This window comes from Fundulus heteroclitus, chromosome 1 (assembly GCF_011125445.2).
Source record: "Fundulus heteroclitus isolate FHET01 chromosome 1, MU-UCD_Fhet_4.1, whole genome shotgun sequence".
In the NCBI taxonomy this organism is placed as follows: domain Eukaryota; kingdom Metazoa; phylum Chordata; class Actinopteri; order Cyprinodontiformes; family Fundulidae; genus Fundulus; species Fundulus heteroclitus.
The window spans coordinates 32,980,600-33,268,957 of NC_046361.1; the positions used below are offsets into that span (position 1 = coordinate 32,980,600).

The 288,358-nt window shown below is 39.8% G+C and overlaps 4 protein-coding genes across 6 annotated transcripts; 2 read left to right on the top strand and 2 right to left on the bottom strand.

Moving 5' to 3' along the window:
• Nucleotides 1-48,907: 48,907 nt before the first annotated feature.
• Nucleotides 48,908-98,749, top strand: itga5 (integrin, alpha 5 (fibronectin receptor, alpha polypeptide)). The gene is made up of 30 exons (XM_012875532.3): nt 48,908-49,346; nt 62,817-62,947; nt 70,623-70,723; nt 71,572-71,695; nt 71,838-71,899; nt 71,978-72,023; nt 72,121-72,246; nt 72,328-72,372; nt 72,552-72,595; nt 72,801-72,857; nt 74,850-74,902; nt 75,011-75,219; nt 76,722-76,913; nt 76,996-77,041; nt 77,657-77,770; nt 80,241-80,296; nt 80,660-80,817; nt 80,961-81,098; nt 84,056-84,123; nt 86,437-86,587; nt 86,682-86,774; nt 89,162-89,241; nt 89,346-89,426; nt 89,530-89,635; nt 91,091-91,249; nt 91,802-91,909; nt 96,038-96,151; nt 96,701-96,802; nt 96,880-97,002; nt 98,043-98,749. Exons 1-30 carry the CDS (start codon nt 49,138-49,140, stop codon nt 98,124-98,126), a joined length of 3,180 nt encoding a protein of 1,059 aa, XP_012730986.2. The 5' UTR covers nt 48,908-49,137; the 3' UTR covers nt 98,127-98,749.
• A 2,205-nt stretch (nt 98,750-100,954) lies between these two features.
• Nucleotides 100,955-138,421, bottom strand: rapgef3 (Rap guanine nucleotide exchange factor (GEF) 3). 3 transcript variants are annotated; one of them, XM_012875534.3, is made up of 28 exons: nt 138,335-138,421; nt 131,704-131,789; nt 122,967-123,011; nt 114,119-114,225; nt 113,914-114,035; nt 112,373-112,550; nt 112,149-112,233; nt 111,913-111,973; nt 109,829-109,905; nt 109,598-109,744; nt 109,395-109,501; nt 108,616-108,704; nt 108,425-108,503; nt 108,172-108,322; nt 107,957-108,039; nt 107,836-107,866; nt 107,585-107,660; nt 106,419-106,556; nt 106,213-106,310; nt 105,973-106,098; nt 105,556-105,737; nt 103,948-104,038; nt 103,811-103,861; nt 103,586-103,673; nt 103,429-103,493; nt 103,265-103,319; nt 103,062-103,133; nt 100,955-101,572 (listed from the first exon to the last, which is right to left on the bottom strand). In XM_012875534.3, exons 2-28 carry the CDS (start codon nt 131,764-131,766, stop codon nt 101,454-101,456), a joined length of 2,586 nt encoding a protein of 861 aa, XP_012730988.2. In that variant the 5' UTR covers nt 131,767-131,789; nt 138,335-138,421; the 3' UTR covers nt 100,955-101,453. The 3 variants fall into 3 exon arrangements, with proteins under 3 accessions (XP_012730988.2, XP_035997318.1, XP_012730987.2); XM_036141425.1 differs by lacking the exons at nt 131,704-131,789; nt 138,335-138,421 and adding exons at nt 112,678-112,827; nt 127,860-128,235; XM_012875533.3 differs by lacking the exons at nt 131,704-131,789; nt 138,335-138,421 and adding an exon at nt 127,860-128,236.
• A 3,904-nt stretch (nt 138,422-142,325) lies between these two features.
• Nucleotides 142,326-148,342, top strand: slc48a1a (solute carrier family 48 member 1a). The gene is made up of 3 exons (XM_012875609.3): nt 142,326-142,903; nt 145,380-145,547; nt 145,653-148,342. The coding sequence occupies exons 1-3, from the start codon at nt 142,774-142,776 to the stop codon at nt 145,787-145,789; spliced, it is 435 nt and encodes a 144-aa protein (XP_012731063.1). The 5' UTR covers nt 142,326-142,773; the 3' UTR covers nt 145,790-148,342.
• A 23,983-nt stretch (nt 148,343-172,325) lies between these two features.
• LOC105935173 (transmembrane and death domain protein 1) lies at nt 172,326-179,428 on the bottom strand. The gene is made up of 5 exons (XM_012875457.3): nt 179,278-179,428; nt 178,772-178,963; nt 177,771-177,893; nt 173,021-173,173; nt 172,326-172,591 (listed from the first exon to the last, which is right to left on the bottom strand). Exons 1-5 carry the CDS (start codon nt 179,345-179,347, stop codon nt 172,416-172,418), a joined length of 714 nt encoding a protein of 237 aa, XP_012730911.2. The 5' UTR covers nt 179,348-179,428; the 3' UTR covers nt 172,326-172,415.
• Between the last annotated feature and the right edge of the window lie 108,930 nt (nt 179,429-288,358).

Here is a 288,358-nt window from a genome sequence, read left to right on the forward strand (position 1 = left end):
CGCCTAACACAGTATGCGCTGCTGTGTAGACGTTGTCTGATGTGTTTCTTCAGCCTTTTTTTGTATTGTCTCGATATAATCCTGTTTAAGAGCTGCAACCAAGCGGTGGTTTTCAGACCTAAATTAAGCGACGCTGCCATCCATCAGGCTTTCACAAAAGCAGTCTCCTGTAGTTGTCGTCAGGCTGCAGATTTATCGTGGCTCCTGTGTTTCGCGTGACTTAATAATACAATGTTTAAAGTAATGATGATTGCAGGCTGAGTATTGTCGAGCTTTTGTCCTTTGGTTTCTGCTAATAGATTTAGGTTTGGGACCACTGTACCAAATTAACTCTACTGTCTGTGTTTAACTGTGTGAAAGGGGTGTGTGTGTGTGTGTGTGTGTGTGTGTGATTGTTGAGAAGACTGATGATACAAGTTGTGAGAATAACTCTCATGCTTCTTGTTGCCTAAAGTGGGGAAATAACAGTTTTTATACAAAAATAAAAAAAGGTAAAACACTTGATGCAGAAAGTGTGGTTTATTCTGTCTTTTGCTCTTTTTATAGTTTACAAATGTGACTCAAATTAGACAATTATTACTCGTATTATTAGATTTTATAAGCTTGCTCGCTCACAAACATTTTAATCCTGGGAGCGACAAATGGGTCACCAAAAACGATGCATAACATTTCACATACATGAAAGTAAAAGTTAAGTCGCCGTGTGAAATATGTGATTCCCCCGGCTAACCTTACTTGGAACTGACTGCATAAAGAAATGTCTTGTAGGTTGGGCTTCAGTTTTTGCACACGTGGGATTTTGACCCGCTCCGCTTTACGGAAACTAAATCCACCAGGTTTGTGGGCTCCTGCTTGCCGGCTCAAAGCTTCAAATCCATTTTACAGATTTTCTTGGATTAAGATCTACCGGGCGACCGGCGAGCCCACACCCAGTCCCATCCACGACTTTAATCTGCATCTTTTGTAGCCACTACTTCCTTGGTTTCCTACCATTTTTAAGGTCTCATCCATTGACCTTCCTACGTTTTATAATGGTCTAGTTAAGAATAAAAGTTTCTGTCCATTTTGCTCCTCGCTGTGGTGAAGTTTTCCTTATTCCTTATAAATGGCCCCAAAGCCTAATGTTTCCACTGCCATGCTTCACTGTAGAATAGGGATCACCAGCTTCATATAAGAGTCAGCGCTCACCTTAACTTTATGTAATATATACATTTTTTAATGCATTCATCACTTTGAATCTATGTAAATACAAGTATGATTAAAAAGGAAGAGCAACTAAATAAAATAACATTTTAGATGCAGCTCACTGGAGGGTTTTGCTATTTTTTGAACAGGCTTCAGGGCACCACATGTGGTCCTTAGAGGCTACCTGGTGCCTGCGGGTGCCTTGTTGGTGACCCCTGCTGTAGAGACTGTGTTTTCTTTGGGTCACATCCAGTATTTCACTAGATAACCAGAATTTCTTGTAATCTTTCACATTTACAGAACCTCTTCAAGTCTTTCAGATTTTTTTTTCCAGTGGACCTCAGACTGACCGGATAACCCAAGGTGGTGTTAAGGACACATTTCTAAACGGTGTCTTGGCAGTGAAACTATTCCTCTCTTCCCCAGTGTTTTTATTCCTTAGCATTAAAAAAATAAATCTAAAACCCAACAGATAGAGACATGCTGGTATTTTAGCTTTTAGAAAGAGAGCTTTCAGTGTTTTCTGCCACAATGCTTTGCATCATAATCCCATTGAAATGTTGATTTAAAAAAAAAAACAATTTGATCATGTTTACTTATGCCTTTCAATGCCTAATGTCTTTGTCCACCATTTGTTTTCCACTCATGCAGCTCTAAAGCATCACCCTCAATCTGTTGCTTCCTTCTTCTGCAAACCCTCACAGCCCACATGTTCAAACCAAGCACCCATGTGTGCATTGAGTCATTTACTTTTCTCTCTTTTTATGTTTTTTGGTTTGTTTGCATTTGCCTTGCAGCTGTTTGATCAAACCAGCCATTTCCACAGATATCATTTATAATAGCACTGCATAATAGCTTTGCAGTCCCCGGTGGGTCACAAAACTGATTTTCTTTACCAAATTAGATTTTCCTTATATTATATAGATGGTTATATATATTTTTTAGCATATTTAAACACTGAGATAATGTTTATTCTCTACATGTAGTCACTGTAAATGTATTGAAATAGAGTAAATTTTGACAAGATGTGCAATGAAACCACACCCAGTGGAAAACGAGAACCTTAAATGCTCTACTACAGTCACTAAACACTAGATGGCAGCATAAATTCACCACATTGGGTCACATGGTTTCTTTTAAGAGCCAAGAGGACACATGAGACAAAACATATTGACCATCCTGCTTAGTGCCATTATTAATGAAGGCAGCTTCTTCCTGTGCAGAGTGTTCATTTAAACTATTTCAGCGATGATTTGAGTTAATATCCCGACAGGGTTCGTTCTCAGGACCAAGGATTCGGTCCCTGTGGAAAGGGATTTCTCTGTGGCAACTACCTGCAAAAACTGCCGGGCTATTTATTTGAGTCTAATGGTGGGTTTTTGCTGTTTGTTTTGGGAAGTTTTTACCAAACCAGCCAAAACTGTAATGCAAGAGATTAGAAGGAGCCTCATTAGTCTTCAAAAAAGGCTATTTAGACATAAAACAACCAGACTAAAATGTTCTGATCTTTCAGTCAGTCTTCAGGCCTTTTTTTCCTGTCTGGCAAATATTTACAGCACATTTCCAAAGCTTGACCTGCGGTCATTACGGTTATCTATATTCTCAAAAACAGAACATGCAGACTGTTTAGAGATAAAATACAGGTAACAGCCCACCTCTTAAAGCAAACCAATTATTTTTTTAACATTGTCCAATAATTATTTTCTTTATTTAAGGGGATGGAGTCTTCTCTAATAAAATAGGTTTGCTTTCTAGGAAAAAGTTAAGATTTTGATCAAATGTTTGGTTTGGCAATCCAGACCGACAGCTAAGTCCAAAACGTACATATCCCTGACTGATTTAAATTTAAAAAACTTTCATCCTACCTAGAAGTTTGTGTCTGACTTGAAATAATATGAGCATCTGTCAAATGGGTTTTATTTACATATAAATAAAATAGCTTGTTGAAAATTGTAAAATTTTGAAGTTAAAGACCCTTCTTAAAGTTGTTGAGCAGCTTTTTCAATTTGCTTTTAAGCTGATATCCACAGTAGTGTTGCTGGGACTTATAAGACATCTTATGTTTTTATCCTAATCAGTTTAATTTAAAAGACTCAATGTTAGACAATGGGTCACTTTAACCTATTTTTTTTTTGATACCCTAACCAGGTATGCTGTGTCAATCAAAAACACAATCATATTGTGTTAAACCCAGCCAGGACTGGATTGGTCTATATTTAACCCGGGCCTAACCCAAATTGAATTGTTTTCAACCTGGTAGGTTTTAGAGCATATTTTTGATTAAAAACAATGACACCATGGCACTTTTTGTTCTTTTTTTGTCTCCAATTTCTTGGCTTAACTGTTCAGTCTTCGTCTTGCTTTGCTAGGTTTTTGCATTTTGTCCTATTCCTGATCATATGCTGGACTGGTTGTTTTATTTAACCAGAGACAAACGTATTTTCTTTTGTTGTTTGTTTTTTTGTTCTTTTTTTTTTTTTTTTTTTTTTTTTTTTTTTTTTTTTTTTTTTTTACAATCTTTAGTTGCTGTTTTGAGATTGGACTGCCTGAACTGTAACTCCTGGCAGACTGACTGTAGAAAACAATCCCCAGCCTCGGTATGTGTGTTCATGGGTAAAAACACAGATGCCATTTCAGAGAAAACATGAACAACTGTGTCATAGGTAGGTGTAGAAAATCAGTGTTTGGACTATTAGAAGGGTTTCGGGTTTGAGCCCCTTTTGTAAACGAGAACTACACTACTGAGTGAATCTTGCTCTGAATAGTGCTTAGCTAGACTCCACAATAACAATGTTTCACTGCTTCTTCAAACTCAGGTTGATCTGACTGCAGGCTACAGCAGGGAAGGTACTGCCGATGGTTTAAATAAAAAACACTATGCTTTTAACAGACAATGATTGGACATAAAATTCAGCTAAATGGAGTTATATTTCAAATGGATTCTTTATTTATTTTCTTTAAAAAAAGCAGCCAACAAAACCAATAAAGGGGTAGGGGAAGAGAACTTTGATTTAACTGGAGGTTTTATTGTTTCTTGTTTTGGGTTTGTGAACTTTAAAGAAGCACTCAGCTGATTTACTGCAGTGTCCTTCAAGTGCAGCTTCCAAAACCACGTGGCTATGAAGTATTTTCTCACCAGGTATTTGCACCAAGTACACAACTTTAAAAAAGCAGGGAGGGGGAAAAAGAAACACACCGAAACAAATTAGCCATTAAGCCGTCGGAACAATTGTGGCACGGTGCCAGAAATTTGTTTCACATTTCCAGTCTTCGCCTTTCTACTGTTTAACCCCTCAAATGGCCGGAAGAGGAAGAGGCCAGTGCGGTCTGATTTCTGCACTGCTGGCGATGGAGCAAATCCCAGGCTTATGGAAAGATTTTACATTATCTGTCGTCTCACAGTGTAGACAGCTGTGCATAACAATCAGCCTAATCTTAGCTTTGATCTTTACTGTTATGACTGGACTGAGCCATAAGGAGCTCGGAGAGACGTATGTGAAATGGAAAGTTGCCTCAGCGCTCCAGTCCACTGGGCCGGTCTGAAAGTGCTGCTCCAGCGCCAGGAAATAATGCTTTCTCTCTCTCTCTCTCTTTGTGACGCTGCCTCCATGGCATCGTTACACTTTCACTGAAACTCTTTCTTAAATGGCGCTATTCATAAAAGCGGCTCGCGGTATTTTCACTAGTCTGCACTGCCACTCACATGCTGGCTGAACCACTGAGGGAAATCCAGACCTCTGGCGTAAAGTTCACTTTGTGAGCGAATCCAAATCACCTCCTAAAAACTGGATGAAGGGAAGAATGGAAGCGGTACAGAAGGAACAACTGCAGCTCATCAAGGGTTTTCCTTCAACCCATAACCCAAAGAGCAAATCTTTGTTCAGGAATCTTTACACAAAGAATAAATTACCTACTTGGCATACAGGTAGACGGTTTAGTACAGGTGTTTGCACACCCATCCTAGTCATTAGATGTAGGTGTTTTAATCCTTTCCATGGCACCCAACGCAGAAAATCCCTCACTTATGCACTAACCTTCTCAAACGCAATAGCTACAGTCCTCCAAACTTCATGTGGCCTTCAGATTAAAGGACAGCAAAGAGAGAGTTTTATGGAATGGGTTTCCATAGCTAAGCAGCTGCACTCCTTACCTGACTCCGCCAGATAGATTTGCTCCGCATATCCATCTGGAAACCTTCCGTTGAAGTAATTTTGGGAAGGGGCGAAAATACTGGTTAGCTGATTGGCCTATGTTGGTGATAGACGGGCCAAATAAACCAATCAGATTTGTCGTCGCTCTGTTACGAGCGACGACGAAAACACAACCACAAGCCAAGCTACTCTTGCTGCTGTAGGTAAAGGCTCGTTAGCTCAGCAAAGAAATACTCTGTAATTCCGATAAAACTTGCTCGATAGCCACGCTAACGCTAGTTTCATCGGCTGAAGCCGCCATGTTCTTTAGACTGAACTGTCGCTTCTCGTTGCGTCACACCTCAACCCGCCTCAAATCCAACGCTGATTGGACGTTCGTTTGGTGAACGGCTCCAAATTTTCTTTAACGGAGAGTAGCCAGACTGATCTGCGAGTGAAATCTTGAAAGCTCGCGAGATCAGGATGGTCTCACGAGGCTACTGCACTCCTGCCTTACCAATTGCAGTGCGAAGAGACGAACGCAGGGGTGTAAAGCCCAGCACTGCTGAACTCTAGAACATTGGCGACGTGTTCTCTGGAGTAACGAATCACGTCTGTCCGCCTGGGAATCAAAAAGACCCGTCTGGGTCTGGCAAATGCCCGACTGCAATGTGTCAAGTGTAACTTTTCTTGCCGTGGGGGTCATCCTGTTCTTACTCGATCGCGCCTGTGCACAAAACAAGATCCATATGATAGTCTGGTGTGGAAGAACTTGGCTGGTCCAAGACGAATGGATGTGGGGATTGTGAGCCAGGCCTTCTCGTCCAACATTAGTGTCTGACCCACACCAACATAATGGCGAGAAAGGAAAGCGTGGGAAGAGCTTTATAACATCCTTAGTTACTGGTTTCAGTGAGTCCTGGAGTTCTTCTCACAGTCCGTAACTACAGATAAAGGAGTTAAGTGTATGCAACAGTTTCTATAAAGATATTAAAATTATTTTTTAACAATGAATGGTGAATCCAGGTAATATGAGCTGGTAGTGTGTAAATGCTATTTAAACGGACAACGTAACAAAAGCCTTTCTGTGTGTATGAGTGTGTTTGTCCTTTCAGCTGCAGCAAGTCATTACGACTTGCACACAGACAGAGGATTCAAACCCGGGTCTCTGATATCAAAGATGTGGACTTACCCTGCTCCACCATGAGGGGACTAAAACTAACAAAATCTTTTCTAGCATATAATAAATCCTTCAGAGTGCATACAAAAGGAAATTTCGTTGCATACAGCTCACAACAATGTAATTCGATTGCAATTGAAATAAAATACCGTGACAATATAAAGTGCAGCAGTGATAAGAATGTAACAGTGCAGCAGAAAAACTGTTTCTAAAAAAGTGTGCAGAAGAATGTTCAGCCACGTTTGTAGTGCAAAGATAAAGGTGCAAAAAAAGGCATTCATTTGAAAAGTTCAATGTTGGCAGCGCAGAATAATAATGGTGCAAAAATGCAGTAAGTGTTCAGTTGTGTACTTTTAAATTTAAATTGATTATAAAAGTTCAGCAACGTTGGCAGTGCAAAATAATGATGCAAAATGGCTATAAAGTTCAGTTCTGTGCATGTGTGATGCAGAGTCCAAAGGGACTCCAAAGGGACTCCAAATCTTTTCTAGCATATAATAAACCCCTCTATGATAACTAACTAACCAAACATAACTACATAAACAATAGCTCACCTAAAACTACTGGTGCAGAACAATGAAAAAAAAACAAAAAACAACCCAAACAATTAAAGGAGAAAATGAACTTGTGCCTGTCCCTGCCTCCAAGTCCACTTTCCAAGAAGAGCAACTGCAAAACAGGGTGTTGTTACAACAGAGACTAAACAAGGCTCTCATCAAGTGCAGTCACAAAACCATTACTTTGAGTACAGATTAGAATATGTCGAGGCCCCAGGTCCTCACATTAAATCCCTGCCACCCAACGTGACAGTCTGTAGAGAGGTGGAGACGTCTGGTTCACAGGGCCAGTCCAAACAGTGGGTAGGGTGACACAGCAGGGAAAGTGAGCGCAAATTGCAACCGATCTCAGGTCGGCACTGGCGACCTAAGAAAGAACAAGCTGGGTCTGTCCTGGCCAGGCCAGCAGTCCATCACAGACCCACCGACACAGAAGCAAACTCCCCGCAGTGGATCTGCAGAGCTGTGATTCAAACCAGAATTGTGTTGCTGGGAGGCAACGGCGCTAACACAGGGAGCGCCACAGATGTTTCCTCTTTTATGTAATTCATGAGATAAGGGTTGCAGAAATTGCAAGTATTTGTGCTTTTACATTAAGTCATTGTGAAACTGAACAGCAGGGGTCATATGTGTAATACGCGAACAGCACTGTGAATCGTCTTGTTACCGAAAAGTGATTTAGAAATAAACTTGCCTTGCCTTGCCTTGCCTAAATCACAGAAGGCAACGTTAACCCTTCCTCTAACGGGCAGGTCTGTCGAATGGTGAGCCGCTACAATCAGTAATTCAATTACTAGAACATACTCAGAAACACCAGGAATCATGAAATATCAGTGAGGTTGTTGTTTGGTGAAGCATGGTCAGGTTTCTAGTAGCTCCCTGCAGCTGCAGTTTATGAGCAGTTTCTGAAAAAAAAAAGAAGCTTTAATCTGACGTCTACTTGAGATCCAACACTACAAGTTTAACTGCACTTTGCTATAAGTCAACATGATATTTTTATTATGTCATCTACATCTAGGCTCGTAAGTTGTTACAGCGAGAGCAAGGAAAAAAAGAAACCAAAGTATGGCATGGCAGCGTGGCTCAATGACTCCCAGCAGAACCAGAAACACAGCTGCAGACACACAGCTGTGTGAAATATAGTGTATCCTGTACTGCTAGCAGGTCCCCCAGGATAAGTACGTCATTACTGCTACGTCCAAGTTTCCTAATAACAACAACCTGCAGAAAAAAATACAGCAGCAAACAATTACAGTCTTCTGCATGCTTAACTTGTGTTTTTTCCTCAAATGTTGCATGTTCTTACATCTTGAATAAAACCCATAAAATTAGCATAGCAACCGCCGTTATACCTAATTTCCCTGGAAGAGGAAGTTAGCAGATGTATAGATTAGCTTTTATCTTAATGTTAGCAAAAAAGGATTGTTACAATTTGCCTGTTGGTATATTCCCTTCGTACGGGATAATAACAGTGAGTCTGATTGGATCTGCCAGGTTTATCACACATTTTTCCAATGTATTATCCCACAATTGTCCAAAATAAAATCTCCAGAGTATTTTTAAGAAAAATAATACAAACCTTCACTACGAATTTATGAGGGAGATTTTGAGAGTGGTCAGACTTTCAATGTGGAACCTACAAAAAAAAGGCCTCAAAGGAAAGAGATAGATGGATGGATAGAGGGATGGATGGATGGATGGATGGATGAATGAATGGAGAGACGGATGGATGGATGGATGGATTAATTAATTAATGAATGAATGGAGGGGTGGATGGATGGATGAATAGATGGATGGATGGATGGATGGATGGATTAATTAATGAATGAATGAATGGAGGGATGGATGGATGAATAGATGGATAGATGGATGGATGGATGGATGGATTGATGGATGGTTGGAGGGATAGATGAATGGATGGATGGATGAATTAGTGGATGGGTAGATGGACGGATCAAAAGATAAATAGATGGATGGATGGATGGATGGATAGAGGAATTGATGGATGGATGGATGAACAGAAGGGTGGATGGATGGACAGGGGGGCTGACAAACAGGAAAATGAATAGATAGGTACGAATTGTAGACAGTGAGCTATAATTTGTATCCATACTTGTGTTTATTATGGTAAACATGGACATAAACTCGTAAATTAAACATAATCTAGAATCCAAATTCCTAAAGTGGTTTCGTATTTTTTGTCTTATAATATATATCTGTTGGACGAAGCTATAAATGTAACACGTCAAAGAAATCCAGCACCCGAGTATACAGATGGAAAATCTAGCTGCTTCCTGGATGTTTTTTATTTATTTTTTTAATTTATTTTGCACATACACAGACTGGGGTCAAACAAGGGGAACTGCAGCATGTTTGCGTCTATCAGCCATTGTTGTGTGGTGGTGCTGGGAAGAGGAGTGAAATGTTCGTTCAAAAATCTGGGAAAGGATGTAGAGTCACTTCCTGTCTATGTGCCCTATTCCCTTTTGGACAATTTAAGTGAATCATACAAAACTCCCTCCTTGTGGCAAGTATCTAACTCTTATCATGGCAGCCGAGCCGCTTAACTGTAATTGAAGCCATATTTCTATAATTCATCCTCCCCTTCTTGTACAAAACTGGCAACGTGAGTCAGTCCCTGTGCTGACATGTAGCTGAGCTCGGTTTGGAGTCATGGTACAGTATATTGATAGCGCAATCAAATGACCTAATTTCCCACAACAAAAGGGGTCTGGTGGTCTACCTGTAAAAACAATGGCCCTGCCTGCTGCTGCTGCTGCTGCTCTGGATAAGACTTTCCACGCTGTGTGTTCTGAGGAGAATGCTGACACAGGGATGTCAGTGTCTGCGTGTCTGCTGTGAAAATGTGTTGGAGGATGTGTTGTACTTTCCATCGCTGGAATATTCAGAAATACCCTCAGGAGGACCGTCTCACAATAAACGTTGCAGGTCCACCTTAGATTAAAGCCGATTAAGTACTCGTTGCATTCTTTGCACAGGCAAAACTCAAAAATAGAAGTTCAGTGTTCTATTTATTTTGACCTTTGAATTTTTATTTCATTTCAAACGGTTTGCAAAAAGATAAAAGAAAACAAGATATTTATGGTTTGATCTACATAGCTTGATTAGATATTTTTGGTTAAAACATAATTTAGATAAAAGTTGGGAAACCTTTACATGGGTGTATGTCTTCCAAACGTGTCCCCATGTTGAACTGAATCAGAATTAGAATCAGAAATACTTTAATAATCCCAGAGGGAAATTACTGAACACAAATAAATCTGCCGAAGTTGTTTAGAAATTCCTCACAGATTCTCTGTGACTAAAAGGTCAGGACTCTAGGCTGCGTCTTTATGTCTGTCTTCCACATTATTTTTCAAATTTTTTTATGAGATAAAAATTCTCTTTTGTATTGTATTGTTTAAAAACATGTGCCTGACCTCAAATTCATGTTGTGTTGCGCTAAAATCTCAATATCATAAAGCATTGAGATCATAAAGCATCCTTTACCGTGTGGCCATAATGAAATTCTTAAAATAAATGTAACTTTTATTGCAGTAGTATATTGTCACGCAAAAATATCAGATGAAGCCAACCTTGTAAGACCATAAATTATAGGGAAAAGGAAATGATATAGATTCAGTTAAAGGCTTTGTTCAAAACATCTCTATTGCCACACTGGCAACCAAAATAATTACTATATAATAGATGTAACTAAAACATTTTTTATAATGTATACTTTAAATTCATCACATTTTAATTGGTAATGACTTTCTGTTTCCCTGTAGTGTAAAAAGGACGTGATACAGAGGACCTTTTCTGTTTGCCACTCTCCAAAATTGGAAAGACAAGAGAACACATTGAGAAATGACAGGTAAGCACTGATCTTCATAAGTCGGGTAATGGCTGCAAGAAACTAGCTCCCCTAAAGAATCAGAATCATCTTTGTTTGGCCACAATTGTGTGCACAATCAAGGAATCTGTCTTTGGTTACAGCGACCACAACATACAGACATTTGCTATACATCTAAAAACAGCATCTAAAAACAGCATGTGTTTTTTTTTTTGTTTGTTTTTATATACAGATAAAAGGGAGGTTGTGAGTTGTGCAATATACCTATTTTGTTTCACAGCAGCGTAGCTGACTTATCAGCAAATGCTCTACAGCACCGACCCAAAGGTAAATGTCTAAATAGTTTGTGCGCAGGATGTGTGGGGTCTGCAGAGATGATGGCAGCCTTTACCTGACACTGGACCTGTGCAGGTCCTGGATGGAGGGAAGGTCAGCCTTGAGGATCCTCTCTGCAGATCTAATTGTTAGCTGGCGTCTGGATGGATGACTTGACCTGTTTTGTGGACGAAGCAAACCACTTAGTGCTGGATGAACACAGGACAGACTGAATGATGGCACTGTAATCCAAAAAAAGGTTAAAAAATAAAACAACAGGACTTCTGTTCTGGAGTTGAAGACGTTTCACTTCCCATCCAGGAAGCTTTCAAAATGTCTGGAGTAGTGTGGAGTTCCAGCTTTATAGACCTGCTGGCCTCACACTCCACACTACTCCAGACATTTTGAACTGAGAAAGCTTCCTGGATTGATCATGACCTGGTTGACTGTGAATCTTCTCCAACAGATCCTGTGGTAGATTGCACTTCTTGAGGCTTCAGTCTCACACTGCAAAAAGGGAACTAAAAGTAGGTAAAATCCTCTTGAAATTAATGTATTTTTCATTGATTTGAGTTGGTAAATCAGACTTTTGCACCTAAAATAAGAACAAATCATCTTCATCATCTTATGTCAAGTGCAGGATGTCTAATTATCTTATTTTAGGGGTAGAAATTCTCATTCCATTGGCAAATAGTCTTATTTAGTTGTTCAAATCAAGGATTAATATACAAATTTTTTTAAACAGGAAGTTCTCCACAGTGGACACAGTGTTGTTAGGATGGTGAGGCGAGGCAGTGTGGACTTAACCTGACAACAGCCAGCTGCATGTATTGCTCCGCCTAGCTCCACTCACATATGTGAGTGGAGCTAGGCGGAGCGATACATGCAGCTGGCTGTTGTCAGGTTAGTGTGGACTAAGTTCTCCAGAAATCCACCATTATCTCCACAGTCTTGAGTGGGTTAGGCTCCAGGTGGTTCTGACTCCACCAGTGGACCAGCCAATCCACTTCCCTTTACAAAACTCTACTGGGGCTTTGACCATCTGCGTCCATTTAGACTAAGATCCAGTTTTTCTAGAGGAAAACGCTCCAGCTGAGTCTGAAGCGAAACAAAGGATGAATCTGTGTTAAAACACGCAGAGGGATCCGTGATGCTGTCGGTCTGTTTCTTTCCCAGGGCACTGGAAACCTCGTTAGGGTTCATAGCATCATGGAGTCTTTGAAATACAAGGACATTTTAAAAAGGAAGCTCAGACATGGTCGATGAGACAAAATATTACATTTTCCTCCATACCAGCCTGAGCCCCTTCTGGAGAAAAGCTGCTGGATGACCTGCAGGACTGAAGACAGAAAAGATCCCTCTGTCTGCATGCTCCGACCTTGAGAAACACTTTAGGAGACTAAACGCTGCCCCACTGGTAAAAGGCACCTATCATGGTCTTTTGCCTGGTTAAATAAAGGTTTATTAACAGGGGAGCAAGAAGGTTGTTTTTTCACTTTAATAAATGTCCTCAAGTTAACAGGTGTTTTTATCTAAACCTTTCAGTGTGAGAGCATGTCACTGCTATGGAAGATACATTTCTCTAAGGCTTTTTGCACGTGTTTATTAGGAAGACCAGTCAACATGAAGCTCAGTGTGTGTCCCTTGTTTTTTTATTTTTTAACCCACCCACCCATTTGTCAGTGTGACAGAGTTCCTGATTCCAGGCCATTAAAGCAGACACCCAAAGCATTCAAAATTTACAAATGATCTATTTTCTATCTGGTGCCTCATTTGTGCCCCTGCGTGCCGGGAAATGGGGCTCGCTCTCAGGTTACCGCCGCCAAAGCAGTCATGGTGGGAGTCCAACAGGTGATGGGCCTGATAGAGAGGCTTGTCATAACACAGAAGCACCTCATAGCTGCTGGACTCCTCTGGTAAATTAATTATACATCGGGGATGACTTTAGAGGATTATTTATAGTAATATTTGAAGCCTAGTGGAAAGGGGATTCCCCCCCCCTCCCCACAGCAGAGAATGGGAGTTTCAGGGAACTGCTTGTCCTGACACCGGACGGCATAACTTCGACATGTGGACTAAACAAAGAAATATGAGGCCAGTCAGAGTTTGTCCATTTTAAGAGCTGCTCCACATCTGTGCGCTGATGTCAACGTCAACATGTTAGCAGTCGGTGGAAGATAATGATGAAGCTGGTTAGGGAAACAGATCTGTAGGTGAGCTTCAGCTCAGGAATGCTGACGTGGTTTCTGTCCTCTATCCTTCATTCCCTCAACAGGAAACGAGACGTGTTTAGGACACAGCCACAGGAGCAAAGCCTTTTCTATCTTTTCATTCCAGTTGATCCCTGACTGCTTGTCGGCTGATTTAAGTTTTGACACGCAGAGGCACCTGTGCTGTGGAAACCGGGAGAAGGAGAAGATTACGCAGACCGAGAAGGTCGGAAAAAATGTTAATTGGATCTCATCCTTTTCTCCTCAGTGACCAGACACTCCCAGCTGTTCCCGAGGAAAACGTTCAGGTTCAGCACTTTCCTAGGATGAACGGGGCTCTCTCGCTGTGCCCTTGAAGGAAATCGGACCCAAATCTAATTACCAGGGATCTTCGTCCGTCTGGGTCTTCAGGAGTTAACTTAGACTGATGAGGCGTTGCTGAAAAACATCAGAGGGCACCTCTGTGATCTCGCTGAGGATTTACTTTGCTCTCATACCCCACAGCATCCTGGGAGATGGTAAAATATTTCAATCGAAACCCAAAACGCCCTTCCTTGAGATTAAACTCCTGGGAAGAGAGGGCAGGACGTCTGAACGGAGATGAAGAGTCCAAACGGTTGTAAATTCTTGGCGGAGCGACGTGAAGTGGAGTGCAGCAGCACGGTTAATGAATACGTGCTGATCCGCCTCGCTTCACCCTCTGGTGGAGTTTCCCACAGGCCCCGGTTCTTTTTATGTTGTTGTTGTTTCTCAGGTTATATTCTGAGCTCTGACAGCAACTGGTGTGAGCTCACAGGCAGAAAATAGGAGCAATTAGTGAACTTCTTCCTGATCAACTGAAATGTGTGCGTGGTGGGTGAAGACATCTTGGGGATGTTTTGGCTGTTGTTTGTGTGAACGGACTTGCTTTCTGAGCAGACGGCGCGCCTTCATTTCAAACCCATGACCAAAACCACTTTTGGTCATTTTTTTTTTGGGATTTACTACAAAAGAAACGTGTCAAAATTTCTATGTCAAATTTCACTCTCAAAATCCTCTTATACAGCTACTGGAAAACTAAATGAGCCATTTAAAAAAAGACACATAACTGTGTTTTCTCACTGACTGTAAATCAGTTTTCTTGTTTTAGATCAGCTGGAATTACCAAAATATTTTGTATTTCACTAAAGATTTTGTTGGGATTTTTTTCTCTCACTTTCCTCTGTGCCTTTAAAGGGGTCATATCATGCAAAATCCATTTTTTTTAGCCCTTAAACACATTTTGTTGTGCACTTGGAGTCTCTAGGCATGCAGAAAAGTTTCATTCAGTTTCTCCAGGTGCTGCATAGATATGTTTATATTCTGTTCGGGTCATAAGTTTAAATCCGTTCAGTATTCTCTATTCTCTATTACGTTTTTTTAACAATTATTTCATAGTATTTGTTGTGCAGCTGCTGCTCGATTAAATCACAGACTCCTGGCTTACCAATTTTGCAAATCCTCCATTTTTGTTTCTGGCCCTGCTGTTGTAGTCCAAGCTGAGGAGGCCAAAGCTAGAAGTGGATAAGACAAAATGATTGCTTGTCGGGTAAATGTTTGCTTGTCGGGTGTCGGATGCACCTCAGAATAGGGCCGAAAGACCAAATAACTGTAATATTCTGGTTTCTGTTCGGGTTTTATTTTTGAGTCATTTTACTCTCCTGCTTTAGGTTCTCTGCTTGCTTTGAGTTTTTGTCCTGTCTGGGTTTTTATCTACTGTTAGGTTATCTCGTTTTGTCATCTGTTTTAGTCTAAGCTTTATTTTCTGTTTTAGGTTTTTTCTTTAGAGTGATTTTGTTTCTTTGTAAGTTGTGTGTGTAGTTTGTTTCTGTCCTCTTGTCCTGTCAGCTTTTTAGATTTGTCTGTTCTTGTTTTGAGCCTCAGCACTGATGTCTGGTCTAATTACCCACTCTACACACCTGCCTTACTCCACCCCTGTTGCAATCATCTCTGACCGGTTTCACCTGCTTCCACCTCCATATAAACAGTTGAGACCAGACATCAGTGCCAGGTCGTCTGTTTGAGTATGGGTGAGTCTCCTGCTGCAAGTTTCTGTTCATTGGTTTAATTTTGGATTTTTGACCCCTTGTCCCCAGAGATCTGAGCCACCCTGTTTCTGTCTGTTCCTGCCTTGTCTGCCCAACTGGACTGTTTGTTTCTCTGCCCTTTTTGGTTTTTTGGATTTTGTTAATAAATATTATTTTACTGAACCTCTGCTGGTCTGGCTGAATTCTGGGTCCTTTTCCTCAATCATGACAGAACGACCTGGCCTACACAGGACCCATCGCCAGACCAGCACGTTCACTTTTTTTTGTTGTTTTTTCCCTGACTTTTTTTTTCTTCTATGATGAGCCTGCTGCGGCCCTGGAGCTCTGTCCCCTACAGAGCTAATTTGCAGTGGGCCTCATTTGAGGGTTCCAGGCTGGCGTTTTGTCCCCCTGGTGTTGGTCCCAGACGCCACACCCAAGGGAGGAGCACTCTGCCGCAGCCGTCCCTCCGCCGCAAACGCCGGCGAGCGGTTACTCTGGCTGACGCATCGGCTCCTGTCCCTGAGGGGTCACCGCCAGCGGGCGACGTGAAGACCCAGGAGGGTCCGCCTCTCCCCAAGTCTCCAGAGGGGGCCCTGGAGGGTCCGCCTCTCCCCAAGTCTCCAGGGGAGACCCAGGGGGGTCCGCCGCCGGCGGGCGACGAGGAGACCCAGGAGGGTCCGCCTCTCCCCAAGTCTCCAGAGGGGGCCCTGGAGGGTCCGCCTCTCCCCAAGTCTCCAGAGGGGGCCCTGGAGGGTCCGCCTCTCCCCAAGTCTCCAGAGGGGGCCCTGGAGGGTCCGCCTCTCCCCAAGTCTCCAGAGGGGGCCCTGGAGGGTCCGCCTCTCCCCAAGTCTCCAGAGGGGGCCCTGGAGGGTCCGCCTCTCCCCAAGTCTCCTAAAGAGACCCAGGAGGGTCCGCCGCCAGCGGGCGCCGAGGAGACCCAGGGGGGTCCGCCGCCAGCGGGCGCCAAGGAGACCCAGGGGGGTCCGCCGCCAGCGGGCGCCAAGGAGACCCAGGGGGGTCCGCCGCCAGCTGGCGCCGAGGAGACCCAGGGGGGTCCGCCACAAGCGGGTGACGAAGGGTTCCAGGAGGAACCGCTTCTGCCCAAGCCCCAAGAAGGGGTCTTGGAGGACCCACCCTCTATTTCAGCTCCAGTGCCGGTTCCCCGCAGCTTTAAAGCCCAGCCCCCAGTGCTGGCTCCCCGCAGCTTTAAAGCAACACATCCAGTACCTGTTCCCCGCAGCTTTAAAGCAACGCTTCCAGTGCCGGCTCCCCGCAGCTTTAAAGCAACGCTTCCAGTGCCGGCTCCCTGCAGCTTTAAAGCAACGCCTCCAGTGCCGGCTCCCAGCAACTCAAAGACTCAGCCTCCAGTGCCAGCTCCACGTAGCTTTAAGGCACCGTCTCCAGTGCCAGCTCCACGTAGCTTTAGCGCACTGTCTCCAGTGCCAGCTCCCCGTAGCTTCAAAGCACTGCAGCCCGAAGCCTGTAGTCAGGCCCAGCCCGAAGCCTGTAGTCAGGCCCAGCCCGAAGCCTGTAGTCAGGCCCAGCCCGAAGCCTGTAGTCAGGCGCCGCCGCCCGTAGCCATTAGCCAGGCGCCGCCGCCCGTAGCCATTAGCCAGGCGCCGCCGCCCGTAGCCATTAGCCAGGCGCCGCCGCCCGTAGCCATTAGCCAGGCGCCGCCGCCCGTAGCCATTAGCCAGGCGCCGCCGCCCGTAGCCATTAGCCAGGCGCCGCCGCCCGTAGCCATTAGCCAGGCGCCGCCGCCCGTAGCCATTAGCCAGGCGCCGCCGCCCGTAGCCATTAGCCAGGCGCCGCCGCCCGTAGCCATTAGCCAGGCGCCGCCGCCCGTAGCCATTAGCCAGGCGCCGCCGCCCGTAGCCATTAGCCAGGCGCCCCCTTTAGTCGCCTGTAGCCAGGCTCTCTCCTTAGTCGCCTGTAGCCAGGCGCCCCCCTCAGCCTGTAATTTGGCGCCTCCTGTAGCCTTTAGTCCGGCGCCAGGGTCTGTTTTCTCCCTCTCCAGGCGAAGGCCTCCGAGGGCTCTGCTCCGCCGCCGTCGTCCGGGACGCCCGCCGGAGAACCTGACCCGCCGGGGCCGTCGTCCGGGACGCCCGCCGGACATCCTGACCCGCCGGGGCCGTCGTCCGGGACGCCCGCCGGACATCCTGACCCGCCGGGGCCGTCGTCCGGGACGCCCGCCGGACATCCTGACCCGCCGGGGCCGTCGTCCGGGGCGACCGCCGGACATCCTGACCCGCCGGGGCCGTCGTCCGGGGCGACCGCCGGACATCCTGACCCGCCGGGGCCGTCGTCCGGGGCGACCGCCGGACATCCTGACCCGCCGGGGCCGTCGTCCGGGATGTCTGCCAGACATCCGGCCACTTTAGGACTCAGTTTCAGTTTCGATTCGCCCTTAGAGGGTTGTTTTGTGTTTTTGCACTTGTGTTAGATATTATTTTCTTCTTCAGACTCTAGCCCTCCAGCCTTTAGCCCCCTCCACCCACCCGATTTGACTTAGGTTCTTGTTTTCTTTGGACTCCCGTAGACGTTGGAGGGCGTCTAGAATCCGCCCTTGAGGGGGGGGCTCTGTAATATTCTGGTTTCTGTTCGGGTTTTATTTTTGAGTCATTTTACTCTCCTGCTTTAGGTTCTCTGCTTGCTTTGAGTTTTTGTCCTGTCTGGGTTTTTATCTACTGTTAGGTTATCTCGTTTTGTCATCTGTTTTAGTCTAAGCTTTATTTTCTGTTTTAGGTTTTTTCTTTAGAGTGATTTTGTTTCTTTGTAAGTTGTGTGTGTAGTTTGTTTCTGTCCTCTTGTCCTGTCAGCTTTTTAGATTTGTCTGTTCTTGTTTTGAGCCTCAGCACTGATGTCTGGTCTAATTACCCACTCTACACACCTGCCTTACTCCACCCCTGTTGCAATCATCTCTGACCGGTTTCACCTGCTTCCACCTCCATATAAACAGTTGAGACCAGACATCAGTGCCAGGTCGTCTGTTTGAGTATGGGTGAGTCTCCTGCTGCAAGTTTCTGTTCATTGGTTTAATTTTGGATTTTTGACCCCTTGTCCCCAGAGATCTGAGCCACCCTGTTTCTGTCTGTTCCTGCCTTGTCTGCCCAACTGGACTGTTTGTTTCTCTGCCCTTTTTGGTTTTTGGATTTTGTTAATAAATATTATTTTACTGAACCTCTGCTGGTCTGGCTGAATTCTGGGTCCTTTTCCTCAATCATGACAATAACCAGACCAATAACAGGGAATTCAGACGAAAGCATTGCATTACACTTTATACAGACCACAGCTGAATGATTAAAATGTGAAAAGGAAGGATTTAAAAGCATATTATGTTCCCTTTAAACAATTTGGTAAAGTCGAGATGATAATGTTTCAGCTCTGTAAGCTTCTGATAGGTTAATTCACAAGTTTGAGTTAATTAGAGGCAAACCTGTGGATGCACTTTAACACAAAACCTGAAATGCGTTGTTTCCCTGCCTTGCAAAATTTAAAAAACTTCAAAGAACGTATCTACATTGTCATGGAGGGGACTTGTGGACCAGCACAATCTGGTAGGGCAGATGTCTGAAGGTGCTGCATTCATGTCTAATAAATATATAAACAGCATGGGCTTGTCCAGCGATCATAAAGTAAATGAAGGAAATACATGTGTCTAATCCACAGGACATATTCTTATTAATCTTTCTGTAAATGTGATGGAAAATAAGTAATGAATGGTCACGATCCTCAGAAACCAAGACAGACCTACGCTAAAAACAGACTTGACATGATTTCTTTTGGAAGACGTTTCTGTTTGTTCTTCTCAAAAACTTTGCCTTTGATTTGATTGAGTATTTAAAAATTGAAGAACATAGAAGTTAGAGACAGCAGTCACTACAGTTTCACATTTTAAATTTAAAAGCCTGCACCAACGGTAGGACTGGTGAGCATGAATGACCCGGAGGGATTTGCACCCTTTTGTTTCAACGCTGAAAACCTAAACCTAATTTTGGATATAGTACAGTATCATGGCATAAGCTGTTGAGTTGGTGAAATTCTATATGAAGCTAATTCATAAACTTCTAATTTTTCCATGTCACTCAGCAACAAAGAACAATTCCCTCTCAATGTAGGAGAACCATGTTCTCACACTGGGCAAGAGATGATTGATCTGTTTGAATCGGAGAAAATCCAGCTTGGTTTTATGACATATTGCGCCTTTAAGTGGTGTTTCTGTTAAACCCTACAGTATGGGCACACAGAACCAGGCACACACGTGTCTGGGCCTCTGCCCTCCGTGTTTGGTGTCACCTGATTAGAGGCTTCTGTGGTTTCTCTCTGACATCAGCCTCTGACCCTCCAGGGCTTTCTTCGCATTCGGGGCCCTTCATTAGACTCCTGCAGAGTGTGACCACTCACCCAGGGAGAGGAGGTCATCGCCCAGCTTTTTACTAATCACAGCCTGAGCGACTGGACCCCCCACCTCCCCCCGTTCCCCCACCAGCCACCAGCAGCTGACAGGTGGATCAACGCTCGCTTTGTAGATCCACCTGAAGCCCTTCGTTTTTTTTTCCTCCTCCATCTGTGTTTTTTCTTTCCCCCCTCTTTTTTTTTTTTTTTGCTGAAGTTGATTACAGGGTGAAAGCCAATGCGTCAGAGAAGAGCCTTTGTTTGGTTTAACACAGCTGCTCTTCATTTATCACCTTCTTTCGGTCGTTCTTTCTGTCTTGCGCATGAAATCAACGTGTCAAATGATTAAAAAATTGACCAGTGAAGAAAAAAGGTTTTGTCACGAGGGCAGAAGAAATGTAACAGAGGTGATAAACGCAATTTGGCCAGCCTTGTGATTAGTGTGGGGCTAAATCTATACTATTAGAGTAGGGTGTGTCCAAGTGAGGAAGGTATGGCCCCATGCTGTGCTAATGATGCTCCTGAGGCCCTTCCTCAGGATGCCTGCTTTTATTAATCAGGAAGATTGCGAAATAGTGCGGCCACATAGAGAGAAAGTCTTCAGGATCTGTCAGAAAAGCTTAAATCCTTCCTACTTCCTTTTTCTAGTTGCCTCTGTAACACTTTCAGTGTCTTTTTATATATGAAACTAAATACAGTGTTGGGTCAGCGGAGTCACTGCGAGTAACAAAATACCTCAACATGCTCTTCCAAAGCTTAATAATTAACACAGGTTATCTTGTTAATCAGTACAACAAACACTGCCTGCGAGCTGTTGTTGTTTCCCACATGTTTTTTTCCCCCAGTTAAATAAAGCTTTTAATATTTTCTCCAAGTGGTTTGATGAGTCCCTTTACTAAATTATTCTGGTTAGATATATGATGCATAATTTTATCCTTCAAATAAATCTCATGATTTATTTTAAACTTGTAAACCTGTAAAAAGTGAAAACATTAATCTCCAGTATATGGAAAGTTTTGATCTGCACATAACAAGTTTGCCCGATCCAAAAGCAATGATATAACAACTTTACTAAAAACTATTTTATTTTTTCATGCCTTCCTACCTGGAGCGGGTCATTAATGCTTTATATTAGGTGCGAGGCAACAACACACTGTGGGAGATCAGTGGGTGAGAAACAACAATTTGTTAATATTTAAACCGTTTTACGCTGTCTTCAGCATCGTTTATTTGTGGTTAGTGTGGCTTGCATTGCCAAATATTCCTCAAAGAATGTAGATCTCACCTGAACAAAAGAGTCTCTCTGTCACACACAGCCAGAATGATCACAAACAGGTCCAGATATATTGCTGAAAATACATTTTTCTTTTGAATACCTTCTTATAGCTCCTCCTGCCTAATTTTTAAACACATTTTTGATACATTTTTGATTTAGAATTGGTAATTATGAGTCTTTCTCACACATGAACATCATCCACATAGATGAGTGTTGTCAGGGACACCTGGTAACACTGGTGGTCTATTATTTTTATGCTTCTTTTCCATTAGAACCAACTCAGAACGGTTCGCTTTTTTGGCTTTTCCATTTAGTACCTGCTTCAATATGGTTCCAAGTGCAGCAAGTCGGCCTGAAGTCACAACATCAGAAGACTGACGGTCGCTGATTCACTAGGGGCTGAAGTTGATGTTTGCTTAACTAAAGTGACTTTAAAACAGGAATTGCGCTTTATTCAGCAATTACAAACTCCATTTAAATAATCTTGGTTTAATCTTTGACAATCATTGGATACCAAACTTGCTATGTTTAACAAAAGGGAACATGCATTAATGAACCTAGGAAAAAAAAAGGTTTGATTCCTCAACTGGGGTCTGCTGGGCTTAAGAGGTTAAAAAGCTTGTTCATTTGTAGCTTCTCTAAAAGCTATTGTTAGTGACAATGCAAGTGGTGGAAGTCTCAGAATGACTTTGCTTGTTCCTTTTTTTTATACACAAACACATTTTGTACGGTTTTAAAATGATCCTACTAGGGTTGCACATCTGTAAAACCGAGAATGCTATCTTTAGTAACTGCAGTATCTTTTTCCCCTTATGCTTTAAATGTGCCCTTGTTGTACAGTTTATATTTTTTTCTTATTTTTTTGTTTTTACATTTCAAAGTCAAAGTATCTTTATTAGTCTCTCTTGGGAGAATTTTAACTTGGATACAAGGATCAGCTGCATCATGCCACATCTCAGTCAGCACCACTGTGCAGGAGCACCAGGTAACTTGTTGTCTTTTTATAAATAGGCCATAAGAGGAATTTAATTTTTGCAAAATTGTTTTAAGTATCGATTTTAAGATCAACTCCCATTTCAAAATAAGCATAAGATGGCAGCTTCTCTTCAACGGACTGTATAAAACTAATTTCTTACCAATATATTTTGCCAGATCATCACATCAAGCACACAGATTAGCATAACATTCTAATTGTTGCTAAAATAATGTAAATATTTAAATCAACATGCATTAAAATTTGTTTTAAACGTGATATTTAGCAGAAAGCACTCTTTGCTGCTTTTTTCACATGACCCTTGTAAATACAAAAGCTCAGAAATTAATAACTATAATTTCCAATCTTTTGCCACTTGTAGTTTATAACTTATATCTCAAACAAATAAAGCTCAAGTTTTTTTAGCAGATGGAGGAACAAAGTGTTCCAAAATGTTCTGGTTAATGCTACGCTGACTTCACACTTGAATAAACACTGTGAACCAACACAAGCAGCAAAAAATAACTTACCATGATATATTTAACAGAAAAAAAGAAGTTTATCAATGAGATACTTTAAGAGTTAAATTATACTTTATGTGTCAGTGCATTGGCTGTTTAATTATTTTAAAATAAACAGTGCATTTCCTTCTGATTGGGGAAAGTATTAAAAATACATGGCCGTAGTTGCCTAACGTGTCACAATGAAGCAAACATTTTAAGTTCAAGTTGTATTTAAAGATTTGTGCCATCAAAAGCATCCAATAACCAGACTTTTTTTTATTTAAAGTTGAGTTTCAGTTGATTATTTCCTGTATTGGCTTTAAAAAGTTACATTTTCAATGATGTTTTAATTTATTAAGATGTACCTGTAGAATAGAGGATAGAGTATGAAAATATGTTTTTGCTCAGATTGAGCCAAGGTAGACCCAACATGGCCAAAGGTTATGGAAGTGGGATGATGAATGCAGTAGAGATGGTTCCTCCTCAGTTAAAGACGAATAGTTGTTAATCCAAAGAATTCAAACTCTTCTATGGTGTTTGTGATGGACTGACGACCTGTCCAGGGCTTACCCCACTTTTTGCTGGCACCACATGGATGGATGGGTTCTACAGTGTTATCTGAACCCTTTCTTTGTAACGACACGAGTTGCAGTTATTCAGTGTTTCAGAGAAAAGCAAAGTAGTGGTCAATCTGAAACCTAAACCTAAAAAGTAGTGGGAAGTAGCTGTAAAATGCGAGACATTGTAAAACCAAACGTTGCTATGTTGCATCACCAAGTTCCTTCCAAAAAAAGTAAAAAACAAAGCAACTGGACTTGTTTTATGTAGTTGAAGACGTTTCGCTTCCTCTCCAGGAAGCTTTCTCAATTCAAAAAGTCTAGAGTAATGTGGAGTAACAACCTTTACACTGCTGCCTAACAAAGGCCTTGACCATGACCTGGATGGCTCAGAATCTTCACCAGCATATCACCAAGTTCCGCAATTCAGCACAGTCTTGCACTTCTCTGTCAGATTGTAGGGATGAATGACTCCACTCGTGCTCATCCCCACAGTCTGAGTCTGAGTCTGAGGATACCGACACAGCTATACATTAAATAACGTAACATGGTAACATCACATTACGCCTTGTTTAACAAAGTATACAACTATTTATTTTAACATAATATGGTACAATCTTTTGTATCTTAAACAAAGGTGCCCTCTCACACATTTGATCTGTCACAGATGTTTTTTTTCTGATTGCACCTTCAATCCTTTCTTATCAATCAGGGGCTTCAGAGAGGCGGGAACACCTGGTTCACTGAGGTCAGAGGAAGCAAAAAGGCACCTGTGGCATTCAGCTCCTGCCTGTAGCCAAGCTGTAGATCATCTGCGCACCTGCATACGGTCTGGACACTGAGATCATTCAGTTTGACTTCAAATATCTGCCCCAGACTGTCTGTTTGGGGGCCATCTGACTGGTGGATGCTAAAAAAAAACCACACCTAAGAGTCTGAAGATATCCAGACCATTGGATCAAAAAGGTTTAACGTTTGGGACATTTTGCATTAACATTATGGGTTTTAAATGCGCAGAATGTACTTCTCCAATTTTTGTAAGCATGCGATGATTTTCTTAGCTCTCTGGGGTTATGGTTCAAGATGTGATGATGCCTTACATCACTTATGTGGAAATAACACATTACAAGTTTTAGGAAAGCCTTACTCACACACCGAGCACCGAGAGGTCTGCATAGCTGTGTCATTAACGCGGGCCGAAGAACTCGAGTCAGAGAGTAAATGACCCCACCCAGATGGTACTGGCTGTCCTCAAAGCTCTCCACCTCCCACTAACTTCATCAGCTCAGCCTGTGCCACAGCTGAGAGATATGGAAGCAATTATAGCAGCAAGCAGGGGAGCATACAGCATGGGCACGATGAAGTCATGTCTATTTTAACCTGAGCTGATTCAGGAGGCAGGCAGGGCTCAACGATCTCAGCAGAAAACGCCAGCTACAAAGTTTGGGCATTTACTGTAGAAGTAATAAAGGTCCAAGGAAGGATGCTGTCAACATGGATTATAGGATATGTATGAAACGCAGACTTGGAGCTTCATCTTACGTTTGTCAAGAACCAGAATGCGTAACAGTGATGGATGAGAACCAAATGCTTCAGTGAAAGATACACCCATCTGTTTTATCCCATGTTTTCTGAGGCATTTTGAGTTTCCAGCTCCAGCTTAAATAGCTAACTGGTAAGCGCCCATGGTCCCAGTCCATATGGGCAGCTCCTTTGTTCATTTTCCTCCTCTCTTCTAGTGGCTTAATCCTCTCTGTGCGGCTCTTCAGGTCATTACCCCTCATACACTCATTTCGGATTCATCTGTTCCTTTTTATTTCTTCCCTTCGTTATTTTGTACCCTTAAAAAAACAGTATAAATACTACATGGCTACATAAACCATTCCAAATTGTTTTTTATCAAATATTTTGTAGAATTATGGATATAAACAGGTATAGAAATGCTCTACTGGCATCAACTACATATTTTTTCTTTACATGTACATTATTATCTGAGCTTTTATTCCCAGATTAGGACCCCTGATTAATCTAAAATAACCCTTCCTCCTTATAATATACACTTTTCTTATGAGTCACATGCAGATTTCCTTACAAGCAATTAGGAGCAGAATACGATGACTTTAAACTGTCAATTGCAGAAGCAGGAATGAAAAGTCCTCCAGGGGTAGAGGACGTGACATGCGTTTGGAGGCCTGAGTCCTTGGCAGCCATCCTGGATTTGAGTCCCACACTACAAAAAGGGAACTAAAAGTGAGTAAAATGTTCTTGAAGTTGGTGTATTTTTCTTTGATTTGAGTGGGTAAATAAGATTACTTGCCAATGAAATTACCTTTTTGCACTTAAAACAGGAACAATTAATCTCCATCATCTTATTTCGAGAGCAGTATGTCTAATTATCTTATTTTTGGGGTAAAAATACTAATTCCTTGGCAAATAATGTTATTTAGCTGCTCAAATCAAGGATAAATACCCTCATTTCAAGAAAATTTTACTTACTTTTAGTTCCCTTTTTGCACTGCAATGGCCCACGGACCTTTGCCGCATGTCTTCCAACTCTCTCGCAATTAAATTTCCAGTCATCTTACGGTCAAATTAAAAATTGAACAATACTCTTTCACATAAACTTATAATAGATTAGTAGGCCATCTAATCCAAGGCTAATGTTCTTATTTTAATTTCATTCCAATTTCAAAGATTATTTGTTAGGGACAGACACATATCGACATAGACAAACTGAACAAAACAACAGTCCCATGTTTGCGTCATAGTGCAATAGCAACAGCTAATTCGCAGCACTTGTCCCTAGATGAGCTTTTAAAAAGTATTTCTAAAAATTAAATGAGGAATTTGCGGGTCAATGACTGCTGTTTTGTAACGTCCCAAATTTCTATGATTTTCCCAAAGATGGGTAAACTCTGCTGATATAAATGTCAACCATACCAATTTGTGCAAAAAGGATGGCAAAGCTTTCTTTTTGATGACGAGCACTCACATTCATGCACAATCTTGACGCCTAGCAGCATTGATTACATAACTGCATACCTAAATTCTACAACTGAGGCACAGTTTGTAAACTGTGGACGGATATTTGAAGCTTTAGGCACGCTCAACACCAGATAAACATCATTGTTTTCACAGACGCAGAAGTTGTATCCATAAGTTATCGTTTCATTCACATCTTCTACCATTTCATAGCTGTAAGGAAAACCAGTTGAATGCCTCCATGCTTATTCTTTTGTCTCGATCGGTGTCATACACCTGGTTTTTCATAGCTCATCTCTTTTCTCTGGCTTTGGTATTTTGGTAATTTAGGAAGAGAAATATTTGTGTTTCCAGCTACTTTTGTTCCTGTGTTACTAGAAGTAGATCAGTGTCAATGTGGCTTTATCAGTTCATACCTCCATGTGTACCAACTCACTGCCGTTTTAATACTCGTAAACAGTGGCGGTTCTAGACCAAATTTACCTGGGGGGGGCCAAGTTAGGGCCAGTGTTTTTTCATAGGGGCAGAGAGCATAAGGATGAAACAATACAATATTTAATGGTTTAATAATATTAAGTGAGCCACTTGTGGCTCTGGAACTGCATGTTTCAGACCTCTGGCAGATGAAAACTGTGATCCCAGCTCAATATGGCCTTAATTTTTAAATCCTTGTTAGAGGAAAACTGTATAGACTTAGACAACTTTATTTGTCATTTTGTATGTACAAAGTGCGTACAGAAAGGAATTTTGTTTGCATACAGCTTGAAAAATCACAGTAAATTGCACTAAATTTCAGGATAATAATGCAGCAGCAATTTATGTAAACAACTGAAATGTAAACAATGTAAACGATGCAGGGGAAACAGACAGTGTGCGATTCCTGGTGTCCAGGAGAGTATAGGTAAAAAATAAAATTGGTCAAAGTGACCAATCAGTTATAGTTTTTCGCCAGTGCATCTAATTGTAAGATATGTATTTAATGTTATGTCTTTAGTACAGGGGCCATAGCAGGGACCAGGACCATTTCAACAAATACCACCCCTACTTAGAAACACGGACTCACTTCAAAATTTTAAATCACAACTCAAAACTCATCTGTTTAAGACCGCCTATTCTCTTTAATTATCAATTTCCCTGTCCCAGCCTCGGTATTTATTTATTTTTTATTTATTTTTTAAATGTTTTTTGTTTTGATTCTGTTCCTGACATTCTGTTTTTTACCCTTCTGTACGGCGACCTTGAGTGTCTAGAAAGGCGCCTTTTAAATAAAATGTATTATTATTATTATTTATTAACGGGGGCACTGGCCCCTGTTGGCCCCTGTCTAGAACCACCCCTGCTCGTAAATAAACCATTTGATACCTATAGCTTCAATATATGCATTTTAATTCAGTTGCACATGCTATTAGTTTCTAAAGACTTTGTTGTGGACCCTATTTCTTTTGATGGTTGTTTGTATCTGTTTAGCAAAGATGATGAGCTCCTGTGAAATCAGACCTGTTACCTCTGATCAAACCCAAAATCAGAGCGGCCCTAATTCTGGTAAAAGACGATGAGATGTGTATAAATGGATGCTTAGTTGCCATAAAACTTCCCATACAAACAACTCTTTTCCCAAAATAACCAAAAAGCAAAGGTATAAAACAACTTGATTTTCCTTGTTATTGTTTGAATAAACCACAGTTAACACCACTTGATTTACAGCTTTTCAAGACTCAGCAATAGTATTTTGACATTGCCGTTCTTTGCATGTAGCAGGTTTTTTTTTACTGCAGGTCATATGCAATTAATTCTTCATGAGCAGAGAAAGCAAGAGCTGCCATACACATTTTTAAACTCGGATCATTTATAAAGTCCGTGTATTTATTTCCAAATCCAGATGACTTCACATTTGTTATCCAAAACTTTGTCCTATCCTTCCTCACAGGAAGACGTCATTATTGTTCACATGGGGTGTTACAAAGAGCACAAAGTATTTCGTCCAAGAGCAATCAAACTCCTTGGTGGCTGTGGTTCAGCCAGATCCTGATGAGCTGAGGTCAATCTGTTGAAAAAGCCGGTCTCGCCCATTACGGCAGCTCCTCGGGGAGTTCAAGCCCACTTCTTGCTCATGGAAACCCGTGTGTTGACACGCACAAGCGTACAGGGAGACTCAAATGTTCCGGGCCGTCCGTGTCCCCTGGGTGCAGGGGTGGTCCGGTGGGGGGTAACTGTGGGTTGCTACTCTCTTAGATTATGTGCATGAGTCAAAATGGAGAGGGGGGAACTGAGGGATGGGGGGGCTTGTCTTGTAAAAAGGGAAATTTCTGACTTAAGAGCTCCTGTACCTAGACAGAATGCACACAGAGTTCTGTGCCAATTCACTAATAGAAACCAGACACGACTCTCACATGAGGAGGGAGGCTTTTATAGAGGTTCCCTCCGGAGGAGTGACGAAAGAGTGGAGGAGGTGAGACATGGGGAGAAAACGAAAGACATAAAGAACTTGGTAGATAAAGTTTTTAGCGATATTCGCCCTTAGTGGTAAACTGTGATAGGAGCTCTAAGTCCTCATTTATATCTGACATTTCACCATCTTCTCACAGGATCACTGCTGCTGACTGATAAAAATACAGACCCCATTACTCTAATCCTATGTATATAAATATGTATATCTATATCTATCTATCTATCTATCTATCTATCTATCTATCTATCTATCTATCTATCTATATATATATATATATATATATATATATATATATATATATATATATATATATATATATATATAGAGAGAGAGAGAGAGAGAGAGAGAGAGAGAGAGAGATAGATAGATAGATAGATAGATAGATAGATAGATATTAATAAAACATGGCCTGCTCTAGATTTCAGAAAACTTCCAATTCCGTGTCATCTTGTTGATTAGGCATTATACATAAAGTTTCAAATTGCAACAAGATGGAAATACAAATGATCGTCCTGCTTTAACTCTGAACTCCACTCAAACAACTGGAAGTTTAAAGAGAGCCTTAGCCAAAAAATGAAAAAATAAAAAGTAAAGTTGAAGTCAAGAGAAGAGGTGGAGTACTTGCATGTATCGGACAACTGGGACAGTTGATCAGATGATTCACAGCCAGGATTTTTTTTTTATCTGATGTTTCACAAGACAAACAGACATTTTCACACACTCTTAAAAACTTCTAGATTAAAACGCCCCAATTTGAGCTAATTTGGAAACCCAGTCCTGGGTTGATTTGATGCAACAAGGACTTGTTAGGTTAATAACTAACCTCTACATAAGAGCTTAGGTATTAATAGCATGATTCAAAGTGTCCAGTACCTAATACTAAAGCTACTAAAGAGAATTCAATGAAACCCATAACCTGGATTTTTATATTAATAATATTGAAGTTAAAATTAATAATAAAAAACAATCAAAATAATTATTATTTTATCTACATTGCATCCTGGGAGTGTTAAAGGTTGGGCTGGTGGTGCCTATCTCCAGTGGTTAATAGGTTAGTTTTGAGGGGCCAGTTTATCTAACACCAGTGGTAGTTTTTGATGTACTCAATATAACACAAGCAACACAACTTCAGGTGTGACTTCAGCACTTAACACTCATATTTTTGGAAATGCTAGCTGTCACTTTTTGTTCCCTATTTGTAATTTCCCTTCAATGAGTAGATTTCTGGGGTGGTGCACAGTGCAAGCACTGTAAGACAGTCGGACGCCACACTACAACTTGTGTGGAGACTGCGTTTCGTTATCTCTGTTCAGAATCCAAAATTATTACAGTGGTCAAACTTGAACTGAATGATTCTACACTTAACAGTGAAAAATTGGACCCTCTTTTGCTTTCATCCATCAACCGTCTATATCCGCTTGTCTGTGCAGGGTTGCGGGGGAGCTTGTGTCTTTCAGAACTGCCTTTTTTAATCTGATGTTTCTCAAGATAAACAGTAATCTTCTTTGTGACATAGTAATCACTCCTCAGAGATTTTAGTCTATACTGACATGATAGCATCACGCAGTTACAGATTTACTGGCTGCCCATCCATGATGTGAATCTTCCATTCCTCCCCATACTTAAGTTCAATTAAATTTTATGTATATAACTCCAATTCACAACACATGTCATCTTAAGGCACTTTACAAAGTTACATTTAATGAAATCATACAGACAGATTGGTCAAAAAATTTCCTATCTTAGGAAACCCAGCAGATCAAGTCTCTCCAAGCAGCATTCATTCCTCCTGAAAGAGCGTAGAGCCACAGGGACAGTCGATGTCGATGGCTTTGCAGCAATCCCTCATACTGAGCATGCATGAAGCGACAGTGGAGAGGAAAACTCCCCTTTAACAGGGAGGAAAAACCTCCAGCAGAGCCAGAACCAGGCTCAGTGTGAATTTATTGTCCACAATGGGGTATTCCGGGTGGCTAAAAAAAGTATACACCAGAGTTTCACACTAGATTAAGTAATATGAATAAATAAGTAGCTAATTTATAGTTAAGTTCTAAAGCAGAAGATAATTAACTTTTCAGAAAGTGCAAAGAAATGTGCTATTATTAATTTTTAATATGGCACATTCAGGTAAAGATGCATACATTGTACAAAAAATGCAATAGTCAAGTTAAACAGTGGAAATACAGCAGCCGATTTACAGAACAATGTGAGAAAAATATGCCATATGCATGACTGTAGAAGCAAACACCCCAGAAATGACAAGTGCAAATGGACATTAGCATCTGAGAGACAGAGTAATTGATTCTCGATCAGATCAAGAACCAGTGCAACTAGTGGCATGTTCGTAAGCGCTTATTGAGTTTGTTGCGAGCAGCAGAGATTATAAAGTCTAGCAGAAGCTAGGATGAAGGACCTGCGCAAGCGCTCCTTTGAGCATCTAGGATGCAGCAGTTTGTTGTTGAAACATCTTGTGACCCTGGAGGCCCTTGACAAACCAATTGTCACGTTGAAGAAAGCAGTTTGAGATGATGTGAACTTTGATACATTCTGCAGCATCCTTCTGTAAATATCCGACAGAAGATGGATGCAGTGTGGCCATTAAAAATCAACATAGTTAGTAAAAATTATCAAGTAGGGTGTCTCAGTCAAACTATGCAGGCTTGGTGCTAATTCAATTCAATTCAATTCAATTTTATTTATATAGCGCCAAATCATGAAACATGTCATCTCAAGGCACTTTACAAAATCAAGTTCAATCATATTATACAGATTGGTCAAAAATGTCCTATATAAGGAAACCAGTTGATTGCATCAAAGTCCCGACAAGCAGCTAAGCGGCCAGAAGTGTGATAAGAAATTTCCCCTACACCATTACACCATCACCACAAGCCGGAACTTTCGATATTAGACAGAATGGACCCACCCAACTGCAGCCGCAGTTGTCGCTCGTCAGCTTCAAGGTTTGACGTGTTGTTCATTCAGAGCTGGTATTTAATCTACCTCGGATGGAGGTCATTAAGCTACTGTTGGCTTTCTGTCATCACAAACAGCCCTGCCCATTCTCCTCAGACATCAGTAAGGCATTTTCGTCCCCATAACTGTAGCTCACTGGGTGTTTTCTCTCATTCGGACCTCTCCCTGTAAAACCCGAGAGATGGTTGTGAGGGAAAATCCCAGTGGATCAGCAGTTTCTGAAATGCTCCGACCCAAACGCCTAGCGCTAACAGCCACGTGAACACTCATCAGGTTGAGGTATAGCTCAACATGACACTCTGTAAAGAATAATGAGGCTTCTTCTCGTCTCTTCCGAGGTCGATTTTTGACTTAACGTTTAGCTTACATTTCCTCACAGAACGAACACAGCCTCTAGGCAAAAGAAAAAACCTGGCAGATTTTCTCTGTTTTTTGTATGTTTTTTATTTTGCTTCTCTGTTTCTCTCGTCTCCTGCACAGCACCTTAAAAACAGAGGTTTCACTTCACAAATTTACTGCTTGCCTCCAATCTGCGTCAGGTCTTAAATAAAGACAGTGAGTACCAGTGAGCGCCGGACACAATGATAAATATCACAGAGGAGCTCAGGGCCTTATTTAGAATAGCATGTGAAAGACGGACTGAGTCACAAGACACCGGCATCTCAGTCTCTCACACCGGACGATATTAGGAGGAGTGAATCAGAAGTTTAAGACAAACATTGCTGTATTTTTATTTTTATTTTGCAGTATTAGTACGAGACACTCATTTCCCTTAATGGTCATTTCCTCCTTGGTGTGAGATATTTAGTCTCTTGCTTTCTGGAAATGAATCAACATTTAGAACAGGCCTGTTACTTTTAAGAGGGGTCCTGGAAACAGAAGAGTCATCCTTTGGTTTGTCTTCACTTTGACCTGCCAGAAACATTGTAAAACTGATTACATTTTAGCTTGTGGAACAAGAACATTACCTTGTCTTTCTGCTTTAAGGCCTATTTACGCTTCCCTGGTCTGTGTCTATTCATAGGACGTGACAGATTTGAGTTGGTCGGTGAAGTGACAGCTTTCACATGCACCCTTCAGAAAGGAAAAAAAAAAAGCTGTTGCAGCTCATGTGCTGATGGTACCGTAAAGTTTTTTTTTTTTTTTTTAGAAAACACATTTTACTCCTGTTGCCTTTCTTCAAGAAAGATTAAATGCATATATGGATGAGGAATCAGGCTGAGAAAACCAGTTTAACATGCAGTGCATCAAGTCAGGAGACACAAATTAAAAGAGCGCCACAGACTCTTGTGGACCTGGTCAGGTGACAAAATTAATTTTATATGGCCCCATGAGGACCACTTTAAATGCTTGGATTACAGCTCTGTGTAAATTACAGGTAAAACTGCATATTTGGTGAGCATCAGTGTCTTGTTTATGAGTAAGAGGACGGTACAAGGGTGTTGATAGTAATGCTCCACTGAGTTATGTCTAAACAGGCAACAGAGGCCACGGACTCTATGTGTGTAAATATGATATAAATGTGGAATGCCACTTATTTTAACAACTAATTTTATTATTTTTATTACTGTTAACCCCCTAAGCCCATGAGCCACCTATCAAGGGGGCTTGAGCTCTTGAGCGACAACATCGCACTTGTAGCTGACTGAGACGACACACTCTTACCACTATGTCCAGATCTTCATCTGAGACTCTACAAAAGTAAAAATATAGATCCCACATTTTCAATTTCAAGAATAAATTCTAAATTTCAAAAATTGTGCCAAAACTGTGCCAAAATGGCACAAAACAATAGGGTTCTGCCTGGATTTCCTTCAATCTAAACATGTCTAACTTCTCAATTGCTTGTTGTGTGGACACCAAACTTGCTACAGATGTAACCAAGATGTTGTAGTTACAATTTATTGTCTTTATTTGCTTATTTACAGCAAAAGAAAGGGGTTATCCTTATCCTTTTACTGTGGCTCTGAAATAAAAGCTTACAACTACAGATGATTTTTAAAAATCTTTTTAATTTTTAAATGGACAACAAAAAAGGAAAAAAAAAAGATTCTTATGATGGACGGGCTTAAGTTAAAATTTCAATGTTTACTTTTTAGTAGCTGTTGGCTGAGTTTGAAACTAAACAAAGCATAACCAACCTGTGTCATGATCCTAGAATGGTGGTAGTTTTCTGTTGTTTTAATTTCGATTTGACACGTTTTACTCATGTCACACATGTAGAACGATCATAAATTGATTTATGTAACTGATAACTGTGAGCAAAATGGCTTTAGATATTATACAGATAAAAATTCTAAAAGATTGTATTTGTTTTCTGAGTCTTTCCTGACTGGTGCAGAGAGGGTTGGATATTCAAGACATCATTCTTTTCAAATTCCACAAGAAGACTTCTCTTATAATGTGCCTTTTGGCATCTGGTGCACGCTTGCATTTGGGTCACAACAACAAACCTTCAAACATGACAACAAGCAGTCACTGCTGGAAACAAAGCACCCTTTTTATGCATTGGCCCTCTGCTGAGTTCTTCTTAAAGTCAGTAAGAATTTATTTTCTAAGACCATCCAAGTGTTTACATGTTTCCTCGAATAAATAGTTTGGTTTTGTGTTACTGAGCTTCCATCTCCTGTAAAAGTTTTATAGGAAGGGACTTGGAGAGATAATTTTTTCCTGTTGTTTTCTAGCAGGGTGTTGCGCTATATTTCGGTGAAATAAGAAGCTCTGCTATTAAAAATGTATGTTTGACTTTTTTCCCCACAGGGAAGACATGGCTGCTGATGTAGCTGGAGTGTTGGTGGTCTTCATAAAGCCCTACCATCTCTTATATTAAATGACCAGTTGTGAGTTGTATGTGTTGTCAAGAAACTGCAGCTTTCAATGGTATGGCTATAATGTAATTATTAGAGATAAGGCATAAATACAGATATTGCAAACTCCAGAAGGCGTAGTAGGCAATTGTATTGTTTTCTGACATGTAAGGGATTGACACATGGGAATGTGATTTTATTCATAAAGGAAGTAAAATAAGGCTGAGATTGAGCACATCTTCTCTTTGAAACAGCTGGGAATTTAGCAGAAGCAAATAATCCATTTTGTTCCACAACACAGCAATAGGAAGACAGGGATTGTCCTGCCATAAAGCCTGGATATGTGTAGCTGAGCCAAGCGTTCCCAGTAAGTGTTATTTCCATGAGTTTGAAGAATGTGAGTCTTTTTTGTTTGCCGAGAGAATGGCTGTTTAAGAGAGCAGTCGTACAAGCTCTGGGTGAGTCGGTATCAAGTATCAATGTTCTTAAGAGCAGAAAGCCTGGGACAAAGATTTTCCATGGAGATATCCCAGAGCTGGATTTAGCAACAGTAAAAATACCTGGCTCTGCTGCTTTTGTTTGAACCTCCAGCGTTGTCTAAACTAGCTGTTCATGTCACATGGATGCCTTTTGCTTGGAACATCTATTAAGGAGTTTTAAAAGGTTATCTGGTCCACTTGGATTAGGTGGAGAGCAACATCTCGGCAGCTCTGCAACTCTGCTATACTCTTTTTAGTTTTCGCTTGACAGATTCAACAGTGGTCTTCTAAGCTTTGTATGTGATTTTTTTTAAACTCACCCTGATTTAAACTTTTTCCACTATGTTATCCCTGCCCTGATTGTTCACTAGCGTTCTCTAACAAACCTTTAAAGCCTTTAAAGAACACATATATATCTATATCTATATCTATATCTATATCTATATCTATATCTATCTCTATCTTTATCTATATCTATCTATATCTATCTATATCTATCTCTCTCTCTCTCGCTCTCTCTCTCTCTCCTCTCTGCTCTCCTCTCTCTCTCTCTATATATATATATAATATATATATATATAATATATATATATATATATATATATATATATATATATATATATATATATATATATATATATATATATATTATATATCTGCCACTGGTGTTGTCAGATTTTAGTTTAGGGTAACAGAGTTAGAGTCTCAGTACATGAAAGTCATTTGTAGTTTTCCTTCCTTCTATGAAATGCATTAGAGTTAGTGATTCTAACATGACAAAGTTTGGAAAGGACAAGTGGGATGAATACTTTTGCAAGTCGCTGCATGTGCAGTGAGTCTTCATCACACAGCGGAAACATGCTATAACTGTTGCCCTCCATACAGGATCCATCATCCTATGCATGTAGTTATGTCCCTCTCACTTCACTGAGCTATTACCGCACAGCTTCACCAGAACAGGAGATAACCTTTCTGGGACTTATACATTAGCTGAATGACAGACAACCCTCTACATGGTGGGTAACACCAGCTGATACTGCTAATGCATGGATCATAAACCTCTGGTGGCTTCTATATAAGGCCGCCCCAGTGTAGATGACACCTCGGTGGTCTGGACAGCATTAACTTCAGCATGGACTTATAAGGAGGAGGCGCACAGATTAAAGGGAGTCAAGGGATAGGTGTAACAATTTGACAGGCATAATGTGAGCCACTTCTTAAAACATTGTGTTGTAGTGTTTATACAGGGTGTCACGCGTGACATATGGTGCATTCTTGTCAGACCTCCGCATCGTTAACGGTCCACTCTGTTGTTCAGCAGCACCAAAAGCCAAGTCTGGACAGGAAATAACACACAATACATCAGGAAGTGGACAGAAACGAGAGATAGAGCAGGAATGTTCTTCCCCAGGCCGCTGGGCACAACTGACAACTAATTTATTCATTGGTTCTAATGATAAGTTAAGTTACACTTTCTAGTTTATTAGATGCTGCTTCTGTTTGTTATTTCTGTAGTCAAATGTAATTGTGCTCAAACTCAAGATATACATGTGATCATTGTGATCACGTGACTTCTAGATACCGGCTTCAGCGTAGCTCCATTTGTACTGTAGAATGAGATGTGCAGCCACAGCAGAGTATATCCTTAATATACATTTTTTTTTAATCAGTTTCCATCTAATTTTTTACATCAGAGATGAGAACGAAAAAGCACATGTGAATAAACACATCAGAAACATTGTGCTTAGTTTTGGGTAACAGCTTGTAAGTTTTGTGCCCTCCTTCCATTTTAAACCTTTAAACAAAGCCATTCATGCTCACGTACTTAACGGTAGCACATAGTTTTTTTCCGCTTAGTATTTTTGATTAATTATAAGGATAAATGATCATATATATTGCACATAATTTCCTTTGATTTTACAATATGTTCTCTAGATTTTATATCAACCCATTTCAGGGCCAATCTTTTATTAAAATAGGACTGATAATGTACCAGACAGAGCCAAAATACTTCTGAGCTACGTCCTACTTGTAAGTATGATTTAATGGAGTCATGTGACCACATCCTTTTACAGGAAGCTATAAGCAAGTTACAGGAAATTACTCTAAGCTAATTGTTGTCAATAGGTACAAAAGGTCACCAAGGAAGGCAAAAAACAAAAAAACAAAAACGACATTACAAAGATGTGAAAAGTTTAGGGTTACATTACTGAGAGAATAAACCTCTGCTCTACTTAGATAAATATCTAAGTGAAATCAAACTGCTGTCAATAAAGTATAAAACCACCCATAGAGTTCCCAGTCTCACTCTTAAATTTGTTGTACTTTGTACTGAGAGCAGAATATACGAACTAATTTACAAAAGTGAAAAATAAACAAACACCTCAGAATAGTAAACTAAAGAAAGCCCAATTTAAGAAGCCTAAACCAGTCCAAATGCATGCATGAAAGATGGATCAAAACACAAATACCTGGAAATTGGGGCCTGGAGGTTTCTCCTAACCCTGAGAGAGGATCAGATAAAATCCCAAGACAAAAATTTAGATTTCTGATAGTAACTTCATAAAATGTGAAAAACAAGGTAAGTTATGTGGACCATAGTTGCGCAAAAATTAAGAAGTTGGGCAACATCATTCTGTGGGGTTCCAAAAGTATGAAAAACTGTTTGCTTTGTGAAACCATTTCATGATTTCCACACTGTGAATATTTCTGTGAGACAATAGAGTCACAGTGTTAGTCAAGAAGAAGCAAAACAACAAATTGCCAATAGTCGTTTGGAAAACCTACAGAGGCCTCACTTTCCCAGCCCTCGTCCCACACCCACTCCTGATTTATTGGAAACACCGAACAAAGCCTTAGTGGGCACGTATGCTTTTTCATCTTGATCCAAGTATACAGAAGTTTCTGTGAGTGGTGTAAAATATATATCTCCATTCATCTGATGTGAACGTCTCTGTTGTGGTTCCAAGTAACATCAGCTTCTCATTGTCAGAGGATTTCCAAAGTTACCACATTACATGTAAAGGCCTTTCTTAGAGTGATGCGTCCTCTTCAATCACCCTAATATAAAAAAAGTACGAGCTAAAAGAAGCATTGGCAGTAATAAAAAAAGAAATGTTTATGTTTTGTCTGGTTTTGTTTGACTATAAAAATGGCATCTATGTATAGCTGTTTTAACTCTGGTACAAGCTGTTGATGTCCCAGGGGATAGCTGCCACTGTTTCCATTGTGTCAAGCATGTTGGCTGAGATAGTGGGGTGTGGGAAAGCATGAGCAGAAAATTCGAGGAGATATATATATATATATATATATATATATATATATTAGGGCTGGGCAACGATTAAAATATTTAATCGCGATTAATCGCACTGATTAATCGCGATTAATTGCATTGTATTTACAAACTCCAAGAATGAATTCAAAAGTAGTGTAAAGAGCACTTTTATTTTAATGTTCTGCTGCCATATGAACAAAAGTGTTGTAACATTTGTAGCACTTATCAGTAACACATATTTAGTGTAAAGCTCAACTTAAACATGTAAAACAAAAAATAGCAATAATAATAAATTAAAGCTTATTGCCACTGACAGGGAATTCTCTTTATGGGGAAAAAATCTACCAAAAACAGGCAATTTCTGAGGTAACAGCAGGGAGCAGCATTACCATTTTATGTTCAATACCAAAGTTTAACTTGGCAGTGGTTCCAACTAACTTGTTTCTGTCATATTCCATGCTGGAAGAACTTTAAACTGAAATGCTTGCTAACTCGATATGCTTGCGTTTATTTGACGTTGACACGCGGTTTTTTGTTGTTGCTTTCTCGCGCGCATATAGTGAATGGCAGGGGAAAACAGGCAAAAACACATGGATACTTTGAAACGAGAAGCGACTTCACCGACGGCGTCGATGCAGACCCCCCCCCCCGCTCCGCTCCGCACAAAACTTGTTCCGGCCGCCAACTCACCGCCTCGCCTAAGCTCGCTCGCGGTACCTGCGGGAAACACCGCCTTCCGCATGTCAGCTGTGTTTTTTTCCGGCCAGCACCTTTCTTCCTCTTTGAATCTGAGGCTGGGCTGACAGCGAGGTTATTGGCGCATTATCGCCACCTACTGTTCTGATTCAAACCCCTACACCGCAGCAACAGACCTTCACAAAATAAAAGCATGTGACCAACATGCGTTAACGCGCGTTAAAGAAAATATCGCCGTTAATAGTCTAATGAGTTAACGCGAAATTAACGCGTTAACTTGCCCAGCCCTAATATATATATATATATATATATATATATATATATATATATATATATATATGTATGTGTGTGTGTGTGTGTAAACTGCTCAACAACTTAAAGCAACACTTTGACAGCGCTTCAGATATTAATTGGAAAAAGATCCTGTTGGGTCCCCATACTGATGTAGAATGGATAATACATTAGGAGCAAAAGCATGTTACATCATTTGACGGCAATTAAAATTAGCAATCCAAAGAGGGCTTGATCCGAAGTCACAGAGAAAATGAGACAGAAAAACTGATGCGGCAGGCTAGTTCAGTTTGCTTAAATGTCATTAGGCAATTCAAATTGGTACTGAGTAGTTTGAATGGCTCCCACAGGATAGTATGCATGCCTGACGACATCATTGCGTGCACCTTATGAGATGGTGGGTGGCGTCCAGGGGTATCTCCTCCTTTTACATCCTGATCAGGGCATCACAGAGCTGAGGAGCAACCTGGTGGTGTCGTATGGGCCTAAACAGATTGTCCCAGAGATGGTCTGTTGGATTTGGGTCAGGGGAGCATGGAGGCCGGTGAATGGTCTCACCTTCCTCATCCTTCAGGAACTGCTTGCATATTGTTGCTACATGAAGAAGACTTTTTATCATAGACCAATAGGAACCGAACACCCGCTGCACCAGCAAAGGGCCAAACAATGGCAGAGAGGGTACCGTCGTTTCTCATGTACATGTCTGTACATGGAGATGCCTCCCCTGACCAATGCTGCCCCACCACCAAACCGATCATCCTGAACAATGTTCCAAGGCAAGTTTATTTATAAAGTAGGCAGCATAACGTTCACCGCAGCTTCTCCAGACCCTTTCATGTCTGTCACATGAGCTCAGAGGGAACCTGCTCTCATCTGGGAAGAAAGCAGGACACCAGTGTCAAACCTGCCTTTTCCAGTGTTCTCTGGCAAATACCAGTCAGGCTCCATGGTGTCAGGCAGTGAGCATGGCACCTACTAGAGGACCTTGGACCGCTCTCATGAAGTCTTTTTCTAATGGTTTCAGCAGAGACATTCACGACAGTGACCTGCTAAAGGTCACTTTGTAGGACTTTGGCTGTACTCATCCTGTTTATTCTTGCACAAAAGAGCAGATACCGGACCTGCTGATGGGTTATGAACCTTCAACAACCCGGCCCAGCTCTGCTGGAGAAGCCATCAGTCTCCTGAAATCTCCTCCATGCTGTTGAGACCGTGCTGGGATACATAGCAAATATTCAGGCAATGTCAGGTATAAATTTGCCATCCTGGTGGAGTTGGACTGCCTGTGCCACCTCTGTAGGGTCCAGGTATCACCTCGGGCTACAAGTAGTCACTGGCTAAATGCAAAAACTACAGAAAAGCATAAACCAAAGCACAAGAAGGGAAAAATGTCTATGTTGGGTCTTCTCATTGTTAATTTAGTGCACCTGTTGTTAATTTCATTGACATCAAAACAGCTGACAACCCCCTCTACCGCTGAACCAACCAGATCAGTAATCCACAAGCTTAACTGACTTGATTTTATAGTCTGATTAAAAGGTGTTCCCTTAATTTGAGCTGTAGGCATAGTGATCACATTGATCCACTGCCCTCTACGGCTGAACCCCAGGATACAGCACATTTTATCAGCCACATTCCTTTATTCTTAGGCCAGCCAGGCACTAGCCTTGCAGCACGCCTGCACTGATAGGAAAACAATGAATGAGGTTGGGGGGGGGGGGGGGGGCAAACCGTCACTTAGAGCCCAACTTATGGGTGTCAGTAGCACAGGAGTTAGAGAGTTCATCGTGCAATTGGCAAGTTGCCAGTTCGATTCCCTGCTCCGGCCGTCTCAACCATTGTGTCCTTGGGCAAGACCCCCCGAATTGCCTGCTGGCGGTGGCGCCGATGTATGGCAGCCGCGCCTCTGTCAGTCTGCCCAGGGCAGCTGTGGCTGCTAACATAGCTCACCACCGTCAGGGTGTGAATGTTTGACTGATTGTGGTGTAAAGCGCTTTGGCTACGTTGGACTAGTTAAACGTGCTATACAAGTACAAACCATTCAACGTTGTATTTCCCACTTACAGAGTCATATTCATTGCAGTTGTCCTCCTTTTAAGCTACTGAAGGTTTTTATATCATTATTTATCAGTTTTATGGTTCATTATGGTAATATAATAGTGATAACCTGAGACCACGTCTTGCTTCATCAACCAAGCACCCTCTGCCCAGGTGACCTCTCCCTTAAAGAAGTCAAATGTTTTAAAGAAGTCACACGTTTTTGGACATGGAGATCATTAATTACAGAAGCAGCCGGGAGGCCCATTATAATCCCGACAGAGATGCAGAAATCCACAGATCAGTTCAGAGCATCTGTTGACATTACCACTATTGGGCTTCCACTCTAAAAAAAAAACAACAAAAAAAATTGTAAATTTCGACAAACAATTTCACTGAGGCTGGACAGAGATTGAGGCTTAGCAAAAAAATATTTTATTGCTCTAAATGCAGATTAGACTTGCAGACTACTGGCTGTAGATTGAAGGTGGCAGAATGGGGTTTTGTTTCAGCTCTCCAGCAAATTGAATTTCATTACTTTACTGCCCTGCTACTCCGGAATGATTTGTAGATTCACATAAAACACCCCGCTGGAGGTGGAGGTGTTTTCTCGCTGTTTTAACAAGGGAACTTAGCAAAGAACACTTTTGGGATGATCTTTGACAGCTTGACGGTTAAAGATCCGAAGAGGAAATAATAATGCACAAGGGTGGCTGATCTTTGCCTTGTAAGGAGCCTTTTAGATTATTTCTCCTTCTAAAACAATCGCATGATTCATTTGGCGATTATGTTGCTAAGAGCCTGTGTTGAAAAACAATGAAGTGTCCACTCAGCAACACCGGCCAGCTCAGGACTTCCACCCCTCATGACAAATCTGTCCTCCAGCATGAAATGTCTCAGAGTGCTGGAACATTCTGCTACACCTCGTCCGACTTCCTCTTTGTACATGTTTCAGAGCAAAACAGTTAGGGGTCGAAAAAGCCTGTGTGTGTGTGTGTGTGTGTGTGTGTGTGTGTGTGTGTGTGTGTGTGTGTGTGTGTGTGTGTGTGTGTGTGTGTGTGTGAATGGCTCAGAGCACAAACCTGGTAAAACAGGAAGCACGACTGGGCTTTTACACTGGTGGAATTTCCTCCCACTAAGATGTGTATCGTTGCCCTTCTACTGTTGGAACAGAGGAAAGAGGAGAAAGGAAAGTTTTTATTCTTTGTTCCAAAAGGAATCGAACACAAAGCTTTCGGCTGGCTGACTATGTTAAGCTTCGGCCTCTCATTCCTCTCAAGGACTTTCTGTGCCTTGCGAAATATTGTTACCCGCTGAACTGCCACACATTTTGTCACCGTGCCCCAAAAAAAAGTTGTTGTTTTTCATGGGAATTGTATGTACTAAACCCACAAACACTTGCGCAAGATTATAATGAAACGTCAATAAACTATTCGCTCTCCTTTGCTCTCATACCCTTAAAGGAAATCCAGCGTAGCTTACTGCCTTGAGCAGCTAGTGAACATTGGTGAAGTTAAAACCAGTTTTAGGTTATAAAACAACATCATAAGCTTTGAACATCTCATAGAGCTATGTGAAATGTGGCATCTAACAAGAGTATGGCCAAAAGCAAACCTACTAAAATGAGGACATTTACCATTAACAACAGAGGCAGCCAGGAGGCCCATTATGATCCTGAGGGAGAAGCAGAAATTCACAGATCAGTTCGGAGCATCTGTTGACATCACCACTATTTGTTTTGCACTCTAAAAATCTGGCCTTTATGGAAAAGTGCAAAGATAAGCATGCAAAGCGTTACGTGCGGAAGAAAACTGTGCATCCCTCTTAACTCACCATCTCCACTGTGAAACAGCAGCACACCTGTGATGCATGTGACAGTATCACACTGCGGATGCTTTCTCATCAGCAGGAACACGGACGCCGATGAGGCAGACGCGTGAAGCTAAAGACAGAGCAATCCTGGGGAAAAAAAAAAAACCTGTTGGAGGCTTCAAACAACGAGAGTTTTGAGCCAGGGTTTGCCTTTCAGCAAGACAATGATCGTAAACATACAGCCCGAGCTACACACAGTGTTCTAGATAAAAAAGCAGATTCACAGGAATCTACAGTGGTGTGAAAAAGTGTTTGCACCTTTCCTTATTTCTTATTTTGGTGCATGTTTGTCACCCTTGTGTTTCCGATCAAACTAATTTAAATATAAGTTAAAGACAACACAAGTAAAGACCAAATTCTGTTTTTAAATGAAGGTTTTTATTATTAAGGGGAAAAAAACTCCAAACCTCCATGCCCCGTGTGAAAAAGTGATTGCTCGCCTCATGTTAAAACATACCTGTGGTTTATAACATGTGAGTTCAGCTTCTCTAGCAACACTCAGGCCTGATTGCTGCCACACCTGTTCTCAGTCAGGAATTCACTAATATAGGACCAGCCTGGCAAAGTGAAGAACAGCAAAAGAAAGCTAGACATCATGCTGTCACCCAGAGAAACTCAGAAACAAACGAGAAAGAAAGTAGTGGATCTATTTCAGCCTGGAAATGGTTACAAAGCCATTTGTAAAGCTTTGGGACTCCAAGGAACCACAGTGAGAGTGCTTATGCAAAAAACGGCTCACACTGGGAAAAAAAAGAAGTGGTCGGCTCGACCAAAATTACCGCAAGAGCGCAGCGTCAACTCATCCAAGAGGTCACAAAGGACCCCACGACAACATCAAAAGAACTGCAGGCTTCACTCGCCTCACTTATGGTCAGAGTTCATATGTCCACCATAAGAAAGAGACTGGGCAAAGATGGCCTGCATGGTAGAGCTCCAAGATGGAACTTTCATTCTGCAGCACAACAAGGATCCAAAACACTCCAGCAGGTCCACCTCTGAATGGCTGAAGAAAAACAAAATGAAGGCTTTGGAGTGGCCTAGTCAAAGTCGTGACCTGAATCTTATTGAGACGCTGAGGCATGACCCTAAAAAGGCTGTCCATGCTCAAAAACCCTCCAATGCGGTTGAATTACAACACTTCTGAAAAGATCAGTGGGCCAAAATTCCTCCACAGCACAAGAAAAGACCCAATTCATCACAAACGGTTGATTGTTGTTGCTGCTAAGGGCGACCCAACCAGTTGTTAAGTTTAGGGAGCAGTCACTTTTTCACACATGGCCATGTAGGTTTGGATTTTTTTCTCTCTTAATAATAAACACATTTATTTAAAAACTGCATTTTATGTTTGCTTGTGTTGTCTTTGGCAATTTTTATTTTTTTGATGTTCTGAAACACCGAGGTGTGATAAACGTGCAAAAATATGGAATTAGGAAAGAGGCAAACACTTTTCAAACCACTGTATCTCTTGACCCATGGCCAAGGAGCTTGCTTTGTATTTGTATATGTGTTAGTTAGTGCAATTAGGTGAATGTGGCCATAGTGCGAAGTGCCTCAAGTGGTCAGTATGACTAGTAAAAGGCCACACACACACGTATGTATATATATATATATATATATATATATATATATATATATATATATATATATATATATATATATATATATATATGTATGTAAGAGCCCTTATATGTGTGTGTAGTGTAGGCCCTTACACTGGCTCTGTTTCCTTTCTATATTTAAAATAGCTGGCCAGCTGGGTCTTGCAAAATGTTCTACAAGTGTTTTGCTGCACTTCAGATCTGTTGCCATGGCGGCTGATGATGTCAAAGCCGAGGCATTGGAATAAAAAGCACGCCCTCTTTTTTAACGGAAAAGACTGGGTGGAAAATAGTGTTCAGTTAGCCAGAGCGAATCAACAACAGCGGAGCGGGCTCCGGCCTTGGGCATAAAATCCGCTTAATAAATGAACCCCCTTGTTTTCTCTGGTGTGTAGGTTAGGCTGCTACTGGATGACACACACACACAGACACACACACACACATACACACACACACCCTGCTGTTTGCTGTGAGAAGGGGGAGAATACTTAAAAGGAATAGTTTTCCTATCTAAAACTCTGATCCTTTAACAGTTCAGCTAAATCCTTGTAGGTGAATAGATAACAGGAGGGCTGTTCAATCAGCTGGAGAGCGGAGAAGACAATGGAGGACAGAAGAAATCTGTGGCAGCTGTTTCCAAACTATTTACTTGCCCTCTTTTAGAACGGGGTCATGAGGCTTTGGAACTGACAGGAAATCCAGTGGCTTCATACTTCCATAGCTTGTAGAAATATACTGTAAATTAATATATATAGCTTGTAAAAGTTTTCACACCTTCTGAACCTTAACCTTCACTTTCTGCTTTGATCCAACAACTTTATACATACAAAATATGCTATATCGTATGATTGATGTATAGATTGACATGCATTTGTATTCAGCGCAGATTTAGATCTGGACTTTGACTGGGCCATTCTAACGCAGGATTGTGCAATAGGATCGAAACGATCCTGTTGTAGCTCTGGCTGTACATTTTGGGTTGTTGTCCTGCTGGAACATAACCCTCTTCCTCAGTCTCAAGTCTTGTGCAGCCTCTAATTATTCCATTATTGCCCTGTATTTGGCTCCATTAATCTTCTAATTAACTCCAGTCATCTTCCCTTTCCGTTCTGAAGAAAAGCACAGATTCAGCATGATGCTTCCACCACCATATTCCACTGTGTGCAAAGGGTTTGGAAGTTGGTCTCATCTGGCCAGATGATCTTCCTCCACATGACTGCTGTACCATGTTCTTTGGCAAACTGCAAAGAAGACCTCTTATGGCTATCCTAATACTTTTCATAAAAGCAAGATTTATGGACTAAATGTTCTGCCTTCAACAGATTCTCCTTTCTGAGCTAGGAATCTCTGCAGCTCCTCCAGTGATACCATGGACCCCTCATCTTCTTCTCTGATTACTGCTCTCCTTGCTTACCATTATCTTCTTCAGGAGGAGTGAATGCTGCTTGTCAAGGCTTGATGCAATCTACAGGGTTTCCTAAAAAAGGAAATCTTTTTGACCAATCTGTATAATCTGATTGAATTTGACTTTGAAAAGTGCCTTGAGATGACATGTTTTATGAACTGGCGGTGTCCTTGGCAGCATGGCCTCAGTAAATCGTCTCCCCCTGAAATGTTTGTGATGTATGTTATGTTATGGCGGTTGTACTGAAACAGTAATTTCCCTCTGGGATTATTAAAGTATATCTGAATCTGATTCTGATTCTGAATTGACCCTATATAAAAAAAAATTAATTGAATTGAACCATGTCAGTTCAGATAGATGGCTGTGCCTTGATGGGTTTGCAGTTGTGTCATTTTTTTTCCATTTTCAGATGGACTGAACACTGCTCTGTGAGATGTTCAAATGTTGTTGTTTTTTTTATAGCCTAACACTACTTTAAATACTTCATTTTCCTCTCTGACTTCTCTGCTGTGTTGCTTGATCTTCATGATTCTGTGTGTTTGCTAATGTTCTCTAACAAATCTCTTTGCTCTTCACACAACAGATGGATTATTATTGAGATGAAGTAGTCCGCAGGTGTTCTGACGCTGAAAACAAATGTATGGCACACTTTTTATTTAATAATAACAATAAAAAAAATTTAAAACCCTGTGTCAGTTTTTCTTCTACTTTACAATTACTTGTTATACTTTTTATCCCGTAAATTCCCCAAAATAAAGATTGAAGTTTGTCATTACAAAGCGACTAAACGTGGAGATGTTCCAGTGGTGTGAATACTTTTACGAGGCACAGGAAATATAACAATCAGCGATGTGGCCGTTGTAACATCATGTTCATTTTTCAGGCTTTGCAGGGCGCGGACTTCTAAAAACCATCCAGTCATGACACTGGATGGAAACTTTCCACCACAAATCAGTTTAATGGTTAAACATGATGAATCGTTCAGTCGACCACAGCCTGAACTCATCCTCGATCCATCTACAGTCCTCATCTTGAGAACCTAAAAACAGAGTAAGTGAATGATACCCCCCACTCCGATTGGGGCTTTGAACCATCAAGTGCCCCCGACAGCTGTGAATCCGCCCCTCCAGACACCCTGGATTTCTCCCATCGGCCTCCGGTCGTGCTTTTCTCTGCTCCTCCAGGCACTTGGTGAGGTTATAAATATGAGCAACGAGCGACGAAGAGTTCACGTCGCTGCTGCCACACAGCCAAATTTGGCCCCTGCAGCGTTCAATGGCAGACGCTTTATGTGAATCAGCTAAACCAACAGTCACTAATTCCAGCAGGCCATGGCTGGTTTATTAAAGGTCTCGTCGGAGGGCGCGCTTGTTTTCTGCAGTCTCACTACTTTCCCCCGGTCTCGTGTGACTCAGAGAGCAGCAGTTAGAAATCTTCCCACACCCCCTCTATGTTTGCTACTCGGACACGTCCTATAGGCCCCCGTCACATCCACACTGTAATTACACAGGAATACACATGGGTCACACGCTGGCTGATAAAGGACTAATTAGTATGGAGTTGTACAGATTTAAGTCATTGCTGTAGTTTTTAATTTTGGATGTGAAGTAGTAGGTGGTTTATTGGTTTTCAAATTTTTTTTCTAAGCGAATGTTTTCCTCTTAAACCCTGGGTCTACATGTGCATCTTTTGGGGGAGTTATGTCCTAGTGGTTAGAGAGTAGGAGGCTGGTGTCCAGGATTGGCTGCAAGGTTCCTGGTTCAACTCCCACAAACTGTCCCAGAATCCTCTCTGGACGCTGCACAGTGGCAGCCCTCTGCTCCTTAAGGGATGGGTGAAGTGCACATGACAAATTTTATTGGAATGTTTCCTGCCATGGCAATAAAGATGATTCATATCTTTTAGTGGCTTTTTATTTGTTGGCCAGTCCTTGTTCTTATTTGGCCCATGAAGAAATGTACAATAAAAACCTGACTGTTTTACCCCCATTGGTCAAAGATGTTGAATTTCAGGCATGATTAACTCATTTTATTAACCTTCCATCCACGGACAAAATGCTTAATTTTCCTCAGGGAGGCCAACCACAGGGAGGTGACCACACAAATAGGATACCTTTCCCACCAAGCCCATACTGACATGATGGCATCACACAGTTGCTGTATACCTCCTCATCCCAGAGGTGCTCTATTGGATTGACACGGGATGCTGGTGAAGGTCACCAGACTGCAGTGGAGTCGTTAAATTGATCCACAGTTTCTGGAACACTCAGAACAGCTCATCCAGCGCCAACAACTATGCTGGATTCAGAATCACTTAAATCCACTTTCTGGCCAGTTTGAATTTCAGCAAGTTACCTCCCCGCTCCCCTAGATATGGCCTGTTGAGATGTGGTTGGTTTATAAAGTGGCCAGTGAATGGATTACCTGCCACAGAAATATAAAACCCTTGTAATCTTGCATTGGCTTTTGGTTTTGGTGTACCACCCCGACATAGTCACCTGGTGGCCACCCTTTAAAAACCTCTGCTGACGCCTCTGTAAGACATGTGACCGTGTTTCTCTTTTATGAGACGTTCCTGGGGGTGGATGAGAGGTTTCATTGACTTTCCCGTCACTTATCGGGATTCCTGCTCAGGCAACAGCTTTGATCTGGGAGGAAAAAAACAGCTCAGGATAGAGGAAAGATAAAATAAAATTCAGAGATTGGGGTTCCATTGTTCGTTCGGGTAAAACTCTTACGGCCCTTTGACCCCACTTGTAAAGTAGGTGGGTTAGTAGATCAGAAGTTTGCTTCTTTTCTTCCCTCTTTCTAGGGAATCGCAAACTCCTCCTTCTCCAAACTTTGCTGTGGGAACTCCCTGCGCGTCGCGGTGATTAGGTGAGCGGAGTGGGCGTGCGTCTGGAGAGGATCGGAGTGGGAGAAGGCGAGAGGACGCAGCGGAGGAACTGACGGAGCACTAATGAGATCCTGCCCAGCCAGAGTCACAGGGATGCAATTTTAACTTACAGTGGTTGAGCATTCATATTCGGCTTAGTTATCGAAATCCTGGACTGCGCTTCAACCAGACTTTAGTGGATTATTGCTCTTGTAACGATGGGCTTGAAGCGACTACGCGTAAAGACGCCGGGGACAGCAGCCTTTCTCGTCCGCTCGTCTGTCTGTATCCTCGGGCTTTTGGCCACTTTCTCCCGGCCTGTGTGCGAGGCGTTCAACCTGGACGTGGAGAACCCAGCTGTTTACAGCGGACCCGAGGGGAGCAACTTCGGATATGCCGTTGACTTTTATTTGTCTAAATCTGCCAGGTGAGTTTCTTACAGATAGGAAACCCTATTATTCAACAGCGCCATGCTGTTAAAATATACTTTTCTCCCAACTTAGCTGGGTTTATAATTTCAGAAAATGTGTTGCAGCACAGCCAGTAAACTTTCCATTGAGCTCTGCTGGAGCATTCGGTCTAGGTTTGCCTGTTAAAGTAGCGGATCAGGTTTAAGACGCGAAACATTATTTCAGACTTAGTTCAGGGCGCTCCAACTTTACAGCTGTGCTCATATGGGCACATGCTTTACGCGTACCCACACCCGGGCTGTGCATCCAACTGACTGTAATCTAATATCTCCAGGGAAGCAGACTAGTGATCTGATTGAATGACTTGGATTGAATCTCAAATAGTTACAGCATGAAGGAGGGGTCAGGAGGAAAAAGGATGAGTCTGAAACAATTTCTTTATGAGTCTGTCAGAAAAGATAATCTTATTATCCAACAGAGTGTCATTTGTTTTTGCCCATTTTTTCCCCCACTTAATTACATCCAGTAATCCCATTTTCTTTGTAAGAACGTCTCCTCTTCCTTGTGATGCTTCTTGCCTCAGCGGAGATGTGATCCATGTGGCACTCAGCATGCAGTGACTGTCTCAGCATTCTTCCTGAGAGGGTTTTGGCATCAGTCATTTTTGGAATTTCAACTCTTGCATACATGCCTGCGGTCATATCTAATACCCGAGTGGTCTGTGGAGAGGATAAAATGGATGGGTTGGGAGTGGGGGTACAAGTTGCAATTTCAGTGGATGTCTATGCGCTTGTATCGCTATTGTATACTGGGGAGCCTTGGATGCTGTTTGAATTATTATTAACAAAACTTTCGCTCAGACATGCAGACTTCCTGAGTGCTGTTTAACCAGCCGGCATGCTGGGATTTGAGGAAGGGCTTTGTGGGCCGACAGCATCAGCTTCAGTTTCCCTGTTTCTCCTCCCAGGACAGTAAAACCTCAGACATGTGGGGAGACTCCACCTCTGCATCTCCTCTACTTATCTCAGGCCTTCACTGACTCCTCGAAAGCCTCTTCCTATTGGTCCTAATTTTTCTTCCCGGGAAACAAGGGCTTCGGGAGACCGGTTTGATTTAGGAGGTGACAGTTGTTTGCATAGACCCGTCTCCCTCTCCCACCTCCCCCTCCTTACTCCCTCTTATGCTGATGTCATTCTGCTGTTTTTTTTAATTCATCCATTGCCCAGACCTTCCCCCCACTGTCTAGCCCCTCTCCCCATCACCTCCCCTCATCACATCAAGCCCCAGACAAAGCAGACGTCATCTTACCGATGACTTAATCTGAACTTTCTTACAGTTAAGACACCTTGCTCAAATGGCATTCAATGTCCGTTTTGTGTTCATTTGTCTCTTCAGTGGCGTTCAGTCCTGTAGCTCACGATGGTTTTATTTATTTTGAAGAAGATGCGAAAACTGTGAATTATGGAAAAGTGAAGTGAAAGTTGCCACAGAGGGATGACGTTACATTTGGAATGAGAAATTCAGGCACCATGCGTAACACGGTGTCCACCCAAGACAGAGGTAGTGACAAAAGTGTCCAGTATGAATTTTGAGTTTATAAAGAAAATATTTGAATGGCCATTTATCCAGAGCAGAAGTATGAAGACCTGACAAACCGGCATACTCATAGAGGCGTTTAAAAGCACTCCGTCTCTGTCTGCCTGTGAATTCACCTTAGCGGCGAATGAATGCGTATGACAGAAATTCACTTCAGAACACCAAAAAGTCTGGTTGCCTGTTCGGTTCCAGTTCTGACCGGGCGGGATCGTAACTCTTGATGTTCACAGGCCAAACAACTCCCTCGAATAAACCACCTTTATGTTAGTGAGCTGCACTGTGGTGGAGCTAATCTGACCTTTATACAGGGAAATATCTGTCTTAGCTGTGGCATGAACTCTGCACTCCCCTCAGGTTTGTGTTTTCCTTTCGCTTAATTCTAAGATTTCAGTTGTTTCACAATCGTGGCGCAGAGAGCGTTTCCAACCGAGAGATTTATTTTATGGGTGAGGAGAAATCTGTCCTCTTAACCTCTTATTTTTGTGTCCTGCCAAAAATAAATAAAAAATCACACATTTGTTTGAAATATTTGTTTTTTAAAAGGTCTTTCTTTGGTCAAGAAAATATTCTCCCGTGATTATTGTGAAAGATTTCCAAATGGTGCTTACACTAACACACCATCCTTATCTAGTAATGGCCTCCCGGTCTTATTGGGGGATTTCTCAATCAGCACATTTTGTTTTCAAAAAGGGAATTTCAAAATTACTTGTTGCTTTGAAAAATGGTGGTAAGGCAGATTGTGATCTATTTATGCTTCATACCTTTAGGAGTTTTGTGTTTTTGGCTCTAAAACGTGTTGATAAATGCACTCTAAGGAGGCTTAGACAGTGGTTGGTACGAGCAATGTTCTAATGCACAGAAATGTCGTACAGCTCATTGCCCTGTAATTTTCCTTTCTGTGATATGTATTCACAAGTCAAGCGTCAAACAAAAAAAAAGTCTTAGAAGGCATATTTAAGTCGGTGACTCATTCCTTTATCTGCAAACCACACATATCAGCCACTTTTCATCCACGGTTTTCTGTGGTTTACACATCAAAACACGTCAGACATGAAACGAGTGTCTTTTAGCTCGTCTCTCACTGACACATCATCCGCACCCATGCTTTGGAGACGTGGGGGAGTAGCCGTGAACCCACCGGGGTCAGTTCAGGGTTGTACAGAAAGATTGTTCCTGTCAGGGCACGCCGCTGTAAACCCACTGCCAGCCGTGCTGATGAAATTGTTGTACCTTTTTTAAAACAAAGGGACTGGCAAAGTGGTTCTCAAACTTTTTATAACAGCTGCTACCACACTTTGCTTTCCAAGTACCCTCATTCTCTAAGAGATTTTAAAATTGAATACAGTAGGTCTTGGACTTGTTCAGATTGTTGTATTTTTTTTTTCGGGAAAAGAAAATTTAAATATATTGTATATCAGTTTTTTAAAGGATGTGGCTTAATTGTGTTTTCAGATTTTCTCTCATGCCAAAATTTCCAAGGTGGGGAAAAAAACTGACAGAAAGTGAAAAATCAAGTTTGGAAAGTTAGATGTTTTTCACCAATCCTGACCGCTAAACCCATTTTGGCAGCTAACAAATTAAAAGGTTTGGCCCTAAAAAAAACCCTGCCATAATAAGGGATTGATTTGCATTTCTGATAGGTTGCATCCAATTAAATCTTTCACACACATGTCACTGTCTTCTGTTAGTGAACATGATCTTTTAGTGAGCTTGTATTTAGAGCTTGTATTGCTAATGTAGTCAGCTTGTTGCTGAACAAAGCACCTAGCATTCCCTGCTGGTTTTACAACTTGCAAAAGGAAAATGATTAAGTTGTTTTTGATGTCATTTCCAGGCATATAATCTGACTTCAGGGGTACATAAATAGCCGGCAGCACATGTGTTTGGAGCTAAGATAATTCTGCTCTTAATCTTTGACAACTATTCTTTTCGGCTGCTTTGCATTCATTTTATAAAAGAAGAGACCAATATATATATGTATATATATATATATATATATATATATATATATATATATATATATATATATATATATATATATATATATATATATATATATATATATATATATATACATTAGTACCACAATCCAAGCAACATCAATCGTACTTGTGCCACAGTTTAACAACCTTGGGACGGACGAGGATAGATAGTGGATGTAGGTATGAAGACGAGCAAAGAAAACACTTCTCCTGTCCATAAATAATGACAACGAGTTGCTTTCTCCAACTTTGATGCTAATCCTTGACAACAACTTTGTATATGTGGGTCTGTCATGCCCTTCAGCCTTAGTCATAAAATTCAATTTGCACACTGGTAGTCGGCCCACCATGCTAGAACGCCCGGGGATGGCCTCTGTGAACTGTGTGTGACTGGCCCTGGCAAATACACACAGGGGAAAAGAGCAGGAAGATATCCTCTGTTGTCTCCATACATTTTTATCTCGGAAGAGTCAAACGTTTTCCCACAAGTGTTTTTTCTCTACAGTTTTCATTAAACAACTGATAGTCAGAGAGCGGTACCTGGTTCCTCTGTTACTCTTCAGCCAGGCGATGATAAAGAAGTGGATTTTTAGTGCGATAGCAAAGGCCAAAGGTTAGAGGCTTTAATTCATAACAGACCAAGTCCATATGAACAGATAAGGCAAGGTCATGTGTTTTCCTAATGTCTATTAGATTTTAAGACATTGTGATAAGTATAACTGGGCTCAGCTGGACCACATTGGTCCAGCTGAGCTTAGAAGGCTTTTGTGCCACTTTGCTTCTTTATTTAATCCTTACCCCTGTTAGTCATTTTCAGCATGAAAGGTTTCACATTATACTGGATTTATTTTTGTTCTGATCTGCATTTGGACCTGTTGACTCTTAGTAAATATGCCAGATTAAGTCCAAGCAAACTCATGCTAGTGGTCTAGATATCCTTCACAGGAGTCATTCAATAAAATTTCTTTACAGACAACTATGTGTAGAATACAGATTATTACTGTGAATTATTGTTTGTTAAAGTGGGTATAAAACGTCCCGCTCACAGGTATGAGCTAGATCCAGTTTGTGATTTAAAATGTTGGGTGCAGAACAACAGCAAAGATAAATGTGTGAAACAGCAAATGGACAACAATTAAAAAGGATTGAAAGGAATTGTAACTCTAATGAATGACGTCTACCTGCAGAAACTCACTTAGAATTGCCATGGATCGAGCAAATGGTTCTTGTCTGACATGTTATTAAGTGTCAACAGACCAAAAACAGGATTCAGTTCAACTCAACTCAATTTATTGAAATAGTGCTGTTTTACAACTAATATTGTATCATAACATGCAGACAAATTCAAAGTTAATTCATTCATTCCAAGGCAGAAAGGTCAAGAACCAAAAATAAATGGAAATGGAATCTAATCCCAACATTTCAGGAAATAACATATACCTAAGTTATACATGACATTTGAACATGTTTATCAATAGTTATCCCTACCATTCCTGAAAATACAAATACGTTTGTTTACAAGTATGAAAATGAAAGTGGGAAAGGATAAAACGGCAAAACTTGGGCATGAAATAGTACGAATTGGCCAAGGGGCAAATTGACCTGAAGCAGATACCGTGACTAGGATAAACAGAGCTCAGCCTGACCACATTTGGGACTTCTAGAGGTTACCCTCTCAAATAGGATTAGAATTGAGCTAATATTGACTTTGGACCAGGGACTCTTTCAGCTGCTAAATCTGCTGCCATTTTCCTTTTTTCTTGTCCTCTTTAAAGCCCCTCTTCATGTAAGATCAACTCCAACTTTGTTATTGTGTTCTCTGGTGTCCCTTTCTTCGGGCCTTTTTCTAAATCAAACCAGTGAACGTTTGAGCTGCAGGAGCAGAGCTTGTATATTTGAGTTGCCAAGCTTTCCCTCATGCAGGTCCTTGTTGCGTGCAGACAAAGAGGGCCTTTGTCTGATAGCTGAAAATGTTTACTGTATTCTTTTGGAGGAGATCTTGTAATGTTTCTTTTGTCCTCAATATATACCGGCCTTCTAATGAGCGTCTTAAATTTTCCTTATTGAGCATTGTGCACATCCATAGGTAATAGGCTGGTGGCTGGGTTCGGGTATTGCAATATGTGGTCTGTTTCTCCCTGGAAAAAGTTGCCGGAGCAGATGGCGATGATGTGTTTAAAGGGCCTACGGCTCTGCTGTATTGCTTGGGGAATGCCCCGAGGACGTCATGTCTGCCGTGAAATGGAGCTGGTCAATGCTTAGGGTCTTCCTGACTCACACTTTGCTAGATTTGATCTGCGTCTGGCTGTAGGTCTGGTTTGTTTTAACTCCAGTCTCACAATAATGACTCACGTCCCTGGTAATTTGATATAGGGGGCTATCCTTTACATTGCAACCACTGACGTCAGGATTTGCGAAGTCAGCAGAGCTAAAAAGAGAAGGCTTTCGGATCTTTCGGACTGAAATGGCTCGTGGAGCTTGGCAGCGCATTTTTATGAATTTGTGTTTCTCTGCACAGTGCTTTGCAAAAGTTTCTTGACACATTGCACCACAGACTTCAATGAAATGTATTAGAAGTTTATGCAACACATTTTGCTCATTGTTCTTTGCAAGATAGTTCGATCCAAGTTAGTTTGCACGGAGTGCATTTGTTAATGGGTGTATTCAAGTATTTCTGTGGATTTACAATTGGATCTAGCTCACTGCATGTTTAAGGTGTCTGTAAGGCTGGAAGATGAACCTCCACCCCGCTGTCAAAACTGTATTGAGCTTTATCCCTCTTCCCATCAACTCTGGTGCTTACTCTACAGGTTTCTACACAGCTTGTGGCAAAATGCAAGAAGGACTTCCCTTGGCTCTGCTTTAACAATTTTTGGAGCGCCACAAATATCCTGCCCCCTGAGCTGTGGATCTATGCAGCTCTTCCTGAATTACCATTGGCCCCTTGGCTGCTTCTCTGATTACCACTTTCATTGCAACAGCCTGTCAGTTTGGGTGGATGGCAAACCTTTGGTAGATTTGCAGTCGGGCTAGACTCTTTCCATTTTTGGAAGATGGATTTAACAGAGATTAGATGTTCAAAGCTTGAGATATTGCTGTTAGCTCCACTTTCAACAATGTTCCAATATTTTCCCGGACCTGTCTGTTGTGTTTCTTGGGCTTCGTGACGCTGTTTGGTCGCCAGCAGAGCAGCTGGATTTACTCTTGGATTGAACGACAAGTGAACTCTAGAAGGTGACTGCTAGATTTACTTTAGGGATGCAGACACAGCATTTTTCCAACTTTTACTTGTAAACTGTTTTGAAACCTATGTAATTTTCCTCTTCCACTTCTCAAGTATGCAGCACTTTGTGTTTTGACCAATCACCTAAAATTCCAGCGCAGTTGATTGAAGTTTGCACACATGATGTGGCAAAAAAAAATTACAGTCCAAGAGGTATAAATGCTTTTTTGCAATGAGCTGTATGTGTGTTTGGGAACATGAAGGGCAGGGTTGGGTTTTAGCTATGTTCTCAGACAGTTGCAACCCCCCTTCACTATTGCTCCCTTTAAAACAGCCTCTTTCCTGAGGTGAGAGCATTGGACCCCCTGATGTGGCCATTGTGGAGAGGTGTGAACCACCAAGCTGTTAAACCCCCTGCTGGAGGACCGTGGGGAGGGGAGGAATTGCTGAGGGGGGTGGGAAACTTTAGGTTTGAGTAAAAACACGTAAGCTTACATTTCTTACGTGCCACCTCTGAAATATGTTGGCAGCTGGGACTTTTCTCACTCCTCATGTACCCGTTTTGGTGGCAGGAAGTCAACTGATTGCTCCTTGGTGAAAGTTTCAGAGTAAAGACAAAAATAAACCTGGCCAAATGTTGTTGGTGTAAACTTGATAATTCATTTAACAGACTAGAGCCTCCCCAAACCTGCTGAGCTGTATTTATAATTTTGTCTGGAAGTCCTCAGATTTTTCCTGTGCGACAATAAACAGCAGGGTGTGCATGCCTTAGATAGCAGTGCTAGTAATTTCCAGGCCACCTGTTGCTTAACTGCATTATCCTTCAGAGAATACTGAGGAAACTAGATTTCTTTCTTTCTTTCTTTTTTCTAAACTCCGATCTGGGTTCAGATCCTGTGCTGAGTGGACTGTTTATCTTATCAGTGTTGGATCAGCTTCTTTTAAAGTCCGTCCTTGGGTATAGGACAGGCTATACATTTCTGCTAAGGACACATCTTCCTCCAGGCTTGCAAGGCAACTTACAGCTCTCTTTCATGTTGTTGCTGTGGCTTAAAATTCCAGCTCCATGTGACGGTAAATGAAAAATATGGCTGGAGTTCAGCACAGTAGACTGTCTGTAGTCAGCACACGCCACCCCAGCAGACACTGCTTCTCTCATCATCCCCTTGCTCCTGTACTTTAGTGTCAGAGTGTGTGTATGTGAGCGGATGACCGTCCATATGGCAGCGGTAAGGACTCAAACAGCTTCTGTCTGGCCTTGGCTCTGAGAGGACACTAGACTGCTCATATGGCTCCGTGCTGTCTAGAATAAGTCGTCCAACACTTCTTGTGTTTCTTATATCAGTCACTCAGCTGATCTCACTCTGAGTTACACATGTTCTGATAAATCAATAGTAGAGATGGGAGTGCTCCAATGCCCTATTAGAAGCAGGGGTGACGTCACACGGTGTGTGTGAGACAAAGGGTTTCTGCAAATTTCAGTTAGTTAAAGACACAAATTATGAAGTACGACCTCGTAGCTAAATGTAGAACTGTAAAAACTAATTGGTGAGAACAAATTGATGTGAATTACCAAAACAACATTGCTGAGGCCAATTTCAGGAGCAGCACTTTCATAGGAAATGTTAAGGCCATGTTGTTTTTTTGAACGACTAAATGACTAAAAGTAAACATTTAAGACATACCTAATGTCTTATCTAAATGTAATTTAGGAACTTTAATAGAAAGTATTACATAGTTGAGACTTTTGAAGTCTTGGAATTGGAAGAATTTTTACAACTTTTTAAAAACTTGGAGAGACCCCGGAGAACGCAATCACTATAAAAAAGGTTATAATAAATCAATACTAAATGTCAATACTAAATTAAAAAACAAAAAATAATTAGTTTTTTTAACTGACTTTAGGCATCCTACTTGACCAATTAGCAGCATCACCAGCTGTAAAGAGTTGTCTTCATATATGTTGCCTGAAGAATCAACACCCTTACCCAAACCATATGTCTTCGAAAACGTGTCAATGTTTCAAAAATGAAGCACATTTAAGGACAGATATAGAATGAAATAAAGGATAAAACGCACTGCTTTGCTTCCATGTCTAGCCATGTTATCTGCAGGAGTTGAATCTGGTAGGGCGCCTTTTTTGTAAATCCACCAAATCTACATTGAAGCTGAAAAGTTGATCACTTGATTTAAATAAGATTTAAATGCACTTCAACAGTGAGCATTCCCTGATCGTAAAAGATTTTCTAGTTTTCTGACTAGCCAGTTCATAGTTTATGACATTTATTTTTTTTTTACTTCTGTTAAATAAAGGCAAATTTCTGCTCAAATATTTAAAGGTGTTGATTGGAGAAATATATAAAGTTTTAAAAATCTTTTGAAAATGAAAGGAAAAGAATACTTTAGATTACAGGTGAAAAGCAGATCAAACTTTTTCCATGGGAAAATATGTGTACAGTAGGATCTAATGATTAATTTCTCTATCTATGCAAAGTAAAAAAAAAAAAAAAAAACAAATTTTCACCTAAAAATAACTGCTGATCATGCCTAAAAGACAGAAGTAGGTATTTGGTTAATGTTAGTTTCTCCACTTGACGACTCAAGAGCAGGCCCCTGGCTTACATCAGGTCACTGCACCTCCCTTCTTTTTACTGATTTGGAACCACTCCATTGTTTAAGTGAGTGTTGATAGCTTAGTGTAAATTCAACGAGTCGCAGTGCAGGTTCTGCTGAGGCGACGGTGAGTTCTGAAGGCCACAACTTCTTTCACCAGCTGCCCTCTTCCTTCGCACATGTGCTGCAGCATTTGTTAAGCCTTGTTTATGGCCGCAGATGGTGACTGCAGTCGACGCTGGAAGGCCTACCAAATGTGATTTAGATTTTTTTTTCGCCCCCCCCCCCCTCTTTCTCCCTTAAAGCTGTTATAATAGCGTTCAAGTGACATCAGCGCTTGCAGCTGGATGGAAGACAATTAAACGTGGAACGGAGAGGGGGTGCTGGGCTTAAATAGGAGGGTGTAACTTTGGAATTTGCCTGTTGACAACCTCAGCCTGTAACCTCATCATAAACCGTATTAGCCACGGCTGCACGCGATAATGTCACATCAGCGGGTTCCAGCACTCTGCATCACCCTTAATTTTGCAGCTCCACATAAAATAGGGGTTGCAGTCTGGCAATTACAGTGCGGGGAGACATTTATTTATTTATTTTTTAAATGTAGAATGTCCCCAAATTGCTTGACCCTTAAATGAGACAGTTACAGTTAAGTTGTTTACACATTCCTGGCTTAAATTATTACAGTAGCTTAATGAATGCTTGATTGTTAGTTGGGTGGTGGAGATCATTAGTGGCCGCTGGGCGACAGCTGATAAAATAGATAAAGCTGCAAATTCTTTTCATCTTTACTCGCTTTGCTACCAGAATGTTGCTCAGATATCGGTCTTCTTTAACCGGGTAATTAGCTGGAGACCAAATTCAAATTCAGATCATAGCAGATAGGAAAAACAAAGTATTTTAACGGCGTAGTTTGCAATGCATTTCTCTGAACAGATTGCCTTTTGGAATGCATGCTGAGCTAAATCTGCCTGTATGGGATTCTCTTGCCGCTCCTTTGTCCAGCGTCGCTGTGGGCACCGCGGGATGAACTCGACCTGGGAAAGCTTGCCCCCTCATTCAGCTAATTAAATAATTTTACATGTCAAACTCAAGAGCCTTTCTCTCACAAAGGAATTTGTAATGCAGAACTCCCGTCAACTAGAGCCAGGGATTCATTAAATGCGAGTAACACAAAAGCTAACGTTTAAGCTCACAACAATCAGAAAAGGTGGGTGGGGGAACGTTTGAAAAAGTTAGATCCTCTCCAGATAAGGGCTCATTAAATGCTAATCCAGCCTCATTTGCAGAAACTTTCAGATTGCCATCAGTCTGTGTTTGTTTGTGTGTGAGAACGAGATGGCATTTGTGTTTCTCACATCTGCATCTGTGAGTACAAGGCGACAGAATTAGCATGCACTTTGTTGTGTTTTCTGTGTACTTTTCCATGTTTGAAAAGCTGCCGCCGTGGGGCTGGGCTCATATCTGATCCAACACAAAATGCTTTGGCTTGTTATATCCATGACCCTGTTATTCAGTGGTGTCATGTGTTGCATAGTTGTGCTGTTTGCTCTAGTATCCCCTCTAATGGTCGTCTGATAGGGAGTTGGTACTATGACCCGAATAACCAAGAATTCACACAGGCCTTAAAATGTGGGAGTGATACCCTTATGTTGGTGCGGGTGTATGAGAGTATGTTCAGAGAGCTTGGAGATTTCAGAAACCACCTTCGATTCAGCAAAACCTTTTCAGCACAAAAGGTTCTACACCAAGCTGTAGTCTCTAACGACCCAGGAGAGACGGGTGGGTCATTGATTTGCATCTGACTTGGAATGCGCCTCGGAGGATTGGCCTCCATGTGCTTAAAAACAGCAGCGCACCACCTGCAGGTTGCTCGGAAGTGCGATAAAGGCTCCTGGATAGGTGATGAAACGTCTTGAAAAAAACTGAGCGAATGTCCGGTTGCCTCCGATTTAAGCCTGTTTGCTGTTGCCATGACCCAGATTACTGGTTATGTTGTTTTTGCATGTTTTGAAATGTTTTCCCTAAATAGACCTGGGTGTCTTGCAGATGGCAGGTGTGCATATTTAGTCTGAAATTTCGGTGAGCTAACTTAAAGATCTTAAAACCAGATAATTTCCCTACAGGGCTTTATGCTTTTCAATCTTTTTTGGAAATAAACTGAATTGTGAGGTGCAGTTGTGTCGCCATAGATATTCAATAGGAATTAGATCTGGGCTTGGACTGGGCCATTCTGACACATGCATATGCTTTAATTAAAATTAAAACATTTGATTGTATCTGTGGTTATAACTTAGGGCCCACTGAACGTGAAACATTAAGCAGCAATAGGCGGTTGTTCTTTATTGCTTGTTTAACGTGCTGTTGTTAAAACGATAACAATGACAATAACACCATTCTACGCTGTATTTTGTGCATATAAACAGCACTGAAACATCCCATTATATGAGCAATGAAAAGTAGTACATGTATGACTGACTAAATGTTACATAAATAATAGAGAACTGCTTAAAACAGTCAAAGTAGGAAGTTTTAATCAATGTTGCTGTGAGTAGCAGCCATCATGAATGCAGAAGTCTGGTATGGTCCAGTTGCACCAACTTTCCGACTCATCGTTCCGACTTCAGGGGCCGTTCCAGTTGGACTTTCCGACTCAGAGGTCAAATGTTCTGATTACAGAGGATAAATGGACCGAAGCATTAGCTCTATTCATCTTCTGACACTGATTTGTGGTCTTTATTATTAAAGTTATTAAGACTACAATAAGGAACATTCTAACAAATTTGTGGTTTCTGCTCCTTTTGTTCCACAAAGGTTGCAACATTAAAATCACTAAGGCAGAAATGCACTCTGATCTGCGGGTTGGATTTTTCCTAAAACCTAACCCATTACTTCTGTTTTGTCATCAGTGGTAATGGCAGGTTTTAAGCAAGATTAATACTGGTGAATAACAAGGGTTGTTGTGCCTTTTACAGGGCCATGCATAGTTGGTCCCCTTGTGGGGGGAGCTTAGCCAAAAAGTAAACATTTGTGTGCTATTGGAGGACCCAGAGCAGGAACGGCCAAGCTCTTCCTGCTTTTAAGCCCACTGGACATCGTCTGGTCCCAGTGGTCCTTGCCCACATGGAAATAACCGCACTCTCACCAACACCCACAGGTGTTTGGATCCAGGTGCTTACAGATTCACTTCTATACAGATAAACCATTGAATTTGAAATGATCCCAAAATAATGTCCTACAAAGTTTTTAGTAAGCGGAGCAGTATAGCGAAAGCAGTAATGCTCCACTTGTGAAAGTAAATCTGTTGGGCTTTCCTTGGCATTAGGACAGCAATTCTTAGTGATACACAGCCAGACAAGACATGTTAAAAAAAGGAAACAGCTGTGCCTGGTACTAGTTGGGTGAGGTCATGGCTGAAGCATCCATTTAGGACACTGCTGTAGTTCTTTTTTTCATTCTTATCCTTATCCAAGTCACTAACTTTTCTTAATCATCTTTATCTCTGAAATCCGTCCAAGATTGTTATGTCTCCTGGGCTCACCCGCGGTCCCACTGTTCTTCCAGTTTGCCGAAGTGGTTTGCCGCCCTTCCTCTACTCGTACAGTAGAGCTAAAAGGATACAGTCGTTTAGCGTCCCAGCTGTAGAAACAAGAATGTGACTCCACTTAGCCCGTCTGCTCTCTTGTTTTCCTATTGAATCATGCCCCCCAGGAGAATGTATGTGTGACCATGCAAGTGTTTCCCCTTGTGCGCCTCACAGAGAGACAAGTGAATTTAATGTGTGAGCGTCACATGTGCACATGTGATAGCAACAGTTTCCAGCGAGCGGGTGGGACATGTTAAAACAGAGCTGCGACCTGTTAAAATGTTCTGCACGTGGGGAAGAGCACCAACTCTGAGTTGTAAAATGTGCGCTCTGTCTTCAGTGGATATGCCTGGACGGTGGCTGGGTATGGACACCAGGCTGAAAGCAGCTAGACCGTAATAATGGTTTAATGTCACATTTCTAACGGTCGGGATTTGTTTTTTTTTTGGTTTTAGCGTTTGAACGTTTGTGTTTCTCTCCCTTACAGCGCAAGTGTGGTTATCGGAGCCCCCAAGGCAAACACGAGCCAGAGCAACGTCATAGAGGGAGGGTCGGTGTTCTACTGTCCGTGGAGCGTTAGCCGGTCGGACTGTCACACTATTGAATTTGATCCAGAAGGTAAGATTTATGGCTGCTACACATGCAAGAACCACTTATAATGTACTGTCGTTCAGAATAGGGGTCTTATAATAGAGGACGTAATGAAAATCATCTGGTCCTTCTCAGGTTCCACAGTGATTCAAATCTAACCTCAAGTTTGCTAAAAAAAAAAAAAATACACAATAGATTCCACCCTTTCATTGTTTATCAAACAAAGATGAGGTCATAATGGGAAAGCCATGTATGAAAAACTAAGCACACCACTCAGTTTAACAGCTTTTAAAACTACAAGACGTTTTCTGTGTGACTCGAACAGCCTTGCGCACAATGTAGGGAATTTGTGACCCACCTTTAAAGAACAAGAAGTTTACAGATAGTAATTTCTGCTGGAACTCCCTATAAGTTCCAGCAAAGCATTTCAATCTGGTTGTGGTCTGGACTTTGACTGGGCCACTGCAACACCTTCGGTTGTATCTTTTTCAACTGGTGTTTTTTTCTGCTGAGGTTTTGCCTCAAAGGGTCGACTCTTGAGTTGTTGGTCTCTCAGGGGTAAGTTGAGACATAGCCAATCATCTCTACTTTTGATCCAAAGGGACACTTTTCCAGAAGTCTTGTGGTGCATTCGTTTTTAAGATTGCAAACCTTGAAGAGAACAGCTTTGTCCTTTAACTGTTCCAAACAAGCCATACATGTTATTTTTTTCTTGAATTTCCTGGCACATACATTAAAATATTCTATAGTGAGTAGAGATATATCAATCAGAGATTTTGTGGCCAGTTTCCAGTTACCAATTTTTAAAGCTCAGACCCGATAATACCAATTTTTATCACATTGAGACTTTTGTTTTGTTTAATTTTGGAATTTAAATGTCCTTATTGGAAGAACGTTAACATTAATTACTGTAAAAATCTGTCTTTTTATGTATTTCGGCCCGTACCTTAAGAGCAAGATTTCCAGAATTTCCGAATTTAACATGATCCTGCTCAGACATCATTGGACTTCTCAAAAGGATAAAGCAAAGCTACTTTGCTATAATACATAAAAATTCATGCTATAGCTGTAGAAGGACTTTCATCATTTGAAAATTACCCTTAAGACCGTTCACAGATTTAAGATGAGCATCAGTTGCTTTGCTAAGGTCATTGCTGATGTATTTCATTGTTGGCATTGTAATAACATACACCTACATGTAGGCCTGTCACGATAATCAATAAATCAATTAATCGCACGATAAATAAAAACTATCTGCGTCATTTAATTTATCGTCTATATCGTCTCTGCCTGTGTTTTTCTGTTTCTATTGATGACGCTGGATGAAAAGGCTTAACGCCGGTGCTATCCACTGACCCCTCCCCTTCCTAATTTTTTTTAGGAAGGGAAAAATGAGGAGGGAGGAGGAGTGGACTATCGCATCAGGTAGTCAGTCAAAGAATCCTTTGATGGCAAACTTGGCCAAAAAAATACATGTGTATTTGTGCAACAAGCACCAGTTCAGAGAGAATGTTTGGTACAGCTGGACACATTGCTACTCTTGCTCGGAATCTGTCTGACTAAAGTAGTTACAGATCTGCTTAAAGATTGTTGAGGCATCTAGTCTTATTTAAGAATCTGCTTTTGTTACTTTGCATTTTTTTTTTTATAAAGTGGCAGTTTTGCCTATCTTTTTTAAAATCTAATGATATACAGACTTCATTATCTGTACTCTTTTGGTTGAATGTAGTTTTTATTTCCACCATGGTTTTATCTTGTGTTTAGTTTTTATTCAAGTGTATTTTTAGTTAACAGAGACTAAGAGTCCATTTGATTTTTATTTCTCGTTTTATTTTGTTAACCAGTTCCAGTGTAAAGTGTGTTTATCTTTGGCAGGAAATCGCAAACATTATTAAGTAATTTCCATTAAATCAGTGCAAAAAGGTCTTCAAACAATATTACCGTTTATCGCAATAAGTTTTGAGACAATTAATCATTCAGAAAAATGTGTTATCGTGACAGGCCTACCTACATGTTCCAAAACCAGCTAAATAAACCATCTGTTCCTGTTCTAGAGATAGTCACTCTTGGATAACACATTGATTAAAATACAATTTTTTGTCCTAATTTTAGTTTGATATGATGGCATAATTTGGAATCTGTGGTGTGCTTTTTTTTGTACTTGAGTTTAGACTTAAATAACCGCAGAACCTGGTAGAGACCAGATCATTGTTCTTATTTCCTGGTATACAAAACCCACTGTTGTAGTGTTTACAAAGCCTTTAATTTTGAGGCTTCATTGTTGCCAAATATTACATTTTTATGGCAATTCTATCAATTTCTTTGGGGACTGAGCACTGAGAATAATACTCTGAGCTTTGTTGACATTTCTTTTTTACTCTTGAGGTCATCAGATCATTTCCTCTTTGAATCAGGCGTCACTCTTTCACTGCACTAAACTGTGTTGCCTGTGTTTGTTCCTATGATGTTGGAAGCATCTATTTGGGTCTAAGAAGTATAATAGGGTGTTGAAGAGTGCTTTTGTGGACTACTTCCTCCTTCCTCCAGGTCATGCTCAAGGAGTTAAATGGAGATAAGCACCCAGTAAACAAACAGAGGTGAAGCCAGCAGAGATCAGGAAAAAGGTTCCTGTTCAGTCAAAATTAAGTTAAGTGTTTTGGCACAACTTGAGGAAGTCGGGGAGGTTGTTGAGTGAGTGGATTCGTGTTTCGTTTTGTTGACGGAGTTCCCATCAGCCCCTTTCTTGCACAACATAGACTTGACGAAACAAAGAAAGCACACACATAAACACAGAGTATAAATCAAATCCCTAAAATTGCTTGATCAAGCTTGGGTTGTTTTGCGAGAAATGACTTCCACTAAATTATATAAGGGGGAAAAAAAATTCCCCCTGTTTCACAAGCTGGAACAGTCCTCTTTTTACTGAATGCTCCAGGACTATTCCAGTTTTCCTTGCATGTGCATCCATGGGTGCCGGCCAAAGACCACATGGAGTGATGTCATGCTCAAGCGGTGGGGCCTCAGAGTCAAGGTTGGTCCCCTGGGCTGTTGGAGTGTCCTTCATATTTTCAAAAGACTTTAAAGGAGCAGATTACACTCCCAGAGCCAGCGCTAACATCTGGATCATTGCATGAACTGTCGTACAGTACACGGATAGCTGCATGGAAATGTGTCTATGACACACAGCTGTAACACTTATGACATTCTCTGTTGGTGTTTATTCACTGCAGCTTTCGCCGTACTTTCTTTGCCAGCACTTTCTGTGAATACGTGAGCAAAATGTGATTATTTTGTGATTTTCTTTTCTTTCTTTTTTTTTTACCTTTTTTTTTTTTTGCAACCGACTGAGTCAAAGATCAGAATTTTGGGGCCAATTCTTTGTCTTTATCTTTTGTAAAGTTTTAACTTGCAATAGCAATTCAGAAAACTATCAAATAAGAAGAAACAAAGTCTTATTCAGAACACATTTTAGCCTTGTGCTGATGAACCGTCATGATTTTAAAGCAGTCAAAAATCCAAAATGATCAGGAATTGCATCACACCAGCCGCGTTTAGTCCACTTTAATCTGATTAGTTTGTTTAGAAAGTTTGGTTCGTTTGGGGAGGTGTGGATGCGCAAGCGAACTATAATGCGGACCAAAAAAAGCAAATTCGGGTCCGCCTCAAAACCTAGGTCTCGGCTCTGGAGCAGTTCAAATATGGGAATGCAAAGCAGACTGGAGGCCACTCCAAAAGCAGGAAGTAGACTACACCGCAGGACAATCTGGGCAAAAACAATTGTTTATAGCTATAATACTAATGAAGTAAATCATATATTGTAAATACCTTGCTCGACATCCAAGTAAGCGTGACATCAGGTCATTGAATCTGTAAGCGCCCCTGCTCCTGCACCGCTGCCTCACACGCCTCAAGCCCTCGCTACCACAGGCGAGGGGTTGAACAGGTTAGGCAAAATGTTTGCTTTCTTTGACAAAGTGCAATGTAAAAGCAAACCACCTTAGCTGAAAGTTAGTAATTTGGTCCCCTATCAAACCAGCTGTGAAAATGACCTTACACTGGCGGTTAGCCTAGTTAGCGAGGTTAGCATTACTGAAGCCTGGGTTAAACTCGCGTGTTCGGTTGTAGTGCAAGGACATAGCCGCGCTGTTTATACTTTACACGAATGTAGATGCCGTATTCTTCAAAAACACTGGGGCGCAGTACGCTATATAACCAGAAGAAATGCAGTAATCAAGAGAAGAAACAGTTGACTTCACGCACCAAAATGGCTGCGCGCAGTACCTTAAATAACCATGAAGAATAGCTGGTGTGCTTGTAGCAGCTAAACAGAAACAAAGGGTTAGAGATGTAGAAGAAGAGTCAATGTTCACCTGTCGCATACTGAAAAATGTGAAGATAGGAAATACAGCCTGTCTGTAAAGCCCACAGGGATCTTTTTTTGGTGAAAGGTTTAAAAAAAAAACACTTTGCTTTACATCCTGTGTTGTTGTTTTAGACTTGATTTACACTGTAAGTGATTGTACCCACAAACTTGGCCAATGTGTATATGTATGCTATTTTTAGTCACCGAATAAGCAGTGACAACATAGCATTTAACAATGTTTAGTTTTCTTGAAACAACTGGGTCATTTGACGTCAGTACAGGTGAACTTGCTCGGCGAGGGCATCTTTGAATTTTCCCATTTTTAATGAAACTTGCATTCGCGGTGCATCATTACACCCTGTTCAATGCGTCACGTTTAAACCCAGCTTGAAACAGAAGTTTCTGTCTGTATTTCTCATAGTGTTTGGAGCCTTACCTTCACTCTAAGATTTCCAAAAGGTGGCCAATATTTCAGAATCCAGCTGTTCAAAAACAGACGGGGATTGAAAGCTCAAAGCATAAAATGAAGAAGCTTTCTCATAATCCTTCCAGCCTTCCTGTTATTTGGTAAAAGTCTTGCTCTCACTTTCTCTCAGCCTGAATAAACCACAGGCATTTTTTGACATAACCTGACATATTTGTAGCATTTTACACTTTCTGTGTTTTCTCTGACCTAATTTTCAAAACACCTCTCTGACAAAAAAAAATATCAGTCTTTGAATTTCAATATGAACTTCCATGACAGAGTGCGCTTGTTTGAGCCTCTGGCTGTGGATTTCAATATTGGAAAAAAGATTGGACTTTTGAGTTTTAGACCAGTTAGTCACCAGTCAGGATCAATTAAGCCAATAAGTGGCCCAGTTTAATCAAAAGCTAATTGCTCAGTGCTTCTCTTCAAGCTATTTTAAGTTGTCTCTCTTCTGCGTGTTCAGTATATTTCAAAGAAAATGTTGCCCGAGGCGCTTCCCCACCATAGTGTGTTTGAGCCCTGACCTACTGGCCACAGACCCTCTTAATTAACCTAACTAATTGGGTCAAAGTGGTCCAAAGCCCCCACCCATCCACTTCCTCTTCCATGGAGATAAGAGCCTGTCCGTGAATCTGAGAGAAGGAGAGGCATCAGGGAGGTTGGAGGGCACATGCAGGAACTGAGGATCGGAGGGAGGGGATTGAGGAAATGGGGAGAAACCAGAGCCCCCTTTGCTCTGCTCCATCCACCTCCCCTTCTCTTGGTGCTCCCACAGGGCCAGCTGATGTGATGAGTGAATTTGACCATTTGTCTTCCACTTCACTGACAAGCACAGAAATACACACTCTCACAATGAGAGGCTCTGACTTCACTAATGGCTACATCCACTCGCGCACAGCTCACAGAAGAATGAATCTATAAACACGGGCCAGACCCCTCTGAGTCCTGCGCTGGTCCTGGGAGAGACTGGGCTGGCACCATGTCACATCAGCACACTGCACTAACCAGCCTCACATGAACAATGGGGGGGGGTGTTCAGAGATGATGACAATGGTTTATGTCCAGGCGTAGGTCGGGATGAGAATGTTGTGGTAAAATTGGTTTGAAATCAAAACTATAGAGGATGATCTAAGGTTTTATTTGAAACAAAAAATAATAATACTATTACTGCGACTAAATAATATGATAATTTATCAGTGCTCCTGCCTTTAATTTCCACACCATGCCGGTCAAGAATTCAAGTCAAAGGGAATGTTTCCAAGCAGCCAGATTTGACTTACTTTTTTACTTAATTACTTATACTTGCTTACTTACTTACTTGCTTACTTACTTAGTTACTTACTTACTTACTTATTTGCTTACTTACTTGCTTGCTTGCTTACTTACTTACTTAGTTACTTACTTACTTGCTTACTTACTTAGTTACTTACTTACTTATTTGCTTGCTTACTTACTTACTTACTTATTTGCTTACTTACTTACTTAGTTACTTACTTACTTGCTTACTTACTTAGTTACTTACTTACTTACTTAGTTACTTACTTACTTAGTTACTTACTTCCTTACTTGCTTCCTTCCTTCCTTACTCTCTCAAACCGTTTCAGCAGATTCCAGCGGGTTGCCTTCAGTTGGACCAGAGAACAAGCATGTCGATTTATTAGTCGTTAAAATGACACTGTACTAAGGCAACCATGTAAAAACTTGACCGACCCTCTTAAGGCGATCGCAATTATCTACCTTTTTTGTCGTGCAGTTGAGAAACAGGTAACAGTGCCGTTATGGTGCTGCTCAAAGTGTGTGTCATGCTCTTCCCATTGTGGCTAAAGTAGCTCTGAACACTGAGGCTTGGGCTGACTGCCATCTTCCCACGAAGTAGGAGGAAAGCCCGGATTACACGGCTGTGTAGCCTGGCCATTAAAAAAAAAAAAAAAAGCATTTTTAATATTTTGATGAGGTGACAGAGCTCTCCCTGTAAGCAGCAGGGAGAATTTTGCCATGTAGACATGGGGACTTGGGCGAGACGGTGTAAGAAAAACGAAAAGAAAAGCAGAGACGGCGCTGAAAATGCAAACAGGAGAGTGAAGTGTGGCTGAACAGAGATGAATGGGAGGTTGCTGCGAGGAAGCCGGGCCAGAGTGTGTATGTTTTCCTTGGACCCCATACTCAAGGCTGTTTCCACCACGACATGGAGGAGACCCTCATCTTCAGCTTCAGGCTGCCTCTCTGGCTGAAAGGAAAAATTAAAGGCAGACATGGGTAGACCCTTCTCTCCTCACATCCACATAAATCTTGATCTCATTCTGTGTCTATCAGTCCCAGCAGACTCTGCTGTGCTCCTATGCAGATGTCTGATCGGGACGGGAGTCCTCCTTCCCTAATCAATTTGGTTGCATTTCCGACGTTATTGCCGCACGAACGTAACGTCTGTGTTCAGCTGAAGCCACGTCTAAACCTGACCCCTCAGACCATCTGTCATATCACCTGCTGCTGTCAAAGTGGGAGATCGGATCAGTCCTTGTTGGCCAGGTGGCCAAACAGAGCGGAGGGTCGGCAGGGTCAGGAAAGGCCAGCCCTGTCTGGACCTGGCCAAGCGGAGATCCATTCTGTCTCCTGAGCTGTTGCATGTTGGCAGACACCACCTTTTCAAACTCTCCTACAATTAATCTTTGTGTGGAAAAAAAAAAAAAAAAAAAAAAAAAACGTAACTTGAGTCAAAATTCCAGCTGTCTGCCAATTTGCACAGATGTTTTCAGGAGTCTCTGAGAGGAAGGGGAAGGGATAATTGGGATAGCTGAGGTTCAGCTGAATGAAAACATGTTTTATCATCCGGCTATAACTCGGTGTCTTTTTCTGTATATCTGTTTTCCCAGGAGACCGCACTACCCTGCTTAATAACACACAACACCAGGTTGATTTCAAGTCCCACCAGTGGTTTGGCGCCACAGTGCGATCTCACGGTGACACAATTCTGGTAAGGAGATCCCCCTTTTGTGAAGTATTCATGGGTTGGGCAAAGTTTTAATTTTGTTCTACACTGCCTATTATTAAAATTAGGATCGGCTTCCCTGTTTTCCCTCGTTTGTTCTTCCCCACCCAGTTTTTCAGCCTGAATACATGTAAAGTTTGGTCACTCAGAAATAAACTTTAAAACCAACAAAGATCTGTGCACAGAGCATACATTTTAACGCAAACCAAATACAAGTACAGCATTTTTTTAAATGGGATTTGTGATGGTAATTGTATGGAGACGGGTTTTATAATTTACTTATTATGGCCCTGACAAACCTCTTAGTTACCTCAGTAAAACTGCTTTGGGATGTGTTACACTGAAAGACTCAAACCTTTCGCACAGCGTATCCTGTCACAACAAAGTTTAGCTTCCTGTCTTTAGTAAGTTTCTATCTCGCACTGCTTTGTAACCTGGATTGAGTTTTCACACTTTGTCACATTACAAACCCTTTAGTGGATTTTGTTGAGGTATCTTTTGTGATAGACAAAAAAAACCCACATTACATTTCTGTGATATAGACTGAAAATGTTACATTGTATATTTTTAAAGGTTTTACAAAAATAAAAAAAGAGATCTCAAAAGTGGGATTTACATCTATATTCATCCCCTTTAACTCTGATACGTTTCAAGAAAATCCAGACAAAAGTAACATGAATACACACCAAGTGTCTGATATTATACAGTGTAATAATGTATAATATCAATATAAATCAATCTGGAAAAAAATAATCTTCCTTTTAGAGTTCACACCTGTCATCACTGCATGTGAAACCTGGCATGTCTCTCCTTTGCCCAACTCTGTAATCCAGGCTTGCGCCCCTCTTTACTACTGGCGGACTGAAAAGGACGTGCCCCATTCTGATGCTACGGGAACCTGCTACCTCTCAGTCCAGAACTTCACCAAATTTGTGGAGTATGCTCCCTGTCGGACAGGTAACCGTCACTTTACCTGAAGTCCATCGTTGGAGTTGCCTTTTTCTGATTGGCTTAATGTATTTATCCTATTAAAAGAATATCCACTAAAACCAGAAATAAATGATCCTGACACCAACGTTTCTTCCCGTGTGTGTTCCAGAACTCAGTGGTCCGGAGGGACAGGGTTACTGTCAGGGAGGATTCAGCGCTGACTTTACAACGGTAATAACCAGTGTAGTTTTTTGCCATCTTCTCCGTCTTCTTCTGTGCTCACTAATGTAACACATACTCTCTTCTCAGGATGGCAGAGTGGTTCTGGGTGGACCTGGCAGCTACTTCTGGCAGGGTATGCAGAACAGACATAAATCATATTTTACAGTCATCAAAAACCAAACTGGAAAAGGTCAGTTTATGTGGAGTTGTCCTCGTTTCTCTACCTCTAGGTCAGGTGATCTCTGCAGCTAAGGAAGACATTATCAGCGCCTACTATCCAGGCTATTTTATGCAGGCAGTGGAGCGTCAAGTTCAGACCAAACAGGTCCAGGCTGCACAAGATGACAGCTACCAAGGTAAGCGGAGTTCACTAAATCTAATTTCAATGTGTCCTGCTGTGAGAGTTTAGCCCGACGTCTGTCCTGAATGTTTTCCAGGCTACTCTGTTGCTGTTGGGGAGTTCAGTGGTGATCAGACTGAAGGTAGGTCAAGCTAACATTGTAGTTTTCTAGTGGCTTGATGTGTTAATTTCACAATGCAAATAAGGAATAATAAAATTTTATGTGATCACTGGGTTGCCAGTCTAGATTTAATGTATCTGTTTTTTTTTTATTTTTTTTCCGTGTGCTTTTTTTTCCTATTAAATCTCTGTTCCTTCTAGATTTTGTTGCTGGTGTTCCAAAGGGACTCCTGCTTTATGGCTTGGTAAGAAAGCTGAATTGTTTTTAAAAATTTCTCACTTGTTGAAGTGATAAAATGTCAGGGGTGAAGATTAGTGAAAAAAATAAAAGGCTTAAACATAAACAGCCTGTGAATCATCGTTAAAGTGGGGCATTACTTCCTCAGAAAATTCCCATGCATACATCTGACCTGACAAAAATGGTCATTATATGAACTTTCTGTCTTACAGGTGACCATTTTGAACGGTTCAGATCTGACCACCATGATGAATTTCACTGGTGAGCAGGTAAGTTTAAAACATTTATTAATTTATTGATAAAGATAAATTCTTAAACAAAAGCTAACTTACAATACCTTGCAGATGTAGCTATACGACATTGAACCTTTACACATTTAGTCTCATTATGTCAGCTGTTATACATTATATATGTATTTCAGATAATAGACCAACACAAACTGCAAAATAGTTCGGGATTGATTGGTATTTATCATTGGTAATTGAAAACCCTTAAATTAAATTCAGTGCTACTGTTTGTCTTCAGAAGTCCCCTAATTTGTAAATAGAGTCAAGGTGTGTGTCATTTAATTTCAGTACGTATGCAGCTGTTCTTTAAAGACGCCTGAAGTTTGGTATGAAGCGTTAGAGAATCAGCAACCTCATGAATACCAAGGCACAGACCAGACAGGTCAGATGTAGTATGGAGGTTCAAAGCAAGGTTATATTTAAAAACAATATACCAAGCTCTGAACTTGCTTGCTCAAATCAAGGCCACTGTTACTTTCGTTATCCGATAGTAAGTTTATGGCACAACTGCAAAACTCTCATGGCTGACCAACAAAACTGACAGGCCAGGATTTCAGTGGATTCTAAAGTTCAAGACCTAAAAGACCAGGGAGCATCAAAGAGGCCCATAGTAACTCTGGGGGAGCTGCATAGATCCACAGCTCATGTGGGAGAACCTTCTGACAGGATGACTGTGAGTCATGTGCTCCACCAAGAAGTGAATGAGTAAAGGCATAAACAAAGCCGTGGGAAGTCTCGTCTAAGTACTGCAAAAATGAAACTAAATGTACTTAAAATCTTCTTGAGATTTGTGTGTTTGTTCTTGATTTGAGCAGGTGAATAAGATTATCTGGCAATTGAATGAGTATTTTTACCCCTAACATAAGATAATTAGTTATACTGCACTTGAAATAAGATGATGGAGATGAGTTGTTTCTATTTTAACTGCAAAAATCTTATTCCATTGGCGGATCATTTGAACTTGCCGGCTCAACTCAAGGACAAATGCACTCTTTTCGATAAAATTCTCCTTACTTTTAGTTCCATGTTTGTAGTGAGGTTTGCCACAACTCATGTAAAGGAAAGAGCAAGAAGGCGTGGAAGAAGCTGCTCTGGTCAGAGGAGACCAACATTGACCTTTTTTGTCACCCTGAACAAAGCATCACCACTTTGAAACACGGCGGTGGCAGCATCATGCCATAAGATGATCAGCTTCCTTCCTCTTCAGCAGGAGGAAGGAAGCTGATCAAACCGTGTTTTTTCAAACTATGTAATGTTTTCCTTCCACTTCTCCATTGTTTATCTAGAGTATCAAATCCCAAGAAGCTGCATTAAACTTGGTGGTTGTAACGCAACAAAAATGTTGACAAATCTTTGGGGAAAGATTATTTTTCTAAATTCAATTAAATTCAATTCAATTCAATTTTATTTATATAGCGCCAAATCATGAAACATGTCATCTCAAGGCACTTTACAAAATCAAGTTCAATCATATTATACAGATTGGGTCAGATTATACAGATTGGTCAAAAATGTCCTATATAAGGAAACCAGTTGATTGCATCAAAGTCCCGACAAGCAGCATTCACTCCTGGGGAACCGTAGAGCCACAGGGAGAGTCGTCTGCATTGTACATGGCTTTGCTGCAATCCCTCATACTGAGCAAGCATGAAGCGACAGTGGGAAGAAAAACTCCCCATTAACCACTGTCTTAAAGGGAAACCCTTAGTGCCACCTGGGCCAGTTAGGTTTGGGTAAAAAATGGCATTGAGCTTGTTAAAACAGACATGATTTAGCTGGATAAACTAAATCAGATGAGAGCTTTTTTTTACTGTCATGGCTCAGGCTGGTTTTACGACTTGTCGGGCTAAGAATTAAGGCATATAAAAGTAAAACAGAACTGGAAAACACGACTTTTATCCAAGTCAAACTTGCAAAACCCATTAAGCCGTAACATTTTCTTCAGGTCTGGTTCATCCTATTTTGTCTCCATAGATGGGGTCGTATTTTGGCTATGCACTGGCAACGACTGACATCAACAGTGATGGGTGAGTAGAGTCGGTCTAGACTGCATACTTCCCAACTGCTTCGGCGATTCTCTTAAGCATCTAAATCTGTGATTTAAAATGAATGTGTTCTTGTTTTTACATCTACAGGATGATCGATCTGTTGGTGGGAGCTCCCATGTTCATGGTCCGAGGCTCTGATGGTCGTCTGGAAGAGATGGGACGGGTCTATGTCTACCTACAGCGCAGCCCCTTAAACCTGGAGATCCAAAAACCTAACCTGACAGGCACCGAGGTGTTTGGGAGATTTGGCAGCACCATCGCGCCCCTGGGAGACTTGGACCAGGATGGTTTCAATGGTAAGGGTGGAACTGAAACTAGTAGGAGTGTAATTGTACACCCAGCTCACGAGATGATACCCTACAGTGCTGTGACAAAATATACACCCAGATACAAATTTCTCCAGTTTGTCTCTTTTTTTTTTGGACACACTAACATATTTCAGATTATCTAGCAAATTTTCTAAACCATCCATCCATTAACGCTCATTGCAGTGGCCTAGTGGGATGATGTGTTCATTTCACAATGCAAATAAAGAATAATATTTTATTTATGTAGCACCAATTCACAGCACATGTCATTTTAAGGCACTTAACAAAGTCAAATTCAATCACATCATACCGACAAGAAGTTTCCTCTCTAAGGAAACCCAGCAGGTTGCATCAACTCTTGACAAGCAGTATTCACTCCCCCTGAAAGAGTGTAGAGTCACAGGGGCAGTCGTCTGCATTGTTGATGACTTTACAGCAATCCCTCATACTGATAAAGCATTAAGCGACAGTGGAGAGGAAAACTTCCCTTTAACAGGGAGGAAAAGCTCTAGCAGAACCAGAACCAGGCCCAGTGTGAACGGTCATCTGCCTCGACCCACTGGGGGTTAGAGAAGACAGAGCAGAGACACAAAAAAGCACAGAAGCACACATTGATCCAGGAATCCTTTCTATATTATATGGCAATAGCAGATGATCTGTCTCGCCTGGATGATGTCACAGCTAACAGAACATCAGACCAGGTGTACCTTCTATGAAGAGAAAAAATTACTGAGAGAAACTGAAAAGTTAAAAGTTGAAATAACAACAACCCCTGCAAATTGTAGAACAGTAGGAAAACTCAGCAGAGTGAGAAAAATAGACCCTGATGTCCTCCAGCAGCCTAAGCCTGTAGCAACATAACTATAGAGATAGCTCAGGGTAACATAAGCCACTCTAACTATAAGCTTTTATCAGTTTTAAGCAGAAATCTGTGTAGCAGTCTGTTTTTTGCGGTACAGTTTGCCAGATGACATCAGTTCATAATGTTTATGGAGATGGTGTGCAGAGACCCCATTGAGCCTCCCATCTCACTTCGCTATCTTCTGCAGGACCATCTGTCTGGCCTGCTGCAGTTGGAGTACTTGCTGATGTGCAGTGTGTCAACACACTCAACATAAAAAAAAACAAAAAAACAGCGAGTGTCTTCATCATGTGGACATGCACGCTGAGTTCTCTAACAATGATCTTTTATTTTCTCATGTGAGCTCATTCGGATATTACACCCACGGCGTATTATGGGAAACGTTCGCACAAAATGTCAAGTCTGACTCATTCATGCCCTTTGACTTGTTCATGTGCGACTCTTCATAAGTTAAAATTATCGGTAAAGTTTGTGTTTTCAATCACTGGATCACTAAAAAGGACTAATTATTCAGTCTAACCAGGTGATACTGTCATACCAGGTGATTCAGAGAAGGAGGTTTTTTGGGGGGGGGTGGTTGCAGACAGGAAGAGCTCATGTTTTTCATGAACTTTCACCCTTTTGGCAGATGTTGCTATAAGCTGTCCATTTGGAGGTGATGATAAGCAGGGTCTGGTCTACATCTACAATGGACACTCAGAAGGCCTCAGGGAAAAGCCATCTCAGGTCATCGTAGGCCAGTGGGCTGCTGTTGCTTTTCCTGCCAGCTTTGGGTTTGCCCTCAGAGGAGCTCAAGACCTGGACATGAATGGATACCCTGGTAAGACACTGTTCCCTATGTGTATGTATATGAAATTACTTCAATAAATACATTTTAAACTTCTGTTCTTCCATTTTTCTAGATCTCATTGTCGGAGCCTTTGGTGTTAACAAGGCAGTTCTCTATAGGTATGTTTTAACTTTTATACGGCATCTTCTCTTCTCTTATTTTCTTTTCTTACTTTCTTTGTGTCCACACTTTATGTAAGGACTGAAAATAGGATCTGTCCCAACCTGCTTCTTTACATCTGCAATGTTAAGTTAAATATTTGCTGAATTGACTAAAAGGGATACGAGTTCTTTGTATTCAAGTGTTCATGCTAATCTAAAAAAAGTATGTAGAGTTCCCACGCATTCTGCTAAGTTCTGGTATTTGTTTTAGACATCTTCCCAATCTGAAGAGTATTGGAATAGAAAACACAGACAATATTTGCATTTGCAGGATTTATTTCCTGTCCCATTCTCTAAAAGACCCATCTTTTAGATGGGTCTTTATACTTACAGATAAAAGGGACGATCTGTCCCTTTTATCTGTAGTTTTTTTTTGCAGTTTCCATAGTTGACGCCTGGTAACTATAGAGATATTTACTGTGAGTTTTTGTGTCTACATCTTAAAACTTGCAAAACGTGTCAGAGAAGAAAAACCTGACATTGGAAAAGTATAAAAGTTTGACTTGAAAAGTCTGTAGCAACCCTCAGTATCCGATGACTGACTTTATTTATTTATTTTTTTGCTATCCAAAGATCCCGGCCAATTGTCAGCACCAGCGTCTCCCTCACAGTTTCGCCCTCAATGATCAACCCAGAAGAGAAGGCCTGCGTGATAACCAACGGAAACTCCAGCATTCATGTTTCCTGGTGAGTTTCGAACTTGTCCTGAATGAAACCCCTTCTGTCTCGTGACTTTTTTTTTATTTAAAAGTTTTCGTTTGACCTGAATGTTCAGTGTAAAACAAAAGAGATGAGTGATGCCATTTCTCCCCCATGCATAAACACTGTTATCTCGGAGGCTCTGATAAGCAATATCCTCAGCTGACATAGTGCCGATCTGCGCCGAGGGCGGACTTTATTTGACCTATTTTCAGAATGGCTCCGTATCTCATCCCTTCTGTTGGGAATTGGAGAAATACAACACTGAATAGAAGCTTTGTTAGCCGTTTTTGGCCTCTTCCTAATGTGCACAGCTCAGCTCCAGAAACGGGGAGAGGAAACAGATGACGGTTCCTCGCCTCTCAGCATGGTTGACGCCGCACTCGTGTGTCAACTTTTTCACCCCCCCCCCCTTTCTCCACATCCTGATTCATAAAGGAAACTCTTGTATACACATATGTCTTGATTATGCTACGTTGCCTGGTGATGAGGAGGTTTTTGGTGGGGGTGAAAGGAGAGCAGAGGGGATAATGGGAAGGAGGTCGGGAGGGGAGGGGCTAGGAGGCTTTTGCAGTTGGTTTGAATGAGATATTGTTTGGTGGTGGAACACAGCTGGGAAACATCAGGACACATAGACTCCTGTGAGCTTGCTCTCGGTTGTGCAGACGCAGGAGCATATAAGTGAAGTTATTGCTACTCCCTAAAAGAAGGCTTTGTATTTCCTTCGTCTTATTCTCTCATCTTTCATCTCCGTTTCAACAAGATTCCTAGTTTTTTTTTCTTTTCCCCCTGGCTGGCAGAGCCTTGCAAAAGTATTCACATTCCCTAGAAATGATTCCGTATTATTTTTATTTGACAAATTTTAATGGATTTTATTGCCATTTTATGTGATAGTGGAAGAAATAATACCTGGATCAGATTTAAAACATGTATTTTCTTCGGTGTGCATTTGTCTATCCCCCCATTTACTCTGATGCTCCAAAATAAAATCCATTGGAATCAATTACCATCAAAAGTCAACAGTTTAGTAACTAGAGTTCATCCGTGTTTAATTTAATAGTATAAATACAGCTGCAACAGTACTGTTCGATCTATTTCTAAATGGCACATCTGCAAATAAACAAAGTCAAAGTTTACACAAGGAGAGCATGAAAAAGAGAGGCAATCAAGAGAACCATGGTAACTCTGGAGGAGCTGTAGAGATCCACAGCTTGGCCTTAAAAAAAAAAGAAAACAAGTTTTCTTTTAAAGTTTCCACAAGGGTTGTATGCGACATGGCAAATACGTAACACAAAAGCGCTCGGGTCGGATAAGATCACAACTGAACTTTTTAGCTGAAAACCGATTCAGTCGGGATGCTTTTCTTCACTAGGGACGGGGAAGCTGATGTTGGTGAGTTCCTGGATGGAGCAAAATACAGGGCATCCTAGAAGAGAAAAACGGCTAAAGGCTGCAAAAGTACTGCAGACTGGAGTGAAGGTTTAAACTTCCAGCAGGACGGCGAACCCAAACTTAAACCCTGAGCTACAGTAGAATCACAAAGATCGAAGCATAGAGATGCGTCAGAATGGCCCAATTGAACTAAGTCCAATTGAGAACCTGTGGCAAACCTTAAACAATGATGTTCATAGATAGACACCAATAAGAATGAGCTTTACATAGGTTGCTAAAAAGAATAAATAAAAATTGTCTGTCGCTAGATGTTTAAAGCTGGTAAAGACAAACAGCAAAACACTTGTTGTATCCCTGTACATACAACATCTGGTGGATATGTTCACCCAGGAGAGGTGAACACAAAGGCATATCACACTTTTCAGATATTTACATGTAAAACTATATATATAAGTTAAAGCATATGCTTGTAATGTGACATAATGTGAAAAAGTTGAAGGGGTACATTTGCAAGGCACTGTTTTCCAAGGTAGACGAATGGACTTTGGTCTTTGTTTCCCTTATGAATGGACATAAGTTAAGAGGGGGTTCAGTTGCAGACTTGGACAAGAGCAGCAGAAGCAAGTTGTGTAGCTGATGTCATGGGAGAGGCCTACAGGCTTACACAGACGGCCACTGACTGGTCAGCCCTGAAACCTGAGTCTTTGCACAATTTCACCCCTCTTAACTCTGCTATTGCGTTCTGTGTGTTGGCTGGTGGGTTCGGTGGAACCGGAGACCCGGCGCTTTATCAGCACAGCTGGCGAGGGTGGTCATATGCCAGCTCCGTCTCCAAACATTGAAATAGTTCTCACGTTATTCGTTGCATTCCCAGTATTTCACACGCTCCGTGATTGGAGCCCCCGAGAGAAGTTGACACAAGAAAAATGGGAACTGTAAGGAAAATTGGACAGCGACTTGGGGAAAATTGTTTTCCTTGCGTGTGCTGTATATTTAACCTGAAACCTTTTTCATGAATAAATTTGCCTTTGTTATTAAACCTTTGAATTATTTGTGTCCAACACAGCGTCAATCTAAGTTACTGCATATTGGCTGACGGGAAACACCTACCGGCCGATCTAGGTGAGCCAGTTTTCCACATCTGCACTTTGTTACGAGCACGTAAGCTGTCAACTGGCCGCTAGCGTTAGCGTTTGAGATCCATAACAGTGACACAACGTTTTGACAGGAACTATAGATCTCTGGATTGTTTTTCTGGCAATGTTTAATAACCAACTCCTTTCTGCGTTCAATCACTTTTCTTATCATTAGTTATTATCTCTAATTACCCTGTTCTCCAAGCACAGATGCTCTGCCTGCCTCTCTGTTTAACTTACATCAGCTTCATTGCATGCGCCTCAGAGAATTTACAGAGGGCTTTTTCAGACCTGTCATTAGGTGACTTGGGAGCATTCATCATCCAATGAATGCCCATTTGTGTTCCAGACTTTCAGGTGGAGGTGAAGCTCGACAGCCACAAGCACAAGCAGAAAGGTGCCGTGAAGAGGGCTCTGTTCTTGGATTCCCAGCAGCCTTTGCTCCAAAAACGTATGAGGGTTCGCCACGGGGCGCGTCTGTGCGACCACACAAAGATTTATCTAAGAGTAAGTCATGTCTTACCCTTATTAGAATGAACAGCTTTTTTTCTCGACTTAATTGTACTAAAAACAAGCCTAGTCTTGAACAGATTTTCCTCATTTCTACGAAGCGGGTGTTTATGTAAACTCTGCAATGTGTTTTCTTCTAGGATGAGAAAGAATTCAGGGATAAACTCTCCTCCATTTTTGTGGCCTTGAACTTCAGCTTGGACCCAGAAGCTGCCGCCGACTCCCACGGCCTGCGGCCCATCCTCAACTACAAGACCACCAGCGTTATCGAGCAGAAGGTGCTTAGACATCAGTTCAAGTTGCTTTGTCCTCTGGCGGTACTATTAGAGAAGCGTTGCGCGACCGCAAAGGCTTTTAAAATCAATAAAAGTGAGCAGTGCTCACTAATAATTTGGGTTTGTTTCAGAGAATGCTTTTGATGATAAAAATATCTGTCCTCATAGACTAATCAGTCTTTTTAGCCTAGGCTACCTATTTACCGACTCTGATATCCTTATTAAAAGAGCGATTGTATTCATTTCAAAGGAACAGTTTTGTTTTTATGGATAGGGTTGTTTTAGGGTGGCTATGAACAGTAAGCATCTTACCTGCAGAAGACAACCGATTGGGTTTTCTCACCACTTTGGTTTGGCTGCACCGTGACTGGTGCTAGAGCCAGTCTGGTTCTAAAAAAACACTAGTTTAGGTGGTTTGTCAATCTCAGGACAATCTTGGAGCCATTTCTAATTTTCAAGAGGGCCAATCAAACACCTTGTGTTTTTTTTTTAAAGGGCTGACAGATCACAGGCTTTCCAGACAGTTTTTAAACCCCTGTTAGTGGGTTCAGTCGCTGTTATACCAGCTCTATGTGGTGTATTGACCTCTTTAAGCCATGCGACTGGTAAAAACAATAAACGGCAGGTAGACAAGAGACTGAGCTCTTGTAATTCCTGTGCAAATCGGACATGATTCATGTTAAACCTCACTGTTGCTAAGATTTTGTTTTGTACGGTTGCAGCTAATGAGAGTGGGAGGTGATGAGAGTTTAACAATATATAATGCAAATACTCCTTTTCTTAGTCACGCAATTCAGATTTGAACTACAGATGACCAAATACCACTGAAACACATTTAAAAGCTGAAATAGCTCCTTAATGTAGGGCTGAGAGGAATCGTTGAAGCCGATGGCATCTACAGTGTCATTAGCTGCTTATGGTTAGCCCCTTTGTTTCCTATCTGTCACTCTCACACTGTTTGTTTTTTATCGAGTACCAAAATGCTGCCACAGTAACACTTGAGGCTCGCTGAAAAACTTTTTACCTGACTTATTCTGCAAAAAGTATGTTCTTTCCTTTTTTCAAAATAAGAGACACAAACATAACTAGATCAGGGCATGAAACCTACCTTTGCATGGATGACGTAAATGACTCACAGCGGCAGACAAAGTCCACTGCTGACTGTAACCGGATTTCGCTTCATGAGAAATATTTGAATGAATTGATAAGACTCAATTTCCCATTTAGTTATTTTTGTCTGAAACTTGGCTTCAAAAGAACTCCTGGGTTTTAAAAACGGCATTCCAAACATTTTGGGTGGTTGTTGGTCCCTATGCAACTGCAGTATAGGTGATTGGAGTATTTATGAAATAGCAATTATTGTAGTATCGTTTTTTTTTTCTGGATTGTGGTGCATCTGACCTTTTCCTTTTGGCCTTTTTCACTGATGTATTTTTTTTTTTAGATATCAAAGCAATTTGTCCTCTAAGAGATGTGGTCTGTCGTTGAGCTAAAAACCTTGAGACGAGGTAACGCCAATCTTGATCCTGTAGAAAAAAACAAAACAAAAAAGCATATTTTAAACAAAGAGTAAACTCGATCCGAGTATGGACGTGTGTAAAAGGGAATAGTTTAAGACTGCCAACACATTTCATTAATCTTGCTTTGTACTGTGTCAGTGCAGCTCTGTGTAAGCAGCGAAGAGCGACCGTTACACCGCAGCCTTGGATTAGATCAGAAACACGAAGCTCTATTGATTTCTGCATGTGCTCGGAGAATGTGCGGCAGGCCTTGTAACATTTCGCCTCACCGTGCCAAGTTCTTTTCAAGCTGGATGGGGAATGAGAGATGGCTGATCTTCTTGGAGCAGTCTCGTTCTCATCCTAACATACTCCACATGTCTCCATGAAGAGTTATGGCTTTAGGGGAGATCTATTAATTTATATCTCCTTTTTTAAGATATTGTATTTGTGTGTGTGTGTGTGTGTGTGTGTGTGTGTGTGTGTGTGGGTCTGGAAGTGATTAACATCAGTTATCAGAGCTGTTTTTTAAATAACATCATCTGATTGACAGAACGGTCCATGCTGCCAGGTTAGTGGTCCGATTTCCCGGTGCGATAACGATTTTCCTGTTGATGTTGCTGCTTGAAATGCACTGACGGCCCAATAAAACCTGCCCAGCTCTGACGGTGCGGCTAAGTCAAAGGTTCACATGTGGCGGCGTTAGCATAGTGGTTACCACGGTGTCCCTAATTACAGCCCCCCGCATTGCGTAATAACAAGAGGGCGCGCTTTGCTGTCTGTAATCTCTTTTATATTTCTATTTATTATCCTCATCGCGAGCATCATCACACTGTCAGTCACGGCGGGATGTAATTTAGCCGTCCGCATTGGCTCTCCACCCGCCGCTGCCTCGCCGCACGTTCAGCGGTCATCCAGTCGTTTGGCGGGCGTCTCTGCTCCTTTCTTGTCTCTCCCTCGGCTGTAACCTCTGAAGCCTCGCTCCTGTTTTCATGTCAACAAAGATATCTTGTGTCGTGCAGCGTCCTCTGAGCCGGAGGATCCCCCCGCCACCGCCTCCACGTCCTCTCTACACGATCATATGGAGCGGTTTTCAGGGTGGTGTAGCGTGTGGCGAAAGTGCGGTTCACCACACAGAGCTGTGATGTGGGACACGGGTGAGAGCTGGGAGTTGGCAGCTGTGCGCTTAGGATCCTCTCCGGCCCGCGCTCCGAGCTGCTACCTGCTCGTTGTTTCCACGCGTGTCTGTGGATCAGGAATTATAGGACTGCCTGCGCTTCCAGGTGTTCTTAAGGCTGGTCGACTGGGGGGGGGAATGTGTTAGTCACGCTGCGTGTTGGGTCCTGCTGCGCAAGTCTTGTTTGCTGATGTGTGATTTTATTTTGCGCTCTCTTCGCATGGTGACTGAGTCAGCGGCCACGTAGTAATACAGCTGTATCGACCTCTTTGTTTCTCTTTCAGGCTCAGATTCTGCTGGACTGCGGCGAGGACAACATCTGTGTTCCTGACTTGAAGCTGACCGTCCACAGGTGAGTCCGTACGCATCCCTGCCCGGAGTTTTTAAAGCATGTGGGTTTCAGAAAATCAGTCAACGTTGATTCAAAAACATTCATGCCCATTTTAAACAACTTCTTACATTACAACCACAAACATCAATGTGCTGTAAAATGTTATGTGAGAAGAACATCATAGTTTATTGCTTAATTACAACAAGTGTCGCTTGAACTCTCACGCTCTGCCCCCTTAGCCAATACTTTGTAAAGCCACCTGTTGCTGCAAGCCCTTTCGGGTTATCTCTACCACCTTTGCGCATCTAGGGACTGAAATTTCTTGTCCATTCTCATTTGCAAAATAACTCTGACTCAGAGTGCATAGACACATATCAGAACATTTTCAACTTTTCAATCAGATTAAGATCTGGACTTTGACTAGACCACTCTAACACAGGTACGTTCTTGGATCTAAATGATTCTATCATAACTCTGACTGTATGTTTTGAGCTGGTTTTGTCTCGGAACATAAACCTCCAGTCCAGTCTTAAGTCTTTTACAGCCTTTAACGTTTTTTTTTTTTTTATTATCACCCTGAATTTAGCTTCATTAATATTATGCACCGAAAAGCACATCATCGCCATTATGGTTCCACCACCATGTTCTACTGTAGGGATGACGACGAATTTCAGTCTCTTCTGACCAGAACATCCTCCTCCAAACGTTTGCCGTGTCTTCTATGGCCTTTGGCGAACTGCACACGAGACTTCTTATGATTATGATTTTTATCTTACCGCCCTTCCATAAAAGCCAGATTTGGGAAGTAAACGTTATCCTGTCAACGGAGTCTCCCTCCTGAGCTTTGGATGTCTGCAGTTCCTCCAGTGAATAATCAAATGATCTTGTTGCCCGGGTGTTTAACATTTGATATATTGATTTATAACCTGACCCTGCTTTAAACCTCTCCACAACTTTACCCCTGAGTTGGAACCTATTGGCGCCATGTCAAAAGGAATGAGGATGAATGATAGATTTTATTACAGACTATGAGACCAGATTACATACAAAGAGAAAACAAAGACAATAAAAGAATAAAAAGTACAAAAAATAAACAATACAAACACAATGCAAATGCACATCACACTTTTTCGATTTTTATTTGTATACAGTTTTGAGAACCATGCATCCTTTCCCATCCACTTATCACATTTATCTCTGATATTTTGTGTTCATATCAGAGATAAAATGTGAAAAAGATAACCTCTCAACAAGGGTTCATACTCTGAACTCTCAAACTAGACCTTTATCATTAATGCAGCTGTTTTTCATTTTATTCAACATGCCAGAAGTGGGTTTTAATGTGTCATAACGTTGTACGGTGGCGTCACGCCATTCCATCAAAACAACAAGCACCTCTTGTTGTCTCCTCGTAGTGAGCAGGAGAAGACGGAGGAGATAGTGGCGTGTATTTGGATAACTGTTTACCAGAGAGCCACTAAGAAATCTGTTTGCATTTTTCCTCAAAAATAACTGCCTCCTCGATGCTCCCTTCTCTGCTCTGTCATTTTGATCTCACATTCCTATATTTATCTCCCATCTGCATTCATTTCTTCCCCCCCTCCCCCCTAAATGTATGGCTGGATATGCAATAATCTATTGGCAAGTGGGATTAGTGCTATTAAAATAGTCTCTTGTTCCTGTCTGCTCTGTAGTAAATCACAGAAACCTAATGGTAGTCAGAGGAGCTGACAGGATGATAAAGATTTAGTGCAATTTGTTGTAAAAAGTTTTTTACCCATCCCTAGGAGGTTGTTTTAGTTTGTTCTGCAGCCAAATCACACAACCAGTCGGATGCTGCGGGCCTGTCCCAGAAGCGTTAGAGCTTTTCGTGTTTTTTGACTGTCAGCTTTTATTTGGCGTTTAAAGTGTGATGCCACTTGGATGGACTCAGAATGCCGTCGTCTAGCAGAGGATCAGATGTTTTTATTTATGCGAGGAGGCTGTAATTAGAAATGTTTGTGCATCCCTCCAATTCTGACTCTTTTAAACCACGGTGAATCGTAGAGGGAGTGAGAAAAGTAAGACAATTTTAACAATAACATTGGTTGTGCTGCATGTGTGACTTTATTATTACAACAAAAAACTCTTGACTGTGGTGGGATTCATGTTATTTTATTTGATGACATACTGCTCACAAAGCCTCTAATCCCATTTACAACTGGTAAACATCCCCAGAACATGTTACTTCTTACTCTCCTCTGAGCCTAACTTAACCTCGATCCCCCCTATATCTGTAAATAGTTCAATAATTGATGCCATAAATCATTTTTCTTTCTTCTCTTGGGACCTCAGTGACAGGAAGGAAGTCTACCTCGGCGATGACAACTCGCTGACCTTAACTTTCAACGCTAGGAATGAGGGGGAGGGAGGAGCGTACGAGGCAGAGCTGTATGTGGCTTTGCCCCCTGAGGCAGATTACAGCGGTATTGCTCGTAACAACGAGGTGAGAGGGAGACACTTCAAACAAAATCACCGGAGTGTAGAACCTCGTACTGTCTGCGACCGACGGGTTGAACGTGTCCTCTTTGTTTCTGCAGAGCCTCACTCAGCTCACCTGCAGCTACGAGACTGAGAACCAGACCCGGTATCTCAGCTGTGATCTGGGCAACCCTATGAAGGCCGGCACCAACGTAAGGAGACTGTTCTGTTTTTGGAGGAGTTGTTCTTTTCTCTTTTACCACATACAGTCACCCAATTATAGGGTTTTATGTTTCATTACACAAAAGGTTAGGTAAATAAAGTGTACGAAAATACACTACATAGTCCGTATTGCCATCATTTATATCAAAACAATGCCGGAAGGATGAAGCTGTGCATGAAAGCAAAGAACACACCGTAATTCAATACATTTGACACTCCAGTGTTTTCTGTATGATGGCCTTGTTTTTGTTTTTAGCCATTATGTACATTTTGTGGTATATTTGTTCATTTGATTGGAATCATTGTCATGTGGAATGAACCAAGCATCAGCTATCATGCAGATGGGCTCACATCTGATAAGATAAGATAAGACAGGCTTTTATTGATCTCACGTTGGAGAAATTCACTTGTCACATCGGCTCAATAGTCAATCAATAGTCAGAAGAAGGTGCCAAAAGTAGGAAAAGGTTCTCCAGGGTACAGAGGAGTTCATAGTTGACTTATTGACTTTGAAGTGTCATTGTCCTGTGGCTACAACACAAGCCAGAATCATCAAACTTCCACTACCATGCTTAGCAGTTTGTATATAACATTTCTGTGTTGATATGCTGTGTTTTTGCCAAACATGGCGCTGTGCACTATTTACAAACATCTTTACCCGGGTCCTGTGGCGTCTCTGCATTTGGGGCCAGTGGAGTCAGGCCCCACCAGATGTCGCTCAGGAGCTCTATGTTCGCAATAATCAGTGGGACAGGATCATTCTTTATACAGCAATCGCGTAAAAAAGACAGACTCCCTTACCTATAAAATTCTGTTATAAATATTTGTGTCTACATATCTAAGTCTGCCAGAATACTGACAAGCTCAGTAGGCTAAATCGTCTTGAGGTGCCTTGATAATGGGGCCGGCCCACCAACGTTTGTTTAAATAATGGACATTTGAAATCGCAGTGCGCATGCCCAACACGCTCTCAGTAGACAGCTGTGGGGCACAAATCCTCTGGCCCCAAGCTCGGATTGTCCAATCAAAATACTGAAAATGCACGTTACATTTACGTTCTGCTGGAGAGTCTGCGATAATCTAGTGTTGGTTGTCATTGCTGGCTTATTAAAGGATTGATATAAATCTTTTATGTTCAATAAATTAACATTATTAGTGAGCCTGTATTTGTAATTTTATGTATGACAGTTCAATTTCATTTATATTATATAAAATGGGATTTCTAGTGTGTTGGGTTATGCTAATTTATCTGTTTCATTCAAAATTTATCAAAGTCAGGTTGTATGCATCACAAAAAATCAGTTGCTGTTATTAGGTGTTGAGTTTTTGTGTCCCACTTAACTTATTATGCCAGAGACGCCACTGCCCGGGTCTTATATGTCTAAAAGACAAGAAGCCTTTTTCGGCCATTTAGATGTAATTCTACAAAACGATGTCATGCTGCGAGATTAGTTTTAGATAGAAGAGGCTTGCTAACTCTGAATGAATAAGTCTACGATTGAGTACTTGGTTGTTTTTATGCAACTTCTTTGATCATTGCATGGTCAGACCTTGTGTTGCATTTTTTGGACCAAAAAATGTGCCAAACGGTTTCAGCTTGTGAATAATCTCCTTCACTTTATAATTAAGGAGGGCAAACGGTTTGTAAATGAGCCTGTGGGCAAGAATGGCTTTAAGGTCATTGCTGATGGCGTTCCAGCTTGGCTTTGTGTTAACATATTAATGTGTACTCTGGTCCAGCAAACTCCTGCTTTCATAGAAATTTTTCTGATAATCAGTTAATCATCTGTGTTCAATTAACAGTGTCTGGCTGCCACTTTCTCTCTTCGATCCAACGGAAACAGGAAAGATGTACTTTAATGCTGGCTTCCTGTTGGTAGATAAATGTTGTACTTTATTTTTAGGGCGTGTTTCATCGTAGTATTAAATCGTAAATTGCTGACGCTTGTATGATGCATGGTTTTGGCCGGGCAGTGTGTGGCACAGGAAAAGTTTGGTTTTGTCGGGAAATGTTGTGACAGGAAGTAGAGACTCCATCTGTGAGGTCTCTTTATTGACGTATTTAACGGGACAGCAGAGGAAACATGTCAACCACATGTTTCCAGGGTCGGGACAATTTTTTATAATCTTTGTCTTTGGATCTTCAGGTTTATCGTTGATATATTTGCTGTGGATATTTTGTTCTATGGGTCGTCTTTTAGATTACAATGTCTTGGTGGCCAAAATTAGCAAGGCAATCTCAAACATCGTCGAACATCATAGTTCGTCTTTTTAAATATTTTTTCCCCACAAGAACTGTCAAATAACAGAAGTCCTTACTATGTTTTGATTCTGTCTATGAATTCTGATGTTTATATTTTAAATATTACCTCCACAGCTCTGGGCGGGTCTCCGTTTCACGGTGCCTCGTCTAAAGGACACACACAAAACCGTCCAGTTTTACCTCCAGATACGCAGGTACGCCGTGAACACACTGTTTCTAGAATAATTTCTGTTTCAACAGTATGAGTCAAAACTTTGACATCAGCTAACCTAACTGTTTTCCTTGTTTTGTTTAACAGTAAAAATGAGAATAACTCCCAAAGTGAAGTTGTCTACTACAACCCAGAGGTGGTGGTCCAGGCTGATGTCATTCTTCAGGGGTGAGTTCAGCTCTGCAGATTCCCTCGTTTGAACTTCAGGGACTTCATTCAGCCTCCTGATCCTCCCTGCACATGCCCTCATCATCCCCCTTCTCTTTTCAAGTGTGTCTCGACCAGATAAGGTCTTCTTTCCACCGGCCAACTGGAAAGTGCCCAAAACCGACGGGGCGGAGCAGGATGTAGGGCCTGCCGTGGAACACATTTATGAGGTAATCAGCTGCACGCTTATCTTTGCAGACTCATTGGGAACAGAATATATTGGGTTTGAGAGTAGGTCCCATTGTTCATTCCCAAAAAAAAGAAAGAAAAGAAAATGGACTCCAGATTGCCCAACAATTTTGATTGTGCTGTACCACAAATTTCAACAATGGAGGACCATATCAGATTGGAAAACTTCTGCAATCAGTTTGGATTTTGGTCCAGTAAAAAAAAAAAGAAGTAAAATAAATTTTTAGGGGTCATCACAATACACTTTAATGTTTGTCTAAACAGAAGCCATCTATTCAAATGTCTGTGGGTGTTAAAGAGATACTTGCATACAATAAACTCTTTACTATAAACTGCCACCTTCTAGCCAACCAGTGAAGATGTAGACTATGACAGGTAAAAAAATAAAAATTTAAAAATAAATAAATATATATATATATATATATATATATATATATATATATATATATATATATATATATATATATATATATATATATATATATACTGGTGACATCAATGACCAACCGTGGACGAATATAATTGTAAAAGTTTTGAAGAATTCATTTTATGTTGAAGAGAAATTGGAAATTGATTATTTGTCTCTCAAAAGTGGACATCATGCATCACTGCCTATGTTTTAAATGCTACCAATAACAGCAGTAAGTGCTTTTCTTTACAGTTTTTCTGTGACTAAAACATTAGTTTTGGTTGTTTGAACTGTGCTACTTCGACCAGTAAATGATGTAAAAGCCTGCAGGTTGGGAATTGGAGCTAAAGGTTGAACTAAAGATGATTCTGGTGTCCATGTGTGGGGATATCTCTTAGAAAAGGAAGGAGTGGGATATACTAGTTGTAGTGACAGTGGAACTTAAAAATCTGACCGAAGTAAAGATGTTAATCAAGTTTATGGTCTGCCACCTGACAGCTCAGGAAGAAATATAAGCAAGATCAAATCTGGAAGCTCATAAAAGACCTTATTTTAATGTGGTGGCCTCGTTTTTTTGTTCTTTTGTGCTAACAGTTTACTACTATTACAATTCTATTTGTTTATCGTTTGGTTCATTGTTTATTTCCTTTATCTATTTGTTATCCACTCTGTAATTTACTGCGGAAATGTCCGTTGTTAAAATAAAGCATTTAGCGGGGAGGGTCTGAAGAGCTGAGAACTAAAAGAGCAGAACGAGGGATGAATGTGACCGGACCAAGAAGCAAAAGTTGAAAATCCAGGGGACAGGGGATCTTTTTCAATGAAACTGAGCAATATTACAAATTTGTGAAATATATATCCACATTATTATAACAAAGTTTTCACATTGTTTCATACTTCTTACTCAGTGTATAGCAATATTAATTTTCTTGTCACATGTATAGCCCACTTGAGTGGACTGCAAAACTCTTTGCAAAGCACATGTTCAATATAAAACAACAACATTTTTTGATTTTTTCCCCCCCAGCTTGTCAACAACGGCCCCAGCCGGATCAGCGGCACCTCGCTGGAGCTGCGCTGCCCGCTCGTCATCCAGGGTCACCCCCTCCTCTACCCTCTCGAGTTCTCCACCGAAGGTCCCGTCAACTGCACCGCGGACAAAAGCCTGAACCACCTTAAACTCAGAGTGAGCATCTCGCATGCACACACACACACACACACACACACACACACACGCACACACCTCTTTGGGTCAAACGGGGCTAAATTAGAGATCGCCCTGCACCCAAGATTCCCAATGTTTTGCCCACATCCACCTCCTCCTCCCAGCTTCCCAGCCCCACCCATGACACTTGCCCCACCGCTGCTTTGAAGTCGCAGCCCTTCCCTGCGCTCACGGCTTGAAGAAGTAGTAACCTCTAAGACTCTGTGGGCAAAACATTTCCATGCAGTTGTTTTTGTTTACATTTGAAGGCTGACAGATGTTGAGCAGGCCCGTGAGGGGCTCATCAGTCTTAGCTGTGACCTAATGTTCGTTTTCTTCCCCCCTCCCTTGTGAATCGCTAAGTACGGTGATTTACACCAGAGGGGAGTGCTCGCACGCTTCTGATTAATGACATAAAAACCTCAGGGTCGTGCTAACATTAGGTCATACGTATACAGCGTGCCGTACGTCTCTGCGGAAGTCTGAAAGTGTGCTGTGAGAATCAGTGGCTGCGCCTTTGTGTCTTTTAATCAGCTGCAGAGCACATCCACAGAGTCCCCCGTTCTGGCACTGAGGGCCGATGAGCATCATGTTGAGAAGAGGAATGTCCAGAAGAACCAGCTCGCTGATTTGACTAACCTGGTAAGATATTCAAGTCGTTTCTGGAAGAAAACCCTAAAGAAACATGTAAGGCGTTTCTATACTCACTGTTCAAACGTGGAACTACTTGGAAGCACTCTGTCTCCTACAGATTTAAGCACAGTCCGTATTTGAAATCCTTCTCCAGTTGCACACAACTTTGTCAAAGCGTCCCTCATCTGCACCAAAATGTTTCGTCCGGTGAATTAAAATGCGTAAGGGCTTCCAGGAACAACCCAAGAGCTGGAAGGTGCTGCAACACCCCTGTCAATGGCCACAGTGCCGTGAGGAAAAGCCCCTGCTCCAAAACAGAAGCCCTTCAAGCTGAAATTTGCAGCTGCCCAAAGATCGAGCTGTTCGGCCATAATGACAAGGAACGTATGTTTGGGGGATTCGATGTCAGGCTTTTAGGAGGAACACAGCGTTAGCCGTCAAGCATGGCAGTGTTAGCATCTTGCTAACCCTATAGCTGCCAATATCACTGGTCCATGGCACAGTGTGGGTGGGCTAACTCCAAATTCTTCAGTTATAAAATCAACAGCTTGATGGTTGAAGCTTGAACCCCGCCGGGTTTCCCAGCAGGACAAAGATCCCAAGCACATTTCAAGTCTGTTTTTTGAATGGATAAAGCAAACCTAAATTAAGCATGTGAAATTCACCTCGGTCCTTTTGCACATTTATGTTTTATGCTTAAAGCCAGTTCTGTGTAAAAAGGAAACCAGCTGATTTAAAATGAGCTCTACCAATGTCAGAGAGAAGCAAGGTCAAATATCCAGCTGGAGTTATGTTTGTTGAGGGCAACAATATGCAACCTACCATAGGAGGGATTTCACTAAATATCTGTGGGGACCTTTGATACATACAGGGACCTGCATGTGTAATTTTGACCCTGTTTTAAGGGTCATAGATGTTGTTTGCCTTATAATCCCTTCAGCCTCTAAAAGGACAGCGCAAAAGCAACATTAAACGGCCAAACATTGATATGACATTCATGCGGATAAGTGAATGCAAGCCTCTGACTGGCTCGGCACGCATGTCTCAGGGGACTGGATAATTAAATTATGATGCCATTAAAAAGGAGAGGTCAGAGGGCACACATTGGTCCCGTTGTGGCAATTAACATTAAAGAGCCTTTATTAGGAACTGGCCAGCGAAATGCTCCGTCCAAACGCAGAGACACGGGGTGGGCTGTTTTTGCCCTCTGATGCAGTACTTTCCACTCAGTTCGTACTCCTATCATTAGCTCTGGACGTTCTGATCCCCCACCACACACACACTGGTCCATCGAGCCACCGGTATATGTCTTACCTCTGGACAGGGTCCTCCAACATAGCGGTCTTTGTCTGCCAACCAGGCTCTTCAGACTGTGTTTGTTTATCAAGCATGTTCATGGTCCCCCCCCCCCACACACACACACTCAGTCATGGCTGTGGAGGTCATGAAGCGAAAGACTTGCTTTGTCCTTGAAGAGCTGAGCTAGGCAAAAAGCACAAATGACTGATTCTGACTGGCCTAACAATAAAAGGCTTTTAAAATGATTCTGACACAGTTTCAAATCTGCTGTGTCGATGGGCTTGGAGCACTTTGGGTGTTTTGCAGTTTGGTGAAACTCTGAATATTTGGTGTGAATCGACACATTAATTATCGTCACAGATTCAATGCCTTAATGCCAATGTCTATATTCAATACATTCAGAGGTGTCTTAAAAATGAACCGGAAAGGCAGAAATGCAATCAGCCATGCTATTTTTTGGGCTAAAACCCTTGCTGCAGTTGAATGAACCCTTCCCAACATTAGACCAATTTAGTTCAGGAATTAACACATTCAGAGAAAGGTGCAAATAATCATCACTGTATAATAAACCTGGAAGGTAATGTTTTATTTTATGCAAATATTTTCAATCAGATGCAGTCTGATTTACAGTATTTATAGAAGGCATCTTACATAATTTTATAATGTACTTATTACATAATTTAAAAAGAGGCCTAACTAAGCCAATAAAACAAGAATAAGTGTGAGACAAATGTGTTTCTATGTTATATTAAACCAAGAACTAAGGGAATGTAATTAGATTTATGTTGTTCAGTGATAAATACAAACATTGTGATGTAAAAACCTGTTTAGTAAAATGTTGAAATTGCAAAACCCTAAAAATGAACATAAAACGTTTTAAATTATTCTTATTTTTATTTTTATTCTTATTGTTATTAATTACTGTGCACAAATATTTATTCATTAATTATAAAATAGAAAAATCTAAATAAAAAGTATACTGGTTATTATATTAATATCAAATAAAAAATAATAATGGATAAAGGTGAAATACAACTTAATTACATTTCATATTGCTGAATAAATAGTAAATAATTGCAATATTAAGGTATTTAGACACAAAAATATATTATTCACGTTCAACTTAAAGCCTGGCTAAAACAATGAGTACATTTAAAAACACCCTCAGCTTTTTACAAGTCTTAATTAACAATCCAATGCCATAATAAAAAAAAAAATATAACTCTGTTAATGTTAGATTCTAGTTTATATTCTAATAGGACCTGCTGGGAGGTGTGCATCTCAAAGGGGAGCTCAGACCGACAGAACGTCCTCTTTGGGCCGCCTGTGTCCATAAAGCTAAGCTATGTAAAAAGTTAGCATTAGCTGGTGTCGTCTGGGAGTTTTAATACTTCAACGTTGCAGATCCAGGAGCCTTACCGACCTTTTTATGTTGCTCTCTAACATCCGCGCCGTAGCATTACCTTGTAGTGATAGCAGAGCATATTGCGTCGTTCAGTGTCTCGTTTATTCTTGTCCGTCTGCCTTATAGGGAAAGTTCCTCTGAACGTTTTTGTCTCTGACTTGTCGATAAAGAGGCTGCGACAGTTTAGGCAAATGCAAATGCGTCAGTTTATATAGATTTTTGAATAGATCTTTGAATTATCTTTTTTTTTTGTACCGATTATATCACGATATCGATCCTTTTCACAACCCTTTTACGGACATACGAATTATGTTTTTTTTTTGTAGCAATTCTGTTTTGTCTTCCATAAACTGTAAGTGAGTGGTTGTGAGCCTCGTCAAAAAAAAAAAAAACATTTCCATATATGAATGCTGGCAACTTTAAATTAGCTTTCTAAATTCCTCGCCAATCAGTCACCAATGCCATTAACGAGCTATTTTTACACAGCCAGTGTGTAGGTTATTTCTGTCTGTTAGTTGTCAAGATAATGTGTAAAACAGCAGAGGAACATTTCCTGGACGTGAAAAGATAGGGGGAAAGGAAGTGTCTCATTAAACTGATTTGGATCCAGAGATAGGGCTCGGTAGCAAACCCTGTGTTCAGGGTTAAATTTAGAGTGTCATTACGAGCTTGTCTCTGCATGTGATGTCAGGTCAAAATCTTATTTTATTCAATTATGGGAACACCACAAACCCCCTCATGCATAATTCCGACATGAAGAATTTGTGAAATGTTGCTGCAAGGCGGCCTTAACTGTTCATGCATTTTCTCAGACCTGAGTGGCCTGCCGCCTCAGGCATGGAGCAGTTCAACCAGGAGGAAGTGAACTGATCTGTTCCCTGTCTGTTTCAATACTCATTTAGTCTATCTGAGACTGAGACTAAAGGAACTGGGTGGTTGCACTCCTCTTCTCCTGGGCTTTCCCTGCTTGGTGTGCTAAGTAAACTAATGCTTTCCTGCAGGAAACCCAGAGAAACCTCACAGTGCTGGGGTGGTCTAGCGTTAGCACTGGCACTAAAGGGCAGTTTTTGCATGTTGTTAAACCGTTAAAGCTGCATTATTGAGATCTAATGAGGACTGTGCATTATACAGGCTTGAGGGAAAAAAAAGGCCCGGCGTAGTGGTTGGGCAATAATGTGGCAAGTTGTGTATGCAGCATTTTAACAGTCTCGTGACATTCCTTCGGTCTAATTCGAAGCAGGCGTGGAATCGGGATAATAACATTGGGCTCTTTGTTACATTTACGCGTCCTGAAGCGTTATGACTTTCTTTTATAATTATTATTCTTTTTTTGCCTTGTAAAATCTCACCTGAATTTACCTAAGTGCTTCCTGTTGTGGGCTAGTTTTGTTGAGACTATGTTTTATTACAGCGTTCTCTATGTTTCTCCACAGTCTTGCTCCAACGCGGAGTGCTGGAAGCTGCAGTGCAACGTGGGTCTCCTGGAGAAGGGAACCACCGCAATCCTGAAAATGCGCTCCCGCGTCTGGGCCAAGACCTTCACTGAGGTTAGTGGGAGAGCGGCGCCGACGTTCAAACTGCCGTCTTCATACATGCACGCGTGTTTCCTGCCCAGGAACAGTGCTACAAAATGCTTCCCGCTAGTGCTTGTGTATTTTCTCATGTCAGGCTTTGGCAGGATCTAAGAAACAATTTCACTGAAGCTTAAAGAAAACTTCAATAGCAGGACTTTGTACCACATTTGTTTGTGGACACTTTGGCGTTTTGCAGTGGTTCTCAATCAGCTTCCACTCTGCATAGATTTACATGTTTGCCTCGGGGAAACTAAGCCGTTGCTTTCTGTAAACTGCAGATTGCTCCGGATTGCTGTACAGACTGTTTCCTTTTGTAGTTCTTGGCTATCATGTCTGGACTACACCCATGTATTTATTGCTTGCTGCTCACAGTAACATGGTTTATGTGTGATGTATTGGAAATTAGAACCACTCAGGATTTGAATACTAAAGAGATCTTGTTTTTCCACGGTCTGTGTCACCACCTTGTGTAGCTTTTATGTACTTCATGCATTTTTTTTTTTTTAATGCTTGTCTTTTCAGAGAGCTTACAAGCAATATGTGTTGGAGTGCCTGGCTGAATTCAAAGTAATGAAGATGCCATATGCAATTCTTCCCAAACACTATCCAAGCGGTCAGAAAAAGGTATTTCTTCGTCTTTGAGTCGGCTACTCTTCTAGCCTGGATTACTTTAAGCTGAGAAACTGTGTTCTCCTCCACAGGTGGTGACCCCAGTGGTTTGGAACAAGCCGGACATTGAGAACTCGGTCCCTCTGTGGATCATTGTCCTGGCCATCCTCGCCGGTTTACTTCTCCTGGCTCTCCTTATCTACGTCCTTTACAGGGTGAGCGGCTCACTTAAGCTAAAAGAGTTTAAAGGCTATATTTCTTCACGTTCACAGCTTCTCTATTTCATTTATATTTAGCATTGTAACACGGGCTTGTATTAGGGTTCCAAATCTGAATATAAGGAATATAAAAAAAAACAAACAAACAAGGCAGTTAAGAGGACACCCAAAAGTTGTCCAGTGAGAAGGAGAAAGTCAGGAGAAATCAGGAGTTTTGGCCTGTAGGCCTCTAGGAGAAGTGTCTCGGCGACCCAACAGACAGCCATCTCACCCATGAATTTAAAAAGAACTCTGTGGAAAGCCACGTCTGCCTGTAGTTTACCACGGTGTGTGTGACAAGCACTGAAACAAACAAACGAACAAATATTTGGTATAAATTCTGCTCAGGTTCTGACCAGCATTGTTACTCCGATGCCCTCATGAACAGGCCAGTACTTCCATTTCCACCAACAACGATGCCGTCAGCTACGTTACATTTTCCGGGTCTGCACACTGCAAAAACAGAACTAATAATAAGTAAAAATGTGTTGAAATTAGTGGATTTGTCCTTGATTTGAGCACATACATAAGATTATCTGCCAATGGAATGAGTATTTTCACCCCTAAAATAAGATAATTAGATATACTGCCCTGTAAATAAGATGATGGAGATGAATTGTTTCTATTTTAAGTGAAAAAATCTCATTCCACGGGCAAATCCTCCTATTTAACTGCTTAAGTTAAGGACAAATACACTCATTTCAAGAAGATTTGATTTATTTTTAGTTTTGTTTTTGCAATGCAGGGGTTGTAACAAAACACACATGAGAGTGAATGGAAGCAGATGAAAATGCCACTTTTCTCACCTTAATCCATACATAGTTATGACTCCAAAAGGCTCTTTTTGTGTCAGACAGGCTGACTGTCATTTATTTTTTCATACCTTTTCCCAGATTTTCTGTGTCTAAAATAGAGTCACATGTAAATAACTTGTATATAAGCTGATGAGGAGAGTGACCATGTCTAATTTACATATATTTCTTTCCATTTCCTCACAGTTTGGCTTCTTCAAGCGATCTCTACCTTACGGCACTGCCATGGAGAAAGCGCAACTCAAACCACAGGCTGCCTCCGAGGCCTAACTGGCCGAGCGAACTACCAGAACCAAAATATTTGGCCAAACGATTGCAATGGAGAAACACAACGGAACATGTGGCGTGGATCAGAGTTGCGTGAACGAGAGACTACTGGAACTCCGCTGTGCTGCACTAGAGGAAGACAAAAACCCAAGGATCTACAAGCCAAATGAATGTTTTCTTAATTTATGTCTTTGTTTTTTTTATTCACTTTTGGGATTGTGGTCAAATAGAACTTATCTCTGTGCCTAAAAACAAACCTTAGACTATAGCAAAAAAAAAACAAAAAAAAAAACAAGCACACAGGCCGCCGTCGTCCTGTGCATGCGGGAATATTTTGGGTTTACTTTTACAGAAAGCTTGTGATGAAGACCTTTGGTAGTACCTGTTTTATCTGCTTCATATTGGTGCTAATGATTGGATATGTTTGCTGCCTTCAACAAGAAACAACAGAAGATTGTTTTTCGGCTTTCAGGTTTTAAGACCGAATAGCAGGCTACAGGAAGCGCTGACGTTTAAAGACATAGGTTAACCTGTTAAAAGGAATTCTTTGGCCCTGCTACGTACACCGTAAACTGTGTGAGCTGTTGCTCTCCACACCCCGCCACTATGCAACCCCTGAACAGGAAAAGCGGGTATTAGAAATGCTTTAGACGGATGTTTTGTCAGCTGTACATAGAAATGATCACTTTCTGCCTCAGGTTGGTGGACGGTGTTTTTTTTTTTATATATATATTTTTTTTATTTTTTGCACTCAAAGGAAATCTACTGATATTTTTTTTTCTTTTCTCCAAATATACCAAAGACTGACTGAGCTTCCTTTGAGATTTGACTTTGGCTCCTACTGATCACTTTGTCCAAGTCCTGTGTGCGTGTGTGTGTACGCCGTCGGCGTAGCAGCGTTAGTTAACCGGCACGGGACTGGAACCACCGCAGACCCGTGGGAACCTCATATTGAAGCGGCGTGGTGCTTCTAGACGGAAAGTGGTGCTCTCCTGTCTTTTCTTCCACCTGGGGTGTGACGCTCAACAGGGGAAAAGCACACAGAGTCGCAGGCCGTGGTAGCGTGACGTAAAAAAACGACAGAGACAGGACAGACAGCGATGATGTAGCCTTGGCAGGAGGCTGAAGAACGACGGATCCTTTTTCAGCTCGCGGCGTGTTTTGCCGAGCGAGATACTGTATTTCTCTACTTTTTGAACGAGTAAAACGAATGAGACGCAACTGACATCATCCCACCAACAGAAAGGCTACAGGGACTGAACAATAAAATGCATTGAATTTGTTTTTTTTTTGTTATATACAGGTGCATCTAAATAAATTAAAAATATCAGCAAAGAGTACATTTATTTAAGGAATTTGGTTCTGAAACTGATAGATTTATTACATACAGAGGGACACATTTTCAGGAGTGAATTTCAGAAACGTCCCTGTGGGGTGTTTTCATTGAGTGCAACATTTTCTAGCTCAGAATTTCCTTCCGCTTAAGATCTTGATAATAGTGGCTTACCGTCCATGTGGAGCGTGTCAGTGTGTGTCAGCAATCTTCCTCGCGATTAGCCATCACCTAACATCTCTAATAATGATAATTCTTTTTATTTATTAGTCTCGTGTGATATTAAAATGTTTTTAAAAAACTAATATGTTTTTTTTTAATTAGCTCTAAGCCACAATCATCAAAATGAACGGAGTAAAGTGCTTTAAATTGGGTTCATTACGCAAGCTGCGTTTTTGGTGATATTGAGATTTGTTAAGATGCACCTATACACAGGTTTATGTGCCTTAATGTAAATACTTCCCATCCGTGGGTTAACATTAGGGTCGTGTGATGTCATGTGTTCATGGATTCGTGTGAATGAAATATTTAAGTTTTTATTGTTGTCGTTCTTGAGTGTATGGTCGTTACCTTTCCCACTGCCTAGTCCTTTGTAGCTTGAGATAATTGAGGTCCCAGTTTTTCATTAATATTGAACCTAAGAGCAGAAATACCTCAAACAAAGGGATAACAACTAGGCATTGGGAACTACACAATGTTTGGAAGTGCAATATTTATATCCACTCTTTTAATGTATCACTGCTTTTATTTTATGTCTGTTTAAAACCAGAAATTGAAGATGTAGACTTAATCTTGTTTTCTGTTTCTTTTCTTTTTTTTGTGTTGTTTTTGGTTTGATCTCTCACTGCTAACGGAGTGGAATCTAGAAGGATGTTTGGCCATCTTCTGATATATCCCACAGGTTTTTATAGCACAGGTTGACGCTGAAACACGGCCGCCATAAGCATGTTTGGATATGCTTATATAGTTTGATCATTTACATGCTCTGCTTTTGCAGCTGTTCAAACACAATCATTTCGGTTAGCATGAACGTCGTTTTTCTTCACCACACTCCCAATACATCCCCTCTGATCAATGGATGATTTATGAGCACCTGGACAAAAAATAATAATAAAAAAATCCCTATTAAGTTATGGACCTAAATCCTTCATCTGACACATTCTCTTTTTAAAAACTCTCTTATTTTTGTTTAATGACAGGACCATTCTACTTGTTCCCTTCATTGTTACATCAGGAGAAGGCACTGGTAATTCTTATTATTTTTTTTTAAATGTCTTCACCCACTTTCTCTCTCCAGGACTTTCTAAAAGAAGTTGTACATATTTGTGACAAGGAGAGTTTTGATTGATCGGTTGAGAAATTTCTCACCCCATATTGGGGAGACTTTTTTTTTGTGCCAGGTGGAAGGACTGTTTTTACCTGTTTTAGTTTGTACTTTGAATGATAATAAAAAAAAAGTTCCCTTTTTACCATTTTCTGTGTCGTCATTGAGTATGCATAACTTGGAAAATAATTTATTTAGAAAACACCGTATGAAACATTGTGCATGTCAGTTTGTGGCCATGTCGCCAAAATGTATAATACAATATATTACTTTGAAACTAAATTCACAAGTGCTCAAACAAGCCAAAGTTAATACTTGTGGCAGAGACGTGTGGCATGTGTTGTGTGGGTTCTTCCACAGGCTGCAGTTTACAACGTGTCTTATATATAAAAGAAAAGAACATTTACAGCAGATATAGAGCAACTCACTACATGTTGGTGCATTGTCTTTTTGGGCTGATGTAAGGCTTGTTTGGTAAAAACATTCCCAGCTGTCCTGTGGTGCAGCACTGAGGTCATTACTGTGCATTTTGCACATCTTCACTCTGCGCTGCAGAAAAAAAACATCCATCCTGCTCAGATGAATGTAAAAGTTTAGTTAATCCTTGCAGTCCAGTTTCTGCTTCTGATCTACATATAAAATTCCAGTCTGTCTAGATCCACAGGCGGGTGTCCTAGCATTCGATTGTTCTTGATAGCTGGGTGAGCCTCCGCTGGTTGTCGATCACCTTCAGGTTTTGAATGTAGTGTCGGATGTTGCTGGGAGAGCGCAGGGGGAGGGCATGGTCCGAGTCTGGGGGAGAGGAGGAGCAAATCATTTTTGACATGTTCGAACATTCAAAGAAGCAGGTTGGAAACTCCTTACGGCGAGTTTCACAAGGGGAATGTTGTGTTTAGGTTTTCTGCCATAAATACCATTTTGCATGACATTTAATTTTGGACTCACCTGACCACAGCACCTTTTCCAAGGTGTTTGCAGTGATGTTTGGCAAACTTTAAACAGGACATCAGGTGTTTTTGTTTTTAAGAATGTTTTTTTTTTTAAACAAAGCATGCACCATCGCTTCGTGCATGCTCAGTATGAGGGATTGCTGCAAAGCCATGGACAATGCCGATGCTCTTTCTGAAGGAGTAAATGCTGCTTGTCAAGACTTGATGCAATCTGCTGGGTTTTCTTAGCTAGGAAACTTTTTGACCAATTTGTCCGGATGACATGACTGAATTTGACTTTGTAAAGTGCCTTGAGATGATATGTTGTAATTAGTGTTGCACCAATACCGATACCAGTATCAGACGGGGCCCCAATCCAGCACTAAAATGGTGGTATCGGTATCGGCGAGTACCAACAAATAGGGCACCGATACCATTTTGATATTTTTATGTCACTTGAACACAGCCTTCACTCTCCCAACACTCACTAGTTGTACTGGATTCACTTTGTATTAGTCTTTTTTCCTGCTTTACAAAGGTAGCAGCTTGGCAAAGCCATGATGGCAATTATTTTACATCCAAGTAGTTTGCAGTTCTTCATATATACACACACATCAATTTCAAACAGATGGTATCGGTATGGAATCGGTATCGGCCGACACTGCACAGCCAGATATCGGGTATCGGTATCGGGGCCAAAAATGGCATCGGCGCAACCCTAGTTGTAATTGCCGCTATATAAATAAAAATTTATGAAATAAATAAAAATGAATTGAAATTAATTGAATTGAATTCTAATCTCTAACCAATTTATCGGTGCAGCTCTACTTTTAATTAATGCCACAGTATGAACACAGTATATTTTGCATTATGACATGTTAGTTGTTAGTCATTTGTCAATACACCAATTTTTACACCTCTGGATGTTATTAAGGGCTAGCACTGAGTCAATACAATTCAATGATGCTATTTTTAACATGTGGATGGATATATCTATATAGATATAGATATAGATATAGATAGATAGATAGATAGATAGATAGATAGATAGATAGATAGATAGATAGATAGATAGATAGATAGATAGATAGATAGATAGATAGATAGATAGATAGATAGATAGATAGATAGATAGATAGATAGATAGATTGATTGATTTTATTACTTAGCCCTGATTTAAACTCTGGTTTTATTTGGGACCATCAGAGTAAAGGGATCTGAGTTCAAATACACATCACACTTTTCAGACTTCTATTTAGTAAAAATGTTCAACGGTTGTATGTTAAAAACTGTATTAAGGTATTTCAGCTAAAACGTAAAACAAAAAGAAACATTTTACAGCTGTAGCTTACATGTAGATAATCGAGTAGCAGGACCATCCAGGAACATCCGATCAGCCAGGCCCCTTTGTGGTGATGAAGGCACTACAGAACAGAGAGAGAATATAATAAAGATCATCCTTCCAGTGCACAGCTTACTGAAACATGCATCTACACATATCTGACCGGAGAGCGGTGCATTGTTGCTTACACGACAGCATCAGTGGTGCACTCACCATAAGGTTGGCTTCTGCATTCTCGTACAATTTTAACTGTCTTGGCAAGCATTCGCTATGACGAGAAAGAGATTAAACATTTCATTTCCAGCTCTCACAACTTGACAAATGCTTTCGGCAAATGCAATCAAGAAGGGATTGAAGAAACAAACAAACAGTTGTACCATTTTTTCAAAATTAACCAGTTTGTCAACGTAGTTTGGGTTGCCCTCGTGGATGAATGTCATGTCTGTGTAACAAAGAGTCGAGAAGTTGTTGATACTTTTAAAATCCAGTCAAAGATATCGTTGAATTTTTACAACTGACTTTGTTTTCTTTTACCTTTCAGGAGCAGAGGCATGAAGGGAATGTAAGGAGGACTGAGTTTGGCCACAGCCAGTCGGTAGGCCCTGTGGTTGCGTGTAGGATCCTAACAAAACCAAAGGAAAGATAAAAACCAGAATACTCTAGACCCAGAGTAGACAGAAAAATGTGTCTTTCAACATATGGACTAATCTGAACAATAGGGTAAAATACATCAATATGATAGCGTATAGTGTGGATTACCATCAGTCTCTCATAGGCGCAGTAGATTCTTTTAGTTTTACTTGGTATTCTCTGGAAGGAAAAGCAAAAATCTGCATAAATTATCGTGAAGCGCCTCGTCAGAGAAACCTGCATGTTCTCTCATCATGTCTGCTCACCTCCCAGGTCTTGTACAGCCTCTGCACAGCACTGTTGCCCAGACCGAACATCACGGCGAAAAAGGAGTTGAGATTCCTCTGCTCCTTTAACCTGAAGACAAACATGCGTAAAGATCCCTGTCGCTGCCTTACAACGTGCTGCTTTTGAGAAAGTATTAAATACTGTAGCAAACAGCTCAGCAATGACACTGAAACACCATGTAAACTGCTCTTTAAGTGGAACCAAAGGCTAATGTGATATAACCGGATTTGTTTGCAAAACCATCTAAAGAAAAGTAAAGCAGTTTCATAGGAATAATATAATATCCTATCTTTACCCTGATCAACATGAATGTTTAAAAAAATATATAAACAACTAGTGAATTTGATTCTGGCAGCAGACATAAATTTGGCAAGTTTGCATTGTTTTACATGACCGTTCCTTTCATTGCACATAATTTTTTTCAAAGAGAGAAGAGCTTCATGCAACCTTCAGATTCATTTGCTGATCTGTTTCCAGAAGGATAAATTCAATAGGTGATTTTTTTTCTTATCTCATTACTTCAAAATGAGTCAGTAAAAACAGTTTAAAATATAAATGACTGGACAAATTACAGCTAAAAATTGTTGCCACTTTCTAGAAAATATCTGACTGCCTCTGAAAATATGGTTAGTACTTAGTAATAAATGGGAAAGATGTTTGCAGTTTTTATTAATATGTATTTAGGTAAAACTCATGCATGCCTAAGACTTTTTGGGTTGTTGATCCGTTTCATTTTCTTCAGTTAAGGCGCAATAATTAATAAGTGCTGCTTGAAAGATGACCCTAGGTAATATTAAATAGAATAGACAAAAACAATGACCTACTGGTGGTGCTAGCACAAAAGTATATAAGCATAGCTGCTGTCACACTGTTTTCCTGTCTTGTCATTTAGTTTATTAAAAAAAAGAATAGTCCGAACATAAAATCATAGCAAGTTTCCTGTGTTAATGTGTTTAATTATATATATATTTTTGTCAGACTGGGTCCTGTTAATAACTCGCTGTGCTTTTATCTTTTGGACTGATCAACAGCTCATGGTTGAGCAATGAAAAGGACATCAGTCAAAGGGGTCACAGCACAACTTTGCTTGAAGATTTCTGTCAATGGTTGATATTCGACGTAGTTTTTCTGGCCCTGACCAGAGATTTTCACCACAACGGATTCTGGCTAAAACAACGTTGTGAACTTCCTTGACGTGGGTCTAAAAACCTGTCACATCTTTAAAATATGTGTGTCGCTTTGTCCGTTTAGCCTTGCTGTGATAATCGAGTCACAGTTGCGTAAATCTGCAGTGGCAGAGCTGCAGAATAATGTCATAACAGCTAATCTGTTGATCAAACCCGGTCTGCTACAGCGTCCGGTGAGGAGTAAAGCAGTGCTTTATAAGGTCTTCCTATGCCATTTGAATTTATGGCTAATCATATGACAGGAGCATAACTATAAAACTGTGAACCAATCGCTTCTTTTTTACCACATTTTTAAATTTGTAATGATTTGACCAAAATGTAAAACCAAATAGACACGAGCAACAAGAGAAATGATATTCTTATAAAAGTACAAGCAGCTTTATGTGTCCGGCTTCTTACACTGAGGCAATCTTGATGAACTTCTTGAGCAGAATGGCCCGTTTCACCAGATCCTCACAGAGGCACAGCTCAGTCACGACCCAGTACTGGACCACATTAAAGTGCCGCACAAACCGCTCCAGGTTCGCCGTGGTGGCCCCTGGGAATTTATGGCGACCGAATATGTAGTAGACAAGCTCCACCTGCAGAAACAAGGACAATCCATCACTACCGCGTAAAGACAAAAGAGCCTTGAAGTCCCTGGCAGCAGTGCTTTCAAGTTTAGAGCCGAGGAAAGGGAAAAGGTGATTGGCACGGATTGTTTTACAACTGGAACTCTCTATGGGCGGTAAACAAACTTTTCCCCTTTGTTCTTCAGTAAATGGTTTGTATTCTATTGTGAAATGTGATATTTGTAAAAGAAATGCACGACGTTACCTCATGCATGGCAGTAAACAGTTCCCAGTCATAGTTAGTCAGTTCGATGGCAACGTCTTTGGAGCTCATCTGCTCCATGAGGTCAGTCGTTCCCTGCTCCGGCCCCTGCTGCTCCTTCAGCGGCCGCTGTTAGAAACAGGGGAAGAGAGTTGAGAACAAAGAGCCCAAAAGCATTCATTGGTTTGGCTTTTCTCATTTCCAGAAAATGCATAATATGCACAGAAAACAAACACTCCTCACCAGTTGTTCCACTTCGCTGCTCGTGCAGATGAACAGTCTCTCGTTGACACCCAGTGCAGTGTACACTGCAGTGGCGTCCAGCTTTAACTGCGCTCTTTCTGTACGCGAGATTACAAAAACAAGTAAAATAAGCACAGATTTATTTCTACTTGATGCGTGGATAAAATGTATAGAAAATATTGGAAAAACATAAAAGTGATTCCCACCTCCTGTGGAGTTCATTTTGACCAGCACATGATCTCCCTCTGCTTTGACTATTGCGGACATCACCTCTTGAACAGATGTGTTTACTGGGAGCATCAAGGAGAGGGGTTTGCTGTCTGGCGTGTAGACCTCATACAACACTGAAGTGATTGGAAACACAAGATGAAACATCAACGTTATCCGGTTTCATGCTTGGCAACTCGTATCAGCTCAGCCTTCTCTGCAGAAACACGCGCCCCCTAAAGCTCGTCAGCGAGACGGTGCAAACACACATCGGTAAAAAGAAAGAGCTGCTTAAACATTCTGATGACAATTTGATCAAATAATGATGACTGGATGAATAATGGACCGCTAATTAGCAGATAGAAGCTATTAAACAGGGCGTGCAAAAAAGGAATTGAAATGTGCTTTTTGACAAAAGTGTAATTGTCCGTTTCAGAATTCTGGGACAAATACAGTGTAATTGTGAATTTTCTTCCACCTGTCAATATATGATTCTGCAGTGCCTTTCACATTTATTGGCATCCCTAATAAAGACGGTAAATAAACCATTCAAAGCACTCTGCACCAGACCCACATTCATCAAGACAAATACTCTTCACGCTGATCCTTAGTGGCCCGACAAAAAAAAAAAAAAGCTTTGAAATAAAGACTCCAGAATGCCACTCTTTCCTACAGTTTTTACCTCTCTTTCATCCTCCTCAGTGTGTTCAGTTAAAAAAGATAAACTTTTTTTGTCTAAATTTGTTTATCACAGTTCCATCTTTCTTAAACTTTTTAATCGTAGCTCTGACCATAGATGTTGACAGGTTTAGATGAGTAACTATTTTATATATACACATATATAAGCATATAATGAACCTGATGGTATAATTTATGAAAGAAAAATGTAAAAAAAAAAATTTATTTCATTTCGAGCAATGAAATTGTTTTTAAAAGTGCACAAATAACCTCTGATATAGTGGAACTAGACATGAAATCAAACATTTTCTGTCGCCTTTTCTATTTCTTAACAAATCAACAATGAGTAGTATTAAAACGTTTCATGATTATTCAACAAAGTTGCAGTCATTTAAATGAAACAGCCGTGAATAGGCAATGAACAACATTCGGACGGATGTTGTTAATTGATAGTTTCGCTTTATTTGAGATCCAGAGCAAGACGCACCTTTATCCTGTGCTTTGATTGGCTGTAGCCTCCCAGCTGGCTCCTCACAACTTGAAAACCAGTCAAACTGCTGATTCTGTCGATTGCAACACAACGGCGCAGACTTCAGAAATTAAAGTGTAGTAATAATCTATCAATTCACAGCAAAATGTTGAATTAACTGCATTTATTTAGCACTTTTGTAGTCGTACTGACCACTCAAAGAACTAGGCAATATAAGACCACAGCTTAAAAAAAAATACAAATCTCACCCTGCTCAGGGACTGATAGCCATTCTCCAACCTGCCAAGTTATCACAATGAGAAAATATTATTTGGTATTCATAAATCTATATTTGTGTAAAAAGGTCGGTAATGAAGTGAAAATATTTACACTTTTGTTCTTCTTCTTTCCCTAAACTGCTCCTTCAGGATGCTGGACAAACGGTTATCAGCTCCAACCTCCTTCCTCAGTCTCTGCTTGAGCAAAGCATAAAAACGAGCAGGTAGCAAAAAGGTGAATATTAAAAACTCATCAATAAAACTGATTCTTCGTTTCGATTTTTATTCCACGACACTCAGTTAATCTGTGCTTGACATCAATGTCACCTCCAGAAAGTCCCAAACATCTGGGTCTTCTTTCAACAGAAGGCCGTACAGCGCCACCCACTGGGCGATCAGCTTCACTACCCTCTGTTTTGTGTTGAAGATATAAGCAGTCTTCTCCTGCTCCGAGCCTTCGGACAACTCTGCCTGGTAAGTGCAACGATGGTTAAGGGTCTAACGCAGAAAACGTAATGAACACAGACAGCAGTTGTTAAACAGTAGATTTGCAGTGCCCTGCAAAGAGTGGTCAGGATATTGATGCTGCAAAGCTGAGCACAGCTGGCTGGACGGCATAAAGACTTTATGTGTGAGCAGGAAGTCGCTCACGCAGGGATCTGAGGGAAGACATGCAAGAACAAATGGTTGATCAATTTGTCAGACGTGTCCGAGCATCTGGGAATCACTCAGGAAAAAAAAAACACCAGGATGTGTCTGCCTGCTCCTCACCTATAGGATCATTTCCATTGGAATCTAGCTTCAGTGTGTCCAGCAGATGTTCCAGAATTTTTTCCGGTGTTCCCGACATAACCGTGTATCTGCAACAAGGACAAAAAAAACCCTTAATGGATGCTTTTAAACGTGGCCTTAAAAAACACCTTTTTTGGAGAGCTTTTAATTGAACTCTTGCCCGTTTACTAATTGTCTTTGTTTATTTTATCTTTTTTACTTTTTTTATATTTCATGCTCTCCATGTGTTTTTATTTATACACTTACCTGTTTTACTATGTAAAACAGGTAAGTGTATAAATATAAAGAGCATATGTATAAATATAAAGTGCATTACAAATTCAAATTATTATTATTATTATTATTATTATTATTATTATTATTATTATTATGCACCGCTGCATTGTGATACCTTTTGGTTAATCAGGATGTTCACATGAGATATTGCAGTTTAAAATCACTAAATGATTAATTTCTTCATTGCAAACAGTGGAGAAAGCCACTGGGTAATGAAGATGGAATTTATATCTTGGGATTAAAAAGGGATTTGAATTTTCTTTAAAAAGGGCGGGAGCTACTTATTGAAAGCAAAGGTCTATATAGCAATCATGTCATTTTGTGGGTTTTATAAATGTGTGCATGCCAATGTTTTCTGCTGTCAACATCTAGTCACGTCAGACAAATTGTCTTTGGTTGACACTGTGTACAGATGCATAAAAACAACAAGAACGAGTGAAAACAGATCATTTTGTGAAGACGAAGGTTTGACTGTGGCTCACTTGCTGTTAGCCGCAGCTCCCCCCTGCCCATTGCAGTCTGCGCTCTTCTCCAACACCAGCACCGTCCTCCCATGCTCCTCCAGTCGCACCGTGTTAGCCTCCACATCCTGACAAACATCAAAAAATCACAGTTTGGCTCCGGGGTCTCTGGTCATTGAAATTTAAACACGTGTCACGTGAAGGTCTGAGGCCGTCAGACAAACCTTGAGGATTCGAATGAAATCCTGTTTATCGACACGGAGGAAGTGGCAGTTGTCCTCCCTCAGGATGATGGTGGCGGCCCGCGGCGCATCGTTCAGCAGAGCCAGCTGCCCAAAGTCCTCGCCCTCATGCAGGGTGGTCACAATGCCCTGTTTGAATAACAGACAAAACTTTTAATAAGTGAAAATGAGCTCGGAAACCTGAGTTAACTAGAAAGCTGTGTTCAAAACTACCTTTCCGTGCGTGATCACGTTGACTGAGCCTTTCCAGATGATGTACCAGGAGGTGCCTTTATCGCCCTGGCTGAACACTGCATCCCGACAACAAAACACAGTCAGCACACACACCGTCCAGCTACACGCATCTTTGGCAACAAATGACCGACACGGCACAAATTTCTATGACGTTCGCGCTCACAGTCGCGAGTAGGTAGGCAGGTAGGTAGAGAGCAGAAAAGATTCGGTGACCTGCTCACCTCCACTGAAGGGGAAAATGAATAAAGGCATGAATAGTCTGAATGTTTAAAATGCGTCGGCATACAGGTGAAAGGAGCCCACACAGAAAAAACAGGAGTATACTGAACGTGTTGCCGTGGTAGAAAGAAAGATTGCCTCAGCATGTTCCTTCAATTTATGTCATACATGTAAACATTATAGGGAAAAAGAAAGAAAGCTTACTAATGTTCTGGCTGGGAGTTTAAGTGCATTTTATTTGCCAGGGTAGAAGAATGACATAACATCTAACTTTGAAGTTTAAATATATTATGAAATTTCTCCAGAATTTGGTCAAATATTTTAAACAGAAGCTCATATGTATACATACACCTCCATTAATATTTAGATAAATGTCCTTCAGCTAGATGCAGAGGGACTTCATGCCTTTTATAGACATTAACCGGCTTTGGCATCAGTTTTAGTTGCATATTAGACAAAGCTTATAGCTTATCCTGCCTCTTCTAAACATTCTTTTTTACCATTGTTGCTAAATTCCTCAATCCCTTCTCGCGAGACCATAAAACGTTTTTTCCAGAGCACATTAGGCTTGTCCTTGAGTTGAATTTGAAGGTATCTTTTCTTGGTATGCATCTTCTTAGTTCATGATGCTGTAATATTGGCTTCGCTGTAAAAAGTGACACTACCGTCCCAACATCTCCCAGTTTATGTTAGACTCGAAACTCGGTTGTTTATTCATTGCACCTTATCATTGGAGGCAACATCCTCTCACCTGAAGGGGGCAGTTTGGGTCGTGTAGTTGACACCTGAGACACAACTCGTCTTCCAAGTGTACAATTATCATGACATACTTAAACTGGTCTTGGAGCGGATAAAGCAGGCTGCCATTGAGATTCTAGGATGGCCTTTATAAAGGTGCGACCTCCACCTTATTGAAAATCCGTGGACTATGCCTTGAAGTCTGCAATGAAAGCTACTAGTTTAAACGTGCTCTCCAGTTTCTGATAAAACAGGTGGAGAAATATAAAACCAGAACATATTTTTGGGTTAAATATGACAAACTTGCTGAGATATATTTAACCCAGTATTACTATATTTGCTTCTTTGGTCTTACATACATACTGTATAAAACTAGAGTGGGATCCCCTTTCTTATCCATAGCTCTTAAAATGCAGCTTTAACTCTTCTGGGAAGGCTTTCAACAAGGTTTAGGTTTGTGTTTGGAGGCTTTTTTCCCCCCACTTTTCCTCTAGAGGGGCATTTATGAGGTCAGACATTGATGTTGGGCAAGAAGGCTCTGTTCAAATTCATTTAACAAATATTTAGGTGATTATCTACACATTTGGCTATGGTAGAGAATAAAGTACATTAATTCAATGATTTGGATAGAAATATGGGGAATTTGAGTCTGTATGTATAGTATCGCTGATTTATGCTGGTGAAGATTCTCAGTCATCCAGGTCATGGTCATTCCAAAAAAGTAAAAAAACAAAGCAACTGGACTTGTTTTTCGTAGTTACTAAGGGGGTGGACCTGTTTCTGTTGAATTTGCATGTTATGTAAGCCATTACAATGCCTTTGTTGGGAAGTAGTATAAAGCTCGATACTCCACATTACTCCAGACTTTTTGAATTGAGAAAGCTTCCTAGATAGGAAGCGAAACGTCTTCAAACTACGTAAAACATGTCCAGTTGCTTTGTTTTTTACTTTTTTTTGAATATCGCTGATTTAGTTTGCAAATCTGAAAAGAAGTGCAGACATATAACCCCACATAAAACACCAGTTGTTAAATATCCAGGTTCCCTCTGTAGGTGCTAAGGATATGTATAGTTGATAGTTGATAGAATCGCTAAAGAATCACTTACAGACTGTTCCGGACTTAACGTGGGATTCAAACACCAGAACTGCAGCCAACTCCTTCCGCACCTACAGACACGCCACAGCAAGAAATAAGGTTCTGCTGCTTTGGCAAAGACAAATAAGCAAGTACTGCGAGGAACCTTCTTTCAGGCAGAACAATAGCATTAAACTACGACTCTTAGTCATATAGAAGTTTAAACATAAGGGATTTATGGATGCTAGAAAAAACACAATTACTGACTGAAGAGGAGAGATGAGCAGCAGCCTTCACATGGAGCAGCTCCTCATAGATGACCTCAATATCCTCGGCGCTCCTCTGAGTGGGGCTGCACAACCAGCAAATACTCAGTGAGCGTGACGTCTAGCTATTCAGGTCTTTTGGACTGGTGACCTCACATGGAGACGTTTATACAGAAAATGCAGAATCATTGAGACAGACACAGAAAAGGTTCGCCGGCAGCTGACCATTTACGCAGAATCATGCTGAGCAGAGCGTCTGGGCCCAGCTGAGACAGCAGGGACAGAGCTTCGTGCAGCTCGTCCTCCAAGTCCTTCTCGTTGGAGACGTGGCTCGAGCCCAGCTCTGCGTCCTGGAAACGGTAGAACTGTGTATCCTTGTCAAGGAAGTTCAGATCCTGTTTCACTGGAAACACACACAACACAGACAACGAAATCAGAACCCCAAATGAATTAAATGTTTGAGCGGGATTTAAAAACGCTATTGACTTTGAATACAGAAACGTTTCCCCCCCCTCCCCGGCAGATTTAACCTTTAGGTGAGTTTAGCTGTCAGGTAAGAGCTTCGTATAACTCCAGATGCATGGAAATAAGTGCAAATTCTTCCTGAGTTCCCGTTTAGGCCGTGATGAAGCACTCCGGTCCTGATTGGAGTGGTCTCCATCAGGATAACAGAGCATCATCTGAGAAGCATGATGAACAGTAAGAGCACTCTTGACTCATAAGAAAACATTGTAAAACAGATGCCACAGTTGTCAAGGTCCCTAAATCTCAAGCTTCTCAGGCCCTTCTGGGAAATGTTTGATCAGGCGGCTGCTGCAGAGATTATCACTCGAATATATTAGAGACACTAAAGACGGAGCGATCCATCAGTTGTACAAGGCCGTCATTATCCAAAGGCCCAAGAACATCATGAATAATAATATAATGTGTCTTCAGTTTAGGTGTTGGACAAAGTATTACCTCAAGAAAATCTAAAAAGATACACTCCCCAGTTATACTGGTTTGCAGAAGTATTCACACCCCTGGAACTCTTCCACGTTTTGTCACGGGGAAGAAATGTTTTTTTACAGAATATCCTAAAATATGCCACTCCTTTCTATTTAACCCTCCTAAGTGAATACGTTGTAAAATCGACTGAATTTATTTCTGCAGGTCTTTTGGAGTATGTGTCCCCACCAGCTTTGCACATCTAAAGAAATATTTGCTGATTCTTTTTTTCCACCCATAGCACAAGGTCAGCCAGATTACACGATTCTGTTTAGACAATAACTTTTCCAGGAATTTCCACAGATTCTCAAATGGATTTGGGTCTTTACTTTCACTGAGTCACTTTGACGCATTAATGTGCTTGGATCTAAGCATCTCCATTACAGCTCTTGCTGTCTCTTTTGCAGCCTCTAACAGGTTTCCTTCCACAATTGTTTAACTCCATCCAACTTCCCACAAACAGCGGCACCCTTCTCCGTCCTTGCTGAAGAATAATGCTCTCCAACAACCCCTGAGGCCTTTAACTGACAACTGCATTTATACTGTGATTACATTACTCACAGGTTTTCACTCTGTCTGCTAATCAGGTGACTTCTAAAGGCAATTGGATCTGCTGCATTATAATTAGGGTCAGGAAAATCTGGAGACGTCCAAGGGTAGGAATATGTCTGCAAGGCACTGCAGCACGCTTCCTTATGTGGTTTCCACAATGCGAGTAAAAGCTGGGGATTAATTATAATTTTTGTTGAATTGAAACTTCTATCTCTTAAGTTCCTCACCATGAACAAGGATTCTCTCATCCACCAACACCTGCCACATTCCAACAGCCTGACTTCTTGACTGGAGGAATTCGCTCTGTTTCATCAGCCAGTCAACTAACTCCTTCCCCGAGCAACATTGCCTGTGGAGGGGGAAATGGTGCGCATTATAATGCATGCCACTTGCAGCGAAGCTTCGAGCCGAGCGGAGTGACACTGTGAGTACCTGTGTGTTTTCAGGTGATGCTTCCTGTCTCGGATCAGGCCGGGGTTCTTCTCAATCATAACACTGTACACCGATCTCGCCGCCTTTACAACGCGATCTGAAAGAAACTAAACAGAAATAAGGACACAAGGTTAAGTGGTTTAACTTGTAGCTTGCGAAAGTATTCACACTCCTGGAAAATGGTCAAATTCCAGTGCATTTTAATTGATTTTGAAGTTTGAAGTTGCGTATTGGAAGAAACATAATTCATAGTTTACAGCATTCTTTACGAGCATTAAAACCCTGAAAAGTGTGGTATGCATTCCTAGTCAGCCTCCTGAGTCGATACGTTGTAGAAACACCAATCGCTGCAAGTCTTTTGGAAAATGTCTGCACCAGTTTTGTACAACTAGAGAGTCAAATTTCTGCCAGTACCTCTTATATAAAATAGCGCAGGCTCAATAAGATGATAGAGGGCTTGTGAGAACAACAAATTCCAACTCTTGCTGTGAATTCTCAATTTCAATTCTCAATTTTTTCCCTGTGCATTGATGTATATACCATTGCATTGTAGCACTGGCTGCACATTTAGGGCCATTGTCCTCTTGGAAGGTAAACCTCCACCATAGTCTTAACTCTTCCAGGATTGTCCTGTATTTAGCTTCCCATACATCTTCCTATCAGCCCTGACCAGCATCCCCGACCCTGCTGAAAAGCAACATTTTAATGCCACCACCGTGTCTTATTATGGTGATTGTGGTGCTCAGGGTGGTGTGCAGTGTTAGTTCTTTGTCTCGCATAGACTCATCTGGTCAGGGAACCTTGTTCCAGATTTACTATGTCCCATGCAGGCCTCCTCACAAACTTTAAACCCTTCCGGCTGTCTTCTTGTTGCTTTTCTAGATTTGTAGAGTGCATAATCAACAGATTCTGTCATCTAGGCTTTGGATCCCCAGATTTACCACGGGTCTAAAAAGTTCAAGGTGTGTAAAGAGTTTTGCAAGGCGCGGTATGAAGGTGGATCATCCGGTTACATAAAGGTGCGTACAGGAGGATTTGTAACAAAAGCATTCCTTTTTAAACACAGAACACAGAAACACAGAAAATGCTCTGACAAATGCTAGCTTTCAAGTGAAACGGAGGGATACACGTTTCATCGCAGTGATCCCCCACACTTTTACACCCCCCCCCCCCTCCCCGGTGTGGAAATCATGCGCGATGGTGTGTACATCAACATCGTGAGTGAAGATTTCTGTAGGTGTTGAAGTGCAACTTAGTGTGTGTGTGAGTGTGGGTTGCACGAGGGTGAGAATGTGTTAAAAATGGCTCTGCGAAACTCTCCCACACCCCGCTGAGTTCCCAGCCTGTGCGACTCATTCTGCGGCTGGTACACAGCAACAACAAAACTTTCACGTCCTCCCCAACCTCGACGTTGTTTTCCTTTTTCGTTTCTTCGAGCCAAAACTTTCCATTAAAAAGTCTGAAGCAGAAGCACAGAGGCGGGCTTTCATCGCTTTGGAGGGCTCACAGTGGTTTCCGGTGGACTCAGTCCCACTGTAACAACAGCCTGCTCATTACTAATTCCACCTGAACCTACCTTACGCTGAACCAGGTCAGTTTTCTGGTTTAATCTAAAACCTGCCGTTATTCCTATTTGTCTTCCTATTTGTCCTCGAAAGTCCCCACGTTTTTCTGTGCACAGACAGATTTAGGTCACCACAATGTGATTAACACAAGTGTCCACATGCAACTCAATGAGCTCAACGACTACGAATTGGAGGCCAAAGCCTGTGGGCCACTCATGCAAAAGGAAAGCTTATGTAATAAAAAAAGGGCTTGGTTTATGGCTTTGTAACACTCAGTCACTGAGGACGTTTCAAGTTCAATGCATGACCTACATTTTCTGACTGAGCGTCGTGGAACCTTTGCTCCTCCCCCGTCTTGCTCCCCCCCAGACACCTCCTGCCCGTCTTGTGATTACACGAGTGGCTCAGACGCTTGCATGCTTGCGCTTTGGATTTTCCTCAAGAGTCTGTTGTTTGCCCAAGGTGGCGGAGGTCTTGAGATTCACACAAGGCTCAACATTATAGACTGTGTCCTGTTTGATTTAATTCATTTTTTTCTTGCTAAGTGGAGTTTAAAGAAAACAAGCAGCATAAACTTTGGACCTCCTCTGGTCGTCTGAGGCCCCCTTAGGATGTGGAAACTCCCACTGACCTTTGCTTCCCCTCCTGACCCCTACACCCAGATGACGTCAAGACGACTACCGCCCATTTATCATATCTGTTAGGTTCAAATTCACATGGCGACTATAAATTAAAAATCAACAAATATGATATTTTTTTGAGAGGGACATGCCACAACATGCTGTTTAACATACATAGTGCTGTAAAACAACATGCGTAAAAATAAAAATTACATGCTTCAGGTTGAACTAATTTAATGAAAATGCACTTTTTATTTGTTTGGGGATGAACGCTAATCAAACCATCCTGGCTCTGTGTATAAACCCTAAACTTAATAAGGTGAGCAACCCTTAGCGGCAACACCTGCAGTCAAGCTTTTGTGTTAACAGACAATGAGCGTTTAATAATGCTGTGGAGAAATTGCAGAATTGCTAATATTTCAACAACCACCGGTTAGAAGTCAAACAAGAGTATTTTGATTGAATTTAAGTCTAGACTTGGACTATGTTACTCCCAACCTTCAGTTAGTTAGTTAGTTGTTTTTTTTAGTCAGTTAGAGGTGGACTTGCTAATGTTATTCAGATTATTGTCCATTATACAGCAGGGTGTATAACTTTGGTTATGTCCAGTCATCACAAACGGACAGCTGGACGTTCTCCTTCAGGATTTTCTGGTGAACAGCAGAACCCCCAGTCAGTGGAGGCAGATGACCATTCATACTGAGCCTGGTTCTGGTTCTGCTGGAGGTTTTCCTTCCCGTTAAAGGGGAGTTTTCCTCTCCACTGTCGCTTCATGCTTGCTCAGTATGAGGGATTGCTGCAAAGCCATCAACAATGCAGGCGACTGCCCTTGTGGCTCTACGCTCTTTCTGGAGGAGTGAATGCTGCTTGGAGAGACTTGATGCAACCTGCTGGGTTTCCTTAGAGAGGAAATTCCTTTTGACCAATCTGTATAATGTGTTTTAATTTGACTTTGGAAAGTGCCTTGAGATGACATGTTTCATGAATTTGCGCTATATAAATAAAATTTAATTGAATTCAATTCAATTCAATTACAATAAATAAATAAATAAATTATTTGGATAGTTTTATGTTAGATGTTACAGTACACACTGCTTCCAAAATGTTTCACTTTTCTTTTGAGTCCATAAAATATTGTCCAAAAGTCTATAAGATCATCATGATCTTTGTCTTGTCAATGTGAGACATGCCTTTGCTCAGTTATGTTTTTTTTTTCTGGCACTTTTTCATGGATGCCATCTTTGCCCCGCCTCTTTCTCACTGTTGAGTCATGAACACTGACCTTAACCTAGGCAAGTCAACCCTACAGGGCTTTAGATGCTGTTATGAGTACTTTGTGGCCTCCTGGATGAATCGTTGTTACACTCTCGAAGTAATTTTGGGGAGCTGGCCACTCCTGGATGTGTTCATCACAGCTCTATATTTTCTTCGGTTGTGGATAATGTCTCACAATGTAGTCCCAAAGCCTTAGAAATGCCTAAGCAACTCTTTCTAGACTGATAAATATCAATGCCCGTTTCTCATCTGTTCCCCACCCTTTGTCTGATGAGTTGCTTTTATAGATATTCTTATCTGAAAAGTGCATTTTGGATTTATTCTGGTTAGCTTTTTCTGTTATCAAATGTGCTTGATGGCGTAAATCCTTCAAGGTTGACATAAAAGGGGCAGAAACAGAAAGAAATCAGCATGAGCCAAATGTTTTTTCTTTCACATCACTGTAATCCTCAGACCCAACATGGGGGGAGTTAATGTGAGTTGAGGCGTCTGCGAAACCTCCCTGGAGTAAGGCTGTCTGGAGGTCACCAGTATTCCCAGGGGCCCATTTCCCCCTGAGACTCCCAAAGTCACATTCTCAGGCATGTCGGCTCCAAAAATGATGTCCTTTCTGAGGTGACTTTCCATTACCTACGCAAGTTCTGTAAAAAAAAAATCACGTCCAAAGCCATAAGTCAATAAGAGAGGCCTACCCCCTCATTGCTAAACCTGACAATAATGTAAACATGCAGAGCCCATGCTGTTTCTTAAATTTGTAACCTGCTGACGGTGTTTTGATGGCCTCAGGTTCACACACTGGCAATCTAATCATGTTATGTACAGTTTTAACTGTTCTAAGTGAGTCCAATCATAAAGAAAACATAAATCTCATAGAATGACCTGCCAAAAAATGTGTAAAACAAAGTGCAGTTAACTATCCTATATAAGTCTGTGTGTGGCAACAGCTCAAATATACGGCGTTTTTGCAAGTTTCCAAGGCCGAAAAGTTATGACTTTTAGACAAGGGTCTTTAATAATGTGTCTGGATATTACACAGTCCACAGTTAAGAGGAGCCATGTCCAATCCATTGCAAAAGTGACATTTTTCACCCTTTTCCTACATTAGAACCACACATTTCAATGTATTTTACTGGTTTTGTGTGTGATAGGGGATTTCTTTTGTCAGCTAACTTTTTTTAAATGTGTGGTATGCATTCCCCTAAAAACAAACAAAAAAACCCCCCATAAAAAACATGTAACATCTAATACTGCACGTTATCCCTTGAACACACTCTCTTCACATGGTGGTGGCAACATCATGCTGTGGGGAAGCTTTCCTTCGGCAGGGACAATGGTGACAGGGCGCTAAATACAGGACAAACCTGGGGAAAAAACTGTTACAGGCTTTACTATGATACCTCTAAATAAAATCAAGTGTCTTCATACTTTATCTGTCGCTTCATGCTTGCTCGGTATGAGGGATTGCTGCAAAGCCATGGACAATGCAGACGACTCTCCCTGTGGCTCTACACTTCTTCAGGAGTGAATGCTGCTTGTCAAGACTTTGATGCAATCAACTGGGTTCCCTTATATAGGACATGTTTTTGACCAATCTGATTGAATTTGACTTTGGGAAGTGCCTTGAGATGACATGTTTCATGAATTGGCGCTATATAAATAAAATTTTGTTGAATTGAATTAAATCTAAATATTTAACAGTGTTCACCTGTGTGTAATTTAATCTCACTATAAATGCAACTGATCTGGGAGGGCCTTTTAAATTTGCTAAGAGAACAATGGTTGACAAACAGCATCATCTGAGCTGTGGAAATGTTTAAAGTACAGTTGTCGACTCCAACACATCTAAACCTTTAATTCTATATGGTCTTTGTCCATGTTGTTAAATTAGAACAGCGAGGCTTTAAAGGGGAAGCACCAGAACAGCTGGCTTGTTGAAACACCGTTTGGCAGAGCAGATGCTCGAGTGAAAGTCAGAAGAGCATCGTTATACCTTACTTACTCCGCAAGCCTTATCTGGTCTTTTTTGTCACATTTGATGTTGCTGAAAGCCAGTGCTTTAAGGTGTGAAAAGCGTATGTGGCATAATTTCATGCTTTAGTCTTGTTGTAAGAGAGTACAGAGTTGTCCACTCTGTGTCTCTTCTGTAGGCGAGACGTTTCTTTGTGCCTTTCTCTCTCTCTGACCTCAGTGGGATGTGCTGGGCGAGAAGCAGCACAAGCAGAACACGGCGTGAGCTGACGAGCAGCATAACACAACTCCATGAACTGACTTTGGCACCTCTCTCTTTGTGAGAAAAATACAAGACAGCTCTTCTGGAGGACACACATTGATCTTGTTATACATCACAAAGCTGGGGACAGTGCTGGTCAGAAGTGAGCAGAAACTCATATTTCATATCAATGTTCTATTCATTTTTTCAGGGTAAAATGACAGCAAAGGATACAACTTAAAAAAAAGTTTGAGTTTATTGTTCGCCCATAAATGTAACTTTAGCAAAGATGGCAGAAAAACAACTCACTTTTTGTAACCAGCAACCTCCTTCTGTTGTACTTCTAAACATCGTAACTCATTTAACCTGGTTGGTTTTTCTGGCAAAGACCCAGCTTTTAAGCATATTCCATAAATGTCAAAATGGTTTGAGGTTGGAGCCATTCAGGAATCCCAGAAATAGCCTACTCTATCATTCGAGCTTGAGGCTACCTGTCTTGGCTTTAAACACAGTGTTCCTAAAGTTGAAAGCCTCCCCTTGCCTCATATGAACAAAATTCTTGTCATTGTGGCCAAATTGCAAAATCTTTGTCTGGCATCAAAGGCAAAATGTTTGCCTTGTCCATGTGGCCGGCAGGACATTTCAGGTCTGAATGTGTGGTTTTGGAGCAGAGGCTTCTAATATCCTTACACTCGTGACAATAAAAATGGTTTATGATGCAGTTTATGACGGGGTTGCACCTTGCTGGTTCTTGGCCTGGGGTTTTGAATAAGGGTGTAAATTATCATATTTATCATGATACGATGCAATATTGATTTGTTTGGGTGACGATATAATATTTGCCGATATCACAAAGCTTGGTACGATTTCCAATCGATGAGATGAATAAATTCCAAACTATAAATTCCATCGATATTAACTCACAGAAAAACAAATATGATTTGAACATTTCATTTCTGAGCAGGCATATAAATAAAAAACAGCATTTTTCTAATGTTAAAATAATAATAATAATAATAATAATGTAATAATGTAATACATACATTTTTGATGTACAGTTGTGTATACTACTACTACTACTACTACTACTACTACTATAACAACCTTGAAATAATAATAATAATAATAATAATAACAACAACAATAATAATAATAATAATAATAATAATAATAATAATAATAATAATAATAATAATAATAATAATAATATTTAATAATAATAATAATAATAATAATAATAATAATAATAGATCAACTGTTCACATTAGTCTCATGCCTTGTGAATTTCAAAATGAAGGTGCATCTTAAAAATGAAAATATGGATTGACATTTTCATTTTGAATTGATCTAATGGTATCTTTAATCATTTCATTGATATATCGATGTGGGTAGATGTATTGTTACACCCCTAGTTTTGATCTTCCTAACCAACTTCCTTAAATCTGAGGGCGAGAGTTTGGATCAGATTGATAAATCTTTGACACCACTAGTTGTTCCAACAGGACAATAATACCCAACAGCAACTTCATTGAAAACTGACAGGTGACCTCTGACCAGCACTCTATTTTCAAGCTTATGTTCCGAGGTTAAAGTCACAAGCAACGATCATCTTATTAAAAACAATCCATTGTGTCCAGTGTGATCATGATGTATGATTTTAATATGTGGCTTTGGGATTTGGCACCAGAATGTGCTTAGCAACCAAACAGAGCAGGACTGGCCTCCTGCAGGCAGCTCTTCTGTCATCCCAGTGTTGTTTTTTTCCAAAACAGGAAAAAAAATATTGCTATTGATTCTCTCTGAGATGGAAGATACACTCCACCTCTGCAGTCAAACAGGGACCACTGAATCTGACCAGAACTCACTTTCCATGTTGATCTGTGCTATCAGTGCTTTTAAAGGCTCACTCCTTGGCATGGCACTGAAGAAGCTGAGATAAAGCAACTCAAGGGGTCTGGACTGGATCAAGTAAGGACTCAGAAAGGTGGGCAGGATCAGTTAACCACGGGCTTTTAAAGTGCTCTTTAGACTCGTTATGGCTGCCCGGGTAGGAGTTTGTTTTTCACGACTTGCTTGAGTAGCAGCGCAGGATATTACAACAACAAAAGAAACACGTTCAGCAGTTTTAGAGGATGCGTGCGCTGCAAGTCTCCATGTTACTAGAGGTCAGCAGAGACAGACGACTTCAAAGGCAAAGTCGAGTGCTGTCAGAGACTGATCGTGATTTAAAAGGACATGAATTACACTTTTAGGGTTTGGGAGGGGATAGATGAATAACACAGTAACTGGTATAGCGGTATAAAAAGTATTTTTTTCTTTTAAATATAGGTTCAAAATCTCAAAAAAGTTCCTTCCTGCTATTGTAATCATATATTGCTTTTTAATAAGACACCTGAGAAACTGCCTCGTGACCAGAGTTCTCTTCAGCGGTACAGAGAAGAAAGTAATGCAGAACTACCCCTCCCCCACCTGTTACTGAGCCCTGACTATCATCTGTCTAAAATGATCCGGTTCCCACATTTTCCATCACTTATGAGAAAAGATAACTTAGATGTTATAGAAATATGCCCAGATTTCTATTGTCAATTTGTACTGGCTTCATGGCATAAAGAGTAATGCGGTGCTGCCCCTACCTATTGCGGTGCACTGCCATTTAACTGACTGCAAGAAGGCTTCCACTTTTTTCCCAGGAAAGGAAAAAAAATCTGTATGTTTGGGATTATTTCCGCTTGGGAAAAAGCAGCAAAAACAATCTGGAAGCTAAAGGCATGCCACCCGTAAATCTTGTAAAACATATTTGTCTTACTATTGTGATATCGAGAAACCTTGATATTTTTACTCTAGTATGAAATATTGCGAGAATCTCCGCCTGGCCCATGCCCAAACACCAGTTTACCTGTGATCAAATACTGGTTCAGATGAAATGACATCTTATTGGTGACATCTTGTTATAAAACATCTTATTGATTTTTAGTGTTTGTTTTTTCTAATGATGCATACTGGTATTATAAGTCGCTTCATAAAAAAAAGAAAAAAAGAAAGAAAGCTTCAAATCACTCATCTCTTCTGAAATCATGACTCTCCCACTGTTCTACAGAAGTTCAAAAACACACACTGGAACATTGAATTACTCTTGGCTGTGGGGAGGAGATGTACTAAAGAATGTTTGGAATACCCACCTGCTTCATAGTGTCCTTTGGATCCAGGGCCTCTGGCAGTGGAGTCTAGAAGAGACAGAAAGAGCGGCTTTATTCTCACTTCCTCTGATCTTCATGCTGCTACGAACCTCTGAAGTAAAACACTTCTGCAGAGCACCAGCAACATTCTGCTCAAACTAGATGGACTAGTTGTTGATGGCAATCTCGGTGCACTAAGTGAACAGACACAGCCAGAATGCAGTGCTCAGATACTACTAATGATGTTTTTTCATTGCCATAGAGATGAAGGTCAGCACAAACATTGTCTAAATCTGCTACCATTGTCAGAGACTACGATGGAGACAATTTGTCTCCATCATAGAGTGGGTTGGTGTCAAGTGTGTATAATCAGTGGGTGGAGGGAGGAATATGCACAGCCTGTTTCCTCACATATTGCTGCTTTCAGCAATTTCTTTTAACAACAGCATTTTATGGTCAGTTCCATATGTTTTTCTTGACATTAATTTACTTTTTCCACTCGCTAAGTTTATACTTGCCACCATGTATTTGAAACTTAGTGATATAGTTGCACTTTGATCTTAGTGGGACTTCCTCCTTGTTGCCTTGTTTTTATGTTTTTATAACCATCTTGTCATTACCGCTGTGTACCGGTGTTCCCACGGTAACTGTTTTCAATAAAGCTACATTTTTTTACACTTCTAAAAGCTCATTTGGAGCAGAATTGCATGAATGTATTTTTATTTCTTTTGCTACATTTTGTTGAACTGCAATCAAAGCTGATTTATGAATATGGTAAGGATTTATTTTGTTGCTAGATTACCTGCTTTCTTTTTTCTGATGTAGAATGGATTATGAAATAAGGAGTACATCAAATCTGTTATTACAAGATTTTTTGCAGGACATTTGATATCACTTTTTAATCATTAATAAACATAAATAAACATAAATTATATTATTTTCAAAACATAAAGGGGTTTTGTGAGGTCTTAATCGCACTGCGTATGACTTGTGCTGTGAATGATAATGTTGTAATGGTAGAGAGGTTTTACTTAAGGCTTTGTGTACATTGTTGATTGAGTGTGGACGTATATGTATAATACGCGACTGTGCTATATTTACACATTTTGAATAACTAGAATTAAAAGGAGGTAGGATTTAATAACTATAAACGTCCTCCTACTTTCCGAGTAAGTTCATCATATGAATTATTATGATGATTTGAGTTTGTCCTCATGTTATTTATAAGTTTGATACGATGGGGTAGCAACACAGAGTTTTCCTCACTGGGCTGTTAGTGGTAGGAACTGATTAAAAAAACGACAACGCTAAATGTAAAAAAGTAATCGCATGGCAAAATTGACAGTGACATAAACAGTAGCTGGTGGCAATAATCCAGAAGTTGTGATAAGGTCTTCACGTCACTGATAAACATCAGCGTCTCTACTCCTTCCGTAGCCAGACTTTCTGGCGTGTTTTGTCTGGCCATCAATGCGGCCAGTTGCATCACACGATCCCGGCATGAATGGCAAAAACATTATTCCTTATCCATAAAGAGAAAGGTCTGGGTGAGTGAATGAGTGAGCAACTTAACGAAAACTGAAAAATGGATCTAGAATATAATTTTCAGCCATATGGTTTTGGAATTCGCTAATTACCTACAAGCGCATATCTAATCAATGATGACTCAAGTTAAAAACAAAAAATGAAATCGGAACTAAACTAAAAAATGTGGCGGAACCAGTTGCCTTCCAGGACAGCAGGAAGACACAGATACTATAAAATCCTCTCCCAACTGTGACACGGTACGCTGTTGTACTCTTTCTCTGTGCTAAAAGGAGGAGTTTTAAAAATACAAGGGTCTGCTCTTTCTTTTAATGTGGACAGTTAGCTCATTTCTTAGAATCTTCAATGTTTAATTAGCACATTGATAATGTCAGCTATTAAAAAAGAGAGAAATGTTTCCCCTGCAACATTTAATGATATCAAACTGAAACGGACAACAATGTTACCGCTTTAAACCCCTCAGACAGTTGTCTAATTCCTGTGAAGTTTATAAAATGTGCTCATAAAAAACATGTGTTCGATGTCAGGTAAGTGTCTTTCAGAATTAGAAGAGGTCTTTCAATCAAAACCACCTAGTAAAGTTGCACTTATTGGATTGTCTTTTTTTTTGTTGTTAAGTGAGCAATTTATTATGTGTTAAAGAATTAGGATAATCACAAAATCAGTGTCTTGATGTCAGGGTTGAAACAAAAATGGCAACCGACTCTCTCTATATTTTTTGATCTAATTTTGTGTGTTTCTTTGAAAACGATGTTTTGTGGGGCTGATGAAAACAAACACACGCTCTGGAGATTTACAGTTGTTTCTACTTCAGCGCCTTGCAGATTTAGAACCGGAGGCGTTCAACCCTGCTCTGTGTCTTCCTGTGACCTGGAAACAAAGCCTTCCACTTTGCACATTCTTCTCCACACCCCTCTGTAAACCTAGCGGGGGAGCTGCTGGGAAGGGGAACAATAAACAATACACTATTAATAACCTGAGTTTAATAAGAAAAACTGTGTACCTTCCCATGTCCCCTCTCTGTGGCTATACATATAATAGAGAGTTTCAGCTTTGCTCCACTTGGAGCCATTCCTCAGATTTCTATGAAGTGCCGCTTTGGACCGAAATAGAGAAAACTAACACGACACTGTAACACTCCTACACATAAAACAAGCTCTGCGCTGAAACAGATACTTTTGTAAACGGGAGTAGAAAGTAATTGGTATCAGAACTATATCGCACTCAGACATAGTATTAAGCTGTGATTCCCTAACTTTCTGGCTTTCGACCCACTTGACAACAGTGGAGAAGAATCACGACTCTGCCTAATGGCTGAGCCTGCCAGCATTAACACAAAGTAATTTAAACCGAGGTTAAAGGTTTTTCCACCTGCTGCTCTACACTGCTGGTCAGCTGGCACTACCCTTTTAATTCCTTATAAGAAAGAAAGATGTGTCTATAAGTATTACAGCTGGCAAAGAATCCAGAGCGCTATGGTGCAGACGGAGAAAAACAAAAACAAAACACCATGATGGGAGCATAACGATGTGGGGTATTCACCCATCCCTCATATTAAGGACACACTGATTTAAAACCACAGGCTATGGACGCCATAGGAATTGAATAGCTGGCCGGGAAGACAACATTAATTAAGGAGTAATAATAAATGTTATATTAGTTTAGCAGTATTAGGAGCAATTGTGGGTTTTCTAATTTAAATAAAAGCAGTTGGTTCTCTTATCGTTCTCTCAGAGTCTTTCACTGGCCCGTACGTAGTTAAACCACAAACAGCACCAATAGTTACAAATGTATTGTTTTTATCTATTAAAAAACACTGTTTTTTCATCTATTATACCTATTATTGAATAAATATGATTTTAGTATGATCATTTGTTATTTAGTCTGGTTTCTAAAGAGGATCTCAAGACCACTCTCACTTATGGTCCTAAGTTTGAGAACCACTGGTTATCAGCATATGACTACTATGGCAGGTCTAAGAAGAAGCAACTATTTTTTCCATACTTTATTTATTTCATTACAAGTCAGGCATGTTTTCTGCAGGCCTGACCTGTAAACCTACAACAAAGTAAGACCAATTATACTCAACAAATTGGTCCAACAACCATGTAGCCGTAAAGCTTAAATTGGTTTGGTTTAGTTTGGTACACCAAGGTTTCAAAGAGTCCCCGTTCTGAAGTCCCGTCACAATCTACAGTCCTGTCAAAGAAAGTGCTGCGGCAACTGGAGTTTTCTCCTGCTGTATGGAGTATCACAGCAATGCCCCTCCCCCACATATTGCTGTGCAGTTGGCTGTTGGTCAGCTGGCTGAAACAAACCTCCGGCATTTTGTTTGACCAATACCCCTCACGATTATTAAGTTAGTACTATTTCAAAACCAGAGCTAACAAATCTGCATATTTGTTATGCACCAAGCTGACTACCTGAGCAGGAACTAATATTAGCTGGTAATACACATGTTTAATATTCTGAAAAAAAGGGGTTTGGAAACTACTACTAAATATAAACAGGTGGTTATTTGATATTTTGCTTAAGTCTATGTATCAAAATCAAAACAAGAAATGTTATAGACCAACATTATTACAAGCATAATGATAAACATATGACAATTGTAGCACTGGGAATGATTGTTGTGTTTTCGTTTCAAATTAAAGCTTTTTGGTTTCAAATTAAAGATGATGTTATACATTTTTGCTTCAATTATTTGTGTAAGTACCGTGGCAAAGAGTAGTTTTACTTTTGGTTATTTTACTGTGAAAATCTTGTCCTGGCCCAATCCTTGTTCAGTTATTAGCATATTTGAGACCAGGTGAGCATGTAAAACATATCACAGTGCATTATTAGCAAAGGAACTAAAGATAGGTTGCAGTTTTTTTTTTTGTTTTTTTTGTTTTAAATATAGGGGAATATAAACAAAAATAAAATAACATTTTCATCAGGTGAACACATCTTGAGAGGAAAAAAACAAATCCACGGAATCAACTGAGGCCAGGAATAATAATGTGCACACAATGCAGCAAAAATATGTGTCTAAAATGTGCGGTAAATGCACATTTCAGATTAGTTTTAGGCATTAGTAAGATGACGATAACCATCAGTTCTTGCACCATGTGATACAAATACTGGAATTTGCCAGAAAATCCTGATTATTCTGAGGATTATTGTCTTTAACTTGACTTCACCAGTAGACTATCAAATAAGAATCATTGTAAAAAGACCCTGAGGCAGTGTAGTCATTTTCCTTTTAAATTATATAGTTTATAGAGGCTATATTATAGTTATCTTTACATAACTTTTAAATAAGACAACACATACAGGTATTTCTCCGCAGTAATGACGAGGGGAACATACCCAGCTGATGCCCCTTATGGTCGGTTTCTCCACCGAGTAGCGGTGAGGGAACACTTGGTAATTATGAGTCCGAAAGAGATGCATCTTGTGTCAGATCAAAACAAGCGAACAGCAAGTTTCCCAGTCGGAGGAGCCGCACACGTCCTCGGCATGTCGGCGCATTATTCACCGCAGACAGCTGACCGCCCGCTCATTTCTGCACAGCGGCCACTCGGCAAAGCAGAGACGGTGTCAGCGCATGCTGAGCCAAAAATCCAGACAAGATCGGGCTTTTATTCCGTCCCCACACATCCAGAACTCAGAGCTTTCAGAACGTGCCTGCCTCTGTCAGGAAGGGCTGCGTAATGTTCAGCCATCCCGTGCGGCACAGGCGCACTTTGTAGCAGACGTGCGTGTGCGCGCACTTTGGCCAACAACCAGCTCAGAGAGGCGGCCTCCCTCTGGCAGCTTTACAACCTCATTAACAATGTTGGAGTTATCTGCTCTGACATATTTGGACTGGATGCGGGCAGGTGCATACCGTTCTGAAGTCATTACATCATGTGGAGGTAGCTACAACACACAAGTACATATACTGCTCAAAAGAAATAAAGGGAACACTTGGAGTTACATTGTGTTGTTTAAGTGCTCCCTTTATTATATATATATATATATATATATATATATATATATATATATATATATATATATATATATATATATATATATATATATATATATATATATATATACACTGTTTCTACTGAGAGCAAAGCGGAACCAAAGTCGAATTTCTAACAAAAAAAGCTCGTACTTATTCCAAAAGTTTATATAATTCAATAATTCATTTCAAATAGTGAACCTAACATGTTGGTTACACACAATTTATATGCTGAAATGTTTATTTCGGTTAAATTCAATTTAAAAAAATGGCTAAGAGATAGTGTCAACTTAGAAGTTAGGTTTCCAAGAAAGTGATTAGCATTACAAAGGGCCAATAAGTTATAGTACAGAAATCCTTTAGGCAACTATGCGAAAGATGACTGACTTGACAACTTTCCATCAGACAGCCACTGACACCCATCACTGGATGAGCCACAGAAGGTCATTGTCAAAGGTGTTTGTAGGCTGCTGCTCAGGGGGGCAACAGAAAGTGGCCGGGGGTGGAACAGAAAATATATTCAGTGGAGCCCTGAAATAGTGTTCAATTGCTTTTCATGCATGTGTGACCAACAAGGAGCTGAAAGTCCCGTGTGCTAAGTAGGCACCCACTGTTTGCTGCTGCAAAATGCAAGATTAGCTTAAGTGCTATGTGTGGGATGGTACTGCATTTTTATCCCACCTGTGTGTCACATGTTCTCATTTTAATTGTTTGGTGGCAGCAAAAGGGCCCAAGGTGCAGGTTAGCTGTTCAGAGAGCACTGTATCAAATCATTTTGATGGAAATTTGAGTGAAAAAAGGGATGTATGAAAAGGTGCTAAAGCAATGCAGTGCAAAAACAGAACTAAAATTAAGATTTTCTCGAAATTAATGTATTTGTCCTTATACTGAGCAGGTAAATAAGACTATCTGCTAATGGAATGAGTATTTTGACACATAAAATAAGGTAGTTAGATATACTGCTGTTACTATTTTAAGTGTAACAAATCTTGTTCCATTGGCAGATCATCTTTTTTACCTGTTCAATTTAAGGACAAATACATTAATTTTGAGAAAGTTTGACCTATTTTTAGTAATGTTTTTGCAGTATGGAAAGAAAATCCAAAGCTCTATTTCTAATAAAATTAAAATAGGACATAGGATCAATTTAAAAAAATCTGAATTCAGAAATATCCTGTTATGGCAGTGTTTGGGTGAGACCGAGTCAATGGATGGAGTTTCATGTTTCGTTTATAACTGAGTGTTGGAAAAAAGGGATATCGCTTGCTAAAGTACTTAGACTTTGCACAATAAATTACACCTTTCAATATCACTCTTAAATCGTGATTTTTTTTTTTTTTTTTGCCTCGCATGTACAACTGGTACGTTTATAAGCCTGTCTTGTTTGAATGAAATTGCCCCCCACCCCCCAGCGCAGCACTTTGCTACTGCAAAGTTTGATGTGCCTTGAGGCGGCTCTGTTTTGAGCAGTTAACCCAGGTACACCAAACTGACAGAGCTGTAAGCTACTTGTTCCTACTTTTTAACAGTCAGTCAACAGCATGTGTGAGCAGAGGCTCGGTGCTCCCTGCAGGTATGGCGAGGCTTAGTTTGTTCAGTTCGGAAGCAAGCTGCAGAACTCTGCGCACACACACTTATCAGGTCAACCAGCTGTCTGACTCAGCCGGGGCTGTACAGGCAAAGATAAACGGCATGAGAACAGCATTTAAAGTCTTTCATTAACACTTGTGTCCGCTTCTCGGTCTTACTCTGTTTGTTCTGAGCACAGGTGTTAAACTGTTGCATTCACATGCCTGGTTTATGGCATCATAAAATTTATAGTGAAAGTTGAGCTGCACTATAAAAAAAAAAGGAGTTTCGTAGGATTTTAAATATGAGATAAAAAAAAAACCATCAACATTTTAATCAAGCATGCTTGAAACGCTAATAATTGCTGCTTTACTTTAGGTCAGAAATCCTACCTGAAAATGTTAAGAACTTAACTGTAGATGTTGATTCAGTCAAGTGTTACTTTTATTAATAGTATGGACTGTGATGCTAATGGGTGGTATTAAAGGCAAGTATACCAACTTAGTAAACGTTAAGAACCGTCATAAGACTTCAGGTTAAGAATGTTTTTGTGTAGGATTAAGAATTTAAATTAGTCTCTTGATAGTTTTGCTTAAATATCAACTGTGGTATAGCTAACATCAAGCTCATAAGCTTCTCAACCCTGAGGCCGTTATCGTCAATGAACGACACGTCTTAGCTGTAGATGTCAGAGACAACAGTTGCTTTTTAGGACAAATTTGAAAAAGTCCGTTACGAGAAGGCCCTGCGTTGAAATCTCAGTCTCTGCATGAAGTTTGCTGGCTCCTCATGTGTGGGTTCACTTTGAGTGCTCCAGATTTCTCCAAAAATCTGCCTTTTAAAGTTTATTGGTCTCTCTAATTTGCCCTCTGGTTGGTTGTTCTGTGATGGACTGCAGGAAATAAGCTTTATGTAGGTTATTTAGTGACAGGGTTCATGTCAAAGTTGCTAATATAAGTCATTTTATATAGTGTAAACTCCACCAAAGTTTTCTTTGTTCACTTTACGAAATAAGTCGATTTATTCCAATTAAACCATAACTTGTTACAGTTTAAAATGTTGAAGTTGTTATCGAAATTACAACTCCTGCATTTTAAATGTCAGTTTTATTCATATTTGATGTTGTCAATGTTTTTTTTTTTTTTTTGTTCTATTTGTTTTGTCCGCTATGATGTGTGTTGCTGCCAGGTTACCCCTGTGAAAGAGGTCTTGATCTCAATGGGAATTTTGCCTGGTTAAATAAAGGTTTATATTTATTAAAAAATAAACAAACAAAAAAAATCACGCAGAAAGATTCCAAGCAATACATTCCATAATTGATCCTAGTTGTCAAACAATGCAGTCAAGTTTAAAATAGTTTACCGAACTCTATGTGTAGCACTTTATGTCCTAACCACAAACCAGTTCTTATTAGTTTATTTTTAATAATGGAAGACAAACCAGGTGAACAAAATATATATCAATAACAAATTAGCATTCAGCTAATGTAGTTGTCAGCACATTTTTAATTTAATTGGAATTTAACAAAATTATTTGCCCATCTTTTTGCTATTAAACGTACATAATTTCATATATTATTATAATGTTCTTTTTAAACTCCAAGCTTGTATTTTACTTTTAAACCTAGTTACTTACTTCACCAATTTCTGGTGTGCGCCGTCTTGGCGTCGAACAGAAGGACTCGACCAAGTTTTCCATGGAAAGGATAACTTGCACAATATCTGAAAAGCAGAAAAACGCAGGGTAATGATTATTTTCAAGCATTACAGACACAACTGTGTTGCAATAAATTGCCATATCATGAAAATGTAATACAATAATGCAATTGAATTTATTACACAGAGTATGCTTCAGCCATTTATTGCTGTTGATTTTGATGATAGTGGCTTAGAGCTAATGGAAACCCAATATTTAGTTACTCCAAAAATCAGAAAATGATTTTGTCTTATAGAAATGTCACTTATTACTTGGCTGAGGACCTTTTGCATGAATTGCAGCATCGATGCAGCGTGACATGAAGCCCATTATCTTGTATTTCTGCTGAGGTGTTAAGGAAGCACAGGTCGCTTTATTAGGACCTTCAGACTTTGACTGATCTACATGGTTGATTCTTTAGTGCGTCCCAGTTTTCTCCTGACAGTACCCCATAGAATATCTATGGCATTTAAGTCAGGCACAGCTGGCGACCATCAAGCACAATGATATATTGGTCAATGAAGCAGGCATTGGTACTTTTGGCAGTCTGGACAGGTGCCAAATACGGCTGAAAAAACCCCAAAATCAGCATTTTCACCCTTTATGATTTCTACCTTAAGGCTATAATTATCTGTTTCTTTTGCACATATTTTAACCACAAGTTTTCCTCCCACTCAACTTTCAGTTAAAGCACTTGTACTCTGTTCAAAGCCAGCTTCTTTACCAATTACTTTTTATGGTTTACCCTCCTTGAGGAGGTTGCATAATGTCTTTCGTACATCTGTCGAATCAGCAGTCTTCGTTATGCTTGCACAGACCATAAAATAACAGAACAAATTCTAATTAACTGTCAGTCCTGATCATCAAAACAAACATATATATTTTTTAAATGTCTCTCATAAGCTTCACTTGTTGAACTGAATTATTGAAATAAATGAACTTTTTGATGATAATTCTAGTGTAATGAGATGCACCTGTATGAGTCTACAAAGTTGTACAAAAAGGAGCACTTTCTGTAACTTAATTTTCCTTGCTCTGGATCACAGCCATCTCTGTCTTGCAGGCTGTTATGCAAGAATTGTTTAAATCCCTGCCATTGTTCCAAAGCGGGGCTGCCCTTCCTGTGCTGACCTCAGAGATAGTCAGTTTGCCAAGGTTTTCCACAAGGCACTCAGTCACAAGAACATCCATTCTGTCCAGCTTTGAGTGCGTGGGTCTGCACGTTCCCCCAGCTGGATAGATGTAGGAGGGCAGCATATTCTAACAGCCTGTTTTGTTTATGTTATTAAAAAAAAGCCCACAGCACCTGTTGCTCACCTCGGCATTTTGTTTTTTTCTTTCCACAAGCATTATTGCATTAGCGCGTGGCGGATTTAAAAGCGTTTCAAAGTCACTTTGCTTTGTTTTACAGCATTTTTTATTTCCAATGCACCACAGAAAACTACATGCTTTAAAATCCACAATGAGGCACGTTTTCCTGCGAATGATAAGAAAGGAAAAGTGCCTTTTTTCCAGGTTTATATTTCCAGCTACCTCAAAACTTTACAGGCCAAAGGTTGAAACCAAACAGAGAAGCTTTTATTGTTGAAAATGCCTCGGTGCCGTGACTAAACCCATCTTTTTCTGTCCCTTCCAAATGTCTCACAGAAGATCTCTGATTCCACATTATGTATGCTTACAATATAGGGAACCATTCTTATAATGGTGAACATAGTGTCTGAGCTCGATAAGACATATTCACACAATTTGATGTTATTACACTGTCTAGACGGACTTCTGAGCAGCTCATACGTTACAGAAATAAGGCTGTTTTAAGTGACTCATGCCTGTTTTCTCGTTGACCAGAAAAGGTCTGCACCACTCTGAAAGACGCAAATAACCTTACAGGAGGCTAAGCTGTACTTGATGGTGATAATATTAGAATGCACAGATGAAAAAAAACAGAAAATGTTCTTAAATGCCTTCTGGCTCTGTGGCAGATATGAAGACTTTACTCTGTCGCAGAAAGAAAATATAATTTTGTCTTTTGATCTGCTGAGATATTTAGCAACATAAACTTTGGAATGCTTTGATTTGCAGGCCACTTTAGCCCAGGTCTGACATTTAAAATAAATGGCGCCCTCTATTGACAACTCAGGTGTTTTGCGCTTTGCACAAACATTCAGATAAGATAAGATAGGCTTTATTGATCTCACATTGGAGAAATTCACAATTCTCACAGCTCAGATAAACTGTGTGAATGTAGAATATTCACAGATATTCTTATATTTAGGAATGCATATTTCTTTCTTGGCATCAAATTACACATGCGAGTTAAACATACGGTGTGGTGCTTTATAAATGTGATTCCTCCCTGCGTATTTTATTTTTGTTTTTTCTTCTAACTTTAACGTTTCCAATCATCAAATTTTAATACCAGTTCCCTTCTAAATGTGACTGCTTTGTCAGATCCTCTAGTGTTTTGTGTTATTTCTATACGCAAATCCAAATGGGCTTTTTTGATAAAAAAAAAAATAATAATAAAAATAAATAAATAAATAAAATAAAAAAAAATAATAAAAAAAAAAAAATATATATATATATATATATATATATATATATATATATATATATATATATATATATATATATATATATATATATAAAATTTAATGTTGAAGACGTACGCCCCAGTGTTTTTGGGAAGATGAGCTCCAATTGTATTTATGTTCTACCAGCCTTGTGGTGTGGAGAGTAGTGCAGCCTCTTCTCAGGTAACCAAGTATATCATAGCTGAAGCCATGACATATTTCTTAGCACTTGATCGTGATTTTATTTATTACTTATACAGTGGTGTGAAAAAGTGTTTGCCCCCTTCGTCATTTCCTGTTCCTTTGCATGTTTGTCACACTTAAGTGTTTCGGAACATTAAACCAATTTAAACAGTAGTCAGGACAACACAAGTAAACACAAAATGCAATTTGTAAATGAAGGTGTTTATTATTTTTAGTCATATAGGTCTAATTCTTATTAGCTGTTTGTTGATGTCAGCAGTAGATAAAAAAGTCATATTTACTGTATATTATCAAATTTATAGATGCAACAACCTGGCTAAATGAGCGTCTGATAGTGATCTCTGATTTCCGGCTAGGTCTGACCGGCTGATTCCATTTACTTTTCATTCCGAGGAAAGATACTAATATGAAGGAAACAAGATTATCTCCAGTTTTACCTTAGATCTGGTCTCTAACCTTTATTAAAAGATTTCATGAAACAGAAAAGAAACATGCAAAAGCATGCTGATGGTTTATTCATTATATATAGATAAACATAGTTTGAGTTCCTGGTTTTATTAAATTTACACAGGAGAAATACATCAGATTTCTCTATATTATAACTGCCAATCAGAATCAACCTATGGATAATGACGATGATCCAAATCTCCGGCTAATTCCTTGATTCCTCTCTTGAATACCTGTTTTTGTGGCCCTTCCCTACATTCTGTGGCCCTTTGGGAAAATGAATTATCTAAACATTGCTTATGTTGAATGATCATAGTGCTTCATGTAGGCAGGTTATCAGAGATTTGCCATTTTAGATAGGCGACAAAGTTAGCCTGCCTAAAGCTGCCACTTCATCTGGTGAAATCAGATTTCTTTGCTTTTGCTAGCTTGCTGATAGAAAAAATATTTGTTACTCTGATGCTACCTTATGGATAGTAAAACAAAGGACAAGAAAATCCACAAATGTTCATTGACTGTCAAACATTATTGTTTAAAAATAAAGTCATGATTTACTTCAAGGCGAGGCCTAAACAGTTTAGTTCTTCCAAGAAACAAGAATCTTTAATGTCACTTTGGGTTACCATGATGAAGTCTTTGATGAAACTGACTCCGGCCCAGACTGCACACAGATTACAGATAATACACAGACACACACAACAGGCGAATGCAATTTCAGACAAACATGCCTGTGCATTCTTCAGCTTTCTTTTTTTTTAAATCAGTTGATTGTACTGACCAACAACAGTCCAGGCTTAAAACGTGCAAATAGTTCTTAGCAACAAATAGGGATCATTTTTGAGTCAAAAACTCAGATAGCTGTCCCTTTACAGATGATATGGATTACTGTGCAGTTGCATGAGTGCATCACACAAACACTCCGTCGTTTAAAATACTGTGCAATAAATTTAGATCTTCAAGTTACTGTACAGTTTGCATAGATATCAAAAGAGACCTTCCTTTAGAAACTGAAGCGTGTAAATTGACACCTGAATGTGATTCTCATCGGGTCATGAACATGTGGAGAGAGGATATTTTAAAGGTTTTAGCCAGGGCAAATATGTTTGAGATAAAGTCGTTTTTAAACCAGATCTTTATTGGAAAAACTCCCAGTTTATGCTTATTAAAACTGCCAATGATGTGTGGAAGTGCACTGAAATGTTTTATGCTGTGAATTCTTTTCTGCTCTTTTTAATATAAAACATTTTTGAAGAATGTTTACTATAGCACTACGTGTTTTGTCTAAGTGAATCGGCATTGACGCTCAGAGAAATTATTAAAACACACTTTTTATACTACAGCTGAGGGTCTCATCCAGGATGACTAACTTTAACCGTTCCATCTGGTCAAACTAAAAGTCAGGTCCCTAGAAGCCTGTATGATTGACTTTGCTCAATTTACAGTATTTTATACTTTGCTCAATCTACAGTATCTAAGGTTTAAATCTACCACAGTCATACGTAGCCCTTTTCAGCTGAATTTGTGGTTTTGTCAGTTATCGTAATGCATACAGGCCATGTAGCAGCAAGGCAGTCTCACACCTTCAAACTATCACCATTACGTTTTTTTGTGCACCGGCCGCTCTTTTAGTTTGGTGGCAGATATAATGGTGTCCTGCGCCTTGCAAAAAATACCACTGTTGTCTCTCCAGTGCACAGAGAATATTTATTTTCAAAATTCTTAGTTATCGTAAAGATGTTGCTTGGCAAATGTGAGACATAAATTGATGTTCTTCGTGGTTTCTGCTTGGAACTCTCCTGTGGATGACTTTTCTGCCCAGTCTCTTTCTTTTTACCGAATCATTATCACTGTCCTTAAGTCAGGCAGATGAGGTCTGCAGTGCTTTAGACGTCATTCTGAATTCTATTCTGACTTCCTCTTGGAGTCATTTTGGTGAGCTGGCCACTCCTGGGAAGGTTTACTGTTTAACGTTTTATCTTTCTGTGCATTTATCTCACTGTGGTTCACTGGAGATCTCAGTGACAGATCTCAGTGACATTGTTTACCACCTGTTCTTACTCTTTGCTTTGACAGGGGCTTGATATTTTGCGTTGTGAGATATTTTAGCCTACTTCCTGTTGTCATACAGGTTCTAAACAGGTGATTTCCTGATTCTACGGGCCTAAATGTTGATATTGACACTGAACTCAGTTTTCTAAAAATGTGAGTAATCAAAGTTATTCCTGATTTAAAAAGGGACCTGGGTTTAGATTTTTCAGAAAGGGCCAGGCTGGTTTGGATAGCTCCTTACTCTTAATAAATGAAAACATTACATTAAACCTGTGTTGGAATCTGAAGTCAAATTCCTTGTTTCTACCCACAAACCTGGCGAATAAAGCTGATTCTGACCTTTGTCTGATATTAAAATTAGTTTGACAATCTGAAACTTTTATTTGGGACTCCTCCAAAAAAAAAGAAAAAAAAAGAAAAGGGAAAAAGAAGAAGCAAAAGTAGGAGAAATTTGTGAGGCAGCAAATACATTTTCACACTTTATATGATAATAGAAATTTCAGGTTCAGGTGTTGGATATTTATAGTTGCTTTCTTCAAATTAAGCAAACTGTTTTGTCTGTTATCCGAGTCGATGTCTATTTCTCTCTTCTCTTTCTATTTATTTTTGTGAGAGCGGTGTTTCTATTTAGATCCTTCGGGAATGGGAGTGGGATTTCCTGCACCACATCAACGCCCATGGAATGTACTTTGCCAACTATCTTTGTTGACACACACAGACACACACACACACACACACACACACACACACACACACACACACACACACACACACACACACACACACACACACATGCCCTGACACACGTCCACCTTTTCCTTCCTCCCTCCTGCCACTTAGCAGCCACAGGGAAATACACATTTGATCTGTTTGACCTCGCGGTCAGATGAGGACTGATGCAGAATGTGAAGCCAATATAAGGGAAACATTTAAAACAAACGGAGTGGATCAAAGTGAATAAAAACACTTTACAATCTTTCCCATAAGCTCTAACATTTACCACGTGTTTCTCAGTCCCTCGTTGGTGGCCTCAAACTAACTCATCACGATAAGGTGGCCACAAAAATTTGATATGTCATAATGAAAGTAAGGTTGGCTTTGTTTAAATGTTGGAGCAGCGATGAAAGAAACTTTTGTGCACATGGTAAAAATTACACCAAATATCCTCTCATGCGTATGTATTATACCTGATGAACCGTATGAACCCATTTCATACATAAATATCTGAATTATTTCTAACGAATTAGAATAAAGCATTGCTTCGTCAGTTGCATCGTTGCCATCCATGATCATAGACTTACCACATTTATTCAGTTGTAGGGCTCGTCAGTACACTTGTTCCCTGCTTTCCTTTTTTTCCAGCCGCTGCTGCTAACATCTGTCCGGGGATGATTTCCCAGTCTGGGTCGTCTGTGCGAGTCGTGGGGAGTGTTAGTGTACCCGGTTTCCTGTATCTCTCTGATTGGTCATGAGGAGAGCGCCGCAGGGCATGAGCTGAATGCGGAGCCATGCGTGTGAACAGCACATTGTCAGAAAAAAAGGCAGCGGCATAGATTTGTTTTCACTTAGGCAAGGCAAGGCAAGGCAAGGCAAATTTATTTATATAGCACAATTCAGTACAGAGACAATGCAAAGTGCTTTACATGATTAAAATATAGGAATAAAAGCAAGTAGGGATAGAATGTAGAAACAAAAAAGAACATTTAAAAACAGTAAAACAGTTTAACTTGAACATTCAAAGGCAATTTTAAACACACTTACAACGTAGTATGCCCTTCACAACTGCAACTGAATTGTGGTTTCCTTTTGCGATGCTTTTGACTGCAGACGGGCTGCAAACAACCACAGGAAGACTTTGAACATTTGTGTAGAAACCGAGATTTCAGGTCTGTGTGCTTTTATTATTGCTGCCAACCATCTCAGACAAAGAATTACACTGTTTCTAGAAGCTAAAAGTTATTTATGCGTCTTCCCATTCAGCTGAGGCCATATTTTAATCTAAATGTTTTCTCTAAAGATGGATGAATATAACCAATGTTATTAATGTTTTGGTTGAAGATTTAAAATAATGCTATGCTTGTGTAGTCTGTGCCCTTTATGGAGAAAAAGAAAGCACTCTGAACTGCTGAAGCCACAAATGGACTCTGTACCACATTCGTATAGTTTTAATAATAGCTTATAGTTTTAATAATAGTTTTAATAATACTCACCTGGACACCGTAAATTGCACACTGTCTATTTCCCCTGCATTGTTTACATTGTTTACATTTCAATACATAAATCGCTGCTGCACCTTTATCCTGAAATTTACTGCAATTTACTGTGATTTTTCAAGCTGTATGCAAATGAAATTTGGTTCTGTACGCACTTTGTGCATACAAAATGACAAATAAAGTTGTCTAAGTCTAAGTCTAAGTCTAAGTCTACATGCAATAAAAGTTTTACACATCAGGGCATGATAAAAATCATCTGGTACTTACAGAATTAGTGAAATCTAATGTCAAAAATAAAGAAAAAGCACTAACAAATCCCACCATTGAATTATTTTATAAATAATAAAGATGTAAGCCTGTGTGTAGAAACTGATGTAATAGCTGACTGACCCACCTTTAGAAGAAATTAATTGAACTAGTCATTTGCTGTAAGGCTTCCTCAATGCTTCAGATACACTTCTAAACAGATAAACCTTATAACTAGCTATGGCTATCACTACATCCTGAATTAAATAATACTGCATATTTCTTCCGTGATGTTATCATAAGCATTGGTGGTTTGTACCTGTGATACTTTTTCTGTTGCTTTTGTTGTTCTTTCCATATCTCTTTCCGCAGGTGTAGAAGCAGATTCCGACGGTGTTATCTTGTACTCTCGGTTTCCTCTTCTCTATTTTTGTCACCATTTCTCGATTTCTTCACCTTTCTGTTTCTGTGTCCATTGAATTTGAAATAATCCCAAAATAATGTCCCATACAGTTTATTGCATATCAAGAGGAGCGCTATAGCAAAAGCAACAACGTGGTGGTGGTGGGCTCTCTTTGTCACTAAGAAAGCAATTCTTAGGGCTACACAGACAGACAGGACACATAAAAAAGACCACAGGCCTCCTTGATATGGTATAGGTGTTTGTGCAAAAACAGCATGTTGCGTTTTATTTACAAAATGATTTGTTTATTTATACCTAAAATGTCTCTGCTGAGTGCAAAGTGGAACCAAAGTCACATTCCTTGTTTGTGTGAACAAACTTGACGATTAAAGCTGATTCTGCTTCTGATGTCTTTCCATCTTGGCATAGTGTTACAACACACCTGTCTGCTCCAGAACAGCCAACTGGCGACCTGCTTTCTTTCACATAGGTGAGCACATAATCAAATATTGAAATGTATTTGATTTGCCAAACTAGATTACAATATTCAAATTTTTTTTTTCTAAGAGTTGCTAGGGCCAGATTTAGGAAGATTTGGGCCCCTGGACTACAGTCAAATTTTTGCCTTACCCAGATACGTATCTATAGTGCATGGATGTTAGAATTCGTAGCTGTAATATCAGTTATCATATCTTCAAGATTTTGAAGGCCTTGTTTATAATCTTAATAGAAATAAAGACTTTCCAAAACAATCACTTAGATTTTTTTTTAAGTTCCTCTTAAACAAAACACAAATTCTAGAAATTTAGTCAAAGCAAAAAATGACCCAAAACTTTAAAGTCATCCCTGGTCCCTGTGTGTGTATTATGCTATTAATGGAGTACGCCACACAAAGGGTTTGGAGCTTGGACTTAACGTTTGCTGTTCACACATCTGATATGCTTTGGATCCAGGTTTAGATTTAGAGGTGGAACTACTGCATCCCTACTGCATCCTTAGGTTCCAACTCTCAAAAACGTACAATACAGCTATAGGACTAATTCCAGCTATTCATCACCTCAATTCTCACCCTCAAACGAGTGATCAAAACATCGCTCCTTAAGAGAGGCTAATAACAACCTTAACAACTTGTTAGGTCATTAGGGTTGTTATTACTAAGATACACTCCATTACTAAGGTCCCCATTACTTAGGTCCACCCCATTACTAAGGGAGTGGACCTGTTTCGGTTGAATTTGCATGTTGTCTAAGCCATTACAAGGCCTTTGTTTGGCAGTAGTATAAAGCTTGTTACTCCACATTACTCCAGACTTTTTGAATTAAGAAAGCTTCCTAGAGAGGAAGCGAAACGTCTTCAACCACGAAAAACAAGTCCAGTTGCTTTGTTTTTTACGTTTTTGGAAGAACCCTAACAACTCCTCGTTACAGAGGAGTGGACCAGTTTTGGTTCAATCTGCTGGTTTAATGGCTTTAACGACCGTCCATTACTAAGGGGGTGGACCTGTTTCGGTTGAATTTGCATGTTATCCAAGCCACTACGAGGCCTTTGTTAGGCAGTAGTATAAAGCTTGTTACTCCACATTACTCCAGACTTTTTCAATTGAGAAAGCTTCCTGGAGAGGAAGCAAAATATCTTCAACTACGAAAAACAAGTCCAGTTGCTTTGTTTTTTACTTTTTTTGGAATGACCATGACCTGGATGACTGAGAATCTTCACCAGCAAACTACTGCATCAGGGTTTTCTAGTTTCCTAATGGTTGTTTGTACCAAAATCCTGACACATCACAATGAAAATGGGCCTGAACTTATCAATAAACTCAAAATACCATGTCTGCAAATCATCAGTTAATTTAAAAACTGCCTTTGAAATATTCTGGGGTCACTTAGGTCCCGCACTAGAGGAAGTAAAGGCGTATTTTTCACAACATTTTGACTTTGCATCCGCTTGAGAATATCATTATTAATAATTTACCAATTACATATCCTTGATGTTCAGCTGTGTATACTACTACTACTACTACTACTATAACAACCTTTAAAAAAAAAAAAAATAATAATAATAATAAAAATATATGTTATTATTAGTATAGATTTTAATTGAAAGAAAGAAAGAAAGAAAGAAAGAAAGAAAGAAAGAAAGAAAGAAAGAAAGAAAGAAAGAAAGAAAGAAAGAAAGAAAGAAAATATCAAAAACAAATAAAATACACCTCAAGGGATTTAAAAACATCCGTTCTATATAAGAGAAACAGACACAGGTAAAAATAACCCAACAACAACAACCTTAGAACGAACGCATAAATTAAAATTAATCTGAAGTGCCATAAAAAAGATAATTGCGTCATTCAACTTGATAAAATTGCAATTCACTTTCCTCCACTAGAGGCAGCATGAAGCCGAGCCGACAAATTCAGAAGTGCAAAGATGTTCAGAAAGGGAGAGATGGGTCACTCATAACAACATTCCAGCGGAACATATGTTTTCAGCACTGTGTTATTTAAGTGAGGGGGGTTGAACTTACTGATTAATTAACCATGCAAGAATAGTTCTAGTCTGTTTCATGGCGCTCGTTGGCTGATTTATTAAGATTTTCATGTCGCCGTTTGTTTGCTTCAGACATATTGGGCTGTTTCCAGGTGTCTGTCTTTAAAACCCCGCTGTTCTCCGGGCTGTGAGCCGAGGGGGGATTTCTATCTCGCCGTTTTCCTGTTGCTGAGGGTATTACATAACATGGCGGTAAGCTGTTGATGTAGGTCAGAGCCAAAACACCGGATCTGTCCCTCTCTGTTTTGCACAAAAAATTTGTGTTCTTTTTATTTTTGGGGGGGAAATCTCGCTCGACGGCGCAGATCTGTTGGTAGCATTGTTAGCTTTATTTTACAATGGGAATCAGCAGGATACACATTAGCATAGGCTATGCTACCTTCGGTACTCTGGTAGGATTTTCAGCCTTCCTGGTCTGGAATATCGCCTATAAACAGCCATGGACGGCGGCCATGGGAGGCCTGTCGGGTACGTAAATGCACCATAATTACTATTATCACGGACTATATGCTGATGCATTTGTTGTTGTCGTCGTCCCTTTAATCAAGGCTGTGTGATCCTGACGGCCGCTTTCTGGGCGTAAAATGCTGTTATGTCCGTCACTGTAATAACAGTTTAAAGACAAGACTACCGTGTGTGTAAGTGGCTTTAGGTATGTCACATTTTCACTGGACAATTTAGTCAATATGAGGATATCCAGAGCCGGCTCACTGTGGTTTGGGGCCCAAAGCAGCAGAATTTTAGTCGGGGGCCCATGTTTTAAGACAAAGTTGGAAATAAAAATGTTTTCTTTTACAAGCAACATTTCTACAAGCCACTTTTTTTGTTATAAATGCTCTTTTGTATAGTCATTGGTTAATTTGTCCCAACAGGTTCTCTAAACAAAACAAAAGTGTTTTCATAACTCACTCAGATAAATAATTGATCAAATTGTTCTAATCCCTCTGTAAAATTTACTTTATTCCATAGAATTTATTTAAAAACTTTGTGTTGCACCTTATATACATTTATTTTGGTTCAGGTTTATGTTTTGGCCTGTGGACTCTTAGCTAAATCCTGCTGCTAACTTTGAGGCCTAAAGCCTGGTTTATGCTTGACGCGTCCGAAGTCCACTCGGCCGTATTACGTCATTTTGGCTCCCACGCTCCTCCGCATGGCCAAAACTTTCCGCTCCACGCACCTAGGAAAATTCCTAACTATGCGAACAGTCCAAGTGCGGAAAAACGTGTCGGATAAGCAAGAGCTGCTTCTGGCGAAGGTCGGTAAATGTAGACAACTTTATGATTCGGCCCCGTAAAGATCACCGGGATCAACATATTAACAATTCCTGGAGAGAAATCACCATCACTCTTGGAAGAAAGAAAGAGGCTCAAATGTTGAAAACAAGTTTTCTACTTTTACTTGTAATGGAGTGCAGTCACTGATCTCTATTTATTCACTGGATTGCGCAGCATTGGCCGTGTATAATACACGTCGCTGTGAAGCCACCAGCCGCCATATTGGTACCCACTATTTTCCTCCAGTAATTAGGGAATACGTGCGCTACAGCATCGAACAATGATGATTTTCACATGTTCAGGGGGGCTTAAGACCGTTAAAATTTCAAATGCTATCAAGTACTGAGAAAGTCATGTGCTGAAATATTTTGCATGTTGTGTGTATATATAAATAAATAAAATAACGTGCAAAATATTTCAGCACATTATTTCCCAGTACTTGATAGTTTTAGTACATGCACTGACTGTAAAATTACCTGTGAAACGTTTTCACTCAGCCAGAAAACTGCTTGTTGTTGCAACCATATCCTATGGGCTTCTGTGAGAGTAGGGAGTAGCAAGATGGCGGCCAGTGACTTCAGTTTTTCGGGCAAACCAGCAAACTAGTCAATAAATAGAGATCACTGGGTGTAGTACGTTTGGCGTAGGAGTGCAGCGCTGCCCTCTAGAGTCTAGGAGAATAGTGCTGCTTTGGAGGACAGGCCTCATGGAGCATAAATGCTGCAGACGTTGTGTCCAGATGTCTCATTTCAGTGCAGAACGAACGTAGGCTTGGGCCAACACGAGATTTTGTGCGCTATAATTTGCGTTAGGTGAGGTCATCCGCTTTAGAGAGTCTATCCCACAAGCTGGATACACTTCTTGACATTCAAAATATGAATTTATGACGTGGAATATAATAACCAGCAAGTATTGGTTTTCAAAAAGCCATTTTTTTTACTCTAGTATTTACACAAACGTTTATAGTAGATGTAAAATATGATCTACTTGCTTGTATTTAAAACAGGAAAATAACATGTAATAGTCCTCATTGATGCTATGTGTAATATCTATCTATCTATCTATCTATCTATCTATCTATCTATCTATCTATCTATCTATCTATCTATCTATCTATCTATCTATCTATCTAGTTGTGAAAAAACATTTAAATTAAGCTTTACTAAGTTTAGTTTCGCTCTCAAGTTAAAATCTGATCAGAACTTGTAACTTGTCAACTTTAGTTTTAAAAACAGTTACTGTAATAAGCGGGATGGGCGACTCTTCTTTAGTTTCCACTCATGGCTGTCAGTTTTTTTGCTCGCAGAAATATTTTCCAAATGGCCGAATTTGTCTTTTTTTCAGCAACATAAAAGTGTAGTAGCTTTTTTTTCAGTGAGCTGACCACCAGTGCTCAGTAATGGGTATAGAAGGCAAGGCGAGGCAAATTTATTCATATAGCACATTTCAGTACAAAGACAATGAAAAGTGTTTTTCATGATTAAAATGTAGGAAAAATATAAAATGTAGAAACAAAATAAAACATAGGGAAAATGTAAGAATATAAGCGAAGTGACGTCAATGATCAAACATTTGTTAATGATAACTTTTCGACGCTTCTGTTGCCCGTATTCATTTGATGCACTTGTTTCTAAATAATGTAACCAGGGTGTGTTTACTTCTGACAGGCGTTCTGGCGCTCTGGGTTCTGGTCACACACATCATGTACCTGCAGGACTACTGGCGCACCTGGCTCAAGGGCCTCAAGTTCTTCATCGTCGTCGGTGTGCTCTTCTCCGTTCTGGCTGTGGCTGCCTTCTTCACCTTCCTGAGTCTGGCCATCACACAGAAACAATGTAAGCCTCTTCCTTTGGTGTCGTATATTTTAAAAAGCTTTCACAGCTATTCCGTTTCTGAGTTGTAAAAAGTGTATAAAGCTTTGCGACGTTTCTGCCCCGCAGCTCTGACTGACCCGCGGACCCTCTACCTGTCCAGCGTGTGGAGCTTCCTGACGCTCAAATGGTCCTTCCTGTTGGCCTTGTACTCTTACAGATACCGCCAGGAGTTTGCCGACATCAGCATCCTCAGCGACTTTTAGCCAGGAGGATTTTTTGGGGTTTCTTTTTTTTTTTTTTTTAGACTTCAGTGAAAGTTTGAAGGATTTAGGAATGCCAGCACGAGCTGGACTCTGAGCTTTTGGATGAAAAGCAAACGTGGCTGATATGGAGGCCATGTGACTTTTACCACACAGAGATGCGCTTGTTGCACTCACTTGACGAGCTCTTTTCCTCCTCTTGTAAGCGGTTCTACCTAACCACGGGTTCTAGCTGAAGGGGGGGTGGTGTTTGTGCAGACAGACTGCTGGAAACGAAGAGGAGATTTTATCCCTGGAACGTTTCATTCTAAAAACAACTTGTGCGTAAGGAAGCGCCCACCGTGGTGGTGTCGTGAATCCGTAGTTTAACACGAAGAGATCCTCGGAAACCAAAACGACCGGAAAGCCCGCGTCTGGCCGGTTGATGGTGACTTCTGGAGGTGCAGCTAAGGAAATCGCCACCTAATGCTGGTTTCTGATCATCCATGGGTGTCATGACAGCAGATGTTTAGACGTGTGTGTGCCGCTGATGTTGAATTAGTTTCCGTACCAAAAGAAGAAGAAAGAAAAAAAAAAAGCTAATTTGCTGAAATTAGCGGTTGAACATTTAATAGTTTAGAGTGGGCAAAACGAGTATTATCTATGTCAGTGTTTTTCTCCATCAATATTCTGTTGACATGAAATGCATTCTTGACACTGATAGCAACCTAAGTGATAAACCAACACAAATGAATCATTTAAAACGTTTTTTTCCATACGTTGTATGGAGTAAAGTGGAATGGCACAGAGAAGTGTTGCGGTCGCTTCCTGAAATTTCTGTTTCGCACTTTTTTTTTTTTTAGCAATGGAAACTTCCAGATATCTCCAGTATGGAGAAACCTGTTAAGTTCATTGATTTATTTTATTATTTTTAAAATATTTTTCCACTAGTTGCAACAGGTATGTTTTCTGGCCATGTTCTCGGCTTTCTCTTCCTTTCTGTGAATACGACCAGGAGTTTGTGGGACTGTTCAGATTCTTATCAAGGATCTCTAGTCCTCCCTCCTTCAGTCACAGGAGGTCTGCCTCTACCGCGTTAGGGATGGATTTATTGATATCAGGAAATGATTATTTCTCCTATAATAATGCTAAACACTAACTGATGGCTAACCCTTAAGACTGATGGCGCGGTTGGGATCGCTACCGGTCAAACTTTATTTCCTTCTTTTTGATCCAAGAGATTCTGTTGTAAAAGCTGCCTTTACGTTCCAAAAATCCCATTTCATGCTACAGCTGGGTACTTTTTAGCAGTACTGTGGCGTTGATGAATGAAACTGGCTTGGTTGATGAGTATATTCTGCTACGTTTTTGTGCCGTTCCACTGCATATGAATTGCACATCATTAGGTGTGTCAAAAATATATTGGCTGAGAAATACACGGATGTAGTCGATACCTCTTTTTCCCCCCTGCTGTTAATGAAATGCTCATGTTTTTCATTGAAGGTTAGTTTTGAGCTACAGTATCACTACAGTTTAAAAGAAAAAAAAATAGACCTGACCATAAAGCAGAAAATGTGTCTGAGGAGGCCTTTCGCAACGACTCCACCAATGCATTGCGCAACAAAACACTTGCATGTGAGAAGGGGGCATTTTTGGCTTCGTAGTTCCTCGATTTCAGTTGTCCTGAAATTACTTTGAATTATTTTCTACATTGCTGTTAGGAAATGTGCGACGTAGCTTCTCCCTGACGAAATGTCCACGTACACTTTGCATTCGTATCGTGTTTTATTTTTAGTCACAACTCTAAGCCACTCCACTTCTCGTTACTATCCAACATTCAGAGCTCCTGCAGTGTTTTTTATTTTATTTTATGTTATTATTATTTGGTTATCACGCTCCTTTAGAACGTCACAGTTAATATTCAGTCCTATCGATTGCTGTGACGTCCTTATCAGCTTCCCTGCATCCTTTTTAAAAAAGGCACTCTTTGAAGTACAGGCGCTCTAATTTCAAGCTTTATTCCTCTGACAAATGTTAACGTGGTCGGATTACTAATGCCATTAATACGGGATGCTGTAACGTGTCTTCTTCTACCGCGCTTTAAGAAAGGATTCTCCTGCAAAGTGTGCGTTTCTCTATTTGCACCACAAGGTGGAGACGTGTTTTCACTGAAAACACTTTCTGATACTCTTTAACATTCCTGTTTTGAAGAAAACACAAATGGATTCGACGCAGAATTGCACTTTAGTCAACGACGTCCACGCTCTTGTTTTGCACACAGGCTGTCATTTCTGTCTCACCCCTCAACCGTAATAAAACCCACTATATGTAACATTCAACTTTCTGTCAGTTTGATTTCACTCCTGCAGTTAAACCAGTCCTGGTTATTGGTTTCATCTGTTGTTCGTGTCTAACTTTTTTTTTTTTTTTTTTTTAAATCATGAAACATGTACAGTATTTTTGTCGGTGGTTGCATGTGAGGAAAAACTACAAGTACAAACCAAACGTATTAAAGATGCATCTATTGTTGTTTCTGTCATGTCAAGTCTTCATTAATAAAGCAAAGATTTAGCAGCAGACTGATTCAGCTCAGTTTCATAATGTTATGTTAACGCCTGACGCCTGTCGCTCCGTTCAAGAGTTGCTCCAGCGAGTGACAAATTCAGCCAAAAATATTCACGCACACTTTACTGTATAGGAGTAACTTTACTGTAGACCGTTTTATTTTCAGGCTACTGTCCCTTCAGTAATGAATAGTGGGTGCTCTGATATTTGAAGCGTTGGAATAGGCTTTTCAATTATAGATCATAATTAAAAATTCAAGATTTTTCTTTTTTTTTTGATGACCTTTTTATTCCACTGATCATAAATGAGTCTTTCAGGCTGTGGGACTGAATTTTCTAGACATGCGGTCTAGAATGGGAAGTCAAGGCTCCTTTTAAACCAAACATTTTGTGCCTCCTTTGTACTTTTTGGAGTTTTAATGCTGCAGACTTGGTGAGTTTGGGAAGAGACTCTTTTGTAATGCTATGACTACAAATTATTTTTTTAAATAGAAGTAACACATTATTGTGGTTTTCAAAAACCAAAATCCTGTGGTGTGCATTTATGTTTAGCCCTCCTGTAGCTGAGTGTTAGAAAAGTGTTGGTCTAGATGTTGGAGCAGTGCGCTTGCGTTCTGTGAAGGTTGAAAGAACCCGGCTAAGATCCCTACAGACTGCCACCCTGAGCAAGACCATTAGCCGCCGATTGCTCCCTGGGCGCCACTCAGTGTAGGCGGCCCACTGCTCCCAGAGGGACGGGTTAAATGCAGAGACAAAGTTTCCCCTCTGTGGGACTAAAAATTAATCTTTACATTTTGTGGCATAGAACCACCTTAAAACTGCAGCTACAGCTACATTTTTGCCATATTTGTCTAACAGAGCTAAAATCTACAGATTTTATTTGGCCATTGCTTTTTTTTTTTTTTTCAAAATGGCTAAATCTCAGGATTGTTTGACTTTTACACTGCCTGTGAAGAACACTTTTTTTAAGTCTTTCCACTGATCAGAACTTTGACTGGGTCTTTCTAAAATACACTATTAGCTATTTTATTATTAAAGCGCTCCACCTCTGGGCTTCCCACTAGACCTGAACGCCCACAGGATCTGCTGTTCGGCCGACCGGAGGGGTGGACGAGGTAAGCAGGGATGAAGTATAGCTCAGAGAGGTGAGGCGGGGTGAGATCATGCTGGTGTAGGTTCTTACATGTTCAGGACATGGTGATCCTAAGTTAAGTAGAAGCCAAATGGGGTTCTCCTGTTAGTTGAAGATGTTTCGCCTCTCACCCAAAAGGCTTCTTTCAGATGAGATTTCCACTCCATTAGCCTTTTACTTAAGCAGTTGGGATTGTCACTAACATCTGGCCAAGCTTTCATCTAAACCGGGAGTCTCAAACTTTGGTGATCAGCAACTTTTACCTATGAATCAAATGTCGAAACTACCTCACCATGCAGTCTGGCCTAATGAAGCCTACCTTTGAGCAAATTAAATGAATCAGGTGTTTTCGAGCATTGACACATCTAAAAACTGCGGGACACTGCCCCTTGTAGAGTTTGATAACCTTGATCATTTCATTGTAGCTCTGGCTGCATATTTAGGGTTGTCCTGAAAGGAGGAGAATTAGGACTTTTTTCTTTTTTCCAGGGGTTTCCTGTATTTAACTATCCATTTCCCCATCAATTCTGCCCAGCCTTCCTGTCCGTGTTGAAGGAGAGCTTCCCCACAGCATGAAGCTGTCATCACCGCGTTTCTGTTTGGTGAAAATACGTCCAGAAGGACCTCAGCTCCTGCTACGCACAGGGCGTTCTCCATGAAGGCTGAATGTGACCTCCTGGTCTCATCCGGACAGAGCTCCTTCCTCCACATCTTTTTGATTTGACACTACATGGCTTCTGGGTAAACTGCAAACAGAAACTCTCGTGGCTTTTTTTCCACCCTCAACACTGGCTTACTTCTTTAACCTGTTCCATAAACAGCTAGTAGGTGTCCTTTCAATAGATTCTTCCGCCTGAACTGTGGATCCCTGCAGCTCCTCAACCGTCACCATGATATTTTGGCTGCTTGTCTGTCCAGGTGGAGACGTCTTAGTACACATATACTTCCCATTTTCAGATGGTGGATTTTAACGGTTCTCTTTGAGATGCTTAAAGCTTTGCTTGTTGCTTTGTAGTCGAGTTCTACTTTAAACTTCTCAACAACTTTCTGACACAGGACAGGGAAACTTTGTTCACCCATTATAAGACTCCATTAGTCCACTGGTTGTGCTGGATTTGGATGCTGTTGCTGATCCTAGACAAATATGTTGAAGTTAGCCTGACAAAACACACTGTTTGCTTTCTTTCTGCAGTGTTGGCGGTAACTCTTTAATATATATGCTTTAATTTACCCGTTGAAGGGGATTTTTTAACCTCCTCTAATCCACTCTTTAACACAAAGCTTTAGTGTAAAGAGATATTCTACTTGGCCTTCTCGTGTTTTGGTAAAAACGTTCGAATTGACGGGCTGTCATCTAACCATGCGGATTTTGACGAGGAGTTTGACAAGACGTGTCGAAGAAGAGGGAGAGACTCAGGAAAGTCGTCCGGTCCAGGAATCCAGTCTCGCCACACGCTTCGTTCCCTCCTTTCACACAAACTCCGCTTCTGACGAGCTTTGTAGGAGAACCAGACAGCACAGAGCCCAACTGCATCAATCAATGCAAAGTTTGGATATGTGTGACAGACATGTATGAAATAAAAGCAAGAGAAATAATAATTCAATTCAATTAAATTTTATTTATATAGCGCCAAATCATGAAACATGTCATCTCAAGGCACTTTACAAAATCAAGTTCAATCATATTATACAGATTGGGTCAGATTATACAGATTGGTCAAAAATGTCCTATATAAGGAAACCAGTTGATTGCATCAAAGTCCCAACAAGCAGCATTCACTCCTGGGGAACCGTAGAGCCACAGGGAGAGTCGTCTGCATTGTACATGGCTTTGCAGCAATCCCTCATACTGAGCAAGCATGAAGCGACAGTGGGAAGAAAAACTCCCCATTAACGGGAAGGAAAACCTCCGGCAGAACCGGGCTCAGTATGAAAGAACCGGGCTCAGTATGAAACACACTGTTTCCTTTCTTTCTGCAATGTTGGCGGTAACTCTTTAATATATATGCTTTAATTTACCCGTTGAAGGGGATTTTTTAACCTCCTCTAATCCACTCTTTAGCACAAAGCTTTAGTGTAAAGAGATATTCTACTTGGCCTTCTCGTGTTTTGGTGAGAACGTTCGAAATTGACGGGCTGTCATCCGACCATGCAGATTTTGACGAGGAGTTTGACAACAAGACGTGTCGAAGAAGAGGGAGAGACTCAGGAAAGTCGTCCGGTCCAGGAATCCAGTCTCGCCACACGCTTCGTTCCCTCCTTCCACACAAACTCCGCTTCTGACGAGCTTTGTAGGAGAACCAGACAGCAGAGAGCCCAACTGCATCAATCAATGCAAAGTTTGGATATGTGTGACAGACATGTATGAAATAAAAGCAAGAGAAATAATAATAATAAAAAAAAAAACATGAACTCTTCAAGTACTTGTTTGTGAGGGCCAGATGCTCTGTGCAAAGACAGAAAGGCTTTTCATTAAAACGTCTTCCTGTACTGTTTGAATGAGCCATCTGTCTGTTTGCAAAGTGAAAAAAAAAGCTGCGTGAAATCATCATTGGGTCAGAAGAGGCCCAGTTCAGGTTATCCAAGGTCGGACGCTCCCTGCTCCTCTGATAGCATCATATAAAAGCTCGCTGCTGCCTTGCATAAATTGCCGGTGCCGTTCTTTTCTGATTTATCTAACAGTTTGGGTACTTTCCCAGCATATGTTTGCCCTCCTGGCAAATCTCCCTCCTGTCAAAGCTTTATATTCCTCTATCTTTCCCCACATGCCATATTTCTTCATGGCCATTGCTCCCCGGATGGTTCCTGGTAAATCAGGCTGATTTATCTGCAGCAGTTTTGTGTGATGACAGTGATAAGTTGCCCGGGCAGCACTGGACTACTCTCAGTCTCACTTTTCCCCATTTTCCATAGATATGGCTGTCACACGCTGGTTTCTATGTCGAGGTCTGTTTGCTCTGCATTATAGTGGGAATCGTGCGTCTTCGGCTGGTCAGAGAATCACACATAAACCGTTTAAATCTATATTTTAATGCTGCACATGGGAGCCTGGACAGGGTGAATGAGGCCCACCTGGGAATATTTGCACCGATTATTACCATCGTTTGTGTTTGTGCGCGTTGTTCTTTGCTCAGCCATTTGAATTTTTAATGTCTGACACTATTTTATCGATGCAGTAGTATTACAGATGCAAGTCTTAATGCTAAAGTAAACATTTGGCCTCAATTTGCCAAATTCTAGTGTGCTTCCAGGTACATGTTGGGATTTTGAATCAGAGTTTTGTAGATGTTATATACAATGTTTCTGATGTCATTGTTGGCTTTTTATCTATTCTCTGGGCAGCGACATGGTTATGAGATGAGTGCCCTTGTAGTCAAAAATGTTGCTTCCTAATTCCAACAGACTAGACGTAACCATAGTAGTGGTGAAAACAGCTTACCTGACTCTGCCAGATAGATTTGCTCCGCATATCCATCTGGAAACCTTCCGTTGAAGTAATTTTGGGAAGGGGCGAAAATACTGGTTAGCTGATTGGCCTATGTTGGTGATAGACGGGCCAAATGAACCAATCAGATTCGTCGTCGCTCGTAACAGAGCGACGACGAAAACACAACCACAAGCCAAGCTACTCTTGCTGCTGCAGGTAAAGGCTCGTTAGCTCAGCAAATAAATACTCTGTAATTCCGATAAAACTTGCTCGATAGCCACGCTAACGCTAGTTTCATCGGCTGAAGCCGCCATGTTCTTTAGACTGAACTGTCGCGCTTCTCGTTGCGTCACACCTCAACCCGCCTCAAAGCCAACGCTGATTGGACATTCGTTTGGTGAACGGCTCCAAATTTTCTTTAACGGAGGGTAGCCAGACTGATCTGCGAGTGAAACCTTGAAAGCTTGCGAGATCAGGATGGTCTCACGAGGCTAGAAAACAGCGTTCTTCTGCAATTTCGTGAGCTCTATTACACAGAAATAGAGAGAAAAAAATATTGTGGTTAAACCTTTATCAACATTTTTGTTTAATGTGTTTAATTGTATTTTATGCTATTTCTCAGTTTGTGGGAAAAAATGGAGAGCATTGTTTTCTGTTTGGTTGTACCAGGATACATGGGAACTAAATTGTCCAAAGCATTGAGAACTCCTGCCTTTAGACACATCGACTTTAATGACATTCCATTCTCAAAATGTATGCTTTGAAATGGAGCCGGTCCAACCTTTGCAGCTTCGACTGTTTTTTTTTAAACACTGTACAGAAAGTTAAGGAGTGTCTTTATTGGAGTATTTCACCATTCTTCAAGGAGCGTTTGTAAGATCCGGATGAGAAGACCGGGCTTGCAGTACATGTTCTAATAAATACCCAAGGTGTTCTATCGGGTCGAGCTTTATTCTTTATTCGGATTCCCATTAGCTTCCACAACGTGGTTGCTGGTCTTCCCGGCGTCCTCAAAACATACAAAATGACAATGCATAAAACAACGTCCGACTACCTAAGAACAGTCAAGTTCTTCCTCATCAAACTTGCTCATTTGTTTCCTTGTGGACCTTGCTTTGTGGACTGGTGCACATCCATATTGGAACAGGAAGGGGCCAACCCAAACTGCGAGCAAAAAATGTCCGAATCGGATTGCCAGACAGAGGGGGATGACCCGGCACTCCAGAAAGAGTTACACCAAGGGATGAAAGAGAAAGAAAGGAAGAGAGGAAGGTTAGATAAAACATTAAGAGGGAGAAAATGTGACAAAACTAGAGTGGAGGAAACAGAGAGTGCAAGATAACTTTGAACTTGCTTTAGACCTTAGAGGTGTGCAAGTTTTAGCCAAATGTTTACAATCTTCACAACGGCTCCATTGTCTGTTTAATTTGCTACAAACTTTTCAACATTTTGTGATACCAACATTGTAGCCGAGGCGTCTGCTTATACTCCGCAGACTGACAAAATTATGCATTTCTTTATGTAAAGTGCATGTTTAATTAGTCTGTAAAAAAACCTTAATAAAGAGCAAATTTGTTTCATATATTACTACGCCTTCTGCTGATGTTAACTTTTGTTTGCAACGGCACGCTGCCTCTGTTTTTCTTTACGTTTCAGTGTTGAACGAATAATTTCAGTCGTACAAAAAGCCTGTTTGAATTTAGATTGGTGAATCGGCTCTGTTTGCTACAGGCGGATCGAGAAAAAACAAGAAGTTGCTTCATTCATCAACGAGGAGAAGGATCAGAAGTAGTGTGTGCGTCTTCCACGCGAGCCGAAACCCAACGACAGCTTCACTTATTAGAATTCACTCCTCACTAATCCTTAAAGATTACTTTTGCTTTTACAGGGAGTATCCGAGCACTGATTGCTGCCGAGGAGACGAAGAGGAACGTTAATATTGAATGTTATTTAGAAATTTATGAAAATTAATAATTACCGTGTCGAGTTTGCACGGCTGATTATGCATCTTTTCAGCGTTAGTTATTTAAATTAAATGCCCCTGATTTGGTTTGTGAAAAGGTCGCTCAATCCAAAGGAGGGGGGTGATGGATGCTTTTAATAGCAGCGTGAGAGCCCGGCAACAGGCGGATGATGATAATGGCCGCTCTGTGGCTTAAATTGGTCACCTTTCAGTACAACAGTGGAGAAAACCTGCTGAATGTGCTGTGCTCCTGTAATTAACTGAGAGTGTGCATGGCCACAGCTGCGAGGTGCAGCCAGCCAAGCAGTCTGACTGAGTCCCTCTGGAGGTGAGGCAGTGGGAAAGGCTAACCAGGAGTGAAGCAAGTATCACATAGGGTCATCGGCTTTATTGGCTTCGCTCGCCAGTAAACTTGTTTTAGGACCGCAATCGATATTTCGAAACAAACCTTTCACTCACACCTAATGAGAAAGTTGCCATTTTACCCAGTATATATAGTATTGGAATATAGGAGGAAGCTGGAGTGTCTGGGATGAAACCCAGACATAAAGGGTAGGAACGTGTGCATTCTATATATGTAAGGCAGGCACCGGACCCAGCTACGATTTATTCTCAATTTTATGTGCCAGCCGATGAAATGGTGAAACTATTTGCAGCTTTATGTTGGCCGATTAATTTTTTATTTTATTTTTTAATAGTTGCATTGTAAAAGCACATTTTACAGCAGTTCAAGGGAAAGCTAGTGAAAGTTGAATATTACTATGTCTTACTTTATGGTAGAACAGTTGTTGCCCCCCGTGAAGACGGCACTGAGTATGAATCCTGTGTTCGGGTCCTTTTTTGTGCTGCATTTGCCTGTTTGCTTCATGCATCCAGGGCGTCTCTTCTGGTAGTCCTGCATCCTTCCGTGGTCTAAAAGCTTGCATGCCAGATTGATTGGCAGACCTAAATGTGTTCTTACAGTGCCTCAAATTTTTTAAGTATGCATATCCATTTAACCTAACCCCATTTCATCATGTAGCAACCAAAATTCTTAAAAGCATAGCAGGTTTTCAGATTGTGTTTAAAGGTATAGTGGATGATCTTTTTTGGCTTCGAGTTCCAGGGGAATCATCTTATCTATCGGTTGTTCCACATTCCAATCATTGTGACGTGCTCACCAGTGTGCGTGCTCATTCCTTGCTAGTTTCCTCTTGCTGGGCATGTGCACTTCTAGCCTTTATGTATCGTGTCAGCTTCTATTTCAGCCGTTCATTGTAGCTCCGCTGCTCTCACCGTATACTTTGAACATGACTGAAGGTCGCAAGAAACAAACCGTGTACAAGAAGAAGAGCAGAAGAGCAAGATGTCAGAAGAAAGAAAGAAAGACCAGAGTGTATTTGGGAGATTCTTTCACGCGATCCCGCTCAGGAGCGGAAGAGCAGGTAAGACGGTCTAGCGCATGCGCAGTTATTTAAAAAGGGACTTGGGCATTTCTTACCTACATTTCCAAAAAGGAATCTCTCAATATATCTTTAAATAAAGACCAGTTATTACCAATGCAATCTACAAATCTGACCTTTATGAAAAAGTGGCATGAAAAGAAAACATTTATTTATGTATTTATTTATTTATATGCCAAAGAGAGACCAATAGATTCACTTTCACAAGTGAAACATTACCTCTTCGCCATAGAGCTATGTTTGATATATATATATATACAGAGTGCGAAATATGGGGGGGTCCGGGGGGGCTCGACCCCCTCGATTAACCCATGAGAACCCCTGAAAGCCTCAAAAGCAAAATTTGAAGGGGGTCTCAAATTGTGTCAAAAAAATAAAAAATTAAATATTTTTTTGTCACTAATGGTCACTAAAAAATTTTTAAGCTCAACATGTCCAGTACTTACAATTCAAAACATTTATTCACAAATATCAGAATCAGAATTAGACATACTTTAATGATCCCAGGGGGAGATATGTTCTGTTTTTTGCCAAGTGGAGCCAGCCAATCCTGTTCGCGTATGCAAATTAGGCATGTGCGTGGCAAACAGAAGAAAGACGTAATGCTGACAACAATTAATACTAAAAATGTTTAAATTTTAGTATTAAGAACTGATCTTATCTGTTGTGCCTGTGCACTTTATCTGTTTCACTGTTGGTGCATCAGAAACGTCCTCTTGAGTCCTTGTATGTCTGGTGAATGTGAAGAATTGACATTAAAGCCAACTTTGACTTTGACATTGTAATGTTATAGGCCTACTGCATATTGAGAAAATTTACATCGGTATTGCGCAACAATCGGGAGATGGGGACCCCCCCAAATATTGACAGGTATTTCGCACACTGTATATATATATATATATATATATATATATATATATATATATATATATATATATATATATATATATATATATATATATATAGCTTTATTAGACATTATTCTGGGACTATTTTACATTCAATGGACACAAAAACAGGAAGGTAGAAGAGAAGGAGAGGAAGAGAAAAGGATGAGACAACATGCTGAAAGGGAGAAAATGTGACAAAAATAGAGGAGAGGAAAAGGTGTCACGATTTAGGTTTGTGTTTATTTGTTTTGGACTTTTCTGGACTAATTAGTTTTCACTCCCCTCAGCCAACAGCCATCTGTCCCCATCCAATCAGCTTAATCCACTCCTCAGTCTCCAGCCAATCAGCTCAGATCAGGTCCACCTGCTGTCACTAATTACAGTCAACTCTGCTCACCTGTCCACCTGCCTACTGACGCCTCTCTGGCGTCTCATCTTGCTTGTTGTGTACAGCCACGTGCCTCTACCAGGCTCTATGTGCTCAGCCAGTTGGGTTTTTCTGTCCTGTTGTGTTCAGCCCACACTGCTTGATGCTGCCTGTGTGCTGCACAAAGTCTGCAGGTTTCCCCGTTAGTACCAGCTTCTCGCTCTGCCCATAATGGTGGATCCTCGGTACACATTGCCTCTTCTGGTCAGCCCCTGGTTTCATCATCTGGTTGGTCCTGTCACTGCCTGCAACCCCTGGTCAGTCTGGTTCTGCTTGCCTGCCTCAAATGCCACAACTCAACCATCTGTGCCTGTATTTTTCCTGCACTTTTTAATGTACTGAATATTCACTTGGCCTCTAAATGAAACATCAGGCTCAGGAGATATAAAATGACATTAGAACAATATGCTCTCACTAAGCTGTAGATATGTGTCTGTATCTGGTGCATTTTTGCTTAAAACATTACATTGCTCTCCATTCAGTGAAGAAACTGGATGTGGATATTGTGGCCAGAAATTGCAGTCAAGTTAGATATTACTTCAAACTATTCTTACTCAAGTAGCATGGTGCAGTAAAGCTACTCCTAAAAGTGTTTTTTATCTCAAAAAGTTGCTTATACAAATGTAGTTACTTACCCAGTAACTCTCTATCTCTGGGTAGAAATAAGTTTCAAAAACACTGTTTACTTGATGTAAGATCCTCGTGAACCCTTCTTCAAAACATTAGGATGTCCCTTTAATAACTAGTGAGATAATTCTGCCGTTTAGTTTCAAGGAAGACTCTTACTTTTGCACTTTTCCAGTTGAATGCAAAGTGAACACTTGTCTTCTGAAAACATTCTCAGTTCTTCCTTTTTTAAATTCACAGATTTGATCATTTTATGAGTGTTTCAGACCCCAAAAGATTTACAAATCAGCACATTATGTTTCATCTCTGTTATGCACCTCATTTAGACTTTGTACTTAGGAAGTGTTAATACTGCAATTCATGGGCTGTGGCAACAGACACAACACTCCTTTTGTGCCACGGCCGCACAGATAAAAACTGTAACAAAGAAAAAATGTGAGCCAACTAACTTGGTTTGTGGCACGCTGCTTAAAGGCCTGTGGCGTTTCGCCAGGCACCAGCCTGTCAGTGCTGGTGGTATGCCCGTGATGCATGAATGGATTTATAAAGCTATTAAGAAATCATCCTAAGGTATTCTGGCACACATCTGCTCCTCGGCTCCCCTTTGTCTTTGCAGCAAGTTGACATCGAGAGCAATTACAAGGTTTCTATGGCCTTTCATTTGGCGCCCCGGAAAGGTCTCTCATTACTAAATGTAAGTGATTCTATGGGTGTGTGTTTGATTTCTATAGCTTAGCTTTTAGTCCCCTGTCTGACTCCAATTATTTGTAACATTTCGTTCAGCTTAATTGGACATATTTTCACCTTAGATGATCATTCTGATTAACACAATTATGGTGACTGCTGATGTAATTCTCTCTAACATCTCTCCTTTTAACATTTGATTGTAACCCCCCCCCCCCCACACACACACACACACGTGTTTTTAAGCCATTTACAGCATGAAGGACAATTACACATATCTGTAGCTTCTACATTGCACATATGATGGATTCTTGTCTGTGCTGCTTTGATCCAACTTTGTACTCAGGCAACCTGGATAAAGTGAATGCCTATGAGCTGAACTGAAAGAAGCTTTTCTTGATATAAAATAAACTTTACAACAGCTTTTTTTGTCAGTTCTGATGTTCAGTTATTTAAATACACACCAAATATCAAATTTATGCATAACTGCCTGTGACAAAGTGCTTCCGTAACGCTGCAGTCATTTTCTCAGGTGATGTTAAAAAATGTATACCATTTTTAATCTTGTTTCGGAATTGTTTCATGTGTTGGTATATATTTCTGTGGTTTTTACCTCCAAGATTTGTTGCCTGCATTGCACAACTTTATTTATTAAACTTTTGCCTTGAGTACTGCCCTGATTGTTTGTTGCATGGCTTTAACAAGGTTGTCTGATGCATTCCTCAGACTTTGGTCCATATTGATGGATGGCCATCAACATGTATGGAAGATCAGAGGATGAGTACAATGTGCTCACAAAAATATGGACATTGACATTTAAATGATTCTCAACTGACCCAGATAGAGAAGCCTGGAAGCACCGTGAGAATCATTTTCTCAGGGATTTTAATACCATTCGGCCTTGACCATCCAGATCTCCAGTACCGGGGGCCCCACAGGGAACTGTGTTGGCACCTTTCCTGTTCACCCTCTACACCTCAGGCTTCTCCATCCAACTCCCCTGGCTGCCACTTTCGGATGTTCTCAGCCAACTCTGAAGATGCCTCAGAACGAACAGTGGACACGGGACTTTGTGAACCGTTGCCATTGGAAACACCTCCTGAAAGCATGGATTTCCGCAGTCGCAGAGCCACCACACTGACACTGCTGAACGTCTAGGGAACTGACAAAGATGGTGGACTCTTATACGTACCTGGGTGTTCATCTGAACAATAAACTAGATCAGAGTCACAACAATGATGCTCTTTACAGGAAGGGTCAGAGCAGACTGTACCTGCTGAGGAGACTTGGGAATTCTGGATTGCAGGGGTCGCTCTTGACTTTGTGGTGGCATTAGCGATCTTTTGTGGTGTTATCTGTTGGAGCAACAGTTTAACTACATCTGAGAGGAAGTAGCTTTATGTAAACTCATCAGGATGGCCAACAGTGTCCTAGAATGCCCCATCGAACCAGTGCAGGTGGTGGGAGACAGATGAACTTTAGCGAAAGAGCATCTGCTGGTAATTGCACAGCTTCTTGTAGATAATCTGTTTATACACAATTATACATGCACATTCTGTACACTTTGGGTCATCCTACTCAGTCGCACATTTCATTTAATTAAAGTGTGTTTAATTAAATGAAATTAAACATACTTCTTCCCTTACTTGCTGCTACACCTGAATGTTCCCACTGGGGCAACAAAGTTAATTCTATACTTAAATCCACTTTCTTTCTCATTTTTATGTCCAGTTGAACAAATCAACTGTAACACTTTGATATTTGCTGGAAATGTAAAGTTCATAGCAAATATAATTTTTTATTATTATAACTGTAACGTTCATTTCTAAAGTTGAAAGAACAAACGTCAAAGTTTAAACAACGGTTCCAATGAATTATGAAATACTTCTAGCTAAATCTGTTCTTGGATAAATTGCTTTCATTATAGTCTAGCATATCTCTCCTGTAATTGCAAATTCAGATAAAAATTAATTTTACACCCCTCGCACATGCACTGACCATGATTGTTCAATTAACAGGATCCGGTTCAAAGACTGGAGACCAGGAGAAATTTTTTTTTTTTATATTAAATTCTTCATACGCCCAGAGGTTCAACACTGCTCAGTCTAATTGTATGGTGTGAGAGGCTTGCTCTTCATTCAGTCACCAGACATTGTCATCTAGCAACTGCCTAATTTTATACATATATAAAAACGGAGGAAAAAACATTTGATTGTGTCCTTTTTGGAATTTAAAATGAAACTTTAGGATCCAGTAAACCTAATTTTACTAAGAGACTGAATGTAATAGCTATGGGCCTGTAATATTCATTTCAGGAATTGAGTATGATGACAGAAGCCACAGCTGAAAACCTCTGGAAATCTAAATAATGGAGTTTTGACATTGATCAAGCGACGGTAGTTAGTGCTTTGCACAAACCTGTGCTTAGAGGGAGGGTTCTATATCCCCTTTCATTAGCAAACCAGTTTACAGCAAGGGAACCATAAATCTTGATTGTGTAGCATCAGCAAAATGCCTTTGGACACGGTTTGTTTACAGAATTGCTGAGAGCAAATCTGATCACTGATAGCTGGTATTAATTAATGCTGCACATTGTCTCGCTCCCATAGTTCAGCCGCAATTAGATGCACCAACAAAGGAACTCTCTCGCATGATTAATTAGGGCATAAAATTATTTAGTCTCTGTCTGCTATTAAGGGTTATTAAATTATTTATAGATGACTTAAACCAGAACCCTGTGTCAGAAGGAAAATGCTGCTGTCTGCTTCCCGTATGCGCTTCTCTCCTTCGCTAACTGGAAATGCAGTGAATCTTTTTCTTACATTTCAACATCACTATATTGAAAGTAAAGCACACTAAATACAGAGCTCTGTAAATGTATTCACATCCTGTTGACCCTTCCACAATTTGTCCCATCCATCTATGTATTTTTTTGGGGTATATATTCAAAGACTAACTCAAGTCACATCTGTGAATTCACAGTTTTGACCTGAGTTAGTCTTTGACTTTATTCACTGGCTTTTTGGGTCTTTCTCCACCTAGCTTTGCACATTTAGGTACAGTTCCACTGGCCCGCCAGTTTTCGTGACCCATACCCGGCTCCTCCCCGCTCATATTATTTCTGCCCCATTTAATGTTGTTGCTTTTCAGTTTTTCTGGACTTCCTCGGAGAAAACCTTCTCATGTGTCCTCGCCCTTCAGCCAATCACTGAAATGAGGGGCATTCATTCAAAACTGCTCTCAAGTCAACCCGCATTGGCCTTACTCCTCAGCAGAGCTTTTTTTTATCTTTTTTCAAAATAACCAAAGCTCAGTCAGATTGAATGGTAAGCCTATGTAAACCTCTATCAAGTCTTATCATAGGTTCTTCATTGGATTGAAGTCTGGACTTTGACTAGGCCATTCTAACATATGAATATGCTTAAATCAAAACCATTCCGCCCCACTCTCAAGCCTAATAGTTTCCGGCGGGTTTTCTTCCATCTTCCCATCAACTCTGTCCAGCTACCCTGTCCCTGCTGAACAGAAATATTTCCACAGCATGAGGCAGCCACCACCATGTTTCACAGTGATGATTTCAGGATGCATTCAGGGCGTCAGTTTGCCCCCAAACACAGCATTTTGCTGTGATACCGCTGTGCAGAGAGGAGACAGGCAATCCCATGTTTGGCTGAGTTTTATAGCTAAATAAAAATTCTGGAATTTAAACAACATCCATGAGCACAGGGGAAGCAGGAACAGATGACAGGAACAACTCAGGGAGTCTAAAGCGATCCAGGATACTGTGCAAACGCCAAAACAGAACATAATCCAACATGAGAACAATCTTCATGTTCAATCCAAACCAAAAGTACGGAAGAGGATTAGGGCAATAAAAAAAGTCTATTCAGTTCTGACTTTATTCTCATAATTCTGAGATTAAAGTCAGAATTCTGACTTTTTTCAAGGAATTCTGAGATTAAAGTCAGAATTCTGAAAAAAAGTCAGAATTAAATAGACTTTTATTTTTATTTTTTGAATGGCCCTAGTCCTCTTCCGTACAAAAGTAACTCAGGGTTAGACAGGGTTAACAAGTTAATAGAAAACTGTGCACAAAGGAATCATAATACCAAAAGGAAACATGAATTAAGGTCTATTGATGGAAAGTGTTTCTAAGCAGAATGTTAGTGTATCAATAACCTAAAGAAATGCACAAAATAAGCATGAAGTCCTTTTAGTCTGCATTGTAGGTCAGCTGTTTCATTACTGGTCTCATCTGATCAGAGCATTCTTCTATATGTTTGCTATTCGTCATACAGGGCATGTTGCAAACTGCAAACTGGCATTCGTATGGGTTTCTTTCAGCAATGGCTTTCCCGTAACCATTCTTCCACAAACTTTGATTAATGCTGTCCTTACTGTGCCTGTCAGTTTAGATGTACGGCCATGTCCTGGTAGGTTTGGAGTTGTCCCATACTTTTCCATTTCTACATAACAGAGGGAACAGTTTTCAAACCGTGGGCTATTGTTTCATAACCCAGCCCTGCTTCAAACTCCTAAAAACTTTAACCCGTCTGCTGCTTTACTTGGTCTTGACGTTTTTTGTCCAGTGATGTTTTTGGAGCAAACCTCAAGTTATTCTGAATGTGGAGAACTGACCCTTGTATGCATGTGCGTCTGACATAAACGTGATATATTTCCATGTTGGTAAGTGCCGGAAATATGTGGGGAAGCAAAACTGTGATTTTTAAGGGAATTTGATAACACACATCAGAGTTGTTATATTCTGAATAAAGCCAGGTGTATATACACGCCAATCCAATGATTTAATCTGAATACATTTTATTCTGATCGTAAAATTTTGTGCATGTAAACATATGCAGTGTAAAGAGAGCTGAAGACACATGATACACTTTTCAGATTTCTATTTTTACAACATTTTTTGCATCAAATTTCTTCCCCCACATATTGGGGGCTACTTTGTGTTGGTCTGTCACACTGTACTACAGTGGTGTGAATACTTTTTTTTAAAGGCAAAAATGCCTAAAATAAGCATAAAGATAGAATTGGACAATAATGTCGCTCAGGGGTCACCAACATATTGCCTGAAGGCACCAGGTCGCCCCGAAGGACCACATGTGGTGCCCTCAAGCCTGTTCAAAATATAGCACAACTCTCCAGTGAACTGCATCTAAAATGTTATTTTATTTAGTTGCTCTTCATTTTTAACTTGTATGTACTTAGATTTTAAATGATAAAAAACATGATTATATTACATAAAGTTAAGATGAGCTCTGATTCTTCTAGTTCAAAGGTACAGGTAGCCCTTCGTATGACAGTACAAATGAAGTAGCTCTCAACTTCTCAAATTTGGTGCTTCCTGATGTAGATGATGGATATTATCGTGCCTTTAACTGGTTTAATGCCATGTGTTACTTGTGAAATAATAAGAATTGCTCTTCTCACAAATTCAAATAGAAAAAAAGAACAATAAAAAACACAAGGAAGAGTAATAGCTGTATGCCCGGCCCCTTACTGAGCTGTTAAGCATCGGTGGTGCAATAAGACAAGACAATGAAAAACAACGCAGTGTGGTTCAACCCATTAGAACATTACAGTATGAGAAAAAGCAACATGATACTTTTCAGAGCCTCGTTAAGGGGGTTGGAAGTGCTGTTACACCATCATAATTTTATCGCTTGTGCACAGTTGCCTCATTTATTTTGAGAACGGCATGATAATCTTAAAACGCGGTCGTCAGAGTATCCGTTTGGATTGACGCCGTATCCACGTGAATCCTTGCCTACAGGAAAGCTCCAGTTAAGATGAGTTTTTGCACCATCGTTTGATGAAGTCAGCTGACGCAGTATTTTACTTCAGAGACAAAGACCAGTCACGTCGACTAATATCTGAGTCCATTAACAGATAAACACTGGCAAAAGTGCGCACTTTCAGCATGCATATAAATCTGAATCATTAACATAAATATTTTCTTTCCAGTGAGTTGCTGCCTGCCGACTGAGTGCCATACAGAGGGAAAGCGATGTTTTCAGGCTGAATAGGGGAAAAAAAAGAAGAGAAGAAGCAAAAATGGGCTTGAATTCTCTGACAGTTTGGTTTTCTCCCAGTCTGTGGAATGTCTCTTGGGGACATCTGTTTGTCCCTGATGCAGAAACACAACAGTCTGACGCCCAGAGGAGGGTTCTCCAGCTTTTATCTCAGTAAATAGACAAGCTGAGCTGGCAACACCCCAGGGTCCATGCCCACTTTTGTTTACCTGTCTGTCCCATCGGGGGGATTCGAGCCCAGTGGTGTTTAATTAAAATGAATCAAATTAATATTGAAGGCTTTCGTTGGACAATGCAACAAAACAACAAACAAAACATGTTTCTGAAAGATACTGATACATCTTTAATTACCTGCTTCGTGTACTGAAAAGATCCAATTTATTTAACCAGGAATCCCTGATTGCAGGTTCTAGTGCCTACAAAGCAAGAGCTGTGGAGCTGGTTCTCAGTGGGTGTGGGACTCCACCAAGGCACTCTGTAAGGGGCCTGGGTCCTGCTTAAGAGATCGGGTGGGGGATTACTTCTTCTCCTGTAAGTAGCGAGGTGGGGCCCCCACTTATTGGACTTGTTTGTCCCACAGGTGCTCCATCGGATTGAGATCTGTTGCTGTGCTCGACAAACCCATTCCTGAACCATTTTTGCTTTGTTACTGGGCTCAAGATTTTGTTGAAAGAAGTGACAGCCGTCCATGATTAGGACTAGTACCATGACTGGTACCGTGAACAGAGATGCTGCTTTGCTGGACCATACACTGTGTATTCTGACACCTTTCTATCAGAACTAGCAACACCATTTTCATTAATCTGAGACACAGAGGCTCATCTATAGGATCAGATCTTCTCTCCCCTCCAGCATCTATCAGCTGTTCTTTGTTTGGATCACTTTGATAGAGATGGACCACTGCAGATCATTGTACAAAAGCTGTAATTTTATTCTAGGCGCTCTGATTCTGTTTTCTGGCCACAATTGAGCTGGGAGCGCGCTGATGGTGTGAGGGATGTCGGGATGTCGGGATTTTTCTCCTGAACATGGTCTTTCCCCAAGGCAATCACAGAAAAAATGCAGGGCATCCATTTTCTTTTGCTTAGATACATTCTATCTACATTTTTATACAACAAAGATGTTTGTATATTTTTTGTCTTGCCGTTATTATGTTGTCCTTTTTAAATGCACCGAAATCTGCATATTTGTTTTTGCAAAGGCCTCTTCTTATTCAATCTTGATTTAACCATTTTTTTTCTGCACATTGGGATTTATTTACCATTATGGAGGACAGAGGCTTTGAAAGTGAATCAGAATGGCCAGGTCACTAATGAAGCATCTGTACAGCTTTACAAAATTTACTCTTAATTGTGTTTTACAAGCTCTCGAATTGCAGACCCACGGCTCTGTATGAACACTGGAAAACACTATAGCAATCTAAACAGTCTGCAATTCTGTCGCAACATTGATTTATTACAGCAAACTGAAACTGCTCTAAACAGAAATTTGACATTTAAAACTCCACTATAATTTAAACTGCCGACCTGTCCAGGGTGTACCCCGCCTCTCGCCCAATAAATGCTGGAGATGGACACCAACCCCCTCTGCTGATAAGCGGGTATAGACAATGGATGGATGTGATTTGAAAACTTTTGTAACTACCTATAATAACCACATGATGGCACTGTGGTTTAATCTGTGAACCCACAAAAATCATTTGTCTTTGCCAGGGCTAGAAACTTTTAAGAATTCCCATGAACCCACGACAGACAAAGTCGCAAGGCTGCAGCCGAGCGATTAAAGAAAGTATGACTTTAAAAGAGCTGCTGTTGTGATCTTGTTTCCTGTGATCCATAAATATTGAGCAAAAGGGAAAGTGATGCTTGAATGGGGACTGCGGCACCTCGGTAGCTCTGCAGATGAATGAAGATGCAAATGGAGGGATGGGGGGGATTTAAAGCCTTTAGTGACACTAAGCACACCCCAGAGGCCACGGCGCAGAAAGCTCTGCCTCAGCACATCAAGGACGAAGCCCCACCGTCTGAGCGTCCCTTGGCACGCATTACATCCAGTTCATCTGCATTTCCAGCCAGACAAACACTTGACTCCATATGCTAAACTGAGCCAATGACAAGGGACAGATGTGTCCTCCACAGAGAATCCAGTTTCATAAGCTGCTGCTCTACAAACTATTAAATACCCAAAAGAAACCGCTGGGATGGAGAGAAAAAAAAAGTCAGCTCTATTTTACATGAGAATGGATGTGTCTGGAAAGCGTAGCCCAGCTTTGCCTTGGCTGTAAATGTCAATTTCATGTCAGATTCTTTCTCTATTCATCCATGTGATTGCTTTATTCCTTTGCATGAGAATAGATCGCTGCCCTATTCTTCTGATTTCGGTAAATGAGAAACATTTTAAAGGACGAGCTCGAAGACAACCACATGGTCAGGCAACACTTCATAGAGTAGGAAATTGTGCAATAGACTTTCAATTCATGCGGTTACACTGTGACATTTCTAGCATTTTTAACAACAAAATATTAATAAATAAAAATGCACATCTTAAATATTGTAAAATTTTCACGTAACCTTAAAAACTACATGAAGTGAATCCAATAAAATAACTGCACTGCATTGCAAAAGTATTCAAGTGCTCATACCCGTTGAGTCACATTTGGTCACACATTTGTATCAAGGGCCACTGAGTCAATAATTTGCAAAACTAGCTGTTACAGCTTCACATCCTTTAAGATTTCTCTTCCAGTTTGGCTCATCTGGAGACTGAAGGTTTGGCCCAGTTTTTGTAATAGTGTAACATTAATCAGAAAAAATGGAGCACATTTGATAACATTCATTTTTATGTCTTGCACAAATTCTTATTGGGTTTAGGTCTGGACATTGACTGGGTCATTCTATCACATGAACATGCTTTGATCCGGACCATTCAGTTGTGATCCTTCCTGTATGTTTTCTTTTGTTGACCTCTGAGAGATGAAGCTCCATTTCAGTCCCAAGTACTTTGCAACCTCTGACAGGTTTCCTTTCAGAATTTCCAAGTATTTAGCTCCATCCATCTTCATATGAGGTTTGATATGCTCCCATGTAGAAAAAAAAGCATCCTTGAAACAATGTGCTGCCACCAACATGTCTGACCACGAGGATGGTATTTTCCGAGGTAAACCGAAAAGCTCGGACCACCTTCTTTCTTCCACTTAACGTTTATGCACTACTGTATATTGCTGTATTAAATAAAATCCCAATGAAGTACATTAATGTCTGGGGTTGTGACGTGATACGATATGAAAGATTAAAAGAGTATGAATTAATTGCAGGCATTACAAGAAAAAACTGGATCTTTTTTACATAGTAAAACAAAAACACTGAAATAAAAACCCTCCTTAATATAATTTCTTAATATGTTCCAGTGTTTTTTGAACCATTAAATTCCGTATGTGCTGCAGGGTTCACAAGCTTTCCAGTCCCACAGTCAGCCTCAATAGCCCTGGAGTTTGTTTTTATCTTTTTTTTTAGCCGGCTGAAAGAAGCTTCCTGATGGATCCTTGCAAAATAGTGTCACAACCATGATGGCCCCTTGTGGCATGTTGTTTCTCTGAGCCAGTCAGGCATACAAAAGTACAGCTTTCCTCTCCACTGCTTACAGAATTGCGGGTGAGCCCACAGCAGGTGAACCTGTCAGAGTCAGCACCTGCAGCATCCTAACAGCCAGCGGGGGAAAACTGAAGGACAGAGAAAGTTTAGTCATATGGAGCTGTCCTGTGCTGCCAGGGGAGTTTAATGATGAATGTGAAACAGACTGATGTCTGAAGACAGACGTCAGAGATTTACATAGCAGAACTATTAAAGGGCCTGTATCATGCAAAATAAGCTCTTTTGAGCTTTTAACTATGACATGATGCTATGCCCATCAATATTATGCCCAAAGTGATATTTTTTCTTGATGCATGCATGCCAGAGTAATCCTTGTGAATGGTGCTCTACGTTACCGGCCTCCTCCAGGAAGTATCTACCTTGTCCGCTCTGTACTTGTCCAGTAAACAACACGTCCAGGAGTGGTGACATGAGGCAGAGCGCCATCATTTCTGCTCAAAGTTGAGACGAAGTGGCTCTTTTAGTACCTAATCTCCACCACAACAGCAACTGCTCTGTTTTGATACCATGCTGCAGCGGCTCTAGAGCGACCCCATGTGGGGAGAGACGGTGGCGCAGAGCAGACAAGCGTCTTTCTTCCGATTGGAAAGAACTAACCTAACAGAAGCCAGACGCATGTCGCTCCGCCTAGCTCCACTCACATCGATCTGGGACCTCTCCATAGGAATTGCCTTTATTGAAGGCTGGGCCTTATCAAAAATTCTTGCATATGATTGGATAAGCCACTTGTCTGTCATCTTTACCGACGTACTATTTCAACCACTCACACCGAAGCTAACCCGTGACGCTGATGAGAGCGACGCAGGAAAAAAAACTAAACTTTTTTTTTTTATGTGTTTGCGGCTCTAGTGGCACGCATTTTATTGACAGTGAGCTGACAGGAAGAGGGGGGAAGACAGGCGGCAAAGCGCCGCGGGTCGGAGTCGATCCCGGGCCGACCGCGTTAAGGACTAAAGGCCTCCTAATATGGTTCGCGCTAACTGCTAACCGCTAACCGCTCCGGGGCAAGTTTTGTTTTCCGGGGCGCGTCCGCTGCAGACGCGGACGCGCCCCGGAAAACAAAACTTGCCAAATCCGGTCGGGAGAAGGGCGAAAATATCGTTTCCACCAACAAAAGCCTTCAGAGCCGTTCTCTGATGTTCTTTTAATGAAACAATATTAGGTAGATTGGACAACACGGAAGAAATAGCAGCATCAATGTTAACGCTTGCTTCCTCGACGAGCCGCCATTGCTATCAAAACAGTCTCACGTCATGGTCGCGTCTCCACTACGTCACATCTATGAAACTCCAGCCCTGCGTCCTGATTGGCCAGACCATAAAATTGGTTGGAGAAATCACTTTCAATGGGCGATGTCCCAGATGTATGTGAGTGGAGCTAGGCGGAGCGAGACATGCATCTGGCTTCTGTCAGGTTAGGAAAGAACAGCACTAGAAAACAACCAGTATTTCAGAAAACAAGTGGATACTCCATAGTGTCAAAGGCAATCATTCGTCATAGATATGCTTATAGTTGACTTTGATAGGCTTAAAAAGCATGATATATAGAACCTTTAAACATTTAGTTCTCTTAAATACAAGGGGTCGTTATGCACAAAGTTAAAACATACAAATAGACAATGATAATTTAAAGTCAATAGGTACATTTTCTTTACGAAACGTTTGTAACCTGGTTTATTATTTATATGTTTCCTATTTTGTCACATTACAACAACAAGCATTACATTTTTAAAATAATTAATTTAAAAGAAACATTCATAAAAACATGGAGAGTATGTCATGTCTTTGTGTTTGGCCATTTTTATTCTGCTAGCCTTTGATAAGATCCCATTTAACTAATTGCTTCTCGAAATATTAGAGTCCACCTGTGTGTATTTTAAATCCGTCTGAATTCAGCTGTTATCTGAAGGCCTCCGATGACTATTAGAGAACATTGGTGAAGAAATAGCATCATGACCAAGGAACACAGCAGACAGGCCAGAGAGAAAAAGGTTTTGGAGAAATTTAAAGAAAGGTAGGTTAGAAAACAATGTCCTAAACTTTAATCGTGTCACAGAGCATGGTTCAATCGATCAGCTAAATATAATAAAAAAGAAGACACAAGTGAAAACCTACGGGGACATGGCAATCCATCTAAACTGACAACCCGAGCAAGGAGACTATTTATCAAAGAAGCAAGTAAGAGGCCTATAATAAATCTGGAGGAGCTGCAGCGATGTAGAGCACAGGTGGGAAAAGAAAAATGTTAAAAAGATGACTTAGTTGTCTATTCCACAAATCTTGCCTTTTAAAAAAAAATGTGGCAATAAGAAATCCATTGCTAAAAGAAAACCATAAACAGTTTGCTGCACACAGGAAACATAAGAAACAAGAGGGCTTTGGTTGGATCAGAGCACAATAAAAGGTTTTGGTCTTTGTGTAAAACGACTGATGAGACAATGGATGGGACTAAATACAACGAAACCCTGGAAGAAAACCTAGTAAAGGCTGCTGAAGACCTGAGACCCGAGTTAGAATGGCCCAGTCATAGTTTCAATCTAAATCTAGATGCAGATGCATGCAACATTTTTCAGATATTGTATTTGTAAAAAAGTTTGAAAATCATGTATCACTCCTTCCACATCGCAATCTTTTATTATTGTGTGTTCGTCTATCAAAGAAAATCACATTAAAGTGCGCTGAAGCCTGCGAAAAAGTTCAAGGGAAATAAATACTTTTCCGCAGCAGTGTACTTCAGTAATGACTAAAACTCAAAGGCATGCCCTTTTGGTCTTTCACAGCTTTGCTCATACAGTTGTTGGCACTATAATTTGTTTAAATGTTGATTTATGGACTAATAGACTGTAATTGCTGCTCAGTGCCAGCGTTAATCCAAGCTGTCGCCCTCCTGAAGCACATTAGGCTAGATTTGTGTAATGAAGTAATTAGCTCAATTATGACGAAGAAAGTGGGGACGGTGTAAGAAACTGGGAGCAAGAAGCAAGAAAGTAGTCGGGTTCCATGAGTGTTTTCCATCAGGGTATTATGAAACTGTCTGAATGAAGTAGTTGAGAATTATCCTGTTGAGAGCAAATTATTTTCTAAATTAAAGCCCACAGGTTTCAACAAAACTCATAAAACATGTTTTTCCTTTGGTGGCTTTGAATGCCCAGTGTCGCGGGGACCATTTTGTCGCACGATCTTAGATATCAACTCCAACTATCTATTTTTTTTACATTTCAAAAAGTTTCTTTCTGGCCCTTCTTCACCCAGCAGACGCCGCCACCATAAACAAGCGTTCTCCGTTGTCTGCTTGTACCATCATTGTTATTAGTCCTTTGGATTGCCTGTGAGGTATCGGCAGGCTCAGAGGGGCGATGGACGCCAGGCTGGATAATTAGTTGTGCCTCGATGCCAGACGGGCACAGTGCCGTCACTTAGAGGGGAAATGGAAAGTGGCATCCCTATCAGAGTAACACCGGAATAACCTGTGAGGTGTGAGGGCCGGGTTCCAGTGCATCTGTCACATCACAATGCAGATAGCCCCTGGCAAGACAATACTGGCGACTGGTTAAAAACACATACAGCATGGATAATTATTTTACCCCAAGAGACGCCCTCCTTCCTGTATTTGTTGAAATTGACAATTGGGTGGCAAAGCAAACTAAAGTCTGCATTGTTCTTGTGTTCACCGGAGGAAATCTCTACACCTCACATAACAAAAAGGAAGATCTCTGCAGATTGTATGCATTTATTTGCAGTCGATGCTAAATTTTTCTAATTCTCACTTGGTTTCACACAGACAGAAACATCCTAAACTCAACACCGTCCTTTCAAGACGAGCAGGATGATGAGGAATAGAGCCGCACATGACACCAAGCTAAGCAGCATGCCAAACAAAAGAGGCAGAGCTACATCCAGAGGTCCCTTAGGGTACGGAGGGACCGGACCTCGCTCCACAATCAGATCCAGGTCACTCCATGTCAGATCCCCAACTGAAACACAGCACCAAGAAGAAAAAAAAAAGGCAAACATGCTTAAGATTATACGGACCATGGGAACACTTATTTTTCTGACATTTTTTCACCTGAGGTAATCTCTCAGGAGGGTAAATAAATGGAGAGGTGATAATTACATTTTTGAATCTGTTAACGTCCTGGGAAATATACTTTGTAAAGCGAGAGTGTTGATGTTGAGAAGTAATGAGTTGGAAGCCTGCCCACAGCTACCTCATCTAATCCAGAATCTCATCTAAACACTTAATAGATTCAGGGTTCAGTGAAACATCATTCAGACAATCTCTGGAGCTATAACCCAAAAATCTCCCTCTGGCACCACCAGCCTTCCAGCTAAAACATGCATAGGGTCCTTGATTCCGTGTGATTTAATGTCCATCTTTTAATATATTAGGAAAATCATATTACTCTTTATTTTGCAGACCGTCTGATGAGGATGCTGCTGCCTGTTTGCATCTGCGTTGATGGACTGGACACCCAGAGAGTTGCCATGCTTCTGGTACTCCTCAACGTAGCGCATTAAGCTTAATGCCTTATCCTGGTTGATGTTCTTCCCCACTTCTGTGAAAACAAAAATACAGAAACACTCCCGCATTGAATTATAGTAAAACACGAACATCATCAATGTGACCTTTTACCTATAAGGACTGTGTTGTTTTTTTTTACAGGTCTTTTGAAACGTCCTTGGAAGAGCACAGTTCTGCTCAAAGCAGCCCCTCTTCCCACTCAGGTGGCATCCGGAGGTCTCGTGTATTGAGAGAAATCCAGATAAAACGTCTCATATTTCTGTCAAAATCCCTTTTGAAAAACTTTCATTTGTTCTGATATAAAAATGTTACCTTGAATATTGATTGTTGATACATATTAAACCTTGAAGGTGAATCCTGTTTTGAAATAAATGGAAAGATCAAATGTTTCAGAAAGGAAGTAATGAGAAAAATGGCTTAGTTAGGGGTTTTATAGGCTGTTGACATTTTTAAGGCACATTTCAACCATGAAGCACAAAATGTTTTTCCAGGAGCTTATTTTCTCTACACTTTTGTTTATTGTAGCCTCTTTTGGTGAGCATTTCAACTATGGATTTCAGCAAAAGCCTATTAGCAGACCCTGAGCCGCTACTTTTCCCACACCGCCAGTCTTAGCAGACGCCTCTCCAGCAGCTGAGGGTTGTAAAAGGGACTCTAATCACAGAATTAAAAATGTTATTTGTAAAACTATAACTGATGATTCTGAAGCAGCGAATACATTTTGTAACTTTTATACAGTTGCTACAAACTCCTTGGGTAAGTGTAGGAATAAGTTTCAAAGGGATTTCGCCCCTGTTACACCAGACTGCTTTAGAAGTTCTTTGCACGTCGAAAAATTCTTTGCACAATGATTGCAACTTACAAACACAATATATATATTGCACATAAATATTAAAGTAATTGCTCAATAATAAATAATGTCATGATATGCTATAAACAAGGTCTGTCTCCACTATGTAAAGTCTCCTCACCTGAGCATGCAGAGTCCTTGAAGATGGTAGTACAAGTCATTTCTGATCAATTAAGCTAATAATTATTTGACCGCTTGGGAGTGCTTGTGAATTACAGTAATATCATTGGACTTTCATCCCCAGATGGCCACACCATCAATAAGTTTAGTGGGAAAAAAGATAATGAGATGTTGATATCACACAAAAGTAACTTACTATGTCTTGACTCAGCAGTAGGACTACATTTACAGACGCTCCCATCATAAGCGAAACAAACACTCTGAGAGATTTGAGGTTCCACAAAAATTCAGTACTGTTATATAGGAGTTATGGTATTGCTTTGATGTTGAGATGATCCTCTAAGACAAATTGAATGGGATGGGTAATGCTTTCATTTAACAAAATGAAACATTCAAATTAGTGTATTTGAGCGGATTTCTTCAGAACAGCAATCAAGTGATTAATGATTGCCACATCCAGCATCACGCTGATCCCCACCATCACGAATTCCCGTCTTACAACATGTCTTTGCATATTTTCCTTGTGTTATTCTTTGTAACTCCAAAGCTGCCGATGAAGGGAACAGATGGGTTGTTGTCGGGCTCGTGTCAGCTCCACTGAATCCTTTGTCAGATCATTTACACCTCCTCCTTTCCATTGCCACTCAGCTGTAGAGCTGATGTGCACGCCGGACGGCAGCACACGCCAGAGACCGGCAGCGTGCTAGCTATCCCAGTCTTCAAGTTCCAATTAAAACAAATCTCAAAGTGATGAAGCAATTGTTTTCTGTTGTTAAACTCTTGGAGAGGCCAGCTTGACCGCAATGAACCAGTTCTGAAACTATGCAGACGGGTAGCGGAATGAGGCTTTGTTCCAGTTTCCTTTTGTCATGGGAAATGTTGTGCGGTGTGCTTTTGGGATTTACTGCTATCAACGGCAATGTACATAAAAATGAGCAGCTTCAATGTGACAGCTATCCAATTAGTAAGATACAAATTCCTATTTATGACAGAAGACTATTAAGTGCTGCAAAGGACAAGCTTTCTTTACACGTTCAGCTGGGGACCTGTAAATATCCAAGATTTATTCCCGTTTTTACCCCCGATTCCCAGTCGGTCTGGCGTAGTTGTGTGCAGTCGGTAGGGAAAGTCGGCGCACAAGCATGGAAGTGAGGACTGGACTCTGCCGGAGTTGGTCTGACAGGGGAACCAACTCAACCATAGCTGCAGTCAAATAAACATGCTTGAACTTTTGGTGGCAGATCTGGATGCAGTCGGATGGTATGAACTGATAAGTGACCTTAGAGAAACAGGACTTCTTTAGATATCTCCAGCTGAATATATATATATATATATATATATATATATATATATATATATATAAGCTATTCATTGATGCATATGAAGACAATAACAGCAGAAAAATATTTTCTAGAATTTCATCATTGCAGCTGAAAAGAGGACTCTCCACAACAAATCCGGAGAGGAAAGGGAAACCAACATAAAACTGACCAACGATGAATGGTTAAGTATCTGTAAAACACAGGTGATAACTACTACTTCAGATCTGTGGAAGGAGTTAAAATAAAAAAAAATTACAAATCCTGAACACAGCTGGTGTTGGAGAAAATATGGTGATGTGTCTACTGCTCATGTTCACATCATTTGGGAATGTCCCTCTATAGCCACATTCTGGGCAGATGTGATGGAAGCACTGTATAACTGTGTATCTTGCCACCAGGCTTGGAAAAACATGATATCTGCTACTAGAATATTACTGGTGAGCAGTAAGAAATCTATAACCAGGAAATGGCTGAATTATCAACCTGCAGCAGTAACAGAATGGAAAAATGTACCTTCTCTCTGAGGTATGCTTGTCTAAAAAAATGTGTAAAGTGTATATGAAATGTATACATGTTCTTTTCCTCTTCTTTATTTCTGTTGATATTATTTCGATTTTAAGATAATTGTTTGAACTATTCCGGTTGTTATTGTTACCATTCTTTCCCATTTCTCTTGTGTGTGGGTCATAGATAACCTGTCCAGCTAGATTGATCATTTGTAGCACTCCACGTTCTGCACATTATCAATCTGGCACTGCTCCCATTGAATCCATCAGGGGAAAGGAGGGTAATTCAGCAGAATTCGCCAAGCTGATTGGGCAAAATGACACTTGGTACCCGCCTAGTAAAGGTTAGTTTTAGCCGATCACGGTATCAAATTAAATCGTAAGCAGCATGCAGCATGGGGGCTCAGCAGCTCTTGCTTTCATATGCACCAATATGTCTCACCTTCAACCATAATACTGCAACGTGATTGGCCCGAACCGTTTTTTGGTTCGGACACAAATGGTTGAAGCCGGAACGGTACATGATGGATTCTCGTGTGTTTGTGAACGCACAAATAACGTGAGATTTCATCTTGTAGGCAAGGTTAAGTCATGGGGATCAGAGACCATAGATAGATCAAACACCCCCTTTGGCCTTAAAGGAGCCATAATAAACATTTCACCACTAGGTGGGGCTCGGGCACAGTCTGTAGACCAAAAGAAGATGTGTGACAAGCTGCGCCTCTTTCTATCTCACTCCAGCTGCAACCCGGCCCCTCTTTTCCTTTCTCACGTGTCGCCTTCTAAGCGCATTTTTGTAAAGGATAAATACACAGCAAAGCAGCATCATCTTTTGGAGGAACATTTCTAGTGAAGAAGTAAGTGCTGTAAGCTGTAAGAGAACATTTTGATCTGCTGGGGGTGCTCTCTGCCATGTTGCCCCAACGCTGCGCTGGTCTGACAGTGGCATTTTCTGGGCAAGAAGAGGCTAAGCCCTGATTGGCAGCTGTTCACATGCACGTACACGCGTGGCCGGCCCGGCTACGTAAACAAGAGACTGGAGAACAGCACAGAGAGATGCGGTGTGACGTCATACCATAGTCCATCTGAACTATTACTTTCAGTTCTTCATATACCTAATTTTTAGCTCTTTCTATCTAAAATAATGAGATTTTGCTTGTTGCCCCTTTAAAATTATACACTAATAGGGATCCGAATGATGGTAGAAAGACAACGGGAGTCCAAGGACTCAAAGATTTTGACCTGAAAATTATTATGTAACCCATGATATTGTTATTTTTTTCTTTCTAATTAACTATTACTATGTTGCAATATGAGTGGAATTTGAGATTTAATGCTTCCTTCCTGATTACTGATAACCCTGTCTGTATTGTTAATGGTAAAAAAGAAACAAATATTAAAACTTTATATTTAAAACTATGCAACATTAGGAACATAAATGCGCAACAGCACTTGGACTAAAATACACTATCAATTAACTGATTACAATCATAGAATCATAAAAAGATCCAAAACACAACAGAGAGGCAATTATTCAAGACCAAATAACAGTAAATAATAAAGGCCCTTATTGTAAAAAATCCAACAATTTGTGCAAAATAATTGAAATAGTCTGTCCAAATCCTGAGAATAGTTTGTTTTACCGCCAGTTACCGGTATGTTGGTCGCTCTGAAAATTCCCTTAGTCTGTGATCCAGCAGCAAGCCCAGTTAAGTGTGTGATCCCCAGGCTTTCAGTCGTGAAACAAAAACCAATCTGTTCGTGTGAGCACCTACTCTTTACAGAGTCTGTGAACAGCGTGAGTCGGGTAGTGTGTCCCCCGGCTTAACTCACCCAAGGCAATGTCTGTTCTGCCGATGTGCTGCAAGGCGCGAGAAAGCCTGTCGTAGTAAGTCCTTTCACCAAACTCCAGCAGCCAATCTGTCAAGGCTGTTCTGCATTGACTCTTTTCATCCGCTAAACACAAAGCAAAGGGCCGTTAGAGAAACATGACACTGAGCACCAGGAAGCTGCAACAAGTGCTCAAAACCGGGTTGGACACGTGAGAAACAGTCTTAACAGCTTTTTACGTTTACTCAATTTCAACTTTCACTGACAGCAGTTTTAACTTTAACTTTAAAAGGTTTCCATTTACCCAAATTTGTTATTAGTTATTTATTATCGCCATGTTGTCTATGAATAGACTTAGTCCATATTGTTGTTGTGCCTCTGTTTTGTTCAAATAAAAAATGGTTCTGCCTGGGAATTGAACCAGGAACAGCTTTGCTGTTGTACACCCCTCTTCCACTGTAGCACTGCATGCTGCCTTCTTAGCTCATCTGGGATGTAGGGTCACAGTTTGGGCATTATTTGAACTTTTTGAAATGTTAGTTATCTGCTTTCGCTTGTATGCATCTGCCCCGTTGCTATGGTTACACACATCATAACAAGTGGCGATCAGTAAAAGAGACCACAATAATAAATAAATAATAAAATTAATAAGAACAATAATTCTGTGAGGAATGCAGTACTACAATAAAAAAAAATTAAGTGTCAAAAATGCGAAATTGTGGAAGAAATAAAAAAATAATGAATCGCTTTTTAATAAAAAGAGTTACTGCAAACTCTTTCACCTTCTGAAACGTTATTCTAGAAAAGAAAACCAGTAACTTTGGGATTCCAACTGCATTTTAATGCGCGGTGGTAAATACCTCCCTCAGCAGTTTACTTCAACATTCACCTACCTAAACTTTTTTGATGACCCAGTATGCCCCCCCCCCCCCCCCCCCTCCATGGCAACAGGACGTGAAAACACTCAGGTGGTGTCAAAGGCCTCAAATGACCCGTGGACCAACCTGCAGCAGAGGAGGTGTCTCTCTTGGCTCGGAGCTTAAGATGCAGCTGATTATTTTCTGGAGAGAGACGATCAATGTGCTGAAAAATGTCCTCCTCTGGGCGAGACAGGGCGAGCAGGAGGTCCTCGCATTCTTTGGAGGTCAGCAGCTCCACTAAGCGTTCCAGCTGATGAACTCCGATGTCTTCTGCCACTGCAGGTTCAAAAATAATGAGCAATGGCAGCAGCATGCACAGAAATATAAGCAGCTAGCTGCGAGACTGGAGCTTGTACTGTATACTTAACTGTCCCTTGAAGGCGGGACTCTATTAAATATTTGCGCAGTTAATTAAATGTGATGAATCATAGATTGTGCTGATGTAACAAAATGTTTTTTTTTTTTTTTTGCAACAGCAGCTTTCAATTAGCAAAAGCTGCCGGTGCGGCGTGAACCTATTATATTGACCTGAATAGTCCACATTTCGCAGAGGTGTCTGAACCTGAAAACTAAATCTACGTGTTTCTCACCCGTGTCCTCCTCTCGTGTTGGTCTCTGCAACAGAGAGAAGAAAAAGACGCACATCCAAGAGACCTTCATGTCAACTGTTTGGCGTCAATATGCGCTGCTGATTTCCACAGTTTGTTCACAAAATGTACAAATGACCTTGGAACTTTTTGAAAGTCAAACTAAAGTCTTGGTAACTAATCGCCATGGATACTGTTGCTACATAACCACTCACCTATAGTCATTTAAAAATCAGCACATTGTTGGACAGCCTGTGTGTTATATAATATATTTGGATACTTAATCCACATTTTAACCGTAGTGAAAAACACGGAGGCTGCACAGTTGGTGCAGCAAGAAGGTCATAGGTTCAGATCTGTGGGGTCGTTCTGCGTGGAGTTTGCATGTTCTCCCTGTGCATGCGTGGGTTCTCTGGCTTCCTCCTGCTGTCTGAAAACATGACTGTAAGGTTAATTGGCCTCTCTAAATTCTCCTTAGGTATGAGTGTGTGTGCATGATTGTTTGTCCTGTATGTTGCTTCTTGATGGACTGGCGACCTGTCCAGGGTGTACCCTACAGCATGCCCAAAGGCTGCTGGAAATGGGCACCAAGCCCCATCAACCAGCATGGATAAACTAACCTAAAAAAAGGATGGATGAAAATACAACTTACTTCCATAAATGGATAAAGAACACACGCTTAAGGAAGTAACTTTTAAAATTCCCCATAAATTATTATAACAAAGGCAATAAAGGATTAAATTAGGGTACACATTGGGGTTTCACATCAGGTGCACATTACTTAACATTTTAAAGGAAATTTGTTGTGTTTCAACCAGACATTAAGTCAAGTTTGATTGGGAAATGGGCACAGCTTCTGAGTCTGATGAGGCATTCAAAGAGGTCTTAAGAGAATTAGAAATCATCCATTCCACTGTGTGGAAAATGTCGTAGAAGTGGAGGATAATCAAAACAACAGGCAGTCCCAGGTCTGGCCACTTATACATCTTCACTCTAAGAGCTGATTGCTAGCTGACTCCATGAACACTAAAAAGTCATCATGGGACAGCAGGGTCTTAAAATAAAAAAAATGATTAGACACTTATGGGAAAATGTTTAATAGAACTGAATGATTAATTTGGAGCCTATATTTTTCACATCACTGTACTAACTACTTTTTGTTTATTTATATGTTGGTTGCTCTGAATTATGCCTCCTCTTTATAAAATGCGCTCCTGTCTTGGCCTGCCAGGTAAGGTGAAATGTCACATCATGGTAGGTTTGCAGTTGTGGAATACTATTTATTTCTGGACCATGTTTGAACAGGAGTCTGAAGTGTAGTATTTTCTTTTATAACTTTACCCTACTTTAAAGTTTTCAGCAATTTTATCCCTGATCTGTCTGCCATTTTTCCTTTGTCTTCATGATGCAGTTTGTTTACAATCCTTTTAGATTTTCACAAAATAGCTGTCGCTATACTTGAATTAGATTATGCACTTATCTTTATTTAGTTGTTTTTTTTTTTACCACCAGTGAGCTTTCTGAAAGCAATTTGTTTCACTAGATTGTATTTAGGGCTATCAGAGTAATAGGACCTTAATACAAAAGCACCGCAAATTAGAAATTTTTACATGCTGAACCCATGTCCTGACACTTTGTGCACTACTTTGTCTTGATCTATCACATTAAATCCCAATAAAATGCTTTAAAGTGTGTAGTTGTAACACAGCAAAAAAGAAAGACTTCATAAGGTTTGAATAGTCTTGCAAAGTTACTTCCGACAATGTGTTCTTATTTTCTCAGTACTTGCACATTTTTAATACATTGTCTATTCCCCTTATTTTTGTTGTTGGAAGAATTTATGCAGCTGGTAGGAACAGATCCTTTGGAGCAGGGGTCTTCAGTCTTGGTCCCCAGGACCCACTGTCCTGCAGGTTTTAGATGTGTCTCTGCTCGAGCATACCTAAATCAAATGATTGCACGGCCTCCTCAGAAGCCATCCAGGGCTGCAGAGGCCTGTTAATCACCCATATGTGTAAGTCAGACGTGTAGAGGCATGGGAACACCTAAAACATGCAGCACAGTGGGTCCTGGGGGCCAGGATTGAAGACCCTGCTTTAGATACATTATAAGTCTATTCTGAGCCAATGCGAAAAAAAGACTGTGCTTATAAATGATTGTAAGTGTAATCACATGCAGAACTAAGCGTGTTACACTTTTATAAATTTGCAAGGTAAATAATATCTCTGGTTGTCAGAAACCAAAGAGAAACCTGTAGAGGTGCAGGCTGTTTACAACCTGCAGTTGTTACAATTTGATTGAACTCTAGACCCAGATATGGTCCGGTTAAACCCTGAAGCTATACTGTATGTTTCACGTAGTTTAAAAACTTATAGGGCCTAGTCCTTGCATGGTATCTACGTCTCACACTTTACAAAGAGTGAACATGGCTACAACTGCAAGGAAATAAAACAAAGCTTTTATGTTTGCTTCGCCTTCCACTGCAGAACTTCACATTGTGCTGGAAGTCCTGGAGATGCATCTATTTAGCAGTGAGAAAATGTTTAATGGCATCATTGTGAGGGCTATGGTGAGGGCATGTTTTAAATTGTTAATAAGCTTCATCTGCCAAGAAATAAAGGTTGTTTGTGTGGGCTGCAGTTTTAAATCCTCCACACGGGGTAATGAAAAAAAAAAAAAGTGCTCAGGGGCTGAGAATCACAGAAGCTCAGGAGTGGGTGGTATAATGATTCGGCAATGATTTGAGATGTTGCACTATTAAAAAGAAAAAGAAAAAAAAACACAGGCCAGGAGGTCAGGAATTTTATTCATGTCACATTACAGTTTCCACTAGATAATCTGAGGCTTACATATGTAGCACAAAATGAGGCAGAATGTAAAACAATCTGTAGTATTTTGTAAAAAAAAAAAAAAGACAACCCCCCCCCCCCCCCCCCCCCCCAACAATGAACAGGAAGAAATTAAGGGGGACTCTTTGACTTATGTGGTGATATCCTTGCATTGTGGTCGGCTCCTGAAGTCACGCGCCCATGTCTTTTACACTTCACACCACTGAAATCTGGTTGAATAAAGATACAGACTCCGGTGGAATGAAGGATAGAACACATGGAATATTCCTGCAGTGTCTGAAATTAAAAAAAGACAAATGCACACTGTCAGACCATCTTTCATTCTCAGTTTTTCATTCTACTTCAGATTCCCCACATTTCCCCAAGGTAATGAAACACAATCAGTCTTCTTTTTTTTATTTTTTGCAGAAACAGCAACTCCTGAGTTAAATTAAGATAAGCCTTAAGCTTTATTTTCTGTGTTAAGCTGTAGGATAGAGGCCAACCCTGCAACCTAGCGCAGCGATTGCAGTTGGGACTTCATGATTTATGAGCAAGCCTCTGAGTTTGAGGAGTTGGCAACGAGTGCGCCAGGAGTTGGATGTCGACCTCTCCCTTCTTCCTGAGTTTTGAGTTAAACCTGAGCAAGACTGGGCTTGCCCTGCTTCCTTGGCTCCAGGGGTTCATGCTGCAAAGATCCTTGGCTCTGACAGGTTATCACAGGCCTGAGTTGAATTCTGGTTTAGTCATTAGCAATACGACCCCACCACATTCCCTCTCAAGCTTGTCTCGCCATCGGACCACCTCAGATATGTGTTCTCGGGGTGAAAAAACACATTTTGTTTTACCTGCTTGAAACACCTGCAACTTTCATGTAGTCTCCATTCTATAAGAAGAACTTACTTACTTCTCCTGACCCATTATGTCTAAAATTGACCTTTGATCCTGCTTCACTTTAAAGCAAATCATCTGTTAGGTAATGTTAAATATAAAAAACTGCAACATACCCTTGTTGCTCTTTCTATATATTTGTGTATACTATTTAAGCGGTCGACCTAGCTGAAGATACTCACCTTTGACGCTTCTATAGTTCCCATGGGATTGCAAACAACGAAGAAGCTCAACTCAGACTTGAAGGAGGCTGAAGGTACTTCTGACGAGGTCTTCTTTGAATTTTTTCTCTACCTCATTCAGGTGGTGTTTTAGACAACCACACCAACCAATGATATGCGAGCACCTGAGAGGGAACCGCCCATTTTTTTTCAGTGTGAAAAATCTGCCACACCTTACCGTGTGGAATGGTCTTTTTTTTTTCTTTACCAAGAAACATGAAAGTGATATTTGAGAATTAAGAAACTACAAAAAAGTCAAATACCTATGCACGTTATATTCTTAAAATGAATGTGATCAACAAGTGAAGCCCTCTTAGCGTCCCAGAATTAACATCTTATACACTTCAAAGGCAATGAAGGGAAACTCCAGGGGAGGCAAAAAGCTGCAAATCAAATAAAGGGGTTTCATGTAATATTCATCTAATAAGGGCCTTGTGTTCATTATTTGATGAGTCTCCGCTGTAATTTGTTCATTTTTATCCAACCCTCAAGAGCCAACCACATTCTTCATTAGACCAAATTGTTCCACGAGCCCCATACATCAGCTCTTCTCATAGGAACACAATTCGCAACTGTGGCAAGAAATAAAATGCATGTGCTGTTAGTTTAACATTTAAATCTGTAAACTCAAGCTAAAATTCCTGCCTAACATCACAGTAAAACAACGTAATGATGAAGTATTAAAGCAACTAAGCTTTGCTATAGGGTGCGTTGTCGCGTGTTGTGCAAACCAGGGTTTGTGCTTTGAACCGCATCCTAAGCTTTTACCTGGTTTAGAAATGCGAGGAAATATCTGGCTTTTCACCTTTCATGAAAAAAATGGTGTAATGCTCGACATCCCGTTCTGTGAAAGGAGCGACATTTTGAAAAGCATTCCTCTCCTTCACAATGGCAGGGCTGGGTGGCTGAGAGGTGGGTGGGGACTAACAGTGCTGACACATGCCTGAGGTAGAGAGCTGCATGGAGCCAAACCCAGCAAAGTATTCCTCTCATGGGCACATTCATTTAGCCCCAATCTTCTTTATGTGTGATTTTATTGACGAGGACACTAGTACCTTTGACTTATGAGCTCTTGTTCTCCGGAGACAGGCTGTACTTTATCTCAGTGTTTGGTGGGGGCCAGATTGCTCAGGACAGTGAGACTTGTTCGGGGTAATCTTTTGGACCACTCCAAGGTGACAGGTGAAAAATGAGCTTCTAAAAACATACTGCTTAAAGCAGCTTTGGGTCTGGCTGAGCAAACAAACAGAAAAGGAGTTTCCAAGATCCAGTTGTAGCACAGCTGATTGGACAATATAGTGTCATATCTGATATAGTCTTGTCGATTTGTTTAACCTATTTCTAATACGTCATTGTTGGATTTACCATATTGGCAGCATGGACTAAATACAGCAAATAATGTTTCTTTAAAGTCTGGAAAACTGGATGTTGTTACTGGCTCTAAAAATCTAAAATAGATGTCCCAGTCCGTCTTTCTTTTTAACTTTTACTTTATTGTAGCCCGTGACTAAACTCCAGTGTTGATCCTTGTTGTTGGCGGACAGAGTTTGACATCAACCACGCCCACGGTGTTAGCCAGAGAGTCGCGCAGCCAGACCTTCAATGGCGGATGAAAAAGGGCGTCTGTTTTCGTGAACATGATTTGCAAAACAATATTTAACACACATACATCATTTTGTTGATCCAACAACTCTGTTTTCCCCCCAATAATCAAAATGTTTCAAGTTTTGTGATGATATTTGCAGTGAAACAAAGACTATGTTACTTGGGTAAGGGAAGTGTGATTAGATTTTAAATAAGTTTGCAGAATGCACCCTAAAATAGAGTCCACCATTTAGTTAAATTACTTGGTGTAATTATGCCCCGTTGTTTCTTCTTAGTCCATTATATAAAGCAACCACATGTAATGATTTCATTCTTTAACGTTTTTTTTTCTTTAATAAAAAAATGTGTATGTTAATCAGTTAAATGGATGGATTGTGACATTCTTTGTCGTTCGTCTTTCACAATCTGCAGCTTCAGTTGCAATTTTTTTTTAAATCCCTATTTTAAAAAACAAATCCCAAATAAAGATAATGGAAAATAATCAAGATTTGCACCTAATTCAGTCACAGATCAACAAAATGTAAATTGTATTACATTTCACATGCTCCCCATTTGTTCACATTTGTATGTCAGATGGAGCTGCCTCGACCTGAAGTCTTGCCCATGCTTGAAGTTGAGCGATACTCTTAAAGGCACTTTACTCCTCAGAAACTTTAGGTTTGGTGATTTTCTTGTGCTTTTTTGTCTCTAAAAAACGTTAATACATGTTTTTAAAAAAAGCGACTTAAGAAATAACTCTAGAAAAACATCATAGGTTGTGTACATACAGTCCCCCAACAACATCTGTTTCGAAGTCAGAATGTCTGGGCTGCTTTAAGGCTCAAAAACACCTAAAGTATGGGTGGCGTATCCCAGCACTAAACTCCCTGAAGGCAACACACACGATTGCTCCGTTGAAACATGTCAGAGTGAGGAATGTGAGCGTCGACACACTAATCAGACGTACAGAAAGCTTCTGCAATGGCACATTCATGTGTGTCAGTGTAACAAATGTCTTCACTGTGATCACAGATGGTTAAAAATCTGTATTTTATTCAGAACTGCTAAATAGGAGTGTTTTATTCAGCAAAATTACTTCCCCTTCCTATTAATCCATTTTGTGCAACTTTTGGCAAACAGCACATTAAAGTCAAATTCAAAAGTCATTATTATTGAGAGTAGAACTTTCGGAAATAACATTCATATTTTTGACTGACATGTTTTTTTCTTTTTTATAAATATTTGCTGAGAAAGAGGAAGCTACAGATGGCTAAAATCCGTCTGACTTTAAATCTACTTGGGGAAGCTGATGTATAATGTATCGTATTGAGGTGACGTGTATTAAAAACTGCGATTAGTAATGTCATGCATAAATATAAGAGACTGTTTATTTATGTAGAGTGAATAAATATGTTTCATATTGTTTTTTTCACAATAACAAAAACCTCACATACCATCATTCTTAAATGATGGTATTTGCTTCAAAGAGTTCTGACTTTGGGAAAAATGTTAATATTTTTGTATGAGAATCAAGAATACTGGTCATGAATCTGCCCAGAGGAGGTTTCTCTACCGCAATACTCTTCCCCTGTGTCTCCTTTTCTGACGCCTCATTGGCCATTTCTCTTCTGATCTGCCTGACTAGGAATGCACCTACCTTCTAATGCAGTTTTGTGTTGAAGCAAATTGACAATGAGGAGCACCATAGTCGTTTTGAAGCATAAATATTTCATTCCCAATTTGGATGCAGATTCGAGGTGTCACACATAGAATACAAATGGGCAGTCAGAATGGGTTGACTATAACTCAGCCTCTGTGGGAATATAGTCTGTGTGAACTCAAGAAAAATTCGGTGCAAATTTGATTAGTTCTTATTAGGAATCCATGCTACTGTAAAAAAATAATAATAATAATGAAGACTAAATTATAATTTATTATTAAAGTCAGTAATCTTGACCATTGCAAGCAGCCACACAGTTTTAATTGACTCAATCTCAGTCCCTTGGAAATGTGTTACGTTAATCACATTACAACTACAAACTTCAACATGTTTTACTGGGATTTTATGAGACATAACAACACAAAGTGATGCATAGTTGATGAATTAAACATTGAAAGAAAAGTGTGATACCCAATTGTATTTAGGCATTTAAGCAATTGCTTTCAGAAATCAATGTGGGTCAATGGACCAGTCAAAGTCAAGTCAATGGCTCAGCCCGATTGAAACACTGTTGAGCTACCTTTACTAACTAATGTTTAAATAAGAGTGAGTCAAAATTCCTTCACAATAACGCAAGAAACTGATAAAGGAATACAAGAAAAATCACAATTGAAGAACCACAATAAATGTGGTTCTTCAGGTTTTTTAATTATGTTCTGCTTCTGGTTTTTCCCATGACTGTATTTATACCTGAATCAAATAAACACATCAAAACTTCTCTTCCATTGCTGCAAATCATTTAAAACTGAGGTGAACTACCTAGAAATGTATGATATCCTGAATACAAATTTATAAATTCAAATACATTTGGGAAAAAACTTACTGGATGTCTATTTGGTTTCTACTCTTGACTGATTCTGTATGTCTCAAACAGTCCATAATTTTCAGAGCAGTACAAACATTGCAGCCCAAAATGAGTCATTTGGGGCAGGAGCAAGCTGGATAATTCTCCCATTATTGTGTGAGACAGGGGGTCTGTCAGTACTCTGTGTTTATGCACTTCTCTCCCTGACACAGAATGTTCGGTAATAACAGTGGTGGGATGGCATCCCAGCGGGAATCATTGAAAAAGGTCCTATTTTCCTGCAACATTGTGCCTCCACCCGATGAGTTTGGGAGCATGAATGGCCAGTCATTGCTGTCACTGCCACACTTGAATCACACAAAGATATTGTTTTGATTTTCTTTTGGTTTGAAGGAAACCTACTTTGTCTGTAACATCTAAGATGTAAAATGAGAAGCTGTTTCAGTTCGTGTTGCTACTTTCACGATCACGTAGTTTCTGGTCTCTTTCAGTGGGAAATACAAAAGCGTCTTGAACACTCTTAGTATTTCTCACAGCATGCTGCAACGATACCAGAGAATGGGTCTGGACTTGTTTTCTGCGCAGAATACCTGTCGGGTGTTTCACCTCCTCTCCCAAACAAATGATGGAAATTCCAGCAGGCTGGAGGTGTCGAGTATACGGCTTCTGTGTGATGGGATGGGGGCAGGCGTTGTTGAAAGGTCATCACTCCTTTGTTGACTAAGGTGAGAGAGACATGACCACCCCCTTTTGATTAGGTAGTCCATTAGTTAACCTGGTCACACAATGGAACAGACATGGAGAGACCGGGTCAAATATCGGACTGTCGGAATGTCCTCCTAAAGGTCTGATGGTGATTTAGGCTGTGTCTTTGTGCAAATATAAAATACAATGGAAATGTATTCTTTAAATCACAATACAACTACAAACGTCAACATATTTGACTAGGATTATATGAAACGGAACAACACAGAGTGATGCATAGTTGATAAAATTAACATTTTTCAATAAAGCATGTTTGTCTAAGGCATACTCCAAATAAACCAGTTGCTTTCAGAAGTCATCTAATTGCTAAATAGATGTCACTTAAATGCAATTTAATCTAATTTGACATTGAGTTGTTCTGTCAAAGCCCCAGTGGTTTGTTAGAGAACAATGGAGAATATATAGCATCATGACGATAGAAAAGCATAGCAGACTGGTTATGATAAAGTGCCGGTGAACTTTAAAGAAGGGCTGGGTTGTAAAACAATGTCTCTGGATTTGAGAATCACATGGAGCGCTGTTTAATCGATCACCTGTAAATTAAACTAGTATGGCACAACAGCAAACCTAAGAAGGCAGGGCAAGGCAAGAAGAGCATTAATCTGAGAATCAGACTGTGGTAAATCTGGAGAATTTGCAGAGATACGGGGCTCAGGTGGAAAAGTCAACAACAAATTAACTACAAGCAATCAACTCCACAAATCTGTCCATCAAAAAATAGTGTTGTTGATAGAAAGCCATAGAGTCTAGTTTGAAGTTAGAGGAATATGTGCCCCAACTTTGTTCCCTAATTAGATGCACATGAGAATGTAGTATTTCTAATTTAAATGCAAAACACTGTTTGTGGAAAAAGCCTAATACCCCACAGCACCTCAAACACACCATATTCATAGTAAATGGTAAATAGCTTGTGCTTGTACAGCACTTTTTTCAAGTCAGACGACCCCAGACACACATTCACACCCTAATGGTGGTGAGCTATGTTAGTAGCCACAGCTGCCCTGGGGTAGCCTGACAGAGGCGTTGTGAGGACACGTTCTTTCAGCAGGGACAGGGAAGCTGGTCAGAGTTGACGGTAAGATGGATGGAGCTAAATACAGGGTTAGATCAAAGATTCCTCATGTATCAGAATGGCCCCTTCAAAATCCAGGCATCTATAAAGGGACTTAAAAACTGTTGTTCACATATGCACTCCATCCAGATTATTGTGCTGGGGCCATATTGCAAAGAAGGCAGAACGTTTAGTCTCTATATGCAAAACTGGTCGAGACAAAGTCCAGAAGACTTGCAGCTCTAAATGTATTGAAAGGTTGTTCTACAAAGTATTGACTCAGGGGCCTGAATACAACTGTTCAACACCTGTTTTCACATTTTATTAGTAAAAAATAAAACAAAGTAATGTGTTTTTGAAGTGTATGGTTGTACTTTGACAGACTATGGAAGTGTTCAAGGCACATAAATACTTTTGCGAGACGTGGTGCAATTGCCCTCTTGTTCTAAGAATACCACATATTTTGAATTCAAGTGTATCTCCAACCGTTGTTTTCATTGAAGTTTGAAATGATGAATGTAGTTAAAGCAGCTTTCACGTGAATGGAATCTCCATTCTATTGATTTTGGTTGCCTTTACCTTACCCCACAGTATAGGGTTTGTGTAGCTTGACTCAAGCACTTAATGCACTTTCCAAGAGGTTACTAAAGGCAAATTTAAATTCCTGACCTCTAAAGGAAAAATGTAACCCAGAGACAAAAGAAATGGGAGAAAAGGGAAGCAGGGCTTGATTGGGTGCACACTGTACCGAATATCTCTTTGTAGAGGTTAATTTGTGATTTGCTGTGAACAGTAACATCATTCTACACCATGAATACAAAAGGGCTCTATTTGAGCTCAACAGAAAGGCAAACACAGCTTTCACTTAAACAAAGGTTATTTTAAAAATCTGTTTTACTACTGTACATTAACATTATGAATAACTTTGTGAGTAAAAAGTACCCATTTGCTCTTAGAAGGCAAATATAAGAAGAAATTGTTTTTATCTGTTCCAGAAACTCTTTCTGCCTGAAAGGGGCATTCTTCCTCCTCTCAGTTCGGACCATTCACATTCTTCTGCTTCTGCCCCTGTCAGCAACACCATCACCAGCTCACAGCAACATGCACAACACAGCAACGCGCCCATTCTCAAACGTATCATTCAATTCAAACCAAACGAGATTTATCCAATTTATAACCTTTTTCTTTTAGCATTCCATTTATCATTAAGTCTTTGCAGAAGGTAAAAAAACAAGACATTTTGAGACACAAAAGTTTATTTTAAAAAGCTGGGAAGGCAACAAGATAATTCGGATACTTGCAGAAACACAAAGTCCTGTACATAGTTATGATGCTGACTTAAAAAAGAGGTCTGATACTCCTGTACTGTGAGCCAGAAGCTAGCCTCAATAGTGAAATATCCTCTCTCTTCCTCCAAGGCACACATTCACTGAAAGTCCTATCTTGCTGTTCCAAAGCTGTTTGCAGTTTGTTGCACAGGAACTTCAGACATTCAGAAGCTCTGCAACCACTGCAATAACATCCCACCACTGGGAGGCTCGGTTAAACGCCCAGACTGATGGTTTGCAGGGATGAACTTCAAACAGTACGTCTATCTGAAACACACACGGCATACATATTAGAATAACTAACATCTTCAAACATTAAATTGTTGTACGCTGGGCTATAGTCTTTATGATCGCTACAGCAAGCTAGCATTCGGAACTTTCATCTTACCCTCACACATCTTCTTACTCGTACCCTTCAGTTTGATGACGCTTTGTGGCTTCCTATGCAGTCCTGTATGTAACTTAAGTGTTTCTTCGTGATTTTTTGTGCTTCTTTCTTTGTGAATTCTTTTCTGGCTCTTCTTTTTCTTTGGGTCAGACAAAAACCCATAAAGTTTTTCATACCCTTCATCGTTGCATAGTGTGTGTGTGTTGTATACCAATCAAACTTTTTTGACTCTAATGAGCGACATTGAGATGGTACTGAATTCTAATTGAAAACAAAATGAACTGTGTAGAGGTGAGTGGAGACAAGTCCAGTTGAGCCAAGTCGTTCAAATGGAAATGGAGCAAATATGTGCTGAGACCAAATGTGTGACGATGACTCTCTAATTCAAAAGTGGTGGACAAACCAGACCAATATACAGTCACAAATAGTACACCAAACAACAAATCCATCCATCCATCCATCCATCCATCCATCCATCCATCCATCCATCCATCCATCCATCCATCCATCCATCCATCCATCCATCCATCCATCCATCCATCCATCCATCCATCCATCCATCCATCCATCCATCCATCCATCCATCCATCCATCCACAAAGAAATTCTAGACGTCCGTCTCGCCAGCAATACTCTTGAGCTTTTTCTTGAGGATCCCCATTCACTTCCTTCCTCTATCTGTCTGCCTGACAGTCTCTTTCCAGTGGGACATCCCCAGAAAACATGAGAAGTGCCCTGGAGGCATTCTGATCAGATGCCCAATCCACCTCAATTGTTTCCTTTCCATGCAGAGGAGCATAATCTGAACTACCTCCTACTGATCGATTTCACTTTATCTCTAAAGCTAAGTGTGGCCAACCTACATAGGAAGCTTATTTTAACTACTTGTATCAAGGGTCTAATTCTTTTGGTGAAAGTCCAAATCTCATGACTATACAGTGCATGCAGGTTAAAACATAGACGGGTCAGTAAACCAAGTGCTTTGCTCTATGGCTCCGATCTTTCTTATCTACAACAGTCTGGAACATTACTGCAGGCAAGCTACTTATCCATCTATCTGCTGCTTCATCCTACCACCACTTGTGGACAAGACATCAAGATACTTAAACCCCTTTGCCGGAGGCAAAGACTAACCCCTGACCCGGAGGGAGAAATTCACCTTTTCGGGTTGGGAACCATGGTCTAAGCCTTAGAAAACAGTTAATTATCCTGAACACTTTGAATTGAATAACATTCAGCACACTGAATGTTATGGCTTAGAAATGGCAACAGAACCACAAAATCTGCAAAAAGCAAGAATGAGACCTAGAGGCACAACCAAGACACACTCTTCCTCTTCATGACTACTAAATTAGACCCTGGCCATGGATATCATAAACAGGACTGGAGACATGTAGAAACCCTGGCATTGTGAGTCCAACCCATGGTGGGGACAAGCTTGACTTTATGCAACGAAAGGGGATGCCTTTCTTGCTTTTTATCAGACAAGAACCGGATAGCTCTTAAAAGCCTTCTCAGCAACCCGTACTTCACAGAACATCCCACAAATTACCTTGGGATAAATAGTTGTGAGTCATCTTCAAATCCATGAAACACATTTTGACTAAAACTGAAACATGGTGCCTCACTTTCGGTTAGAAGAAAAGCCCAAAACTAAAACACTGCTTGGGTTCAGATCTGGGAGACTGTTCTACCCATTTACACCCTTCCATGTGATTATATCAGTGAGTGTCCACATGAGCATTTAAGTCTCCAGGGAGCATAACAAAAGTTCCCAATGCAACCCTTTCCAGAATACCACCCAGAGACTCCAAGAAGGCCAGGTAATCTGAACTGATGTTCAATGCATAAACACAGAGGACTCTAAGAACTCAAACCCACGAAGAAGCAAAGCTCTAACTCACCACAGAGAACTCTTACAGAGGCATTCAGCCAGGGGCTTGTGTGTCCTCTCCACACCTGCTCAATGCCTCTCTTTCTTGACAACTCATGGTTAGTAAAATGTTCACCCCGTGTCTGTGAGTTGGGTTCGAGGGCCTAAGGTCTGTGTGTGAGTCCAACTATATCTCGTTGAGGGCAATCAACCAAACACACCAGCTCTGACTCCATTCCCACCACTAAAGTGATGTTCCATGTCTGAAATGCCAGATTATGACAACAGGAAACTGATTCTACAGAAGGAAAATCCATTATGCCAATGACTTTCAAATCTAAGGCTTTAATTAATCTCCATGAATGTTATGCCACGGAGGCCTCCAGCATTTCCTTTTCATTTAGCTGTGCAAATTCTCAGTTTACAAATGTAAACTGAGAATTTTTGTGGGCAACTGCTGCACTGTGGAAAAGTTTATATCAGCAAAGAGGAGGATTCTCCCTGACTAAGCATTGGTATATGCTTTACCTGTATTACTTCCGCCTGCATCTCTGTTTTTCCTATAGTGGTGAGAGTTGTGTTGAAACTTGGTAAGTAAGGAATGAAGCATGTTTCCCTTTCTGTTATTTTCTTCTTTCAACAAGATTTGTAGCATTTAATGAATGTTATGGTCCTTGTCATGTTTCTACCTGTTGGATAGCATTCAAAGCACTTTTTCTGCAAAGGTAATAATAATGACGTTTTGTTGGACATGGTGGTGAGACAGTGGTGAACCTTGTTTCTGTACCACAGTAACTAGCATTCACCCTGCTGTGATGCAGTGAAGTACAATGTTGTTAATTTTCTACCCTTTTATCAAGATGATCATGATCATCTGTGCCAAGCAGAAATAATTTGCACTTGAACAACTATTTGTGTTAAAGAGTAAAAAACAATAGTTGATATATGCAACAGTGTGCACTTGTGGGTTCTGAAAAGATCAGAGATACAGAATTTATGTGAAATGTGGAGGAGGTGTGAATGTGAAGCTATAAAGAACATTCTAAATGTATGTTTTTTTTTCTTAGTTTTCTGTTATGGCAAAACAGCCTGACATTAACTAACAGCAGACTGTTGACATAACTTTTTTTTATAGGTGTCGATATAGGAGGTCTTTGGCAAAGAATCCTCACTGCATCCCCTTATTTTCAGCATTTATGGTTACATTTTCCATCAAACTGTACATCACTTTGGTTAAATGTCTGTTTTTTAGTCAATAATACAATACTATATGCTAAGCTTGACTTTATTTGGTCTTCGATAATTTTTTTCTTTTATTTACATGCATTGCTGCTTTAATTTAATCAGTGTCCTGATGATTGTTAAACACCTTTTCCCCCTACTTTGTTTTTGGTGCTGGTTATTTTGTTGTTTTATTGTTTTGCAGTCTTGCCGTTGTCCTACGTGCCAAAACAATTTGTACCAACTATGCATCAGTTTGTTCCCGTCTTGGGGACAGTTCGTTCTGTTTTGACAACCAATGATTTAAAATAATTCCCAAAAATGTACTCACAGCCTGCTGTAAAGAAATGTGGTCATCCGTGAATGATACAGTGTACCTCAATCAGCCCCAGTTCACCACCTCTTGGATTTCAAAAATGTACAATTTTACTCAGATCAACCCTAAGCAAAACTACAAAACCTCCTGTTAGCATCTTCGTCTTCAGACTAAAGATTTGCTGGAAAAAAGACAAGACAAATAAAAATAAATTTAATATTTTGTTTAAACCCATTGGCAGTTTTTAAAATAAGTATTATAATCATCATATAGGATTTTTGGACCTGGATAGCTATAAAAGAGCAGATCAGATGGCAGGGTCTTCTTCAAGGTCAAAGGGTTACAGGATTACTCAGCATAAGCCAAGATGATTGAAAAAGCATCGACATGGCCACCGTTTTCCTCTTTTTGTAGATGTGCTATGAGAAAGGAGAAACAATTAATGCAGATGGTTAATTTCTTTTGTTTTGTTTTCTTTGTCTTCTCAGAAATATTGATCCTGCAATTACTACTGAGAGGAACAAAATCTAAGCTGTTTTATTTCAAGTCACACAAATGACTAGTCAAATAAATATAGATAAAAATACAAGTACTGTACTTAATAAAATATGTTAATATAAAACTGAATCTATCTAATTCATGAATGCATGCCTACACACTGGTATTACTTTTATCATGTTCATAAATTATTTATATTTACAGTAACACTGATGTGTTTCCATTTCTTTGTTTGCATCAACACATTTTCTTTCCTTCATTTTCCCGATGTTTTCTAGCATTTCAGCAGCTCAGTCACAGTAGGCACTTGTGCCCGGTGTTGGTAATAGCTACTGTCCTAGAAAATGTGCAATCTCATCAATAGGATCTTTTAAACAGCATTTTTTTGAAAAAGTTAAGGTTTACATTTATGTGTAACAAAGGTGGCATAAATTGGTGTTGTACATGTCAGAAAAAATACATTACATACATTATTGTGGCAAAAATATGTAAATAAGAGCAATGGATCGGATGATTAAGTGTGGGGTTAAAGCGGTTTGCCTGAACCCACGCAGTCACAGTTTTGATTGGATTTGGCTAACAGTTGAGATTTCACAGCCGACAATTGAAACCAGTTCGTAGTTTCAGCATCCACATGCCCGGACAAGCTTTGAACATTCAAAGCGTGCATATTTCAGTCCCTTCGGGTGTCCTATACGGACATGTTTCCTGAATGAATATAGCAGAATATATGGATATCAGAATGGGGATGGTTGTTGTTCATCCCAGAGACGTCATTCCAGAGATAGACTTTATATAAACTAAATTGGCCGTTCGTAATCAGATGCCGGTGAAATCCCAGCTTCTGCTTCTCTGAATATAACATGAGGAGCAGAATGAGGTTCTGCTGTTTAAAAATAAGCACAGCCGTGTGCTTTACATATTTATTTGGGAACAAAGGTTGGATAACGCCTGGGTGAAACTAAATTATGTATTAACATTTAACGCTGAATTGCTTTCTCTGGCCAAACTCTCCAGGTAAGTGTCGAGCAACAAGGATGGGCGATGTATAACTCTGCAAGTCGCTCTTTATCATACAGACGTGTGTGTGTGGCTTCAGCCCATGCTTAAAATAAGGATAAAGAACAGGGTTCTAGAGTTTACCGTTTGATGGAAAGCACAGCTGTCACGTTCGTGATGAATATTCATCCCGTGGCCTTTTAATTCAATAGTCGTGGAAAAATTTCTAGTCAGGACCAAGATGCATTGTTGAGTAATGCCACTTGTCTGTATAAGAAAGCAGCCTCAGTAAAAGAGAGTTTTGGAATCTGTTATGACCTGCAACCCGTCCACATAGATTTTCTCAGAATGAAATTATGTGGAATCGTGCATCACTGACAGATTAATTTCCCAGTTACGCAAGCAAAGAAAGGATGCATTAAGACTTTTTTTTTTTTTAAACCTTCCTTTCATATTCTCAGCACTATCGCTCCTGCCGTCTCCCAGATAGGAATTTTCCAGTGGTGCTTCTGCAGAACTGGAATGCTGACAGGCTGGAGCATGTTTCTGGCTCTCACAAGCTCCAGAGAAAGTGCCTCTGCAAACAAGCTTAGACATAACAGAGCTAAACTTTCATCAGGGTGTAGTTTGGGATGACTGAAGCTGAAGGAATTTAAAAACGTATTTAGATCACATTAAATAAAACTGAGGTCTTATTTATGATCCATAAAAAAACAAAACAAAACAAGAGGAAGGCAAAAAATACAGAACATCCCAAAGTCTTCCTACCCCTTGAACTTTTCACTATTTCTCACTTTACAGCAATAAAGTTCTATATTTTTATGGGGACTTTAAGGGATAGACCAACACAGATTAGCACATTACTTTTGAAATAATTGACACATTTGTCTTGACATAGATTTTCATTTTACCACATAAATGTTCTTTGATTTAAACCATTCAATTTTAGCTCTGGCTGTGTGTTTTAGGTTTGTTGACCTGTTGGAAAAAGAACCTCCGCCCTTATCTCAAGTCTTTTGCAGCCGTAAAAGCCTCTTTCTTCCAGGATTGCCCTATTTAACCCCATCTAAGCATCCCTCTCCCTGGTGACGAAATGTTACCTCAAAGCATGATACTGCCACAACGGTTGTTCCTGTGGCTTTTACGTTGATTTTTTCCAAACGCTAAATGAGATTTATTATCACTTCTTTTTAACAATGGCTTACATCTCACTGCCTTTTCACAAAAGCCAGATATCTGGAGCTCACAGCTATAAGCTTTCCCATCAGGAGATTCTCCCACCTGAGCGCCAGAACTCTGCAGCTCCTCTACAAATATCGTGGGCTTCTTGGTTCCTCTCTGAATAATGCTCTTCTTGCCTAGCTGTTGAGCTTAGATAGACAGCCATGAGTTGGTAAATTTGCAGATGAGCCATACTTCTTCTGCTTTCGGGTGATAGATTAAACGGGGCTCCGTGAGATGTTAAAAGCACTGGAGGCTGCTGTAAATCCTAACGCTACTTTAAACTGCTCTGTTCCTTTGGTTTTTATGAAACTTTTTGTTTACTCTGAAAAACCTCTGAGGCCATCGCAGAACAGCTCTACCTACTGGAGGGAAATTATACATAGATATAATCTATTTAAAACATGAGGTGACTGCTGAAAGAAAATGTTTGTGCTGGAATATATTTAGGCATATCTGAGTAAAGGAGGAAAACATTCGATACACTGCTTTGTGCTAGCCTATCATAAGAATTCCCAATTAAAAAAAAACTTCTTGTTTAAATGTAACTACAGGTAAAATAACATGACATCAGAGGAAAAAGGTAAAAAAAAAGGATGAATCCAGAGCCGTACACATCGCTTATTTGAATGAATATTTCCCAGTGCTGACCTCAAATTGAGAAAGATGCACTTTCTCAAGAGAACCAACATGCCAAGCCGTAGTGAAATCAGGATCAGCGGTGTCAGAATGAGGTTTGAGCGGAGAGCTCAGACACAGCTTTACGCGCGCTTTAGGCTGACTCCCAAATTAAGCTTTAGTTTTCACCTCTTCCACCACCTTCCCTTGTCACAAGCGGGAGGAACCCGCCGAGATTACTGCAGGAATTTGGCAGGGCAGAGGATGCCTTTATTTTCCCCTGACTGATGCTGACACAGGGCAACATGAGCTGCAGCTTTGTGGAGCTCCTTGTCCTCTGTGATCAACTCTGGTTAAGTCGCTGGACCCAGCTGCCAGCGAAACCCGATCCAGTTGTGATATTTTCTTTGAAATGGAAAGGTAATACAATTTGCCCGCCCCAAGCGTGGGTAACAGTTTGGAGCTTCTTACGCTCCGTGTTTCTCACGAGGGGAAGTACTTTTTCAGCATTCAGGAGTTCAATATATTTCCGTAGAGGAAATGAGAGCAGAATCTAAGATAAAAGTGTAGCTAATTTTGGTGGTATAGTCAGGCTTGTACAGCCCCAATGCTACACTGGTATCTGCTTTGATGGCGATTTAGATCAGATTAGAGCCTCAGATTAAGCAAATGTTAATGTAAAGTTGGGTAGCGAGAGAAATATGCAGTAAAAGTGATCTTAGCGTTTATTGGAAGTGATAACACAGCAGGGTGTGCTGGAAAAGAGTTATGAAAGGCTGTTTATTTAAACAGAGAGACAGACAACACTCTTGAGCGCCATCTGCTGAGACATCGGATTTTAACAAGATTTTAACAAGACCTTGAATCAGGTGTTTGAATCTGATTTCTGCATAAGGTCTGAAACTACGAATGATCATCAAATGAATGAATGAATTAATTTATTTTACATTGGTTTGCAGCTGACAAACAAAATAAATGAAGCCATATGCCTTTATCTGTTTTTTTTCACCCTAAGCCGGTTTAATGTTTTACCAAAAAGCATTATATTTTTTTTAAAATTGCAACATGAACTCAACTGAATTACTTTTCACGCCTCAACAGTTAAAGTGGGTTTCTTTACAACACCATAATAAGGAGAAAATAAATAAAGTGAACCGAAAGTCCTAGAAGATAGCAACATTAGAATGACTGAAGACGTATACCAGAGACAGTTATAATATAAAACAACCTAACGTGTGAAATGGCCTTCTTTGCTTTTAACCAGCTGCCTAAAACTATGAAATGTGCTTATATGTCTTTTTCCAAATGTAATTTTTATTTTCATACCTCGATGAATGGTCTCGATGAACGGTCTACAGAGTAGACCATTCTAACTCAAAATAAGTATGTATTCATATGGTTTTTCAGAAAATCTTAACAGATCAGCTGATTCTACCCCCCCATTTTTAAATAGATTTTGTTAAAGCTTATTGTAATAAGTTCAAAAGTTAAAAGTTGTATTATATAAGCGTACAATTTATTTTTTTCATAAAACTCACCAATATTCATGTTCAGGAGGCATTTTTTTTGTTTCTCTCTGAGGACAGTCTGTGCTCCAACTGGGTTTTATGAAGGTGTTGTAATGGTCTGACAACCCTTTCCCTAAAATATGTGTAATTTTATCCATTTATTTGACTGTTCTGGGTACATACAGCTACAAAAAGTATTCTGTAAACATGTATCTGGTTCTGCTCTGTATCTCTGACCAGGGAAATGTTTGCTGAGGCGTTAGGCAAATGTCAGCCTGCTTCCGCTGTTTTAAATGCCTTTAATTTGGCTTGAAACACATTTTCTTTCAGCTCTAATTATCCATGTGAGGGCAGAACTTACATACAGATCCCAGAGAGTTGTTCTCCTGTTTCTTACTTTTGAATTCAATAATTAATATTGACTGGTTGTACAGTGTTAGACTATTGCTGCAGTCAGGTATTTCCCACATTGCTGTCAGTTAAATACTTAAGGTCACCCTCAAAATCCCATAGGGGTAAAAACACCACTTATAGCTCATCAATTCACTTTTTCTTACATTTTAGATGACTGTAGAGGAATAAAGTGTACAGCACCCTTCCCTGAAAGAAGAGTAAAAGTACTCTACGCGGTTGAGTAAACGTACCTTGCAGAATAGGTCATTGGAATAACAGCTTATGTTAAACCTGACATTTTGTGGAATTTGTCTTTCGTCGTCCTCTCTTTTAATGTCAGTAACTCTCTTGGAAATTTCTTACCAAAATGTCTGAGGGCTTAATAGCTCTTTCATTTGATTACAATTCATGGTAGGTTTGCACTGTGTTCCTGAAGAAATGTGAAATGGGCCCTTTATTTAAAAAAGTTCTCACAGTGTCTTCCATTTTTTTTTTTTATATTTAATTTAATTTTGCTTTTAACTTACTCTGATCCGTATTTGACACAGAGGGTGAACACTGTGTGGCCCAACGGGAACTGATATTTCACAGAGTACTCATTATTGCAATAAAACAAAGGATATTTCTGCCTTTTCTGTTTCATTTAAAAATAAAGCGAGTTGAATAAATTATAAAACATTAAAACAGATTTTTTTTTAGAAAACTATTTATCTTAGGAATTAAAAGGCATGATCATACTGAAAATGAACCTTCATTTATTTTTATATTTTATTTACCTATTTTTCTCTGGTTACATTCACTTGGAAAGCAAATTCTGGACCTTTTCCCTCATATAATAACAGACCTGGATTCCCCCCAAATTTTAGGGTGGCACCCTGCTTGTACAAAATCCCTTCAGACCGAGGAATTACCTTCTGGGTCTGTCATGTTCTGCAGCTGCTAGTTAATGACCAATTGTTGTAAAACAGTCGAAGCAGGGACACAACAAAACTTTATGGGCCTGAAAACGGGAGTTGGTCACCCCTGCTGTAGGAAACTCTACTGAGTTTATTCTACTCAATACATTTTGTTAACTTGTATGAAAAGAATAAAATGAGGGCTATTCCAATCTGACCCTACATACAGTTAGGCCCAGACATATTTGGACAGTAACACAATCTTCATGATTTGGGCTCTTCATGCCGCCAGGTGGGATTTGAAATGAAACAACTACAATGTAATAGAGGTGCAGACTTTAAGGTTTAATACAAGGAGTTGAACAGAAATATATGATTAAACACGTAGGAATTGTAGCTATTTTTATGGAAACACTCCCCATTTCAGGGGCTCAAAAGTAATTGGACAAATAAACATAACCCTAAGTAAAATGTTACTTTTCAGTATTTTATTGCAAATCCTTTGCAGGCAATGTCTGGAACCCATGGACATCACCAAACGCTGGGTTTCCTCCTTATTGATGCTTTGCCAGGCCTTTACTGCAGCTGTCTTCAGTTGCTGCTTGTTTGTGGGTCCTTCCGCCTTTAGTTTTGTCTTGAGCAAATAAAATGCATTCTCGATTGGGTTGAAATCTGGTGATTGACTTGGCCATTGCAGAATATTCCACTACTTTGCTTTAAAAAAAACTCTTGGGTTGATTTTGCATTGTCCATCTGTACTGTAAAGCACCATCCAATCAACTTTGCTGCATTTGGCTGAATGTGAGCAGAAAACATATCCCTATACACTTCAGAATTCATCTGGCCGCCTCTGTCTTTTGTCACGTCATCAATAAACACAAGTGACCCAGTGCCATTGGAAGCCGTGCATGCCCATGCCATCACTCTGCCTCCACCATGTTTTACAGAAGATGTGGTGTGTTTTGGATCATGAGCTGTTCCAATTCTTCTCCAGACTTTCTTCTTCCCATCATTCTGGTACAGGTTGATCTTAGTCTCATCTGTCCAAAGAACGCTGTTCCAGACTTTTGGCAATGTCAATTCTGGCCTTTCTATTTTTGAGGCCGATTAATGGTTTGCACCTTGTGCTGAATCCTTTGTATTTACTCTCATGAAGTCTTCTTTTTATGCTAGACCTAGATACTGATACACCTACTTCCTGGAGAGTCTTCTTCACTTGAGTGGATGCTGTGAAGGCTTTTTTCTTCACCATGGAAAGGGTTCTGCGATCATCCACCACTGTTGTCTTCTGTGGATGTCCAGGCCTCTTTGAGTTCCTTAGCTCACCATTGCTGTCTTTTATTCTGCAGAATGTACCAAACTGTTGATTTGGCCACTCGTAACATTTCTGCTATGTCGCTGATGGATTTCTTCCTTTTGAACCTCAGGATGCTCTGATCACCTCCATTGAGAGCACCTATGACCACATGTTGTGTGTTTACAGCAACAGCTTGCAAATGCAAACTTCACACCTGGAATTACCTCCAGACCTTCTAACTGCTTAATTGATGACAGGTTAATGAGGGACGAGCCCATGCAGTCTTGTTATTTATTTTGCAGTCTTCTCTGTCAATTGTCCAATTACTTTTGCTCCCTTGAAAAAGAGGCAGCTACGTATTAAAGAGCTGTAATTCCTAAACCCTTGCTCCAACTTGGATGTGAATACTCTCAAATTATAGCTGAGAGTCCACACTTTAAGTCCATATTGATTATATAATTGTATCCTGAATATGTTTTCAGCTAAAATAACAGAACTTGTATCACTGTCCAAATATTTCTGGGCCTAACTATCGGACCAATCAAGGCCTTTTTGAGGTATTGGTCCCAGAGTATATATTTCAAAAAGATTAGTGCCCATATTCACAAAGATTCTTAGAATCCTCTCAGAGAGCTCATATCTAAGCCTAAAAAGTCCTACCTTGGAGTCTTAAACCTTTTGTCTTATTGAGGATGTGTGTTTGTCCCTGTTGCTGTGACACTGTCTTTTAAGAGATGTAATATAGAGTCAAATTTCTGCAAAAAGGAAACACGCGTAATAAATACTCGTACAAGCATTTTCATTTAATTCAAACGTACATAAACTATTTTCCACATCTATGGTGAACATTTTAAGTATGCAGATTCAGTATAATGAGGCCCTAGTATAATACGCATGAGTGCACGCGCCTTCTCTGTGTGCTCATGTTTTCTATGCACACGTAGCCTCTCTCCTACTTGTGTGTTTCTGCTTGTTCCAATGAACCTTTTTAATTTTGAAGGTGGTGCCCAACAGCGAAAGTAAACTGCCTGTAATTGGCTACTTGTCAGGAAATCCCACCTGCTGAGACTGTACTGTTTTTAATAATATATGCCCGCGGTACCTGAATTGCCATGGGCCTGCCATCTTGGAAAGGGCACCTGCTCCACTCATTGTTACCTGTTTGGCAGGCACACTGTAGTATGACTGCGTTTAATCAATGATAAGTTGCTCAACTAAATTGATTTACATGTTTTTTTCCAGCTGAAAATTTTAAACATGCAGCTATCATAGCTGCATGGATGAGGACACATGATTCAGTGTATTTAAATTTTCTTAGTGAGGATAATATTAATTGAATATTCTGATATGCATCATAAGTATTTTGCAAAACACATACATACATACATACATACATACATACATACATACATACATACATACATACATACATACATACATACATATATCTATATATTGGTTGATTAAAATCAATTTATACATACGTATATCTATATCTATACATATATAATTAGTTGCACATGTATAATCGATCTATACCTATATCTATATAGATATCAATATAAACAAATAGGAGAGACAGCAGCATCCAAAATGTCACTGGTCAGTGAGTTAAGTGTAATAGTAATAAAATGTAATGTGTTATTTCACTGCACTTTAAAGCTTCCTGGTTTTAAGGCACATATAGTTAATTAACTTTAAAAACGACTTGGAGTGCAATTCAGTATTGGCAAATGCATAAAGTCCAGTGACTTGGATCAGTAACAGGAACAAAAACAATTCTGAACAGGACTTCTTTGTTAGAAAATGTTGCATTGCTTTCTACTTTAAACTTAAAGTATCAATTTGGAAAAACAGCTTTTCTGTGTTAGCAATGACAACAGATGTTTGAACTGTATGAAAAAAGATCAGCAACGGAACATAAATGCTTCCTTAGTTAGCTCCTTTGGCACCATAAACACTGAATCCCTTTTTTCTTGAAAGGATAGGAGACATTTGCAACTTACCATTTGTTATGGATGCACCATGTAAATCTACTCTATTCCACGTTTAATGATCAGGATTTATACAGATTAATGAACTGGTCTGAGCTTTGTGTTTCAGCAGCTTCTGAAAATTCAATCCAACTTTATTTATAAAGCATTTAAATTGCCAAAGGGACCAAAGTGTTGTACACAATCATATAAATACATTTACATTAAAATGCTATAGTAAGAAAAACAAACATAAAATACAGAAATGGGATATCATTAAACTGCATTAGAGCCATGCAATAAAAGACTAATGAAACAAGCAGAAGCTAACATTAACTTCTCACAGGGTGTTACAAATATTTTCCAAATATACATTTATATCGTTGCCATTTGCTGTTTTATTACTAGAGCCCACATACTAGCTTAGTGTAAAGACTTATCAAGTCTTTGTCAGTTTTTCTCACAAAAGATAAATCTTCTGGTATTTTTATATAAGATCAAGATTAAAAGCCTCACATTAACCAATCATAGTTTTTAAAAAAATAATAATTTTACTTGAATCCTTCTTGAAGCAGGTAGTTCTAAAAAGACTGGAATTCACAATACTTTTAGTTCCTCTTGGACGCTTGAAGTTACATCCAAATTTCAACAGGCAGTCGTGCTTCAGTGAAACAGACCCTTTTATTTTAATAGAAATATTTACCATCTACACATTAAATGATTATTTTCTTTGAATGTACATCTGAAACTATTTTAGTACATGAAGAAAAACGTATTAAAATAAAGTGCACCTGGATTATTCAGAACAGAACCAATCTGACATGCGCAGTTATCAAATTTCCCTAAAAGAAATAAAAACACAGAAGAAGAAGAAGAACATCTGTCTTTGCTGAACAACAAAATATAGTAAACAAAGCAGTATTGTACGTGTGTGTGTGGACTTTCACCAGGTTTTGGTCACGGTGGAAATGTTACTGGTAAATAATAATTTTGAGCTCTTTTAATGTTTTGAATAGAAAGGTTGTTTGGGAGCCCTGACAGGTTTGCTTCCCAACGTTTTTCCACCACTCAACAATGCGGAGATCCGTAACGTTTACGTCGGGCGCACATGCGCACTCAGATCAGTTTGAAACATTCAGAATAACTCGATCCTGACAAGTGTAAACATGCATGTCAATATGATTATCAATCAGCATAAATCACCCCTCTCATTCGAATTACAATTTCATTCAGATTGACCTTAATCTGATTATAATATTCCGATTGGCTTGTTTACGTGACACATTTTTATCCCAATCGGCCCTTTATTTCGATTACTTTTGTCAATGCAAAAGTAGCTAATGCAAAGTACAAAAGAATGGGCAGGTTAGCAGTATGAAAGTATACCAATGTTTTAAAAGGTTAGGGCTTAAGAAGACTGAAATCTTCAGCTTTACTGTTTCTGCGGTTTAAAAGAATGGCAGAGAAAGAACTGACAGGACCAGAGTTTTCAGGGGCAGCTCTACTGTACATTTTGCTAATTAACACCATAATGTGTCCATTAGTGCCTTTAGCACATACTGGGTGCAACTTGCTGTAGTGTGATAAGACAGGACATTTACCTGGACTTTATCCATCAGCATTTTTAGAAGCAGTACCTTGGAATATAATTTAGACGCTAACAGTGTAAGAAGTTTAAAAGTAAGAAGGTGGGACTGATTTTTTACGTGTGCCAAAGTACATTACGTTGTGGGTGAGGGATTTCCCCACCCTCACCCACTGCTGTACACTGCTGCAGTGTGAAAGACTGCTGCGACACTTTTTGCTTGCTTGCAAGGAAGACACATTCTGCTATACAGATATATTTCAGGTAGCAAGAAACACGGAGAGTAATGGTGTGGAAACTATGGGACTACCACGCATATAAACCATCATGCTTACTGTTTTTATTTAATTTTTTTCTTCATCTGTGTATCAAAATCAAACAATAAATGTGTGCTGTAAACTAATATAACTCATATCAATATGCTTTATTAATTTCACAGCAGTAGGGATAACTTGCGTTTGCAAGTTATAAAGGTTATAATTATATAAGAATCTCATACTGGCTATAGAGCAAATATAAAGATTATTTTCAGAGTGTAAGGACTACCTAGCACCGTTCAAAATCATTCATCGCTGCCAGCATTTAATTTATTTTCACTCACTAAAAAACAATATATTTTGCTTCTGATTTTTTTTTTTTTTGGAAAAATGAGCAGAAACTTGATAGCTTGAACTTTTGAGACTTACAAATGGTTTTTGCAGTGTGAGAGTGGGTGAATCATGCGGTGGTATTTTCTCCAGCCGGGAGAGACACATAAAAAGAATGTCGGCAATATTATTTCAGAAACCGAGTTGACGTTATTGCAGTTTTATGTGTCATGGGAAATCATTGTGTCCTGGGTTGCAGAAAATGATTATTGAGAGCTAATAGCCTGCGATGTTTGATATAAGGGAAAGTACAGACAGAATCACTCATAGCACCTCAGGGAATAAATTAAGGGTGAGGGAGAGTGTGGATATGAGGCATCTCTGCAGAAAAAGAATCTTTATTACCACCTGCCTGGCTTTGTTTTTTGTCATTACTGGGACCCCAAAAAAAAAAAAAAATTCATGCTGTACAGCTGCTTGAGAACTCAATTCCCTGACTCCAGTGGAATGAGCACTGTCTGCGGACTGCAGTATTTACTGAAGCCAATACATGCGGCAAATATTGACTTCTGAAATGTGGAGGGAAGCCATTGTGCCTACAGACTCCTGGGGCGAACTGCAGCATTACCTCATTTCTTTTGCCATATGTTTGACTTAACAAGTCCACTGTCCTTTCATTATACACCATATGTTCTCTGGTGTATAGAGCTAAACAAGGAGAAAATCCCCTTTCAGCAAACTAGATCATACATAATTTACTTTTTTAACTCTATGCAGCTCAGTGGTCGGTAGTGTCGGGTCACAAAGCCTCCTACCTTCTCGTCCCTAAGGCAGGCAGAAGATTTCTCTTTCGCTGACCTTCGGCAGGGCAGGGTATTGTTTGTGTTGTAGAGAAAAGCTGTGTGGCCTCAAGAGGCCTACCTGCCTCTGGGCGTGCTTATCAGCAAGAGGAGCCGTGGTGCTATTTTCATATATCCTCCCCTCTATGAAGGGCAATTCAAGGGGTGCCTGCACAGGTAGGACTAACTAGAAAGTATGTGACGTTACAAGATTACAGACAGAGAGAATACATTTCAATAAATTAACATGCAAAATGATCAAAAACAGAATAATTTATCATATTTTTACATGCTAAATTATGAAATTAGTTCTGTAATCAAGAAGCTCAGTGCTGAAACATAGACAATGTATGTTCAGGATTTCTTTGATCTAATTTAGAAGCTAAACATACCAGTTAGTTATCTCAATCTCAGATGTTTCTGTACAAACAGGGATCTTATAGCATAAAAGAGAACCAGAATCATGATATATTTATACTAGTATACATCAATGTACAACAGTAGCAGCTATATTTCATTCTGCTTTGACATTTGAACAGCTTCAACCTACAGAGTCAAAATTCTGTAGCACAACAAATGCATTTCCTATAACTGGATGCTTTCCCCATATTTTCTTCATACCTTACATGTTTAGCATTGCTAAAATGGTTTATAACAAATAACCCATAGCCAAGCACAAAATAAAAAAAAATCCTAATTTCTAAAATAAACCCTATCAAATATTGGTTTCTGTTGAACATTTGAAACCCTTTCTTGACTAATGTGCATTTACTTCAACTCACCAAGTAGCTATGGCTCTGCATGGATACCCCAAATGCCTGTTGAAGCACATTCTACACATACCAAACATCATAATGAAAAACCCTTTGCTGCCATCTACTGCCTGGATTTTTTTAAATTTTACTGTAGAATCTGCTAAAATGCTACAACACAAATAATTAATTTTCTTATAATTGAGAATTATAATAAAAAAAAAGTCTGGGTCTGCATGTTATGTGTAATCTATGTGCATTCCTTGGCAGTGTCTCAACAAAAGTTAATTATGGTAACACATTATCACACATAACGATTTTTGATTCTTAATTCAGGGACTAAGTGATGAAGAGATATTTAAAAAAATCTTAAGTGGGGGTTATGTTTGGCAGTTGTGACTAGTAAATATCTTACCTTGCAGTAAATGACCTTGATGAGTGGGTCTGAGACAAAGTTGACTTCATTTTAAAATATCCACACTCCAGTGCACACAAAAGGAGTTTTATAACCTTTTAACCCCCTGTCACATTGGTATTTGATTATATGATTATATATAGTTTCGATCAAAATCATTCATACGACCAGCAGATTTAGGTAAAGTAAGAATTTACTTTTACTTATCTGTTACTTTAGTCTTGAATGTTTAACACTTTGTAATGACCCATCCAGAGAAATGTGTGGAGGGAGCTAGAGATTAGGGTGATGCCAAAAATGCATTGACTCTGAGCTAAACACCAAAGACAGACTGGTAAAGTGCTAGTGGAAACATATAAAAAGGTGGAACACCAATAATTTTTTTCCCCAATCAATATTTAAAAATGCTGAAATAATTTTCCATGGGTCAATATTAATAAAATGTAAATAAAACCAGTAAACTATTTATCCCAGAGTAGAAAGTTTTTCACATTGCCTAGTGTCTTTGAAGAGATGCCTAGCTTGAGCGTATTTCCTACCAGAAACAAACATCTAGTATGAATTAGTTAATTTTAGATCAAACACCTGGCAAGGATCTGAACAATTATAAGCTTAACTCTACATATGATTATTTAGTTTTTGTTATTTACATAGCAGCTGATATTGTCTTGGGCTCACTGAGTTCAGGTGAAGATGCAAAAGTGGTGTCTGCTGGTAACACATTTGCTCCTTTAAAAAAAGAAACAGTGTCTGAAGAATAAAAACAATACCATTAATGTGCTTCTTCTGGTTGCACAACAATATAAAATGCTGACAAATTTCACTGCCTCTATATGCAGTAAACTAAAATGAACTACCATTAATTTGATGCACAATCAGCTAAAATACAGTTTTTGAATACATTTAAGATGGCAGCTGTCTCTACCGCAAGGTTGTAAAGTTGCCTTGTGAAAATGTTCAAACATGTAATTCAGTGAAAGTGCCTAAAACAATTAGAAATGTTAGAATATCAACTAACATTTTTTTCTTCATAAAAATCAGCATTATGGTTTAAAATAAAGCTAGGCACCATTTGCATACGAATGTGCAACAATAAAACTTGTCATTGCAAATTGAAAAGCAATGAAACTAAACCCCTTTAATTTAAGCAGATCATTTTATCGAGTACAGTTTTAGAACAATACATTCTTTTGTCTCCTTTAAGAGATTATACAACTAAGTAAAAGTTGTACTGCAGGTAAAATAAAAACTAAAAAATGGTTGGTTATTCATCTTAAACTAAACAGATGTTAACCAGTTGTGAGTTTGGTAACTACAAGTTGTGAAAAAAACAAACATCTGAGATTGTTAAATAGGTTAAATCTCTATTTTTGTCCAATATAATCACTAGGAGCAGCGACTGCTCTAGGGTGTTATTTAGTGCAACTAAATCTATTCTAAATACACCTACTTAAGTCCTACTCAGTGCCTCAGCCATCGCTTATGAGAAAGTAGCATTCATTTCACAGTATGCGGGTACATCTGCTGATAATAAATCAGTTTTCTGTTGCCTTTGCTGATTCTGCTATGTTTTAACAATTTGAACCAGTATTTTGGTCTCTTCCGGACAAAATAGTTCCTGCTATGAAACATACAAAGCGTCCCTTTTCACCTTCTTCCCACTAATTTTATGAAAGAGGTTTTTAACACTGTTGGTCCTCATCTCCTCTATTTTTCTAATGCATCTCTCAGTTTAGGAACTGTGCTTTTTGCCTTCAGACATGCAGCAGTCTGTTCACTTCCTAAAAAAAAACACACGCTCACACGCACCTCGATTTTTCTATTTTATGACATTTAGGCCCATTTGTAATCTTTCCTATATCCCCAAAATTTTACAAACATTGTTTTTTGCTAATTCAATCAGTTTTAGAAGTGCTGTGTTAGAAAAATTCCACTCTGGCTTTAGATCCTGACATAGTACTAAATCTGCTTTATAAATAAACAGTTCATAATAAATTTGATCTGTCAGTTGATTATAATGGCCCTGTAGCCCTTGTGCTTCTGCACCTTACAGTGGCCTTTGATACTGTCTCACTTTGTCCTTGTGTCTTGCCTACATGACTATGTTGGTATCCCTGGACCAGCTTTGAAGGGTAACTCAACACTGTTTGATCTCCCACTGTCAGTCAGAAGGTTGCAAGCACCCGGTTTGATCCCCGCAGACTGACCCTTTGCCCCAGATTTCTCCCCGGGCGCTTTAACGAATGCCCACTCTTCCTAAGGGATGGGTAAAATGGAGAAGACAAATTTCATTGGAATGTACAATTGCAATGACAAATAAAGATTTCTTTTTTCTTTCGCTAATTAGTTTTAATTAGTTCTCTTTAAATATTAACTTTGCTATGCAGTTTTAGTAAAGTTTCACTTGGCTAGTTAAAGAATGGTTTAATGAAATACGTTTAACTTGAAATTAAGTTATTTCTGTTAATAAATTCTTATATTTTAAAGATAAATGATCACAAATTTATTCCATATGTGTGCAGAGTTTGCTGTATGGGAATGCTAGAACTCCAATCTCTCTTTCAACTATTGAAAATAAGATACACTTAATTTGACAAACAAGCCTCTTAGAAATACAATTTCTAATTTACTGAATATGACTGTGTAAATATTTCTTGTTCAGTTCTGTGCCTTTTGTTTTTGTTCTTTGTCTTTTATTGTGAGGGGTCTCAAATTCCAATCCTCAAAGGCTCCAGTCCTCAAATGCCAATGTCTAGCAACTTTAAATGCATCCACCTTCTAATGGCCCAGTTGCTTTTCACCATTGCTCTTCTCCATTATCTATTGATAAAAAACACATAGATGTTACACAGGAAAGGCAAAACATGGAGATTTTAATCTTCTCAAGTTATGATGTTCAATTTACACATACAGGTTTATGGTAATTAAATAACAAAAAAGTGATTAACAAAAGGTTTGCAAGAGCATCACTTTGCATTTTCTGGGTTTGATGAAATATTATCATTTACACTGAAGGCAATACTGTAATGCAGGAATTCAAGTTTTCCACCATCTGTGTTAAAGTTGGTGTTATTCAAGAACCCTGGTTGAAAACATCCGAAATCCTTTCTCTTGAATAAAAATGCTTACTGTAGCTTTCCCCGCTGACATTTGGCCCACCGTTGGTGCTGCCCCCTGCATCATATCACAGCACTGAAGGTCTCACTAGAGTGGCAACGGAGCGATTAGTGATTAAGTTGGAAGGTCAGGTGGAATTGATTCTTTTCCCAGTGGTACCTCCATGCAGCACTTAGACAGGGAGCCAAGAGCCAATTTGTTTTGGGAGCATAGGATTACAATGGAGACTCTCCTTCTTCCCTTCATTTCCCATCTCTCTCACTCTGGATTTTCATCTGCTCTCTTGACCCCGTGAAACAACCTGATCGGACAGATCCAGCTGCTGGCTGAAAATCAGAAGAGGAATGGTCATGCAGTGGGAGATCAAGGCGAGCCCCATAGAGATTGACTTAATTTAGGTCAATTACTGCATGAGATGTCACACCATAACCCGGAATGATCTCCTCTAATGATTCATTAGTGCATTAATCACCCCTTTTAAATAATAGAGGCCACAAACAAAAAAAAGATTTGCCTCTGGTGTGGAAGGCTTTCTCACTCTGTGGACCACGCAGTAAAACTGTTGATGAATTTGTCACTGAAAGAACATTTTCCATTGTTTCTCTGCTATTTTATTCCAGGATATGTGGTCTCTGTGAGGTATTCTAGTTGGGGAACAAAGGCAGGCGTCACACATTTCATGTCATGTTGACAATATTTGAGCTGCGTGAGCCTCAGTTTGACAACTTGTTCTTTTATCTTAATGCCTCATCAAGCATTGACAACAAGCTGTAATTGTGGACCGAGCACCGTGTTTTGATAAAACGGACTGACAAAGCTGACAGCTCTCACAGTGGCCGTCAGTCACGCAGCAGCTGACATTGTTGGTGTGTTTTTATTAGGCCAAACTGATTTCAAAAAACCCTCAAATCAAACAAACCCACATTCTTATGCATCAGTGTGAACGATTATATTTTAGTCACATGTAAAAAAAAAAACATCCCCACAAACAAATCAGAAACAACAGAACAGGAAACTAACCTCAAACAGATTAAATTTACATCACATTGTAAAAATATTCATTTCTCTGGAACTGTTTAGACATTACAACCATTATTTTTAACACATTTTATTGGGATTGCTTGTTGTAGACCAACAAAAAGCCGTGCATGAACTAAAAGGAAAATTAAACAGGTTTTCAGAATTCATGCATATGCATTGGAGCTGATGCCCAAAAATAAATTCTAGACGAACCAGATGCCTTCATAACCGAGTTAGTGAACAGTTAACATTCATTAAATCACTGCAAAAGTATTAGTTTTAGGTATAGTTTTAGGATAAGGATCCATTGATTCTTCCTTGCTGACCGGACTTCTCCTTTAAATACATTTTCTTGTCTACTTGAAGTCTCTAGAATGAATATAGTCTATCTAGGTGTTGTGTCGATACCTTCATTTTCGGTTTGGGTCATATTTTTCAAGCCGTTTAGTTCTGTCTGTTCTGTATTACTTTTTTGAACAATTATGTCACAGTATTTGCTGAGTAGCTGCTGATCTAGGTCATGGACTTCCAGCTGACCAATTCCACAAATCTGCCAATTTTGTTTTTCCCTTCGTTTTTGTTTTACAAGGTCAAGGATTCCAAAGCTGAATTTGGATTGGTCATTTTTGGTTGTTGGGTGTATTAACCCACACAATTCATTAGACTCTCCCCCAGCATACTACAAAAATGGCCGGACGGGGTGCAGTGGAACGCTCAGCGACCTGGAGGGGGCATGGAGTGAAGTGACCATAATGAGTTGCTCTCAGATTCACCTCAGGACAGGCCTGTTCTGAAGACCAGTGGAGCTAAAATAATGAGGAATTCAGACCAAAGCATTGTAGTTCCACTTTATAAAGACCACAAATGAATACTTTCAATGTGAAAAGGAAGAACTTAAAAGCATCATATGTCCTCTTTGAAAAGTCTGGCATTTATGAGAGATTATTAAGAAGAAGGCTACTGAAAGCTGCGAGAGATCCCATTTTCAGGTTGACACAAACCATGAAGGAGACACAACAAATGTGAGAGGTGGTGTCATGGCTTTCGTTAATGAGGCCCTTGTGCAAAAACCAACTACTGACCACTAATGTCGGTTTTAATGATTTTATTTATGCTGCAAGAAAAGGGACTGCTTCTTCTTTTATCGGGCGTGGGATTATGGGGCAAAACGGAGGAGGAGTGGTAAATGTTTAGTACAGGAAGCAGTACTTGGTATCAGTGGCAACGCTAAAGTTTTTAGTGGTGATAAAAACATTTTTTAAGGGGTCTGCACTAGAAGTTATAGATGAGCACACAATGATAATCTCTACTTGAACATAAATCTGTCCGCAGTCATTTGCCTGCTGTTGGATATTTAAGTTTGGTCAGTCAGGTTGAAGTTCTTTTGTCTACTTTTTTGTTTTCTGTGTGTGACATTTCCTATGTAAATTATTATTTTGTGAATAAATAAATAACTTTTTGTTTGCTACCCAATTTCCTCCCATCTTGTTGTCGCCTGCCTCTTCTCTTTGCATCCATATGACATTTGTGCCAGGGCATTTAAGATGCGAGGGGTGTGACTTTGATTGACATGTATCATGAATTAATCTGATTGGATGAAGTGCTAATTGGTCACAGATGCAGAGAGCTTAACCTCTAGGAGATTCTTTAAGTTGCCAATTAGAGACTACCATGAAGTTGCACAGAAACCAAAAGCGTTAGATAATATATACACACTCATTTCTATGGCACACACCAGCCCTGAAACCAAAGAATTAGGAGGAGAGTGAGTGTATCTGCAGGGGTTGAGTTTGACACGTCGTGATGTTTAAACGTTTATGATGATGATTTTTTTTTTCCAACTCCAGGAGAGACGAGTGGTAAAGTGGTGGATCATTGGAGGATGAACAGGTAGGTGAGTGAAGGATGATAAGTGAAAGAGTCCATGGAGGAGCAACCACAGGAGCAGTTAGGAGGTTCCAGAGTTCAGGTTATCAGATGGCTTCTGAGAGCAAGGAGGCAGAGGACTGTTAACCCAAAGGGAGGACTATGGATTTGAAGGAGAGCACAATAGGTAAGCGGATGAACCTGAGAACAAACAATGCACAAATAATACCGTGACCAGGAGTGAGAACTGTTTGGTATCTGTCTTAGGTAATCCACTTCTCTTCATGGTCCTCTTAGTGACGCAAACCACATGGACACACTTGACAGTCGCACCCTGGAACCAGAGGAGGTAATGCACTCTCATATACACCCACACAATCCTACTCACAATAAGACTATAACATGAGGAGCTTTGGTCAGCTTTGGACATATCATTACAGATATTGATGGCTGAATTATACTTGGGGATGCTATTCTAGAGCAGGGATAGGGAAGCTGTTCAGAGGGAACGGGAATATAGGTGGAGTTAAGTCTAGGCTGATCCTGGAATGAGTCATGTTTCAGGATCAGTTCAGAAGATTTAAGAATATCGTCGAGGTTCAACTTCCAGTAGGAACTGTCTAAAAGAAACATACAGAGCTACAACGACATGTTTTAGATGAAAACATATTTATGTTTTAGAAAGGTCCATTGAAAGTAAGGACCTAAATCTAAATGGAAATCCACCGCAAGACTTCAACATTTATTTTCAGAAAGGCTCTAAGGCCTTTCAGCCTTCCTGTTATCTGCACTGGATGGTCTCTAGACTTGCAGTTATGTGTGGCTCACATGAACTGCATACAAAATCATGTCACACTTTTCAAATTTTGGAAAATCAGATGAAAACCACATCCTCCCATTTCACAAAGAATATATTAATATATATATATATATATATATATATATATATATATATATATATATATATATATATATATATATATATATATATATATATAAATAAACCGATGTTTGTGATTGTAATTAGACTAAATGTGAAAAAAAATTAATACTATTACAAGGTCCTATTTACACAAATTCAAGTGTCCATGGGGGTATTATTTGTCTTTCCACCCATGTCTCTACATCTGATGTGTGAAGAGCAGTCCACAGGGACACAAATTGGTGGTCCTTGCAGCTAGAAGTCAGTTTGTTATTCCACCCTTCGTGGGAGGTAGATAGGAAGCACTCATAGGAATGGGTGTAAAACGTACCAGCGCTAAGCGCCTCTCCAAGTATCCCATGGGAAATCCAGTCACTGAACTCTCTCTCACCTTGCGTTGTTACAAAGGTCCGCTGGATTTGGGGAATTGGGATAGCAGTGGGTTGGGTCTGGGTTGTTTGTCCTGGTTTGGGCAGGGCCAAACAGCCTGTGTGGAATGATAATGCTGCAGTTATGATTTTGAGGGAATGTCTTCATAAATGTCTGCTCTCACGGGAGGAAGACAGCAGACGCTGGGGCCTATGCGTGTATGGGCTCTTTTAGACATAAATAAATTCATGCCCACTCTTCTATGCCTCTGCAGCCACTGTTTGCTCATCTCGTATGCTGCAGGTTCTTTGGCCCGTCCCAAGGGATGAAAGTTTGTAAACATGAATAATAATTAGGTACAGCTCGACAGACAGGTAATCTGCATGTGGGTTCCAGAGGCACACTTGCCTAGTATGCAGCCTGTTGGGTGGCCTTTCATTAGCATTTTGTTTGCAGTGAGACACAGGTAACGTTTTATCTCTTATCCAGTCAAGCAGAGTAGATGATTGCTTTTAAAGGAGTTTAGACTTTGTATAAATACTGGAATTGCTTGGAGACATCCATTGACTTTTGGGAATCCTTTATTTTTGTCTAGACTTTTGCTTTAAGACCTACACCCCCACCCCCTCGAGCACACACACACACACACACACACAAACACACACACACACACACACACACAGAATGAGTAATTAAGCAAGATGCAGACACACACTGAGTAGCAACAGCACAGTTTGTTCTCCAACATATTGTTTCAGAAACAGCAACATGATCTCCTTCAGCACTAGCCCAAAATGTTTTTACAGCCGTGTTATGTCTAAATTGACTGGAATGGTGCGCGCAGCAGACTTGTGAGGATTTTGTTCAAGATGAAGTCCTGAGCTTTATGGTCGTATTGACTTACTGTTACATTTTACCACATTTCTAAGTCTGTGTTATTACACAATTGCAATGATCAGCTCAAATTTTGGTTCAATTATTACTATGTTAGGGTGTGCTCTTGATTTGACTTTGGAGCAGGAAAAGCAATGCAACCTTTTACTATTCTGCAGCGATACCTCCTCCTGGCAATAACAAGGTCCTGACAGCAAACAAATCTTTGACAAGTCCCCCTCATTGCCAGGCCCCCTTTTATAGATAGACTTAATACTTTAATCCTGATCGAGTGACAGACTCATCCTCTGTCAATAGGGTAAAGAGAATCACATGCATGGGATGTGTGCACTTGTCCAAAGGCTAGTTAAAACATACATGCTCTGAATCTTAATCTGAAGCTCACCTTTGATGAAGGAGGTTGGAGGGAAATTGACATATGATTTGGCTACATGTACACTTTTTAGTTCTCTATGCCAAATAATCTGCCTTTACACAGCTTTTTTCATGTGCACACAAAGAAGTTTCTTAATAGAGTAATTTAACAAGAAATGCACCAAGAAAATTTTTTCCAGTTTGATTGGCCCAGACCAGTCTCCCGCTGGTTGGAAGGAATATTAAAAAAACACTCTGATATTTTGTTTAACAGTCAACACACCTTATGCAACCACAAAGACCAACACTCTTCAGTGTGGAAGCAGTTACAGAATTAAAAAGACAAAAAAATAGCTTTTTTCAGCATTGGTGAGATGTTTGCAAATGTAGTAAGATGAAACAGAGATTTAAGAAAGTTTTTCAATTTAGTGACTTTGTAGCTATTAAGCAAATATTTAGAACCCTTCGGGGACTCTTTTTCAAAATAGGTTCCTGTGAAAAATCGACTTTTTCTCATAATGTAGACATGAAAACATATATCCTTCATTATAATCTCAATGAATAGTAAGTGCATAGGCCCTTATCCCATTCCAAAATACTTATATATGGCACAGTCCAACTAAAGCAGTCCCTCCCAGCTCCAGCCAGGTTATCGTAAGGATCTTCATTCCCTAGGAAATATACACAGACTGTGATTTTAATTATGTTCTAATCTGTACTAATCGCTGAACATGCTAAAGACAATTGAAAATGTTAAATCTGCAATAGGTCATTGTTTTAAAATTTGGAGAATATCTTGTTTTATACAGCAACTATGGTGTCACACGTATGACATTGCCTTCAGGAAGACAAGAAACTAATTGTTTGATGCTCTGACATATTCTGTTATAGTCTTAGAAAGAAGTTGGAATGCATGCGTGGGTTCTGAATTGGATTTTCAAACCTTTACAAAACCCAGAAATTGGAAATTGAACTTACTGCTCATAACATTGTACTCTCTAGTGCTGTAACGTCTTTTAATTTACGCTGTCAGATATGTACGTAAGTGTGCAGAGACTTGTGCTTGCGCTTTCTGTTTTATGCTTGTGGTATCACCAACCTGTCTGCAGTGATCCATGCGTAGTCACATTTCAGAGCTTTAAGCCGGACCATGTGAGAGGATGTGCTGCTAGAACTATGTGCCCTGCAGGTCCCAATCTGTCTTTGTTAAACCCGCCGAATGTCGTATTGCACCTGCCTTGGCTAAAACAGATTACCACAATTTTTTCCAGCTTATGCAGCCACAGCTAATAGAACAATTCTCATGCACTTTGTAAATGTCACAAGCGGCACATTAATTCTGCCACTTGTGTGCAGGGACACTTCCCCCATGTCGAAATATGCTGTAGCTGAAGTAATTCAAGTTGATTTCAGAGTTTCTCACATGATCTATGTATAAAAAGGTTGTTAATGAACAATGTACATTTACCTGATGTAAAGCAGAGCAATCCTGAGGTACTTATTCTAAGCCTTGTGTGCATAGCTTCAGATGAAGTGACAGAGACCTAAAAATGTATAAAGGAATAAAAAAGGTCAAACCATGTCTCGTGTTTGAAAAGTTAAAGGTTGATTACATGTTGAATATCATTATCTGACTTTCTCATTCTGCTTTTGCCATAACTAAAACATGCCAGTGCTCGTGGAGCTTGATCTGAAAATACTCTGGCACATGAGGGTGGATTGCTAGAATGAAACATAAGGCTACAACTCTATCTGTTTGTGTTTTTAAGATATGCTATTTCAGCTCCATTGCAGTAATGCAGTTTTTTGATTATTATTCAGTCAGGGCAAGAGTTCATTTGGAAAGTTGAAATACCCATAAATGAGATGAGACCTGCAATTAGCAGCTCCAGTTTTCTATGCAAGCTAAATACATTTTATGTGTGCTCAATCACAAGGGCTGTTATGTTTGGTCACAGCACAAAACTTCACTGCTGAAGGAAAAGCAGGTCTAAGGTTTTTTAAAGTTTGGGCAAGGCAATGAAATACTGTAAGAATATGGCCAAATGAATCAGCAATTTATGTTTTTGGGTGTCATTGCGCATACTATAGTGCTCATATTGACAATGTCTCTAGTTGCACTCTAGTTGCTAAGAATAGAAGACCAGAGTTCATGCAAGAGTCCCAGAACCTTTTAAGATTTGAAGACAGCATTGGGAAATCAGCCTATAGAGAGAGTAAATATTAGACTATTGGCTGAAAGCCACAATAAAATCAGATTGTCTCTAATGCTATAAGAAGCAGCAGAGACTCCCTCCCCAAGGGACTGTCCTCACAGCAGGGTGCGAACAGAAACTATAAAGCCAGTCCCCCCTTCCTCTTTGCCCGTTTCTTTAGCAGCACTGGAGAGACAAAGCGGCCGGGGGCCCAAATCGAGTTCGGTGACCCACAAGCATGCGCACAGGCTGGAACCAAGCTAAGTACAGTGTACTTTCTGTGAAAATCAAAGCAACAGTCTTTCTAAGCTGCACAGAAGAAAGCTGAGCCAGACCCCCTTGCGTGCCAAGTGACGCTCATCGGAAACCTGCGTAAAGCCCATCCAGGTCATAAAGGAAAGTAAAGGCTCCTAAACACTCGGGGGAACTGTGTGCAAACTGTGAGCTTGGTGGACTCCGCGCTGACTCTTCGAGGACGTTTTACCCTTCATTGTCGAACGTACATTCGCCGCTTTTTACATTTTTTTGTGGCAAATTGCTACAATTCCCACACTTGCTGCCAGTGGAACGAAAGTGGTGGAAGGGTAAAATGTTTGATTAGCTAGCTAGCCGTTTCTTTTCCAGCAAGCTCACACCTGTCAGTGAGAATAGAGAGGAACTGTGATGCGGCTCGTCCTTGCGACCCCCTGCTTGGAGCAGCTCAGCGTATCAAACTCTGTGTCACATACAAAATGGCTCGATGGGACCATTGTTTGTCATTGTGTGACACCGCGTAAGCGTACGTGGTTGTAAAAACTGATCTGTGTGCCGACATGTCCGGGGACGTCTGCTTCTAGACCGCCTCGAGTACACGCGGATCTCCGTGAAGTGAAGTGCGCCCGAGTACGTGGGGGCCTTAAGAGCCGCTTCCTCGCCGCCAGCCTCAACTGCTTTCCACCAGATGCCCCAAAGTCAACCAACCAGACACAAAGGCAGAAGTTTGGCAGAGATGATAGGGAAAATCAGGATGGTATTAATCATTTAAAATGGTTTACTTTGAATGTGTTTTACTGTGTTTTAAGGCTTAACTGAGGTTAAGACCTGGAGCTATGCTGATGTGTTTCGGGTGTGTTTTAAGCTTATGACAGACTTTATTTCCATAAGGATTTTTGGTACACCGATGAGACATGAATGTTTGTGTGTCCTGGTTCGCTCATTACAACAAAATATTAAGTCTTTTTAAATGAGCGCCGAATGGCTGCGAGCATTAGCTGTTATTAGCCTTCTTAATAACTTGCTACTAACCCTTGTTAAACATAACGTTTGTCTTCATTTCGCTCGGCCATTCGATAACTATATGTACGTTAGTGCAGCATTAATAGGGAGCATTACTGTCAAAGCTAAGGATGTTTTGTGCAACTTTAAGATTAACGCATCAAGCTAATGGCCATATGACCCGGAGGTGCCCTGACACATATTTTCCGTTTGGCCTAGAGCACCCTCTAGCTTCTTAAGTTACCTAGGGAAATATTTACTTAAATAAAAATCAAGTGTCCTGAAAGGTTATTGATTTTTATTTAGCAAATCATTATCTAAAATGTTATTTCCTTAAATAATGTTTTATTTAATTTGGAGTTGCATTGTGAATGGGTTGAACAGATACTAAATGTTGTTCTAAATTGGTTAAACTAATTTAATCTCATTCCATATTCTTTAAGATGAACTTTAGTTCTCGAACTTGGATCTTTAGTGAACCCAAGATTCACTGAATTATTCTTATGAGGGTTTTCAGCAATCTTTGTCCTTTTTTTCTTTTGTGTGTACATAGTTTCTTGAAACTATGTACACACTATGTACACACAAAATGAAGTTGTCACTCCTTTATTCCATATGTGTGCAGAGTTTGCTGTTAGATGAATGCCAGTGCTCGAATCACCCTTTCAACTGTTGTCCTAATATCGACTGATTGAGCCGATATTCACTGGACAATACCTAACAGACCGAGAAAACATGTGTAATTGCACACCAACAGTGTTTTTTTAAAAAATGGGCCAAAATAACACCTGAGGAATGCATGCAACCTGTTTCAATATAGCACATCAAGCAATATCTTCATGTTGACATGCCAATAAAAGGTTCTCTAATAAGTATTTAATGAACTTCAGTGAGCATGTATTTATTTTGGTATTTTTCCACTTATTAAACAAAACTTGATTAATGGATTAAGTTGTGTTGATTTGTTTGTATGTATTGATTCTTTGAGTTGTTTCTAGCATGTGTTTTGAATTTCATGTCAGCCTAGGAAATAGATTTACTGAGAAAAACATTGATGTGTGGCAATTCCTAATTTTCCCTGCAATTCTTATCGACATCTGACTGCACAAATAAAAAGTTATACATACAATTAGGTTGTATTTATGAGAACAGGTGGACATAATTCTCTCACATTGGATCTTAAACCCCAAACAACAACACTGAAATCTGGGTTATGACTTTGCTATTTACAATTTTAGATGGTAGAGCATTCGATGAATTGGTTCCATCTGATTAGATCTTATGCCACCCGCCCCTCATTGTTTAAACATGAAGCACCTCTGTATTGATTTCTTATTATCTTTATCAGGATGTCAATACTCATTATTGCTTAGCTTGTCTTGATTATCTTTTCAGCTGTAAAATCAATTGGGCATAATCCAATCTCATGCTGCAGGTCAGAAAAGTTCATACCAATCGACAACAAATGTGTAGAATTTTTAAATATGTCTTTAAGTGAATGAAAACACCAGGTCACCCCAAAAAATCCTTTGCTGATTATAGATCTAGTTATAATAACCTCTTATCTCATGCAATTGGCACCCTAGAACTCACAAAACATGAATGTTTTTAAGTCCTCAACAAGCAATTGGTTTAAATAAAAGTTGGTTTAAACAATGACCAAGTAATTGTGATCATGCATTTTCCACATAATACAGTGTCCCTAATTTATTTAATGCTGTGATCACTCTACCGGTTAGTTTTTTTTTAATAGTCTTGCCATTTTGACTTAAGCGTAATCATCATGGTATTCATTCTAAATAAATTTTCATTTTAAAAAATATACAGAAATCGATACACTTATTTAAATTGGATATAGAGATTGTTCAGCAAGATACCACTAATTCCTCCTTCAGACTGAATTTAAAAAGGTTATTAGACTGATTTATTTATTTATGGTGCAGTGACTTAAAGGAACAAGAAGTAATAATGACACCTAGTGGTTAAGATCAGAACAACATATGGGGATTAGCTTTTACGGAGACCAGCCATTTACTCAACTGTCCATTGTTGCTGTGAAACATATAAATCATACACCTATCCACAGGATATGATGTTGCATGCTGTTCTATTTCTTGTCTGCTTCACTTACTGGCTTTCATGTTTGCAGGCTGCTGCTCTTTTGCCAAAATAAAATACTGCTCTGTTTTGGGAACTCTGGGAACTCATATGATTGGCCCAGGAACCAGGAAGTAAACACGGGCTACACTTCAAGTATTTTCTGGACCGTATCTCTATGTTTGAAAGGAGAAAAACATGACGACATCAAGATATTGTTGATGGAGAGACCCAATTGTTTATAGGGAATGTTACTTCCATCCCAGGTGACAAGTGAGAATGATTTAGATTATTTGGTAAATATCTTACTTATTGCTCCTTTAACATAGCTTATCAATGCTACATGTATTGCTAGGAAACTATAGGTCAGGATGCACAGGGCTCACAACTGTCACGCAATGACCGTGTGACACATGCATTTCCCTGACTGCACACGCACACACGCCACACATGGCATTCTTAGTGTGAAAAAAATAACAAAGCCTATCTGAGCTGCAGATGATCCATTCATAGCACTGTCCTGTTCAGAGCTCAAATCTCACCATTTGCAGAGCTGTTTTAGCTTCTTTAACAGCTTGTGGCCATCATCAATCCCTGCTGCTGTTAACAGCAGAGGAGTGTTTTACAAAAATAAAGCAGACAGCTGGAATGGACTCAGGAAGGTGGAGTTTTTGTTACAGGAGACAGAATTTCTGGAGATGAGTGACAGTCAGAGCAAACTGTATTTTTGAAGGTCACTAATGATATTCTCATGGCCTCAGATAATGGAACTGTGTCTATACTTTTCCTGTTAGATCTCAGGGCTGCATTTGATACAGTTGATCATTAAAAGCTGGATGACTTTAAATTTCCTGGATTTAAATTCTGACAAGACAGAAGTTGTAATCTTTGGACAAGAGTCCTCAAAAAATAAACTTCTTAATCAATCACTTAATCTGGATGGCATTAACTTGGCCTCTGGTAATAAAGTAAAAAATCTTGGTGTTATTTTTGACCAAGACATGTCATTTAAATCCCATATTAAACAGGTTTCCAGAGTTTCCTTCTTTCACCTCCGGGAATATCGGCAAAATTAGAAATATTCTGTCCAGGGGGGATGCTGAAGAACTAGTCCATGCATTTTTTACTTCAAGGCTGGACTATTGTAATTCTTTACTATCAGGAAGTCCACAAAATGCAGTTCAAAGCCTTCAGCTGATCCAAAATGCTGCGGCAAGAGTTCTGATGAAAATCAACAAGAGGGATCATATTTCTCCAATTTTAGCTTCCCTTCATTGGCTTCCTGTTAAATCAAGAATAGAATTTAAAATTCTTCTTCTAACGTATAAAGCCCTTAATAATCAAGCTCCATCATATATCAGAGCTCTGATTACCCCGTATGTTCCTAACAGAGCACTTCGCTCTCAGACTGCAGGTCTGCTGGTGGTTCCTAGAGTCTCTAAAAGTAGAATGGGAGGCAGATCCTTTAGCTATCAGGCTCCTCTCCTGTGGAACCAACTCCCAGTTTTGGTCCGCGAGGCAGACACCCTGTCTACTTTTAAAACTAACATTAAAACTTTCCTTTTTGACAAAGCTTATAGTTAGAGTGGCTCATGTTACCCTGAGCTACCTCTATAGTTGTGCTGCTATAGGCTTAGGCTGCTGGAGGACATCAGGGTCGATTTTTCTCACTCTACTGAGTTCTACTGTTCTCCAGTTTTGCATTGCTTGTCGTCATTTCAGCTTTTAACTTTTTGCTCTCTCTCTTTTATCTTCATAGTAGGTACACCTGGTCTGACGTTCTGTTAACTGTGACATCATCCAGAGAAGACAGATCACCCGCTATTACCATCTAATGTAGAACAGATTACTGGATCAATGTGTGCTTCTGTGATTTTTTTGTCTCTCTTGTTGTGTCTCTGCTCTGTCTTCTCTAACCCCCAGTCGGTCGAGGCAGATGACCGTTCATACTGAGCCTGGTTCTGGTTCTGCTGGAGGTTTTCCTTCCCGTTAAAGGGGAGTGTTTCTTTCTGCTGTCGCTTCATGCTTGCTCAGTATGAGGCTTGCTGCAAAGCCATGGACAATGCAGACGACTCTCCCTGTGGCTCTACGCTTCTCCAGGAGTGAATGCTGCTTGTCGGGACTTTGATGCAGTCAACTGGTTCCCTTATATAGGAAATTTTTTACCAATCTCTAAAATATGATTGAATTTGACTTTGTAAAGTGCCTTGAGATGACATCTTTCATTAATTGGCGCTATATAAATAAAATTGAATTGAATATTTGGTAGTCCCGGTATGTTGAAACAATCATTGGAGAACAGGCGTGCTTTTTTCTGTTTTAACCCACTAACTTTCACTTTTTAACAAAAGTAACCCTCACCAACCCCGGACAGCAAAGCAGAGCTCCTACCAACCTAGTCCCCCCCCCCCCCCACTCACACACGTTTGCACAAATATACATAATCTCACACTGAACTTTCCGTAGAAGTTGAGAGGTCTGAGAATGTAGCTGTCAAAAGTAGCCACACTGGGTCATAATCACCAGCATAGTTGAACTATTATATGCTGGCCAATACCTTATTCAGAGCATATCTTACAGGTTAAAAGTGCATGGCGTGACCTGTGAATCTCCATATCCAAGGACAGACAACGTTTCACACAGTCCACATCCTCAACTCACACACCCCATCAATGTCAATATCTCCAGGTTATTACTCTCTAAGCTCTGAGACTGACTCCATCTGCCCTTGCCCGATTACATGATCAAATACAGAGAGAGAGAAGGCAGTGTACAGAAACAGAACACTGAAGTAGTAATAATCCCCTTATTTCCCCCAGCAAATCCAATTTTAACAGAATATTGCGTCTGGAATGGTGTTCATCCTTGACCACCTTTGATGGAAACCTGCAATAAACGTGGGCTTGTTTGTCTGAGATAATCTAAAGTGACATTGCAATCAGAGCCTTTGTTTTCTACCTTTATCATGTAATTTAGAAGATCTGTGTGTTTTAAAAAGAAATCTGCCGAACAGGTTAGGATCATAATGTCGACAAAATCCTTAATTGGTCACACAAACGAAAGTCAAGACTAGTGCATTTTAGGTATTTTAATAATTAGCAGACTCAAATTTTGAGTGGGAGTAAAAAAAGCTGTTGTTTTTTAAGGAATTGTCCCTTGCTGTGGTCCTGGCCTAAGACCTCAATGTCTCTGGATCAGAGTACACTAATTTGATTTCACGGCATGCTGTTGAAGATGCATTAATCTTTCCCAGACCATCGTGTGCCCCTGAGCAGCTGGAGATATTGGGAGAGTGAGACACGACGAGAGAAGTGGGGTCACAGAGACGTGCAGCCCATGCTAAAAATGTTTTCCAGCCAGCAGAGGCGCATCCCTTCAGGCAGGCCATGTAAACAGTGCACACCATCTCTAAATCACATTAACACCCTCAGAGGCTTCCTGGGCTCTCTGTCCCTCTGCATACCTACATCCCCTGGCAACATGGAATCTCCACCCTCAGAGGATGGCCATTCAACAATTTTGTATTGTAGAAACAAAAACATATTAGCAGTATGACATGTTATTTTTTTGGGGGGGGGGGGGGGGGGGGGGGGGGGGGGGGTGGTGAGTATACATTTTAGAATAGGAAAAGTTACATATAAAAGTAATCATGAGAATTTCTAAATTAGTCACATTTTTAGTGATACAAATTTGTCAGTCAGAAAAGGATACATAACATCATGTATGCCGTCTTCCTTTAATTTTTCCATATTTAATTTAACTTAAAGACATCATCAAACTTCAAACTCTTATACATTGCACTATGTGTGCCCCCAATTGGCCAAACATGTATTAGGCCACACTGTCCTGCTGCTGGAGCTACTTCAAGCGTTTAGTTTTCTATGGTGAGAAAATCATTACTGCAGACAGAGTGTCTGAATATTATATTGTTATCAGTCATTGCTGTCTCGTTTGAGTCACACCTGGATACATTTTGTAGCAGTGGCACATATGTGCAACATTACAGAGTTGACTAAGAATGTTTCAGCATGTTCAAAAACATGCAATCATGTGATGGGGTATTAAGATTTGGAATCACCTTTAATATACTTTAAAACCTTATAGATTTACATAAGCATGATTGCTAGTCTTAATGAGTTGTTGCACCTAGCTTATTAGTTTATAAGGGCTTTGACAAAGTTGTCAAAGTATACATAAAAAGATTTTTAACCACTTGGTTAAAAATCGAACACAAAAGTAACAGAAAACAAATGTGCCAAATCAGACAAAACATCTGATTAAAGGGAGGTTACCCAAATCTGGATACCCAAACCACCATAACTAGCTAGTCTGATAATAACAATTTTCTAAAACAGAAAGAAAAACAGTCATAGACTGTGAAAAATGTTATGAAACTCACAATTTTGTTTAGGGAAGGGTCTCAATGTCTGGTAAAAGATAATATGATACCCCAACTGTTATTTCCATGATAAACAGATGCTTGCAATTTTATGAGCTCTTATTATTCCTTTAATAAAAACTAGCAATAACTCTCATAATCTTCTGGGGTTTGTGTTGAGTTTTACATCTGTGTTTGCTTTCTGATTGCCTCTGAGTGTTTGATTATAGCGATTTAGGTTTTTCCTTTTCAGTTTAGTTCATTTGTTTGAATGTAGTTGCTTACTTATTCCTGTCTTCTGATTCTGCATGTTTTACTCTTTTTTTGGTTTTTGAACGTTTTATGCAAAACAGATATTTCAAAAACACATACTACGCATTATTAAACCAAGAGGTGTTACTATCCATATCACTGATATCATCTGATCTCATGAAATGTGGAAATTTGACCAGATGTTGTATTTGATCAATCAATTTGATCAATTTAGCCCAATGATTATGTGGGTCCCTGCTTTAGACCTGAAAGAGCACCGTATTTTTTGGACTATAATTTGCCCCGGATTATAAAGTGCATCATACATTTTTGAGAAAAATGTAAGGATTTTAAGTGCGCCTTATAGTCCGATAGTTCAATATATATAGTACAGAAAATTACATTTCATCCATCTCATAGGCTAGTTAATTGGTTTATGGTTTGTTTCATGAATCTCAATTTCTTTTCTAGTTCTACACTAAAATTAGATCTATTTTGTTTTTGAAATTTCTTTTATCTGGATTGTCAATTCAGAGATTTGGAGCATTTTCTCCAAATCTCTTTATTTTTTTCTCTAAGTCACCAAATTTTATCCTTCCCATCTTCTCATCGTTGATCTTGAGATTACTCTCCCTCTCACTGTTGCTTTAACTTTGTTCCACACAATAGTTGGATCTACTTGACCATCCTTATTATCGCTGACACAGTCATCAATTTCTTTTTTATTTATTTATTTTTTAATTTTAACAAATGTTTTTCATTATTTAAGATGCTGATATTTAGCTATCATCATGTCTATTTGGATCCATTATTTAAGTGACTAGTAATAAAAATCACATTGTGATCAGATATATTGGATGTTCTTACTTAGTATTCCTGTACCCTATATGCATATCTGCAGTGTTATATATGTAGCAGTCTATTCTGAATGGTACTTTATGAGAGGCTGAGTAGTGAGTAAAGTCTCTTTCTAGTCCATTTGAGTCTCTCCAAACATCATATAAATCCATCTGTTTGATAAACATATTGAGATCTATAAACCTAGGAGATTTTTATCTTTTTAGACTTACTGTGTCCAGAGTGAGATTCAGATTGTGGTTCTGTCTCCAGCTCAAACTACAATTTTGTCACTTTCAGAAATTCTAAAAAAAAAAAAAAGGTTTAAATAATTATATGTCTCTTTCTAGAACAGTATACACTACAGTATATTCCCCAATGTGGGTGTATTCAATTGTTCTTTTAATTATTACAAACCAACCCTCTATATCTTGCCTTTCATTTATTGGGTCAAAGTTAAGGGCAAGGGAGATCAGAGTTGCCACCCTTCTTCTTCAGCTATTTTAATAAGAGCTAAAGAAAGAATTTAGACAACCCAAGCATAGAAATTTGCCATGTACTTGCACCAACATACGATTCCTGTAAAAATTTAACCCGTATCCCAACCTTTCTCTATTGCTGTTTAACTGGATTACTCAGGCCATTTACATTTAGAGAAGCAAGTCATCATATCCTATCATGCACAAATAGTAGATGAGTTAGTACCACTCGACAACGATAACTGAACATGAACAGTTAATACAACACAAATACAGACATCCTTCCAGCAGAGAGGGATACATAGGGTAAAGCCTCTTTTATCGGGGTCCCTGGATTCTGCGCTTGAGTCACAATTTTTGACCAGGGCCTGGTCGGATTGGTAGGATGTCCCCCCTGGTTTTTGGGGGCCTCTGCTCCATGGCTGTGGGGATTCTGTTCTGGGCTCTCCTCTGCTGTCCTCTGGATAGAGGCATGTTATCTCTGTTGTGGGCTGCCTGGCCTCTGTGCTCCAATGGGGCTGCTGGTTTCCTGGGTCATGGTCTCCTCTGCTTGCTTCAGCTCCTTGGATGAGGGATGGCGGTGGTCCTCTGCACCCATCACTGAACATAGTTTACGTAAGACCTACACAATTTATTTTGCATGTTCACACACACACATGTTCACACACACACACACACACACACACACACAGCCTTGTTTATAAGTCGTAGTTATCAGGTGTTATCAGGTGTTGGTCCCCTCAATGTAGCAAACACAGACACACACACACACACACACACACACACACACACGCACGCAGGTGTTCATGGCTGACTTTCCCCAGTTTTCCTATGGAGGCGTAGGAAGATTTTTTTTGTAGCAGCTGGTTGTCAGGTTTTGTAATTGTTGTCTATATAATTTCCTTGAGTCTCTGTCCTTTCTCTCAGTCTCTTATTCTGTCCTTATAACACCCTCTTCCCTTCTCCCCCTGTCATGTTTGGCATCAGCCTGTAAATAATAACTTGACAGCAAATAAATAAATCATTAAAGGTTTGACATCAAGGTTGGCATAGCGAATATGCTTGGCATAACTATGGCAGCCAGAGCACCATTCTGCTTCCAGTGCAGCTTGACACAAGGGAAACAAAAAAAATAAAAGTTGATTAACTAACCGGGGTCAACATTGATAGTGGGACATCTCTTGCTGATTTTAGCTTGATCTTTTCAATTCAATTCAATTCAGTTTATGTATATAGTGCCAATTCACAACACATGTCATCTCAAGGCACTTTACAAAGTCAAGTCAATCATATCATCCAGGCGGATTGGTCAAAAAGTTTCTTATCTAAGAGAACCCAGCAGATTGCATCAAGTCTTGACAAGCAGCATTCAATTCTCTGCGTAGAGCCACAGTGTACAGTCATCTGCATTGTCGATGGCGTTGCAATTCCTCATACTGAGCATGCATGAAGCGACAGTGGAGAGGAAAACTCCCCTGCAACAGGGAGGAAAACCTCCAGCAGAACCAGAACCAGGCTCTGTGTGAACAGTCATCTGCCTCGACCCACTGGGGTTTAGAGAAGACAGAGCAGAGACACAAAAAAGCGCAGAAGCACACATTGATCCAGGAATTTTTCTATCTCATATGGTAATGTTGGATGATCTGCCCTCCTGGATGGTTTCACAGCTAACAGAACACCATACCAGATGTACCTACTATGTAGAGAAAAAAAAGACAGAGTTATGTGGTGCACATTCTGGGAGAGAGTGGGTTAACAACTCCATCAGCTAAAAGGAAGCCTCCCTTTGTGTTTTTGTGTTAACTAGTCTCAGCCTGTCAGTTTCCCTGCTCAGCACTCTCCTCCCATATCTGTTCCACATTCCCCTGATTAGGCTCAACAGAATGCATTGTCATTCTCCACCCTTCCCTCAGTAAATGTAAGCTCTGTTGTTTTCATTGTTCATTGCTGGTCCCTTCTGTTACTCTGCCCATTCTCTATGTCCTGTTCTTCTTGTGCACTTCTTGTAGGTTTTGCTAATTTTATTATTTAACCTTACACCACCATACTAATTTCAAACTTTTACAATTAGCATGGTGGTCTACATTTTGGTCTGTCCATAACTTCACAATACATGACTGTAAGCGCCATTTGATATTTGTTTTAGTTAAGATTTAGTTTAGTTATCTCCTCTATTTTGTTGATGACCTTCATTTTGGCAGCCAATGTATCTTCTGTAGTTCAGAGTTTGTAATGTGGGAACTTCCTTTAATAAATAAGTGGATGACGGGGCCACACGGTTGTTTTACCGTTATTACGTTTTTGTTCTTCAACACATAAGATATCATCTTATCATCTTTTGAAGGAATTGAGAATGAGGGTTAATAGTACGAACAATAGGATATTTTCTGGGATATGGTGGCTGCCACAGAGCATTCAGCATTTCATGAAAAGGGAAATCAATTAAATATGTGTGTGTGTGTGTGTGTGTGTGTGTGTGTGTGAGAGAGTTTGCCACTGTTTCTTTGTAAAAAATCTCCCTTTCTGGTCTATTTTTTTGCTTCTTCTCATGTATTTTTTTGTTGTTTTTTTGCTTTGCCCCTCACCCTGTTTCCCCTTTGTGTTTAGGAAGTCTTGGGGATTTTCAATTTGTGAACGGTCAAAGTTTTTATTTGTTGCATCATCTGCTCTACCCTTTTGTCTGCTTGCCTGTATTTGAGTCCTCATACAACCAGGAATGACATTTGTAGAAGCTCCAGAACCAGTTTTATTTAGATGTCAATGAGAATATAAGCTATTTTGGGTCATGTTTGTTTCTACAAAATACAAATATATCCTGCAAAAGTTTGAATTAAATGTAGGCTACTTTGCTATGTTTTCTTTGTTTTTCCTTCATTCTGACAGCTAAAACAGGAAGTTAGGTCCCATCTCAATTTCAGCGTCATTTATTTATTCTTTCTAATAATCACAAATAAACACCCAAATGGCAGTGCAACACTTTTTAGTTTGTCTTTAGTTTTGCAACAATCAGTCAGTAAACTGATAGCCTTTTTTCTTACAATGGATTTTTCCACAAATAACATTTAGACCCTATACAACAGTTTAGCCTTTGCAGAGCTGTGTGAAGTGATAAGTTTTGGCATATAATCAAAGCCAATCCAGACGATTGAAGCAATTTTTCTTATCTTACTTTATAATAAATTAGAAATAAAAGATCCATGAGTGACAAAATATCCCCAAGTCAGTTCTGGTCAACCAAATTCAACGAGAAAAGAAGTAAAGTGAAACAAGATAAATGGGACCACCCGGGGCTCTTATTTATGCCGTTAACCTCTTTCTAGCTCCTGTCCCATTGGCTTTCCCAGCTGCCATCTGACTCTGGGTGCACCACAGCTCTGCTAACAGCCTTCTTGTCTTTGTTGATTGATCTGCTTTATCACATGTTGGCGAACGCATCAAACATCACACATAACATAGGATCAAACCCCACCACCTCCCTCTCTGCTCGATTTTCAAAGGAAAAGATCAAGGCATGAAAATATGAAAATGCTCTTCACAGGGGTCTGTAAAGAAGGCAATTTCCGTCATGCCCATGACATCTTGCAATGTGGAGCAAAACAAGCCATTCCTCTGATGTCCTTGCACACAGAGCAGCCGCGACTCTGCTTTAGCTGAAGTTTACAGAGAGGGAAGAACAGACTGGGTAAGTATTAAATTACAGAGGAGGCACACATTTTTTTAGAACCCTTTATTTAGTTTTATACCCCTAGGTGATGTAATCATAGCCACAGCAAATCTGCAGACTTTCTTATTAGCATATTCATACATAGAGTTATTTGTTCGCATAAAACTTGGCAGTTGTCCTTGATAAGCATTTTTAACTGGTTATTAGATTGCACTGTGGGATATTTTGCAAGGAGGGAAGCAGACACTGGAAAGAGCAGAAGTGGTGCGTTGTTAAACATTATGATTATAAATAATTTGAAAGGCATATTGTAAGAGGTGATTCTTACAGAGCAAATTATGTGCATGCAATAAAAAGAGATTTGTGTTTTGTTGTTGTTGGTGGTTTTATTAAGTTGAAGCCTGATCTCCATCCAAGACAATTACTTAAATAAAGAGAAGATTTTATGACACCTGGCATCTCAACCGACTTATCTCTCCAGTTCAAAATCCAACCAGGCTTATTAGTACTTAAAAATAACAGCTAGGGATCATTATATTGTATGGGTAAAGTGAGGTACTGAGCCATATCCATGAAGGAGATGGGCCCATATTAGCATTTAATAAGCTGCACTTGCTTGGTAAATTAATGAATTAATCTTGCCTATTGTCCTTGAGATTTATTCAGCTGCTGTCCTCTAAGGAGAGCAGAAGTTAATTAAGATCATAGAGAGGGATGCGGCTCTCTCATAGCTACTCATAAAGAAAAGTGCTTGACTGGAGTGGCAGACCTTTGCTTCACTCCGTCACAACTGAGAAGGATTCTCTTTTCTAACAGAACCTTCATGGAAATAATTAAATTGATAATTCACACACATATAATTATTCAAAAGAGTCAAGTTCGGTATATTTGAGCTAAATACCAGTCCAACGGTAATATTGATCTTTGAGTCAAAAATAAATAAACCAGCAAATGTTAATCAGCTAAAACGCCATTTACTGCAGATGAACTTTATGACTGAATTTTTAGCAACGGTTCCAGATGAAAAATCAAAAGGCAGTGAGAAACACAGCCAAATGTTGTCAATTAGTTATTATTTTGTATTTAGAACATCACAATCTGGCATGAACACATAGTAGAATTGCAAACCGACACAAAAAAAACAAAAAAAAAACAAAGCGTTCAGCTGAAGAGAGGTGCTGATTTCTACATGGGTGTTGTGATTGACTGTTTACAACATGTGTCTAATCAATGTTAAACTGGAGAAATTCACTGCTAATCTATGGGGGATAGGTTTTACCGCAAAGCTAAAACCTATGTCAGCCAGTCTGTACCCTTCAAAATAACGCCTACTTTGAACAGGACCTCCAAGCGCTCTTTCTCCTTTTGCACCTTAAAGTTGTAGCAGATGTGCTTGTAAGAACAAACAAGCAAAAAGTGTCTGAACCAACTGTAACGTTTATAATGTTCCATGTATGCTTTTACTATGACGTCTCAAACACAGAAATCAGCAAGAAATCAGCATCATCTGGATTACAAAACCCTGCAGTCCATTGTCACCTGTAATGCTGCAAACAAATATGAGGTAATACAGAAGAGCATAAAACAAAGTATTTCAGCATGAACGCACCTATTTATTTACATGTTTAATAATATGCCATACTACATTTCTGTCTTTGTTAAATAGCATAAAGCTAAGTAGTTCACTATGAAATCATGTATTTATACAATAATGTTGCTGTATGTCTGTCTGTTAAAGAGCATGCATTTATGAAAAATGATTTTTAAACAACATATTTCAGCACTAAAACATGAATTTTTATGTGTAACAGCGAATTGTATCATAACCACATCTCTGCTGTTTGTAACAAACCAAACCGTGTGAAAATTGTTTAAAAATTCAGGCAGTTATGATTTACTTTAGTTGGGCAAACAGTTTCCTCGGGGCACATGAGAGACCCATCCAAGATGGTGGACACGCTGAAACGTCAGCTCCAATAGGCATGGAGAGGCAGTCCGTCACTTCCTGTTTCTAAAGGTTCATGATGTCAATCATTGCAACACTGTGTACCAAATGGAGGGGTTTCTTTATTGTATATAAAAAAACTTCATTATTGTATAGTATTTTCCTATTTAAAGAAACCTTTTGAGCTGGACTGTATGACGTGTTGTATTTTTCAAACCATTTAGATATGTAGATGACTTTGTAAATTAGATTAATAGTCATATTTTAATTTCTTTGTTTAGATTGTCCTGGTTGCTTTAACATATTTTCTAATAGGGCAAACTGTTGAGGTTTAGGTGTGCTTCAGTCCTGTATGAAACAAGTAAGATTTTGGTAGCCAGGGTCTAAAGGTGGAACATTTTGAGAGATAAAAGTGCCTCGTTTTCCTTGTTAACAAAATTGACAGAAAAGGAAGATGTCTGTTAATAAAATCCACCAAGAAGCAGCTCAAAATGTCTGCTGATGCTGTCTGCATACCACCTTCCATGACACTTGTTCTATATTACCCCACAGGCACTGGCAATAAGACAGTAATTGGTGGGACCATTCTGTAAGTTTTGTCAGTTTTTATTTAAATGTGGTTTTCTAAGTCTCAAAGGTTCACATAGTGCTGGGGAACGTGGATAAATCGACATATGCAAAGGTTCTACTTATCTTAAATTAGTGAGAGGAAGGGTTCTCATCCAGTTAATCTAACACAATGCTACTTTGATGTATTGTTGTAGTAGTAATGTGTGTAATGTGTTGCTAATGCAATAAAAAGGCACACTAATATGAGAGCAAAATTGACAATCACTTAGGCTTTTTTTGAGAGATTTTGATAATATCTAAGAATATGTTACATTAATGTTTAAATATTAAAATTGCAACTTCAGGGTGAAGCCAAATCATCATAAATCACATCACAAATCTCAGTAGATTATGTGTATTTTGTTATTCATAATTAGACTGTGGTAGAAGAGAGGAGAAGGGTTGACCACAGATTGCTCCCCGTGTGCCACCCAATGTGGCAGCACACTTCTCCCCAAGGGATGGGTTAAACACACAGACAAATTTCCCCTCTGTGGGAATATAAAGGAAAATATTTATTTATATATAAGCCCTATGGTGTTTATATAAACTGCACAGATTTAAATGACCAGTCGGTTAATTTACAACTGTCCCCCTTGTATTCTTCTAACCCCAGAAAATATTTTGTAAGTAAAATTAGACAATAGATCCCTAAAAGTCAATGGACCCTAAAGTCCTCTGTCTGGCCAGAAGCCCTTGTCTTATTTTTGTTCATGAAATGATTCCCAGACCCAATGAAACCTGTGCCGCAATCTCTTAGAGAACCTTAAATTATGTTATAATCATTTTTATTTTTCCCCATATAAATGTTTTAGCTGCTGGCTCTGGTCCCCTAGCACCCATTTATGTGGCTTTATCGTAAGTCACTGGAGGCACAGTTTGCATATATTTCTTTACTGTATGCTTTAAGAAGCACCGTAGTGATTGAACTAAAGCTCTTAGTGATGACAGTTCTAGCCTTGATATTAATGAGCGCTCACATAATTGTGCATGCCATTAAGGAAGTACAGATGCTATCAGGGAGTGCACACATCGTTATTTCTCGGTGTAACAGCTCATTAATATTTGTTGTGTTTTTTTTTTTCTATCTTTCCTCTGAGCTTCCCTCCCACTCTGTGAGGATGAGGGGTAGATTGGATGCTGTTTGCGGGATGTAATAAGAAAGACAGATGAATCTTGCTGACTCCGGGCAGATGTTTCCTGTTCAGCATTCAAATTAGAGATGCACCTTGACGACAGCCTTAACAGCACACCCCCGCCAAGACAAAGCAAAAAAAATAATAAAAAAAAAACATTTATGAAGATTATAAAGCAAATTTAAGGTGTTCCTGTCGCATTTCCTAAACCTCCGCTGGTATTTAAAGGTCAGATGGCTAGGAGCGAAGTGTGATCTATGTAAAGCTGTGGGCTGAAACTGCAGTATTCTTCTGTAACCTTTCAGCACTCAAGCTGGCTGTGACCTCGTATCACCACGGTCCGAGGAAACATTTTAGACTTCAGCCTGGATAAAAGCAGAGGAGCAACAATTGTATGCAAAATGCGTAGCAGGTGTATTTACTTATTCATTTATTCACCTTCATTCTCGCAGCTTGTGCGCCGAAATGCTCTTTCTTTATTTAGAAGATGGACTGAACAGTGATCCATGAGATGTTCAAAGCTTAGGGAAAATGTTTGATAATCCAACTCTGTTTCCAGCTTCTGCATAACTTTATCCCCGAGCTGCCTGCTTGGTCTTCATGATGCCTTTGGTTCCAATAATGTTCTCTAACAACCACTAAGGCATTCACAGAACAGCTGTCTTTACACTGAGATTAAATGACACTCGGAAATAAAGGGGGGGCTGAATCCAAATGACATTTTTTCACATATTTATTTTAAAACAATTTGAGAGCCAATTTGAGAGCCACAATTATGCATCAACTTGTTATTTCAACATGACAAGACACCGACATTGTTTTAATGGAGTTCTGGTTCATTACAATTTATTTTTTGGTTAAACAACTAAATCCAAGCAAACACTTTGAGAGTCATAGCTTTTCCCTTTCCCTTTGCTTTGAGGATCTATTAATCTGTAAGACATTTTATCCTCTGTAATGTTCCTATTTGTGCCTCATTTTAAAGTTCACCATCACATGCAAGATGTAATAGTCTTATATTATTACGGTGAAGAAATAAGTAATGTTGGTTAGTGCTTCTAGTTGGTATTTTGGACTACATTTTTTTTTCCATTTTTATATCACACCATTTGTATCATTTGCAGCATGGTTTGGTAACTCCACCGCAGCAGCAACCCCCCGTCGCCTAAAGCAGACGCAATAAAAATGATTGTAAAAGTCACTGAAATATGAATTCAGTAAATGGACCATGCAGCTTTCTGATGGATTATAACCTCTTTAATTTTACATTTAACTACCTACACAAGTGAGCAGAAGGGATGCATAGTGTGTTTGACCTCAAGTGTGAGTGATTTGTTAGTATTACATCTGTTACAGAGTATTATGTAAATCTGGTCATACGGGGGGAAAAAACATTTAAGTAGGAAGCGAATTTGTCATAAAAATGACACTATTGAAGGATTTTTTTCTGTAAACATTAACAGACTCGTGGTGCAAATTATTCAAAACAACAACAACAAATAAATAAATAAATAAAAGCATCATTGTGTACTCTGCAGAGTACTCCCAGCTTCTGATAACATGAGCCCCAACCTACTCTGTGCATGTGTGGCTCTCCCACAAAGTAGCATTACGGTAATATATGGCTTTGTTTACTGTTAGAATCCTTAGTTTCTCTGCAGTTATTCATCTCCACAACCTTATTACTGTTTTCTGCAAAGAGTTTATCAAGGCAATTTCCCTACACCTAACTAGACCAAGTGGGAATATGTACACTGAGACAGATATGACTGGGACACATTGCCATCACTCCTCCACATATTACTGTCATGTTTTTTTTTCTTTTTCTTTTTTGCTCCAATATAATTATAGTATATGAATAATGGTGTGCAATATCTCCAAACAAAGCAAGGCCTAAATTGGTCCCTGAAGCAAATCTAAATGTTCAAATTGAGAAAGTATTTGATGAACTGGTCGAAGTTTATATTATTTTTACAATCTAATTTAAGTTATTTTTCTGTTTACTGCTTGACAACATTATTGCATGGTCCAATATGAACGACTGACACCACAGAGTAATGTCATTTAGAATTGATCAGTGTAATGTTTATGAGTTAAAATTATATTCTATGCTCATTTTTTTTTCAGATCCTGTTCCCTACAGATTGAGAGAGGAAATGCAATCCATTTGTGTTTCTATCCTTTCTGTGGCCATGTGTGCTGTTCTACAGCCCGGTCAGAGAGGTAACAAAAATAACCATCTGATTTCTATTCAGTTAAAAATGAAACATAAGTATTAGTTTAGCTTAGTTTTAAGAACCTTTTTGAAACGATTAGGATTTATGTGAGGTCTTAAAAATTGTGAAAAAACGTTATACATTATATCAAAGGGCTCATTTCAACAAATTACATTTTTTGAAGGTTTAGGGGTTATGATCTGTTGTGCACTGATGAGGTCATGTTAATGTCAAAAGTGAATACCAAAGGACCTGCTCAGGGGCACTCAGCTTTGTTGCTTTGCTCAATAATGGTTTATCTTTCTACGTAGGTCATCTTTCTACATAATTCATATTCTCCAATCAGAGCCCAGCATCAAGCAAACAGCCTTCCCCCTCCCCCTCAACTGATACACCGGCTGTGGGTCACGCTAGCATGTCTGACTGCTCCGCTTGACTTGAGAGGAGGAAGGTGGAGGAGCGAGCGGAGCACGAATATCCCATATTCAACCTCAAACTAACTTCAGCGGGGTTACTAAAAAAGGGGAGCTGATATGTCTAAGGGTGGTCTGAAATGCATGAAGGTTCCACTTGTTCCCGAAGGACGAGAGAATTACAGGAGAGTAGCTGAAGTTCATTTATAGGGACAATGGAACAAATGGATAAAAAACAACTTCTGTACCAACGTGGAAGGTGGCGACCACAACGCTGTCATTACCAATAAGTTTAAGTCATTTCTAAATGCTGTCAAATGAAAGGACATTGTGTTTGTTGACTAACTGACGCTAAACCGCTGCCTGCGGCATGATTTTCCTGTTGCTGCCTGGTGTCACCCAGCTGCGTAACGTTTTTTTGTCATGGGTATGCTGGGATCCAGTTCTCCACAGCAGTGAAGAACTGGATCCCAGCTGCATATTCCCATGTCGTGGCGTGGAGTTCGCTACGGTACTGTGGTGGAACTGGCTCCCAGCTGCATAAGTGCGGTCTATCTGGCTTTTGTATTTTGGTCCCACTGTGTTGAATTGGGCCGCCAAGTTCAAGCCTTTGGTCAGCTTGGCCCCACCTGTCCAACATCCTGCAACACAAACACTTCCAACGGCCAGAACGATGGATTTGTAACAGAGTGTTGTGCCAAGAAGAGAGGTGTCAAAAAGGGAAAAAATAGATTAATTTGATTTGGTATAATAAAATCAGAGATTTTATTTTGAAGCCATTTCGTCTAGCTCTAGCCTAAACATACAAAAAATAGTTTCGGAAACTAACTTTTTGCAGAACCTTTTGGAGTTTTTGCAATTTCAGACGTTGAAGACAAAGATGATTAAATTCAGGACATGACGGAAACCTTGTACAAGTATCAGGTATTGTCTAAAATATTACAAATGCATCAGCTGGATTGTTATATTGGGTGCAGATGCTTAATATCCCCCACGGATTAGACTGGCCTTGTCACTTTGGGATAATCATAGGAATTGCTTTTCTAGACGAAATATATTTAAATTATGTTACTCCAGAATTTGTGACTCCCCGAGGAGATGGCACCACCTGGGTCTGCTCCCCATTGCAACAATCCCCTGAAGGCTAAAGCCCTCTCCAAACACGGGCCACCAAAATGCAAACAGACTAATGAGGGATTTATCTACTTCCCCTTCATTTAGACTTGCACACCCCAGCTCCCTTTCTGCTCCGTATTAGCATAGCTTTTGTCCACATTGAGATCATAATCCGTCTGTTTGTCCTTGAACACAGAGCAGGATAACTGAAGTCTTTTCTGTCAACAGCCCTGAAATCACCCCGGTGCTCAGTAATCCAATTAAAATGACTCCTCCTTCTCTCAGCTCTGCCACCACGCCAGCAGCATGGGGGGGTTTATAAGTATGTAACATACACTATGGGAGGTATGCCACAAAGGCACAGAGACTCCCTGTCAGACATATTATATTGTGCCTTTATTACCCTCTAGGTCTAGAGCATGGAAATCTCCCAGAGTTAATGACTAGAATACTTTTGGCTTGGCACAAATAGTTGCTTTTTTTTGGAAAGTAAATACAGAAATTCATTCCATTGACACGTTCTTTATACAGAATGCATAGATACCTTTTTTGTCTTCCTCCCAAAGAGATTTGCTGTGAAACTCCTTTGTTAAGACAACGCTAATTACAATCTTTAATGAAGGCCCCATTTAAGCATCTGAGTGGGCTGAGGAATTCTCTACACAATCATCCTAAATTTCCTTCTACCCTTCATCTACTCTTATTTTCACAATTTCTCTTCCCCTCCCTCCATTTATTTCCTTTACAGAGATCTATTCTATCTAATTGGAGCTGATGAGGATTGGGACTTCATTATGGGCTTGCTATGAATTAGTGTGTAGTGTAATTGGCACCACAGTCTCATAGGAGGTGCCCTGCTCTGAATGGTCCAACAGGAAGAGGCGTTTCGGGCCCAGGTGGAGGTTTTAGGTATGGCTGAGGTCTGACCTTCACCTTAGCAGGGGTTACCTTGATTGTTGTGCAGAATTTTGTAAAAATCCCTACATAAACTTTAAAAGGTTTTATTCTCAAGCTTTATAACAAAGTATAATTATATTTTGGACCCAGAAAGCCTAAAGTGCGGTATTGTATAAAACAAGAAAAAAAAAATACTAATCTGCCTTTATATTGGTTTGTAGGAGGGTAAATAATTTCAAAACACACCTTTCTGCCACAAAAATAGCCTTTCAAGTCAGGCCGACTAAAATGGAAAGGCACTACCATGAACGAATGATGATGTGATGTCAGGATCTGAACATTTGGGAAATCTTTCACAGTAATCACAGAACGGATAGTTTTCATGATAAAAAAAAAATAACTTTTTAAAATGGGAATATCTCGAATGAATAGGTTGCTGCTTATCGGTGACACAGGAAAAGGATACTGAGCACTTTGCTACAAAGATTATCTATGCAGAAAATATGGGTGAGCTCTGTGGACGTAAACATTGGCAAGTAAGACAGATTTCTCCAAAAAAAAACTCTTTCTGCATTGGAAACCCATTTTTGCCCCAAAATTGTGAAACAATTGGAGTCTTGTATTTGAGGGAAGGAACAACCCAAAGCTGTTGGATGTATTTCATTTATTTTTTATAGCCTTACAAGTTGTCTACAAGAAAGGACAGACAGAGCAGACTGTGAAAGACAGCCGTAAGACAACTGGTACAGGAGATCCTTCCTGCCCGCAGCCATCACCCTCTACAACAACTCTGTGAAGAAAGCCCCATAACATGAGTTACACCAACATTTAATTTCACTTTGGGATTCATAAAGTACATTGAATTTAACTGAACCTGGAATAAAAATGGATTGTGTGAGAATTTGCTTTTAATTTTCAAAATGACGCCGACAACTTTGAAGATGTATTTTTTATTTAGTGTGAAGCAAGCAACAAATAGGACAAAAGTAATACTTTGTAGAGCCACCATTTATAGCAATATCAGCTGCAGGTCGCTTTGGATCAGTTTCTATGAGCTCACCACACCTTGCCACTGGGATTCATCGCCCATTCCTCAAGGCAGAACTTCTCCAGCTCCTTCATGTTGGATGGTTTTCACTTTATAATAGCGATCTTCACATCTAACCACAGATTCTTATTTGGTTTGAAACCTGGACTTGGAATTAACCCATCTTTCCCCTGACTCTGACCAGAAAAATGGAAGGGTTGATGACATATGCATCAAAGAAACTACGCTGCTTAGAAGTGGGCCAGAAATTACATTGTTTGTCTAAATGCTGCCAAACTTTTTGTCTTTCTGATTACAACTCTTATCGCAAGCAGTCATAACCTGCTGTGGTGAACTACAGACTGACTGGGCTTGCCACAGAATGCTTTGTAATCCTGTCTGTAGGGTGCCATGTGCGTTGGCCTCCACAATCATCATATCTGAATCTAAGGCAGCACCTTTGCTATATGTTTGAACAGGATATAAGCATCATGGACGTGCATCCAATTCTTCTTGTGCTATCATATCAAAATGGGCCCACATTGTGAGGAATGTTTCTGATACCCTGTTGAATATATGCCTCCAAGGATTAGGACAGCTCTTAAGGCAAAAGAAGATTCAATCTGATACCAGCAAGGTGTATGTAATAACGTGGCTTGTGGGTGTATATTCCCTTCAAAATTGGATTTGTATATAGTTTTACTTGTAGGGTAAATGATGATTGAAATCTTTCTGTTCCATAATCATAAGTAAATTAACGTGTGCTAATGAGTTCTGAGATGCTAATTCAGAGGCAGTGTTTACATCTCAGAAAGATCCATTCAGGCAGCCAGCGAGGGTCTATGACTGATATCAGACTGGGTGGTGCTGCAGCGCCCTTCGCTTTCTGCAATGTATATTTGATAAATCATGTCCTGTCAGAGTGATAATAACCCCAAAGATCACAAACTGGAACCTTTCTGAGTGACTGTAATTTTTTTTATTCCTCTTTTGCCAATCACAGCTAAATCTGTTTCCTCTTGCACTCAAACAGATTAGTAAATCTGAATGTGATTTAGCTTCAGGAAAAAAAAAATCCCCCTAATGTTGATTGCTAATTGAAAAATTAGAAAGTCAATTAGAGGCTAGAGATCTAATTAAACCAGAATTGAATGGAAAGCTCGTTCCAGACTCAATTTCTCTCTCTGGTTTATAATCTCCTCAAGGTTCTGATTTATCTGGTAAGTGAATGTCTCTCCCCTCTGTGTGTTGCTGAAATACAATCAGCTTTTCTAGCAAAGCTATCTGACAGATTGATTTGAATTCCATCAAAGGGCCTTTCCTGGCAGTGAGAAGGATGAAAATAATTATGTAAAGTCATTACGTGGATGGTGAGTCTCTAAGTAAAGACAGACCTGTGTATCGGCTCTTCCCCTGAGAAGCCCGTGTAGAGACTTTTTCTAATTCAGGGCTGTGGTTTATAGTGAATGTGAGCTGGTATGCTTGAGCGGAGCTTCAAATGTCTTAGTTAAGGACATCACAGTTATTCTTTAAGGAATTGATAGTAAAATGAAGATGTCACTCATGACAAACTATACTGTGTGCACAGGCTTGCTGCTCATCACTTATGCTGTCAGGATTAGAGGCAGCAGTGTCTGTTTTTAATCTATTGTATGCCGCTAACAGGCCGTCTTCCTCTCACATCATTGTTTACTCCAAAGTGAGTCTGCATCATGGAATGGCCTGCGCACAACAAGCCAGTTACAAATAACAGCCAAAGGCATTGCCACAAAATCTATTGGGGGTGTCAGGGTTCTGATATATGGGAACCCTAAAACAATGTTCGGTTTGGTGATGGAAGCTCTTCGACAACAGTGTGAAAAATTAAAAGTCTCCTCGCTGTAATCTATATTTTTGTCTGTTTCATTGAATATTTTTGCATAATACGTTTTGAGATTTCTCGGGTACTGCTGACGGCCGTAATATTTTTCCCCACCTGAACTATTTATACTGGGTTTTGCTGATGGCTTTCGAGATCCATGAAAATGACAAATGGCAGGTTGTGTTGGATACCTAAATGGATGGATGGGGTGACACCAAAACTACACATAGAACAGTACATACAGTACTGTCCTGCAGTAAGTAAAGAGTATATAGGATGTATTTAATGGGATTGTTGTTCGTAAAAAATCTTTCAATCTTTTACATTTTTCAAGAAAAACAACCTGATATTAAACAGTCTGTATAACACCTAAAAACTCTTTAAAAGAATGATCAATTTATTTGTGTGGATAGAGTCATTGTTGAAAATATGTGAATAGCTGATGATTATTTTTGCTAGGGAGCACAAACATTTGCGGGTGTAAGTATTTACAGACCAATATTATGTATCTACTGTGCCAGGCACCCATGATTTTTTTAAGCATACCAAAAACGTTTTGGTGGATGAGCATACATTGCATATGTATGTCACAGCTTGTTCAGCTTGTTGTCGATGCATTTGTGTAACTGAATAAGTTGCCCGACCAGATTAAGTGCCAGTTTTAAGTCTTTTTTTTGTTTATAAATGAATGCAATTTATAGTCTGGTGCAACTTATATATGTTTTTTCCTCTTTATAACACATTTTCTGACTGAAACGACTGATAGATAAAAAAATACGGTATGCCCGTGGCTACAAGTTACTTAGCAATGACCCAGCAATAACCATACATGGCTTGAATATGCACTATGCAGAAGCTATGGCTACACTGACAGCTTTTGTAACCTGCCAACCAACAGAGGTTCCTGACACAATAGGGGACTTCTTCATACACATAGCTCTCAACTCTCACGCATTGACCGTGTGACACACGCATTTCATCAATTGCACACGCTCACACGCATTACTTTGAAAATCTCAATCTTACAAAGCAAATCTCACTCTTGAAACGCACGCGTACGGACGCTTAGCGTCACGGCGGAACCAAATTGCGGTACAATGGTTTCCGCACGTCCAGTAGTAGAGGTAACACAGCTGCAAGGACCGCCGCCGCGCAAACAAGCTTCCCTCATCCAAAGTGAAACACTTGTACGGTCCGCGTCGTGTGCGAATTAAATGGTAAGTCTGCATGTGCTATTACAAACTGTAACATGAAAGCGAAGTCCGTCTGAAATAGTGACCGTCATGAATGGAACAACAGCGCCCCCCCCCCCCCCCCCCGTCAACAATCTCACTCCCAACAGTCGTCAAAAGTTGAGAGGTATGTTCATACATATATACACACACACACACACACACACACACACACACATTTTGACTGCCCACACTTTAAAAACTGTTAGGCCAAAAACAACACAATCCGGACATGGCTAGCTGTTAGTCAGCAGTGCTATTGCTAGTCTGCCACTCTCGTTCTGCTAGCTGCAGGAATGCTGTTGCTTTGCTTTGCTTGGCCCCTGACTTCCGTTTGTGCAGCTTTGCTTCATAGAATCATACAGCTGTTTTGCCAAATGGACCCCGTCTATGACTTCTTCTTTGACTTGATTCACTAATAAAATGGCTCATCGTGCTGGTGGCACCAGAATTAGCACTGCTGTGCTGGAAGTGTCTGGAGTGAACGTGTGTGCAGAAGGGTTTTTTAAATATCTGAACACTATCTCCTGGACATGTGTATAGTTTAGTCTGTTTATCTATTTTTATTTAAGTTAGTGTTTGGGAAGATTTGTTGTTGGAGTAAATACAGAGTAGTTAAAATTATATTTTGTGGTGATCTACTGGTGGGAAGTGTTTTTTGCCTAGCCCTTGATTCTAGTCTCTTATTTATTGCCCAATAAGCACAAAGTGCCTAAGTTTGATATTTTTATTTTCATCTGCAGCTTGGAGCATAGTGGCCGTGTTGTGTGGTCCCTGTTTGGCTGGGGCATCTCCTGTGCCTTTTTTTTTGTGTGTGCGAGTGTTGGATTGTGCCATTCTTAGATCTGGCGACTGATCCAAGGATGGCTGGGATGTCTACTCATCTTAATTTTGCTTCTACACTCATAAGCCTCAGCTGCACCCTATTTTACAGTAATATGCAAATTTTAACAGTTTTAAAATTAATTGAATATATTTTTTGTACAAGTGGAACATTGACTTTTATCTTATTGAGCTAAACAAACAAGTTAGCCTGTTGTTGAGTGAATTAATAATACATAAAACCTATATTAAAAAGATAATCTCCTGTGTGAATTTCCCAAGATGGTGATGTTGTCCTTTGAGTCAAAATGTCTAGAACATTCATTCTGCTACTTTCCCGCCAAATGAGATTGGCAGCTGTGAACTTGCACACAGTTACGAGTATATCAGTATTATATTGTCTGGAAATAATGAGTTTTGAGTTGCAAAGAAAAGCCGATTTGAAGTGCATATACAAATATTTAATTGTCTTATTGTAGAGTGCAAGAGAATACGTTTAACACAGGTATTCACACATTTCCTGCATTTCTTGTACCAACATGTATGGGTGTAAATGAAGCTGCGTTCCTTGACGTGTAGAGGTGCTGTGATTTAGTCGCCATTTCATCTTTGTCTTTGTGGAAATTGAGTCTTGAATTTCCTTCTAAGAATATTTCATATTTGGCACTCCAGCCTCTTAAATAGATTGACTTGAGGCTATTAGAGAAAAAAAATTGCACTTGTAATAGTCCTTTAAGAAGCCATTAGGGAGTCAACAGCAATAAATTATGAACAATACTATAATGAGCTTGCAAGAGAGAGGCCCTATAGAACTTCTTAATGATGACTGGTCACAGACACTTGATTTAAAGCAGTTACTCTGATTCATTTGTTCATATTTATCAGAATGAGGTGGTGGAGGTTGGGGGTGGGGGGTAGAAAAATTACTTTCAGGAGCTGAAATGGTATTAGGATGAAATTACTTCTGCTGCCTTTCACAGGCAACTCTGGGTTCCACAAATGAACTGTCTTGCTTTAGAGCCAGAAGGATTGCAACTGGGCAACTCTCTGGCATGGTCTACTGTTATGTTTGTGACAGAAACTAAAACAGAACGCATATGTTGGGTGCGTGAAATTTTCACATCGTTAATGGGGAGCCGTTCACATATGTGGCCTGCGGACACTTTGACCAGACACACCAGGGCTCCCAGAAGGGATCCAGTACCTACGCATTCAAATCATTTATGAAGCACAAAGAAACAAAAAGCAAAGAGACGGGTGATGAAGATAAACAGCAGGGGTCACAGTCTTAGTTCACTCTCTGGTGACTCATCTTTCCAGTCTCTCAGTACCCTGTGGGCTGATCAGCTTGGCCCCCACTGCCTCCTGCTGCTTGGTCCCTGCAGCTGTGTGTGACAAGGCCTGAGGTGGGGGGGAGGGGAAAAGTCATTCCCATCTGGTACAGTTAGATCAGCTTGGACTTAAATGGGGGTGTGTGGGGGGTTGATGTGTCCCTCTCTATCAGTGCCAGAACTGCTCTGCTGGAGATGACATTTTATCCACTGGGGATAGCTTGTTTTCTTTGTTTGATAGAAATGGAACAAATGCTATACCTTTTGGACATTGTTCATAAAGCTTCTGCTTTCTTTGGTGGGTCGAGAGAAAGATTGATACTTGTAAACTGCTTAAACATCCCTAAACTAATATTAAAGGTATACTATGCAACCGGGGTTGATTTTCCAGCGAGGCTCCCCCCAGAGGGCGAAAGTAAAAGTGAACTGTCGTAAAGATGCTCAGCTGTTCTTGTTTCTCCATCAAGCCAGGCGCGGTTGTTTTGAGCTTAGCAGACAGGCGAATGCAACGAAAAGTGGAAAAAACGGCAGTACAAACAATGACTAACACAGTGAAGGTATGAACATCAAGCTTCCCGCAGTGCTATCTTGGCGAGGCGGCCGCCGCGGTAGCATCTCGCCAACATAAAAAAAATAAAAAAAAATAAATAAATAATAATAATAATAATAATAATAATAATAAAACTCGATATGCTTGCATGTTTATTTGACGTTAACACGCGGTTCTTTGTTGTTGCTTTCGCGCGTGCATATAGTGAATGGCAGGGCAAAAACACATGGAGTTCTCGCCGTAAAGCGAGACTTCTGTGTGTGCGGGCCGAGGGCTCTTGCAATTGCAAGTGCGGTATTTCCCCCACAGACCCCCAGGGCGGCCAAGAAAACCTTTGTTCGACCTGAAATGACTCATTTAATCATCCAAAACGGTATGGAACACATTAATTAACTGAAAAATGTTGCATAGTATGCCTTTAAAACAAACGTAATGTTGAAAAAATTAGTCTGTTTACCAACCATTCTGAATCTATTCAGAAGAGATGAAGGATGAATTATTTTGTTTCCAATAATTAACTCCATTACACATTTAAAGAAGCAAGGACATTCTGGTATAATTGAAAGATTAAGGTTTTATTTAGGTCCGTTGGAGTGCAAAGGGCGCTCATGAAGACCTTCTATGACTGTGTGGTGGCATCAGTCATCTTCTGTGGTGTGGGTTGTTGGATCAGCAGCTTATCTGTAGCTAAGAGGAAGGGGCTGGATGATCTCATTAGGAGGACCAGCTCTGTCCCAGGATACCCCCTGGACTAAAAGCTGGTGGTAGGAGATAAAAGGGCTGTAAGAAAAATCACATCACTGATGGACAGTGTCCTCCCAGCACATGCATGGAGCTGTTTCAGAGCTGGAGAGCTCTTCCAGGGACAGACTGCTGCATCCTAGATGCTTACAAGAGCGCCTCTGCAGGTCCTTCACCCCAGCTGCTGTTAGACTTTATAATCTCTCCTGCTTTGGATATCCTCTTTAAGTGTTGCATGGCTTCTGATTATGAATCGTTTACACCGTCTCTCAGGTGCTAATGACCATTTGCACACATTTTAGCGTCTCTGGGAGTGTTTGTTTGTACAATCATGCATATTGCATAGTTTCTTCATATCTTGCTGTAAACCGGCTGCTGTCTTTTTACTTCTATATTAACTTGAACATTGTCTTTTTACCTGAATATGTGGTATTATCTATTAATAATTGCGTGGTATTTCCCCCCCCCCCCCATTGTGATAAGTTTACACTCTTCTGTTTTATAGTTATTTAACTTTAAATGATATTCAAAATAGCAGTTAAAGTAAATGGTGTGGAAACAACAGCTGAGTTTTAACTCTTAATCACTGCAGTTGGTTAAAAAAAAAGGGGTAAAAGAACGACATTAAGTTTGACGTAGCTACTACAAAATTACAACATTTTACATCATCACCATGTATTTTATCATCAGGGAAACAACAATGCATCCATCAGACAAAAAAATTAGTATTTAACCTACAAACCTGTGGCTCCATACAGTATTTAACCTACAAACTTGTCATTTTATGGATAGCAGTTTCACAATTCCCTTGGAGCCACAGGTGGTTTCATATCCTATCAGCATAATAACATAATAATAACATACATATATATATATATATATATATATATATATATATATATATATATATATATATATATACAGTGAGTCCAAGAAGTATTTGATCCCTTGCTGATTTTTTTCGTTTGCCCACTAATAAAGATGTGATCACTGTACGTTTAATGGTAGATGTATTCTAACATGGAGAGACGGAATATCACAAAGAAGATCCTGAAAAAAAATCTAAGGAATATTTTTTAATTAATTTGTATTTCATTGAGGGAAATAAGTATTTGATCCCTCAGTATGCATTAGGAGTTCTGCCTTTCACAGAGCAGTTAGACACTCCCAATCAGCTTGTTACCTGAACTGAAGCCACCTGTTCTCATTACTCACTTGTGTGAAAAACACCTGTTCACAAAATCAGACAATCTGACAGATTTCAAGTCTCCAACATGGGTAAGACCAAACAGCTGTCTCAGGACCTCAGAGTCAGGATTGTTGACCTCCACAAAGCTGGAATGGGCTACAAAAAGATTAGCAAGGTGTTGGATGTGAAAGTAACAACTATTGGTGCAATTGTTAGAAAATTTAAAGAGTATAACATGACCATCAACAGACCTCGGCCTGGTGCTCCAAAGAAGATTTCACCTCGTGGGGTGACAATGCTCCTGAGAACGGTCAGAAATAATCCTGCAACCACTCGTCAGGAGTTGGTAAATGACCTGAAGGCAGCTGGGACCACAGTGTGCAAGGACACAATTGGCAACACTTTGCGCAACAATGGACTAACATCCTGCAGTGCCCGAAAGGTACCCCTGCTCAAGAAGGCACATGTGGAGGCGCGCCTTAAGTATACCAATGATCACCTGAAAGATGAACCAAGTTATCGGGAGAAGGTTCTGTGGTCAGACGAGACCAAAATTGAACTTTTTGGCCTCAACTCTACCCGCCATGTGTGGAGGAAGAAAAATGCTGCCTATGACCCCAAGAACACTGTGCCCACCGTTAAGCATGGAGGTGGAGGCATAATGTTTTGGGGGTGTTTCTCTGCCAAGGTTACAGGGCTTCTTCACCGCATCACTGGGAAGATGGATGGAGCCATGTACCGTACAATCCTGAGGGACAACCTCCTCCCCTCTGCCAGTAAGCTGAAAATGGGACGTGGTTGGGTCTTCCAACATAATAACGACCCGAAACACACAGCAAAGGCAACAAGGGATTGGCTCAAGAAACATCACATAAAGGTCATGGAGTGGCCTAGCCAGTCTCCGGACCTCAATCCGATAGAGAATCTATGGAGGGAGCTAAAGGGCAGAGTTGCCAAGCGACAGCCCACCAACCCTCCTGATTTAGAGAGGATCTGCAAAGTAGAGTGGGCCAAAATTCCCCCTGGTGTGTGTGCTAAACGTCTCACTGCTGTACTTGCTAACAAAGGCTTTGCCACTAAATATTGACTGTGTTTGGCTAGAGGGATCAAATACTTATTTACCTCAATGAAATACAAATTAATTAATATATATTCCTTAGATTTTTTTTCAGGATTTTCTTTGTGATATTCTGTCTCTCCATGTTAGAACACATCTACCACTAAACGTGCAGAATGATCACATCTTTATTAGTGGGCAAACGAAGAAAATCAGCAAGGGATCAAATACTCACTGTATATATATATATATATATATATATATATATATATATATATATATATATATATATATATATATAATATATATATATATAGTATATATATGATAAAGTTCCTTTACCTTTATTTGTTTATAAAGGTAAAGGACAAACAGGCCAGCGCTCTTCACTCTTCAACAAACTTCAAACAGACTTGGCTTTGCTTTGATGTAAGTTTAGGGTCATTGTCCACCTGAAAAAAATCGCTGTCTCTTTCTTATGTCTAATCTAGCAGAAGGGACCGGTAGCTCGCTTTGGTCACTGGGTGACGTGGGATTTTTCGAAATATTTCATCAGCTTTCCTCTCAAACATTTATACTAACTGGATTAGTGTGGCTATCATAATTATTGCAGAGATTTGTAATTATTATATGACAGCTCTCCGAGGATTAATTCGAGGGATGAACCCTCAGAATACAATAAAACCAAAACGTATTCTCAAAGGCGGAAATTAGATACAGTGATATTCAAGCCGTGTGTTTCCGTTTGCCCTTCAATGACGCTCCGTTTTAATTCCATGTCTAATCCCCTTTTCCTTTGGTGATGAGGCGGTCAGTAATTGCTTGATGAGCAGTCGGGGAACACGAGCCTCTGCTCTACCTTGTTTTCAGTCTCATCCTAGTGTGAAGGGCGAAGACAGAACCTATAAGGTGACATAAATGACTAATTATTCCCAGTAAGGTCAGCGGAGCGTGCCAGCAGCCTGCCCTCTGCCCCCAAACTATCAGAGTTGTTAATCACAATGTCATGCACAGACTGATAACCAGGCTACACTCAGCTGTTGAGCTCGGAGGGGAAATTGATGAGTGAAGTTAGCCAAGTCTGCAGTCACGTTGCTGGATGAATGTTTTACCGGACAAAAACATATAAATCGACCAAAAGTCCATAATTCTTTTTTATATATAAAAGCCACAGAAGAGTGCATATTAAATGCATGTAATATGCAATTTCATATAAAAATGCATGCAGTTTGAGTTTTGTCTGTATTACTTTGCGAAAATTGGAAGTTGCTGGATGAATGTTTTACTGGACAAAACATATAAATCGACCAAAAGTCCATAATTCTTTTTTATATATAAAAGCCATAGAAGAGTGCATATTAAATGCATGTAATATGCAATTTGATATAAAAGAGCATGCAGTTTGAGTTTTGTCTGTATTACTTTGCGAAAATTGGAAGAATTAAAAGAAAAAGATACATAAGCACTTCTAGAGATGATGATGGTGTTTTTTTTTTTTTTCAGTGTCATTTCAGATATATGTCCAACTTTTCTGCACGGCAATTCCAGCAAATCAAAGTGAATAACAGTGATGAAAGTGAACAAATGAAATCAAATAAAACAGGGTCACACATCACTGGAAGGGCAACAAATGGGCACTGAAATGGAAGTAATTTTTTTCCCCTTGTGTCTCAACGAAAATGGGGAAAAAGCCATCAGTTCTGGTCGAAAAGCAAGTTGTCATTTAGCCTAAAGCCCCGCTATCTGCATCAACAAAAAAAATACAAGTCTGTGTGGGACTGTGTGACAGAGGGGGGCAACTCATTTTAATGTAGATGGACAGCTCTTTTGTGAAAAAGCGCTGAGCGATTCAAAACTCAGTGAAGGTAAAAGCGGGTTGAATAACTTGGATTTCTGTTCAATTTAATTTTCTCTCTAGTTTGAAGAGGAGAAGGTTTCTTTTACTGCAATATCTTCTAAAATATTGGAATGTTTGAATTTTAAGCAAAAGTCATTCCAATATTTTAGAAGATATTGCAGTTCTTATGATTGCACTAAAGTAAAAGAAATATTACAGATATTCTGATCAAGTTTCTTATCTAACTGTGCAACAATTAAGGTTCAAGTTCGAGAATAAATTCAGCAGATTGAATGAAGGGCTGACATTAACTTAGAAGCCTTTTTTTAATTCAGTCGCCACAATAATAAACATAATGATGATAACGTAAATAATTTGTTTTCAGACAAAATCCAGTAAAGTTCTCTTTTTAGATCCAAGTATGAAGACCAGCACAAAACAAATGGGCTGTTCAACCCTGAGCATGACTTCTTGTGACAGTTATGAAAGACCAACACTTAAAAACGGGACAAATCAAAAAGATTGGGTTCAGAGAAACTACCGAGGTGTAAGGGACGTTTCTGTTTGCAATTATATTGTGGCCTACTTTCAGTCCTCACATCTCGTGAAGTTAGTTTGATTTGTTGCATTTGAGATTTACAAGCTCATTTGAAAGTGAGATGGGTCTTTTTTAAATCAATATCAAATTTTTTGTGTGAATTTATTTCCATAAAATGTGTGCAATAACTATAGAGCGCCAGAACTGCATCTCACATCAGAGGACAAGGAATTTCTTTTCTTTCGAAAAAAGCACAGAAAATAAAAAAAGGTCATGTTTTTCATAATGATTCTAGAGATATTCCCCCCCCCCCCCCCTTACGTTTTGTTTCCATCCATCTCTCTAGCAGCGAACTGCAGAAAGCACAGTTCACCTGCCCTGGCAAGCAGTTTTCTCTTGGGGAAGGAGGGGTTAAACCATGTTGAAGCCGATTAGGAGTCAGTGGTCACCATGTTAAGCAATGAGAAGATGGCCTCGCCTCTTCTCTAATGATGTAAACGCTTCCTGACAGCATCCTCGCGTGCTGCCTGCATGATGAATCACATAGACCTGGATAAACAGTAAGTATTACCTGTCTCACTGTGGATGTACAGTTCCATGTGTGTTTGCGCCGGCGGACATGACAGGCTAATGTGGTAACTGCCTGGTTTTTTTTTTGTTTGTTTTTTTTTCAGGCTGGAGCTACAGTTGAAAACAGTAACACAGTAATAGTGTTTGTGGGTTTTTTAAGGGGTTACTCATAGGACAGGATACTTTTATTTTGCATAAAATGAGTGATGCTAAGAAAAGGAAATTTTGCATGATCCCATTTTCTTTCCCCCATCATCATTTAGAATCCTTGTTATCTTCCACATAATTGCAATCCAGTATCAAACAATTGTTTTTATACTGGCTGACTCGCAGCCCTGACAGGTTGTACTTGAGTCATCGTAGAGAGAAAAAGGAGCAGTGGTAATGACTGAAGGCCACGGCTGTGCAGGGAGCCCAAACCCTTTTTCAGATTCACATTCAGATTCTCTCTCCTCCCCCTTCGCCCCTGCAGGCCTGGCACATCTGTGGCATATAATTGATTCGTTAATAATGTGAACAGATGTTTCTGGTCCACCCTGGCTTTTTGCCAGCTAGCCAGCATTTTACTGCCACAGCTTGCCCAACTGTATCCCATTAAATGCTCGTTGACACAAAGTGGTAGAAGGTGATGTATTTTTAATCTTGAGAGGGGAAGATTTATTGTGGATTTTACACGGAAACGTGTCAGGAAGATCCACCTGCGAAATAATGCTTTGTCTTCACATTCACTGAGGTAGTCAGTTGAACTGTGAATTAGGTTTTTATGGTAATCAGTTTCTCTGTGTAAGGATTCATCGGCTAATTAAGTGGCCGCTTCTTACTTGTTACACATGCTGTAATCAGGCTTGCATTTGTAAGGCAGACAGAATCATGTATCAGCTGTTTATGAGTAAGCAAGAATGTACAATAACAAGAATAACCTTTCCCATTAAATAATAGGGTTGTTCTAAGGTTTCACTGTGATTGACTGTATAATGTTTTTTTTTTTCCTTTTCCTATTTACAAATACATAATATCCACTGCAATTACAGTTGTAGATCAGTAAATAGGCATATTGTGGAAAAGGTAATTTGTTTGAATAATATAATTCAAAAAGTGTAACGCATATTTATTTTCTGTTGTCTGGCAACAAAAAATTGGGACAGGGTTCAAATGGAGTATTTTTTTCAAGTAAGAATAGGGTTATTTGAACAAGAAAAAGTACTCTTCAGATGGGTGCAGCTATTAGTTTACAACTATTGCCTAACTTTAGAACTGATACACAACTTCTTTCCCATACTTGATGAGTTTGTTGAAACTAAGACCGGTTTTAGTAATTAATACTAAAAAATAATTGGTATAGACAGAAAAAAAATCTGGAACAATTGGATCATTAAGTGTTATTTTAGTATAATGCATTTTCCCAGAATGCAGTTATTTCTACAATGGAAAAACATTTCTAAGTTACTCGGCCCCATCGTATTGTACTCCATTTAGCAGTTTCCTTGGTAAGCAATTGTGGATCTTACCACAGAAGAAGAAGGCATATCTTATAGTGAACAGAAATTAAGACATTTTCATACTATTTACAATTTTGGTTGAAAAGTAATAGTTCTCTTGGCCAATATTATTGAACAATTTTTCACATAGTGATGGACCCATTTTTAAATCCAACACACTCTTTTTTTATTATTGTTCAAATAATAAGAAAATAATTATCTATATGAATACCATTAGAGATGCCCATAAGGCGCCTGATACAGATGCTATATCATCATCCATATTTAATTGTGTTATCTTTTTTGTGGACATGATAGAGCGACACTGAGATCATGCACACCCACACTCAAAATCAGAATCAACTTTATTTGCCTAGTTTGGGGAAGTAAACAAGGAATCTGACTTCACATTCCAGCAGTCGCATCGTGAAAAAAAAAAAAAAAACATGCTGACACTAAAACTTCAAGGTAGAGTCAGTGATTTTTCAGGAACTTTCCCCAAGTCCCTTTTTGAAAAACTGTGCATGTGCAAGACTGTCTTACCTTATCAGGTTTTAAAGACCTGATCAGTGTAACTAATTAACATAACAGTCATGTTTTTGGACTGTGGGAGGAAGACAGAGAACCCAGAGGGAACCCACACATGCACACACTGCAAAAAGAGAACTAAAAATAAGTAGAATTTTCTTGAAATTAATGTATTTGCCCTTGATTGGAGCAGGTAAATAAGATTATTTGCCAATGGAATGAGTATTTCTACCCCTAAAATAAGATAATTAGAAATCCTGCACTTGAAATAAGGTGATGGAGATGAATTGTTCCTATTTTAAGTGCAAAAATCTTATTCCATTGGCAAATAGTCCTATCAATGTGCTCAAATCAAGGAAAAATACTTTAATTTCAAGAAAGAATTTCTTATTTTTAGGTCTATTTTTGCAGTGCAGGGAGAACATGCAAAGTCCATGCAGAAAGACCCCAGCTTGAGATTCAAACCCAAAATCTTATTGCTGCAGGGCAACAGTGCAGAGGTTATTTATTCAATAGTTTCATCCACCTACACCTGTTGAGACCTACTATCCCGTCACAACCCGTGACAGACTCCTGTTCTTTACTTTTGACAAAATGAAAACAGTATAATGATCAGAAATTAGGGTTGAGATAAAGTGTAGTTGTAGGATCTGCATAAGGAAGTAAAACAAATGTCATCTCCGTTTGTGGTGGCAACACACTGCACTTCAACATGAGGCAATTGAACAAATGCAGAATATCAGCTTTCATCACTCTGAAAGGACAATAAGTATTGTAACCAAAATTTGAGGGTTTCTGTTTTAATGAGACGGGAATGAGAGGCTTTAGAGCTCACAGTGATGGACTAATTAATCAGTCTCTGTAGCAGTTTCCCCACAGCTATCCATTAGGGTTTCATTCAACAAGTCACTGGAGCTTCCGTCTCCTTTCCATTGTTGGAAATGAGGCCGTAATAATAGCATGATTGCAGATTGATCACTGGAAGGCTCTAAAGGGAAATGCATGCTGTGAGGAATAATGATGCCCTGTGTAGATAGCCCTCAACAAAGACATTTTATACAAATTCAGAAATCAGAGCCATTTAGAAATTGTTCCAAATCAATTATGTTTTTCCATCACCTGAAAACAGCTTGACTGCTGTCATAAAGCATTTTCACCAGGCTTCCTCACACTGTGTGGAGCAAGCACAGTTTTTGTTTGAGGTTAGGACTACTGCTGAGAGCAATCTGGGCCTTCAACATTATCTTGGAGCTTCCTGTGGTCAATGTAGCCAATATAACAAACTCTGGCATAGGAACACTCTGACATGAATTGGATAGTTCCAACCAACTGGCGCCATAACCCAGTCCCTGAATGAAAATAGGTAGACTGAACGTTCCAACTGTTTAGACTTAGTAGGGGTCAAAACCCACGGCTGTGAATAAATTCAATATTGTTCATCAATCGCAAAATGGCTTAGGTCTAGGCATGTTGGGCATGTTGACTTATGGCAATGAAGACCTCCAAACTTCTAAAGCAGGGGTCACCAACCATTTTGAAACGGCAAGCTACTTCATTGCTATCGTGTCATACGAAGGGTTGCAGTGTTTGGCTATTTTTAGGATTTATGAATAAAACACTGCATCTTTGCTCTAAATCAAATTCGAAAGGAAATGTGGTAGTGGGAATACAAATGACACAGCAGACACTGTTAATCTGTGATGGCTTAAAAAAAGGGGTTTGGTGAAGACCAAGGTTTTTACTTGTACAAAAGAAGCACCAATCAATAGCCCACAGATTGGAATTCACCACTTTTGTCATCACCGGCTTTAATATGCTGCTTGCAAATGAATTAACCAAGGAGATACATTATAATTGAAATTGGCAGGTCAGACCTGAAAGAACAGTGGAAATCTGTATTAGCATGGAAAACCCTGTTTGGTGCACCTCTGTGCAAGTTTTTGAATTTTAGGTGGAATTCTTCTGTAAACTAACTTTAATTAGAACCCAAATATGCTAAAGCATAAAAAGATGAAGGTTATGGTTCATCTTTTCATAATGGAAAATGTTCAGAAATACAAGAACATATGCAGAAACTGCACATACACAAAAAATGAAAAAAGATCAATAAATATTCTATAAAACTGCCTGAATTATGGTTTTATGTAAAGACCTATTTGTTAAAAAGAAATTGCTGTAACAAAGTCATCAAATTGTCTCAGTTGTCATGTTCTGATCCACGTGATGAGAAAACTCAGGGATTGGATCATTGCGAAAACAGGTTGAGCAATGCACTGGAAACTGATTGGAGGTAATCAATCCATCCATCCACTATTTCCGTGCAGGCTTGCGGGGGCTGGTTGCTCTCCAGCGCTCAACGAGGGGACAGGCGGCGTACCCCCCGGACAGATCATTGGAGGTAACGATTTTGGGAAATACATTTGTTTGAGTTTTCTGTCTTTGTAAGTGAAGGTTGCTTTGGGGGAAAGGTTCAGTCTCTGAGTCTCTCAGCTTGGAGAGAATGTGTTAGGCATGCTCCAGAGGATGAGAATTCCAAGAAGGGCATGCGGTCAATTGGAAAGCAGGCAGGCCGAGAGTGTGAGATAGAAGCAGCTGTGTCTGACAACCATGGAGACAGAGGTATGCTCCAGAGGGGCTGAAGGAAAGGTGAAGACGATAAGATAAGAAATTTCTTTGTTGTCCCACAATGGGGAAATTTGGGCGTGACAGTGGCAAAGGCACAGACAGAGTTGCACACAATTATAGTAATGAAAAAAACAAAAAAACAAGCTAATCTAATCTAAAATTATTTCTAAAGCAACAGAGGATGAGCTTATCAGAAAGGCAAAAATAAAAGTAAAAATAAATACCTGTCAGTATTGCACAATTGTTGATCGTATGGCATTCTCAGATACATAAGATGAAATATTCAAGTTAGATTCTGGAAACACAGTGGAGAAACACCAGCCTATTCACAGAACAATACGAGATAATATGAAAATATGCATGGTAGTGCTGCAGCATCTCGAAGTAGCTAAGGTGTGCGCAAGTGTACCTTAGGATCTGAGAGACTGTAAACGATTCATGATCAGATCAGAACCTGTGCAACCATTAACATGTTGTAAACACTTATTGAGTCTGTTGTGAGCAGCAGAGATTATGACGTCTATCCACGTTGTTGTTAAAAACTGAGCCTTTTTAGCTGTCTTCTTCACCTTTTTTAAGTGTACATATATGAAGGGGCAATCTTGTGCCACTGCTGTTGAAGGTTAACATATTTCAGTTTTCAAACAATGGCATCTACAGTCAGAACACAATTTTCATCATATTAGTGTATCACTTTTTTCATCATTATTTTAAGTTAAAACCTAGGTGCAAATGCTGAATCAGCATGTAAGGATGTAAATGGACAGCAGCATCCTGTTGCTGCTGTCCATTTACATCCTTACATGCTGTTAGTGCTGGAAGCAGCTATGTGCCAATTCTGTGGTGCCGCTCATGCACAATGCAAAACAAAGCTGCAGAAATGATGGCAACTGCCTACGTGGGAAAGCAGCATTGCTTCTATTGTTAAGTTAAGCCTAAATCATTACTCAACATCTTAGAGTGAAGTAGACTGAATGAAATCCTTAACGTGTCAGTGCTTTCAGGATGTCTTGCAAGGAAGCCAAATGTAGAAAATAATCATTTTAACAAAGGCCTGATTGTTCAGAGTTGTTAGGCTGCTAAAATTAGCAATCGTCAGTCATCGTGTTTGCTGTTGTCACTTCAGGGTTCTTGGATGTTGCTCTGTCATGCTACTTAGATAAATCAGACTTACCAATTAAATTTTTATGGCTCAAAAGTTTTGCCATCAGCTTGACTATTTTGTTGAAAAGGAATGGAGGTTCACTCCAGGTCTTTAATAGATGCTGATACAAAAAAATAACAATTACTATGAAAACCGTCTCAAACATGCCATTTTTGAGGCAAAAGACTGAAATATTTCTGTTATATTGCATGTATAAATTGTATTTACAAGGATCATAACTCATGAGACTAGGACTAGATGATGTGACCAACTTACCTTTTACAGGCTGGTACCGATTTCCAATTTCCTTTTAGGTTTTATCCATCGAAACAATTTCAGTGCTTAGCCAAAGCTGGGTTTGAAGGCAGTTCTTCACTAGTACCTTAAAAAAGTGAATCTAGTTTTCCACAGCCAAAGAGCCATCTCAGTGCAACATCATTACATCACTATGAACCTCTCATCCAGTAAATGTTTGATAATCTATTTGTTTGACTGTGAATATTTGTAGATTGCAAGCCAGGGAGACTGTTTGATTACAGAAATGGGATTTTGTATCTCAGCAGCACTGCAAAAAGATGTCCAAATGTCATCAATCTTTGCTATTTTAAACAACATCTGAGATCACGACCAACTGATCTGATTGGAACCAGTAAACACTGGAACGAAATCCCAGAAGACTGTAAAAGTCATGAAACCCTGAGTTCCTTTAAATTATGGTTAAAAACCTATTTGTTTAGAATCAGCTTTAAATGTTAAGGTTGAAGTTTATACTCCAACTTATCTTATATCTTCACCTGCTATTCCCCTGCAATGTGCTTTCATCTGTGTTTTCTTCTTTCTTGTCTGTTCATGTACAACACTTTGAATTGTCTTGTTACTTAAATGTTCTGCAAACATAAACTTGCTTTACCCTGGCTTACTCCTTTCAAAGTATCCAATAAACTTATATTACGCCAACCTTGTAAACAATAGAAGAATGTCTATGTGAACGATGATTATAATAGTTACACCCACCGACAAACTCATTCAAGCCATGCATTTATACTGGCAGATAACTGAACTAAGGTCACATAGCTTATGATTTCTCTGTGATATTAGAATGAGTAAAAGACCATGAAAGAAAGCACATGTAAAGCCCTTACTTTGATATTTAGCTTGTTTCTTTCCTCTTTCCCAGGGGACTCAACTCACATTGAGACTACAGGATGTTAAGATATACAGATATGTGTGTTTGTGGTGCTTTCTGTTACTCCTTCGTTCTCAGTTGGAGTTGAGCAAATGAAGGGATTGAATTTAGCTCATGTGTCATCTCTCTTATTCCTCATTTCATTCACCCTCTAAAAGGAAAAGGTTCTGTAAGGAACAGAACGGGACTGAAAGAGTTTCTGTTTTTTTATGCAGTGACATTAAAGTTAATAGATAACAGCACTGCAGCTCCATAAAAGCACTCGTCACCCAACAATTGTGGCTTCAGGCTCTGCAGTGAAGCATGCTTGTATGCATGCATTGTGTTTTTAACACATGGATAAACTAGTTCCTCTGGAGTGCCCCGGCTGTGATAAAAAAAGGAATATGAGTGGTCGTATGATTGTTTTGGGTGTTCAAATGAGCAACCTGCGTCCAACGGTCCCTGACACTCTATAATGAAGGGTTATAGGGGAACTGAAGATTAACGTGATGGCCATCTCCTGGAGACATAATGTCGATATGGATTAGTGGATGGAAGTGGCCTTGAAGAAAGAAAAGATTAAAAAAATACTTCATGGCTTGAGTTGCAATAATGAAGGTGCTTGTTGTAATGACTGGACTAGAGAGGTTCCCCAGGAGTCAAACCCTACACCACACTAAGAAAACATTATCAGTTTTTTTTTTTATTTTTACTGAGTGGCAATGCTTAAAAGCACATGCTTATGGAGCACAAAGCCTCAAATTAATGAGAAAATGTAATTTAGAAATGATAAATAGTTTTAAAACCCACACATGTCCTAAATTGAGTAAATAAACACATAATCTGGTCTTCATAGCAGCTTTATTTGTGCTCAGACATAATTCACACTCTGCTGGGTTGAACACAATTGCTCAATCTGGATTTTTAAAATAGGTTTTAGGATAATGGGGACTGAATCCAAATGCAGACCGCACTTTTCAGATTTGTACTCGTAAACAATTCTGATAACTTCCTTCTACCTTACAATTATTTCCATGCAGCACTGTTCTGAACACTAAGCAAACATTATTTGCTTTTTAATTTGTTTTTTTTTTTTTTTTTACTGAACTACAAAACTCATAACCACAGAGTAATGGAGCACAATGCCCCAAATTAATGAGAAAAAGTAATTTAGAACTGCAACATGTGCTAAAACCCCTCACAGGTCCTACGTTGAGTTACTGAACAGAGAATTTGGCCTAATTCTCTGCAGTCACTAACGTGTGAATACTGCGAGTGAAGATATTATCTCAGCTCCCACACAGGACATAACAATATCCCAATGTTTACCACATAATATTCTCATCAGCAGGTTGTCCTGCTCTTTTAGCGAGCCGCGGTTACGGGTTATTACCACGGCCTTTTCCGAGACTGCACCCTTGTGATGCGTTTGTGGAATATTAAAGTGCACATACACTCGTGTGTGGAAAAACAGTTTACCCTTGAGTGCTCTCAATAATAAAGGGAGATCAAAACTGTTTTACGATCCATCGCCCCCTGTATAAAGAATCAGGCACTCATCTGGTTGCTTGTTTTTGTGTTCAGTCCAAACAAGGCTAATTTGAGGTTCATATTTTTAGCCCATTTGAGTGATATTTGTATGAATTATTTTTTTTTAAAAACACGTCTTTTACATATGTACCATGTTTTTCACCGTGACTGAGCCACTCCAACCTTAAACCTCTAAGTCGTTATCGTTTTAATGTCTAATATTTGTTCAGTTAATGGTGTGGTGTTTCTGTTTTGAGGTGGTGTGGTGAGCAACAAAGGAGATTATTTTCATTGGTTGATTTACTTTATTTTTTGTCTTTTTAAGGGCAAGAAGATGCTGAACATGATGTTGGTACTGAAGCTCACACAAACTGTCTGCTGCAGATGCAGACTCCACGTTGAGACTGGCTTCAAATAACCAAGCTGAACATGATAGCTTTTCATCCACAAATAATTTTGTATTTAAACTACATTGAGTACTGAAATGCACATGAAGTAAGTTCATCAAATGACATTTTCCAAACTTTCTTTAACTTCATGCCCTTTAAAGCTTTACCCCTGGTAACTTGGCTTTTATTTCATCAATAGCTATGCTTTCACAACAAGAACATAACATTCGTGCCAAGGTCACTGCTCAAAGACCAGGAAGTCAAGCAATTTGTCGTTCAGATAGCAGTAGGACGGCAGAGAGATGCGTGCAGTCTCGGAAAGATACATAAGTAGACCAGAAGATTGTTACCAGAAGTTCTCTTTACTTCTTTTTGCATTTTTACCCCATGAAGTTAACATTTTAGCATATTACAAACACAATTTCAAATATATTTTATTGTGATCTTTTGTAGTTAGATCTTTATTGTAATTCAAACTTGTGAAGTACATGGTTTTGAGAATTAGTTAAAGAAAAATCGGAAGTGTGGAATACATTTGTATTTAGGGTGACCAGAACTCAAATAACCAAATGTGGGACAATAGGATGGATGTAACATCATACATTTTACACTACAATAATCAGTCTCTGCTATGCCTGTTATTGCACAACAATGAATTATCACAACTCACGAGTTTATAACAGGCATTATTTAACTTTTTTAAAGTTTAATAAAATTGTTACATTTTAGCCCTGTGACTGGCGACCTGTCCAGGATGTACCCCACATCCCCACCTCTCGGCCATTAACGATACCCTGTGTTACATCTGATATGGCATGCTGTAACATCTGCACAGAAAAGCGGGTACAGAAATTTGATGGATGGCGTGGATGTTAAAGCTATAGTTGGTGATCCTGTTCAGAAACACCTATTGTTATACTGGGTAAAATCCTCATTCCAGCCAGAAAGTAGTTAATACATTATGCATTCAGAGAAAGGAGGCTAAGAAAATTGATCAGTGTCGGAGCTGCAGGCCTGTATAAACCCTGTATAAGCTCTTCGCACCAAAGAGCATGGATTTGTCATCGTTTAGGTCCTGTTCTCACTCTCTCCCTCAAGTTCTGGGGATATCGCCTTATCTGTTGGTTGTCCCACATGCCATCATTCTGAGAGGCTCATGTAACGCCAGTGTGCGTGAATGCTCCTTGTTAGTCTCCGCCTGCGCATGCAAACTTCTAGTGTCTATGTATCCAGGAAGATTAGCGATTAGGTCAGCGGTTAGCTTCGGCGTTAGCTGTTAAATGTAGCTCCACTGCTCTCGCCGTATACTTTGAACATGGCTGTGAGTCTAAAGAAACAAACCGTGTTCATGTTTATGAGAGGAAGAGGAAGGCCTCAGTAGAAAGAAACAAGACCAGAGTGGATTTGGGAGATTTCTTTCACGCGATCCCCCTGAAGAGCGGAAGGAAAATATATGACGGACATGCGCGTTTACTCAAAAAGGGACTTGGCGAAACTTCCACAATCATCTGCAGCTCCTTCGACATTGGCGTCCTGATTCATTTCCCCGACATCATTAACCTTCCAAGGCTGGCTTCATTCCACTCACATTAAGCTCTCTGAATCCACCCTCAACATTATTGACATCCTCCCCAAAGCCATCTCTAACTATTTTTTCCTCCTTCAGAAGAACAAAGGACCTCCAGAAACTTGAGGGTCCAGGTAATATCTGCACGTGGGTCAGGAAATTTTCCTCCAACATGACACTAAGTTCCGCTTTGTCCGTGTTTCCTTCTCTCACTAATCTGCATAAAATATGTCCACATTGTCAAATCTTGTCCAATCAAAGTACAGCAGTCAGACACCCCCCGTGACAAAAACGACCCTCCAAAGAACAAAATGACATAAATTCCTGCAGGAACAAGATCAAATGTCTCTTCTCGTGGCGCTTGTAGCAGCCTTTAATTTTTGCTGTGTTTACGGCACAGGTCATTCTGTATACGCTATGATCAGTCAAAGCACACTGCCAGGGCTCATACATTATTTATTTCTCACACCTGAGCAGTGTTACTCTACATCTCCTCCGTAGTTACCACCTCTAGTTGCTTCTCTAATTGATGCTTTGGCCTGGACAGTGGTGCTTTGGTAGGTTTGCAGTTGTGCCATACCCTTTCTGTTTTCAGATGATTGAACAGTTCTCTTTCAAATGTTCAAAGTTAGGGGTATTGTTTTACAATCTATGGCCTGGCTTTAAACCTCTCCACAACTTTCTCTCTGACCTGTCTACTTTGTTACCTTGGTCTTTCTGATACCGTTTGTTCACTAATGTTCCCTTAATGTACCCCTCACTGTCGTTACAGCTGGACCCCACTGACTCCCCAGTGTGAACAGTTGTTGTGGAAGTTCATCACTATTCATTCGGCTGAGATTTCATAGACACTGCAGTCTGTGTGTCAGGACTCATTCAGTGATTGGTTTCTGCTTGTAAATCTGTCTGGTAATGAGATTCCAAGCACCTGAAAATGATATTGCCTTTGATATTTAGACTTTGTTCATGTCCCGTTTGAGTATGGTCCAGGTCTCAGCTCCAAGGGCAGCCAAAATCTGAATGTATAGTCTACTTCAGGCATGTCTAAAGTGCGTCCTGGAGGCCATTTGCCTCCCCTGTAGTGATATTCTGCAGCCCCCTCACCCCCCCCCCCCCCCCCAACCGAATTTCAATAAAGATTTGGCCCTCCAGCACAGGTGCCTGGTACAGATAGAAACTTATTTTCAGTTAAGGCAAAATTATTAGACAAGTTAAAATCTTACAATTCAAAATGTTAGGCTCAACATGGAGCATTCGTCTTTTGATTATAACATTTTTACATTCCCTTTAATTTCATAATAAATAGGACATCTAGACTTTTACTCAAATGCAGACAATGGTGCATTAAATGTGATTTTAATGTATTTATCAAAATTGACTAAATAAAGCAAGTGTTTTCAAATACTGACCCAAATCCTGTTCTTATATTCCTAGACCAATAATAATAATTTTTATTTATTTACTTATTTATGTATTTTTCAAGCCCCAAGTTTGCTAACTAGATGCCCATCTTTTAATAAGGCATATTATCTTTGGATCTACATAAGCCTTTCAGACAGAAAATCTGATTTTTTTTATTCATAATCATCACATTTTGGAGAGGAGATGAAAACCTTACAACATATCTATTGTTTTTTTCGGCCCTTGAATGCTTTTGACTTGATTATTTCGTCCTACGTGCCGAAAAGTTTAAACACCCCTGGTGTACTTAGTGGGGGGAGGGGTTATTTTCTGTAGGGCTTTAAGTGTTTTCCACAGTAAGTAAGGTCATTAATATTTTACAGAGTGTAATAAGCTTGGTGTCTAGGGACAGTGTTTGCACTATGATGACAACAATAAGCCCATTATAACTTATTGAGGAAAGCCTACCTCCATATAACACTTTCCTACTAATTTTGTTCTAAGTATTAAATGCTGAAGTCTTTCTAATCAACTGAACAAGAAGCATTAGGCTCATGATAATGTGTAAAAGAAAAAAAACCTGTCCCCTGAGTAATAAACAACCTTCATCAAAGGCTGACAAGGCTCCTTGCCTTTTTATTAAGCACGCCACAACAGTCGGCAAATAAAGTGACTGTGCTTAAATTAACAGAGCACCAAGAAATGATAGGACTAACCTTTAACAAGCCAGTGTTCATGGTTTAGAAACATTTTCTTCATATCATGTTCCCCCATATCCAGTCTTTAAATATCTATAACTGGGGCAGAAAGATAATGAATCTTTGCTAAATATATATTTTAAAAACATTCATTTAAAAAATGTTCTATCATTTTAAAGCCAGTTATCATTTTATTGTCTGCGGTCAAAATCAGTTTGTATTTTGAGTCTGCGTTATTCCAGAGTATGTGATTATTATGCAGGCATTTTGTAAGCCTGACAAATACAGGACACATGCTCTTTTACTTGCGGCATGTGTGGCAACTGCTCAGCAGTGCAACCTGCAGGCAGGATTCCTGGGAACCACACACCATGTGGGAAAGATATGGTCATTACTTCCAGCATTCCCTCTGGTCCTGGAACAGGACTTATCTGTGGAGCTCTGGGTCCTTGTTAACATTATTGGCAGGTGGTGCATGAACCCAGCGGTTATTGTCGCAGTCCAGAAGGCATCAACCCAAACAATGTTTAAAGCCTAAAAAAAATCAGGACTTTTTAAAAAACATAAGCAGGGGTGGTGTGATAGATCACGGGCTGAAATGGCCTCACTCAGCCGTTGAAAATAGTAAAGAAATATAAGATGAGAAACTACCATTTTAATATTACCTCTGTGGTGTAGCAGGGTAAGTCTGTATCTTTGATATGGGGGACCAGGGTTCAAATCTAGGTTGCATCTGGAAGGGCACCCAGCGTAAAAGCGCTGCCAAGTCTGTGTGCAAGTTGTAATGACTTTCTGTGGCGCCCCCTGAATATTGAAGAAGCTGAGGGGAGTCACCCACAGACTATAATTTTAATGTTATAAAATACGGTACATACATTTGAAAATCATTAGATTATTCTAAAAGATTTGTCTACACCCTGAGAAAGTCTGGAAGGAGCTTTTAGGCGTTTTTATTGTATCTACCTTGTGACACACATCTCACACTGAAATTTGCACCTTTTGATAAATAATAATTCCTAAATGAGTTATTTTAGGCAGAAGCTTTTAGAAAAACTGAATGTTGGCATTACTGCAGCTATTTTCTCATACTATCATCATACTGTGTATCTGCCTTCAGTTTTAGTGGTGTTGAGACACCAAAAAAAATCCAGCATTTCCTTCCATTTAAAACAATTTCAATAAGTTATGTGCTATGGCCATACCAAAAAGAAGACGTCACAAATATGCATCATTGTTAAATATTTAATGTGAGTGCTATTCAGATATTTCACAATTAACCAGATAATTAAGTTACCAAAAGCTACTCTATGCAAACTCTTTGTCTGCACTGAAGTTTCTCTCACATAATGCATGCCTAAAGTATCTTCAACTGAGTGGAAGCCTGACCTGCTGTCCAATGAATTCAGATTTTAATTATTTGACCACTTACAGGCATTCACAAAACAAAGCAAGTTTTGTTTTTGTTTTACATCATTCTTACACAATGTTACTCAAAGTGTATCACAGAAAAATTAAGCCAAAGAAATTTACATTTAGGACAGAAAATGCATCAAACAAAAAGTACAAGCCATTTACTATGTACCAATAAAAAATAACTGATACAATAATACAGACCGTCATAGGAAAGCTGCAGTAAAGGGTAATGTTTTCAGTCTTGACTTAAAGGGACATACCCACAGTATATGCTTACTAAAAAAGACCAAAAACCGTTGGATAATGACAAAATAAGGTTATTTAAAACAGGCGTCCAATCTGATAGTGTTATAATAGTCCTTTTTGAGGCTAAATAAAACCCAGCAATGAGCATATATAAGCAGATATAGCGCCATCTTACGCCAGTATCACAGAACCATCAGAAAGCCGGATGGCGAATAATAAATCACTAATAAATAATACCAGACAAAGCCAGAGTCATGGTAAAGTGGCAGCTTGGCATGATCGAAAACCAGCCGTTATCAATTAAATAAACCCATCTACATCTAATAGCCTCATGTCAGAATGTCATGGAGAAAGAAAACTCCCATTCATAAATGGAAACGGGGACATGGCATCAAGGTAAGAATCAATCAAGATTGATTTATTTTTACTGTATTTTTACTGTATTTTTTTCACTGGATATTGGACCTTTCGTTACTGTTTCCATTACTTCACTGGGAGATGCTAATAGCCGTTAGACGCTTCCTTGTTTATTCCCTGCTGCATAAGCGTAGTGTCGTACTTCCTTTGTTATTATTAATATACATGAAGGGCCTTATTTACTAACAAACAGCAAAAACAAAGCATAAAACACCAAAATAACAACAAAGATGCCAGCAGGGTGTGATAATCTTTCATAAAAATTTGGTATGCAACCAGAGTGAGCTACTGACGTATAAATAAATAAAAAAAAGTCAAATAAAGTGGCTATGTACCTTTAAGGTTCAGTTGAAGGCTAGCTGCTTAAAGATTTTAGTTTGCACTTCACAGCTTTTCAAGAAGTTGGTTCTTGAGCTGAGAAGCATTGAGACTAACTACAAGCTCCTCTTGATAGTAGTGGTCCTGGTACCACTACTTAAACCGGTATCTGATGGCCTGAGTGGTCTAAAGAGAGCTGTAGAACCCTAGTTACATGTACCTGACAAGGCAACTCTGAAATGTATCTTGGCTCACGACCACTCACTGCTTTATTCTGTCCTTTTACAAACATGGAACCTCAGTTTCTCTTTGTTATGGTGTGTATGTCCTTGTCAAATAAACTTAATAAATAAATTAAATAAACTTTTTATTTTGGAGACCAATTTTTTTTCTTTCTGTATTTAGTTGGAGAACATTCTGCCCCCTCCACTTATTGATATTTTTGACACAGTCATTTAGTGAGTGATTCTCATGCGCATTAGTCACGTGGTGACACAGAAATATAATTGTCGTCAGCATTTGTATGGCACCATCTCAGTGCTTGTGTGAGTGAAGAAATCTAAAATGGCGTTAAGTACTGGGAAGCTGATTACTATTACAAGGTAAAGGTCAGTCCAATTAGTAGAGATGCATGGCATCTGTATCGGGAACATCACTGGAGGGACTCAGGGAAAGCTAAAGAGAATAGCTACAGAGAACATAATCAGAAAGGATCGCCGGAAAAGAGCTGAATAATCAAAAACAAGGAACATAAATAAACACTACAGACTTAAGAACTGTGGAAAACACTATATGGATATGCACATTTTCAATGTGCCAGCATGCATGGGGAAAAAGGGTAGACAGCATTGGAATAGTGCAGCCAGAACAAAAGCTCTTCATATTTCAGCCATTTTAGGTGTTTATTTTCTCCAAATTGTTTTTCAAAGAGGGGGGGGGGGTATTCATCGTGTTCACAAGATTTTTTGGAATTTTTTTTTTTCTCATTCAAAATTGTTTTATGCAACTCTTCTTTTTGACATTTTACAACAACAAAACATTATTCTAAAATATTATTATTTCTTTAAAATATATTCTACCTTTTCCTCATCATTTATCTCATTACCTAAGAAATCTTTCAAAATGACCTTCTAAGAACTCCTTCTCCACATCAACTTTTGGGCAAAATGTTTGATTGGAGTTTGACTCTCCCATTCAACTGACAGCCCATAAGTTTCCCCCTTAGATCACAAGCCTCTGGGGCTCATGCATCTGTTCAAGTCCAAGTAAAGCCACGTATACGACCGACGAAAGGATCTTCGCAGATGATAAGCTTTAATGCTGGCTCTGAATCAACTCTGCCTAGCACTCATCAGGGTTGCAGGCCCGGATATAATATATAAATATACATGCAGATGTTTATTTGCTCTCTTCCTCTGGCAGGTTATCTTGAACAGATTGCATCTCCTCAGCACTGACACTTAGGTGCTGACACAGAGACAGATGGGCTGCCGGTTGCCCCATTGGTCTCCTTCTAATGGCGTCTACGAGGATAGATGGGCTTATTTTTAGGTTACAATTGGTCATCTCCCCACCATGCTGTGTATTTACTCAGATTGACTTGAATAGATCTTGTTTACGCTGGGCAAATAACTCTAATTATGAGCACATGCTGTGCTAATGGCAAATAAATAAATCTAGAGTAATTCAGCTTGAAGGGGAAGGGGAACAAAGATAGCAGTGCAAATACACAGAGTTTTTACTATTTCACAACTTTGCCAAATGCTCACGTCTTTACCACATGACACAGCTGTTCACAGTCGATGCCAGAAGCTACAAAATACAGAGGCAACCAGATTTTTAAAGACGCTACTTTGCAGATGACGCAAACCTTTGTGTGTGTGTGTGTGTGTGTGTGTGTGTGTGTGTGTGTGTGTGTGTCTGGCAGGCTGCTGTGCCAGGCTGGGGACGCAGTCAGGAACAGTTCCACACATCTAGGCATTAAACTAATGTGCTGGGATCATGGGCCAGCGCCTCGCAAGCTGTTTCTTTGGCTCTGGGCTGTAATCGAAATGGGCAGAGAGTGAACACTGGCATCAGAGGTGGCAGAGGAACCGAACACCTGCCGAAGTCTTGTTCCAGCCACAGCCATCTATCCTCTGTCTCCTCTAGTTGGAGTTGGTATGATCAGCAGTGGACCCAGCTGATGAGATTATTGTCCCTGTTTTGGTGCTCTGCCGGCTAGTTGAGAACCAGTGCCCCAGGTAAGTTATGTGCAGGAGCTGTTAATGGGAAACCCAAGTCATACTTTAGCTAATTACAACAGTCTGGTTGGTAAAGGTACATTTTAGGGTGTGCAATTCATGTAGGAAATAGCTCTAGCAAGGGGTGAGATGATATTTAGATTAGGCTCATAAGAACAAGACATTTTAATTCAATACATAAGAAAGCACAGATAGAGCAAAAGGTTCAAATCATAAACTGTGATTTGAAGGAACTTTTATGTGCATATAAAAATTAAATCCAGATTTGATTTGTCATTATATTGTGGCATTTCTTGTCAGTAGTTGTTTTTGTTGTTAGTCCAATGATAAAAGAACATTAAAAATTTTCCTTTTTCCTGTTTACACAAACAGAGAAAGGTTTCTGTGATCTCAAACTGTGTTTTAGAGCGTGTAATCATTATTTTAATGACTATCATTTTCAGCTTAGGGTTTGTTACCTATAAACATTAAAAATTTTGAGCAAGGGGTTCACAACTGCAGTGCAGATTAATACAAAAAACAGGAATATCCTTTTAGGATGCTTTGAAACATACACAAATATTAGCTCCTTTAGCAAAATGGTTTGGTATACTTGAAGTTATTCCAGATCACCTCTGTCTTTTATGTTATTCAATTTTTTACTGGGTACCAAAAATGCTGCCAGAGACACCATTGTTATGCCTATCTAACCATATTTTCTCAGCTAGTCCACCTTAATAACCTTATTCCTTTTGCAGAGCAAATGGGAAACAAACACATGCGAATACTCAGTTTTCTACCTTAATTGGGTTATTATCATATCATCTTTACCTTACCAAGATTGGGAGAAGACATGGCCTTCAGGGGCAGAAATATTATTCAATTTGATATTGATGTGGCATATTGAAGGAGCATGTTTTTGCTGTTGGCAGAAAATGCGGGAAGGACCAGGATGTCAAGCACTTAGAAATTATTATCCATCAGAGGCTGTCACTACGTTACACATTATTTTATAAACCTAAAATCCTACCTGATCTGCTCTCAGCAGCGCTGTTATTCCTTTTCAGAAGTCGGGCTTCTTTTCTGGTGGTTGGTGACAGCTAAATTGCAAGGTTTCCTATTTGTGCCAGTACCAAGCCCAGAGGAATGCAGAGGGTTGCGTCAGGAAGGGCATCCAGCAGATTTTTTTTTTTGCCACATCCATCATGTGAGTCAATAACATGATCTCCATGGTTAGCCTCGTCTGAACTCAACCCCATAGAGAATCTCTGGGGTTTATCACGAGGAAGATGAGACACACCAAACCCAACAGTGCGGATGACCTGAAGGCTGCTATCAAAGCAACCTGGGCTTCCTAAACACCTTAGCAGTGGCACAAACTGCTGCATTGATGCAATAACTGACTTTTGTGTGACTAAATATCCCTTTTTAATTGATTGTAGATAATATTTACATTTTCTGTGACAGAATTCAGTGTTTTCATTATTTGTAAGCCATAATGATCAAAGTAACAAAAAATAACTATTTGCAATATTTCACTCTATGTGTAATGTACCTTTGTAATATATGAACTTCTCTTTCTCAGACAAATGAAAAAATGTTTAAGCTTCTAATTTGGCCTCCGAATTAGATTCTTTAGCAAAGTTCCTCCTCTTTTTCTCATTCCTCACCTATTGGGAACTGCTGGAAACCCAACTAGTGATATCAGGAATAATCCCACTACAACAGCAAACAGGCTTAAATCGGAGGCAACCGGACATTCGTTCAGTTCTTTATGAAAAGTTTCGACAACTTAACAGTCGTTGTCAATTCCATGGGTTTCTCAGAAACTCCTGAAATATATGGAAAGACAATGTTTTTTTTTTGTTTGTGTTTTTTTCTACCAGCTTTATTGACATATTTGACAAACACCCATTTTGGGTAACCCTAAGCTCGCAGTGATTTCCTGACGTGCTTGTGTTCCTTTTGTTTCTCGTCTGTGGCAGAGGGTATGTTGTCAGCCCGCTAACTCAGAGTTCTGATAGCAGAGAGTTTGTGCTCCAGTGAGTGATGTGAATCAAAATGCGTCTGCCATGTTGTTCTTTCTTATGGCTGATTCGGTCACAGTGAGAAGTTCTGTTACGGGAAGTTGCTTAGGGGTTATGGCAAAGTTGAGACCTTTGGACAAAATGTTCATCTCTGTCTGTGTGAGCTCTCTGCTTGAGAGATTATTCACCCACTGATTCTGAGTGATGTTACGTGCATTCTCATCATGTTCCCCTTTCTGTACTCTAGCAGTAGCAGAGGTAGCACTCGTTTTGACTAGGTTATACTGGAATTTTCACTGTTGCCTTTCTTTGCTCTTAGAGTGTTGTAAGGGCTGAGCCTTCTCCATGAAACGGATTACCTCTTCCAACAACGGCTCTGGTAGACACTCTGATAGTTGTTATTGAGTTTTTTCTCTCCTTTGTGAGAGTGCATCAATAGTGGATGAACCTGTCTTATTCTTTCACTCAGAGGCTGGTTTTGTGCCCTCATGATGATCTGTTCTGCTCCGTGTCCTTTGATGGAGGACTTTAGGCGTATGCTGTTAGGGACCAGTTTTTGCTGTCTGCTTCTCAGACTGAACCGAAGGTGGTTTCTGAAATCGGCAAGCTTTCTGGAAATATGCTCATACTCTTGCACCAACATGAGGGTATCTTTCCCAAATTGTAACACAACGTGCCTGTGCAAATTTGCACTTATCCGGGTCATCGCAACAGCATACTACACTTTATGCACATGGTCAACACATATTTATTGAAGCCACAAGTTAAGCTTTGCCTGTTTATAGGTGCAACTCAAGGACAATGCCATGAGTCATCACACAGACAAATCCACATGTTTGAGATCATCAAAACAATAAAAAAAAAACTGACTCAGCTCAGTTAGCAAAATTATAAACCAATTATTCAAAAAGTACAGCTTGCTTTAGTTTAACTCATTATTTTAGCAGAAGCTTCACCCACAGCTACTCCAACAACAACACCACCTCGAATGAGATAGGATTAGATGCAGTGTTTCCCCTTCCATTCAACAAGGGGGGCGACCTGCCAACAAAATTGCCCCCCACCCCACACCACCACCCCAGTAAATTATTATACATCAGTGTGTCTTCATGGTTAATTTTTTATTAAAATTAGCCTTTCTAAATAGCACCAGATCGCATCCTGAGCTATTTCTATCTATTGGCTCCCTCATAATAAGGCGGCTATGCCTCCATGGACAAGAACATGCAGTGCTCAATTTTACAAGCGCATATGTGACGTCACTATAAACTGCTTGGTGGGAAGAAGTCTCCAAGGCAGCTGGAACTTGTAAGCTCCTGCAGCCTCTCTGCACCATGGACCGACAGGTGTGTGGTGTGTGCTGCTGTGGGAAATGTGGGAATTTTTGTCATAAGAAATAGCTAATAAGTGCGCTCGACTATGAAGTTTAAAATTTCCGCGGAGAGTCTGCGCGGTGCCCAGTACAACAAAGTGTGGCGCTAACTTTAATGTTTCTCCTAAGCTAAGTTGTTGCTCCTTTACTTTCAGCTCAGAGTAAACTCACATTCCCGCCAGGAGAGCGATCGCGATCAGTGGAGTCTGTTCTGATGGGGGAGCATTAAAGACAAATGCTTAAATGACAAAGAATTAGTATCGCTTGTTTTGGGAACGTGGGATCCCACGGGATAAAGGTGTCCTTTTTCTGTTGTTTTACAAATGAAAAAGCACACATTTGTTTATTTCATGTGTTGCCCTGATTACTTCAATACACCAAGGACATTTGCCGCCTTATTTTTACTCAATGTAAAGCTAAATACAGCAAGTTTTCAACAAGTAAACGGCACTATGTTCATTTTCAGATGTCCTACAAAATTACTATGTACTTTGATTGTTGTAAATCATCAAAAGTCTTTCTGTTGGAAACAAAAATCCACCTCCCTGAGTTCATTACTGAAATACGAAGGTTGCTTTGTTCTTGGAAAACACATTTTTGTTGCTAGATAGACCCCATGAATGGATGAGAAGCAGAATAAAGATCAAGATTTTAACGAGCTTTTCATTAAATCAAGTAGTAGGAGGGAAGAAAGGCAGGTAACCTTCAAAATATAACCATGTATAAAGATACATGATAGGGACAGAAACAAAAAGAGAGAAAAAGATGGATAAATAAGAGACGGGCTAAGAGAGACAAAAGATGGATGCTCATATAGAGCTGTATTCTGTGATATTAATGGAAAGCTAAGTGGAAGAAAGCCCCCCCACAGACAGAATTTCTATGGGAAACATTGAATTGAGTTCGTCATATAACTGGACAACAACAGCAGAACCACTTCCAGTCTTACTTCAAAGTCAGCGTCTCAAACATGTAGGGTGTCAAGCTTCAAGCACACACACTTCATATCCAGGGCAAATAATGCCATCTTGGATTAAACCAGCAAAGGGATTGGACTTCACAGGAGCGATAACTTTGATAAGAAATATTGTGGGGTTTTAATATCATAGGGTCACATACCACAAAATATTGTAACACCCCTAGCTCTACCTGATGGGGGGTCCTGATAGGCATGTATTGTTTTTCATATTCTCAGTAATAATTTCCAGAAGAAGCAATGAAATCTTCTGACATGAAGTCTTATTAGAAAAGTATAACATTTCTCCTCAAAATGAAGTCAGTGTGACAAGATGTTATTTAGTTGCTGTTTCCAAGCTGTTGCTTTAGTGCCTTTGTGAGTGCTTTAAGCTGGATGCCCTACTCCTATGTTATTAATTTTATATTTAAGGAAATAGTAAGTGGTCTCTGAAGTTTTGTACTGTTGATCTGAGATCAGCTGCTGACAAACGGTGGATAACTCTTATAAATCTGTTTAAATAAACACAAACCTGATGTCTTCCGCTACCTTTTCTGGGCCACGGAGACCACAACTGTGGGTATCTCATGCCCATATGCAAAACTGTGCTGAAGAGGGAAAAGGTATCTACAAAGGTCATTAAAGACTGGACTAAAGAATCTGTGCAGGGTCTAAAGGCCTGTTTTGACTGTACTAACTGGGACATGTTCATAGAGGCTTTTGGGGAAGACCTATCAGTTACCGATAGGTAACCGATCAGTTAGTCGATGTAACATGTTCATAAGTACCATTTTGTAGAGACATGCAAAAGGTGACATCCCATGCAAAAGGGCAAAAATGTATTCTAATAATAAGCCATGGGTCACTAAATCTGTCAAAGCCTGCATACAGGGTAAGAAATGTGCCTTCAAACCTGGGACCGCCTCTGAACTATACACAGCCACAAAAGATTTGAAAATTGAAATCCGTAGAGCTAAAAAGGACTACAAAACAATTCTGGAAAATAAAATGGCTGCCAACAACTTGGGCTCAGCCTCGTCAAGTATGACATCCTTTGTAGGCATCAGTAACTCAAAAAACATAGGCACTGTTATCTTGGAGAATTTTGATACAGATTCTGACCTCGCAAATACCGTTAATACATTGTTTTCCCAATTTGACACTTATGACTTCAGTACACAATCACTTTGAAAGTGATGAGGACAATGTAGAAAAGGCATTATTTTCCATAAATACAAATAAAAGCTGTGGTCCTGATTATAATTGTGGAAGACTGCTTAAGCTTTTTTCACTGCATCTCTTGTCGTGAAAACCTTTCAAAAACTAGTGAGGAATTAAATTGTAAAGGAGTATTTATGTAGACTTTAGGAAACTGCCTGGGGTTAAGGAACCAGCCAATATAAATGGTCAGCTAGTGGAGTGTGTCGACAACTACAAATAGCTTGGGACCATCATCGACAGCAAACTAAGTTTTGAGGCAAAGTGTGAGGCTGTGTATGAAAAGGCGAACCAGCGCCTACATTGTCTAAGGAAACTGTCCTCCTTCCATATCGACAGAAAGATGCTCACTATGTTTTACAGATGCTTCATTGAATATGTAATTTCCTTTAGCCTGGTGTCCTGGTTCAGCAACCTACCTCTAAAAATAAAAAACTGAATTTGATTGTGAAGTGGGTACGAAGGTTAATTGAAGGTGCCACAGCTGAACCTAGAAACCCTTTACACTAGGCAGCTACAGAGGCTAGTGGGGTCCATCCTAGAAGATGGATCCCACCCCTACATGGTTAATTCCAGCCCCTCCCATCTGGCCGTAAGTTTAAAATACCTGCAGGTAAAACCAAAAGGTACAGAGGTAGTTTTCTTCCTTGGGCTATTAAGACCCTGAACAACATTTAGGCTATTTGTAGACTACACACTAATCGTTTTTGATATAGGCACAGCCTTGCTTATCTATTTATTTAATTATTTATTGACCCAGCTTTTTTTGTACTTTTTTTTATATGATGGCTTTTACTCTGGATTTTATCTACGTTATTTTGATAGTACTATTGTGTATTTTTCTATAGCTCTATGCCTGGAGCACATGCTGTTGTTGTTACTGTTATGTCATTGTGTTCTGTCAATGTTGTCAGCAGCCCACTCTTTCTACCTGCAACCAAATCTACCCTCGGGTAAAAATAAAGTTATCTTGACCTTGTATTACTTTTGAAACATTTATTTATTTGTTAAAAAAGTTGTAGCTATAACCTTTAATATATTTTTAGCATTAGTATCCTCTTAACAAACAAAGAAACTATATAACAAGCCCAGACTAATTTACAGATTCTTTAAAACACAGTTTGGGATCCGCAAAACTTTTATTAAAAACTATATCTATCTATATCTCCAGACAGACAGACAGACAGACAGACAGACAGACAGATAGATAGATAGATAGATAGATAGATAGATAGATAGATAGATAGATAGATAGATAGATAGATAGATAGATAGATAGATAGATAGATAGATAGATAGATAGATAGATAGATAGATAGATATGGAGAGAGACCTCTAAGGAATATAAACTTGATAAAGTATTTTATTAGTGTGAATAGCTTCTGAAGCAAAGATTCTGACTTAAAATGTTAATATGAAAGTAGATTTATGTTTGTTCCCTAAGATGGAAGTTCCCTAACTCTGCTCTAGAGAGTAGCTGTTGCTTCCGGTTGTAGATACTTCACCAACCCCTGAAGACATCTTTGTGCGTCTAATTTCATTTCTGATCCGTGTCTGCTACAGCACTGCCGCTCTGAAACGGAAGCAAAAGTGGGGATGAAAAAGGATGAGGGGATTTGTTGTCAAGGTACCATCAATTCTAACCCCCCACCACACACTCTACGAGTAAGGGAAAGAAATGAAAATGAAACCTGGCTGTCTTAGACTATCTTTTCAAAAGGATATGCTGCAGAGTTTCTTTTCATCATCAGATCAGAGATTTCTCAGGTGGGGAATCGTTAGGTTGCACTTACAGCATGGTGTAGATGAGTGTTAAATATTTTTTCCATGAATGAGTGACTATCCGTTCCTCTCCCAAAGTCACAGAGTCTATTCTTGATGCAGTGGCTCATAAGAGACTCACATTCCCTCCTTGTCTGGCATTAGCAATTACCGTCTCTGTGCAAAGGTCAGGAGATGTTTTTAAAATGCGACCCAGGTCTTTGCCTGACTGCTCCACGGAAATGTTGTCATACATTTATTGGGAATCCAATGAGGCTCCTGCAAGTGGTGCAGAGTAGAAAGGCGTGACATGCTGACATTTTATAACCAAGGTGAAAGGCTGTCAGAAGACTTTGTCTCGCTCTGTCCTGTTGTCGTTCATTGTGTAATTCCTGTTGTCTGATCATTTAGAATTAATTTGCAACTAAAGGGTTTGTCTTTTGTATTTTAAAAAGAGAGTTGTATTTGAAAACAGACTGGAAAAGAAGATAACATACCATGATATTGTGTGTAAACCCAACAAAGTTACATTTTTATTTGATTTCACTATTCAACTATTTAAATAGTTGCCAAACAAAATGGATGTCCTCAAAATGTGTAATCCATAGAAATAATTATACCAGTCAATACCACTTAGAATAAAAAATAAAGTAAGCACTTTACTTAGCTAAATTAGTTTCTTATTTAATGCTAGGTAATACAACCAGATAACACATGGAGTGGTTTGCTAAAGTAAATGGTTAATAGATTGAAGTTATAAAGCAATTTTCTAGTCGTACTGACTAGTAGAGCTACATGTTCATCCAGTTGCACTCACTCAGTCAAGTTGTGGGTACAATCAACACTGAACAGATTTAGACCAATGCCAAACTCCTTCCATTTCTCACTGATAGATTTACCTACTCGCTATGAGATGTCCAGTGTGTTGGACATATTTTTGTAGCCATCTCCTGGCTTATATTTTTTATATAAACTAGGACATTTTCAATTATAATCACAAGACACACAATTGTTCTCAGGAAGCCTTAATTCCACTAACTGTGAAACTACGGGATTTAATCAGCTGGAGCTCTTAATAAGTTTTCTCTTAAACGTCAGTGTTTTATGCAGACCTTTATTCTACATATTTTTGATTAATTGAGATTATTTTGTTAAATTCTGTTTTAAAGTTTTTGTTTGTTTTGCCAAAAAAGGCTAATTATGGTGACTGATATTTTATTTATGAACGTAATTAAGGGGTAAAGTGTCCAAAAATGCAAGAAAAAGGAAAATAAGGTAGGAATCATTTTTTATTAGCAATGCGTGCTATTTTTTATGTTTGGCTTAGATTATCCTGAGGTGGGTCTGTAGTTATATTGCTATTGGCTTAAACTGATGGAGGATAAAAAAAAAACACTTTCCCTCTCTCTGCTATATCCTACTACTCTAAATGGACTGTTAAATGGGCTAAATTTCTCTACACTATAGCCACGTTTACCCAATTGTACTCTCAAATCTGCACACATTTATACTTGGGGTTAAGGGCCTTGGCCAAGGGCCCATCAACATGTAGCAGGAGGAATTTGGAATTCAACCTAACAACTTTTGTATTGCAACACACTTGCTCTTCTTACAGAACCACAGTCACTTATACTACTCTCCAATTTTTCAGTATTTACTTTTATTTGAACTTTTCAATTTGACTGACTGCCTTGACTGATGTTCTCTCTGTTTCACTTCTTCTCTACATCTGGCCAGGCCATCCTAGGGGAACATCAGCTGGGCAACTGTGGCCTTAAATATTTTGGGCCTGGCTTGCACTGCTTTTGCCCTCTTCCTCTTCTAGCCGTAGATGTGGCTAAGCTTGTATGGCAACTAACTGTATGTGCTTTATTTCATCCTCTAGACTTGAAAACTGGACAATAGTTTATTTTTTAGCTTTGTTTCTCTCTTAGATAGAGCCACCAAATGAACTTCTACTGCTATTATGTTTTTACTTTTCTTTAAAATTAAAAGTACTCCTAGATCAGGGATTCAACCCCCCAGTCAGTTGTGGCAGATGGCCAGTCAGACTGAGCCTGATTCTGGTGGAGGTTCTTTCCTGTTAAAGGAGAGTTTTCCTCTCCACTGTCACTGCATACATATTAACCAACCAATATAATGTAAAGTGCCTTGTGAATTTACACTTTATAAATAAACCGAATTTAATTGAATTTGTATTATTTAATTATCATAAAGTACATCACAATAAAGCCTTTAATTTTTTATTTAATTGCTACTTGTAAATTATTTGAGGTTGATTCTTTTACGTTACACTGACTCTTTGCTGTATTGTGTGCGATCTCAGCTTGTTTTCTCTGCTGCATTTTGGTTGTAATGGTCAAATGTATAAGTTCACTTGTGAGCCTAATTCACCTCACCCCTCAGCAATTTATGCTTTGTGTCATCCATCTTACTTAGAAACGCCACAGCTAGCCAGATCCTTGCTGTATTAAAATGTCAGCTTTATTACAACACCTTTTACAAGGATTCAACAATGATTCATCCTGTTTATGCAAGCCCTGATAACTATAGTGCAGAGCGTATAAGGAGCATTACATTAATAGCTTTTCTTGTTCGTTGTTTGGCTGTACCGGAGTGGGGAAAAGGTACATAAATTGCAGATATACAGAGATATTTCTTAAAGTTTACATCATTATGTATTGTCTTTTGTTTCAGTTTTATGCCAGAAGCTCAAGGGAAAAATTCCTTGATATAAAAGTTTAAACTCAGACAAGCATACTATTAAAACCCCTACTGAGTGTAAGAAAATGCTATAAAGAAGATAAAACTGTGTTTATATGAGACATACTAATGATTCAATAAAATATTCTGCCAAAGAAAATAATAAAACTTTGTATATTTGCTCAAGGCTAGATTGCAAATAAGATGTATTATGGATTCTAGCAGAGAGATACACTTTATTTTTTAAATCTATGAAACTGCTTGGGAAGTATCATGTTAAAGACACAACATAACTTCTGTACTGTAGACACAGTTTTTTTAATTCCAAACACAAAACATTTGTCTCCGGTTCCCAGAACTACGCTGCCGTTTCAATAAATGATATATTCTTTAGGAAATTTAGATTAAACGACATGAGAATACATACAATTCTACATAGGCAGTCTTGGTTTGGGATGAGCGTCCAGGAAAGTACAATTCTGTGGACTGACTGGATCATTATCACCATGCCTGCATCTGCATCTGTCTTGGCTTGCTTTGTTTTCAGATTGTCTTAGTAAACCTCTGCACAACTGGGAAGAGATAAGGGCAGAAGAGCAATAGCAGACCCAGGCGCATCATTTGTTTAGTCTGTAAATTATGGATAGCCTTTCTGACTAGCGACCATGGCCTTTAGTTGAGTCACCACCTCATGCCTGTATATCTATATATTCATACTCTTGCATAACCCAAACAATAACAGGGTGGCCATGAGGTGGGGGCAGCAGCACAGCAGCCCATCTCACCTTTTTTGATCTTTTAGTTTTTGTGTACCTCCCAATTTTCTTTTCAGACTGGTTTCAGCTGATCATCTTCTTCAGTTTTAACTTTTCAAGGCAGTCTTGGCTTTTGCACCTCTTTAGGTGTCAATCTTAGCCGTTAGCACTTTTAACCTCATAACTGACTGTACCAAAGATAAATGTGTAAACTAAATTCAGAGACAGAAATAGAACCATAATAGTAACATGTAGATAAATTCTTAACTGGGGGGTTGAATTTCATTTGACAAGTGACACTCATGTGTATACCATATGTCAGCAATTTATTTCTTTTAATTTTGATAATTAAAAGGAATAAATTGTTGCTAATGAATTCAAAATTTTGTTGCTATGAAAATGTGAAATTACATCCCACCAATAAAAAATATTTTTAATAAAAAAATGTTTCATTTTGGCTATGGTATAAGCAACATGATCACAGGGAGCACTGATGATTTGACGGTTGTTACTTTTTGAATTGAATCCCTGAAGTAATTGAACTTTTTTATTGAACGCTTATTTATTGAGGTACAAAGTATGATGTAATGATGCAATGTTGAGTGTGGATAAAACTAGACAAAGATTAGGATACAACAAAACAACAAACTGATGCTATGTTATACATTACTAAAGGAACAACATAAGATTCTGACAAACAACATGACAAGATTCTACAAAAAAGTAAAGTAACACTGAAAAATTATGTTAAAGTTAAACTAACTGCATATCCTGGAGGCAAACAACAAACCAAACCAATAATAATAATATAAAAAAAATGGAATCCCAGTCATCAGGAAAGGGAATACAAGTTCTCACACAAAAAATTGAAAAGTAACACCCTGATTTACAGTGTGAGCAACAGCTACATGCCTGCGAAAGACATCTTTCTGAGAGGTAGTCTTGGGAATAACAGGGACATATGTGTGCAATTTCAGAGCTTTAGTGAGCAGACATTGGAAGAAAGGGAAGCTGATGCCATTTTCACTGTCAAAGTGCTCCTTGTGTTTCCACCAGCCTGCAGTGGGATTGATGACACCTTAAAGCCTCTCTGACCTTTCTGATTGATTTACAGAGTTTATTGTACACTAACTTAATGTTTACTTGTGCATTCATTTGCCCTGTATTGATGTGTACTGTTTGCAGGATTTTGCTTTGTATTTGCAGAATTCTGATTTTTGCCTCTTTTTGTGCCCTTGAACTGTTTGTTTCTCAGGCTGAATGACAGATGTCCCTCTTCCCCTGAGGTTTTTAATGGGAGTTATAAGATGTCTGGTATAACTTCTAAGCTAAATTCTGTTGGAAACAATATCAAACACCTATGTCCTTCAACAGAAACACACGTTCTATCTTGTTTCATGTCCCTAGCTTAAATTACTGATCGTGTTTTCACTTTTACTTCAAACATTGACTATTTTCAAACAAATGCTGTTAAGATCTGTATATAGTATGTACAGTGTGTTCTACATGTCTATCCATGAATTTTTAATGCAACTCTTGCTGTTGGGGGAGGTGTTGACCTAGTGGTTAGAGCAGTGTGCTTGCACTCTGAGAAGGTTGCAAGTCCCCGGTTTGATCCCCACTGCCTGCACTCTGGGTCCCTGAGCAAGACCCTTAACCCCTGATTGCTCCGCACAGTGGCAGCCCACTGCTTCCCAAGGAGATGGGTTAAGATGCAGAAGATAATTTCTCCAGTTTGAGATCAATAAAGTTAAATTATTATTTGATGACATTTTGAATTTGTTGATTCTTAGAAAAACCTTTACACTCACAACCTGTACAGCCACTTTCAAACAATTGCAACAAATTTGGTGAAACATAGCTGTCTGTTATCTTTGAAAGCATGATTTTCAATTAGTTAGGTAGCCAATGATACATCATAAGCAATCACATCTTTAAGGACGATGCCACTGAAACCTTTTACTAAGCTTACTGTTCTATTTCCACTTTCTCCTGTAACTCAGTAGATGAACAAGTATGAAATGGAATAAATATGGTGTTATTGTTTCTACTGCACTCCAAGAACTTGTTGTACGGCCACCATACGAATAAACCATGCCCTCATAAGGGAAATGTTGTGCATGTTCCAAACAGTAAGGGAATTCACATGTGTTGTCTTGTTTGACGTGGAGCCTGTTGTGGTCATACAGACTACAAGGCTCAATGCTCTAATTGCTTTGGTCGGTTTGATGCTCTAAACATAAGCCCTGCGAGGAAACCCACAACTCACCCAGATGAACAGGCACTCAGACTTGAGACAGCTGATGTCTGGAGAACATTGAGAAAACTCAATGCACAGAAAGCAGTGGGCCCCGACAACATACGGGTGCTCAAAGACTGTTCACCTGCCTAATGGGCATATTTAACACCTAGTTGGCCCATGCTGCCATCCCATCCTGTTTCAAGATTGCAACCATCGTACCAGTTACCTAAAAATCCCACAAATTTAACACTGCACAATTACCGCCCCATCACACTCACTCAGATCACAATGAAATGTTTCAAGAGGCTGGTGAAGGGCCACATCTTCTCCAGACTCCCCCCTCTTCTCATCCGCTCCATTTTGCTTTTGCTCCAACCACTTTCACAGAAGACATCGTCTCCTCTACACTCAATCTGAGCCTGAAACACCTGGAGAAGAACAACACCCATGTGTGGATGCTGATTGTGGACTTCAGATCACAGAGCTGCACCCTCCCCACCTCTGCTCTTGTAAAGAGAGCACAGCAGCGTCTGCACTTTCTGCATCGGATGAGAAGAGCAACCCCCCTTCCATCCTCACCACTTTCTACAGGGGGACAATAGATAGTATACTGACCAGCTGCATTGCTGTCTGGTCTAGGGCCTGCAATGCCTCAGACTGAACATATGTAGAGAGAGTGGTGAGGACAGCAGACAGAATCATCAGGACAGAGGTTCAACAGCTTCAAATGCAGAACAACCAGATTGCACAACAGCTTCATTCCATGCGTCAAGACTGCTAACCTGCCAACAATCCCCCCTCCCATACATACACTAATCGCTTTTCATGGTTACTGTGGACTCTGTTGCAGAAAGTAACTGTACTACCATATGGTCTGTTAATTGTTGCAAAACACATGCATTTACGTGTTAACTTTGACAGCCCTAGTTTCAAGATTTGAAAGTAGATGTGAAAGTGTTACCGGTGGCGTACCTTTTTTTTAACCATGCACATGGGCATTGCACTGTGCGCACATTAGTAAAAGGGTGGATTTGGCTCTAGTGAGAAGTACTTTCAGTGGTTGGTAAGACTAGAAAAGTGCTATAAAAGTGCTATATGAATTCAGTTCATTTACCATATGCCAGAGCCACAGTGTGTACTTGTATTAAGTCAATTTGATGTAAAAGGGTAATTTAAAGTACAATCAAAGACAGATCCTCATCTGGGCATTGGTTCTGCATGATGTGTTCTGCCACAGATGTGGTAGGAACAGATTATTTAACACATTGTGGTTGTTAGAAGGATCTTTTTTTTAATTTTAAGAAGATCTACATTTTCTTTTAAATCTTTTACATCTTTTTTACACACACACACACACACACACACACACACACACACACACACACACACACACACACACACACACACACACACACACACACACACACATATTAAAAAAACTCTACTGTTCATTGAACAGAAAAGACCATAGGCTGAAAAATTTTTCTATTTTTTTAATTCTCTTATTAGTACACCAAAAGGTGGTTCAACAAAGTATTGACTCAGGCATGCCAAATGTAAATGCTTTCCACACTTTTCAGATTTTTTAATTTGTAAAACATTAAACAAAATAGTTATTATTTTCCATATACCTCCAAGTTTTGCACTACATTCTGTTGGTCTGTCATACACAACCAAAAACACAGGGATGTTTTTGGTTGCAACAGAACAAATGGTTCTCACATCTGGAACATTAGCCTGTCATTCTGCAGCAATATAAAGTGGATTAAAAAAGGATTTAAAAAAGGCTGGATTTAAGGGTTCTCTAAGACAACATTAAATTAATTTATGTGTCAACTGTCTTTTTGCCTTTTGATTCATCTATTAAATAGGTATAATGTTTCTCTTTTATCTTCTGTTTTTACTCGGAGTCTTGCAACGAAATTTTGCCCAAATGTACATTTTGAATGTGCAGTTGAATGACAAAGTCTGTCTAAGTCCTTTTAGCTGTAAATCTCTAAAACATTCTGAGTGTTACACTATTAAAAGTCTACTGCAGTCTTTCTTAAGGAATACCAACTCAATAGGTTGAAATTTTATTTAGTTTATTATGTTTAAAATTCTGTTCTGCTCAGTAGCTCCACATTGCAGAGTTAACAGCTTCTGTTACATTTTCCATAGTTGAAGTTTCTTTCCTAACTCCACAACTGACACCACCAGATAAAACAGTTTTCTCTTTCTCTGCTTTATTAAGGAGTGTCCCACTTTTGTCTGTGTTGTGGCTTTCACTGACATGGCTGTCTAGCTGCGGTTCAAACCATAATTTATATGCAAATGATTAATTAGGGGATGTCTACAACCATTTATGGCTAAAGGCAGGAATGGACATCAGCCTTGAGGTTCTGGGTAGACAGTCACAGTGAGAGTTTTCTTTTTTTTTTTAAATGTTAAGACAGTTTTAATGTGCATGTTTATTTGAGATTCTACAAAAATAATGCCAGTGCACTTGTCTGTATTTTCTTTTCTTTTTTGGTCTTGAATCTACAAAATTTTCCGTGCATCTAAGATATTTGTTTTCAAAAAATCTCTGTCTCTCTGACAGAATGAATGACCCAGTGCTGTAATGTGTGCCAGACATGCCAAACATACAACAATCTGTGACTAGGGCTACGTTCACACAGCGGCAAAATGCAACCCAAATTTGATGGTTGTGCCTAAATGCAACCCATATCTGTCTTTTTTGTTTCAGTGTGAAATCCCCCCCAAAAAATCCAATTTGTGCCACTTCCATATGTGGTACAAATTTGGATACGTATTGGATATTTTTCAAAGCGTCTGTACTGTGAACAGTCATTTTGCATTTTATCCGTCTTTTATGTCTCTCGCCTGGCTCTAACTACACATCCACACACAGTTGTAGCAGTTAGTGCCCCATTAAAGACCATTGTTAATAGCTTCACTGCTTTCTTCTTACCTTACCATGTGTTGCTATGATCTGGTCTATACTGTTGGCACTCATTGCTCAACAGCTTTCTAATAATACGGAGAGGTGCTGTCCAGCACCCGCATATTTTATCCTATTTAAGGTGCCTTGCAGAAATAGACACATATATATCCCTTAAATGTCACTAGATTTTCTAATGTTACAATGTCATAACATTTTATTATGCTTTCATGTCCAAGAGCAAAACCATGTTATGTGAAAGGGAAATAATTGAGTTTTCATTAAAAAAAAACAAAAACAAACCAAAATTTAAAAATTGTGGCTCACATTTTAGAACAACCTTTCAGTGAAGCTAAAAGTCTTTCAAGGTATTTCTCTACATATTATTTTATCACAGTCTCATTGAGTGACTATACCATTTGTGATCATTGCTCGTTTCCTGCCACACAGTGTTCCTGTAAAGATTAATGCTAGTGAACCCAATATTCAGCCGGACACAGTTACGTTTTTGAAAAAGTTTATTGAAATGAGTAATGGATGATGAGGCAGGCAGGACCAGACTTGACCAGAACAGGCGATGTGGACCCGAAAACCACCAGAACAGGCAGAGCAAGCATCTCGGACTCATGGGGACACAGGCAACTTTCTTCAGTGAAGCAAATGGAAGAGGCCAGCTGGCTGAGCACATAACAACTGGTAGAGTCAAAGCATATCACACTAGACAAGCTGAGACGTTCTGGCAGTGAGTGGATGACTGAGGCAGGTATACGTAGACAACTGAACAGGTGAGCCGAGTTGACTAATTAATGGCAACAGGTGGAGCTGATCTAGAGCAGAGTTGTGGCTGGAGGGAGACTGAGGTGATTGGATGATGGCTAAGAGGTGAAGCTGAGGTGAGGCTAATTAAGAAAAGTCCAAGCAAAACAAACAAAAATCTAAGTCATGACAGTTCCTCATGTTGGCACAAATATTCAGTTTTGGTTTCATCTGATCAGGGCAACTTCTTCCACATGTTGGCTGTGCTCCTTACTTCTTTAGACTTTCATATGTCTTGACACTCCTCCATAAAAGAATTTTTACAGTGCAAAATGAATAGTTAAAATTCCCTGACCTGGACAGTGGAATTATGCCACTCATTCAAAGCTATCATGGACCTCTTGGCCACTTTTCTGATAAATGCTCTCTGTCATGTAAATTCTCCATAAGATTGAAGTTTATGGTTGTAACATGGCAATATTTAATTTTTTTTAAAGATGAATAAATTATTTTGCAAAGTACTTAACATTGTGACACTTAGCAAAGGAGAAGTGGGTAAGTATAAAAACTGAAATAGAAAACTCAAACCACAATTGTTATAAAGTTAAAACGGAAAGCAGATCCCAGACATATTTTTTTGATCAATGGTTATTTTATGGTCCATCTCTTGATATCAGTGATCAAGGATATTTATGCCTTGAACCACCAATACTGCATCTAATTGTAATTTAGCACAAGCATAAGGCTCAGTAGATGTACATTCACACATTTATGTCTGATTTTGCAGGCAAAGGAGAAAACAGAGTGAGACCAGTCGAGCGATCTTCAACCCTTACACAAAGCTGTGCTTGGCTCCCCTTAATAAGAAATGTACCAACCCGAAAATATAACTTTTGAATTTTTACAGTCTCTCCATAAAGTATAAATATTGTAATATTCACAGTGTACTGTTTTTTGTTATGGACTTAAATACTACTTCTTTCTGTTAGCTTTCAACTATTACATACATGGATGTTCTGTTAAAACTTGAGTTTTTCTTAGTTTTTAATTCAACGTTTGTCTGATTTGCAGCAAGATCTGGATCATTTTGTGAATTTGCTCTGCCATTATTCACAACAACAGAAAATGTGTATACACAAGTTCGCATAAACATGAATATGCTTTATAAGGCCAAAATCCGCTTTATGAATAAGAATTGAAAAGGATATTAGGACCACCCTCTGTGACTACACCTGTACAATATTGTAAAAGATTGTGTGTGATCTACATCATACTGCAACAAGTGTTGAGACAATTATCTTGATACACACATACATTTTGAAAAAAAATCCTTTCTTAATACATAGATTGAGTTAGTCCACCTTTTTTTTGCTCTAACTCTTTTGAGAAGGCTTTCTGCAAAGGTTTAGTATTGTGCTTATGTGAATATTTGGTCATTCTTCCAAGAGAGCATGTCTGAGGTAAGGCACTGATGTTGAGGTCAGGGCTGTGTCCAGGCCATTTAATCCACACCAAACATGCTCATCCGTGTTTTTATTGATCTCACTTTTGTCAGGGTTCTCTGTTTTCCGTGCTCTAAATCTGCTTCACAGGTGGCTGCAGTTAACAGGTGGGCGTGACCCACATCTGCGACTCATCAAAGAACCTTCGTCTCAGGCTCTAAAAGGAGTACACAGACAGCTGGAAGACGCCAGAGTGTTACCCCGTCGTGGTATGCCTACGCCACTGATCTGTCTCCCGTGCTTCGTACCTTTGAGTTTTTGGAAACCCTGTTTTTGGACAAATCCTGTCTCCTGTTATTCTCCAGTTTGTCGTGTTTGGATTTACTCACCTGTGTTGGCGTCGTGCTCAGTGAACCAGTCATCTGAATCC

Coding starts and splice junctions, on each gene's coding strand:
- rapgef3 (XM_012875533.3), bottom strand. CDS start 127,943: ATGCATCTCTTTCGGACTCATAATTACCAAGTGTTCCCTCACCGCTAC. Junction 123,012..127,859: donor CCATAAGGGGCATCAGCTGG/GTATGTTCCCCT, acceptor TGTCTCTTCTAG/ACTCCACTGCCAGAGGCCCT. Junction 108,504..108,615: donor CAATGGAAATGATCCTATAG/GTGAGGAGCAGG, acceptor GTCTTCCCTCAG/ATCCCTGCGTGAGCGACTTC.
- LOC105935173 (XM_012875457.3), bottom strand. CDS start 179,347: ATGAAGGTCTCTTGGATGTGCGTCTTTTTCTTCTCTCTGTTGCAGAGA. Junction 177,894..178,771: donor AGACACCTCCTCTGCTGCAG/GTTGGTCCACGG, acceptor CTTTGTGTTTAG/CGGATGAAAAGAGTCAATGC. Junction 173,174..177,770: donor CAGAACAGACATTGCCTTGG/GTGAGTTAAGCC, acceptor TTGTTTTCACAG/AAGTGGGGAAGAACATCAAC.
- itga5 (XM_012875532.3), top strand. CDS start 49,138: ATGGGCTTGAAGCGACTACGCGTAAAGACGCCGGGGACAGCAGCCTTT. Junction 72,247..72,327: donor ACAAGATGACAGCTACCAAG/GTAAGCGGAGTT, acceptor AATGTTTTCCAG/GCTACTCTGTTGCTGTTGGG. Junction 97,003..98,042: donor TTATCTACGTCCTTTACAGG/GTGAGCGGCTCA, acceptor ATTTCCTCACAG/TTTGGCTTCTTCAAGCGATC.
- slc48a1a (XM_012875609.3), top strand. CDS start 142,774: ATGGGAATCAGCAGGATACACATTAGCATAGGCTATGCTACCTTCGGT. Junction 142,904..145,379: donor GGCCATGGGAGGCCTGTCGG/GTACGTAAATGC, acceptor TACTTCTGACAG/GCGTTCTGGCGCTCTGGGTT. Junction 145,548..145,652: donor GGCCATCACACAGAAACAAT/GTAAGCCTCTTC, acceptor TCTGCCCCGCAG/CTCTGACTGACCCGCGGACC.